The sequence below is a fragment of the Brachycentrus maculatus genome, unplaced genomic scaffold, assembly GCF_059751285.1.
Source record: "Brachycentrus maculatus isolate JH-2025_06_01 unplaced genomic scaffold, ASM5975128v1 h1tg000263l, whole genome shotgun sequence".
NCBI lineage: Eukaryota > Metazoa > Arthropoda > Insecta > Trichoptera > Brachycentridae > Brachycentrus > Brachycentrus maculatus.
Genome location: NW_028281014.1, coordinates 79,710 through 368,067, shown reverse-complemented (window position 1 = coordinate 368,067; position 288,358 = coordinate 79,710). Strand labels below are relative to the sequence as shown.

General features: G+C 29.8%; 1 protein-coding gene across 1 annotated transcript; it reads right to left on the bottom strand.

Moving 5' to 3' along the window:
- Positions 1-128,591: 128,591 nt before the first annotated feature.
- Positions 128,592-286,053, bottom strand: LOC148305704 (kin of IRRE-like protein 1). The gene is made up of 16 exons (XM_088266219.1): positions 285,811-286,053; positions 231,903-232,232; positions 226,103-226,232; positions 214,212-214,420; positions 211,594-211,704; positions 207,788-207,991; positions 206,835-206,980; positions 196,785-196,929; positions 195,386-195,516; positions 173,643-173,802; positions 171,451-171,640; positions 170,227-170,330; positions 170,003-170,144; positions 159,403-159,554; positions 138,884-139,156; positions 128,592-130,777 (listed from the first exon to the last, which is right to left on the bottom strand). The coding sequence occupies exons 2-16, from the start codon at positions 232,000-232,002 to the stop codon at positions 130,557-130,559; spliced, it is 2,418 nt and encodes an 805-aa protein (XP_088122345.1). The 5' UTR covers positions 232,003-232,232; positions 285,811-286,053; the 3' UTR covers positions 128,592-130,556.
- Positions 286,054-288,358: the final 2,305 nt, after the last annotated feature.

Here is a 288,358-nt window from a genome sequence, read left to right as displayed (position 1 = left end):
TATATATATATATATATATATATATATATATATATATATATATATATATATATATATATATATATATAAAAATATATATATATATATATATATATATATATATATATATATATATATATATATATATATATATATATATATATATATATATATATATATATATATATATATATATATATATATATATATATATATATATATATATATATATATATATATATATATATATATATATATATATATATATATATATATAAAGTCGGTCGCTCGTCAATTAAAATTTAGTAGTTATTTTATTCTTTTATACTATTTTATCATATTTATACGTAGTCACTTTTGATCACGTATCATAATTGATATATGAGAATACGCCGTTCAAAATGTGTGAGTACATTTTTAAAAGCAGGGAAGTAATGAACTCGTGCCTTGTATGAATGATTTCACACAAAAGAACATAATGTCTCGTACGTATTAGTTTGTACGTTCAGGGCGCTGAACAATTGTAAAGGAATCGAGTTGTGACAAGAAAATGGCGTAGAATGACGTCATTATTTCCGGAGAACGAAGCGCGGTGACGTGTTTACATCTCATTATAGTAGAGTACCCCCTCCTTCCCTTGTAGCATTCCTTCAAACAAAAGGACCTCCCCGACCTCCACACTAGTTCACTATGCAACAACACAAATTTATATCCTGACGTACCTACAATAATTACTTTCTCACTACATTCCTCATCACGATGCTTATCGCAATAATATGCACTTTTAATGAATTATGCATTGAGATAACTATCCTACTTCACACTAATTTGTTGCATTGAGAAAACTATCCTACTTCACATTAATTTATTGTATTGAGAAAGCTATCCAACTTCACATTAATTTGTTGCATTTAGAAAACTATCCTACTTCACATTAATTTGTTGTATTGAGAAAACTATACTACTTCATATTAATTTATTGCATAGAGAAAACTATCCTACTTCACATTAATTTGTTGCATTGAGAATATTATTCTACTTCACATTAATTTATTGCATTGAGAAAACTATTCTACTTCACATTAATTTGTTATTGGGTTGATGCAAAAGTTTTGACCGTTTTTTACACATATTTTTTTTTATTTTTTTTTTCTTGTGTATTATTTATTTAATAAATTATATAATTTCCATCAGTTCTTTTAACCTTCTTCCATCTTTCTATCAACTTATTAATACCAGTAGTATGAAATTCCGCGGATTTTAATGCGAAAAATGAAGTAAGGGATGTTTTTACCTGCTCTATTGAATAATTTTTTTCATCAATAAATTTTTTTCGCAGTGATCGGAATAAATAAATATCAGAAAGAGCAAGATCTGAAAAATACAGTGGATGCTTGATAACATCCCAATTTAACTTATTTAGCTTGTGTTGGGTCATCATAGCCACATGTGGTCGCGCGTTGTCGTGATGAAACACTGCCCCTTTTCTGTTTACCAATTCTGGTCTATCCTTTTGAAGGACCATGTTCAATTTGGATAATTGCTGACAATATCGTTCTGCTGTACTTGTCTTATCGTGTTCCAAGAGTCCAAAACACACAATACGCTAATTATTCCACCAAACACAAAGTATAACTTTTTTTATGGATTTCGGCCTTCGAAGTTGTTAATGGGGCTTGTCCAGGTATAGTCCAATGTCTTTTTCTTGTCACGTTGTTGTACACAACCCATTTCTCATTTCCCGTCACCAAACGATGCAAAAAAGGTTCATGTTTTTGTCTCGCACTCAAAGCAACGCGCGTTGAAACACGATCCAATAAATTGGCAGCCGACAATTGATGAGGTATCCAAACGTCGTACCGCGAAACCATTTTCATACGCTTTAAATGTCTTAATGCGATTGTTTGGTTGACTTCCATCATTGACACAATCTCCCTGATGGTTAGACGTGGATTGGTGTCAATTATGACTTTTAATTCGTCGTCATCAGACTTCAATGGCCGCCCGGTACGTGGTTTATGAATGAGTGAAAAATCTCCAGATCGGAATTTTGCAAACCATCTTCGTACCTGTCGAACTTTGATGACATCTGCTCCATACACTTCACAAATGTTTTTGGTTGCCACACTCGCGGTATTGTCTTTACGGAATTCATAAAGTAAACAATACGTAAATGCACTTTATCGAACGACATTTTGAAAAAATACAAGGGGTTATTACTGTACTCTAGCCAGGCCAAAACTGAATAGAAAGTAGAGGGAAAGCATCCTTTATACAATGGAATCATAAAAAAAGAAGATACTATTCATAATTTATGAAAAAAAAAAATTACCTGGGATCATAAAAAACGGTCATTACTTTTGCATCAACCCAATACATTGAGAAAACATCACATTAAGTTGTTGCATAGAGAAAACTATCCTACTTCACATTAATTTGTTGCATTAAGAATATTATTCTACTTCACATTAATTTGTTTCATTGAGAAAACTATCCAACTTCACATTAATTTGTTGCAATTAGAAAACTATCCTACTTCACATTAATTTGTTGCATTGAGAAAACTATCCTACTTCACATTAATTTATTGTAATGAGAAAACTATCCAACTTCGCATAGAGAAAACTATCCTACTTCACATTAATTTGTTGCATTGAGAAAACTATCCTACTTCACATTAATTTATTGTATTGAAAAAACTATCCAACTTCACATTAAGTTGTTGCATAGAGAAAACTATCCTACTTCACATTAATTTGTTGCATTGAGAATATTATTCTACTTCACATTAATTTGTTGCGTTGAGAAAACTTTCCCACTTCACATTAATTTATTGTATTGAAAAACTATCCTTTTTCACTTTAATTAGATGCATTTTATTTTATTTTAGAGAAAATTTGAGAAAATTTTATTTTATAATATATGTATGTCATTCAGAGAAGTAAATATTTTTTGCTATAACATTTTCGTATGACATTTCATTTACGCAAACTTTTGTAATGGAATTCAAATTAATTGGTTAATAAAAATATCGATTTGCAACAAAGACGGGGGGGGGGAGGTTGTGCAACCTGAATGATGTCAGCTTCTTAAATATTTTCGAATAAAAATATACAGATAAAGAAAAATCGTGCAAATTTGATTTGAGGATTTATTTGACAACGATGAAATTATCACGAAGAAATTAATTCAAATTTTATTTTATTATATTAAATATGTAATGTAATTATCGGTAAGGACATATTTGTAATAAAAATATTGATTATTATTTTACGAAAATGTTGTTTCTGACACTGGATTATTTACTCCATGGATAAGATGACGATGATATAGTTGATTAAAAATCATTCTTACTATGGTAGCTAAGCCATTACGATTTCTGCAAGGATTTTAAAATTATTTACTAAAAAATGATTCCCTTCATTAATTGATTCGGCATTAACTTTGTTGTAATATCCATCAATTTTTCATATAAATTTTACTTGGTAAATGTCAATTTATCCTAAAATATTTTGTGACAAATGTTTCGATTCAAATAATACAAGGTATTGAGAATAAAATTCAATCAGTTTTGGAAGGACGGCAACAATGTGTTGTGTTTTGTATGGTTGATTTTTTTATATGTAACGAGAGCTTGTATCGTATTAAAGGTGCAATGACACAATAAAATCCTCAGCGAAGGAATAAACGTTTATTTTCCAATTACGTTTATAATAAGAGCTCCATATAGCCCAGTGGACCGGCAGCTGCTAGTTTCCCAATCGTTTCACTGCAACTATACGATGCAATAATACCTTAAACTGGAACTAACACCTGGCTATTTTTGCTGATTTTATTTCTACCAAAATGTGACGAAAAACACCACCATCCCTAAATATTTTGTGAAACTTGCATTTAAATATTCTCAATACTTAAAACTATTTTACGAATATCCATCTAAATTGTATTGATAATAATAAAACTGTTCTAAAATGATAACGTGGCGTAGATAAATTATATGTTATTCAAAATTAGACTTTATTTTCAATGTAAATAAATATACAAGTTCACCATATTAAGAGTGTGTTGAAATAGTTGTTTCCAAATCTGGGTTTATCCGCTTATAAGTTATTTTGAATTTTTGACATTTCAACATAGATGAAGAAGAAGATAGTGTATAGATGAAAAAGAATAAAAATATACAATAAAAAAAATATCTTTGTTCATAAGTAAAATATAATACTGTATAAAGACGATTTAAATACAAAATAAAAAAAAATTGCATTCTGAAAAAAAAAATCTCAGATGTATGGGAATATTTAGATAATAATAAAAATAATCACAACATTTTGAGTGTGTCCAAATACTTGTTCACAAAATCTGGATTATCTCCAATTACAGGAGTTATTTTCATATTATTTTTTGACATCTCATCAAAGATGAAGAAGAATATGGAAGTCTGGGCATTTACGGGGCTGACGACCGTCATAGGCTGGTTTAAGTGATCACTTTACACACGTGTAACATTCTACCCATTATTGACAACCACACTACTCAAATTCTTGGAAGTTCTGTATATATGAACCAATTTAGAAATCTTGTTCTTGAATCACTAGAACTTCACTAGAGACATCTATTGGTGAGATGTAACATTTTCTTTATTTCAAGGTGATGACTATACCTTACAAAAGTTACATGTATGCACATTTTTACAATGATTAGCATACATTGTTTTATACATTGTTTTATTGTTTTAGCATAATTTATTTACAACATTTTGAGTGTGTCCAAATACTTGTTCACAAAACCTGGATTATCTCCATGATGAGATGAGATGTCAAAAAAATAATATAAAAATAATCATTTAAGATTCTTTAAAGAGCACCATTTTCTTAAAATACTACCTCAAGCCCCATTATTAAGACATGGATAATGTTATGATAATGACAATGATAGATTTAAAAAACTTCGTTAAAAGCTCAAGACAAATTTAAATGAATTTTGCATTTATTTAGGAACTATGGCAATCCAACGTTTTGTGTGTTTTTATTTTAAACCTGGTTTTACCACACTATGTAAATCCTGCAAAATTTTTACTCATCTAGAAAAAAATTGTTAAAAAAATAATGAAACTTGCGATTAAATTGATAAATAAATGATGAATAAATTCTTGCGTGATTTTATGTTACCCTGTATGTGCTTCTTTGTAATAATATTAAATGCATTCATGTTGCAATGTACATGCCCCACATTTTCAACTCGTGCTTCATTTAGATTCGTCACGCGTTTCAGATTAACTCGGGTAATGTGTCCCGTATAGTGTGACTGCGAAATTATAGTGAAAGCCGAATTACTGTAAAGCAATGGAAACGTCTCGTTACCCAAAAGAACAACCATTTGGATGGAATCATTTGAAATAATACACATTTTGCAGTTTAAAACAAAACCTTATGTTAAAAGTTCCACCTAGAATTTACCCTTTCTCTCCCCACCTTTCTTATGTACATTATACATATCGCTCACTCCTTTCAACAACGTCATGTTTCAAAAAACTTGATTTTTCAGGAGTTCGTTTTAAAAGTTTGAAAATAAAATAAAATGTATTAAAAATAAACATCAAGCCACTTATTGAACTTTTTACTGTGCAACAGATCTTTTTAGGTAAAACCAGAATATTTTTCTCCATTTGAAAAATATTTAATTAATTAAAAAAAAAATATTAAACAATACCTTTTCTTCAAAATGCAAAAACATCACTTTCTGCCCTGTAGCGGGTAAATATAAAGTTAAAAATATGCCACTTTTGCTGGGATATAGTACATTTTCTGGGAATCCCGAAAGCATGCACAACAGAAAATTTACGAATTTTGATATATGACGTTGTTGAAAGGAGTGAGCGATATATCAATTATGCGTTCAATTATGTAAAAATATTTGAAGATGATTTAAAAATGCTACTTACTAAAAAAATATAATAAAATATTACAAGTTGATTTATGTTAATAACGGATTTCCGCATTTTTTTGGCATTCGCTGGGAGTCGAACCTCTCGTCTGTTTTTAGTTTTTTAGTTCTCCAACAATGTGTCGGAAAAAGATAAAATTTTTCAACCGAATGACATTTTCGAACAATCAGTTACCTGGGCAACGTACTCGCGTATTTTAAATCCTAGTATATTAGAAGTCAGTATTCCACTAGATTTCCCGGTGTTCCTAGGCGCCTAGAAGCGCAAGAAGGGGAGAGATAAACAGGAATGTGCCTGGCCCAAGCGATTCATTAGGGACATCTTTATTGCCCCATTACTCAAGGCTCGGGACCCGGACCCGAGCAGCTACCAGGAGAGTAGAATGGAGTAGGAGATGGAGGACGTTGCGTGCTACCTTGGCTTAACAATTCACCGCGAGCCAGTTGTTGCCAAGTGTTTTTACCCTTATAAAGCCACGCCGAACGCATTCACAGCACCCTACCCGAGTGCACACTAGAATAAAGAATTATATCATAGACTAATGACGCCAATTTTAAATCGTATATATTTTTAAAGGGGCTAAAACAATTGATACGCAAATCGCGTTTTTATGAATCTAAAGGTAAACATTGTGGTGCAAAAATCATAGTCCTTATGCAGGTAAAAATCAAGGTTCCGAATTTAATATAAATAAAATATATTAAACGCCATTTTATCATGGTCTTCACTGTTTAGTTTTCAACCTATTTTTTATTTTAAACAAAAAAAAACATGTTTAAAACGGCTGTTAGTTATCCATAATTTTTGCCGTCAATCAAATCCTCTTTCATAAAAAAAGCATCCTGAAATATCAATGTAGATTTCATTTGTTTCACTCCGAAAATAATTTGACACATTTTTTTCAGATTCCAATAAAACACTAAAGGTATTGCACTTAACTTATGTGAATATAAAAGTCAATAAATTAACATTTGATCTGAAATATAAACTTTTAGGTTGACTTCAAATACGATTTTATTTAATTGCAAATCGATTTTTAATAACTTCATTTATTAATTCAGCAGTCACTTTGTGGTATCACGTGTCATAAAAGATTTTAAGAAATAGTGGTATATACCAAGTTAAACATAAATTTAAAAAAAATATATATATATATAAATATATGTATATATACGTTCTATTCATTATAATCTAGTATTTTCACAAGTAAAGAATGCATTAATCAGTCTATGTTAAACTAAATGTAGCATATCTTTGCAGAACAAAGACCATCATTAGCTATGCAAAATCAGGAGTCCTGAGTCGATAATAAAAATCTCAGAAGTTAGCGAAACTTGATTTGAAATGTAAATACAAAAGTGTTCTCTACATTTGTGTATAATGCGCTTGCGGAGGCAACTCGGTTATTTCTATATTCCGTCGGAGACAAGTTACCCGTTATCCGCTTGCAGGTAGCGGGTACCTGCTAGAAGCAGATGTGATTTAAACTTTGACTCAATTTCGTTCCCAGAATAGTTTTCCTTTTCGATTCTACTATCAACAACCGGGACAGTGAAGCAAACAAGGTGCACGCAAATTACCTGAATTCATTACCGAGTCGCGTGTGTTTGTTGCTTAAATTGACATCCTTTGTTGTAGTGCTGTGCATCATACGGCGGAAAATTATCATAACACTATGGCTGCCTAAAACCAGAGTGCATTTATATTACACATGCATACTCTCTCTACATGGCAAAATTATAATATCATTCATAGAATTATTTCAGTACTTAAAATGATATCTCGAATGTTATATATATATATATATATATATATATATATATATATATATATATATATATATATATATATATATATATATATATATATATATATATATATATATATATATATATGTATATATATATATAAATATAAATATATATATTTATATATATATATATATATATATATATATATGTATATATTTATATATATATATATATATATATATATATATATATATTTATATATTATATATATATATATATATATATATATATATATATATATATATATATATATATATATATATATGTATATATATATATATATATATATATATATATATATATATATATATATTTATATATATAAATATATATATATATATATATATATATATATATATATATATATATATATATATATATATATATATATATATATATATATATATATATATATATATATATATATATTTATATATATATATATATATATATATATATATATATATATATATATATATATATATATATATATATATATATATATATATATATATATATATATATATATATATTCATATATTTATATATATATATATATATATATATATATATATATATATATATATATATATATATATTCATATATTTATATATATATATATATATATATTTATATATATATATATATATATATATTATATATATATATATATATATATATATATATATATATATATATATATTTATATATATATATATATATATATATATTTATATATATATATATATATATATATATATATATATATTATATATATATATATATATGAAAACGAATACTGGGCTATAACTATGAATATGAACATTTTTGAATCGAACATTTTATTTTATTTTTGCAGATAATACTTTGATGCCGTGTGTACTGAATAAAATAACAAGTATTCAAGGAGACTTCTTTGATGGTCATTTTGATATTACATACTAGTATAAACGTGCATATGTTTTGAGTACCGTTAGCGACATTTCGTACAAACGCCTCAAGGAAAATAGAAAAAAAAAACTAAAATACGATCGGACCACAATAAAACTATTTGATGAATATCGCATCTTTCATTTATCGTAGGAATAATTTAAAGAACATTAAGCGTCTGGAAGTTGTGGATTTAGCCCTAAGCGAAAGTATCACGCGTTCGCTTTGTCGTGAAATTATACGGGACCGCAGGCACAGAGGCGCTTTTGTTGTTTCTCTATGCGAGTACATTAAGTGAGCTATTCCCACAGAACGAGAGTTAAAAATAGCAGTTCTTCGTGTAAAAAGAGGAGATCGTGGATACACATAGCAATGCCACGTTCCTGAAATCACGTACGGCCTTTGATACCGTGGCGCCTTATATCCCGCTTCATACGCCTCTTACGTTTTATATAATACTGTTCATGTGCACGTGGGTTAGGTAAAACAATTGCCAGTAGTTTGATATTTAGGTTGCAAGTTTTGTGGGAAGCTAGTCGAGGAATTCTAACAATTGTGAAAGCAGGAAGTGTTTCCGTACCAAACTCTGTGAAAATGGAAAACTTTTCGAGTCGAAAATTGAAATCTTTGAAATATAAACATGTAAGATTACAGCGATAATGACGATACCTCATTTTTCATTAGCATTTAACACAAAAACAGGTGAAAAATATTTAAATGTGTCAGGGCGGATGATATTATGAATATATTTAGTCTGTCAAATGACTTAAATTATTTTATAAAGCAAATGCAGTCAGACTCTGAGGTAATTAGTTTGTACATTTCCATATTCGATAGTGAATAATAATGAATTGATTGAAAAAAAATTACCTTTTACAAAGTAAGGATCTAGATGTGAAACTTGCGGTACACCAGATGTTCATATTTTTTCTTCGGAGAAAGATTCAATTCCTATTAGTACTATAAGATTGCAACCATCGTAAAATGTCTACCTCTATACCAAACATTATAATTGGGTAATATACAAAATCGAGCGCTTTGAAATAATCATTGTCGATTTTGTTTTTTTTTGACCATGTACGAAAGAAATCACCAAACGTAAGAAATCAACAAACCAGACAAAATTCGATTTATTCATAAAAATAATTACACTATTTCATAAATGCAATAATTGAGAAAAAAATATACAGTTGGTGAAAAAGTACATTATTATCAAAAAAGGTTTAATTTAGAACGTACGCAAAAGAGTTTTGGTTCGTATACATATATTTTTTCTAACGATACATCACTATTGATAGGATTTCCTTTACTTTTCCTTACATCCAAACTTTAATTTTTAACTTGTGTGCAATTGCCTTTTACCGGACTTTAAGAATACACTAATTGATTCTGAATTGATATTTCGATGATTCTATCCGTTAAGGATCAGATTAAAAGAAAAACTAATCCGTGCAGCTTTCTTCGGAAAAGCATTAGCCGTTCTATTGGGTTCGTTGCTGAGAGCTGCGTATATATTCTTCAGCTATTCTCAAAATGTTAAACGATGTAGTATTTAGAAAAAAGTAAACATTATTATTGTTATTCAAATCAGAAATAATTTTTTTAAAAAGCTTTTTTATGTTTATACTGAAATTTCTTGGTGGAAATGCATTTTATAGAATAAAATAACAACTTTGTAGTTTTATCCACACGAATTTGATTTGACCAGCTACCGGGTTTCGTCGTAACCGACGTTAATGGTCAAATTCAATGTTTGTAAATATGCTTTGATTGCCTTTTTTGTTTTATTCTTATTTTATTTCATTTGTCTGCCTCCGCAGTATAATGGAGAGCACGCTCGGCTACCGTACTGGGGGTCCCGGGTCCCGGGTACGATTTCCAGGGAAGGGGGTCAAATAAATAAAAGTGATATTTCGCTTAAAAATTTTTTTACTGATAACTGAAGCAGACGGCTGATCTTTCATGTTTTCAGGAACAAGATAACATTGAGTTTATATGATGCAATGCCCTATGCACCATCGGGTAAGGATAAGGTTTTGAAGGATTTTTTAAAAAAATTTAGAACACGTAGATCAATACTTTTTATAGCTGACTTTGATTTTTTTGAAAATGAATTTTTAAAAACAAATTCACGACTTGAAAATTGTGAGTTGAGAAGCTCAGTCGAAAGTAAGTAGGTAATAGTCAGATAGAGTTGGGCGCAGCGCACTAACCGAACAAATAATTGCTAGCCAAGAGATTATGTAACGGAGTCCAATCAGTTGGTGCTGATAATCCGAAATAGTATCGAAAACCACTATTTACTAACGAGAAACTTAGATAATGTTCCTTACGAACGCAATTCGTTACATCCCATTCACGTTAATAGGAAGACCAATTAAAAAAATATTTTAAAACATAATTTCGTGAATGTTTTTCGCAGATACTTTGTGGCACATTTTATAAACTTTATAAAATAAAACGAAATTGTTTTAACCACTTTTTTATTCGTACATTTTTCTCCAACCGGTTTTAACAAAATATTCTTGTTTTATATTACAACGTTTCTAAACCATATAGTTTTTCGATGTTAATGCATGTTTTAAAAGTGATTTTGTAAAAACAATTTAAAATGGAGATTAGTGAAAATATCCATAAAAGTTATAGGTATGAATTTTTTGATAATCATGCATGCGGTTCCGGAATCAATACTCGGGCATGTTAGGCTAGAACATAATGATTAATTATTTAGAGTTTACAGAGATTCGGTATATTTTTTAAGGTCGAGTTATTAATATATAGATGAAAAAAATGGAAACCGAGGACCAAAATCCAATTTTTCAAATTTTTACTATCACAGTGGTAGTTTGTGGGTTTTTAAAACGAATTATTTAAATTTAAGCCCAGGGTCCACTACCACTAGTTACTTTGATTGAAAAGTTGCTTGGCAATAGTTGTTAGTTGGCCACGGGCTTTCCCGTGGCCAACTAACAACTATTGCCTCTCAATATTCATCTCAAAATGTTAAACAATGTAATATTTAGAAAAAAATAAACTTTATTATTATGATTCAAAACAGAAATCAGTATTTTTAAAATCTTTAATTTGAGATGAATCATAAACCATTTGAATTGGAGTAGTTTTGTTTATCAAAATTCCCCCAGATCAAAATACCAATAAATAAATAGCCATATTTTTATTCTTCTTGCCACTTTCCTCATTCAATAGTGAATAGCACTGTATCCATAATATCAGTCCAGGGTGATAATAAATAAATATTACAAAGGAATCGAGCCCAATACTTCCAACAAGGTAGCCAAAGTGCTTACTACTATACTACGAAGGCAGTCATTAATTTTTTATCCATATTTGTGTAGTTATACACAAATATGGATAAATCCTCCTATCGTCATACGCAGGAGCGTGCATTCCATATAGGCAGAAAACCAGTGCCTATTCTAACTTATCCGCGTGACGCAAAAACGCAACCAGTACCTATCCTACTAAGTAGTATCAAGAGGTAGGCAATACGGTAAGCTTGATACTAAGTAGTATCAAGCTTACCGTATTGCCTACCTCTACTGCCTACCCTAGAAAGTAGTACCTAGCTTACCTTACTACCTACCCGAATTAATTATCCGTGCACGCCACTGGTCAAACGTATAAATATGAAATAATTTGACCCTGTTTCTAAAAATAAAGCACGCCAAACATCCCCTGGCAATAACTTTAAAGATTTACGTAAAAAAATGGTGACATTTTATTTAAAAAAAGAGCACACATAATAACCTTAATTTCATTGTTTGGGAGCGAAGGAATTTCAGCGAACAACGGCTAAATGCTAAACCACCCGCTGACCCCTGGGATTTGAGGAAGAAATCAATCTTCACCGAGCCTTTGAACAACAAATGAAAGTAATTACGAAGCAGGCTTTCATATTATGATGTGCCATTTCACCCAGCGTCCGCGCTGAAGGGAAAATAACAATTCGAACATCCGACAATGGAATAAAATAAATAATTCCTCGGCCTAAGATGAATGTAGATTTATTTAAATTCGAAGCAGACGTTATCATTGTTTTCCATTAAATGTAAAGAGAACCGACCGGCGAATAGAATCCGAACTTATTAAGTTCCCAGTCCAGTTCAAGATGAAGACACCGTTTGTCATTTTAATCAGGAAACAAATGTTTGACAAAGGTACGCGAGGAAAGGGTTCTTAGTACGATTTAATTAGAATTATCGCATTGCTTTATGGACGAATAGTCCGAGAGGAAATCTTTCAGCTCAAAATCGTACAGAAAGAAAAATATGTATTAATTGATTTTTATAAAATAAAAAAGTGAAAATAAGATAAACATTATAAGGATGAAGTAATTATTAATTTTATCAATATTATTGATATTTTTTGACAGGTTTTTTTTTAATTATTTTTTTTTCTATGAAAGTGCACAACAAATTGTATTTATTGTTTTTTTTAAGTATTGAATGTGAATTCTTATCTATGTTTGTTTGTCAAAAATATTCAATCGTTTATTCACTGATGGCTTTGAAATATTTACACCCATTGCATTAAAATACGAGGGTGTTTTTATATATTTACCGTTGACATGTAAAAACTTTTTTTAAGAACAGCTTTTTGATCGCAATGATAGCACTAACGCTATAGCAGTGCGCGTAAAATTAAGTATTGTTTATGGCTGACAGCGTGCTTCTTTTCTTGTATACCCACAAGTATGAAATTTAACATGTCATAAATGGAAAGATTCTTTTTATTTAAACCATTTTACAACGCAGAATCACAGCAAGACGTGGCTGGGTACAGCTTGAGAAAAAAGCTTTGTTTAGATAATTTAAAATTATTTTAACAACGAAATGTCATTCAAAAACAAAAATTAAATATTTATGTTACAATATTTGCAAAATAATTAATGACCAATGTCAATCTACCGTTATTGCATTTTAATTTTTGTGTACCACAATCGATTTAGGTAATTGCAAAAAAAAAACGTCAAACAAAATTTATAAGAAAAATTATTGATTACTAATAAGAATTGATTTATTTCGTTAGATGTGTAATTTTAAATGTATTTTGGTTTCAATGATAGCATTTATGAAATAATAGCAAATGGCTTATTTGTGGTAAATATAACAAGTACGTACTGAACACCATGTTCTTCAATTCAGTCAATAATATAATATCTTAACTTTATCGATAAGCGAAATGTATATTTATGTACAAGTATTGTATAAACAAAGTAACTTCTAGAGACGAAAGTTAATATTCCAAATATTTGAATAATCGGCATATATATGCCTGATTAATATTAAAGCTTTCCTTTGAAGAAATGTTTTCGTGAAAACCGGAATAAACTTAACTTCAAATACTTGTTATTCGGTATATTTATTAACACATTAACAATAGGTTTCATGTATGGTTTACAATACAAATATTTTGGTATCGCATGAATTTGGTTTTGCAACTCACATTGGTTGGTTTGTGTGGGTTAAAGATCTGATAAAACTGCCTTTAGAAAATGAAACGAAAGGAATTGCCGAACAAAAAATTCACGATAATATTTTGACTTACTTTTATATGGGTCTGAAAGGAAAAATACTCGATTATGTAAACTTACTTGTATCATGTTTAATAAAGAGCAGAGTTAAAAATTTTACACTGAACATTACAACCGACTGTTGAAGAAAATTTTATTAATTAATTTATAGTTTATTAATTTAAGCGATACAAATATTTATAATAAATATGTAGTTGGACTGTAAAAACGACAACAAAAAATACAATGACGTTAATATGTTATAATTTTGACTTCACTTATTCAGCTGTATAAATATATATATATATATATATATATATATATATATATATATATATATATATATATATATATATATATATATATATATATATATATATATATATATATATATATATATATATATATATATATATATATATATATATATATATATGTATATATATATATATATATATATATATATATATATATAAATATATATATATATATATATATATATATATATATATATATATATATATATATATATATATATATACATATATATATATATATATATATATATATATATATATATATATATATATAAATATATATATATATATATATATATATATATATATATATATATATATATATATATATATATATATATATATATATATATATATATATTTATATATAATATATATATATATATATATATATATATATATATATATATATATATATATATATATATATATATATATATATATATATATATATAAAAGTAAGTCAAAATATTATCGTGAATTTTTTGTTCGGCAATTCCTTTCGTTTCATTTTCTAAAGGCAGTTTTATCAGATCTTTAACCCACACAAACCAACCAACGTGATATATATATATATATATATACATATATATATATATATATATATATATATATATATATATATATATATATATATATATATATATATATATATATGTGTGAGTGTTTTGTAGTATAATCACAAATATATAAAGGATACACATCTCCTAGGACAAAAAGTTATGATTTGAGAAAATGCAGAAAAGTTTATGCGATGGCAAGAATATGTGAATAATGAGGATGCACATTTGTAGTAAAAGTTTACTAAGAGAAATTTTGACTGGTTTTGTCTGGTACTTAGCGCACCATTCTGCTCTTCTACTGCATTATTCAGGCCACAATATGCACAAACTTAATTGGATCAGATATATGCACAAATTAATATTTTCATGAAAACTCAGTATTCTACAGAGATGTAGTTAAATGAGAAATTCATCTATGTTTGTCATTTAAACAACGGCAAAATTATTGAAAAAAAAGATATAATTGACAAAACATTTAACATAATTGTTTTTTTTTTCTTCTTACAACACCGTTTTTGTATTGAAAAAATAAATTATTCTTTGAAATAAATATATGGTTTTGAAAAGAATAGTTATTTGAAAGGTAAAGATTTAATAAAAATTATATTTTTTCTATATATATTTAGAAAAATCCTATAACCATTTACAAAAATGTGCGTGGAGACACGTCTGTCTTCTCGCACAGCCGATTGCTTTCTTAATTGTGTATTGGTCCTTATTATAAATGCTTTATTAGAGAAATCATTGTTTGGACCGATGAACAATGATTTTTTCTAGATATAAGTAAAGTTTATTGAAGTACCCTATTATTGATGAATCAATTAATATTAATGATGTATCAAGTCCAAAAATGTGCTTCGAGTTGAACCTGAAGTAATAGAGTTGTTAGTGACTAAGCTTGATTATTATCTTGTGATAGCTTTCTGTGAATGTCAGTGCTTTTGTTGGAATCAAGTCGGGGAATCGAATTTTCGTTGAGTATGTTATGGATAGAGATAACGGTTACTCTTTACTGTCGATAATATATTTTGTGGCTAACAGACAAGTTTTTTAGAATTCTAGAGGTGTATTTTATAAACAGTTCAGTAGAGGTCAAAAACATCTGAAAAAAAAAACAAAAAATGGGATTACTAAATATCTCATCTACCGCTCTGAACGAAATATTAATAATTCTGCAAATAATGATTAGATTTTAGAAATTGCTTAAAAAAATCGTAACACAATTACAAACTATGAAAAAAAGGGAATTACATTACTATATTTAGTTCCTTTAAATACAATTTAATGAAATTTATAAGTGGCACACCTACATGGTTCATGTAATAACGTGTCTAAGTTAATCAGTCACTGAGTCAGTAGTATGTATAGTTATAACAATAAAATTATAAATATTACAATATGTTTATTTTTCCAAAATAGGGGATGCAGTTTATATGGTTTTACTTCAAAAGTAATATATTTTTTTCATAAATCGATTTGGCAGTCACTTTGTCGTAGTATCTATCCATTTTTAATACTAATTTCAACTGGTAAATGGTACTGTTTCTTAAAATCAATTTACTCAAAATCAAAAATAATTTTCACGGTGTTTGAAAATGATATGGAATTAATCGGAACACGTGTCACAATTGATTGTAAAAGAATGTTTTTATCGAGTGAAATTTACATATTTTCAAAAAAGATTATTTGTCAATTGTACATTATTTTTCATTATTCTTTTAAATATTATAGTAAATATACGTTTAAAATGTAAATACATACAAACATTTGTTCAGTGCAAGTGACGTAATTGGTAAAATTATGAGTATATTAAATTTTCCCGGCAAAATTGTTGATAAAATATTCCATTAATTTACAGCTTTACGAAAAACACGTGTAATTTTTTTTAAGTAGGGCTTGTGAAGAGGAAGTGAGATTGTAAAATCTCATAATTATAGCTTCGAGGTTTTTCAAGTCATTCCGTGGAAAATGAAGGGAATTTTTCGATTAACAATTTTAAAGTGAAAATATCTCGTAAGTGTTGTATCTTTTGACATCCATTAGATTATTGTTCCACAAGCGTCACTTGGTCAATGTTATTTTGTTACGAGCTTTTGATTATGATACGTTTTACTAGTAAAAAAATTCAATTTCCTCATCAAAAAACTTTATTTGAAAAGTCTTCGTAATATATAGGATGAGGAGCAAGTAAAAATGGATAATTTTTTTTAATGATACGTTTGAGGTTGATTAAAGTGTTGATGATTTTTTCACTTATTTCAGAATATTACCATATTCCGCGATCGATTGTTTTAAGGAACGTTTTTTTTCCTTTATGGCAGCACCATCTGGTGAACGTAACAAAAACACACCAATCTTAAACATTGCTTATGGTGGAGAGCGTGCTTCTTTACAGTACCATGACTTACAAAATCATAAATGTGTACTTAATTTTTCAAAATGGTAAAGGTTACATACAGTGGTCACGTAAACCTCGGGATGCTCAGACTTTTATGTTTTTTCGTATAAAAACAACGTATATATATATATATATATATATATATATATATATATATATATATATATATATATATATATATATATATATATATATATATATATATATATATATATATATATATATATATATATATATATATATATAACATACGAATGGCAAGTTTAGAAAGAATAACTAGGTACTTACCTATACATTTTATTAAGTACTTACAAAATAGTACCTACATATACAGTTCTACCACCAGATGTCGCATGCGTCGCTCACAATAAAACAAAAGACTTCCGATAATATTATTAACTGTCAGAATCAGATAGATAGATAGATAGATATAAAAATTATTGTAAAGATTAATTAAGAATAAACTTTTACTGTCGTTTCTTTAATTACAAAGCAACACATTGTTTATTTTATTATTATACACCCACTTTACATATTATTTACACTTAATTTTCAAAAGGAAAATATTACCACGTTATAAAACGACAATTTTGTTAATCAAAAATAAAGAAACAAAATTTAAAAAAAATGGATACTGCTCCTCAAACATTAGAAAACTTACTAGAAAAATTAATACAAAATGCTCAGGTAAGCAAACATCAAAATTTAAAAGATATTTCAGAGATGTTCATCATTCAAAAATTTACAAGCAAAAATCCTAATGCAAACCAGTGGATGGATATTTTTGAAAAAGAATGTACACGTTTTGAGGTGACAACGGACGAGAAAAAAATTGAAATATTAAGATTCTTTATGGATAAAAGTTGTGAAGATTGGTACAGTTCGATGATGATAAAATTTTCCATGAACTCAGAATGGATAGTATGGAAAAACAACTTTTGTAAAACATTTATAAACAAGGGATGGAACCATGTAATGTTTGCATTATCTTTTAAATATAACGACGGTTCCTTGTTAGACTATGCCATAAGGAAGGAAAAACTTTTGTTGGAGATGAGAAGAACGATCGACATGGGTACCTTAGTAGATCTTATTGTGGCTGGTTTACCAGAATTTATAATTAATAAGATTGATAGAGAAAAATTAGAAGATACAGTCGATTTATTCAATGAAGTAAAAAAACACGAAAACATTGTAAATAAAAAAAGGTTTTCGGATCAAAGAAGATATGGAAATCTAAGAACTAGTGGTAAAATTAAAGATAAAAGTCCATGTAAGATTTGTGAAAAATTAAATAAGGGAACTCGATATCACCCTGAAGTAACGTGCTGGTTTAGAACAAAGGAGGATGATAAGTTTAATAATAAAAATACTATCAGACATGTAAACAATTCAGTTATAGAAGCTAAGTTAAACGAAACCGATCAAAAAAACGAATAGTAACACCATTAATAAATGTCAAACTATTACTAAATGATCAAATTGAAATATTTGGAATTTACGATTCAGGTTCAAATGTTTCTCTAATAAATTCTAAGTTATTAAAACTAAAAGGAAAAGGAAACAATATGAATGAAGCAGATTTAGTAACAATTAATGGTGTTAAAAAGACAAACGGTTTGACGACTTTGAAAATAAAAATATTTGAATTGGAAAAAAACGTTGATGTATATATTATTGATGAAGAAAATTTCAAATATGATTTTTTGATAGGATTAGATATGATAAAAAAATTTAAACTAATCCAAAATGAAGACTTAAAAATAACACAGAGACAATGCTTGAAAAATGAAAATAAAAAGAAAGTAGAAAAAATTTCTACAAAATATAAAATAAAAAATAGTGAATTTAAAAATACAGAAAATAACAACAGCAAGGAATGCAAAATAAATTACAATGAACATGTAAAAGAAGAAGATTTTGAAATAAAAATAAATCATTTAAATCAATTTCAAAAATCTAAAATAAATGCACTGATTTGCAAATATAAATCCGTTTTTGCAAAAGACAAATATGATATCGGCACTGTTAGTGGATACGAAGCGAGGATAGACTTACTAGTAGACAGATATTGCAGTAAGAGGCCTTACAGATGTACTGTAGAAGATAAAAAGGAGATAGAAAAACAAATTGCAAAATTACTGGATAATAAGCTAATAGAAGAATCCTACAGTCCATTTGCTGCACCTGTTACATTGGCATTTAAAAAAGAGGAAAACAAAAAATCCAGACTGTGTATAGATTTCAGAGACTTGAATAAAATAGTAGTGCCTCAAGCTCAACCATTTCCTTTAATTGAAGACCTAATGATAAAGACCAGGAATTGCAAATTTTTTTCAACACTAGATATAAACTCAGCGTTTTGGTCTATTCCTTTACGAATCGAAGACAGAAAAAAGACGGGATTTGTTACACAAGAAGGACATTTCCAATGGACTTGCCTACCATTTGGATTGAAGACCTCACCAGCAATTTTTCAAAGGATACTAGGTAACATGTTAAGAAAGTATAAACTTACTGATTTCACCGTTAATTACATAGATGATATTCTTATATTTTCTAAAACTTTTGCTGAGCACATTAAACATTTAACACAGTTGCTGGAAGCGATCGAAACGGAAGGTTTCAGGTTAAAATTTACAAAATGCGCATTTGCGTCAGACTTGGTAAAATATCTAGGTCATATAATTCAAAATAATTCAATAAAACCAGTAAAGGATAATTTGATTTCAATAAAGAATTTTCCTGTTCCAAAAACGATAAAAAATGTAAGACAATTTCTGGGGAAAATAAACTTTTACCATGAATACATACCAAAGAGTGCAATAATACTAGATCCATTGCATAACTTACTAAGGAAAAATCAAAAATTTATTTGGTGTGATAAATGCCAAAAAGCATTTGAAATAACAAAAAGCATGCTTTGCTCACAGCCCGTTCTAGAAATTTTTGATCAGGATTTACCAATCAACATTTATACGTGTTGGGGCCATTTTGAAACAAAAGCAGCCCGATGGTAGAGAAAAACCAGTGGCATACTTTTCAAAAAAACTAAATGAAGCCCAGAAGAAAAAAAAGCAATATATTTAGAATGTTTAGCAATTAAGGAAGCAGTAAGATACTGGCAATACTGGTTAATAGGTAAATCATTTACGGTTTATTCAGATCACAAACCTTTGGAAAATATGAATCTGAAATCTAGGACCGATGAAGAGTTAGGTGATTTAACATATTATTTATCGCAATATGAATTTGAAATAAAATATAATCCAGGAAAGAAGAATTTAGAAGCAGATTGTCTAAGCAGGAATCCAGTATTAGAATCGAGTGAAAATGCAGATGAACAATTAAAAGTTGTAAATTTGGTTAAATTAGAAGATATTTTAAGAGATCAGAATAAAAATGAAAGAATTCAACAGAAAAAAAACAAATGGATTGAAAAAAACAATGTCTATTTTAAAAAGGTCAAGAAAAAAGAAAAAATTATTCTTTCAGAACCGTTTAGCATCGAAATCATAAAAGACATACATGAAAACCTATGCCATATTGGAATTGGACAAATGCAAAAGACTATTAGTCCACATTACACAGCCAAAAATTTGACGAAAAACATAAAAACAATTTGTAGAAATTGTGAAATTTGTATTAAAAATAAATCAAGAGGACAAAAGAAATTTGGATTTATGTCTCATCTAGGCCCGGCCACAAAGCCTTTTGAAATAATATCTTTAGACACAATTGGAGGTTTAGGAGGTTCAAGATCAACAAAAAAATATCTACATCTCTTAGTGGATCACTTTACAAGATACGCATTTATTTTAACCTCGAAAACTCAGAATGCAAATGATTTTATAAAACTAGTCATGAAAATAACAGAAACCGAGGATATTGGTATGCTTCTCACCGACCAATACCCAGGAATAAACTCGAAAGAATTCAAAGAATTCTTAAATGACAAGCAGATCCCAATAATCTTCACTGCAGTAAATGCACCATTCTCAAATGGCCTAAATGAAAGGCTGAATCAAACATTGGTGAACAAAATCAGATGCAAAATAAATGAAAAAGGGAAGAGAAGACCATGGACCACAATAGCTCAAGAATGTGTTAATAAATATAATAATACTAATCACTCAGTCACTGACTTTTCCCCAAGTTATCTTTTATATGGTACAGATGTAAATATTTTACCCAACGAATTAAAACAAGGAAAATCTAATAATGACTGGATTAGAGACAGGCAAATAGCGCTTAAAAATACAATAAAATCACATAATTACAATAAAACATTATTTGACAAAAATAGAATAGGCTGCGAATTCAACGTAGGAGACATGGTGTATGTGGAAAATGGAAACAAGCTAAACAGAAAAAAATTGGATGAACTAAAAATTGGACCTTATAAAATTATTGAAAAAATTTCTAACTCAATATACAGAATTGATACAGGTCACAAAAAAATAAAATCAAACCTTTATCATATCACTAAACTTATACCAGTCCCTTCACTACAAGAAGATGATCCGGAGGACGAGTGAAAATTTTACTATGAATTTTCTTAACCAAGGGGGGAGATGTAATAAAATAACTAGGTACTTACCTATACATTTTATTAAGTACTTACAAAATAGTACCTACATATACAGTTCTACCACCAGATGTCGCATGCGTCGCTCACAATAAAACAAAAGACTTCCGATAATATTATTAACTGTCAGAATCAGAGAGATAGATAGATAGATATAAAAATTATTGTAAAGATTAATTAAGAATAAACTTTTATTGTCGTTTCTTTAATTACAAAGCAACACATTGTTTATTTTATTATTATACACCCACTTTACATATTATTTACACTTAATTTTCAAAAGGAAAATATTACCACGTTATATATATATATATATATATATATATATATATATATATATATATATATATATATATATATATATATATATATATATATATATATATATATATATATATATATACATATAAAGCATTTTTATATAACAGAGTGAAAAATGATAATATTTCCAAGATCTGGTCTCGTGGATTCCATTGACAGATTTAACATACGAATGGCAAGTTTAGAAAGAACCGGCACATTTGTGTCGCGTCAGGCGAAAAGTTTTTCAATATCGTCCAACTTCCGAGGCTCCCAAGTAAAATAATATTTCAATTCTTTTTCCGTCCGAAGGGACACTTTCTGATATTTAAGTGCCGAGCTTAGTTTTAAATGATTAGATAAATTAAATACGTCGAGGGTTTCGGGCTTATTGGAAAAGATAAAATAATTTTCCTTAGCTTTTCTCAGTTTTTTTCCGTAATTGGATTTTTTTAGGATTCTGGGAGGCTGTGTTAAGGAGTAAAATGTAATTCAGAATAAGCTACAACATTGTCTGAAGACTAGGTAATTTTCTATTAAATAATGATTTCGTGTTTTATAAATGGGTAATTCAAATTTGATAGGTGCTGAGCGTCGTCGGTGTCTTGCTATAGGCGAAGTTGGGTTGATATTTTTGTTGTGTCTTCCCTTATTTCTTATAAATACAAAAATTCTTAAAAATATAGTTTAAAGCAGACAAACTTGGATGAAGGATTTTATTTACTCATAAATCATTTAAATGTGATCCATACAATTTATATTTAATTACGTACAAAATTGTGTATAAAGACAAATCATTTCATTTAAGTAGAAACAAGTACCAACTTAACGCAATATTTAATTCCGTACGTAAACATGAATAAATAAAAATAATAGATATATTATTTAACTAGGAAAAACTACTTAATTTAATCAATATTTAATAATGTACACAAATGTGTATAAAATAATAAATAGGCATATTTAAAAAGAACGAGTACCTACTTGACTTCTTAAATTTATTCTCTGAATTGGTCGTTTGATTCCTAGTAGCATTATACACCTATTTTGTATTACCTTAGTATTTTAGTATTTTTTATGTATATTTAAAAAATAACAAACCTTTTTTACAAATATATCGGCATCATTATGATAGATGCCGACATATTTGTAAGAACTCGGATTAATTTGGTACATGAAAATAAAAATAATCTATGTTAATAAGGTGAGTTATTCATTACGTATTTATCCTACCTAATACGAGTTTTTTTAATAAACTGTACATATATACTGATTAAACGATTATCTGTTATTTCAATATAAGATTTTACAATATTTTATTTTGTTGTTATTTACCACTTTAGTTATGCAAATTAACAGAACTTTAAAGATAGACCCCGTAGACAAAATTGAATTCAAATATTAATTTGGATCAATATTATCTGAAAATTTAAAAAAAAATCATTTGATTACATTTCATCAATGCATTTCTCTTTAGTCTATTAATTAAGATATATTCGTGTATCGGGTCTTTAAACGTACACAGATTTTATGTCCTTCGTCTCTGTTGAGACATTTAGTATATCTTGAATAACGTATCTATTCGTACGCGAACCTTCACTTAGTAAAATAACGTAATAAAAAGCATTTTATAGAACTATAAAACATTATCAACAATCCTCCTTAACAGTAAGATTGTAAGTGTTTCTCGATAAAGTTCACTTCTTGAAGGGGTTATTTATACCCCTTTCATTTTATTGCGATTCGAAATACAATAAAACATTGTTTTAGTGAAGGATTTTCCGCCAAACCATCGCACTTGAGACACAATCACTGGAAAACATCCTTTATTCGAGTTGATCAAACAAATTTTTGTACACAAAACATAGAAACGAATTCGACTTTCCTAAAAATAATGAAACAGCCAAGAGGGAGTACTTATCCGAATATCAATAATTTCTGAAGGGGTCTTTACAAAATGTCGCGAGCGAATTTCTTTATTCTTTTGTTGCTTAAATGAGCCCAGAGACTTGTGATTTGTAGCGAAGGAAGGTTTTCAACGATTTGCTTTTGTGAATCGAACGCCAGAGTGCTTTGTAGCTCAAGTTTTCCCTTTTCTCTCTACCGAGCTGTGCTGGGAAATACTCTTATAATATGTCTCTGGAAGTCGCGCGTGTCGGCGCGCGGTGGGGAGACTCTCGCCTCTTCACACTGTACATGTGTGTAGTCAGGACCTTATTACTTCACTGTGCCTATTATCTACCGCCTACACATATGTTACAAACTAATCAAATGAATCTAAAAAAAATCATGTAAAATATGTAAAGGATAACATCTATGAGAATACATAAAAATATCGTATTTACAAGTACATGACATGTTTTAAGAATAACAAATCAATAAGTTTAAAAAACGTTAAAAAACACTAAAGCTATGTTTAAAAACATATTATGATTACAACGTTTTGAGTGTGTCCAAATACTAGTTGACAAATCTGGATCTCCAATTAAGAGTTATTTTTATGTGCTTAGGTCTCATGGTTTGTTAGTTAAGTATTGATTCCATATCTTAAGGGTAGACTTTGGGGTTTTATATCCAAACTCTTAGTGTAAAAATAGACCTAATTTTTATATTTCATGAGCTTAAAAATCGTACGTAAAACGTGTTTATTTAAAATCAGGTTAAAAGGTATTTTTAACAAGATAATGATGATAAAATATTGTGTATCTTGTCAAATATAATAATTTATCTCCATCACTTTGTTTGAATTCTTTGAAAATACCAACATCATACGTTATTCCAATTTTAGAAAATTTTTATGAAGATAGTTTCTTTGACTCTTATTTAAAGATGCATATTTATTTTAATTACATTCAAACATTTTTTATTAAACCGTCAGGGGACATATAAAACCAAAGTTTATTTGCAAATCTAGATTATATCCGCTTAGGAGTTATTTATATATATATTTTTTGACATTTCCACATAGATGAAAAAGAAAGAATATGGAAGTCTGGGCGTTTACAGGGTATACGTCCTAATCCCACCATAGAGGGTTATATTAAACTCGTGCATATTTGTATATGAACAGATCAATTTAGCCACAAGTTTCAAGCATTTGAGTAGTGTGGTTGTCAATCCCGTGTATAATTCGTGAATGTAACACGTGTGTAAAGTAGTCACTTAAATCTGTATATGTCGGTCGTAAGCCCTGTAAATGCCTAGACTTTAATATTCTGTTTTCTCCGTCTATATTGAGATGTCAAATAATTATATAAGCGTATTATTTTTTGACATCTCATCAAAGATGAAGAAGAATATGGAAGTCTGGGCATTTACGGGGCTGACGACCGTCATAAGCTGGTTTAAGTGATCACTTTACACACGTGTAACATTATTCTACACCAATTCTACCCATTATTGACAACCACACTACTCAAATTCTTGGATGTTCTATATATACGAATCAATTTAGAAAACTTGTTCTTGAATCACTAGAACTTCACTAGAGACATCTATTGGTGAGATGTAAAGAAGCTTTTTACCAAGCAGAAACTCTAATATTAGTATGTGAGGTCCGAATCCTGGATTCTAATCACACACATAAGAAACGCCAGATAATAATATTTTCATTTTTTATTATTTAAGCTTATAATTTGACCAGATTGACCAGACTCCTGTAATTGGAGATAATCCAGATTTTGTGAACAAGTATTTAGACACACTCAAAATGTTGTAAATAATATTAGCTTTAGTTTAATTGGTACATAACCCATACCACTATTTTTTAAAAGAAAACCAAACTTATCTTTAAATATATTTCTCCTTGTATGGATTATGTGGGGTCCACCAACTGTCCTGTATGTCTTGTAGTTAAGACAATACTATCTACGGGTTGTCAGTTGCAGACATCCTAGGTAGCGCAAGCCTCGAGCGTTGAAGATGAGCACTGCTCTCTCCTTGTAGGTATTCGAACAACCTTTTCTTGCTAATAGGTGTGACCAAGGGTTGTTACGTTCTACGCCTAAAATTCGTCCTTAAAACTGATTTTCAAAGGTACCGTAGAACGGGGCTACTGGTACTTTGATGTGTTACTTGAGCTCAGTACAAAAAAGATTTCGATCTGTATTTAGTCTACAGTAATGAACGTATCGATATGATTCATTATTTCCCTGACAGGTGACACTTATACAATACGTTCATTATTGTAGACCAAATACAGATTTTAATTTTTTTTTTGTACTGGGCTCAAGTAACACATCAAAGTTCAAGTAGCCCCGTTCTACGGTATATATTTCTATAACATACTAAGAAACAATAAATTTACATTTTCTCTGTCTAAGACTGCAAAAAGGAATACTTGAAATATTACAAGATGACCATAAAAAAGGGGGTTTTAATTCGGAATTGTTTCTACGGAAGTTTTCACAAATCAAATGAATCAATGCTTATCCCATATCACTGTCTTCTTAGTATGATTTGATAAATTGAATTTCATTTTCAATTATTCAGGAAAAAAATATGTGTACGAAAATTTAACAATGATCTTTAATGTTCTTATCCACTGTATTGTTATAGAACATTGTTAAATTTTCTGAAAAGTGGATATTGTATAAACGATATCTTATATAACATAAAGCCAGCGATATATACAAAGATTTAAAGAGAAAAGTAAAAGAATAGTCCCGCGAGCTAGACACACTAAAAGTGCCATCGTTATGATTTATGATAAATTGGATTATTCTAGGTTGTGGCAATATATTGCTAGAGAACTTACCTTTGAAACAGTTTAAGTGTTGAATTCAAATCAACGACTGTTTATCAATAATTCCAAATCAGTGTCTCAACAATATCAAAAAAGGTATTGTTTGATTTTTGATTGAAGCAAGTGTCGGCGAATTCCTGTATTTTAAAAAAAGAAAAAGAGAAAAATAGATAGTGAAATATCGTGTTTTTAAACACAATGATGACAAGCCCATAATACCCAATTGTTTGGGGTAGCGTTTTAAAGTCGAAAATTGTCACTCAAAAGTTAGGTCTTGTAAACATTTGATTGTAAAGCTTTTGTGGGTAGGAACAATTTGATTTTGCTTTTTTTGACATCTCAATACATTTAAAGAAGACTATGGAGACTGGATATTAACAAAGCTTATGACCTGCCATATGCTGGTTTAGTGATCACTTTACATACGTGCAACATTCACCATTCTACACATGATTGACAACCACACCACTAATATTTTTGGAACTCCTAGATATATTGTATGATCAATCTCATAACACTGTACATATGAGTTCACTGTATATATATATATATATATATATATATATATATATATATATATATATATATATATATATATATATATATATATATATATATATGTATGTTATTTGTATTTTACTTATAGAACAGTGATGGTGTATTATTTTCTTCTTATTAATATTCCCAAATCCCAAATACGTTTTCCGAAAATCAAGTCAGACGAAATATGATTTTAATAAAAAAATATTTGATTGGTCTAAATATTAATTTAAAATGTGTACAGCGGAACGGGAAAAGATGCTAAGTTAGCAAAATAAGGAAATCTTCAAGTAACTTAGTCGATTGATTTGAATAAATAATGGAGAGTGTACACAGTAAAGCAATCACTTGTGCAAACAAACCCCGCGTAAAAGTTGTGTTCCGAGTAGGAGTCACCAAAGGCCTTTACGAATTGACGAAGGGAGAACTTTATTTTAAACGCTATGCGAGTAGTCCCTACCTACACGAGTATGTGATACCATATCAACTTTAAAAATTATGTTCTTTCATTCATTTTTTGGAAGTTTAATATATCGCTCACTCCTTTCAACGTCATATATATAAAAAAACTTGATTTTTCAGGAGATCGTTTTTAAAGTTTAAAAATATAATCTAATGTATTAAAAATAAATACCAAGCCACTTATTGAACTTTTTACTGTGCAACAGATCTTTTTAGATAAAACCTAAAGGTTTTTTTCTCCAATTGAAAAATATTTAGTATATTTAAAAAAGTAATGAAACAATACCTTTTCTCCAAAATGCAAAAAAAACACTTTCTGCCCTGTAGCGGGTAAATATTAATTAAAAAATATGCCGCTTTTGCTGGGATATAGTACATTTTATGGCCATTCCGAAAACATGCAGAACTAAAAATTGACGATTTTTGATAAATGACGTTGTTAAAAGGAGTGAGCGATATGTGAGGTTCATAGAGATGAGTAGTAAATAAATATAAAAATTGTTTTTCTCGTATTATTATTTAAATAGAGTGAGCCATTAAGTAGTGAGGGATTTATTTGTTGAATATATTCATAAATCTAACCATTACCTCTTTACCGTAGGGATAGGCTGAGAGAATGGTATGCAACACTACTCTGTCTGTGCTAACATTCTTTGCCTTTTCTACATTCAAACATCGCATCATACAAACTCACCCATTATTCTGATTCCTGACTTGACAGCTTTCAAGTATTTGACTTGATCGTGCCAAGTCTGTTTTGGTCTTCCTCTGCTCCTATTTCCAACTACATTCGCCTCATAAATTTGTTTTACCGTTCATTAAAAATATTTGTATTTATTTCAAATTTCTTCTAAATTATTTATAACTGTTACTTTAGTCAATAAAAAATGATTGATAATTAATTGAAATAATTAATTTTAATGTTAAAGTTATAACAAAATTCATCGAAAGATTTATTGTTCATTGTTGATTTATTGTTCATGGGTATTTGCGATGTATTAAACATCTTTCTACCCCATCCAAACATGTACATATGAGGGCAAACCTCTATCGTATAAAGGCGTTTCACCTTGCTCTCGCATCTGCTCCATTTTATCAGAAGGTAATTATTATTTAAGTGATCATACAATATGTCATAATTAACCTTCCAGCGGCCGCGTTGTCATAAAATTTATGACTAATGCACCTTATCGCTTCCTTCACCCTTACCACTTAATTGCAAGCATCGAGTTCGAAGCAATCGATATTCGAAGGTCAGTGTCTCTCTAAACTACAGACGTACCTAGTGTGTTAAGAAATTTTTGTTTTTCATTGAAATTTGGAAATTTCCTTTGAGCATAAATTAAAAAAAATCGCTCCTTGAAGTATATGGAAATAAATAAATTTTTATATTTGTTTTTCATTGAAATAGTTTTCTTTATACCTAAATGTATTTTTTATTTATTTACGACGTGTTTTAACAGGAAAACATTTCAGAACAACTGAAGAGAGGAGAAAACAAGTGAAGAATTTTTAATTGGAAAAAATAAATTTACACGATGGTGAAAGACATATGTATATTTTTTAGTTCATTTATCATTTTAATTACATAACAGCAATTTTATAATATTTAAATAAAGAAAACCTAATTCACATACAGGAAACTTGATGACTTAAAATTTATGACACGCGCCCGCTGGAAGGTTAAAACGCGTAACTCACGTTAACGTAACACGTGTTTTTATTATAGATACCTCAAGTAAAGACTACGCTATGGATGACATACATATCAATATTGATATGTCACCCGTAGGGAGAATTCAATGTATGATGTAAATAATCAAATTTATTTATTATTATTTAATAATTCTCAATAATAAACTTAAATTATCAAAATAATATCAGGCGAAATAGCATAAAATAACAACCATATAGTTTTTTCTATCTAACTAAACATTAGATTTGACCAGTTCTGAAATTTGTTTTATGTAAAATGTAATTTAAAAAAAATATAGTAAATGCAGTTCCACCAAAAAATGTGAGTACAAAACTAAAATCTAATTATGTAGGAGAAATCACAGCGTGCGATCGATTTGAGAAAACCTCAAATTGACAGGGTGTTCCTACTTTGAATCATGCAAGTTTAAAGAAGTATGGAATAGATTGTCATGGCATTTTTATATAAAACAGTATGTAACATATCAAATGTTCGAGAAAAACATGTGTATGTATAATTTGAAAGTGTTTAAAGGGTATATATACCGTTTATAAACTCTAGACGGAGAAATGTAACCAATGTAGACACAACATACGAGTACTTGCTCGTATCGAGAACTTGGAAAGGAATATAATTTATTGGGGCTACGGGGAATATTTCGTGGAGAGGTTTTCATTGAAAACTTATGTCGCCGTAGAAGGGGACAAAACCGTTTGGAGTGGTAACAAATAGGGCCCCATGTAAATAAAGCTTTGTTGCGGTCACAATGTTTGATTGATGACGAGTTCTTGTGAGAAAAACATCTTTTCTTGCGAACAATCCGCAACTCCGAGAGAGGAAAACCGCTCCGGGTTAGGTGCGCGAGCTTTTATGCTGAAAGGAAAATTCAGGCTTTAACAACGGCACTAATTAATAAAAGAGGATCTCCCGAGAGAATCGGGAGCATCTTTTGTTAATAAATAATTATTTGAATGATATACTTTCTCGAGAAGAAAGCCAGAGAAAGATAAATACGGATTTAAGAATTTTGAAATTCAAATAGAAATTATTATTTACAATATACCGTGAGACAATATCGGATATCTCGAGGAAATTTCGAATGACACTGAATAATTATTCGCGAACCTTCGAAAAGAAATTAACTTTTAGCCCATAATGTACGTTCTTCAAACCTGTCAATGGGGCTCCCTCAAAAATTGATGGTATAATATTGAACAATTTCATTAAAGTTCCCTTAACAAATAATAGTCCTCGTTCCTTTTGTTGGTATCCCTGCAGCCTGCTCGGCTCCGCCAGATAGCTTCCCGCCATCGCGAAGCTTCAACAAAGATTTTTCAATATTAGTTTAGACCTCGGGCGTCGTTTTTTAAGGTTTTCCATTCGAGAGACGGTTCCTTCTTCTCCCGACTTCACTCTAGTGTGGCAAGTATCTCTTCTTATTCGTCTTTTCATTTCGCTAAAAAGATGGTAAGAAAGTCTCAATTTGGGGCGTTCAATATAGTGCCTTGATCTATTTTTGTATGTAGCATTTACGTTAGCATAGATTGCGATTGGCACTAAGGCTGAGTAGTTTATCTAGAGTCGCGAGATACCGGAGGTGTTTGAGTCTCGCGGCTTGCGGGTTGCGGCTTTATTGACTTAAGGGAGATATCACACTGGCGATGTCGCGACGCGCTTAGATATTATCGCTTTAGAAGCAATACAGAAAAAAAACATTATTTGAATCATTTAAAGAACTCCGTGAAATCTAATGGTTCCGCTCACCGCCACCGGTTTGACATTATTTCTTATTCTAAATATTATAATTCAATTTTATTATCCTTTATCTATATTCACACCTAATGGTACACAGGGTAGTATTGGAGCGACTCAGTGTTATTAATGACTAATGAAGAATATTTGACAAATAATATATTTGTATAATTTTTATTTGAAGCACTAACTTTGTGATTTTCAATTTTATAATTAAATTGTAACTTTGTTTTAAAATCATTGTAAATATTTTATTATAACTTAATTGTAATGTCTACCGGTTTCGAAGCTAACCGCTTTTTTATCAAATCTGATTAATACTTTATAAGTCTTTAAGTATTAATCAGTCTTGGTAAAGAGGCGGGTAGCTTCGAAAGCGGTAGACATTATAATTTAGTTATGATTAAATATTTTTAGTGATTTTAAAACAATGTTACATTTTAATTATAATATATTTGTATTTCAGTTATCAATCTAGAGTACCGAGAATATTATTAAATATTTTTTGCACAATTTTAATATAGCATATGTTCACCTAATCGGGTATCGGGCACGAGATTTCACGTTTAGTAGCAAACTGAAAAAAATATGTGAACCAATATGTGAATATATGGATTTTTGAACCCTTATCCGCACCCAATGGTGCATAGGGTACTACATCGTAGCAACGCAGTGTTATCTTGATTATAAATCGCATAAAGGCAAGGCGATCAGCCCTGCGCTTCTCGTACCAGTCCATGGTGATGCTAAGTAAATATGAGAGTGAATATCATCCATATTTATTTTGACCCCCCTGGACATCGACCCGGGACCTCCAGCACGGACTCATATTTATAAAATCATCACTGCGATATTAGGTAGGCCCATGAGGTAGTATTTCAAATGGCGCTACGTAAATTATCCATAATTAATGAATTAATCAATAATGATTAATATACTTATATACTAAATAAAAATATGTGTTCATTTTGTAATAAAAAGACTTTATTTTGAGAGGCACCATGGCATAGTTGGGCAGATGCTGCTCTATAGCGAAACTAGCGTCACTGGTTCGATTCCTATCAATTGCACAATCACAACACAATCAAGAAATATATTTTTTCAATTAGTGTTCGTTATGTAGGTTGTAATTATATCTACCTTTTCTATCCTTACTATCCTACACTCACACAAGTATTTAAAAATAGAGGCCGTGGGGGTTATTCCTTTAAAAAATAATAATATTCCTTTGATTGAAATAAAAGATCAGGTAAAGCTAAAAGCAAACCATGCAAAAAGTATTTAAAAAATGGTACAAGATTCACATTGCTACGTTTTTTCCACTTCGACGGCACAAAATAAGATAATGCAGTCTATGAAAATATCATTATTTAATGCTGAAGAATTTAAAGAGTACCGGAGCGATATAATTCCGCAAAAGGAAGAGAAAACATTAGGGGGTTGTGTTTAAAACAGAAAACTACTAAAGCTACGCTCAGCGAACTCGATGAGGTTAACAAGAAAAATAAATTTTACGCATGATGTCTTTAGAACAAGAAACTCGACTGAACAAGGGTAAATTTGTAATGGCGTTTCTATTATAAAGACTTCGAAGGCAAAAAAAATATTTCTGTGTTCTCTTGTTCTGGAAATATATTTGTCTATTATTTTATTTTCAAAACGTTATAATTGTTCACGTTTATTTTACTGAAAAGCCGAGAAAGTCTAGACTACGTATAATAATTATTTACAGCTATATATAATAAGCTTTACCTGATTAGGGGTTGCTGTGACTCTGTCAATTTACATGGAAAAGAAAAAATAAAAATATTCGTGTATCGAATGCAACGTTGTCTCAAAATTTTAAGGGAACTTGTTAATAACTAAAGAAGATTCAGGATTTTAAACAAAGGAACATATTTTTTCTATTAATACAGATATATAAAAATATTTAATGCTACGTGCAATACAATCGTTGAATAACTGTAGGAGAAACAAGAATTTAACCGAACGGTTATTTAAGTCTTATTTAAATACATAAAAATAAAATATAAAACTCGTATGAGTGATTATTTATTTAAAAACAACTAGTTTTGAGAACTCAAATGGTCTCGTCATCAAGAAAAACAATAACAATATTTTTTGTCGAATGAAAATATTTGTGGTTCTCGAAACTAGTTGTGTTTACATAAATAAAATCAAAAGTGGGCTTATACAAGTGTTTTTATATTTGAATCATCGTGTTATTCCCCAACGTTAATACCAAATTGATATATTATTTCTACTTTGTTTATTGATGATAGATCACATTAAAAAAATAAAGATTTTAAATAAAATGATGTAAGGTCCTTAGTTTTCATAATTTATATTTGAAGCAATAACTTTGTGATTTTCCATTTTAAAATTAAAATAAGAATTTATTTTTAACATCACTTTGAATATTAAATTATAACTTTATTATAATGTCTACCGATTTCAAAGCTAACCGCTTCTTTTTCAAGACTGATTACTACTTAAACATTATCTACTTAGCAAAATTCATTTTTTTTGGCCGCTAAGCAAAAGAGCTTGGATAGATCTACCCAAGCTCTTTTGCCTAGCGGCCAAAATTTTTTTGTAAACTTAAAAAAATCAGTGATTGATTTTAACAGTTAATATATTTAAGATAAATGACTTAATCAAATAGTAATCTTCTTTAAATATGATAGTTCCTTGTATCTAACTCATATACGCTGGATTAGATTGTTGAAGCTAAAATCACCACTATCCGATTGGGAATACTGCCAACCGAAGTACATAATAAGAGTAGCACATAGAAAGATAATATTATAGCTACGTATACTTATGGAATTTGCTTCGGAGATATAATATGAATTCTCTTGACTCAGATAATGCGCTTTTTTACTCAAGTTCTCTCTCAATACTGGCAAGTGAAAATTTCCTTTGTTGGATATAATTAATTATCGTTAAGAAGTGTTTATATTCTTTTAAAATTCTATCGCCATTTTCATTGTTGGCGCGTAATCAATCTTCTAAGCTTTCAGGTTCTCATCTATAAAATTATACTAGTTAAAGTCTTCCAATTCATTCGTATACTGAAAAAGGAAATGGAAAAGTGTGTAATGCAAAATAAATCTTTAGGTTTAAGCGGTTTCCATCGAAAACCAATCTCCATATTAAAAAGTTGCGTTATTTACTAATAGGATCCTTTCAAAATGTCGTTTATTTTTTGTAACGACCCCAATAACTAGATCATGGTAATTCAAAGGGAGTTACATAGGACCTTCATCTGCTGGTATTTAGTCAGTAGTTTTATGGGAATATTCTATTTATTTAACATGTTTTCTAAATGCTTTTGAAATAATTATTTTGTAAAAATATTTGAATTCTGAAAAATAATTAACATAAAATCTCTATATTATATTTTAAATTGGACTCGCATTTATGTAGGATAAGATTTTCACGTTATAAACTTCTATTTTAAACTAGCTATACCCATCCTGCTTTGCTGTGGTTCAGCTTGGTTAAAATGAAAAAAAAAGTGGAAGCACTCATTTATAATATGTTAATTTCACAATGCTCGTGGTGGCTCGTATAGATAATATCAAATAAGCATAAGCATACATGATCTGATCAATAAAACCTTTTAATTTACTTTGAGTAATGAAATTTTAAATTATTATAGAAATTTATTAATTCTCTTTTATTTTAATTAATGCTTGCCCTTAGATCATAAAATACAATTATGTGACTTAAGTAAATTTATTAAATAATAATTAAAACATTAAAACACAGTTACTATTAAAGCACGTTAGAAAAAAAAATCATGCACATATGGTATTTCAAATCTTCATTGTCCAATTTTAATATCACATGACATACTAAAAAATTAAATGGTGGTGTATGTATTTACTGAACATTCAAAAAAGAAAAATACGTTATTGAATTATAAAACGATTTCATTTTAATTTACTTTTTGTTTGTATGTAAAATTAAAAGCAATAGAATTATAATCAGGGTATCCATCAGATTATGTAGAAATAGATTATTAAAGGGCCGAACATTTTAATAAAGGAAAACCCGAAAATGATTATATGCCGCCGCCTGACGCCATGGGGAAGTATCATATTCACATAAATAAATTTGAATACATTATAATCTAAAAGCTTTTTAACATAAAATCTCCCTGTATAAAGTCAACTCACGCTTACCTTCTGAATGTTGGCACGCAAATTTTAATTCACGTACTATCATGGTCACATAAGGCATGTCACTACATATGTATGTACCCTCCATATACACATACCATAAATATAAAAATAAAACAAGTGCATAATACCACTACTTTGAGTTTATTAATGAAAACACGATTAGTTTCGAAAAATGCAGATATTTTCATCAACGGGTGAAATAACTAAGGAACCATCAGACTGATTCCCCGCAATGGTAGGTAGAGAGAATAGAACGCCACATCGATCTGTCTAAAATATAAAAGTTCACCTGTTGATGGGAATATCTGTAGTTCTCAAAACTAGTCGGGTTTACATAAATAAACTCGAGAAAGTGGTTTTAAACAAATGTTTAATTTTAACACAAGGTTTATGTCACTAATAATTACTAATAGTAAAAATAGTTAAAAAGGTTATTGGGATATTGTATTTTCTATGTATGTGTAAAATACATAAAAATGATAATATTTTATCTATATAAATAAAAATTTTAAGCTTTTTTTGCTCAAAATTTATGTCCTAAAGTTATTCACCAATTGCTTTGTTTTTTTATAATATACTTATGACATGTTAAACATTCTTATTTTGAAAATTGTTTTTTTTTACCGTAATACGACCGCCATCTGTTAAAAGTAACATATGACACTGTCAACGTGTAATGCACACAAAACTAATCATCGCTCAAAGCAGAAGTTTTCTTTTTGACAGCTACTGAAATTTTGTATACCTATAAGCAATGTTAAACACATAACAAATGTGTGCTTTTACTTTTCTTTATTTTATTTTCAGTTAACTAGAACAAGCCACAAAACGCGCGGCTGAGTATAGCTGGTATTAAATATTTTCTGTAAGAATATTTGAATAAACCATGGTTTTAAATGAAAATCTTCATTGCGAAATAATATTTTTACGTGATTCGTGAAATACGAGCATAATAAAACAATCATTTCACAGACGAATGCGTTTAAAATAAATAGTCATTATTTTCACTTTGAATGGAAAATTTACATACAAAGTGGTGATAGCAGCGAGGAGATAAGTTCGTCGGTCCTATATATCACAAAAATTATCCTATTCCAAAAATTTATTTGGCGATTCAACCGTTTCATTCACTGCCTTCTGCAGCAAATCGAGCCGGCATCGGCAGCCAAAGTTGCAATATCAATTTCCCTTAAGTATGAAACTTCTATCAAATAACATTTATCATCGGGCACTTGACTCGCGTCTTCGGTAGAGATGCTTCCTTCCACCTCCGACAAAATTCAACATCTCTTTAGCGTATATTTATCTCGGTCTGTATCATAGCGAGGGACACTCGGTTATGTCGAGATTCGTATTTAATGGTCTCGAAAATAAGTCAGAAACGCTCTTAACTTTCTGCTAGAAATCTTTCTAAAATGTATCGCTTCTCAGAGGTCGGAGGGAGGATGAATCGCATCAAGGCTGATAGCTCACGAGACGAAGTTTTATATGGTCATTTGTCATATACGAGAAGTAACGTATTATGCGCATTTGTAAGTCTGTTATAAATTATGTTATTTATGAGGCAACGAAATATTACGTAATATTCTGCTCGTTTTTCTTGTAGCTACTCAAATATATGGAACGACATTTTATATAAACAAAATAATTATGGCAACATACAATATATTAAAATATTGCTATCTATTTAGTCGTATAATTTTAGTTTATTTTGTGTAGGATAATTGATTAGGTTTTTTTCTAACTAAAGGAAATCACATATGTATTCTAGCTACTGTCTTTTACGCCCGCCTAAATTCTCGTTTTTTACTATTTTATCGACAAATGGTAAGTAAGACTTATGTAAAAAGTAAAATTTAGGTTAACTCTCAACAAAATAACTGTTTTTAAATAGTTTAAACTATTGTTTATTATTTTATTTTATAATTTTTTGAACTAATAATTACGAAATGGGGCTGTTTCTATTTATGAAATTCCGTTTTTAGTCAACTTATTTAAAAAAATATATTATTTGATTTTAACCTTTTTTTGTTGTTGTTTAAGCGAATTTAAATGTTAAAAATATATAAACGTATTTATTTATATACATTTTTAAGTACCTACGGGCAATTTTAATAAATTTTCTGTTCATATTATTTATACTTAAAATATAAACATACTTATTATAATATAAAAAATCCTCTAATATACACGCAAGTACTAAGATATTATTTTTAATTTATTTTTAAAATGATTAATATGTGTGTTTTTATTATTAAATAAACACAATATTTCAATTTCATACTAATTTTGAATTTCTAAGCGTCCTCTTATTAAAAAAAAGTATCGAGTTATGGTAAGGTGTCTCGAACCCAGAAAATTAGAGTCTGATAAGCATAAAACATAGAATATAAATATTTGTTAATATAATGTATATTACTTTTGCACATGCAAGGTTAATCTGCGATAAGAAAACATATTTTAGTACTTATTATAATTTGAACTTTTTTTTAAAATATAACAGTATTTAATATTCAAATCAGTTTTACTAATGAGGATAAGTGAAGGAGATAAAAATGGTTTATATTTAAAAATTCATCTGAGAGTAAATTGGCGATTAAAAATGTTAAGTATGAGATTATAAATCTCAATAAATCGGGCGCCTGGCTGGCAATATCAAGGACGCACTTCAATATTGATTTTATTTTTAATTTTCGTGGATAAAACCTTCTTCCTCTTAATTAGATCTTCTTATTCATACAAATTTGACGGTTCAATCATCCAAAGAGAAATTAATGTTATGGTTGAATTTCTGATATTCAGTAATCAAAAACCGTAATTACTTTCGAAACCAACGTTTTGAATTATGTCACTCTTACCTACCTCGTAGTTACGTATGACATATTTGAAGTTTAATAAAAGTTACAAGCTCCACATTTAACTTAAAGTTTTCGCTTACTTGGTACTGAGAGAGAAATGAAATGACATGGAATGTTACACGTTGCAATTTCATACAGCGTTCTGCTTTTGAAATTAACTTTTACGAGAGATTTTTAAGCAGAGTTCTTTCTTTTGTGGGGTTTTTTCTTTATACAAGTTAATGTAACTTGGACAACTTCAAAAGTAGTTTTAAGGTAGAAAATATTTCGTTATCTAAACGTATTGTGAGGAGTCCGATTTATAATATATGAATAGTAATACAATTTTCTAATGGACGGAAAGATGAGATAGACATCCAACAATTTATCTACCTGAATATGAAAGAAAATAATGAACAGGTTGAAATATATGCTCAAATGTCTTGAAATTTTACAAACGTAGTTTTATGACAATGCGATTATTATTTTCCAAATTGAAATGTTCCATCTATGCATTTGTGCAAGAGGACATAGGTGTGATGTTTCTTAAAAACTAAACTTACTGACATACTGAAGGAAAAATAGCAAATATCATAGCAATAAGCAAAAAAGTAGTACTTATAGCGAGGCAACATACAAAAGTCTGTTCCATATCATTAAACAAAATTAAAAGACGAAAAGAGTGGATTGAAGATGGCTTTCACACTGAGCATCCTGTCAGAGTCTCTTCGAAAGGATTATGCCAGGAAACAAAATCCTTGATTTTGGGTGATTGTGAATGAAGATATTTCGAATGGGGAATTGTGCAGAGTTTTTTAAAGTACATTCGAGGCGAGCTCAATCAAGTGAACTTGGATTTACTGTGTGGTATTTTTGTTGTATTAATGTCATATCATGTGCTTTTTTATTTTAATTTGGTAATTTAAACGTCAAACTGTAAGTAACTAAGCCTTTCTTCTTCATAAGGTTTGTAGAGATTAAGATTGGTGTTTAATTTTATCAAAACATAAAAGTTACAGTTGTTGTGAAAATTACAGAATTATATACTCCACCGACTATGAAAAACCATTGAAAGTATTTTTTTATAATAAGTGTAATCATTTTTACTATAACATATCGTAGTCATAAAGGAGAAAGTGACCAAGTGCATATTTTTACAAAACCGTGATCATTAACTATTTGATATCTTACTAGCTTAATATTGCCCTGAATAATGCCCAAAGAATTTTAAACTTGGAAGTATAATATATTGATTCGTTAAAAATGACTAACTGCATTGATGTTTATTTTCTTGCGAAACAAAAGTGACTTAAATGGGGCCTCCTGAACATTTTACGTTTTGGTAGTTGGTCACTTTCTTCTGTACGACTACGATATTTATAAATAAAGCACTCGTAAGCTTCTTTTTACTTTTAGTAAATACTCGTTTACTATACTATACTACTATAAATTATTTAGTAAATACTCGTAAAATTGAGTAAGTAATAGTATTTTTATTCAAAAGAGAAAATGATAAGTTGATTTTAAAAAGCGGTTTGTTTTTTTTTATAATAAAAAATATTCAAGATTATCGTAATAATCATTTAAAAAAACAAGGACAGTAGAAACTCTTGCATATTTTAAAAATTTATTAGAATTTTAATAGTAATTTCTCGGCCCGGTGCATATCTTATTCAATTTGTTTTAGAAGCTTTTGAAGTCAAGATATAGAAAAACTTTTCAGATTACGGACCGGTGTCGAACAGTATCATTTGCAGGTATAACTTCTTACTTATTTTACAGTGAGTTGCAACTTCGACTTGTCTTTTAAATATTAAAATGAGTGTTAAAACTACATCAAACCATAATTAAACAGGTTATAGGAAAATTTGGAGTTATTTTCATTTAATTTAACGAATGAAAAAAATGTGAGTTGAATGACGGTTTTTATTTGCTTTAAAGAAAATGAAAAAATAAATAAAAGTAATGAAGTTATTAAATGTTCGCTATTAGATTTACAGACCTAACAAACAAAACTTTTGTATTTCTGAAAGAAAACGGTGATTTAAAAAAAAAAAATATATGATGAAAAATATATATTTCCGAAATAAACCTTGGTTAGTAAGATTTTGCTTAGCAATGTATTGAGCTATAGTCGATTTTGCTTAAATGGGGTACTACATTGCAGTCAGAAAATTTGACACAATTAAGAAGTTGCCCAAATTAAACACAATGTACGTTAAGCTAAACAAATGTTTTTTTGTATTTCTTGTAAGAAAATATAGATGATTAAAAAAAGATAAACGGAAGAAAAAATGCATACTTAAACATTTTTTTCATAATAGTAATTCATTGAAAAGTTCGATAGTACCTTCGCCGTCTTAATGTAGTAAATTATTTATTTCATTGAATATTTCTCGAAAATTTAATGAATAACAATATAAACGTCTATTAATTCCCAATTTCAAAGTTTTTTATTTGAATTAACTGACGTAAATGAATAACGGCATCTTGGTATAGATACCATTCCTCCAGGTTTATCTCAGATAAGCGATTGCATCAAATAATTGGACCCAACTAAACGAAATTCAGATACGCATGTCTAAAATATGATTGTTTTAGGACTGTCATTTTTCACGAAAATTCTGCATAATAAACATCAATCTATTAAAATATAATATATAAAAGCAACACATTTTTTTTGTATTCGGGTAAACCACTGAAAAGAGTGATACAAAATTATCAATTATTCTCACAAAGCCTAAATTTAAAGAATGACGATAAAACGGTGATCTTAATCAAAAGATGTACAAAAATGAGCAAGGGGAAAAAAGAAAAATATGAAGACGTTCGATTGTAAGAGTGTTGCCATTGTACATAACTTTATATAATATATCATGTCGGCTTCTCCTGAGATCGTTCTCCAATACGTTTCCTAAGCCGAGGACTCCCCAATGCATACAAACTAAATAAAATATTAATCGAGGGATATTCTGAAGGAAACGGTGAATCGAGTTCGTTAGTGACCGGGGTTAGATTTTCAATGTTAGTTCATTGTAATGTTATATTATTTTGTAAAAAAAAAGTTAAATATATCATTCATTTGATATTTTTACTTAATCACACTTTTCAACTGTTTTTATCAATTACTACAATATGTTAAACCAATCAAAAGGCAGAATTTTAAATCTATAGGTTAGCATATTTAAAAATAATATAAATCGTTGAATTGTAAGAGCAACACTACAATTTAAAATTGAATTGACAAAGTGCGGTTTTCACAGCATATTATTGTTCATAACTGTATAGATTTCATTTCACCGAGTTATTAAAATAATTTATACCAATCATCCATAAAAATTCAAAAGTTTTTAATTGTGATAATATTCTTGTAAATAAGCAATAATAACCGTAAAAAATATAATTGAGTGTGAAATATATTAACGTTTAAGAGATTAGACATAACGCTATGTCAAAAATTGAGTCATATAAGTGTGAATCGAATGAATTTAAATCAACAAAGATATTTGCTATTTCTTTTGTTCATTTACGAAAATATACATTTATTAGTAAGTAATATATTATTTTATAATGTTTAACTATGTGCCTAAACATTGGATTGAATAATCTATCTGATAACTCTCCTTACATGTAGCACACTGTATTGAAAAATAAATTATTTCAAATAAAAAAACACGAATATTAGATGACTAAAGGTTTTTATAAAATCTTGTAATTTCATATAAATAGGTACTAGTATTAATAAAAAAAGTACGTAATTTTACTTCGTTTGATAAACGGAGAAAAGCTCTTCAGGAAAATAAAATCGGAACAAGCATCGCCATTGCGGAGTGGTTCGTTTGAAGGAAATATATATTTTCTATAATCTGTTTCTGAGGTGACGCAAACCGTTTCGTAAAAGGGTCATCTTGGCCGGCTTACGATATATATACTCGGGGTTGGTTAGGAGGAAGTACTGATACCAGGAACAGATAAGGGGGTCGATTCAAAGAGAAATAAGATTAACAAAAGAGATAGCATCTAAGTATTTTGTATTTATATTACATCTGGTTTCAAATCGAAGATTTGAAAATTAAAACTAATGTATACGATTTCAATTTGTAAACTCGTTTTTTTTATTATCTGGGTACGTCAGTATATTAAAGAGCAATCTCATCGGTCATCGGTATTATCGGAAACGACAGACTGGAAAGTTTGTGTGGTTATTATCTATTTTACTGACACATCCTACTCGAATTATTTTGTTTAAATTTAGTTTGTTTCCGAAGGAAACAAAATTATAATATTGATAAATAATAGCATAAGATTGGCTATAGTTACAAAGAAGAGATAATATGATACTTTTGTACTCTAATACGCTTCAAGACGACATTTAATTGTTGAGATCAGAAAATCGTAATGTTTATTAAAAATCACAATGACTTGTCGCAGGTATTTCGTGTTTAATTGCATTAGGTACAGAGCGAACCCAAAGCCTTTTTATTACTTCAATTTCTTATCTGACGTTTGTTAGTGCGACTATAATATTTTTATCTCGGGCCATAAACTGCCGGGGATGGTGAATTTTTCAACAGGCGTAAAATTTTTCGCGAAGAGAGATTTACAACTTGAACAAAGCTTTCCGCGACTTCGAAATATGGTTCTGGAGTCCGTCTTACACTTTTTATCCGAAACTTTGAAGTGAAATAAATCACTTCACTTTTTAAAGCCCGGTCTTCATTAAGATTGAATATTTATAGGTCATAAATAACAATTACGTTAAAGCAACTTTGTAGTACCTTAAAAGTTTTTAGGGATTGAATTACAACCGCGAAATACACCAATTTGCTTTGAGAAAAGAAATCAACAAAGATTTTTATGTTGCCAACGATTCAACCTTTCTGCGGAATTTTATGTAAGCAACATTTCTGCTCGGTTAGGTAACGAGTGGGAACATTAATATTGTGCACACGAATGTATTGGGTACAGAGAATTTATTTGTGAATATAAAGTACCAGCAAACGCTTTGAAACGGACCATTAAAGAAATTGTGCGGCAGCGCATATAAGTGTTCTCATATTATGCATGTACTCTTTACCTGCATTTACGATTATTGTGGTAACCCAAAATGATGCACTAAAATATATATTTACCAATTTTAATATACTTGTAAAACGTAATACGAAAATTAAACGAAATGTTCTATAAATCCATACGTTGTATTGAGCGAAGTATACCTTTAAAAATATAGTTTTTAAAGTATAGTTTAAAAAAAAATTGCTTCTATCTCGTAGAGGTCTAGAAATAAACAACATGATGAGTTCTACATACATGTCTGTTTGTTTGAAAACATGCGACATTTGGATATTTACACCAGATTAGTGAAATCGAATTAAAATAGAGTCTTTAATTTTCCACCTTAATACGAGTATTGTAGCTTAGTTTAAGTTCAATTTTAATTTTTACTACTTATATATTTTTATTCCATTACTTTTTATTATTATTTCTCTTTTTAATGACCAAATTTCGGTTTTTTCTTTAAATTATATGTATTTAAACTGTGCTTTTATTTGTTTCTGTTTCTCGTTTGTTGTGTTCTCATCTAGTTGGTGAAAAACATTTAAATGATTTGTATAGCACTGTGTTTCATTTTAAGTTCTGTGTTTTTCAGTGTTTGAGAACTATAAATAAAATAAATAATTAAATAACATACTAAACTGATTAAAGGGCTAGGCTTCGATTCTCTTCCGACAAAATTCTATACCGCAGTGATGATATAAGAATTTTATGACGCGTTGAGAGCTTCCCACTGTGTTACCGTGATTGTAAAATACTATTTTTAATATAGTTTCTGAGTTAATATAACCACCTTCACGGAATAAGGTTCCAGGTTGCGAAGGTCGGGCGGGAGGACGGAGTGCGGCGAAGGGGAGGGGCGGCGGGGGTCACCCAGGGCGGGGGTTAAGCCGGAGGGTCGCCAACTGCCAGCCCTAACGGTGAGAGGTATTTGGACAATGTCGATTTATGTATGTGATTTCATCTGCACGGGGGACCTCGCTGGGAAATTGTGCTAAGGATGGGAATATTCGCTGTCTGAATTCAGCAATTTAGTTCATTACCGGATTGCGCTAGAACTTCGAAAGCTTCCACAATGCTTGTAAATAATACTGTTTTCAACGATTGACACAGTTTAAATTTTTACAAAATGTACCTTCAAATATATTTCATCCTAATTGTACCCAGCCACGCTTTCTTGTGGCTCAACCTGGTTAAATGGAAAAGAAAGAAAAGTGCATATAAAAAACACGCGCGTATTCAAAAACAATATCTTTTCGAAATTTCAAAGCAATCGGTGAATTATTTAGTTGGGTTAAAATTTTTTTTTTTTTTTTAATTTATACAGAAAATTTTAAGAAACCACATAACGTATGTAAAGAAGATTAAAATAATATACATGAAATTATTTAAAAACCATAAAAAAATATTAATAAATTTTTTATCGTCAGATTACTCACGAATACATAATAGTTGGAATCTTACACTTTTATAAAAAAAAGTTAAAGGATATAATCGGAGTTAGATGCTATTTCAGTTGAATGTTTTAATATGCAAATACATTTACAAATTATAATGTAACCTTTGCAACGAGCGATGATTATCAACGATTAAATTTACTGGAATCGAAAAAAGCAGATTCGTGATTGCTTTAGGTGATTAGCAATACAGACGTTCTTTTGTAAGCAAACACACAGTGGGGATGCTTGAACCCCCTTTTATTCACATAGTAAAATAAAATATACATTAACCTCATAAGGTTCTTTTACTTACATTACTTAGAATTTCAAATAAATATAAATAATAAGAATATAAAATATATTTGTATTATTTCTAAGTTATATCCTTGTATAAAAATATCAACAAGTTTCAGTAATAATATAGATATGTATATAACAGCACACACACACACATACACACACACACACACACACACACACACTGACATTAATTAGCGCCGCATTGAAATGACACTTTTCACCGTCGCGTGTGGATAGCTTTAAAAGAAGAAGGAGGAAAAGCGAATTTACCAGTCAATATCCACAAAACTGTTAAATGTGGATATTTTTTCATCCAACACCTGCGTCAGTCCAAATGTATGACACGTTTGACAGATATTTGAATTTGTTTTCTCCAACAATATAAAATGATTATTGATAGTAAGTTCAATAAACAACAGTTGTAGGCATTTCATTTTTTGAAGATACAAAAATATCCTTAAACAATATAATTAACTATTGGTAACATTAATACCAAATAATAACATAACAACTAAAATTAATGCAAAATGATGTCATAAGAATATAAGCTTTTCAATAACACTTAATGATTAAGAGCTTATAAAATAACATGTTATTTAAAAAAACAACCGTGGGCAAACGGCGTTTTTTTATAAATAATGAATTAATAATAAAAATTTATTATTTATTTATTTTATACTAAACACATACATAAAAAATCAAAATGACTTTACTATGTCCTCGGGACAAATATTAAAATACTTAATTGTATGATGTATGAAATTAATTGAATAGCAATTTATTTATCGTGAGTCACCCAATCATGTATGATATGATCGTATGATACAATGTATTGAAAATCTACCAACATTCATTAGCCAATTCTGAATAGCTGTTTTAAACATAGTTTCGTTACTAAATGAGTTTATGGATAGTGGAAGTACATTATACAGCTTCATAATATACAATTTTCAATTTTATATAAAACATTTATGAAAAGCTATGTAACATGTTGTAAAAAAACTCAATAAAAGAAATAAATAGAAACTAATGAACTAATGAAAATAACAAATTATTGAAAAAAGTGCACAACTTATAAAAAAGTAAATTTTTTAAGCGGAATGAAAAACATCTAAATATTTAAACGCATCTCCTGTTTTGAAACTCGAGAAAGTGGTTCCACTGTAGCACATAGTTATGATCCAGAGAGCTTGAGGAAAAAATGGAATCTGCCAGGATATTTGCCAACCTCCACTAATTAGAAAAAGAAGAGGGTGAGTTGGTGCTAAGTAGCACGGTGATTGTTATTTACAATATTATCCCGGGATTTAAGGGGTTAAGGTTTGCTAACAAACTACCCCGTGACGTGATGGGCTCGAAAAGCTCTCGCGCATTTGGTAATTAATTATTCATGCAGAGATAGTATGCTCATTTTTCTTTCGACCATTTGGTTGGCATTGATTACACTGTGTCGTGCTGGAAGCCCATTAAAGGAGAACACTTTAGTTCAAGCACCGAATACCGGTGGGGCTCTAGATTGAGGGTAGTGGACTGTGTCGGACCTACATAGGATCCCTGCTACAGGCGCCTAGGCACTTGCTTACAAGGCAGGGGAGAATATGTACGTACTGATTTCCAAACCTGTAGATTGCCGTCCCTTTTTAATAAGTGCCAGGGCGATAGATCCTGCGCTGGTAGTGAACTTGAATTTATGACAATATTAACTTATTACCTTTAATATCTTGATACCGGTAAAAGAAATATACATTTGTAACACAAAAATAGTTTTGATCGTTTTGCTGCGACTAAATTAGAAAATAGAGTGTTAGTACAATCATGCTTATTTTAAAACAATGCGTGGGTTTGACGTTAAATGAAAGTAACTTTTATTAAAAGAAATGTTTCTAATCATTTAAATAAATACGAGACACAAGTTAATTAATTTTTCAGCGAACTTATTTGCAACAATCAACAAAATGAATCTGTTATGGTGTTGCTAGTTTGATTTGCCTCAATTTTACGATAAATCCAAATAAGTTATATTAATCAATCTTTATAGTATATTTTTCATGTTAAATATTTTTAAAACTTTAAATATAGATAAATAAGATCCTTAAACCTTAAAAAATTAAAAGTCTTATTTTTAAAACATACTCCTGTAATTTGTCTTGTGATAAGATTTTTCTTACGATCCTATTTTCTATTTTTAAAACTAAAGTATAGGGGATAATATGCAATAATTTTTTTAATGATAAAAATTTTAAGCACTAGCTTTGTGATTTCCCATTATAAAACTTTTAAATAATTTTATTTAAAATCACCTAATAATCTTATTTAAAAATCACGTATTAATTACACTTAATTGTAATAACGACTGATTTTTAAATAAAAAAATATTTCCTCTAAATTCAATATTCATTAGACTTGTCAAAGGAGATTTTTTCATTAAAACTAGCAGACATTTTAATTAACTTAAACACGTGTAGTGGTTTTAAACAAAATGATTAATTTTTTGTTCAAATAACAAATGGCTGGATAAGAATATAATCTAGATTATATTCTTATATATGTATTTTAATAATCTTGCACGCTTTAGCTACAAATATGATGATCAAATTATAAAAATAAATCACTTGTTAAAGACCACTTATTGACTTTATTAATGTAAACACGACTAGTTTTGAGAATTATAGAAGTTCAAGTATTTTAATTTTATAATAATAATTTTTGATAGTTACACTTGCGTCGTTTTCGTAAATACTACCTCAAATGCGTTTCACTATGATTTAATCAAGGAAAAGGAGATTGTGAAAATGCTGACTGCTTCCCGCAGAAGTAGGTAGAGAGAATAGAACGCCTTAGCAATATTTCTTTGTTGACATTCCTCTCCTATGTCACGTTTATTAAAATCGAAATACATACACGCCGATTGTTTCGACTCCTGGCCTAACCGCTTTCTAGTATTTGACCTATGCCCAAACCATCCCAACACACCTTTCGATAATGATAATCGATAATGCTTATCTCAGTCTTACACTCTTTCCGTATTTTATCATCTATCATACATGGTTTGGCCGTACACTTGTCTGAGAGGTTACATTTCGACTGCATTTAGTCTACTTCTATACATTAGGGTTGGTTCCAGTACTCCATTTTGTTCTGCCAGTTTAGCTTTAGTTTTGGGAAAAAATGGTTGGGAGATTTTTTTTTCTTTTCTAAAGATCATCCCACTCTCACTGTTTCTAACTACTGGTGGAGAAGCATTCTATGCCATCGGACTTGAAACAGCAAAGTCACGCTCGTCAAATTGATTGCGCAATTTGCGAGCAGGAAAGACCCATAGCAGTTGTAGTAGCCGATCGTGAAACGTCTGTTAAACAATTCATCTGGAATGCACAGCTCTTTTAGATACTTATTTTATTTAAATCATCATGTTATTCCACAAAGTAAATGTTGAATTAACAAAGGATACAAGTATGAAATAGTGGAAGAAGAAGATTGAGAAGATAAAATTATATAAATTATGACTGCTACAAGACCATTGATGTACTCGTAATATCGTTTTCACGAAAGGCGCCTCATTTCCCCGAAATACCCGCAGTTGAATTAGCAATCCCAGGATCGCAGAATTATCTGAAATTTCCTGAAATTATCTGAAAATCCTTCGAAACGCACAACAATAAGTACTTATCTTAGTTTACTACATTAATAAAGATATTTCTCAGGAAAGTTTTACAGGCGCTATTCAAGTCGTTAAGCGAGTCCCGTAATGCAGGATGGAATAAAATAACTTGAGCAAAATTTTAAACAACTTAATTATGCTACCAGTATTGTGTAAAATTTTAAGCGCTGATTAACTATGCGTGCAGCATGCTAAGTGTGGACTTGTGCAAGTACTACTTTGGTGAACTATTCACTAAAAATACATATTTACGAAAATTTAAAGTGTTCATTCATTTTTATTTCTTCACTCATTGTATGCATATCATTCATTCATTCAAACCCTTATCCGCACCCCAATGGTGCGTAGGGCACTGCATCATATAAACGCAGTGTTATCTTGGTCGTAAACACATGAAGGAAAGGTGATCAGCCCTCCGCTTCCGGTACCAGTCCAAGGTAATATTGAATAAATATAAGAGTGAAAAAATCAGTTATATTTATTTGACCCCCCCTGGGAATCGAACCCGGGACCTCCAGCATGATAGCCGAGCGTGCTGACCATTACACTACGGAGGCGGAGGTGGATGCATATGGCCAAACCATTTCAACAAAACAAAACCCTCTGTCAAAATTTTCAGATAGAGTTTACCCTTTCTCTATCTTTATATGTTTAAATATATACATATTATATATATATATATATATATATATATATATAGAAATATATATATATATATATAAATATATATATATATATATATATATATATATATATATATATATATATATATATATATATATATAAATATATATATATAAATATATATATATATATATATATATATATATATATATATATATATATATATATATATATATATATATATGTATATATATGTATATATATATATATATACATATATATACATATATATATATATATATATATATATATATATATATATATATATATATATATATATATTTATATATATATATTTATATATATATATATATATATATATATATATATATATATATATATATATATATATATATATATATATATATATATATATGTATATATATATGTATATGAACCCGGGACCTCCAGCATGATAGCCGAGCGTGCTGACCATTACACTACGGAGGCGGAGGTGGATGCATATGGCCAAACCATTTCAACAAAACAAAACCCTCTGTCAAAATTTTCAGATAGAGTTTACCCTTTCTCTATCTTTATATGTTTAAATATATACATATTTATATATATATATATATATATATATATATATAGAAATATATATATATATATATAAATATATATATATATATATATATATATATATATATATATATATATATATATATATATATATATATATATATATATATATATATAAATATATATATATAAATATATATTTATATATATATATATATATATATATATATATATATATATATATATGTATATATATGTATATATATATATATATATATATATATATATATATATATATATATATATATATATATATATATATATATAAATGTATATAAATATATATTTATATATATATATTTATCTATATATATATATATATATATATATATATATATATATATATATGTATATATATATGTATATATATATGTATATATATATATATATATATATATTTATATATATATAAATATATATATATATATATATATATATATATATATATATATATATATATATATATATACATATATATATATATATATATATATATATATATATATATATATATATATATATATATATATATATATATATATATATATATATATATATATATATATATATATATATATATATATATATATATATATATATATATATATATATATATATATATATATATATATATATATATATATATATATATATATATATATATATATATATATATATATATATATATATATTTATATATATATATATATATATATATATATATATATATATATATATATATATATATATATATATATATATATATATATATATATATATATATATATATATATATATATATATATATATATATATATATATATATATATATATATATATATATATATATATATATATATATATATATATATATATATATATATATATATATATATAGGTAAAGTGATGAATGATATTAAACACGAGACTCTGATTACTCAAGAGCTGATTTCTTCTTTCTTCATTACGTAGAATCAAGGCGGAAAACATAGGTACTAGGTACTTATATAAATCGTTTTACATCAAAGAAATAATTGAATAAGTAGCATGGTATATAAAATGCCTACTGGATGTCGAAAAAAAATCGTTAATCAAAAATGACATTCGGAAAACGAAGCCAATCGAATCCGAAATTTGTTTCCGATTAATCGGGATCACATTAATCGGGTTGAGTACGCAAGTTTTTGTGCTTCTCCAGATTTTCTATCCAGAATTTATTCGGGTTTACTTTTAATATTTTTTCCGCACTCACTCAGGTTATTGACAATCTAAGTAGATATCTGGATAAACTGACTTTTTTTTAAAAAACATATCAATTTATTTAAATTTCTCTAGAAAATAAAATTCAATTTCAGAATTGATCAGTAAATCTTTTTTCTGAAAATAATCGAATCAGCGATTTCTTTAAAAAAAACCGAATAGCTGAAAAACCTCTTTAAAATATTAAAGATTTTTAAAGGATTATTGATAAATTAATTTGCAATTATTTTTAGTATCATTCCAGCAGTGTGCAATTCAAATTTATATTGGCAGCAGTGGGTTTAAAATCGTTGGTTTTATTAGGGAAAGGGATTAAAAATAATTTAAGAGAACGTAATTTTTTAATTTTCGATACCCAAACGCGTGATTAACTCCATCAAAAAATGTATTTACAAACCCAATTCCTTGACTAGAATTAAAACGATGTCATCTAAATAAATAAGGAAAGTGTATGTAAATTAAATTGAACATTAAATGTGAATTCATTTAGTTGTAAGTGTTGATTCTGTTTTTTATCGTTTTTTTATAAGAAGATATATGATTGGGTAAATTTTAGTAATTAGAATATACACTTACTATTCAATTGAACTGCATTCAGCACTATGAAGGCTGTTTGGAGATCGAATTTGTTCTCCACGAAAACTAAATTCCGCCTATATAATTCCTGCATCGCTCATATTCTCTTGTATGGCTGTGAGACCCAGAGCAGCCGTTTATTCAGTGTTGAGAATAGATCCTGCGAAGAATTTTAACTGTGTGGTGGTTTGACTTCATAAGAAATGAGGAAATACAGCATAGGACACAGCAACTCATAGCCAGAACTGTCGTGGCAGTGTGTGGACTCCATATGTTCCACACAGGAAGCGAATATTGATAAATGAAACACAATGCATTCACGCAAAGGAATGAAACCATTTTAGGAAATATTTACTTATTTCATGTAATTATCAATTTCAAAATAATTAATTGCCAAAGGTGTTTTGATGAGTTGCGTCTCGCGTGTGTTCGTATAAAATAAAGATCTTTGGTTTACTGTTTAGAACAATTTAATTATTTATCAAATATTTATTTCAATGAGAGTTTATATTATTCGTAAAGTTGAACGATATTAAAGTAGGATTTGGTCGATCGACTGTCAAAATAAGGAGAGCTGAAATAATATTGATACAACATTAAATAATTTGCAATGGAGGATTAAAAAAAATTATATTTATTTGATAGTAACGATAATGCGAGTTACGGATCTTAGACCATACATTTCAAATTTGTGTTTGACAAATCATAAAACCAGCACAATTTAATAATTTCATGAATGTTTGAAATGCTAATGAAAATGAAATATATAAATTATTTAATCATTGAAATCTCAATTTCTTAAAATAGGTATTTCATATTTTTTTTTCACTTATTTAAACAAGGACAATCTGGCCACTAGTTTCAAACAGTTGCAACCTTTTATGATATATATATATATATATATATATATATATATATATATATATATATATATATATATATATATATATATATATATATATATATATATATATATATATATATATATATATATATATATATATATATATATATATATATATATATATATATATATATATATATATATATATATATATATATATATATATATATATATATATATATATATATATATATATATATATATATATATATATATATATATATATATATATATATATATATATATATATATATATATATATATATATATATATATATATATATATATATATATATATATATATATATATATATATATATATATATATATATATATATATATATATATATATATATATATATATATATATATATATATAGTCTGTTTTGGTCGAATGGTAGAAATTGCTCTTTAAAAAACTTTAAAAAAATAACTGTGCCAATGTATGTTCGTATCGAAGAATTATTAAATGTAATAAACATATTACAAATGTGTGTTTCCATTATCTATAATGTAAACCTATATTTTTTGTTTCAAGAAACCCTCAATTCTTGATTCTTTACATTCCTAGGAAATTATTTGACACGTGATTGATCGATTGATCAATTTTTCATAATAATCCAATCACCAATTTTGATATCCACAAAATTGTAAAATTGGATGACGGGCGAAGAATGATGAAGATCGAAGCCAAGCAACGTATAAGGTGATGAAGGAACCCAACCTACTTGCGGGGGTCTACATTTGTATGTATGTAGGTATGTCTGGTGTTGTGTTGTGCTATAATTATTTAGTTCTAGCCTCTGGGAATCTCGGTACGTGTTTAAGTAACGAGTATGTCCGTGGTCTTATCTAGATTGCTTGAAAACCCAGATTAAGTCAAGTTTTCGGTCTGAAAGGCAAAGTTAAATAGGGACGCGATTAAAAATAATTACTCGAATTGTAATGTATAATGAATAAGACCGACTTTTTATAGCAGATAATCGTTTAACTATTCAAATTGGACTTCGCGGTCGATAAGTGTGCTCAATCGATTTTTCAATATATTGTACAATATATCTAATATGAAAAATATTCTAATTCATTTTTCTATTATGACGTGATTCTATATACCCTTCATAATGCGATAAACGGTTTTTGTTGAATTGACGAAAGAAAAATGGTAAATATGAAAGAATAGTGAGTATTCTTTCACTCTTGTATGCAGTTCTTTAAACGAGAGGATTCGAGGGTTTTTATTTGTATTAATCAGTGTATGCTTCTTGGCCCAGGACTGGAAAAAATGGAGGTGAATCATACACTTAGTGCCTGGCTCTCAGGAGGTAACGACGCTCAATATTGTGTAAGAGGAAGAATAAGACGATAAGGAGAAGGAGAAGAAGAAGACGAAGAAGGAAAAGAAGAAGAAGAAGGAGAAAACGAAGGAGAAGAAGGAGAAGGAGAAGAAGAAGAAGAAAGAGAAGAAGAATAAGAAGGAGAAGAAGAAGGAGAAAAAGAACCGAATATAGATGAAGAAGAATATTTTAGAGAAAAATATTTTCGGAAAAGAAATATGGCTAGTAATTTCCCCAAAATAAATTGATAAAAATTCATGTGTTTAAAGTAGTTGTCTACTTGTATGCTCGATGTACCTAGTAGAAGCATACGTTGTACATTGTGTATATAAGGATGAATGAAGGTGGGTTTAATGATGTCAGTTGAAAATATGAGAATAAAACCTTGTTACAGATACGAGAGACGTGGCGGATTCTACCCCGATTCAGGAGGAACAGCCCGCAACGCGATCCTACATTTCCGTTTACACGAAAGCCAAGTAACTTAGCCTTATTTATCGGTTTAGCCATCATTTAGACGTTAGCACAATCTAATGTTTTTGAAAACGACTCGCGAACGAGTTTTCAACATCCGCTTGAGTAAAAATACACAAAATTCTAATATTTCAGTGGGATTTGAATCTCACTCGATTCAAATCGTATAATAAAAAATATTGGATCTTTTTACATCGAACCTTAGCAGAGTAAGGGTTTATTTTTTGTAATTTTTTCAAACAAGTACTTGGAGATTTGGGAAGGAAATCGCATTATACTTTCATATTATTTTATTACAAAAAAATGTTCCAGGTTCGTGGTAATTTTTTTCTCACGTTTTTAAAAGCTTATTTTTTGACATCTCATCAAAGATGAAGAAGAATATGGAAGTCTGGGCATTTACGGGGCTGACGACCGTCATAGGCTGGTTTAAGTGATCACTTTACACACGTGTAACATTCACCAATTCTACCCATTATTGACAACCACACTACTCAAATTCTTGGAAGTTCTATATATATGAACCAATTTAGAAACCTTGTTCATGAATCACTAGAACTTCACTAGAGACATCTATTGGTGAGATGTAAAGAAGCTTTTTACTAAGCAGAAACTCTTATATCTTATATTAAAAATAATATGAAAATAACTCCTGTTTTGGAGATAATCCAGATTTTGTGAACAAGTATTTGGACACACTCAAAATGTTGTTTTTAAAAGCTTATTTGATTAATTGTTGAAATTTATTTTTATGTTAAATTCTTATATTGGATGATTTATTCATTTGATTCCAACTATTATTATTGTATCCAATGGTACATATGGTATGGGTTAAAATTGGCGCAGTGTTTTTTGATCGATACTTAAAAGGATGACTTGTAATATTAGTAAAAATCGGAGTTAAACATATATTTTAAGATACTGGGAACCTAACCTTACATGTAAGTTTGATGATTAAGAAAGAAAATTGAGGACTCTAATTTTTTCTAATCTTCTTTCTAAGGTAACTACAATCCAAGGTTCTCTAAAAAATATATAAGTGAAAAATCACTGACAATCAATTGAACCACCACCTGAAAATCGAACCTGGAACCTGCAGCACGATAGCCAAACGCGCTAATCACTACACTACGATGGCGAGTAATTATTACGTATTTACTATATAAAGTTCTTTACGGTAGTATGAACATGTGATGCGAATGGATAACGAGAGAATGACTGAGAAAATATATGTGGCGAATGTGAGAGGAAAAACAGAACGAGGACGACCGAAAAATACTTGGCACGATCAGATCAATCAGAACCTTAAATCTGGCGGCGTCAAAAGTCTGCGTAATCGGAGGGCATGTATGACTAGATGTATGGATGTGAAGGAGGCGAAGAGTGTATGTCAGGATAGAAGAGTGTGGCGTTCCATCCTCTCTGCCTACCACTGCGGGGAAATGGCGTGATGGTAGTAGTAGTAGTAGTAGTAGTACTATATAAAGAACAGAAGAGACAGTATTTCGCTACATGTCTCCGTAACTAGTTCCTAGCCGGAGGGCGTGAAGAGAAAACGCAAGTCGAGCGAAAGACATCCAATCGTGAAATTTGACTTCATTTCGAATCAAGCCCTATTTATTGGATAAAATCAAACGCCAGAGAGCCCAGAGTAATTCGGCCCCCGCCAGCGCCCCGAGCAAATTGGATTTTTGATAACTTTAAATGGGAAGATTTAGCCAGCTTAGCGCCGCGAGCGGATCAATGGGCGAAAGACATCTCCTGGATATCCGAGATGCGGACTTTATTATGTAATGCGCCAGCGAGCAGCGAGCGGGCTTGTTGAATGTGAATGTGAATGTACGGCCATACGAGTGTGCTCATGTGGGCGATTGGCTGAAAACTATACGCGATTATGTTAGCGACAGATAAGGGGATGAAGACATCTTTACTTTTATTCATGCCGTGTACATTGTAAAGCCGCTCATTCATGGACATTTTTCATCCCCATACAATGCTGTACGGGATACCCACCGCGTCGGATCTTAACTGGATCTTTAATTGTGTCACCTACTTCCAAAATTTGCTAGATCCATGTTAGTTGATTTAACAAAAAATGCAAAATTCTCCGGGTAATATTTATGTTAAAAAATTGTCTATCATTGGATAACATATTATGAAATAGAGAATTTTCCCATTTTTTTAGAAAATTATTCAGTATTTAAAAAAAAACACGAAACACACACCGATAATGACGTCATCTGAAATTTAGACCTGTCCCCCCGCTCTCTGATTGGCCAATATGGGTCAGAAGGCAAGCTCCATAAATATAGCGGAATTTGAAATGCAACGCTGTTTTTAAGTATTATTTAGCAGGGTTTTCAAGTTTTTAAATATGTTAAACAATAAAACCCACAATTGCCATTCCGATAGAGTATTTATTTTAAAATCTTATAAAATTGGATCTGGCGGATTTTGAAAGTAGACGACACATATGATAATCGATTTATCAACTCTGGTGTACTTTGCTAATATAATGTGTGGACTGTCGATTTTGGATTGGATTTTGAAAATAGGCGACACAATTATGTATCTCGGAAAGGCGATCTGTTCTACACCACACATGATTGTATACAGAAATGGCATATGTTTGTAGAGACACAGATGACGTAAGTGATGAAGCTCAGTACGAAGGATATTACTGCTTTATGAAAAAGGGAATAAAAGAAGAATACTTTAAAGGATAAGAATAATAGAAAAAACAATGGATGGACTCAGGATGCATACACGTACCAGTACAAAATTAATTTATAATTATTCGACATGAGAGTTTCCACAGTATAAATCATCACTGCAAGGTATTAACAATCATTTGAAATTATTTTTTTTCTTACGAAAGATTACGTGACTTATTACTTTTTAATTTTAATCATATGAATCTTGTCAAATCATAGTAAAAAGTAATAAAAAAATTGAAAATTACGACTTCATTTCCTTGCCGCCATAGCGGCGGCACTGCAGTAATAAACTGAGTAATACAGCAAACTATGCATGTCGTCTCTATGGCGGTACTCGAGTAGTACCGATTAATTGATCCTGCGAAAAATTAAAAGCAGATGTTAATGGGATTATCATTAAAAAACAAAACACTTGATGAGAATAAAAGGACGTATAGAATGAAAAAACAATCTCTTCAACTTTTTGGAAGCAAAAGAAAATTATAATATCTTTTTTTCAACCCTCATTCGCACCCAATGGTGCATAGGGTACTGCATCATAAAAATGCAGTGTTATCTTGATCGTTAACACATGAAGGAAAGGTGATCAGCCTTCCGCTTTAGGTACCATTCCAGGGTAATATTCAATAATTATTAGAGCGAAAAAATCACTTATATTTATTTGACACCCCTTGGAAATCGAACCCGGGTCCTCCAGTAGCCGAGCGTGCTGACTATTACACTTCGGAGGCTGAAGTCAATATGATGCACTTAAATCTTGTAATTTGAAAGCTACAATTGGGCTTCGACAATGTAAAATAGGACATCCGGAAACCGTGGTAGGAACACTATTACAATCATGAGACATTTTACGGTCAGTTGTCGCCTGGTATGCAACATCAATGGAAAGCAACAATTATGTCCGTACTGTTAACATGAGAATAATATATCTTCTCCCCGAATCACACCCTGTGGGTTCTCCCATTCTGTGTCCGTGTGACGTCATCGGTCAAACGTGTAGTAATCAGTCGTAAATATCCGAATCAACGCCGCTAAGCCAGGCCTGTTAAACGGATATGTTTAACCTCAAAACCGTAGTTAGGGATACGATTATTCGCTTGGAATATCATTCGGTTAACGTTAAACTGATCAACATATTTAAACCTTATCGTTCGGATGCAACTGATACAGCAGAAAGGACAGTTTAATAAAGGCATTCACATACAGATATGTGTGAATGTGTCGGTGAAAATACAAGAGCAGGTTAATGCAGTGTGTTTTGACAATACGTAATATCAGATATTTATGCAAAACCATCCCTTCCAAGTATTAATTATTATGTTTACAATGTTTATTTAACATATGAATACCATGCATATTATATGTATGATAAAATAACAACTATGGAAGTTTATTTTTACTTCTTATTTATATGTACAAACCCTGTAAGCGAACTCCCTCTCTAAACACGAGCAATCTGCTCTCTTAGTGAGGTAGCACGTAAAAAAAATAAATATATATATATATATATATATATGTAACTATGTTGATTATTTTGCCATACAATGTATCTTTGATTAAAAAATTTATAAATAAAAAAAATAAAAAAATAAAAATGTACATAGTTTTTTCTACAAATCAGACCGGTCTCGTGATGTCGATAACAACGAAACCCAGTTACTGGTCAAATAAAATATTAGTGGAAAAAACTTCTTCTAACCCTTATCTCCACCCAATGGTGCATAGGGCACTGCATCGTATTGACGCAGTGTTATCTTGATCGTTACTTACATGAAGGCAAGGTGATCACTTCTGCGCTTTAGGGAATAGTCCAGGGTATAATTAAATAAATATTACAGTGTAAAATCACCAAAATTTATTTTCACCCCCCAGGGAATCAAACCCGGGATCTCCAGTACGGTAGCTTAACACGCTAACCATTAATTACACCACGGAGTTGGATTAATAAAAATAACTTTATAGGCAGTCGGAAAAACTACATAGGTACTTGTTATTTTATTATATAAAATGCAGTTCCACCAAGAAATGTCTTGATGCACGCAATTTCAAAAACGGTTCAAATCCATAAAAATTTGTTGATGAAAGAAAAATCAAATTAATTGGTGATGAAAGAAAACTAAAATTGACTTAGTTAACATTTAAACGACGATTTAATGAGCATTGCCATTCGCTACTTGCTTGTATTTGATACTAAAGTTCAGAAAAACAAAAATTACGTTAGGACTTATTTTATCAATAAACCCCATTTGGTGGATTTAATTCATGTTGGAATTGCCATATTCAATTATTGGAAACAATGCTGAGAAAATAATCCGAATATTTGATATTAAATTTGAGGGTTTTTGATTAAGGATGATATTTATTATGTTTTTATATTAGAATTTCGACTTAGCGTTATTCACGAGTAACATGTTTTAGTACGGAATGGCTGGTGAAGATAAGGAAAAACATTTTGGTGACTCTTAGTATAAATTAAGGCGTTTTATTGATTTCTTGTATAAATTGCTCAAGTGATTATTTTATTTTATTTTAGCGAACATTAAAAAATATAATATAAAAAATATAAAAAATATAATATAATACGCGTAATGTAAATAAGTATTTATTATAATTTATAATGTACTTTTTTTTTAACAAAATCATAGTTATTAAAAAATTACAAGCATCGCTTGAGTTGAATACTATCCATAAATTGTATCTTAATAAATAAAAATGTGAATGTTTATTCATTGGAATAAAAATGATAAATTTTAATAATTTATATAGTCATTTTCGTGTATTACTACCTCAAGGGAGTTTAACCATAAATCTAAAATCTCGAAAACTTAAATCTCGATTGCTTTGAAATTTCGATACAACACGCGCTTGTTTTAATATTATTATAATAATTTTAAGCAAGACTAAATATGCTCCTGCTTTTTGACACCTGCCAAAATATTGTACCTACAGTACACCCACAACCATTGTGAAATTAAATTTATTAGAAATGGATGCTTTATCTTTTTTTCCTTTTTTCTAGCCTGAGTTACGGTTAGAAGTTGACGGATACAGCTAGTAAAAAAATAATTAAATATTAGAATTTAGTTTTTCCCGATGAAGATTTGTAATTATAACACAAAACCTTAAAGAAGAAAGCTATTTTGTATATTTTGAAAATGTAACATTTTATTTCACCGCAAAAGTTAAAATATCAAGCTGTTAATAAATCATACTTATGTATTATTGATTGGTTAATTTGAATTGGTTAATCCATAAATTAGGTCAAAAGGTACTTAAGTCATCAAATAATTTCTCAGCTAAATTTTCTACAGTTAAGGAAATTATGTTAGATTTTAAACAATACAATGTAAAGCATAGGGGTAAAATATAATGTTTTCTGCCAGAAATAAAATAAGATCATTTTGTACTACAATAAACATAAATGAGTATTATTTATATGAGGTTATTTGTATACAATAGACAGTTGAATTATAGAAGTTGAAATTAAAATATTCCTTCCCTATTCCAACATCTTCATAAATTACCAGGAAAGGAAGAAAAATATCTCTTAAATTTAAGCTATTTCTTAGTCAGTCAGCCGTAAATCTTTCCGAAAAGAAAATCTTTGTCGATAAATTCAGATGAAAAATGATTACTGAAGATTGTTGGCAAGCCAGCCATGTGATGAGTTATTCTAATAATCATTACATTCCCATTCATACTTAATAATAATAATTTATTATTAGATTAAAACCAATATTTTTAGCTTTTCCACTTTTTTATTTGACCAGCGACCGGGTTTCGTCGTTACCGACATCATCAGACTGGTGATGTCGGTAACGACGAAAGACAACGACGAAAGTCGGTGACAGACCAGTCTGATGATGTCGGTAACGACGAAACCCGGTCGCTGGTCAAATAAAAAAGTGGAAAAGCTAAAAATATTGGTTTTAATCTAATAATAAATTAAAAATGCAATTCCATCACGAAGTGTCAGTGGATAATATAAATCTATTAATAATAATAATAAAAAAATTACATTCTCACCATAATATTAACTAACATAAAAATAAAAGTTTACGTACTATATCAAATATTATAACAAGGCTGTGGATTACATAGCATACAGTGGAGAACATTATATATTTGCTGATAAATTATAGACCACAGGTTCCCAAAGTGGGCCTCCTGGTCCCCCGGGGGACCCTGGAGAGAGCTGAGGGGGTAATTCTAACCCTAGTTATAGACCCCTGGGAAGCAAAAAGGGGGCCATGAGGTGCCAAAATGTATAAACTTATTGAATTTAAAAAAAACTGTTATTATACGATATAAATACGTATATAGTTAAAAACATTTTGAGTGTGTCCAAATACTTGTTCACAAATCTGGATTATCTCTAATTAGTAATTAGGAGTTATTTTTTATATTATTTTTCGACATCTCAACATAGATGAGGAAAACAAGTTGTAAGCTCCGTAAATGCCTCGACTTCCATATTATCCCACATCTATGTTGAGATGACAAAAAAAACGTGTATAGTTTGTTACATATCAATAGTTTTTTTATTAAAACCACATTAAAAATGAATACCATTTTGTGATATTGTGAAACTGTGATTTTGTGATATTTTATATCATGAATTGGCACTACGTCAGGTTCGCCTTTCTTATTAGTATTATCATACAAAAATTGATTACTCAACAATTAAAGCGTCCGCATATATTATTTATGACACTATAAGGAATAAAAAAGGTTAATTTTTCTGTTTTATTTTATTTATAAGGGGTTTATTTACAGGAGAGGTCTGAAAAGGGGGGCAAGGGTCAAATAAGTTTGAAAACCTATGCGATAGACTAGGCCTGGCCAACCCAAATTGCACCCCGGAATTGGCCTAAAATCTTCCAAGGGCCGCATACAGACAGTGATAATTAAATTATATATATATATATATATATATATATATATATATATATATATATATATATATATATATATATATATATATATATATTTATATATATATATATATATATTTATATATATATATATATATATATATATATATATATATATATTTATATTTATATATATATATATATATATTTATATATATATATATATATATATATATATATATATATATATATATATATATATATATATATATATATATATATATTTATATTTATATTTATTAGTACGTAATAATTTTTTTAAAGTATTAATTAATACAGAGGTAATCAGGAAGTACAATCAGGATAATTGTGAAAAAGAAACATTATTACGACCAGATGTGAGAACAAAACACACACTGAACCAACAAAAAATGTATCTAAATAGTAATAAACATTGTTATCAATTTTAATCAAAATTATTAATAAGAACACATAAATCAAACAATATTACCGGCTTTATTTTAAATAAAAACAATTTATCAATGGCCTCACAGTGCGAGATTTGAGTTTCTTTTCACCAGAATACATGCATTTAATGTTACTCGATTTGTTTTTATAACTTAAATACGATTTGAAATAAATTTTGAAGGACTTGATATTTAAAAAAATATTCGTCATACATGACTGCGGGCCTCGGGTTGGCCACCCTTGCGATAGACCAAAGATAATGAGCAGTAATTTACATTAAGTACTATAAAAAAAGATTTTGAAATTTTCCGTTGTATTTGACGAATGATCGTGTATCATGAATGTCGGAAACTTACTAGAGAACATGTTTCAGGATAAGATACATGGTGTGAGAATTCGCTTAACCTCAATTTTTTATGAAATGTTTTGTCAGTCATCAAAATTGTTATGCCAAATAACAATGTTTTTTGTTTAAATCCTCGGAAAATTGTAAAATAACTGTTTCGAATATTGAAAGCATTAACTTTGTGGATCATCTTGATAAATTATTTCGAGAAATAAAAATACTTTGTATTCTGATCCACTCACATTTTTATTTTACCAACTAGTTTCGGCAACAACCTGTTGCCCTCTTCAGGGTTACATTTATAACTAAATATATATATATATATAAAAATAAACAGTGAACAAGTTGTTGGGTTTCAAAAGGGTAGGGGTGGGGGTAATGGTGTTTTTAGGAGGGGTGAGAGCAAGGAAGGGGATAACTCTGTTTAGGTTGGGTTTGATTTTATGGGAAAAATGTTAAAAATGGGACTTTGGCTAATGTTTATTTGGTTATTAATTATATTTAATTTTTGTTTAACCGCTTTTTTTTTATTTCTAACACCTCTAAATTATTAATTTGGCTAGTTCTGTTATTACAATGCAAAATTTTTATCCCATCTTCAAAATTGAACGAATGATTATTAGATAACACATCTTATCTAATAATCATTTGTTCAATTTTGAAGATGGGATAAAAATTTTGCATTGTAATAACAGAACTAGCCAAATTAATAATTTAGAGGTGTTAGAAATAAAAAAAAGCGGTTAAACAAAAATTAAATATAATTAATAACCAAATAAACATTAGCCAAAGTCCCATTTTTAACATTTTTCCCATAAAATCAAACCCAACCTAAACAGAGTTATCCCCTTCCTTGCTCTCACCCCTCCTAAAAACACCATTACCCCCACCCCTACCCTTTTGAAACCCAACAACTTATTCACTGTTTATTTTTATATATATATTTAGTTATAAATGTAACCCTGAAGAGGGCAACAGGTTGTTGCCGAAACTAGTTGGTAAAATAAAAATGTGAGTGGATCAGAATACAAAGTATTTTTATTTCTCGAAATAATTTTGTAAAATAACTATTTATTCGTATATCTTATTTATTTTGGAAGGTATTTACCATTTGTCTTATTTATTTTTTCAGCGAAGAGAACATTGAATAAAAGTAATTATTTACATTACATGGAAGTAAAATACCTTTCTTTAAATGTATTTTATGAATAAAATCTCTTCTGAAGATAGAAGTAGAAATGAATACTTTATTTAAGTGTTTTTATTTCTACTCAGAATATTTATGATTACAATATTTCCAATATTTTATATTTCGATTACAACGTAAATATTCAATTAATAATTAGTATCAAATTATAAAAAATTAAAACTGTTTTAAATTTAACCCAAGGGAGAACAATATTATAATTCTGAATAACTTTTAAAGGGTCTTATTACAAATTGAAACAACGTTGGATATCGCTTAACAAAGACCTACTGATAGTCGAAAAAAAAACGTTCATTTATATTTTATTAAATAATATTTTTGCAAAAATTGATTTCTCGGGAAAATTTTTATGTCACTACATTTAATAGTGTGACATCATATATTTATTTATTTATTTACTTAAACTAGTAATTTTTTTCAACAAAAGTACAATGTAATTCAAATATGATAAATTTCAGCCAGTTTATAATATGTCCGCCTCCGTAGTGTAATGGTCAGCACGCTCGGCTGCCGTACTGGAGGTCCCGGCTTCGATTCCTATGGGAGGTCAAATAAATTTTCAGTCTTATATTTATTCAATATTACCTTGGACTGGTACCGGAAGCAAAGGGCTGATCACCTCTCTTTCATGTGTTAAAGATCAAGGTAACACTGCGTTTATATGATGCAGTGCCCTATGCACCATTGGGGTGCGGATAATGTTTGAATGAGTTATAATGATTAAGATAGAATTTTAATTATTTTGTTCTTTGACCTTACTATGTAAGAAACAGTTTTTATTATTTTAAAATGTTTCATAAATTTCCAGTAATATGAGGAATGATTAGTAGAATAGCTATTTGATAATTGAAGTACAAGAGAATATTCACTTCACTCCGTGATATAGGTATGGGTAAAGACCCGAGTTATTGACACTTTAGCTGTTATTCACCAGATTGGATCGGTCAATATTGATTTACAACTAATTCACTATCAATGTAATTATTTGTTCTATAAATTCATTTCCATCTCAATTTAAACAAACTCTACCCTCAGTTTACTTCAATGTTAAACACATAATAGTAAACAGACCTTTCTAATGTTTAATTTCATTTTTTTCTCATCAAAGATGAAGAAGAATATGGAAGTCTGGGCATTTATGGGGCTGAAGACCGGCATTGGCTGGTTTAAGTGATCACTTTACACACATGTAACATTCACCAATTGTACCCATTATTGACAACCACACTACTCATATTTTGGAAGTTCTATAAATATGAACCAATTTCGAAACATTATTCTTGAATCACTAGAACTTCACTAGAGACATCTATTGGTGAGATGAAAAGAGTATTTGGACACACTCAAAATGTTCTTTAATTTCACATTGCTAGTAAAAAATGAAAATATAAAACAAAAATGCAATAGAAAACATCGAAAGTGCTGTGTGAAAGTGTGAAAATGACAAGAGCTATCAAGATGCACGCTATCCGCGATAAGCGATGTTCAACATTGCGAGAGTTGGTATAAAGTTCAACAAATGGCAGCGCCATCTAAGTTGTAAAGCACCTTTAAAAATATGTTTAAAGGTTTAATCTGTCACAGGTAAGACATGCTTTATTTATATAGATAGATGAAAAGAAATCGCGCGTATTCAAATGCAATATTTTTATATAGAAGGACATAAAAAAATCTAAAAATTAAACACAGACGTGTTAAAAAAAGGCCAAAGTCTTCAATAGATGTAATGAATTTTAATTAGTTTAAAAAAGTGTAATAAATCTTCAAATTCAACATAAATTATTTCATTTAAGTAGATTTTTTTATCAAGAGGAATAAAAAACCTAATTAAAAAATTGATCCAATAATGAAATCTTACGTTCACGAACAAAATAAGTATTTTTTTTTACTAAGAACTTTTTTCTAATATGCACTTTGTGCATATTCATATGATATGCATGTCCAAATTGATGTACATTTATGATTTCATGTATATTTAGCTACATCTGTATCCGGGCATGCTTAATATTGCTAAGTTGTCAAACAATTTACCAAGGTACATGTTCTAATCAGAAAGCTGAAAAGTTTGTAGCGTGTTGAAGTTAGCTACCATATAAGATCTGAAAACGTCAGCTTTTGATTAAAACTATTCCAGATCTTTGATAGAGTTGGTCTAAGTAACGATTTAGCCTTAATTCCGTAACGCTCTTTGAAATGAGTTATATTGCTTCTTAATAGCGATGGTTTCAATTAATACTTGGACCAATGTCTATAAATAACTCAAAACATTTCAGCGAGTTAAAGTAGACGATTTAAACAGGGAAATAATTTTATATTTTATAATTACTTTTAATAAAAACCGAGGAAAACTCGGCACAATCAGGTATGTCAAATACTTGAAAGCGGCCGGGTCAGAAGTTGTAATAATCGTCGGGTACGTATGAGGAGATGCATGAACGTAGAAGAGGCGAAGAATGTTAGCAAAGACATAGTGGTGTGGCGTTCGATTCTCTCTGCCTACCCCTGCGGGGAAGCGGCGTGATGGTTAGTTAGTGAGTTTGTTTTAGTTTTAATAATAATTTCATTGGAGTGCCTGGAAGTTTTTGGCATCGTAAGGGAAGATAACCTAACTATGATTATTTCAATGTTTTAGAATTAGTACATAAGCCCTGATGAAGACAAGGTTCTTGTCGAAACCGATTGGAAAAAGTGTACAAATAAAAAGTGGTTAAAATAAAATATTATATTTTATAAAATTTATGAATTTACTCAAAGAACAAAATGCATCTTTAGTAAAAAAAAAGATAAGTTATTATTAACATTTTAATATATATGACATTAACTTTATAGTAAGTGTTTTTTTTTACAAAATGTAAGTAATGATAGCATATAACCGCTCACCGAGATTTAAGTCTACCGGTTTCGAAACGTACTCGTCTCTTATTCAACCAATCACTAAACCTTCATGTAAACAATAGGTACTACACGTCACTACCATAGCACTATTCACACACTTACAACTACACAAAATATGAATCACATGAGGATTGCAGAAGATCATGCACTTAAGTAAGGATAAGTTACATTTTGACGTCTTAACATAGATGAAGAAGAATAATGAACTGTGGGTATTTACGGGGCTTACGACCTATTATTGGCTAGTTTAAGTGATCATTTTATACACCTGTAACGTTCACCATTCTCCCCATGATTGTCAACCACACTACTTCGATTTCGGATGTTCTAAGTCCGCCACCGTAGTGTAATCGTAAGCGCCTTTCACTAACGTGCTGGAGGTCCAGGGTTTGATTCTTAGGAGTCAAAATAAATATAAGTGGTTTTTCAGTCTTATATTTACTCAATTTGTTAAATTCAAACCCTTATCCGCACCCCAATGGTTCATAGGGCACTGCATTATACAAACACAGTGTTATCTTGATCATTAACACGCGAAGGAAAGGTGATCAGCCCTCCGCTTCAGGTACCAGTCCAGGGTAATATTGAATAAATATTAGAGTGAAAAAATCACTTATATTCATTTGACCCCCCCTGGGAATCGAATCCGGGATCTCCAGAACGGTAGCCAAGCGTGCTGACCGTCCACCTTATATTTATAACTTTTAAAAAGATTGATTTAAAATATTTGTGTAAATTGAAAGAGTACGAATAGAATTTCGATTAAATAATTTTGGAACGGTTGGACATTTAATATTTGTTAGGCATCCAATTAATGCGACCCTGGATAATGAATCTCATGAATTATTCAAATTACATATTAACAAAGTTTTTCATTGTAATAAATTACATAAAAATCGGTCGTTCGGTACATTACTTTTATTCCTAAGGGCATTCCAACACTGAAGTTTCAAAACAATTACAAATAAATTATTATGCTCCGCATTCGACTCACGAAAGATTAAAGTGAGATTATTTGGAAAATATAAGGTTGTGATTTATATCTTATTGAGAATCTCGGAATTCAATCTTAAAGTCTTTTTGATAACCGAATTTTGGTAGATTTGAAATAAATGTTTTATTTTGAACATTCATATTAACAAATACATTATTATTTTTTTTATTTTTTATTTTTATTTTTTGACATCTCATCAAAGATGAAGAAGAATATGGAAGTCTGGGCATTTACGGGGCTGACAACCGTCATGGGCTGGTTTAAGTGATCACTTTACACACGTGTAACATTCACCAATTCTACCATTATTGACAACCACACTACTCAAATTCTTGGAAGTACTATATATATGAACCAATTTAGAAACCTTGTTCTTGAATCACTAGAACTTCACTAGAGACATCTATTGGTGAGATGTAAAGAAGCTAATTTATTAAGCAGAAACTCTTATATTAGTATGTGAAATCCGAATCCTGGATTATAATCACACACATGAGAAACGCCAGATAATACCATTTTCATTTTTATCATTAACAAATACAAATACACTATTACAAATTTAGTCATATTGCGTTTGGTTACGAAAGAATAACTTTAATTTATAAATACGCGAGACTTAAGGACCTAACTCGCTATAATATAATTCAATAAGTATCTGGTTGCGCTGAGAGCCGAAGTCATTGCACGCTCGATTTTTTTTAATATTCATTGATTTTTTTTAGTTTATCATAATAAATATATTTAAAAAAAAATTATTAAGGTAGGTATACATAATATAATATTGTCCGCCTCTGTAGTGTAATGGTCAGCACGCTCAGCTACCGTTCTGGAGGTCCCGGTTTCGATTCCCAGGGGGGTCAAATAAATATAAGTGATTTTTTCACTGTAATATTTATTCAATATTACCCTGGACTGGTACCTGAAGCGGAGGGCTGATCACCTTTCCTTCGTGTGTAAACGATCAAGATAACACTGTGTTCATATGAAGCAGTGCCCTATGCACCATTGGGGTGCGGATAAGGGTTTTATTATTATTATAATATAAGGTATTTTTTCCTTACCTTTCAATAATTCTGTCATTCAAAACATTATATTTCATTCAAAGAAAAACTCATATAATTTCAATACAAAAACGGTGATTTAAGTAAAAAAATCAATATCGTCAAATATTATCTGGGTTTAAAGAAAATTAAGTTGAAATTTGTATGTTAAGCCTTAATAACTAACACACCTGATATATAAACAAACACTTTTGCATGACATCTTATAATATAAAAGTCAAGTACGTGACAAGCGACTTTTCATTAAGAGGGGGTCATTACAATTTCAGTAACTAAAGAGTAATAAAAATGTATTTATAAAAAATACATATTTTAAGTATAATTTTGATAGTCGATTGGCTGAGTAGTTAAACCATTGTCAAATTGAAGTTCCAAAGTACTTTTCATTCGAACCCTTATCCGCACCCATATGGTGCATAGCGCACTGCATCATATAAACGCAGTGCTATCTTGATCGTTAACACACGAAAGAAAGGTGATCAGCCCCCCGCTTCAGGTACCAACCCAGGGTAATATTTAATAAATATTAGAGTGAAAAAATGACTTATATTTATTTGACCCCCCCTGCGAATCGAACCCGAGACCTGCAGTACGGCTGCTGAGCGTGCTGACCATTACATTACAGAGGTGGACAAAAATACTATTAACATGTATTTATTAGCATTTTAGTAATACTTATACTAGTTGATATTTTATGATTTTTGGTAGATGGCAGTTTACCTCTGCCGCGAAGGTATTCCATGGAATCCTGGAATAATTTTATTCAAGTATATAATGAAAATAAATACCATAAATGAATAAACATAATTATGAACTTAAAAAATTCAATGAACGATTTGGAAATAAGTTAAAATAATAATACCTATAAAATATAAAATAAACTTTTACTTCGTAGGTATATATGTATGTTACTATAGTGACATGCATATCCATTCGTTCAATATCATAATTTTAAACTGTATGAAACACGTGTCATAATATATTTTAATAAATAATGATTTATAATAAATTTAAGTAAAATTTAGGATAAATTTAATTTAGGACATTTAGATTTTATACTTTACATTTCAAAAAATATTCAAAATAAAAACAATTAATCATACCTACTGGCCATTTAGAATATTTTTATCAAAGAATTTGCATCATATACTATTGAGACTTTATGGAACACAAAGTAAGGTAGGATAGGCACTGCATTCTAGTCTTTATGGAATGCACGCCCCTGATTTGTAGGTACCAATTGATAAGTTAATTATTTTATAAAACCCGATTATTTTTCACGCACTATCTAGAATAACGGATCATGTGCTCCAACAAAAGAAGAGTTTTGATTATGTACATATTTCAGTAGTACGCGTGCAAATAATGTGAAGTGTATGAAAATATACAATACATGAAGGTTTATTAATGGGAGAATATCGGCACGGTAAAGTGCAAAGTGGAATACGAAGTAGGGGTGGCGCGTGGCTCGCACTAATAAGGTCGCCGGTAAAAGCTCTAATGATCCACCAAGTCAGAATATTTCTCCCCGTTATTCGTTAGAAATAAAAGATAAAATAAACTTTTCTCAGATGTTTATTTTTCCTTTCTCTCTCTACAATATCACAATTTTAATAAATAATTTGATTGTGGGACTAAAAAGTCGCTAAACCTACAAATAAAATTTACTCACAGGTTTAATTTTTTTCATTTCTTCTTCTCCGTCTTAATCCTCATTGCTGAGGGTTGTGACCCTTGCAGAAGCAATGACTCTTCTCCAGTTATCCCTTGACTGCGCTGCACGTAGCGCTCCAACCACTGAGGTGCCTGCTGCTGCCTTAATTTGATCGGTCCATCGTGTGGGGGATCTTCCTCTCCCTCTCTTTCCCTCCAGGCTACCAATCACAACTAGTCGTTCCAGGCTATCCTCGTTGCCACGCGCAACGTGTCCAAAGAACTGGAGAATCCGTCGGGTACAGATGTTGGCCAGAGACAAGCCATCCAAGCGTAGTTCCTGGCGAATGGACTCATTGGTGCGTCTAGCTGTCCATGGAATTCGGAGCATGCGCCTCCAACACCACATTTCGAAGGCATCAATTTTTCTCCTTTCTGCTGCTTTTATAGTCCATGTTTCAGCAGCATAGAGAAAAATGGAGTGGACCAAGCTCCTGACAAGCTTCATCTTGGTGTTGTTACTCACACCCCGGTCTTTCCAAATTTTGTCTAGCTTAGACATGGCACTTTTGGCGATGGCGATACGACGTCTAATCTCTCCTTCACAAGTTCCTTCATTGCTGATTTGAGATCCAAGGAACTGGAACTCGTTTATTATCTCTAAACCTTCCAGTGAGTTCCCGAGATCACCAAACTTCTTAGATCGATCTATGATCATGATCTTGGTCTTGCTTTGGTTAATCTCTAGTCCCAGTGCCTTGCTCTCAATCTCTACTCGTTTAAGGAGATCTACCATCTCTTTTGGGTCTTTGGCCAGAAGTGTTGTGTCGTCCGCATATCGTATATTGGACAGCTTTACGCCACCAATGGACACTCCTCCATTCCATTCGTAGAGAGCCCTGCGCATGATGTATTCCCCATAGATGTTAAACAGGTCAGGGGAGAGTATGCATCCCTGTCTTACACCTTTCTCAGTGGGGAAGCTTGCAGTGTTTATGCCATTGATTCTTACGATTGCCTTACTTTGGGCATAAAGTCCATGGATGAGTTTTATCAAATGGGATGGGACTCCCATCTCCATGAGTACTTTCCACAGATGTTTCCACTTCACGCAGTCGAAAGCTTTTTTGTAATCGATAAAGCATAAAACTGTTGGCGTCAGGAACTCTCGGCTTTTTTCGATCACTTGGCGGATGTTGAGGATCTGCTCTCTTGTTCCTCTTCCTTTCACAAAACCAGCTTGTTCCTTTGGTATTTGCCATCCAATGTAACTGTGTAATCGTGCTTTTAGAACATATAGCATTATCTTGCTGGTGTGAGAGATAAGTGCTATTGTCCTATAGTTTTCACACTTTTTGGATGAGCCTTTTTTGTGAAGAGGAATGAAAACAGATTCAGCCCATTCCTGAGGCCATGTTCCCGTTCTCCATATGAGGTTGCAGAGATCCAGCACTGTTTTTATGCCCTTATCCCCTAGTTCTTTTAGAAGCTCGGCCTGTATGCAGTCATTGCCGGGGGACTTGTTGCATTTTAGTTTTTTCAGTGCATTTCGAATCTCTTCTTCCAAAATGTCGGGTTCCATGGTTTGATTCTCAAAGGAAGGACTTCCTGCTGTTGAGGTCTCGGCATATAGTCCGGAGCAGTAACCTCGCCATCTCTCCAAGACGCTGCCAATGTCCGTCAGAACGCTTCCATTTTGGTCCTCTATTGCCCATGTCTGAGGTTTGAAGGCACGGGTTAAGAGTTTAACCTTTTGGAAAAGATCCTTTGTAGTGACGCTATTCGCTTTATCTTCTATCTCAGCACAGATATCCGAAATTTGTTTATTTTTGTCTCGTCGGCAATGTCTTTGTATATCTTTATTGAGCCTAGAGTATTCTTGTCTCGCTTCTGCAGATGAGGTTCCTTTTACTCTCATCGCTTTTCGCTTTGATATCATATCCCATGTGGGGTCTGATATCCAAGATTTCCTCCTTTCATTTCTCGGCTCCTGGTATTTCATATGTTTAAGTTCATTGAAATTATATTAATTTCATTAAATTGATTCGGTAGTCGCTTTGTGGTAAAATTTTTGTATTTTAAATTTAAGTTTTACTTGGTAAATACTACTATTTCTTAAAATCTATTATGATACTTGTTTCATTACGTTGTTTGAAAATGATGCGGAATGCATCGAAACACATATCACAATAGATTTTAAGAATTCGTGGAATTTAACAAGTATTAATTATATTAAAAATTGATATTAAAATATTGTTTTTTGACATCTCATCAAAGATAAAAAAGTTAAAAATAATATGAAAATAACTTATAATTGGAGATAATCCAGATTTTGTAAAAAAGTATTTGGACATACTTAAAATGTTGATGTTAAAATACTTAAAATATTGGTAACTCTACTAAAATAATAATAATGAAATCCGAAATTGAGTTGTTATAAGCAATGAAAATGAAATAAAATTAATACAGTATAAATAAACTTAATTTCAAACATGTAAAGACGAAACATTGGTGTTGTATTAATAATTCCTTATAACATTATTGAACCTTAACCGTTATGATATTCTGCTTCTCATACAGCGATACCGAATATTATCCATATTATGCAAATTGAATAATTGAAGATGACAGAAGTAATCGACAATTCCGATCCTTTGGTTGGTATAAACGTAGCCACGGGTTTCCGGGAGGACCTCAAAGAATTCTTTATTCATCGGAGATGAATTATTAAGGAACGGTTACTGTTCTAGGAATGGCTCCGGAAAGTGGCTCAATTAAGTTAACTGGGAAAGTCTACGAGTAAGCCGCGCGAGATAGGAGGGAAATGTGACAATCATTAGGATCCGGAATGCCCTATTCGGCATCTATTGTTGCGAGGCTATCTGGGAAAGTTTCGTAACGTTGGTCTGCCAGAGACGCGGATTCATGGAGCCAAGAGGCTAGATGGTTTCTTTGAACATCTCCATCATTATCTAACTTTTCGTTCATCGTTGGACTGAATCTGGGAGCATTTGAGACGGTTAAAGTATGTAACGTTAGTAAGCCAAACTTATCCTGATTCGAGCGAAGAAAGAAAAACACATTACGAAAATGAGATGGAATTATTACTTAAGGTAATTTTCGAAGTTTGACGGTTCATTTCTTAAATGCGAGTTAATAATAAATGCCATTTTACATTTTGGGGGTTGTTTGACGTGTATGAATATCCTTAAAGAAGTTGAAAGTCAAGGGATATTAATAAACCATTGAAATGAAAGATATAATAATATGAAGTTCATACTTAAGTGTAGGGTTGTATATTTGTGGTGATTTAAGATTTATATATATATATATATATATATATATATATATATATATATATATATATATATATATATATATATATATATATACATATATATATATATATATATATATATATGTATATATATATATATATATATATATATATATATATATATATATATATATATATATATATATATATATATATATATATATATATATATATATATATATATATATATATATATATATATATAAATATAAATAAATTAGACTTTTTTTTGGAAATGATTTCCACACTACGTAATAATACTTTATTTTTATTTTATGAGTGTAAATATTTTTGAAACGCTTTCGGACGATTGTGAAATTTGAATACCAATATTATTTGATCAGTCAGAAATGTAAATAATATATCGAAAAAGTTTAATTTGAAATTATTACTTCAATTTAAAGTTATGAATGAAGCTCCTGGTATCAATTTGGAATTTAAATAATATCGTTTGGTTTATAACATAACTCACGAAAAAAAACTGTGTAATTTTACTTTTGTAGTTATTTTAAAAACATAAATGTGAAAAATAAATGAAAAAATTATACACTATGATACAAAAATGCAAATTTGGAAAAATAATAGACATTAATGAAACAAACTCCACCAATGTTATACATAAGTGTATTTTGTTGAATAGAAGAATAAAAAATGATCCGACTATTCCAATTAATCTGTGTTAGAAAGTAATATAACTGATATTCGTGGTTTTATATAAAAAAACGAGTTTTCTGAATAACTGAATTCATAACGAATTTCGCCTGAAGTTCATAACTGATTTCAAGCAGACAGCGAGACGAGAATATTTGAATTACAGCTGAACCGAACTCAAAATCCACTTGTCTTCGTCCATTCATAATCCATGGGGTTGACGTTTACCGTCGGAAGATGTCACTACGGTGATGGCTATTCAGGGAGGAATGCGGCAGTAAATTAAGGGTTACTACCTGTACTTACTATACTGGTACCTATATATGTAGTCAACATATTCAACCGGCAGAAGGTCCAAAACCAAAAGTTATACACACATAAAACGAGAGCATAAAATAATTTGATGAATGTGGTTTTTATGAATAATAAAGAGATTTTATGTTTTTTAATGAATTTGAAATATTTTAATATAACACATTGATAAGGCATTTAATTTGTATATATATATATATATATATATATATATATATATATATTTATGTATATATATATATATATATATATATATATATATATATATATATATATATATATATATATTTATATCCGCCTCTGTAGTTTAATGTTCAGCATGCTCGGCTACCGTTCTGGAGGTCCCGGGTTCGATTACCAAGGGAGGGGGCTAATAAATATAATAATTTTTTTCATTCTAATATTTATTCGATATTACCCTTGACTGGTACCTGAAGCGGAGGACTGATCACTTTTATTCATGTGTTAACGATCAAGATAACAATGCGTTTATATGATGCAGTGCCCTATGCACCATTGGATGCGGATAAGGGGTTAGATATTCTGCTTCTATTATCCACATTAACCTTATAATTTTTTTTCTGTTATATTTTTAATAATTTCAATCACATTTTCCATGACTTGCGTAATTATAGACATGATGAATTCAAAATATTTACTTATTTTTTTTACAAAAATGTTAATTATATTATGAATATGGAATGAAAAAAAATAATTAAATAATAATAATATCTACATAATTTGTTTTAAACTTAAGTTATTTGATAGTAAGAAGCTAGTTAAGGTAGGTTTGTTGGTTTAGTAACTAACGTTAGTAGCTTAATCTTGATTTAGAGTTAGATCAACCGAAGAACAAAATCAAAGGTGCCGGGATATCCTATTCAGTTTGCTTTCAGGATGGAAACGGGCTGAAGACAAAGGAAAATTACTAGTTTAGGTGCTCTCTCTCGTGTGTTGTCTGACGTACTATTTCGGGGTTTTGTGCCTTGAGTCAGGTAGTAATCTTGTGGCAGTTTAGTGGTCCCTGTGTGTGATATTCAGAGGTTAACCTCAACTTTATAATATACATACGTCCAACAACAATAGATGGTTCATATCATTGGTAGTTGAAGAGAAAAAAATCACTAAATACCATTTGTATAATATTATAACATAATTATAACGTGACCGGATTAAAATCAAATAACTTATTTTTTACGACTAATAGTAATTGAATGATTTTTTTTACATATCGACATAGATGAAGAAGAATATGAATGTCTGGGCATTTACGGGGCTTACGATCGTCATTGGCTGGTTTCAGTGATCACTTTACTCACGTGTAACATCCCGATTCTACCCATTCTACAAATTCTACCCATGATTGACAATTACACTACTAAATTTTTCGGAACTTCTAGATATCTTGATCAAACTCGAAACACAGTTTTTGACTTCAAAAGAACTTCACTAGAGACATCTATGTGTTGAGGGAAGCTTTTTTATTGAGCAGAAACTCTTTAATTTATATGTGAGGTCAGAATCCTTCCTGGAGTATATTCACATACTTGAGAAACGCTAGAAAATATCCTTTTAATTTTTAATTTTACCTTACAATTTCACTAGTTAATTTATTAACATTATTCTGCTATGTAAACGTTTGGCCCGATCGGTTATTTCTTGAAAAGTTTGTTTTTATCACAATACTAATGTAATGATTGAATAAATTAATTTATATACAGGTATTGGGGTTGAATTAATACTATGTAATTAATTAATTAATAATTGATACTGTTAAAAGTATAACTATGTAAGGGTTTTAAATTAATAGTGCTAGTTTCGGGATAGCAATCCTCCAATCGCGATGCATCGGAGTGACTGAAAACTATTATTTTAAAGGTGATTTAAAACTTAAAACATGTGAGTTCAGAAAAATCTTTCCGAACAAAAATGAATAAATTGTTGCCCAGATGGAAACTAGAAAATTGTATTTTCCCCTGCGAATTTCGACATTTGCCGAAACGTGCTTTATTTTGTCAGAGGTCTCAATGAAATTGAATTGAAGCAATATTTGTGACAGTACTAAAATTGCCACAAGTATCCCATTTATCTTGATGCACTCCGTCCCCCGCCCCGACAATTGTAGCTCAGAGGTGAGATGTGAGGGTGATTTACATATGGCACCCTCGTTCAATATCCGCCTGTAATCAGTTTCATACAATCACACCGCTTAGCGAATAATGCCTCCGGTGGGTACACAACTAGGTCTGATGAATACTCTTAATGCCAGGGCCGCTTTAAACAAAAGCCCGAAAAAAAATCACAAAAAAAAATAACCGCAAATTAGAAATATGTTTCACAAATTTGTATATTTTAGAAATTTTATTTGAGGAAATCAAAGAAAATTGTTTGATTTGTTGCGATTCTTAACAGCGTAAGTGATTCGATCACACAAAGTAATGTAATCGCCAAGGTTCATGCGTGTTTATTGTTCTCGTTACAGACTGTGTGCGTGTATGAGTGATCCAGATTTTGGGGCTAATTGAAGACTTAACAAATAATTTATAAAACTATTATACGCAAATTATAATAAGAAATTAAGCTTTCTAAAAAAATCGATTAAATTTAATAAAATAATATTCAAATATTATACAAAATATTAAGCATTGTATTATTCAATTAATCTTTATCTTCACAACCGTCAGAAATTTGTGTTGTATTTCGACCAATTCCCGGAAAAATATCGCAAATGCCAGCTAGGCAGATTGTTTTGTTATATTAAAGTTGCTCAGCATGAGGTATTGTATAGAAATTTCTGTGTAGAATCATTTTTTATAATAAAACAACATTGATAAAGCATTTTCAACTTAAAATAAAGTGGATAGGCTATATAGTTGTTGTTTTATTATACAAGTAAAATGAAAAAAAAACTTGGTGAAAATAAGTGTATGCGTCGAGGAGAGGAATACTTAGAACGAGTCCTAGATTTGTAAAATCTAAATAAAGTATGTTTTGTTTTATGACGTAAGTCTACGTGTTAATTGAACAGTCCAGGTATTTAGTTTTTTTTTAATAAATGATTTTTGAGGAATGGGTCGATTCGAGTACAATATTCGATTTGCGTTCTTACGTGGAATAACTAACTAGCTAACCACCACGCCGCTTCCTCGCAGGGGTAGGCAGAGAGAATAGAACTTCACACCCCTCTGTCACCTCATACATACCCGCCGATTATTTCGGCTCGTAACCCGACCGCTTTCAAGTATTTGGCATGCCTGATTGTGCCAAGTTTTTCTCGGTCTTCCTCTGCTCATTTTTCTAACTACATTCGTCTCATAATTTTTTTTAACCCTTCTCTCCTCACTCATTCGTTCTATATGTCCAAACCATTTCAACACGCGTTTCGTAATTTTACTAACATGGAATTCAACACACGTTTCTTAATTTTACTTATACAAAAATGAAAAAAAATATTGAAATAAAATTGGTAACGGTTTATGAAGTCCTTGCACCGGCCCCTGGCCCACAACTGGGCCGGTTGAATGCCGTTAATCACTCCTCAATATTCAGCTGCAGCGTCAATCGGCATTATGGTCCGACAAATTGTGTTATTATTGAACAGACACATCTGAATATTTAACCGAACACGCCCCTACAAACAATGCCAGAGCAGGAAATTGCTTATTAAACCACAGATAATTTGTTTACGCGGATCTCTAGCCCAACGTCCGGTGTGGGATGAATCTAATTACTGACTCTCCTCGTCTCCGGGAGATTTATTTGTCGTACCTCATTTTCCTTTAGAATATCTATAACACAATTTCCTGCAAAATTATACGAAGTTCGTATTTACCGAGTCGGTGTATTTTAGATGCAGTACGATATAACAAATGTTTATTTATTCATACAAACGACTGCTGTATTTTGAGAACATTACAAATCCGCACGCGTGTATTTTTTGAAGACTGAGATAACAACTCTCGCTCAAGGAAAATAAACAATTGTTTGATCAGTGATGCACATGATTTTGTACAGGAACAAACTGTTATAAATGAATAAAGTCGTTTCCAATTTCCACAATTACATTTCAATATTTAAGCAAGACTTTCAAATTCATTAACTTAATTGCAATTTCATATTTTTGACATTTCAACATAAGTATTCCATATATTAACATAAATGTATGTAAGTCTGGGTATTTACAGGACTTACAACCGTCATAGGCTTCGTTAAGTGATCATTTTACATACAATTCTACCAATAATTGAAAACCACACCACTATTTTTTTTTCCTTTGAATACAAATATAAAGAGTTTGTTTAATGAAAGCTTTCTCTATTCCAACATACATGGCTGTTGTGAACTCATAAGTTCTATGTCGCGAGTTTAATCAATATATTTTGAAGTTCCAAAAAATAGTAATATCAATTATGTGTTGAATTGGTGAATGTAACACGTGTGCAAAGTGATCACTCAACCAAGCCTATGACGGTAATACTTTGAAATACCCAGACTTCCAAATTATTCGTCATCTATGTCAGAGATGTCAAAAATATTAAAAACAACTCCTAAGCGGAGATAATCCAGATTTTTGGACAATTATTTGGGCACACTCAAAATTTTGTAGAATAATTGCAATTTATAAAATTATGTATGTTTGCAAAGTATAACATTCAATCATTGTGTTTTGCCCATTAAATAAACTTATTTCATTAAAAATTAAAAGTAAGGAAATTTGCAAAAATACGAAAATAATAAAAGGTTTCTGAAAATTGGGAAGCGGAGAAAATATCTCAATTGTTGTTACAAAAAAAGATACTTAATTACAAATTATATTTTATAAGCTTTTATACAAACCAACAAACTTAAATTGATTTCAAAACGGTTCTCCGTTAATATTTACATTTAATTTTCAGCTTAAAATATTGAGTATAACTTTAATTTTAAAACGGAAAACAGGCTTTTTTAGTAAATAAAAAAAAGTAGGTTTTTATTCAGCAAAGTAGCTTTTTTAAAAAAAGTAATACAGTAATAAAATAAAATTCACTCCACACGAGTTTTGAAAAAAATATAAAAATATAATTCAAAACCACAGATAAACTGATTGTTATGTTTTTAATGCCGGACGCATTGACTAAAATTATATGGCTCAATGATAATAAAAATAATTATTTTTCACTACATACATAATATTGATTTTTTGCATTGATATATTTAAGTTCAAGGTTCATCGCCTAACTTTGATGTTACTTAAAAATGAATATTTAAAATCGGTTACCATAGATGAAATTTTAAATACGATTTATGACTAGACTGAATAATTATCTTTGTGTAAGCTGTAAAGAAGCACGCTTTCCTCCACGAACAATGCTTAGTTGCACGTGTGTTGTTGTAACGTTCAACAGATGACACTAACACTGTAGTATTTTTTTTTTTCTCAAAAACGTGTTGTCACAGGTAAAACACGTTTCAATTATAAAAAGTTCAAATGCAAGGTTATGTTTAAATTTCAAAACTGTCGAAGAATGCATTAAGAAGATTTCAGATTTTGAACCAACGTACATATTTTTTTAAAAAAGGTTGGTTTTATTCATACTTCGCACTGATAAATTGTGTCGGGTTGTGGTCCCGTGGTTAGTATCGCGGACTCTTAATTCAAAGTTTCTCGGTTCGAACCCCTCTACCGCAATTTGATACCTATTTCTAATAATGAAACGCTTAGGCTGACAGAAATAGCGTGAAATTGAAATATTTGTGTAAATAATAAAAACATACATGTTTATCTTTTTAAAATTAAAAAATATTGAATTGATTTTAGATACAAGAGGTGATTGGTTATTTCTTGAATGTTTTCCGCAGATACTTTGTAGCACATTTTATAATATCTTTATAAAAGTAATTAACTTTGTTTTTACCACTATTTTTACTGATACAATTTAAATAAAATATTATATACAATATTAAAAACATTAAAATACTCTCACCAAAACTTCCACACACTCCATAAAAAACCTAAATGTTATTAGCTAATAATGATAGGTTATTAGCTGAGATTGGGAAATATTCCAAAGATTAATAGATCGTATTAATACAATATTAAAATGTAAATAAATTTATTTAAATGTATTAATATGTATGTTTCCAGCTTACATAAATCAAGCATTTTCAAAGTAATTCATGTAATCCAATTAGCCACTTGACATCGAAATAAGGTATTATATACAGCGGTTAATTGCGAAAACATTACTAATGCAAAGTTGTGCCTTAGAATTAATACATTATTATTACCTTTGAGTACGGTCAAGCCTGGATCTGGGTAATGGAAGCTCGCCAGAGTAATCTTTGGAAATGTTTCAACTGTGAAATCAAAAGAGCTCTGTTTTGAGGTATCGCTCTTTATATATTGGTAATTAATAATATGAACCGGGTTATGAATTGTAAAGAGAATCTAGGATTCGAAAACAATTTATTTTGATCAGGGACCCGTGAATAAACGGATCTCATATTTTGAGGATTGTAAGGACGATGAATATATTATAAGTAAGTAATCATTATGACGCTTCACGAAGGGGTAGGCAGAGAGTGTATAACGCTTTGCCACTGTGTTATTTCAAATATTTTTTGCCTTTTCGAAATTCGTGCAATTCTTTTTGTATTCTTATTCTACTTCTAATAACATTTTTCATCTAACAAATAGAAGTAACATTAAATACACGAAAAAAATGTGGTCAGCTATGCGCTTCAAGTACTAGTCCTGAGTAACATTTGATAAATATTAGAGTGAAAAATCACTTATGTTTATTTTGTCCATCCTAGGTATCAAATCCGGGACATCCAGCATGTTTGCATAACGCCCTAAGCACTTCACTATGGAGGCAGTTAAACGTCATATATACCCGCTAACCATTTTGACCCTGACTTGTCCATATCCAGGTATTTGAAGTACTCATGTCAAGTTATATTTATATTATTACTAATTGATTCCGGAAAATGATAAGGAATGCATAGAAATACGTTTCACAAAAGAGTTAACCCTAGATTACGGGACATTCGTAAAACTTACGACGGACATCTAATCTGTGGGGAGCACCGAGACAACATATCGTTCACTCCTTTCAAGAACGTAATAAATAAAAAAACTCGATTTTTCATGAGAACGTTTTTAAAGTTTAAAAATATAATACAATGTGTTAAAAATAAATATCAAGCCACTTATTAAACTTTTTACTGTGCAATATATCTTTTAAGGTAAAACCTGAAGGTTTTTTCTCTATTTGAAAAATATTTACCGCATTTAAAAAAATAATTGTACAATACATTTTCTTCAAAATGCAAAAACAACACTTTCTGCCCTGTAGCGGGTAAATATTAAGTTAAAAATATGCCTCTTTTGCTGGGGTATAGTATATTTAGTATATTTTATAGCACAACTGAAAATTGACGATTTTTGATTTATTACGTTCTTGAAAGGAGTGAGCGACATGTAAAGAATGTAGTGACAACTAGCATGTGTCTTTATTTTTTTTATCGATATTTTTGGTTTTAGAGTTTTTCTTATCGTCGAAATTTTACGATAGTCTCGAATTAGGTACATTGATACAAGTAGATCGTAGTCTGAGAAACTAGTTTTTTGAAATTTTCAAGCGCCTGGTGTCACATCTAAATATAATAAAGTATTGCTTTGGTCTGATAAAAATTACGAAGCGAGTAATATTTTAAATACTTTTATCAATAAGTATGTAAATGTGGAGGTCCTCACCAAAACGTTACATTTTCATTATAAATGATTTTAAGTAATCAGGAATTCTAGCTTTTAAAATTGATATATTTTGGCACGATTTATTGATTTCAAATTGGTTTAACACAGGATTGGTCACGTTTTGTAGCAACTTCAATAAGATTTCGATAAAATACAGTGAACAGAACAGATTTGCATTCAGAGGATTTTTTTTGTCCAATATTGGAGTAACTTTTTGGTGAGGACCTACACAAATATGAATCTAGACTGCTAAAATCATAGTAACGCTCTAAACGAACTTTAAAATATTTTAATTGTATGATAATCGTTTCCGCCCACGTAGTGTTATAGTCAGCACGCTCGGCTACCGTTCTGGAGGTCCCGGGTTCGATTCTCAGGGGGGAGGGGGGTCAAATAAATTTATGTGATTTTTTGTATCTAATATTTATTCAATACTACCCTGTACCTGAAGCGGAGGGCTGATCACCTTTCCTTCGTGGGTTAACGATCAAGATAGCACTGCGTTTATATGATGCAGTGCCCAATGCACCATTGATGTGCGGATAAGGGTTTAAATGAAAATTAAATGAATGATAATCGTTTTATCCATTTTTATACCAAGTTTTCAGATATAACAACACTCTTAAATCTTAGTACTCATTTCGAATAACGGTTTTGAGTGAGAATGATTGTTAATGTTGTTACCGTGAAAGCGTCAAAAAATATTCTAAAACCCACAAAACCGTCGTGAAATCTCCCCATTTTGCCTGGATAAAATGTGATATCATCATCCAGGCAGCCCGTCTATGGGACACTTTATACCGTGAACTTTCGGAACAACGTTCGGAAAAGTACTTTTATCGCTTTCCCATGTTCAATATCGCGTTTTCAATATATTTTTTAACTCTTGCACGTGAGAAATTTATGTTTCTTTTACGACCAACACGTTTTCAATACACGCTTATGCATAATGATATTCTATACAAAAAATAATTTTTCGAAAATTACTAGCGTAATAATAAAATAATAAAAAACACTACTTTAATATACATTTTGGTCCACTGCTACAATAAGATAAATAGGAGACGTTACCCTCCTTAGTGGAATCAACAGGCATGTATATGAATCGCAAAGATTACAAAAGTCGAAATATTTATACTCTCTCTGGATAACGCTAAATGCTAATATGATTAATTTTTTAGTAAAAAATTATAAGAGTAAAAATTGATGGTGATTTTTGAGTTTTTTGTCCGTAGTTATATTTATAGCGATATTATCTTGTATCTGCATTGCGTTGGTATGAATAAAAATATTTTGTAAAATATTAACACAGGTATAAGATCAGATAATTTGATCTAAAACATATTTTAAAATATCATAACTAAATTTCATAAGCGTAATAAACGGGAGACTAATAAATTGCCTGTTGAAAAACATTTTTAAACAAATATATTTGCAATAGTAAGGTTGAAGGAAATATACAATTGGAACGCATACATGTTTACACTTACATGTACACACATCCACACACTTATATCCACTTATTTATATATATATATGTATATATATATATATATATATATATAAATATATATATATATATATATATATATATATACATATATATATATATATATATATATATATATATATATATATATATATATATATATATATATATATATATATATATATATATATATATACATAACTCTGACACAATCATGATTGTGATGCTCGTAAAAATGTTTTATTTATATCCTTTTAGAAGATCCGAACATTAAAACTAGAAGTCCCCTTTACAAAACACATTAAATACAATGAATGATTGACTCAATTTAGTGGCAAGTAGTTAAGACAACCTTGGGCAGTAATCTGCTTATACGATGTCCATAAAAAGCTCCGGCAGACTAAAATCCGGATGAGCTTTTTGCAGAGTAAGCGGCCGCTATCTGCAGCGCACACTTACTCCGTTATTCCTACTATCACGGCGATACAACCATCTCTACCACTATGCCGTGGGCCTACTACACAGTGCCTAGGATCTGTCAATCACTTCGATACGTAGCACATTGGGACGCTACTCATACCGCGATACGTGAAATGCAATAATTATCTGCGATTAGTTTATTTGATTATTCAGAATAATAACACGCTATTCGCCTTTAAAGTGTTGTCGAGAATCAAAATTATTTGGCTACCACTACCATATTTGATTCCCTCTACCGGAACACAAATATTTTTATCTGTCCAGTCTTAAACTATGTACGAACATATGGCATAACTATAATACCTTCCTATTTTACTTATTTCTCATGTAATTTCATCTAAATATGTATTCGTAACATTATTTCGTTATATTAGTTTTTTGAGGTAGGTAACAATTATTTTTTTTAAATTTATGAATCATTTTTATTTTCATTTTACAGAAAAATCGTATTTTAATTTTTTTTCTCAATAATAATAGGAACAAGTCAATAAGAGTTGTAATACATGTGTTTAATTTTAAATAATCAACATGGCATTCCACAAAGTAAACGCCAAATAAATAAATAATAAAGTGAAGATTTCATGAGTGTTCGTATGTTCATACGTTAAGGTGTTAATTATAGTGGTATCGTGTGTAAAACATATATGTATGTTCAAAATAATACATATTTACAAAAAGACATACTATCTTACAATATTAAATGGTATAACATACGATGTTTCCTCTACGAAGGCATAAACGTACTGACTGTTCAAGTTACAAACGCTTTATACCTCTTATTTCTTCCTGTATCGGATGTTCTAATTGAACATTTTTGGAATTTATCTCGGCGTCAGAGTGTTTTGAACAGAACATAAACCCACCCCTGTTGTGGTAGTGCGGCAAAATACTTTGCTGTGCAATAAAACCTTCCATCCCCTAATGCCCGGGCACTTACTCTTTATTTTCTCTTAAACGACGCCAATGAAACAACATAATTATACACACCACTCGCTACCCCAACTGAGTAGAGCCTTTATTTCAATGAACTAAACTACTAAACCTTATCAACTTTACTGCCCTGCAGAGACGAGTCAGCGGTTGAGGATTGTCTTTGATTTAGATGAAGTCGACACAAACGGTGTTTTACTTTTACACTCGGAAACTCGTAAAAGTCCTACTGAGCTTAAAGTCCTCTCTCAACTTTAAATGACTTAATGCAATTAAGTTGATATAATTATAGAGTATTTCATATTATTTCTTAAGATTGTGTAATTATAAAAGTGATAATAAAAAAAATATATGGGAAAGTTATGTAAATTTTATTTTGTGACTGATTAATAAAAAATGCTGTTAATTATTAATGTCGGTGTTACACTTATTCTGTGATATTGGTGATTGCGTCATGTTTGATCTGACATTGTTGATTGCGTTATATTTTTAATCTGACATTGTTGATTGCGTTATATTTTTATCTGACATTGTTGATTGGGTTATATTTGAGATATGACATTGTTGATAGCGTTATATTTGAGATCTAACATTGTTGATTGCGTTTTGTTTGTGATCTGATATTGTTGACTGCGTTATGTTTAAGATCTGATCTGACAAAACCCGCATAGGTATTCGTAAATATTGGCGGATTACTATTTGGTTACTTAAAGACGAGCCTGATCCGATGGATCTAACTCTAAGATGTAAGAACGCATTATACTGAGGATCGTCAACATAGTGTGTCCTCAATTTCTGGATTCCATCACGTAGACACAGCTGCGAAGGGTAAACATGGCGTCTCGTAGTATGGTAATGATACCATAAAGGAGATTATTGCCCCCGCCCTCCTTCCGCCCAAACACCAGAGATATTAAGGATTAAGGACACCCAAAGGATTAGGGAGCTAGAGAATGCTTCGTGGAGATATTTCACTGTCGAAAATTACGCTCCTTTTAAAAATATGTTCCTTTCAAGATTACGCAGCGCGCCTTTCCGATAATGTTTATTTTTTAAGCCCGATTTTCCGGGTAGAAAATTTAAATTCCATAATGATCTATTTGAGAATAATTTTGTCGTATTATTTGTGTGCGGTATTGCCAGATATTGTTTTTGGCAAATTGCCCGTATACTTATTTATTAAGTCTTTTGTTCAGAATATGTGTACATTGGCGGGCTTATTGCTAAAAAGCAATATCTTCCAACAAACCAAAAGCAGTCTCAAAATACTTAAACATTATAAAGTATTTTGAAATAAGAAAGCACAAAGTACTTGTATGAAGGTATGTTACATAAGATTAACGAAAAGAAAAATATGAATTGCAAGTAATGAAATCAATGATTTGAAATAGAAACCACATCTGAAAAATCCAATTGTAAGAATGTCTTGAAGGCCAGATATTGTTTTTGGAAAATTACCCGTATACTTAGTTATTAAACTTCTTGTTCACAATAAATGCACATTGGCGGGCTTATTGCTAAGAAACAATATCTTCCAACAAACTAAAAGCAGCCTAGTGATACATGCCAAAGTTTGAACCTTATACATTTTTTTCAATAAAAAGGCACATACTGCTTGTATGTTATATTGGCATAAACGAAAAGAAAAACACGAATTGCAACTTATCAAATCAAACAACTTCTGAATTATCCAATGGTTAGAATATCTAAACATATTGGTAGAGTGGTTTAAATTACATAATTGTATAAAGTAACGTCTTAAGCCCCCTTAATGACGGGTCAAATCTTTAAAGATTTTAATATTTCCTTTCCATAAAAGTATTTTTGTCTACGAGACAAATATAATACTCTCGTTTTTCTACATATTTTTGTTGTTGTTGTGGTTGCAAAAGTTTACTCGTAAATATTTATTGATACAGTATATTGACAACATACTGCTCATGAAACCACTGGCAGCGAGGAGGTTAACAATGTTGTGGGAAATAATATTGAATAACATGTTCACATCATATTGAATGTGCTAAAATATCTTTACTAATACTTAATATAATATAGGATTATGGAAATCTTCAGCGGTAAAGAAATTGAAACATTGTATTTCCCCAATATCTCGTCATATTTTAATGACGCTTCTAAGTCTTCAATAAAGTCTGTACAGTGTTCGTATAACCGTAAAACTTACATGTTCTTGAGGTTCACGAGCAGACAAAGTAATTTTTAACAAACATATTTCACGATCCTGAGACAAACTTTTGTCATACAATGTTTGCAGACGTCATTCCTGACACCTGGTGGCATGATGGTCTCCGAAACGTCACAATATAGCGCGCAGTGCAATAAGTTTATACGAGCTTTTGCAAGGTCAAATTGAACCTAGAAGAAGTACTATTTCGTGTCAAGAGTAACAGGCATTTTTAAAGCTTTGATTTAGCAGCTTTTTCCTAGAGGTATTTTCATTGACATTTTTTGAGAGCTTCCACAGGGGTTCAATTGGGATGTAGCAATTTTTTTGAGAGGTAGAAAAAAAATTCAACACACATAAGGTTTGCCATTGAGTTAAAGTATGCTTCTATTGATATCTGATCCACATATATAAGACATACTTATTATTTATTATTAAACTATATCTGCTCCCTATGTGTAGCATATATTTACATAAAATGAAATGATAATAACAAAAAAATTATAAAAATTTCATCTGCGTATATATCCTGTTGATATTGTTTGAGACATTGACGATATTTTTTTTAAACTTTTTGGTTTAGCGGATTTAAAAAAAAAAAATAAAAAAATTGTAGACATAGTTTGACAATGCTCTATTGCAGCGGATTAAAAATCTCGAATTTTATAATTATGTAGATTAATTTTCGGGAAAAGCGTATTCTCTAAAAATATCGTAGATTATTTTAAAACGCAAACATTTAAAAGGTGATATCCTTTTTAGCAATGCTATTAGTTCTTGTAAGAAAATGTGTGGCTTGCTGTTAGAAAATGATTAATGGAAATACAAATATGAATATTCGTTTGTGAAAAATCTTGAATCTCCTAAACTTATTCACCGATTGCGTTGAAATTTTGACATAACGGTGTATTTAAATACGCGTGTGTTTTACTTTAAAAATAAAATATAATTTTACCTGCTACGGGTATTTTTACCCGTCCTAAGTAAAACACACATGTATTTAAAAAAAGTTCAACCGCAATATCGGCGCCATTTGTTGAACGTAACAGCAACACATGGAATTATGAACATTGCTCATGGCAGACAGCGGACTTCTTGATATTAGCTGCTAGTAATTTTATGGCTTCATTATAATTCTGTCATTTTCAATGTTTTTCATTGCATTGTTCTTTCATACATTTTCAATATTTTAATTGTATAACGAGCACTGTAAATTTCAACGTATTCGAAATATGTGCTAGCTATTTTATTTCTTTTCTATTTAACCATACTAAACCACAGTAAAGGCCAGCTAGGTTTTAATAAACACCTTGAACTTATATTTTTTTGAGAAATAAAAAGACTTTGTTTTTTTATCCACTCTATGACTAAAATTATAAATTATTTATTAATTAAACCCTGAAGAGGGCAACAGGCTGTTGCCAAAACTAGTTGGTTGTTAATAAAAATGTGAGTGGATAAAAAATGTCTTTTTATTTCTCAAAATAATATATCAATATGAACCACAAAATTAATACTTTCAATATTCAAAACCTTGAACTTATGAATTAAAATGTTTGTTTTTTTATGCCTCATAGGTTTCGTTTTGTTAGATATTTTCCGTTCTGATTGAATGACTAAAGTAATTTTATGTTTTACATTAAAGATCGAATTGCCAGGAAGTAATACGGTTCGTAGATTATGAGACGTTATTTTTGAGGGGTCAGTAAAAGTTGGACACGGAAAAATTTTATAGCAAATTTTATGCCATTTATTATTATGAGGAAAAGCAAAGCACCCATATTAGACCCTTGTTGAAATACCAAAGGGTACAAAATTAGGTCCACTGTTACAGCCACCCAATACGAAACCATTGTTTTCCCCCCGAAAAGTGTTCATTTTGTTCAATGATATATTAAACAACAATTTATATAAAAAAACACGTGCTTTTTTACTAGGTACTCGCAAAAATCACAGAAAAATCTACTTATATATGGAGGGAAATAGTTGTTATCCCCTTGACAATCTTTGGATATATTGTTATATATAATTTAATTACTGATATTTTGAATAACACGAAGAAAATGTCTTCAGACTCTACAAGTTTAAATTATAAATAAATTAAAATACGTATAAACGTATATATACCACATACTTTGTTTTAATCGTTCTTTCCCCACTTATTCGTTCCGCACTATGTTCGTTCATTTTCAAACTTCTCAACACGCCTTTATTAATTTTTATTGATAATGCCTATTTTATTGATAATGCCAGAGGAAGACCGAGAAAAACATGGCACGATCAGTAATGCCAAATACTTGAAAGTAGTCAGGTTAGGAGTCGTAACAATCGGTGGGTATGTATGAGGAGATGCATGAACGTGGAAGAGGCGAAGAATGTTTGCAAGGACAGAGTGGTGTGGCGCTCTATTCTCTCTGCCTACCCCTGCGGAGAAGCGGCGTGATGGTTAGTTAGTTAGTTAGTTAGATATTGCCTATCTCGACCTTGTATACTTCCTTATTTCAAATTAATGAGGCGAATAAAAATGGAAATAGTTGTAGAGAAAGACGGAGGAAAACTTGGTACGATCAAGTATTTTGAACGCTTGAAAGTGGTCAACTCTGGAGTCAGAATAATCGGCAGGTATGTATGGTAGGCATCAATGTGGATGTGGGGAAAAACGTTTGCAAAGACATAGTAGTGTGAGGTTATTTTGTTCTCCACTTACCCCTGTGTAGAAGCTTTGTGACGCTTAATTAGGTAGTAATGTGTTACCTTCACAATTGTTATTGAAGTTGATCCAGTAAAATCGAAGGATCAAATGCAAGGTCGTTAAATATCCTGAAAACTTTATTATTAGATTATTTTTTGACATCTCATCAAAGATGAAGAAGAATATGGACGTCTGGGCATTTACGGGGCTGACGACCGTCATAGGCTGGTTTAAGTGATCACTTTACATAGTGTAACATTCACCAATTCTACCCATTATTGACAACCACACTACTCAAATTCTTGGAAGTTCTATAAATATGAACCAATTTTGTAACATTGTTCTTGAATCACTAGAACTTCACTAGAGACATCTATTGGTAAGATGACGGCCTATGACGGTCGTCAGCCCCGTAAATGCCCAGACTTCCATATTCTTCTTAATTTTTGATGAGATGACAAAAATTATTTGAAAATAACTCCTGTAATTGGAGTTAATCCGCATTTTGTGAACCAGTATTTGGACACACTCAAAATGTTGTGAAATTACCAAAAGAAAAAGTTGTTTTGATTAAATTTTCACTAATAACTGTAAGAATAACTTTAAAATTTAAGATTTTACTAAATTTATTTATTTTTTTCCGCTTTCTATCCGTATTATCCTATGTCTAGGTAAAGTTTTCCTTCATTCGACTTCGCAATTCTATGCGGTCTTAAGTTATGAGGTACGTTTTTAACCGCTTTTCACAGAATTTCATTGACTTAATGCAGAGATATATAATAAAATCTTACGTAAATGTTCAATTACTTTTTTTCTACTGTAAGGTTGATAAGAATATAATTTTTTCCATACAAAACGTGCATGTTTTAATATAATAATAAAAAAGAAAACCATAATTTAAAAAAAACATGGATTTTATTTTTAAAATTATCGATAAACATTTTGTGAAGTCCAAAAAATATAAACGGGTTATCTATCGAATCTATCGTGATAAGAAATACATTTTAACCATTATTTAGATAAGTGTCAAACATTAACGAATACCATATCGTAAATGAAGTTCTTACTATTTAAAGTATATTGTAAACATATTTAATGATTAAAGAAAACACTTCGTTTTTTTACCACTTGAGTTCTATTATAGACTACATGTTTCAGAAGTTAAACTTCCATCATTCAGGTCTGTATAGTTATTATACAGACCTGAATGATGGAAGTTTAACTTCTGAAACATGTAGTCTATAATAGAACTCAAGTGGTAAAAAACGAAGTGTTTTCTTTAATCATTGTAACATGTCTTACCACAAAGTTAATGCCGAAACAATAAATAAATAACATATTTAATCATATGTATAAACATGACAACATTTTTTATGGTATATGTATAAACATATGGATATTCAATTTTAATAATGTGTAAAAAAACCAAGTTAGTTCTTCTTTATATCCATGCAATGGCACATATTTAGATAAGAAACAAGTATTATTTATCAAAACAGAAGGTGACAAAGCGATTTTCATTAGCGGAGATATTGTTCGTCCTGTTGCACCCGAAGCAACGTCTTAAAATCGTACTCGTATATCTGAAATGTACAAACGCGAACAGGTGAAGCGTGATGCCCACCGCCTCCCTTCATCTTGTATAGTTTTAGGATGATATGGCGGAAACACAAACATCTGCGCTACAATTTGCTATTCCTTGTTTTATTTCTGGAAGAAGTCATTTGTATTCTTCATATACACTTGCATTAACACGTCAGACTCAGCAGACGGTTCTCTTGGATGAAATGGAAACGTAAATATTTAAGTTCACAGGGAAATAAATGAAATAACAACGGTTTCCGAATGGAATTCTTCTCGATTCTTTTAGGGATTAGCTTTAACCGCGAAACAAAGTTTCTTTGAAGTTTGAACAGGTGTTCGAGTTCTTGAATGTTAAGCAAACTTTACAAGAAAATCGTTAAATTGGAAAGTTAGAGAGCGAATGTGAATAGATGACAGAATAATTGAAAAAAAAACATATTTTTACAAATTTAATTGGATTTGTCATTTCCTTATTCATTCTTGTTTGAAATTTCGTTGATATTTTGAAAGTATGCGTAATATAAATGAAACGTGTGGATTATGAGATGTAAAAATAATGATTATGCACAGGCAATAATAATAGATAGCAATGATAATTATATTCACAACAATCGAAGAGAAGAAATAAAACGTTATTCAATATATGGTAAGGTTTGAGGTTTAAGTCAAATAAATTTAAGTTACTGATTTTTCAATTAAAATATTTCATGTTTATTTTTCTACACATAATAAAACATGTTACATATTTTTACATAATTATTTTCAAATGCTGAAAATGTAAATTATTTCACATATTTATTTCGTCCTGTTGTAATATATAACTCCATAGCACGATAGTTCGTACGTTAGTACGCTGAACTGGTAAGCATACATTGTATGGTTGGATTTCAGGTTATTCCAATATAATAAGTTATTTACTACCCCATGTTACCCTAGACCAGAATCTGAAGGGTAAGTAAGCATACTGGATATTTGTGTATTTTACGATCGATCAATATCATAATGCCGTGCTTTAAGCTCGATTTGTAAACTTGTAAAAGGGTGCGAAATACAACTAAGGATCGGGGGGAATAAATGAATAGGGGCCGTTACAAATTTTTAAACGTTCCAGATTTGTAAAACACGAGATATCATTTATTATTTTGTAAGGTATATACATTTATAATTAATCTTTTCGTTTTGATACAAATTCGTGCACAACCGGCGCAAAAATGGGTTGTCAAGGGAATGGAGAAGAACGTAAAAACACGCTTTAAATTAAAAACGCTCGGTAATTTCCCGAGCCGAAATTTTCGACATGGTTATTTTTATCCTGTTAGCGAAACACGAACAGTTCTTATACCTGTTTAAACGAATATGGTTTACATGAAATAAAAATAATAAAAATGGAATTAAATGAATTTCCACGTAAAAGAGAATCACTTATGGATGAACAAGGAGTATTCATTTTTACTAAAATTATTTCAACATTGTTGAGTTTTCAACATAAAAAAAGTTTAAAAAATAATTGCTTACATCTGAAGTTAAATGGTTTAATTCGGGTAAAATAAATTATTTTACATTTTATGAATAGCATATTCATATGGAGTTATGGTTCCAAACCTAATGTATGTAAGGAAATCACGAGGTTGCAAAAGAAGGGTAAAAGTATACTGAATACAGTCGAAATGCGATCTCTCAAACGAATGTGCGGCAAAACGATGTATGGCAGATGTTTGAATAGTGGTATAAGGAAATAATGAATGGCTGAGAAAAGCATCCATCAAATATTTTTTGTTTGAATTCAAATGATCAAGGAATTCATCGGTATCCATATTTTTTGTGAGTTGTACGTTAATCTATGGACTGGATATATTTTACTCGGTAAGTCATAGAGCGGCATATTGTTAACACTTAGTTTTAGCATCATAATACTATGACTATTAACATATATTTGAAAAAAATCTTAAAAAATTAAAGTATTGAGTAAAAAAGTAAAGTGTATACAGCTGCACCTAAAGCTTTAAAAAGTTTGACACTGAAACCATTATTTAAAAAAATCATGTCGACATTTTTATATCACGAGGTGAAAAGGCCCATTATTTGGGTTTGCTATTTTTCAAGAGACACTTGGACAAATGAAGTAATGAAATTAATAAGTATTTTAAGAAGTACCGAAGGCCATTGAGTTTAATATTACTTTAAAATGTTACCTGTGGTATGTTTTTGGGTATTTTTGGCAATAAATATCCTTGTAAAAATAATGCCTCGCGAGGAATTTGAATTTAAAAAAGTGCCGTCGCGTCGAGTTGATATTCGTACCGAGTTGTAATCGGCTTACCTTTATTACGCCTTGAAATACCCACTTAACACGGCAATATGGATAATTTTATGTGAATTTTATAGCCATTTGTAGCTGACCGTATTTCGCAAAATAAAATTCTCCTCGTATAATGACAAATTATTTAAGGATTCCGGTTAAGCGCTTACCTCGATTACTCCCAACATGTTTGAAACGGGTTGATCGCATAAAAGTTTTAAAAAGTTGAATATTCTTTATATTCTGTTCAGTCGTTTTGCTTTGATTTGTAAAAGAATTATTATATTTATCTCATTGTTTCATGCAGAACATCCTAATAAAGTAGCGTTGTTTAAACATGCATGCGATATGTGATCTAGGAATCTATACTCGATTGTTAAAGACAATTTTATTAAATTAATGATTTTTAACATCAAATTCATTCCAATTACACATTATAATAAAATCCGAAAAAAGGGATGGTCCAACGACATAGTCGTTCTGGGGGGTAGAAAATGGCTGCAAGGAGCAACCGACAGCAACAGGAAAGAAGTGGAAGAGGCCTATATCCAGCAATGGAGGACAGAGGGCTCATGAAGAAGAAGAAGAATAATAATAATAAAATACGAAGTATGTTACAAATATCAAAAACGGAATAATTCACCCTAAGTATGATATATCAATATTACAAGTGTCTATACTGAGGAAAAATCATCTGTAGTTTGCATATGAAAGAAGATGAAGGTGTTGGCATTCCTGGATTAGATTCATGTATTCCGTGTGGAATATGATAACATAACAAAATAAAATGTGATTCACGGATCTCAGTCAATCAAATTACAAAACGTATAATATTATACTGAATTTTCTAAGGATAATAAGAATATATGAAACTCGATCAGAATTCACGGTTAACGTAATTGATTTACCACGATCACACAGGGCGAATCTTATACCACTAAGCTGGGTTTTTACACGAATACTTATACAGGAAATAAATCCTTCAATTGGAGCCATAAATTTATTATCTCAATAATATCATTTATTAAATAAAACTTCACATACAAAGAGTTTCATATAATTAAACATTAAACATTAGTTTTCACAACATTTATAAAACGTTATAAACTTACACATACATTATATAATTTTATTAGGTATGTACTTAAGTACAAAGTATAGTATTATTGAGTCTAACAAACGCTATTTGTTTTTTTATTAATCTTGGAATTATTGTGATGTTTTTTTTTATCGCCTGTGTAATTCTTTTAAATAAATTTGTCCGCATATCCAAAACTTAAAGGTAATTTATTTTTAGGTATCTGGGTTTAATTTTTTCTTATTTTTTTAGGGTTTCGTGAAAAAAAATCAAACATTTCGATTGATTTTCTTTCATTATTTTTTTTGCTCGACAAAGACCCTATACCGGTCGTGACTCGTGATTAAAAAAAGTAAGAATATCCTATTAACTTTGGCGCCTGGTGATATATTTCTATTCAAAATATTTGTTTAGTTAATATGGTTGTCAACCAATGATATATTGTTGATCGAAAAACATCAGTTCAGCTTTCGAAGAATTTTCTTACGGTAAATATGGTAGTACCTCGACTTACAAACATCTCTTCAAAGAACTTTTCGAGTCACGAACTTTTATCATATTTCATGTTGACCTGTACCTACGAAGATTTGAAATAAAATACAAACAATGTTGAACTGCGCCTTTGAAAGCATTGTTTCAGTGGTGTTTGTTGTAACTAGGTCACATTTATCAGTAATACGACGCGATGAGTGGTATATTCGACATACAATGGACGTCCGTATTTACTTTTTTATGTTATCACACAATACGTACGTAGTTTTTTTAGGTTTGTATTAAAGAGGTCTACTATATGATGTATATACAAAGTGTCCTGCGTCAGATTTATGATATTTTTTACTTCTAGCAGTTTTTTAAGACAACACGTTGAAAGTTCTTTTATTAATCGAAACACACAACAAGATGCTGTAACTACCACAAAGTCATTAATGTATGAAATTAGGTGATTATTACCAGTAAAAGTGATATCCAGTTTTGGTGACATTGCATGGCCTGCAAGATCTCTCGATCTCAGTCCATGAGATTTTCCATGGGGCCAACACATATCAAAAGTCTACTTTACAAAAAACCGTTTCCCAATATTGCAGAGTTAAAATACAATATTCGAATTTAAAAAAACAGAATTTCCAGTGCACGGTGTACGTGTGGTTTTGAAAATTTGCGAAATTGGTTAAACAAGTACGTACAAAACAATGGTCGAAATTTAAATTATGTGATCTTTAAAAATTATAATCCGTTTTATTCTTCTATTCATGGTAATCTATTAAAAGTTTTGATATATTTTGACATCTCAACAAAGGTTAAGAAGAAAATGAAAGTCTGGGCCTACGACCTGTCAAAAGTTGGTTTATGTGACCACTTTATACAAGAATAACATTCACCATTCTATCTATCATTGACAACCGCAATACTCAATTTTTTGCAACTTATATATATATATATATTTATATATATATTTATATATATATATATATATATATATATATATATATATATATATATATATATATATATATATATATATATATATATATATATATATATATATATATATATATATATATATATATATATATATATATATATATATATATATATATATATATATATATATATATGTATATATTGTATATATATATATATATATATAAATATGTATATATATATATATATATATATATATATATATATATATATATATATATATATATATATATATATATATATTCTGTACGTCGCTTCATGTGTCAACATGACAGCTCAACACGACTCAAGTGTGATTTGTCAATGAAAAGCTATTGCGAAGAAAGTTCATAATGAATCACCCGTTACATCATAAAATTTATACGTTACTTCATGTATTTTTTTGTATTTTTAAATGTACTGGTATACAAGATTCTAATTGAATTATTTTACACTCTAAGATATATGATTTTGATCAAGGTTTTTTTTTTAAATTTTCGTATTCGAAAACTGCCGCCCTGTATAAAACATCCTATATGTGTATATTTATGTCGTATTAATGAAATTAATGACGAAACGACAAGTGTATCCGTATACGGTACAGGAGTGTATGAGTGGGCGCGTATGGAATGGTAGGTACGTCAGGCGAGTATAGAATAAGGGTTAATATTTTTATGTAATAAGAAAAAGTCTAAATTGGGTTTTGAGATACGAAACAGCGTAAGAATTGTCAAGTTCGTAAGTCGGGGTGTAACGTATTGATAAATTCCAATACAGTCCCGTCGCCTTAGGTCGCGCAGGGCCGTTAGAGTGCGGCCGGCGGGATAGGCGCCCGGCGCCTCTGGTAGTATGTAGTAATTCAGCGGCAGGCGGAAGCCGGTGTCCGGGCCTGGCGAGAACGGAACCATTAGGAAGATGCCGCCGTAAATCCAGAGGCTGGCGGCCAGATCTCCAATTACCGCCCTCGCCGCTGGGTCGGACTTGGAAGCACGAAATACAAATTTGCACATTTTAATATCTTCCTTTACAATTCAGTAGATTTTATATGCTTACTTATGTAGTAGAAATCGAGGCTCGAAGTAACACATCAGCTTGTTTATTTAAAGTCAAAAATAAAACGTGTATATAAGGACACTTTTGAGATTATTCATGTAAACACGATGTTGTTATAGAATTTTAGATATTATCATCAACAGGTGAAAATACAATCAGTTAATATTACAGTAAATACAAATTAATATACATTATACCTACGTTTATAAAAATAATAAAACACTCATAAAGCACCACTTTTGAGATTGTTTAAATACGATTGGGCTTTAGTAGTAACAGATATTTACACCAGGTGAAAATACAAACTGTTAAAAATATAATCAGTTTGTATTTTCACCTGTTGATGGGAAGAAGAAGTTTGAAGTTCTCGAAACCTATTGTGTTTATTTAAATAAATTGAATATGGTGTACAACAATTTTTTTATTTTCAAATATTTTAATCAGCATGCAATTTCATAAAGTTAATGTTTCATCAATAAATGATAAAGCTTATACATAAAAAAAAAATTAACCTTGATGACAGGGCTTTCTGTTGAACGTAACAGCAATGTTCGTAATATTTAATATTCTGTCAAAGTTAATAAAATAAAGAAATCATACTTAAGTATGATTTCAATTTTCATTCTTTTCAATTTAATCCGTCTGAGCCACAGCATGCGAGGCGAGTACAGCAACAAAAAAATAGCGTATGTCTTTTTTTCAAACGTTTATCGTTAATACGGTGACATAAAAATTCGAAAATATAGAATACTTTTCTTTTCAGTCATTTCAAAATCGCTTTGTATAGCCGAGTGATTTATTATTTTATAATAAAGAAAGGTGGTTTTATAAGGATGAAAGGATACCTTTTTGGATGAGATCCTCTGATATTAGTAGGGGAATATAATATTTCCTCCTTGAAGAGTATGAAGCGCCTCCTTTCATCAACTTGAAATTGAGTAACGTGATCCTGTTGAGTAAAGCTTTAAGTTTAAGGTAAAACTTAAATTCAACTATTGGGTTATTGTTTGAGTATGGACATTGATATTATTCACAGAACTTAGAGTTTGTTTAGCGAAAGTTAACTAGTTATATTTGTACGACTCCAAAAACATTTTTCCAGTACCTACTCATTTATTTTTCGCTTCACCTTTTCCCATCCTACACTATTGTTTTTTCCCAGAAAGTTTTAATTTCTCCAATGGTGTTTTTTTTTAAATTCTAAATGGTTTAATCGAGTCTAAATAGAAGCGGAGAGAGATTTTTTTGTTGGAATATAACTTTTTTAGGCGCGGTACGGCAAATTAGCTTAGATCAGACGAAAAAGGAAAACGATTCCCCTTTTTCGAATCTAACCGTTGAAAGAAAAGAGTAAGAGAATCGTTTATACTCGCTTCGTCTCATACGTCATAGATGGCTAAAACACTTGGACAGAAGTTCCGGTTCATCTGCGATTTCCGATGGTAGCGAAATCTTATCTCTGTAAGTATATGAAGTTTAGTATTATCTTATGTTTCTAAGCGATGGTGTGATGGGCAGTGTAAGTGTCGACAAGCACAATGACAAAATTAACGTACAGAGAGATAGAATTTCACCGGAACTGGAAACCATTGATAAACCGGATGGTGAGCCATATGCATTTGCGTAAATATTATGTGTGTGTATAGGAGCTATTTTGATATTGAAGACTTGTTGGGTTAACATCATGTGAAATTATTTTTGTGCAATAATGTGATTTTTTTTTCTCAAATGCATGTACGTACGTGTAATGAGTTAACATAATGTAAATTGAAATTTTTAAATCGTATGTAAGTACATATAATGAGTTAACATACTGTGATTTTCAAATAAAAAAATGTATGCAAGTACATTTAATGAATTATCTCCTACACATATGACGCATTTTATAATTGATTGACAAAGTTGAGTTACACAACTTTTGGAATGGCATCGACACTTCAATTGATCAATTTTGTCATTGTGATATAAACATATCTTCTTCTTCTTCTTTGTCAATCGACTCTCTACTGCTGGATTTAGGCTTCTTGTATTTTCCAAGCTTCTCTCGTTTAAGCTTTTTCTAACTACTTACTACCTGCGACGAAGACAATGTCATCGGCCCATCTTTTCTAGGGCTGTCTCTTCCTCTCTTCATGTCCCATGGTCTCCACTGCAGAACTCTGGATGCCTATCGGTCCATTTCCTATTTCGCAACGTGATCCACCCATTACCATTTCAGATGGCAAGGCGATCTATCACATCGACTACCTTTGTCCGGCGTCTGATTTTTTCATTTCTTATTCTTATTTTATAGTCTTATCATTTTGAAGTCTCAAAAGAAGACTGAGAAAAACATGGCACGATCAGGTATGCCAAATATTTGAAACTGGACAGGTTAGGAGTCGTAATAATCGGCGGGTATGTATGAGGAGATGCATGAACGTGGAAGAGGCGAAGAATGTTTGCAAAGACAGAGTGGTGTGGCGTTCTATTCTCTCTGCCTGCGGGGAAACGGCGTGATGGTTAGTTAGTTAGTCAGTTATAATTTTGTATTGAATCACTTTTTAAACTCAGTTCAATTTATTTACTGTATTTATTACTTTTACCCCCAACTACGTTTATTCATAAAAATAACTTATCGTTACCATAAAAGATATACTGTTTATTTAACTATGTTAAATATTTTGTAAAAATTGGCTACAGCCATTAATAAAAAAATTAAATTTTTTCTTTCACCTTGTGCCTAGATCAATTTCATTAGAAATTAAAAAAAAGGTCAAATTCTCTCCTTTATTGTTACTGCAGACAGTTGGTAGAATTCCACTTTGAATGGTTAAATAATATATCCAAAATTAAACACACTTATTGGATTGAATTCTACTTTTATTTACGTATACTCGAAAATGATAACATGGGACGCGTTTCGTCTTATTAAGACATTATCAAACGCTCCGGGTATTTGATAATATCTTAATTAGACGAACCGCGTCACATGTTATCATAAACATGTAAATAAAAGTAGAATTCAATCCAATAACTGTGTTTAATTTTGAATATATAACCCAATAATTCAAATTCTCTCGTTTATACTTAGTTAAATAATCAATCATTAGTATTACATATTACATATTAATTTTTTAAAACTATTTATACATTCAATCTAATTTTTTCTAATGAACCAAGTCAATACATATATTTATATTATTTGAGAACTAATAAAATATTCAAAGACGTTGTTTTTTATTCATGTTTCTGTTAGCAATATTCCCTTTATATGAAGTGGAGTAAAGTAACTAAAATTCACCATAAGACCTTACATTATACCAACGTTAACGGTATTAAATAAAATAATAATTAGTAGAAGAGAGGAACAAAAAGCACCTGTCAAAATAATTTGAAAGAGCAAATAACAAAGCATTCAATGTGCTTTATAGTTAATTCGCTTCGCTTTTCGTATTACGGTCGTTAATTACTTAAAAGTTCAAAATCAGATGTTAGAAGTTCTCAAGTCCTGCTTTGTCTTTCCTTCAGAAATTAGCTGATTATTTATTTATATACTCCCCAAGTGTTTCACCTCCTCAGTTTTGACGCTCTAATGACGTAGGATCACCAATTTGATAACCGTGACTCAAGCGATCTGGGAGTAATGAATTGGGTAAATAATTAACGTGATCTTATTAACATCATCTAAAAAGAACTGGATTATTTTTGTATACCAATAAATCAATAGAAATTAGAGGCTTTTCATTGAGGGATATTATAAAACTTAAAAAAAATCTTCATCCACACCGAAAATCTTGCGCGATACATTTCATCTAGTTTAAATTATTTAATACAATTAACCTATGGTGTTTGATAATGAGGATGATTGCGTCGAAAAGTGTTGAATATTAATAACTACAATATTTCAGGTTAATGCATAATTTTTTTTCAAAAGTTCATCCTTGTTTAGGTAAGTACTTTTCGAACCAGTAATTTACTTAAAAAGAGAAAACATATAATTTTTTCACAAATTATACGTGTAATATATTGAGTACAAATTGGCTACAGCCGTTAGTAAAGAAAAAAAATGGTAAAAAAGGAGATTTATTATTTTTTACGTTTTTGTCTGATTCGATAATTTTTGATTCTATGTATTCGTTTAAATTTATTTTTAGCGTAAAAAAACAACAGGGTAAATCAATGCTTATAAACGGTGTTTAGAGTGTTATTATAGATATTTACTGATTAAATAACCAACATCAAAAAAGTATTTTTTCTACTCATATTTTTTTCATCAAAATAATGTTTTTTAATGGACGCCACTTCTTTTTAAACATTTTTAAAGTTGTGATGGAAAATTCTCTGTAACTCATAGCAGCATTTCCTGATTTATGGCTCTGATTTCTTGAGTAATGTTGGCTTTTAAAGGTCGTAGCGTTTGAGGCCCTTTAACGAAAACCTAAGCCTTCAAATTACTCCATAAAAAAATAGGGCTGGTGGAATGTGATGACCTTGTCAGTAAATTAAAATACCTTGTCGGGATACAAGTTGTCTGGGAATATATTTTTTTATACCAGTCATGTCAATTTGTGTAGTATAGCGTATTGCTCCATCTTGCTGGAACCAAAAACCATAATTTTCATAAAATATATTTTTGACGTATAAATGTTGTCTTTTACACGTGTTTTAAATATATATATATATATATAAATATATATTTTTTGACCTTTGAGAATAGGTGTCTGCGAAGAATTTTAGGTGTGCTGTGGTTTGACTCTGTGAGTAGTGAAGAGATAAGGCGTAGAACGCAGCAAATATAAGTCACAACTATAGTCAGAAAAAGGCGATTCAGTTGGCTTGGCCATGTACTTAATCAAGCTTGTCTCTTTTACATGGTATCAGGTTCGCGCCGGCCAGGACGACCGCTGATGGCAATTCGTCAGCAGTTCTCGTCAGAACTTCAGGAAGCGGACCTGACTTGGGAGGATGCAAGGGAGCTGGCAGCCGGCAGAAAAGACTGAAGATAGTTTGTGGACTCCATATGCTCCACATAGGGAGTGGTTTAGTAATAAAAAAAATCGTCAATATTGATTGAACCGCCCTATAAATGCAATTTCAATATTTAAAGAGGTTTGAAGAGAATTTTCTTAAACCATATATCGTAGAAAATGCAAGACTGTCAGCTCGCAGTTGAGGTAGGCAGAAAAGTTCTTCGATCAAGTCAGAGCAGAATCATGACCTTATATTTGACTTTCACTCAAGGTACTCTATTATTTTCTCAGGGTTCAAAGCCGCTAGTTCCAACGTTAAGGCAAACGCTAAGACCCTTAATCGGGCCGGGTAGAGCCGTGATCTTGTGCGGTTTGGTATTTGCAGTCTCCCATTTACTTTTGTCCAGGTGCAGGATAGTGCTCATACCTCTGAGGTGGGCCGTAGAACTTCATCGGAGTTAAAGGTTTTAAGATCAAAGTTGCTGGTATATAGTGTTTCCATCAAAACTAAACAAGTATGCGTTTACAAAATTATATCCAAATAATGAAGTAAAGGTGTAAAATACAACCATTTACTCTATCATATCAATACTAAAGGTATGTCAACTAGAAACAAAATATCTCCCGTTTTATTTTTTTTTCTCATTTTCTATTATATGAAAGAATATAAAAGTCTGAGCATCACAGGACTAACGACTACGCATTAGGCTAGCTTAAATAATTAATTTGTACACTTGTGAAAAGTAAACCATTCTTCCCATTATTGAACATCCATATTGCATTTTATAAATATAAAAAAACAATGACATTGATGGCATGGAAAACCTAGTGGAAAACCTAGTGACACACTTTTGTATGTTTGTAATTTGAAATATGTGGATAAGGAAAAATAAATAAATAAATCATAATACATCAATCAAATTATTCAATTGGTGAATGGTGTTTGTGTTTTGATAAATGTATGCAATATGTTATAAAGGTGTATAAACTAAAAAAAAAAATATGCAGAAATCTGTTTTGAATTGATATTCACGTACCTACGGTTCTTTTTCAACGTATAGTGCTACTAAGCTGATGATATCGGAAGATGAATGCTGCAACGTATCCCGAAGCGTCAGCAATAAGTGCCAACAAAATGTGACTTTAAAAATCTATTTTTGTTGCTGTTCGAAAAACTTTAATTTTTATGTTTTTGTTAATATGTATATAAATATGGCATATAAAAATATGTTTTCAGTCAAGACATAAATTTAATGATGAGTGAAGAGTGATGTGAAGAGTGAAATAAATGAAAAGGAAATAATTACTTATGAATGTGAAATGGCGGCTACGTTAATTAAACCAGATATAAGACAAAAGTTGAGATAATAGCAAATAATTCAATAAATTGAGTTGACGCGTATTAAATTAAAATTCCAAAAAGAAAATTCATAGGAAACTTTTTGGAGTTTTGCGGAAAGTTTTAAAAAATGTGAATTTTTACTGTGGCGGCAGCTGTGAATAAAAAAGGATCTTATTTCAAAAGAATTTTATAAAGTTACAAAGTATCCCACCACCAAGGTAGATTATTTCAGCGAATTTTTAAAACAATATTCGTCGTCATACTTTATTGTTGTTTATGAAATTCCAGTCCACAATAATAGAAAAAAGTTTTAATATTCCTGAAAATTATTTTCGAAATGCGAACTGATGTATTTTAGAAGTCCCATCCCGAAATTTTTAACACTTCTTATTGAACGCTTTTTTAAAGAGAAAAATCAAAATGATAAACAATAAAGGTTAATTGAAATAAGAGTATAAATAAAATAAAAAGTAACTATTATAAATAACAGAAAATCCCAGAGAAAAATGAAAACATATGCATAAAAACACGCGCCACATATACGTAACTCGGGCGATTGTTCATCGTAAGATCGTCAACAAGACGAGAGTCTCTTAATGTCATATAGAAGATGACTGACCGACAAGAAACATAAAAAATATTTTATGTCTAAGCGAACTCTATATTTTTACAAAAAAAAAATAGTGTGCAAAAATTATCTTGACCATATAATTTTTTGATATGCCTCATTTTTTATTGGCTGCCGTTTTGTTATTGTCTTATAAAATTTTAGCATTTTTAAAATCACAAAATCTCTTGACATAATTGAATTAAAATTATCGAAAAGAAACAAGCCTAGAAGATTAATCAATACTTAAAATTATATACAATATAATTTTGTTTTGCAATTAGCAGGTTTTGAGTTAGAATGGTAAGAATCTCATGGGACAATTTTGATGGTTTAGGGATCGGTTCAGTACTGGTGATGAGGAAAAAGTCGGATTGAATAATAGTGTTTATTCAGGTACTATACAGGTACTTATACAGGTACTAAATAAAGTGGTGGTAAGAATTTGCAGACGAATAAGTTTGATTAATTAAAAAAATAATAAAATCACGTTATTTTGCAAGTTAAGTGTGTACTTTAAATATTTGTTTTTTAATTTTCAATTCTTCTATTTATGAAAAAAAGCTAATCAACATTATTTTAAATTTTAAATTTTAATTTCATTAATCAGAAAGTGTATTATATCTAAATATCAACTTTAAATTTACATACGTATATAAGTTCTTGTGTTTTTACTTCGTTTTTCTTTTTAGATAAGAACTTACTTACTGACTAATGAATCATTATAAGTTTGTAAATTGCAGAATTATTGTGTTTAAGTAAACAAATATATAAATACAACGGTTGTAGTGTTGAAGTCTTTTTAGTTATGAGCTCGCTTCCGCCTAGAAAGAGGAAATATACTTATCACCCCAAATACCGGGGGTACACATTTTTGTTGAAATGTGAAATTTTATTGCCATAGTTGGCGCTGAGATTAGCTCCGGAGACCTCGGCTACTTCGCCCGGCACATCCTATTGCCACAATGGCCGCGGACAATAACGCTGGCCCAGCCATTGTCCGGTCCGGGCAAAAATGACAAATATTTTAGAATATGCAAAGCGGGAAGTGTAATAAATATACGAATACAACAATGCGCCGGCGACGGAACGAATGAATTCCAAACCCCATACACGGATGATTAAAAGACCCACAGTAAAAGCGAGCGCAGGCGCCGAGAGTCTCTTCATGTTCGAGATTTCGGCGTACCTATGGGCCGGAAATGGTAGCTCGCTCCTTCGCATGGAAAATTAAAAACATGCGAACCATATATCGGAGGCCATTGTTGACTTTCAAATGAAAAGCTTTATGATTGAGACGTCGTCCATGATACTCCAGTCGCTATTGCTGCTGCCGTATCAAAATTTAATTAAATATTAAAACTGGCCGCTTTTTCAAAGGGTTTAGGTTAAACGTGAAAAAAGCGTTATTTATTACCACCCTTTGTTGTGAAAAAGATTATTTTTTCGGCTTTGTAAAGTGATGATAAATTTTAATCAAGTGATAAAGTGTGAGTAATGCTTTCTTTCGGGGAATACGCCTTAAGTTTTTATCAATGGCCCTTGATATCACGAATTTATAAGGACACGAGTGAGATATACATCGAAACAAACTAATAATTTGAGTTTGAGGAATAAAAGTAAAACTTTTTTAAATGAAGCTTTTATTTCTGAAAATTCCACATTAATGTAAAGTTTTTAGTAAGTAAATAATAATTTAAATTATTCAATATATTTAAGGCGTCTCGACAGCATTCAAACGTCTTTAATACGAATATAATATTGGGTATTTACAAAAGTAAAGATCTGAAATTGGATAGCTTGAGTGAAGTGAACCCCTTATTTATTAATTTACCACCCCCAGGGGTTAAATTTAGAGTTTTTTTCCAAGAAATTAGGATAATAAGTTAATTCACTCCCTGTCTACTCCAGCCTATAATTCTCACAAAGACTTCTCTGTCTACTCTCACAAAGACTTTCTGTAGATACCTCCTGTTTTTTTTTTTTTTTTTTAACACATCAGTTCAAAATAATATCAGTCAAAGTTACTAATGTACGAACAGACCGGAGTTTGAATATAAAAATAAAGTACTTTTAAAGACCACTTTTCTGAGTTTATAAATGGAATTAAAATTAGTTCAGAGAACTGTAAACATTCTCATCAACAAGTAAAAATACAAACTCAGTTTTAATTTTCAAATATTGATAAGAACATCTGATGAGTCCTCAAAACTAATCATGTTTATGTACATTAATAAACTCAAAAAGTAGTTTTATACCAGTGTTTGTTACTTAAATGTGTGAAATATAACATAAAATACCTTAGAAAATAGTTAAGAATGTTGTTACTTGGATGTAATTAACGTAATTAACCTTATTATTAATAATTTAATGTGGATTTTACAGTTCTAACAAAAAGGTCATTGTTCCGTATGAAAACCAAGATCTTCTTTGCAAACCGAGCGGTTAATAACCACAATGAACTATGATTATGACTGGATAGTTTGTCTATCTTCATAAGTTAAGAATTTGTATTTTCCTACTTTGTTGAGAGAAAATACTCGTAAACTTTACCTTCGCTGGTGGTATAAATTATGTATAGGATTTATTCGAGTACATTAAGAGATACGAATGTTTGAAACTGTGTATCGTATCCTACAACGACTACCAACCGTGTAATCGACATTTGAGGAAAATTGAAAAAGCTTATTATAATATTATATGTATGTAAGCTGTTACACTGTGGAATGTACGACCTCTTTCCGTGAAACATGCACCTTTATCGACGACATTCAAGAAATTCCTGAAACATAATCATCTACTTATAGAATTCTAGCTGTTCCTTGATATACTCATTTTCTATACTTTCATACAAAAATGTTTTTATTTATTTTACTTTAATATCTTATGAATTACTGTTGAATTTTCTTAATGTTGCGCTATCTGCCCACTTATTGAAACATAATTAAATGCACAAACTTCCACATTGACAAATTACATATTTGGTTGGTTAAAAGACATTGATTTATAGTAATAATCTCGCCAATATACTCGAATTATTGCACAAAATTTAAATAAATAATAACTTTACCGGCATAATATTTCACAATGAAAATAATTCAGGTATTCATGTACTATTATGTGAAAAATAGAATCCACGAGAAAAGTTTATTTCCCATTTAAGATTAATTTTATAATGTACAAATATTTCATAGAATACACAAAAAAACTTACCATACGTTCAGATATTCCGTAATATATTTATGTAGATGTATTTTAGATGCAAGTCAGCAAAAATGCACCAATTTGGATTTATCAAACACCAATTTTTGTTTATGGACCACAATCATCACTACACCAATTTATCATTAATACGCGATAAATATTCTCTTGAACTCTCTAAATCCTTATAAAAAACCAACACTGACTTGACATGCAATAATAAAAGGAGATAGTAACTCTTCTTTTATGTGATAAATTAGAGCATTATAAAAAATGTTACTACTAATAAAAAATAAAACATTATAACAACGATTAAAAAGCACGTTCCGAAAACATAATTTTGCAGGACAATGAGCCACAATTGTAACACTATGATTGAGTTGAACAATAATCGAAATTGCGTTGATTATATAATTGTTGCGTAATTATGGTGTAATTTAAATTATGTTTCAAACATATTAATAAAAAATACGTTTAATAAAACAGAAACCGATTAATGTCACAATAACATTTTTGAATATGACTGAAATAACATAACACGACCGTGGCACATGACTTCACCGCATACAAGTAAACAACTGTCACACGTGGTACATACCCCTTAAATTCATGCATGCAATAATGAATAATTTAACAGCAGGATGAAATATATGTTTTTCGTTTTGTTTTTTGTTTTTTTGTTATATTTTCATATCAAAACTACGTGTAAAAATGAATAAGGTGCAAATTTATATGCATTTAAATAAAAATAGGTCATTTACAAAATTTTCGAGTGTGTTCAAACCCTTGTCCACAAATATCGGTTATTTAACTAGGAGTTATTTTTACATTTGTGAATAAAATATTCTGATCAAATTATTAGCTGCATAACAATTGGAAAGCATGTTTTTAGGTATCTTACAGTATGTTAAATATACCGCTTAATAATACTTCTAAATTAATGGGTCTCTGTTTAAAAAAATCTTTCTAAAATCAACCATAGATGGCTCCAGTGAACGCACAGGAAATGTGTCATGAGATTTATGATACATGTATGAGTTCCAAAAAATTAAGTAGTGTGGTAATCAATCATGGGTAGAATGGTGAACGTTACACATATGTAAAGTGATCACTTAATCAGCCGTTGACAGGCCATACGTACTGTGATTATACCTAGATTTTCTTTCTCCTTGCACTATTAGGGGTGGACAAAGGTCAGAAGAAGAAGAATAAGTATTTTGGTCCAGGTCATTCATACCAGATAGTCAAAGGTAAGATGGCAAATATTAGCAGAGTAAAGACTCTTTGCAAACAGTAATTTCAAGCGCAGATTCCAACATACTCTGTGTTAAAAGGTTCAATGAGGGTTTATGTGTACAAATCTTTTGAACCCACAAGACTATACGTTATTATTTGCTATGCTTTGAAAAAAACTATTTGTTTTTCTTATTTTTATATATTTGTTTTTAATTTGGGAATTTGTGTTTGAATGTTGGTCGTATCGTTTGGCCGTATAATTTGAAAATTTGGCTGTTTGTGTGTGGTTTAAACTTAAATTTGACAAAACAAATGTGTAAAATTAAGGTTTTGTAAGGTTTATTCTTTAAATACTCTTTAATTACACAAAATATGTGTGTTTAAACAAAAATCAGACATTTTAGTTTTTTTCTTAAAATACTCTTTAACAGTATGATGTATTACGCAACTGTTCAGTAAAAATCATTTAATATTTTATTTTTATTTTTATGATATTAAAAAAAGAGCTTAAAATAATGCTTTTATATTCAAAATGAAACCAGAACAGCATGACGTTAACAAGAAAGAAATATTAAGAGATTCTTTTGTTTTTTTGAAAATCTGTTACTTTCGTGTGTAACGTTTTAATTTTATTTCCTTTACAAGGGGTTGCACTGTCATTTTATTACAAGTCCAGTGGAAGTTTGCAGGGGAGAGGTCCGGAAAGCCTTTCATACGACCGCCTGGGAAAATGCACTACTGTTTATGACCACCCAGCTCTGAATATAATATAGTGTTTCCCGGTTACTCTAAAGACTGAGGACTGTGGAGGCTATTTCAAGTAGATTGGTGTACTCTTCTAGACCAAAATAAATATGTACGCTAGAGAGCAGGGGACGCTTTGCAGAAATAATTATTGTGAATATGACGACAAGCCACATACGGCGAAACGTTCTTCATTGTTTTAAGTGGTTTTGTTTCAGATACCAGCCAAATAAATTATACTGTTTGAAATGCAAGTTGGAAGTTCCCACGCACACTGGAAAATATTCATTAACAAAGGGAAACGTTTAGGACTATTTGTTGTTGCGAAATATAAGTAATTGCCTACTTTATATAACTTTACATTCTGCGAGAAGTTCCGGTATAATCATAGGTAGACAATTTACATTTTCGATTTAAGTTTTTCTTGGTAAAAACCACTTTTTCTTAAATTCCATTGTGATACATGTTTTGATGCATTCCGCATCATTTTCAAATATCGCTCACTCCTTTCAAGAAAGTCATAAATAAAAAAAAATAGATTTTTCAGGAGATCGTTTTTAATGTTTAAAAATACAATAAAATGTATTAAAAATAAATATCAAGCCACTTATTGAACTTTTTATTATGCAACAGATCTTTTTAAGAAAAACCTTAATGTTTTTCCTTCATTTGAAAATTATTTTGTGTGTTAAAAAATAATAAACAATACATTTTCTTCAAAATGCAAAAACAACACTTTCTGCCCTGTAGCGGGTAAATATTAAGTTAAAAATATACCTCTTGCTGGGATATAGTACATTTGCTGGGCATTCCATTTCAGTTGTGCAAACATGCACAACTGAAAACTAAGGTTTTTTTATAATGTATAACGTTGTTGAAAAGAGTGAGCGATATGTGTCACTAAAGGTTTTAATTAATAATGGTATTTATAAAGTAAAACTAAAGTAAAAAAATATAACAATTGTGATTTCTTTATCATACGGTATTTGAAAATGATGCGGATTACATCAAAACACATGTCACAGTGTATTTTAAAACTTCAATTTAAAATTGATTGATATTACCACAAAATACCTGATAAATCAATTAATGAGATAATTTATAAATTATGAGCGAATATCATCCAGTCATAGTTTTTTTTTTTTTGGTTGAACCTTGTAATAATATACCCTACAAGGGTTTGACCACCCTTGCAGATACTATTTGCGGTATAAAATTGCATAGTATACGACACAATTAATAAATATATTCCAATATGTGTATTATAATATTTATTATGTTTCCATGAGTACCAACACTTTGAGTGTGTCCAAATACTTGTTCACAAAATCTGGATTATCTCCAATTGCAGGAGTTATTTTCATATTATTTTTTGACATCTCATCAAAGATGAAGAAGATTATGGAAGTCTGGGCATTTACGGTGAATGTTACACGTGTGAGAAGTGATCACTTAAACCAGCGTATGATGGTCGTCAGCCCCGTAAATGCCCAGACTTCCATATTCTTCTTCATCTTTGATGAGATGTCCATGAATACCATTATTTGAACTGGTTTGAGTTTTAATTTCAAAATCTTTGATTTTTCTATCCTTAAAAAGACTTGCATGCACTAAAATTGCTTACGCGAGTACGGGTATGCAACCCTGGGTGAAAATTCGTGGTTAACAATTAACTGCAAAGTTATCATTATACAAATGTCAAATATGAATGAAATACATATTTATCAATCATGAGTAGAATAGTGTATGTCACACGTATAAACAGTGATAACTTAAACCAGCCTTTAACAGGTCGTAAGCCCTGTGAATACCCAGACTTAAATATTTTTCTTCTTCTATGTTGAGATGACAATATAAAAAATAATAATTTAAATTAATTTATTGAAATCCTTTAGTACATAACCATGATACACGATTTACACAAAACGAAGGTTTGATAATCCCAAGAATTAACAATAAATATGGGAGTCGAACATTGCAATATATCATTCCGAACATTTTTAATTTGTTGCTGACAGATGTAAGAGGTCAAAATAAAATATGGAACAAAGGCAAAATAAAAGAACTGGTAAATAATCAAGAGTTAATTTTATGAAAATTGTAAAACGTTTAAATTCTTATTTATTTATTTTCTCTTTTTTGTGTCTATATTAGGTTAAAATCGTTAAAAACAATAAAACATGTATTAAAAAAGAACTCCACCGACAAGACACACAAGGTGGCTTGGCGAGTCTCTGCCAAAATAAAAAAATTTCTACATATGTATAAATTGTGATTTAAATAAATGTATACAAATAAAAAATAAAATAAAAAAACAAACCTTTTTGCTCCGCTCCTAAAGTAACTTGTGATATAGAGAAATACATTTGTCCTTTTCGATATGGTGCGACGGATTGATAGTCGAATTTCCGTCCATTTGTTGTTCCGATCCGGGGTTTCAGCGTGGAATCCTGAAACTGCGAATACGGCGGGTGAAGTGGCGTGCGACATGACCCACGAGACAACAGGACACGACCGCTTCGTATTGCATTATTTATTTATTCATGCGGATTTCAAAATCGCTTTTTGTCGACTTACCATATTATTACAGCAAACTGCAGCCCCATTCCGAACCGCGCTGTAAAGCGGTTTCATTAGGTATCTAAAACTAATATCGCCGCTAGCCCTGCACCCAACGGTTTTATGTAAATACCTTCCTTTAATTTTGAAATTTAAAAAGTGTTCCGTCGATAAAAACTGCGACAGAGAAAAATCAAGATGGCGGGCGATAGAGGACTTGACAAACTTAGAAGTGTCATTTCTTTGTTTTTCAAATCAACACGAGAATTTTGAGTCTTATGTAATATTATAGAACGTATGTTATCATTATTTTTCACTTATAACTTAATTTAAGAGTTCAAAATAAACAAACTAAAAATAATAATCAAAATGTAACTTTGTTTTAAAATCACTATATTTTTAAAAATTATCATTTAATAATAATGTCGACCGGTTAGCTTCGAAACCGGTAGACATTATGATTAAGTTAGAAACAAAATACTTAAGGTGATTTTGAAACAAAGTTACATTTTAATTATAAAATAGAAAATCATTAAGTTAGTTCTTCAAACGTAAATTAAATTATAAGTTTCCTCATATCCGTACAGCAATTTTTCTACCTAACCGACCTAATGTTACATGTGACTGATTACATAATGACTGATTAAATTGCCTTTCAACCAATGTCATTTGCGTCATTGGTTGTGAATAAGGGGATGATTAGATTACGTGCTTCATTTTTTGTAAAAAAAAAATTACAAACTACATCATTCAATTCAATTTTACTATTTTTATTTGAAGAAATAAAAATGCCTTGCAATCTTTCCTTACATTACCATTTGAACATCTATCATACAACGTTTGTAAACAAAAACAGGATATAAAACATTCTCGTTAGTCTATTTTCGACAAATAAAGTTAATTAAAAAAAAACATATTGGCAAAAAAAAACTAAAACAGGCAATTCTGATTTATATAACACGTGTAGAGAATAAGACACGTCCTCGTAAGGGTGTTTTTTTCTGTCACAGTCACTGCAGGCAAATTGTAATAATAAATTCTCTGTTTGGAGTTCGTGGAACGAATATTCAAATATAAAATCTTACTTAACGAAGTGAAATTATTATTTTTCCGGCGATAAATTTGAATAACGAAGAATGTTATATTTATAGTCAACAATATTTACAACATTTTGAGTGTGTCCAAATACATTTTCACAAAATCTGGATAATCTCCAAATACAGGAGTTATTTTCATATTATTAGTTTTTTTTATTTCTTTTATTTATATTTTTTTTATTGTGAATAAAAAAAAATTGAATTGGTGAATGTTACACGTGTGTAAAGTGATCACTTAAACCAGCCTATGACGGTCGTCAGCCCCGTAAATGCCCAGACTTCCATATTCTTCTTCATCTTTGATGAGATGTCAAAAAATAAGAATATTTATAGTTATTTAAATCTGATTTGATAGTTTATCAACTCGAACTAAAAATTAACAGGTAATAAAATTCATGTGACATTAATAATTTTGTTATTTAACACAGATATCGATGTTTAAACAAATTGCATTGTATTTATTAATTTTATATATATACGAGTATAGTGATAAACATACAACGTCACTCCCAATTACTTACTAACTAACCAAATAGCCGCTTCTCGCAGGGGTAAGCAGAGAAAGTAGAGAGAGCAGAACGCCATACTAATCTGTCTTTGCAAACAATCTTCGCCTCTTCCACATTCATGCATCTCCTCATACGCATCGGCCGATTAGTTCTATTCCTGACCTGACCACTTTCTAGTAATTGAAATACCCGATGATGTCAAGTTTTTTTCTGTCTTCCTCCGCTTCTGTTTTTAACCACATTCGCTTTATATATTTTTTTACTGTTTTTCTTCACTCATTTGATTATAATGCCCAAACCATCGATTTTAATTTTATTTTATTGTTTATGCCTGATTACATTGAGGTATGAGAAATTTTAAAGGATTGTCATTTTTTTAATTGACTTTTATAAAAAATAAATGAAAAACCCGCAAAGCCTCTATCTGAGAGGCTTATCTGGAGTTAAAATAGTAAGGATAGGGAATGTATTTATTAAAATACAGCACAAAAATTTATAACAATTTAAAATAAATATTCTTTAAATTCATTTTTCAATTGGCAGGAATCGAATCTCCGACGTAAGTTACGAAGTTGAGTACTGTACTTTATAACAGAATACTACAGAATTACATAATTATACTACAAAATTTAAACAAAGTTATTTAAAACTCTGAATAAAGTACATACGTCATACGTAAAACGTTTTTTTTAATGAAATGAATAAAACCTTTCAGAGATGCTTCACACACATGTAGTTTCCATCCGGTTTCTACGAGTACTTTTTTATAAACCCCTATTAGTTAAGTACCATCGATTGCCGACTTTGTTATTAAATAAAAACCGTGCAGGAATGTCATAAAATCGTTTAAAGGTTTTATCTGTGATAAAAGTTTTTACCATTATTATCAATTAATAAATAAAACATATTCCATTAACCCTTATTCACACTTGTGAAATCAAAATAAAACTCAGTATGCGGTAAAATACAAGTATAATTTTTTTTAAAATGATTAACTTGTAATTGCACAAAGTAAATGCTAAATCAATAACTGGTACATTATTTTTTGATATCTCATTAAAGATGAAGAAGAACATGGAAGTCTGGGCATTTACGGGGCTGACGATCCTCAAAGACTGGTTTAAGCGATCACTTTACATACGTGTAACATTCACCAATTCTACCCATTATTGATAACCACAGTACTCAAATTCTTGGAAGGTCTATATATATTATCCAATTTCGAAACGTTATTCTTGAATCACTAGAACTTCACTAGAGACAACTATTTGTGAGATGAAAAGAAGCTTTTTATTGAGCAGAAACTCTTTTATCCATATTATTTTTCATTTTTAATGAGATGTCAAAAAATAATGTGAAAAATAACTCCTATATTTGGAGATAATTCAGATTTGTGAACAAGTATTTGAACACACTCAAAATGATGTAAATAAATGGTATGTTACCGATCGTTTTAATTTGCCTTCCGTTCAAATGTCCGTCGGTCAAATGTCGTCAGCCGAGTGTCTCTTGTTCAAATTTCTGAATATCTTATGATTATGTAAAAATCTGAAGATTTGTTACAGGGGTGCATTACTTTTTTAAATGGATTATCGAAAATGAGGTTTCGCATATTAATATTTTTATGTATGTATTGTATGACTATAATTATCAGCTTGAATGTTACATAATTATCTCATTAGTTGGTAGCCAAAAGGAACTACTGAATATTGAGCGTAATTAAATTACTTTTAATGATGTGTTTGTTTGTTAAAATTTGCGCAATATGCCAAATGACATTTTGTAGTGGAAGTCCGTTACGAAAATGCAATTTAATATCTCCCTGCGCCAATTTGTAAATTAGTTCATGTTTTATCAAAATATGTAAATCTACGCTGAAATTGTGATATAAATTTGGTTTGTAGGTTAATTTATTACTGATATATTTTTTGGTGTAACTAGTATTAATTAAAGTTTTACGATTAAAAATTAAAATAAAATACTCTGTTTTCGAATAAATGGTATTTTAAAGTGTCATGTTACCGTACAAATAAAAACAGACTTATTTACATTTCTGAATGGCAATTTAAAGAATATTTATAAAGTATTCGTATGTATTATTTATTATAGAAAATGGAAATGCTCTACACAAACAATGTAGTAATCAAATGATATTATTTGTTAATATCTTTTTGTGTAACATTCCAACTAAGGCGGATTAATTTTACTGTTAAATATACTTTCATAAATTGATTCCGCGGACACTTTGCGGTAATATCTATACATTTTTATTTTAGTTTTACTTGGTAAATACCACTTTTTCTCAAAATCTATCGTGACACGTGTTTCGACGCAGTCCACATCAAAATACGTGTCACTAAAGGTTTTAAGAAATACTAAGTGAATCTTAAATAAACAATTTAAAAATACATCTGAGATTCAATTGAAGAGAGAAATAAAATAACTGATTTTGTATAATATTGTATAAAAAATCATCTCACTCTGGTGTAAGAGTATTACAACAGACCTGCAGCGACTAAGGCACGCTCACTAAATTTAGTACACCGATAATGTAGTGATTGCCAGCTAGTAAGATTAGTTTAGACATGGCAGTTCTTTTAGCAGATCGAAGTGAGTGAGAGCTTTTGTGGATAATCTGGAGGTGTATCATACATTGAGTTGTGCATAAGCGAATAGTTTATATTGTATTTTACCTTTTGTTACTAGTACAGTTCGTGAAATTATAAAGTGATGTGACTATATTTGAAAATTAGAAAAAGTAAGTCTCGCCATAATACCGATTACAGTCGAATTATTCAATCGTTTTCTAAACCAATATATTATATACCAACATATAAATTCCGTTTCAATTATCTACTTTAGATAATACAAATGAATGTCACAAGATGCAGCTTCATTGAAAATGGTTTGAATTTGCTTTTTTATTACAAGACTGATAAAAATAATGCGAAATGTGTTATACTGTTTCCTAAGGTTGTTGTTAATTGATGATTAGGGTAAAAAAGACGTCAGTCCATCTTACTAAATTAGGCATTTACGTCATTATCCATTCAGGACATAAACTTAAATTCAATGGCTTGGTTGTTTAACGTATTAACTCCTAAGTTTGGTAGATGAAATAGCTGTTTAAGTGTTATGTAGAATTGATAATATCCCATTAATTACTTGTAATTGTGCTTTCTCCGGCATAAATTCTAGCTTCCTCGGCACTTTTCTCGTTCGCTATGTAATCAAACGTACGTAGATATACATATATTGGCAAACTGATAAACTTGTACTACCTTCCCTTAATACAACCTTCGTCACGTGAGGGCTGTTCTCACGTACACGAGTAATTGGAAGTATGTACGTATCATTTTACTGATTAAAGCCGTGTACCGAGGACCAATTTGTTTGTGTGATATGTGATCGACGAATTGATTATTTGAGTAGCTACCTTATTACTATTGTGATTTCAGATTTCATTACATATTCGCACTCATAACTTTGTAACGATATTGTAAGTAATACATATTAATAACTTGTGTAACAATATTAATATTATTTATTATTTCGGACACTGGATTATTAGGGCGTTTGTACTCTACACGGAATTACACGGAATTTTACCGTCCGGCACGTATATATATATATATATATATATATATATATATATATATATATATATATATATATATATATATATATATATATATATATATATATATATATATATATATATATATATATATATATATATATATATATATATATATATATATATATATATAATATAATATTCTCATAATAATAAATAATATTAATATTATTTATTATTTCGGACACTGGATTATTAGGGCGTTTGTACTCTACACGGAATTACACGGAATTTTACCGTCCGGCACGTATATATATATATATATATATATATATATATATATATATATATATATATATATATATATATATATATATATATATATATATATATATATATATATATATATATATATATATATATATATATATATATATATATATATATATATATATATATATAATATAATATTCTCTCTTATTACAAATACAAAGACTCTGTAATACGGGTATTATTCTTGGAGAGATATCATTGTATCAAAGTGAATAGCAATATACCAGATACTCGATAGTACGTAAGCATCAGCCGGGTATTATGTGATATTGTCTTAGGTAATATTAACCTTTCGATAATAAAAATACACGCGAGATATATATGTTGATTACTGTTATAACTCCATTGGTAATCCTATTCATAACATTGTGTTGGACTGAACTAGAAGTCCATTGATATACGACTGGTAAGTCGTATATCATTGGACTTCCAGTTCGATGGGGTGAACAATTAAGTAAAGTTCTCCTTTCGATGGCTTCTTATATTTCACCATGATATACTTGCAATCTTTAGTAGTCTTTTATATTCTTCATTCACCTCCTTATTCTATGGGACCGCAATTCTCCCGCATTCATCCAGCTATTGTTCTTCTGGCAGTTATATGCTTTTCTTCACACAAAGGGGTTGACACCTCTACCGGTGCTTTATTCTATACAGTATGCACTTGTGATATACATATATTATGTACGTAAATGTATACATAGGAAGCAAAACTATCTATTCTCTTCTGTCTTTTATTTTAAATACAGTTGTAAAATATTTTTTTTCTATAAAAAAATATGTATAAAATTTTCAATCTGAAGAAAGGTGATCTTCTAGATACCAAAATGACTTTCTAATACCATTATGCAAAACCAAAAAATTTCAATACATTTTTTTAATATTTGGGAATCAAATATGTACTTCAAAAACCTTCCTACAAATATAAAAAAATGAAGACGTTAAAATGCTTAAAAATAAATTAAATAACTATGTTTATAAAAATTAATCATTTTAACACTTTAAGTAAAATTGTCTACAAAATGAATTTAATTATAAAAAAAACTTTTGTAAAATATCAAATAAATAAATGTTTTAAATTTTTAAAGAAATGAAAATCGTTTTGTTCTTCATTTTCTTTATATTTATGAATAAAGTATTATAAATATAAATGAAAACAAGATTAATGATTCTACTGAATTTATTATGGAATTGCAGACCGGATTGGTCCAAACGGGACTTTGCTCATTTTACACACTTTCCGCGACCCCTTGATTGAGATGCGCCTCATTTTCATACGAATGTGTGCGTGTGTGCGTGTTTGCGGTGATTATGTAGTATTTAGATATCGATTGATAGTAATTCTGTATGTAAGCATACTCGCAAGGTGAATGGCAATATAAATAAGACTTGATTCTACCTCCAGGAACAAAGTTTGTGGATCCCTGCTTTCGACGAATGACACTGAAATTTGGAAGGCATTATTAATTATAACATATGAAATTACAAATACAGCAACACCAGACCAATTTATTAACAGAGAACTTCATCATCGTAACACACTAGGACAAAATAAAATACATTTGGTGCCGATAAATACAACTAAGTTTGGAGTAAGATCCTTGCAATATATAGCCTATACCCAAATTAACCATCTGTCTGACAAATGTATATAAAATCGAACCCAGTCAGGGATCCAAAAATGAATGAACTGAAAAAAATACAATGGAAAGATATTTGTATTAGTGATTAGTTGTATTTTTCATTTGTTTCCTTTAAACATGCTTCTTCCCTTATTTTTTATGCCTATTTACTGCATCCGTTTATTGTTTTGAGTTTAACGTTTTTCCTTATGTCATTTTTTTTTTTAATTAAAAAAACTTATTCGTGTTTCATTATTGTTAACCTTAATCCTATGTCCCAAAATGAGTGATGGAAATAACTCATCGGGAATAATACTCGTCTATGTGACTTATGTATGTAATACAATATGTTTTACCTAACTAACTAACTAACTAGGCTGTTCGCCTCCATAGTGTAATGGTCAGCACGCTCGGCTACCGTTCTGGAGGTCCCGGGTTTGATTTCCAGTGGGGGTCAAATAAATATAAGCGATTTTTTCACTCTAATGTGTATTCAATATAATCCTGGACTGGTACCTGAAGCGGAGGGCTGATCACCAAGATAACACTGTGTTTATATAATGCAGTGCCCTATGCACCATCGGGGTGCGGATAGGGGTTTGAAAAAACTAACTAACTGAGCAGAGAGAATAGAACGCCACACCACTCTGTCTTTACAAACATTCTTCGCCTCTTCCACGTTCATGCATCTCCTCGTATATATCCGCCGATTATTATTTCTCAAATAAATTATTTTATTTATTGACTTGGCGTTTAATTTGTAGAACTCCATTTTAATTTATGTATTAATTTTAAATCAAACACATATTTTTTGAGTCTACTAAGTTGTATTTTATTAAACAAAAAACACATAAAAAATTATATTGTGACAATTGTTTCGCCTTGTTAGGGCATTATCAAACGAATGTGAAGATCAAATTGACCACGGTTCTTATGTAGCTATACAATTCTAAGTGACAGTTTTAACATGTGCAGCAATAATTTATGGGAGACAACAGTAGCTAATGGGGGATGTAGGTATGTACCCTTATATTTGTTTTCTGGGAAAGGAAGAATTTATTGACATGGCCATATTTTAGAGATTTTAATACAATTGTATTAAATCCTCAGTGATTCATTCTACATGTGAAAACAATTTCAATACACTTTACTTAATTTTATCGATTATGCTTATCTCAGCTTTGCATTCCTTCCTTATTTCACTTTTCGAACATGTATCATACATCGTTTTGTCGCACATTCTTCTGAGAGATTTTCGAACATTTTCACTGCATTCAGTCTATTTAGATAATACTGAATTTAGTCAGTATGACCTACTCACGTATACAGATGTGTTTGAGGCTAAATAACCTCATTGTGGTAATCGAAAATAATAACCATTTTCAACCGTGATCAACAGCGTATTTGTTTGGCACACTGTGGAGTTAATAGTTAGAAAATTAAGTGGGTACATAAAGGTGATTTTGATAATTGTTTATGATAATTTATTCCCCTATTGGTTGAGAGTGTTGCGGAATAATGTAAATGACTAATTAACCATTTAATAATTAAACTCTTCGATAATAGGTAAATTTCGAGTAATTCAATAAAGATTATTTTATATGCGATACATAAGTCCGAAAATATTTTTAATAAATCAACGCATCTTCATTCATATAATATTTACCTAGGTCATTAAAAAATATATTTTCGGTATTTTAGCAGATTTTGTGAAAAAAATGCATGGCCCCGGTTTTAATCCATAAAATAAATGTCACACAAAGTAAATGCTTTAAATATATATAATATTGAGAATATAAATAAATACTGTTTTTTATGCTTTGTAAAAGATGGTAAATAAATATTTGTAAAATATGTAATATTATGCAAAGCGTAACTGTCATAACGAAAATAATATTACTGATGTTTTTATATAGGAAAACTCCTAAGAGATTTTTTTGTAAACTAAAAAAATATATATTACTATGGAAGTAGAACACTTCCACATATGTTTCTTCCAATAGTATTTGTATTTTTTACCGGCTGGAGTAAGAGAGCGAATTATTATATGGAGCAAAGGCTAAATTAAGGAATGAGTAAGAGGTCTAGAATTGAAATACAATAATTGTTAAATATAATTGTTCAACTAGTATGATGATGTCAGCATCGACAAAACCCGATCATCGGGTTTCGTCAATGCTTTTATAAAATAACTTTATAGTTGTTTTATTACAAAAAAAGAACAGTTCTATTATATATGTATTTTTTGATAAAATGAAAAACATATTTTTATTGTTTATAGGTTCGCTAAGAAAGAAGTTGATTATTTTTATTTAAGCATTCGATCTGTGCTTAATAAGGGTAGTATGAAAGTTTCACTGAATTTAATTATTCCGCTAGGGATGCCGGCTGCAGCATTCCACGATTAAAATTTATCCGGTCTCATAACTCCATACCCCATCAGTTCTAATCTCCTAACCTTTCCTCTCCTGCACCACTTCACTTTCTGATTGGCGCATGTCTCGCAATGTACTCCATAAAGAGAAAGACAATAAGCTTTCTGGTTTTAATTAAACGCGAATGCAGGTGCCATAATTTATAAATTATATGCAGTCCTGAGAAGCTTTTCTGGTAAACTTCAAATCCCGAGGCTAGAAATACCACCAAAAGCTGTAATCAAGTAAAATCGTCGGTTGTTGTTAGAAATTTCCTAGAAATTCATGATAAGATCTCAAGATATACACCAAATGTTGAGCTGCATTAAACTTACATAGTAACTGATCAGCTTAAAACATCAATTTCTGAAGTGTTAAAATAGTGTAAAAATATATGTTACCCTTCCAACGTTTCGGATACCCTTATAGATGCCTTTTTTGGGGTACAAAATTGTGCAATAAAAAGCGAAGTTAAGGTGTAACCTATTAAAGTACGCCTTTTTACTGCACGATTTTGTATTCTGAGAATGTAGTTTGCACAGTGGCCAAATTTTAGTAGTAGAATATATATTTTACATGGGTTCATGACTAAAATAAATCTATTCTATTCATAAAACCTATTTATTTAAAAAAAATTAACACCAATAGTAGAGAATAAGAATGATCTTTGTCAAAATATAGATTTTTGAGAAAAATGGTCGTTTTAAATTACTGTTTTTTCATAGTTTAGTATAGAATATACTAGAACTCAATAATTTTTTGATCAATCACGTCTAATGTTGTTAAATACGTAAATTCTTATATATTTAACTAGGTTTCATACTCTTATATTTGCAATCAGTTCGTTTCCGTCTGTTTTTTGTGCATACATAAATAATACTTTGGCGGTTGATTTAAAATAAAGTAAAAAAAAAACCGGCATAGAAAGCAAAATAAAGAATTTATTCATCGGTCAGAACAAGATGAACGGGGAATATTGATTGACTTTTTTTGTATAGATAAGGTATTCATTAATTTACTTGTAATATGTGACCGTGGTATCCGAAGCGCAATACTGAAATCAGTATTGTATTTCGCTTACATATTAATTTGCATACATATACATATGTACAAAATACGAGTTAAAAAATGGTAAAATTCTCTTTCCATTATATTACATTTTCCCCGGGAATACAAAGCATAAAAGGCGAAACAGAGCAATATTGAAAAAGTATTCGAATACCAAAAGTGGAGTGTAATAAAAAATCATATTAAAAGTTTTGAGAAGAGAGTGTAGTAATATAATAGCATCAGTGTGGGGGTATTCCTGTATTTTGAGAATGACCCTTGCCTCGAGCCAGTCTACCTATAAATCTCCCCCAACAGTAAGGGGTGGATTAAACATTTGCCTATTAAAATTCATTGGATGATGTAAAGCCACGAAAAGGTTTTTTTTTCATACTCTCCGGATATAGGGCTCATCTTTTCAGCCAGCCCGTAATAATTAAATTCATTTGGCAAAACGTACAGCCGTTATTTTACCCCTGCAATGGGGTGGTCTTGCGGCTGCTTTTATGGACGTGTTTTGGTAAATGTTGATCGTTTACGTCATCGGTATTTCTCTTCTACTTATCAATACACAGATCATCAAAATTGATAAAGACGTTATCATTTATTGCTTAATATTGGAAATTTATCATATTTATAGCATTAATTAAAATATATTAGACCTATAATGTTTTACAACGTTATTTATAGATTGGGCGTTTAATTTGTAGAACTCCATTTTAATTTATATGTTGAATGTTGAAATCAAACACCTATTTTCTCGAGTCGAGTAATTGTATTTTATTGTTATTAAAACATTTTTTGTGACAATTGTTTCACCTTGTTATGGCATTTTCAAACGTTTTGAAAATGCCATAATAAGGCGAAACAAAAGTCACAAAATTTATTTTTAGGTGTTTTTTAAACAATAAAATACAATTACGTAAACTCAAAATCTGAATTTGATTTCTACATTTAAATTGTTCAACTTTAGTTAGTAAATAAGTGAATTATTTATGAAATTTTTGGTTTCAAATTAGCGTATCGATCTGTCATCAAAAAATGATTGTGATTTTAACCTATTACTTTGGATCGATCTGAAATTTCGGATACATATATATTTTTGTTTGTACGCATATGTATTTAAAAAAATATATATTTTGAAAAATCCTTTACACGTAAATTCAAATAACTTAATATATGCCATTGGAATTGATTTTTTAAATTTTATTTTATTAAATGACTTAATCAATTCCGTTCATACAAAACGAATAATTTTTTTGGATTTCTTACAGAAATGATCCTTTTATTAGTAGGTATATTTCATATTATATATAATTTCGGTTTACAAGCTTTCTGTTTTAAGAACACATATTAACGCTTTATGGTTTGTTGAAAGGTCAAACTAAATATAAATGTAAATATCAGAATAAATGCCATAAAAGTTAACAAAAGTCTCTCGGAAAAATATGCCATGAGAGTTCTATATCATTTTTTATCAAAACAAAAAATTCCATTGATGTAATTTGTATGATTTTTAACATTAATTTGTGAAAAAAAACAAAATATAATTGTTTCAATAATAATTCATTAATGTATTTGACATATATCATGTTTATGGAAAGGTTTGTTTTGTACACCTGTCGTGTTTATTGCCTAATGGAAATATATTCCATGCAATCAACGTTCCCAAAGGAGAAAGCAAACATTTTAATCAAGAATAATAACCTTAAGGTTATTCATTATTTCCGTTTACTGTACTTCCATAAGAACTATGACCTCTTCAGGAGAACGTGCTCATGTTATGCACGAAAGTAAAAAAAATCCAAGTCATTTTCAATTAATTTGTCAAACACATACAAAAGACTTTGTGTGTGTGTATTAAGTAAATATTGTAATCACTAATAATTTTCTGGTAAAATCAATCCATTTTTAATTTATGTTTTACTAAGTAAATACCATATTTAAGTTAGTAAAATTGTGATTTTAAATAAATATTATTATGCCTATTTGTATATTAAATTACTTCTAACGCGGGAAATACAAGTAAATTGTAATACATTGTAGTGCTAATGTAAACAGCGTTAAAAGACGTAAACTCTCCACGTAAAAACTTCAAACTCGTTTATATTATCTTGTATTGTAATGATAATAATCAGGCATCGAGACTACATATGAGTATCAAAGTAGCAAAATACGATACCGTGTCCAATTTCAAGGAATTCCAATACTACCTCTCAATATTTAAACAGCGTTTAGCGGTGTCTTAATGTACAATACTCCAAATTAGTAGGGCTGTTAATTTTTTGTGAAGGTATTGTTTGATTATTTTATTTTGCACACATTTATTATCCGTTGGTAAGATTTGACATAAATAATTGCTTAGTCGAGGAACAAAAATTTGGATACACTCAAAATTTCGAAACAATTATTTTATTTTCAATATTAAAAATACCGAGCTTGAATGAAACGTATTCTTGTACGAAAGTAAATGTCGCCAAGCTCAATTGAATTTCTAATTCAATATATGTGGTAATATTACAATATTCGAGTAAAAGTGTGGAGATTGATGGCGCGGGTCGTGTGAACGGGGGTGGAGTGAAATTTGATTAGAAACTGTTCCCCTTAAAAAGGAAACAATTCCAGTTTGCTCATCCCACGGGCGTAATGTCCATAGAGTCCGATGAATCGCCCATTATAGGGGCAATGAAGTTTGCTGCCACAAAGGCCCGCTACAAAGGCTATTTACGGACAAATTTTTCGCTGAGAGCGGGGAGCGCCGAAAGGTTTCCGTGATGGTCCAATAAATCACTGTCTTACTCCGGCAGGTTTATCGGTTGTTCGGCCACACAATGGACAGCGAGGGTCCAGAATGCATTGTTGAAAAAGTTCATCATATTTTTATGGTATAAATCCCGGCGTGGCGGATGATGGTGAAACATGACCTTTCAGACTTAAGATATGTTCCGAACATGTGAACGGTGAAGTGAGCCCTTAACGGTCTAAGTGTATTCATTCAATGCGTTGTATATTATACTACGTTCGAATAATCTTTGTGCTTTCATCAACAGGTTTGTTTGATCGAATTTATTCACACGAGCTTACATAGAAAGTGTTATTTAGGGTTCAAATGGCTTTAAGTAATATTAAGTATATTAAACATTTACTAAATGTCTACTTATAATAGGTATATAAAGGATCGACTGTTAAGAAGAAAAATATTTAGTATGGATACGTCTAAAAGGAAATTTCACGTATCTTTGTTTACATTTGTTTATGATATCTATTTTAATTACGTTGATTATTTTCTTAGAAGCTTTTTAAATGGAAATGAGAGTACAAAAATATATTTAATTGGAATTTCAAGCAATTAAGATATTAAAGGTTTATAACGAAACGATATCAATAAGTTGGCAAGTTGTGAGATTTTCCTTAAATAAAGCAAATTGCCTTAAATAAAGCAAATTCCAAATATAATTTCACACATCAAAGCTCAAAATTTGGCAGAGAAATAAGCCTTGGAGTAACCTCATTCGAAAGTCGTAAAAATAAGGGTGCTACGTAAAGGTAATAAAAGTGCTCCTTTCTTAATGTAAAACACCGTAATTTCGGTATTATTTATGATTGCTCTCTGCCACATGCTTAGCGTCAATTGTGGAATGGTAAGGCAAGGCGAGGGATATCCTGCTAAGGTTCTGGTGTAGCACTAGACCAGCTTGTATCCAGGCAGTAGTGATGAAATCCTTATAAATAGCGCCACGTTCTCCCGACTCTGCCCACGCTCCGTTCCGCGGTAAATTTCTTCCCACGCTTATCCATTTTTTAATTTACGTACGCCTCAGAATCTGTGGGCATGAAAAGTTCAACTGATAAATTTAGAAATATTCTACCTACCTATGTATTGTCAATTTTCCATCAATATGAAAAAATATTTCCTTAATTTTTTGTTATTGTCAAAGTTATAGATATCTTTTTTGTGTATAAAAAGCATTGATGACGTTGTGGTATGGTAATATAACACCCATAATATATCATTCATCGTTCACTTTGAATAATACCACTTTTATAAACACTTATTCGTCACTACCGGTTTCGGAATAATCATTCCATTATCAGGTCATTAAAATAAAATTGTTACGTGCTGAAATTTATAGCAATAATTTTATTTTAATGACCTGATGATGGAATGATTATTCCGAAACCGGTAGTCAGAAATAAGTGTTTATAAAAGTGGTATTACACAAAGTGAACGATGAATGATAAGGAGTGTGGTGTAAATATCCCATTAAATTTTAGGTATAATTCCATTGGAGAAAAATTTTAATGCTTCGAATGAAAAAATATGCTTTCTTCTTTATCCGCACTCAAATAGTACTTAGGGTACCGCATTAGACTCACACGGAGTTAGTAATTAATTAAATGAAACTAAAAAAATATACTTAACTTTAACAATGACAGGTCGTAAATCTTGTAAATGCTTCCATATTCCCACCTCAATAGTGTTCTATACATTTGTTGAGTTATCGGTTAAAATTTTGATTTAAATAGCTCCAAAGTGCAGCAAATTTCGACGCACTTAAAATATTACTTTAGTAATAGCTTTTAAGCTTCAATTTTTTTTTTATAAAACAGATTTGATCAGTAAAATAAAACAATGATTAAAGAAAACACTTCGTTTTTTACCACTTGAGTTTTATTATAGACTACATGTTTCAGAAGTTAAACTTCCATCATTCAGGTCTCTATAATAACAGACAGAATGAGTTATTATACAGACCTGAATGATGGAAGTTTAACTTCTGAAACATGTAGTGTATAATAAAACTCAAGTGGTAAAAAACGAAGTGTTTTCTTTAATCATTGTAACATGTCTTACCACAAAGTTAATGCCGAAACAATAAATAAAAAAATAAAACAATATTTGGAAAACGTATTTATTTAATCAGTACATGTTTTAATTACAGTAATGTATAATATTCCTACATATTTAATAATATATTATAACTATATATACACAATGTACATTATTTCTTTCCGTATATAATTCCAATATAACAAATTTTTCTAAGTGATAAAAAGGACATAAAATGATTTATCATATGTACACATCAGATATGGTAAAGGTGTAGAGATATTTAGCTAAACTAGAATAATCAGTATATTAAACCTATTATTTCACAAATATTATATTTATTAGAACCATCTGATTTCATAAAGATATGTTTAATATTAACACATTTAAGGAATATTAATATACGCAAAACATATCACAAATTTATTACTTATCAAATTGTTCGTTTATAACAGATTATTCGCTGATTTATCTCACTATAACACTGATAATACATTATATATTTGTATTGAAAAAAACTCGGCTAAGAAATCTCAATAAATACAGAGTGTCCGAAAAGAATATAGTGTTTAAACAATTTGAGTGACTATATATGTACAAAATTAATTGTTTGATTGAGTGACTATATAAGTACATTTTTTTAAATTAGTTGCCGGCGGATGCAAGAAGTCAAAATAAAATATGGAACAAAGGCAAAATAAAGGAATGGGTAAATGATCAAGAGCTGATTTTGTGAAAATTGTAAAATGTATATAAGTATGTGTTCTTAATTTTTCTCTCTTTTTTGTATGTATTTTAGGTTGAAATGTTTAAAAACAGTAACAAAATGTATAAAAAAAGAACTCCACCGACAAGACCCACAAGGTGGCTTGGTGGGTCTCTGCAAAATAATTTTTTAAAATATGTTTTGAATTGTGATTTAAATAAATGTTTACAATTTATGTTATGAAAAATGTATATCCAGAGTTTATAAAATCCTAAATTACGAACACATATGTCATTTGATTTTTTCTTTGGTTACACTAAGGTTACACTTAAATTTCCTTTTCAGTCCTGAGACCTCGAGAAATAAAATCGCAGAAACCACAAATTGTTAGATATTTGGGCTAATTTTATTCCGATGGTCATCACATATTGCTGGTCTATGTGTTGAACTTCTTTTTTGATAATTTACACGAGATGCATATAAAAGTCTTACAAATTCCTATTTCCTCACACATACTCGTCATCACTATTGCCTGCCACAAGTAAATGCTTCAAGTCTAATGGCATACATAATATATTTTGGGACACCCTGTATATATATTTTTTCTGAACACTGTCCCATCACTGTGAATCACAACGGCTATTATAAAAACATTCAAGATTATGAAAAAGCTGATTGATTTTTAGTTCCATATTATTTTGCATTGTCTTTATTTGCAGAAAATTGCACATTATAAATAAATTTTATTTGATAAGGACTGAAAACTATAGGAATTCAGTTGTGAATGGTTAAATACACGTTGATTGTGTTAATAGTTTAAAGTTTACAACTTAAAAAATCTACTTATTACCAAGATTCAAGTAAAAATTAAATGATACTGATACCTTATATAAATTATTCAACGTTTCAAATAGCTTAATATTTATTTAACACAAAAGTATTAATTTAATAAACACAGGCTATTTGTCTTTGGCTACTTATCTACAATATTTGACCATGGTTTTCGTAATTTAAATCGTGAGAGTAAGTTACTAGAAAAGTTTTTATTTTTAATTTAAATTTTACTAAGTAAATACAACTATTTAAAACTTAAATTATTACTCAAAAGTATATGAATTATATAAAACTTAAATTAAAATAGATACATTTTACCACAAAGTGACTGTCGAATCAATTTAATAAAATAATATTCTTTCTTTATTATGACTTTAAAAAGGAGTAAATGATTACGATATTTACTGCCCACTCAATTAATAAAATTAGAAAACTTATGACTTTTAAAAATATCACAACGTCATACAAAAGCCTATGGTTTTCAGCCCTTAGAAAAACTCAAAAGTATGAAAAACTCCCTCATCTAACTTCTAAACGAACAATATATTTAACATGAAATTGAGGAATCACCGTCGGTCAAATAATCGACCTTAGACGCAAGATTCCGGGAGTCTGGTGTCGAGGATTTTCTCCTTGAAGGCTTGCACGTTGAGGGCGGTGTCAGGGGTGTAGTAGGCGGCCAGAGCGGCCGGGGGGCGGGGGCCCTCCCCCGAGCAGGAGCGGCTCAGGGTGCCCCCCCGGGCGCCCTTGTCTCGGCTGATTATATCCTTGGAGGTGTTGCCCCATGTCCGAGAGTAAATTGGTGGTGGTTCTGCGGACAATAGACAAATATTGTGATGAAGTGAACGGCAACATGCATACTGATTATTATTTCTAACAAGGAATATTGTTAATGGTTTTAAGTACAACTACTACCACTAAGAAATTTAAAGTTGATTTAAAAACTTTATAAAAACTTATGCAGTATGGTCAAGATCCTGGAAAGTATTTAAATAAACTTGTCATGATTACTTAATTAAAAAAAAAAAACTTTATATCTCGGTTGTGGTTCGTGTTGCAGTCCGATTATCAAAATTTGATTAATATTTTTTAATATCGGGTTACTTAGGGCTAAAGAAATAGAACGAGAAAGAAATATTTGTGTATGTATAAATTGTCTTTTTAAAAAATAAATAAAAAAAACAACGTCTTAAAACTATTCTTATGAAGATAAAAGGTAAAAATGATGACAGCGTTATTTCGAAATTTTTCAATGGTTTATAAATTGTTGGCACTTATTGTCTTTTTTTTAATACGGACATTTTATTTTCAATATACGGTATTAATTATTTTTTGTATAATTTTTTTTGCTAGTCACTCACTGAAAGGATGATTCTGTCAATTTCAAGTCTTATTTTTATTGACAAACAAAATAAAATAAAAATATTCATAGAAACATTAATAAGTATTTTATTTTAAATGCGTTTAGCTTTATTTATTTAGAGATAATGGCCACAACTCTAGAATAAGAATCAAAAAGAATGATAAGAACTTGTGTGAGGATTTAACTTCCTGCCTGTTTTCAATGTATTGAAAGTAAAGTAAAAGTCGATAACTTCAAAATGTTTGAATTTTTTAATACTTATTTCTCGAGCAAAACCTATCACTGTTTTAAATACAACATTTTTCCCGGAAAAAAATGTAAATAAATGATAAGTTTGAGGATTAAGATATCGATATATGGTATTATTGACAAATTGTTCGTATATTTGTCAAATATTTATGTCAATTTACCTTTTTTTAAAATTATGTCAAAATTATTCTTCTTTTTTATGTTAGTAATATCGCTGATATCAAGTGCTACCTTTCTAGGCACATCAACGTAAGTGGATTATGTAAATTGATCCACGAAAAGGAGATTGTTTTGGAATTCTGTCAGTGAGTGACAGCCCGGGGCGTTATGTTGACCTGGTCCATTTATTTTAATAAAAATGTCACTCAGACAGACCTGGTCGGAGGTGGCAACTGGGTCGGTACTGACCGCCTCCCAGGTGACATATTAAATACGCATCTATTCGATCGACCCTCGTAAGCTGAGGGTTTGTCAAAATTATTTCGGTGATAGAATGTTATTTTACGTTTCAAAGTGATAAATGTATTTGAGCCGTTTTTAAATTTTTCTCGAATGTCTTTTTTATAAAAATGAATTTTATTCTGAATATAATTAAAATATAACTTTGTTTTGAAATTAATATGAATATGTAATCAAGTCACTTTACTTATTGAAAAAAAGTTATATTTTAATTATAAAATAGAAAATAACAAAGTTATTGCTTTAAATATGTATTGATTTTTTTCTTGTTTCGCAGATACTTTGTGGCACATTTTATAAACCTTATAAATCTACTTTGTTTTTAACCTCTTTTTATTCGTACTTTTCTTCAACTTTTAATGTTATTTTATGTTTCGAAGTGATAAATTTGAATTTTTTCTTCAATGTTTTTCGCATATACTTTGTGGCACATTTTATAAATTTGATAAAATAAAACAGTTTTGTTTTTTTACCACTTTTTATTGGTGCTTTTCTCCAACTGGTTTTGACAAGAGCCTTGTAATCATCAGGGTTAATGTATAAATCCCTGATGTGAATTTTATTTTAATTTGGATCAAAATAACGTGATACATTCAGTAAATAATGTTTGAAACGTATTTTCACATAATGTACCTACAGGGTATTAAGTAGGTTGATATGACTTTTTTAGGGGTGATAAGGGATGTCATTATAAAGCAATCGCACCCATCATATTTCTGTTCAAGGTGTTATGGTTTTCGAGATATCAGAGTTTTTCTTTGATAATCACCTCACATTTAGGTAGTTTTTTTTGCACATAATGTGGTAATAATTTACGAAACTTCATGTTCTATCACTTATATTGGCCATTGACTCTTCATGTGTAATATTAAGTAAATATTATCGGAAAAAATCACTTGTATTTATTTTGACCCGCCTGGGAATAGAACCCCCAAATTCCATCATGGTAGCCAAATGTGCTAACTACTAAACTATTAACATGAAGCGTTAATTATCTAGTATCTTAAATAAACAATAATATTTTTGAATAATTTTAAATAAATTATTATAAGTTTATATAATTTTACTATTACGTTAGTGGATAGAGTAAATGTAGCAGACTGTTGAATAAGTTTTATTTCATTTTGTTTGTGATGCTTTTAAAAATATATATATATTTATATAAATATATATATATATATATATATATATATATATATATATATATATATATATATATATATATATATATACATATATATTATCACAATTCGTATGCAGGTACATACCCTATTGGCTTTATATTGGACATGAATTATATATTTATATCTGATATAAAAAAAACATGCATTACAAAGATATATACATACACCGTAAACGAAGATTTATTTCAAAATTTAACAATAGAAATAAAGAAAAAAGTTATTAGAAAGTTTTTTAGTTTAACATAATTTGAGATAAGTGAAGAAGAAATATCGTTATTTAGAAAAAAAATCGTTAAAGAACTTAAGATTCCCCCTTAAGTTGATAAAATATTACCTCTAACAATTGTGATATTTTAAGGGAAATATATTATTCCAATCCAAAAAAAAATAATACAACTGTAGTCAGAGAAATCTTTATTTACCACAAAAAAAGAAATGTTGCGGCAACACAAAGAACTGGCATAACTAAAATCGAGAGAGAGCACGATATTAAGAATTCAGCATATTACTTATGTGAGTATAACACATCCTGTAGATTTTGTGCGTTATAATATATCTCGTGCCTACTCCTACAGCGACACAGCGTAGTGGTTAAGTATGATGTATGTCTGCGTTTTCTCACTTGATATTGGTACTGCGTAACCATACGTGGTACATTTCGCCCGAGATTTTTATAGAGGTAAACCCGAATTTATTTTATAAAAACGCCGCAATACGTAAACACACATGAACACAGCAAGCGTAGAATGACTGCGTCCGGGGAGCGAGGGACAAGCCAGTTGTGTGGAGAATAAATCCTTGACTGTGACGTAAAATACGTATCATACGGAAACTTTGGGGGTTTCGAGCAAGTTCTATGAGCGTGCCTTTTGTTGTTACTCTCTCATTTGCGCATGATTATGAGGCAATGGCGCTTTTCATCAGCTGGATTTCGGTTAATTTAAACTTTTGCATTGTGTGGACGCTGTGATATCCAGTCTCGTGTTCTTCAGAAAATGCAGGAAGGTGAGTCGTTATTTAAATAATCAACCTAGGGAACGATTGTTAAGAGAATATTACTGAAGTAATTCAACCAGCCCGCCTCCGAAGTGAAATGTTCATTACGCTCGACTATCGTAGTTGAGGTCCCGGTTTCGATTTCCATAGAGTCAAATAAATAAAAGTGATTTTTCCACTCTAATATTTATTCAATATTACCCTGGACTAGTACCTAGAAGCGGGTAGCTGATCACTTTTTCCTTCATATGGTAACGATGAAATAATACTGGGTTCAAATGAACTATTGCCTTATACACCATTGGGTGTGGATGAGGGTTTAAAGATAAAGAATTTAAACAGGGTTTTACTTAACAAACTAACAGGCAGAGATAACTGGTAAATTGGTAAAAACTTCCTAAATACCACAATTTCTCAAAATCTATTGTGACATGTATTTTGGTGCATTAAGCATATTTTCAAACACCGTATATGAGGCTTAGTCTAAAGTTTGTGTCGTTGGGAAGTTGAAAGATGAAGAGGGGGCTAGGGCAGTTTTTTAAAAATTTATTCATTATTTTTTATCAGTGGGAACAACGACAATAGGGATGAGGCTTTAGTCATTGGTCATATTGTTAATTTTGGGCTTATTATTATTTTAATGAATTTCAATTGTTTCAAAATGTTGCAGTTTATGAATTTTCGTATGAATATTTTTTAAGATTTCTAAGTTATTGTTGTTAATGCGTAATCGTTATATTTTAAATTGTTAGCGAACTTTGAAATATTATTATTTTTTCATTCATGAAAACATCTCATATAACATGAATTATGTTACAACATTTTGAGTGTGTCCAAACTTGTTCACAAAATCTGGATTATCTCCAATTACAGGAGTAATTCATCTTTGATGAGATGTCAAAAAATAATATGAATTATGTTCATGTTAGATGAGATGTTTTCATAAATAACTATCTCAAGGTTAAAAAAAAGTAGCTTAAAAAAATAAAGACAGCTTCAATAGAGTTTTGGTACTTCTTTTATCTTACAGAAAAATGTTTTACTCAATTTTTTCATTGAAAAAACCTCAAATATTTAGTATGAAAAACATAGTACTATATAATAACATAATCCAGGCTAACTGAAAATAAATCTCAAAATTTGTTTTGAAATTGACGGAAATTGAACTGGTGATGCCAGCATCGTTGTCAAACGTGTACCTCAAGTACATCGCTTCTTCCACTTTTAATGTGCTTAAAACGTTTTCATAATATTTTAAAACCAGTCCTTAAAATGTTAAAAATTTATAGTTCGAGCATGTTTTTATTTGGATGGAGAGAGAATTCCTGGTAGTAACGGAAATAATAAATATGCCATAAAGACAAATTCCATTTATTAGGAAACGATAACCCGACTTATTTGTATGCTATAGACAGGAACGGAATAATTCACGAAGCTCGTATTCTAATAGTTTTAACCACTATTATTTATTTATTTATTATAATTGTTTACTGAGTAAGTAAATATAACATTTATGTTTATGATCTTATATTAAACTACTTCTTCTTTTTCTTCTAACCCTTATCTGCACCCGATGGTGCATATGGCACTGCATTATATAAACGCGATGTTTTCTTGATCGTTTTATGAAGGAAAGGTGATCAGCTTTCCACTTCAGGTACCAGTCCAGGGTAGTATTGAATAAATATTAAAGTAAAAAAATTACTTTGATTTATTCGACCCCCCCTTGGGAGTCGAACGCGGGACCTCCAGTATGGCAGCCGAGCTGACCATTACACTATCTAAGCAGACACTTTAACCATAATAATATTATTTTTAAATCAGACACTAGATTATTCACCCTTTTCATAAGATGTCAATATTATAGTTACCTCAACTTGATATGAAACCTCTCTTGTCTGTGTCTCTATGTCTGAGCATCCCAGGGCTTGCGACCTGGCATTTGGCTGGCTTAAGCGATCACTTTATACACTTGTGTAACGTTGCCTAAACTTGTGTAATACCGGTCGTAAGCCTTAGGATGCTCAGTATTCCATCTTTGTAATATAAAAAGGAACGATAGATGTTGCATTTCAAGTTGAAGCAACCATAATATTAAACTTTGTTATCCTATAATATGCAACATTAATTAATCCCTTTACATTATTAATTACTTCGATTTTAATCCTTATATACATAAAACAATAAAATTGCTCAAACAGCTTCCTTTCATTCTAAATACTCGAGATTAAAAACAACAAAACAAATTCCGTTTAATACCTCTAATTTGCCAACGGTTTAGCGTTAAACTTAACAATGTGATTTCAAAGTTCTAGCAGCAAGCCTGCAACAATAATATTTACTTAACCCTGTTTTTCCGATTCAAAGTTTGTCAGTGTACTAAATTCTGTTTTATTTCTAAATCGACGATTTCATGGATTGGTTCAATTTTATAAAATAAGTTTGGTTTTAAAGCGTCTTCATGACAGTAATTTAAATAAGTTTGTTATTTACAACATTTTGAGTGTGTCCAAATACTTGTTCACAAAATCTTATTATCCATATTCTTCTTATATAATCCAGATTTTTTTAACAAGTATTTGGACATACTCAAAATGTTGTAAATAAATTGTCTGGTCAAATTATAAGCTTAAATAATAAAAATGAAAATGGTATTTTCTGGCGTTTCTCATGTGTGTGATTATAATCCAGGATTCGGATCTCACATACTAATATAAGAGTTTCTGCTTAGTAAAAAGTTTCTTTACATCTCACCTATAGATGTCTCTAGTGAAGTTCTATTGATTCAAGAACAAGGTTTCTAAATTGGTTCATATATACAGAGCTTCCAAAAATTTGAGTAGTGTGGTTGTCAATAATGGATAGAATTGGTGAATGTTACACGTGTGTAAAGCGATCACTTAAACCAGCCTATGACGTTCGTCAGCTCCGTAAATGCCCAGACATCCATATTTTTCTTCATCTTTGATGAGATGTCAAAAAAAAAAATAGTTTGTTATTAATATTATGTGGGTATTATGTAGTTACTGGTCACGCTGCCCGCTCTAAATAAAAAAAATAAACGGACACTCCAGTTTTTAAGAATTTATAGAAAACCAAATATTTTTCTAAATAACTAACGACACATTTTAATTTAAAAAAACAGTATGGTTACATATTTTTTTGTGTTTTTCAATAAGCAACTTTGTTTTCAAGTATTTTCGTTATCATTTTTTAAATTGGATTTAAAGTGCGTTCGATCCTAACGGATTCTGGCCAAATGTGTAAAATACGACAAATCAGACTAAGCAATCTGACTCATGGAAAGTTGACATTCGCCTAACTGTTCATTATTGTTTTATCCAAGAATACACAATGTATCAAATAATATCACAACGTAGTTCCCTAGAACTAGTAATGTTTGTCATTTTATGAAAATGACGTGATAAAAATTATCCATCATTATTTATATTATAGTTATAAGAGAATGTTTCCATTTTGCTTGTCACGTATGTTTGTATAGTAAAATGCAGTTTTGAATCTTTATTTTATAGATTAAAAAATTAAAAAAAAATCTCATTAAGTTATTTGAAATAAAATAAGATGTCATAGTTTTTTACATTTAATTTTTTTTTAAAAGTAAAGTTTGAAAAGTGAAATACACTTTTTTTTATGGATCAGATGTCAAGAATGAAATTCTCATTAAGTAAACTGATATAAAATTAGGTACCACATACGTATTTTTTATATACGGATTTTAATATTTGTTCTATGTTAAATATATGTGTTATATTTTATATACTCACAAACATATAATTTCGGAATTTTTCGGTCTACACGAGTCGTTAGCGTGGTAATTTTTTTTTCTGAATATCACGATTTTTGACGAAAATATGATTATTTGAGTTTTGCTGGTACGGGTTCTATATATATATATATATATATATATATATATATATATATATATATATATTTATATATAAATATATATATATATATATATATATATATATATATATATATATATATATATATATATATATATATATATATATATATATATATATATATATATATATTTGATGTATATATTTTTCCCTTTTCCTCCCTCCCGCCCCTCTTTCAGGTATTTATATTTAATGACTTATCACTCACTCCTTTCAACAACGTCAAAAAAAAATTAAAAATTATCAGATCGCTTTTAAAGTTTTCAAATTTAATGAAATGTATTAAAAATAAATATCAAGCCATTTATTAAACTTTTTACTGTGCAACAAATCTTTTTAGGTAAAACCTGGATGTTTTTTCTGCATTTGAAAAATATTTAGTAGGTATATTAAAAAAAATAATTAAACAATACCTTTTCTTCAAAATACAAAAACAACACTTTCTACCATGTAGCGGGTAAACATAAAGTTAAATATATGCGTCTTTTGCTGGGATATAGTACATTTTACGGGAATTCCAAAAACAAGCACAATTGAAAATTGACGATTTTTGATATTTGACGTTATTGAAAAGAGTGAGCGATATGTGAAATTGTAAATGTTTTTTTGTTTTTCAAAATTGTTTACGTATTTGTGTAAGTGTTCAGTAAAATATCCGAATAAAAAATAAAACAAAACCAAAAAAATAAATAATAAATAAAGAAAAGTATTAAAAAAATAATAAATTCCATTTCTTTTACCATAATTAGCCGGTATTACATCTGGATCCCTGTCATCGGGCAGTATTTCCTTGGGCAGCTGCAAGGGCGGCTGGCGCAGCCTGGCGACGGCCGGCGGCGACGCGTCCGCGGGCGGCGGGAACGCCTTCATCTCGGAGGCGGGCGGCGCACGCGCGCGTCCGGCCCGCGCGCGCCGGGCGCGCAGCACGCCCAGCGCGAGCAGCGCGCCCAGGGAGAGCAGTCCGCCCGCCACGGCTCCCATCCAGGGCGACACCTGCCAACCGCCCACTGGAGCTGGGAGCAAAGAAAATAAAACTTTAATACATCGCAACATAGAGAAGAAAGTATTTGAAAAATAACAATAATTGTTTTTTTTTACGAAAAACATGTTTATATAATACAAAATAGTAAATATACAAAACATTTCAAATATCGCTCACTCCTTTCAAGATCGTCATATATCATAAAGGTCAATTTTCAGTTGTGCAAGTATTCGGAATGCCCAGAAAATGTACTATATCCCAGCAAAAGCGGCATATTTTTAACTTCATATTTACCCGTTACAGGGCAGAAAGTGTTGTTTTTGAATTTTGAAAAAAAGGTACTGTTTAATTTTTTTAGTAAACTAAATATTTTTCAAATGGAGACAAAACCTTCAGGTTTTACTTAAAAAGATCTGTTGCACAGTTAAAAGTTCAATTAGTGGCTTGATATTTATTTTTAATACAATAAATTATATTTTTAAACTTTAAAAACGTTCTACTGAAAAATGAAGTTTTTTGATTAATGACGTTCTTGAAAGGAGTGATAGGAGCGATATAACGTTTCTACCTCTTATAAAGTAAATACTTGTGTTTAGAGAGGGAGTTCGAATATGGAATATTATAAATGAGATATTCTCTAATATAAAAAGAAACACTTATTTCTAGCACACAATAATAAATTCTTTTTGTATTGCTTACAAAGCGTTTCCACTAAATCCTGAATGTGGTTATTCTCGTGATAATATACTGATTTGGTTATTGATTTGTAGAATTCCATAATTTTTATCTTACTATAAAATCAAACTCTGTTTTGAAGGGTCAACTAGGTTGTGTATTTTATTTTTAAATAACATTAAATAACTTGATAATTGTTTCGCCTTGTTAGAGCATTATCAAACTACTGCAGTACAACTACAGTAGTTTGATAACGCCCTTAGAAGGCGAAACAATTTTTTAAATATTTTTATTTTTGTGTTTAAAGAAAAATAAAATGTACATCTTAGAAGACCCTAAAAATCCATATTTGATTTTCCATTTAAAAGATAAATATGGTATATTTTTTTGTAAATTAAAATCATCTTTTATTTTATAGGGTAGGATGAGAATAAGAAAACGAAGAAGAAAATATGTCATAAAGTGTTATTTTTTTATATTCTCTTTATTTTTATTTAAAATATTGGAAAAATCAATAATTTTATTCATTATGATCATTGGCGAAATTCAAACAGAATTTTAGTATATTGGCTATACTTGCAACATTACAAGCGTAAGATATTTGTGTGAATTTGAAATATTAAATGTTAAACGATATATTATAGAAATTATCTTTTTCTTTTACTTCCGAAAAGTACAAAATATCTTCTTTTTTCTTTTATCAATTTATCTGCTAGTAAGAAATGGTCAAAAACGTCAATTAATGAATTGAAAATGTTGATTCTAATTACGCAATATTATTATTTATATGGTAAATATATGGTTCGTAAAATAATAGTAAAAAATAAAGCGTTGAGTTTTTTACGCGTGGTAGAATAAAATATTTCCATAAATCAAGAAATTAAATGAAAAGAAAACGAATAAATAAAAGCGTGGTTAGGTAGTTCAAATTCTCAAATGAATACGTATCTTGAAAACTGAAGAGCTGAATTATTTTGAAGTGAGTGAGTAAGTCATTAATTCAATTTAGATCAAATACATCAAATTTTCATATCCTTAATTCACGTTAAAATATTAATATTAATTTCGATAAGAAGCTTTTATTTCCCGAGTTTACTTAACATATTTCCTTAGGCTTAATATAATGAACCTATTTTGGTTGTTCGATATTTATAACTATATTAAAATCCACCTATTACACATCAAAGAGGTTTGTGGGATTAAAATTTGTTTTGAAATTTTGATTTAACCATATGAAATATTATAAAAGCCGACTTTGAGGTGAGATGTTTTTTTGAATTTAAATATTTCGCAGAGTAAAATGATTTGAAATGAGTTTGCGTTGACACACACAAACTAAAGTACTCGTAAACAAGATACACACATTAAAAATATATATGTTTTACAAAATTTTCCTTTAAAAGACTCATTCATTCATTCAAACCCTTATCCGCACCCCTGGTGCATGGGACACTGCATCATACAAATGCAGTGTTATCTTGATCGTTTACACATGAAGGAAAGGTGATCAATATGGAATAAATATAAGAGTGAAAAAATCACTTATATTTATTTGACTCCCCTGGGAATCGAACCCGGGACCTCCAGAACAGTAGCCGAGCGTATTAACCATTACACTACGGAGGCGGATAAAAGTCTTGTGGTTTATAATTTGGCTAAGGATGTTAGCAGCAGAACAAAACAGAAATAATAAATCTCACAATTCGTTCTTTGTATGATATTAATTATTTAATAAATTTAATATCTACATCCAGGTCCTATTTCCTGGAACGGCGTTCCGGCACTATTTTTCACGATTTTTTTTTTAATTTTCAAAACCAACTATCGAAATAATGTTTATGTTACGTAATAATAATATGTATTTAAATAATTAGTAAAAACAATTAAATATGTTATTGTAATAAATATTTAAATGATACATGAATGTAATTTTTTCAAGAGTTCCGGGGCCTTTTTTGTTTAAGCCCTGTTTATATCTATAATGGGCAAATCATAACTGGGGATTCATTTTTATTAACCAATGCTGACGCTTAAGTCAGTATATATATATATATATATATATATATATATATATATATATATATATATATATATATATATATATATATATATATATATATATATATATATATATATATATATATTTATATATATATATGTATATATATATAAATAATAATATAAATATATATATATATATATATATATATATATATATATATATATATATATATATATATATATATATATATATATAAATGTGTATATATAAATATCCGTAAGGGATACGTTTTGAAATTTCAAGGAATATAAGCGCAGTGTAAATTAATAAAAGTTTTCCCATTCCCGGAGTTTACACAGAATAAGAGGCGCTAATCCCTCCAATCTGCATTTGGCATAAATCTCCACAAATTGCACCGCAAGTCGATAATCCTTATCCTTAGTTTTAGAGAGATTTATTTGTCTGTATATTAATTAAATCTCGAAAACTTAATCTTGGAGGGATTTAGTTATTGAAATGAACGATATTTATACCGCCGGATAAACGATAAATACGTGAGTTATTGTGCTATCCGGGAGAAAGATTAATTTAAAAGCTAATTTAAAATTATGCATTCGCACAGCTGTCTTATTTTAAAGTTAAAGGATTTGAATAACAACGCAATCATTCCGCTTGAAATATTTCAAATCCGATTTTAATTTGCGAAGGAGATAATAATAAGTATGGTATTTATAAATACCATATTCCATTAAATAACGGTTCATTTGAATAAAATGTCCTTCAATAAATATTTCATTTTTTTCTTTGGTTTTAAATTTATGTCATGAATTACAAGAGTGAAAGAAATGTAAATTAATTAATTTACTAAATCCCCAAAAACAAGTATTTATTAAGTTAACTGTTTAGGTGGTATTACACAATGTGATCTATGAATGACATTATCATTACCAAAAACTTATTATTCGTTTATATCTAACAAAATTTTTTTTTCAAGTTTGTTAATAAATATGTTTCTAAAATAATTGTAAAAAAATTAACATGCATTTTCTAAAAAAATACTTTTCTCAATGTTGCTAAAGAGACGCTTTAATCACGTATTTGTTATTTTGGCAGAAACGCTTTTTTTACTCGTCCATAGTGCAGTAGTGAAGGAACTAGTTTCGATTTCAAGGTGGGTCAAATAAACGGGTGTTTTTTTACGTTAATTTTAATTATCACCTCGTTATCAATATTAATATCACCCTGGATAAAAACCTATAGCGTTAAACTGATTACTTTGCCTTCAGTAAATTTACGATCAAAAAACCACTGCGTTAAATCAATGCACTTCCCTATGGACCTTTAAGTGAGGAAAAAGGCTAAATAAAATAAAATGTGAGAACATAAAAACAAATTCGTTGAACATTTAATTTAAAATGATGTTTTTAAAAATTAAAAAAAAATATTTGGAGATTTTGTATGTATTTGATTGCATTTTACATGATTTAAACAAAAACAACAAAAAACTGTATTTAAGTGTCTCAGTTTAATTAATGCCAACATTGACGGTGGTGGATGGCATTAACAGTGGAAAATGTAAGTATGAATCATTAAAAAAAAAGAAATGTTTAAGATAAGCGAATGATAAGTCCTACTATGATAACTTCTTTCTCTTTATAATATACATATGTCTAAAGATATATAAATTAAGTAGTAAAAAATATATATGGAGTGATAGCAGAAATAAAAAGTTATTTAAAAAAAAACTGCTGTTACATCCAGCCCATAACAAGAGTAGTAAAAACAGAACGGATCTATTCTTACTTGACATGAATACGTACGGATATGTGTGGAGAAAAATGTCCGAAGGTACAAATCCATCCTCTGTATTAGAAGAAAACTCAATGTTGAAATACAAATTTAATTTATGTAAATAAACAAGACAACAAAGTTTTAAATAATTTCAAAATTTTAGTTTTGAAATAAATACAACTAAGTGTTTTTAAAATATAAATAGATTTATGCGTAAATCTGAAGATGAAATCTTGAAATAAGTTTCTTAATTTTCTCGAATTGTACAAACGAGAATATTTTGTTGATACCACAAAAGTGACGATACTCATTGGTTTAAAAAATCATAAAATACATGATTAAAAAGTGATGTAAAATAAGTATTTATTTAAAAACTGACTGAAGCTCCCTCGAATTTCATATTTGGCTGGATCTGGTTATATGCAATTAGGTGGTCTCTTGCATGCCAATTAGCATTTGTATGTCTGAATATAACATGAAAGAAGAAGTATGGCATATCCAGTGAAGTTGTTCATATTTTTGAAGAGATTTCTCTTTGTTGAAATGTTCTGTTATCTGAGGTCACGACTGTGTGGAATCTGAGGGTAAAAATGAAGGGTGATTCAAATTTACATACATTCTTTTAAAGCAAAAATAACTTTTTGCAATCTCCACAAAATCCAGTTGTACGGACAAGTTAATTTTTTTACTCATTTATGAAGAACAGACGGCAGATCAGATTATATTTTGAAAACATTTACATTTGCAGCACAAATTTATGAGAAAATATTTTTCCAAAAAATATGCTTTATGATACTTTGTGACATATTAAAAATCATATTTTGATGCAAGTAATTAAAAAGAGACAACATAAACGTATCTTTCATAAAATGAATCATCTGTAATACCAAATACCTAATAAATGTGCCTCAAACATTTCTTTTGATAATTTGGAAACTGTGGGAGCCTATATTTAGCAGCTTATTACATGTTTTCATGCGATCGAAAAAAGGGATTGGGAGTCAAAGCTTAAATTATACATTACAACACTAAGAAAATTAAAAAAAAGTCTAGCGTCTATCCAAAGCGACATTAGTTTTTCCTTTTAGTTTTCTCGACCTTAAACCGTCTGAATTACTTTAGTGGTATCATCAGATTGGTAGTTTTGTCCGAATTGTAAAAAAAATCGGAAAAATTTGAATATTTTTTACAATTACTATTTCTATTTTTACTGAAATTAAAAAAAAAAAAAGTATTATCTAGAATAATTTTGTGCGTTAGAATTTTTATATGCCAGAATATGTTAAAAATTCCCACATGATTATTTCATTTCTTATTCAGATTAAATAAATACTTATTTTTTATCGACACATTTTACTATCAACTCCCATATTTATTATAACGCCGGGAAATGCGTATTAATATCCAACATCTCTGTTGTATTTTCACTTCTCTGAAAAATGTTCAGGTACTTTAATAAAAACAAAAAAATGGTTGTGTTGATTTACGGTGTCCCTGTAGGGTTGAAAAAGGGTATAAGGTGGTAAAGAAGGCAGCGACCTGAAATTGGAGAAGGTTGAGGGAGGATTTTAGGATAACAGGCCACCTCCTGATTATATTTTCAGCCTTTGGAGAAGAAATTTATTTCAGCCGAATTCTTAGAAGACTTTCGCTCTTCGCTGTTATTTTGGTTACATTTTTTATATATTAAAAGTTCCGACAATACACGTACATTTGAGCAACGTGCCATCAATGTTTAAACACAGCTTTAAGGGAAGGAAAGTGGTGTAACGATATAATTTCATTTTTGACAACGTGTTATATATATTCTCCCCTCGGGATGTAACACGCGAAATGAATGAAATACACATCGATGAATCCATTGTGCGGTTTGTATTACAAATTGGTCTTGCTTTAATGCGCGTTACAGGCACACTCGAAAAATTCATCTTATGTTTTCGAGAAACCTTCGCTAAAATTTATTGCGAAAGGGTAAAGGTAGCACTTTTGAGGTACTTTTTTTATACGACTATGGTGCTTTGAAAAATATTTTCAAAGGTAAAGTATTTACAATATCTCGTCAAAATATTATAAAATAAAATAAATTTAATGTATGATAGATGTGCGATTAGTGAAATAAGGAAGGAATGCAAAGCTAAGATAAGCATTATCGATTAAATTAAGAAAGGTGTGTTGAGATGGTTTGGACATGTAGAACGAATGAGTGAGGAAAGAACGGTATGTTGTTGAATTCGTATATGCGCATATTTTATATACGTTTAATTAAGATAGGTAAAAACATGTTTTTTCTTTTCCTTTTTTGATCGGAGTGGCAGCGCCATCTATTGAACTCAATACCAATACACTTAACATTAAACATTGCTGATGGTAGACAGGGTGTTTCTTGATAGCTGCTAACATATTGTATACCTATAATCATTGTGAAATTAAACATAGGTACTGGAAATCTGTGATTGTATTTAATTTCTTTTCCATTTAACTAGACTGAGCCATAAAGCAAGGCGTGTTTGAATGGAGGTAGTTTTCAATGATATTCGTTACGAGAAAGCAATGTACCGATATAATTTTTGAACCTTTGTTTATATTATAGCAATAAAATTATTTCGTTGACATATTATTTAAGATGTACGCTGCATGTGCGGATAGGTCACGTGATGTAAATGAATAGTATCGATATTGTAAATGAGAACAAGAGTATAAGATAATGTAAAGCAATTAATCATTGAAAACGATCTCGTATTTCCTATTAAATATTCATCTCAATCAATTAATATAATCAGTCATGAGTAAAATGTAGATAGGTGCTTCGAAAACAAAGAGAGAATTCGATCGAATATTTATTTGAATTAACAGAGGCTTCACTTCAAATTTTGAATGGTTTTTGATCGGTTATTGTTCTCGATAAAATAAAACCTCTCCAGAAATCCTCGATGAAATTTTAAAACAACTTACATTTATTCCAGCTCAGGAGTTAAGACATCAATGTTAATATCTCATTACGCATTTTAGGCTAAATTTATTGGAGTAGTGTGTCAAAGCAAACATATGAAAAGTTTCAGCAAATATTTGAAAGTAAATGGTTCGACACGGTAACTTACGAAGCTTTCAAAAGTTTCGTTGATATATAAATCAATCTTCCCCTCATGATGCACGAAGGGTAGTTGACAAGTCAAGCGGAGAACTTTAAAATTGATAAAGCCGGTATGAAATTACTCTCTCATACTCCATACATCTTCCTGGCGGTCGCGATATCAATCAAGCGAAAGATGCATTTTCATTGGAAAATATTAGATTTACCAACATAATACAATATTAGCAACAAAGGAAATAAATCAAATGATCTATTTCCAAATACGAAGAGTTGTTAGTATCGAAAACAATTCAATTTATATAAAAATATATTGAAAAGTATCCACTTTTAATTTATATTTTCCACGATACTCGTAATTATCATTTCTTTTTAAAACACATGACACATAATTCAATGCATTTTTCGTTATTTTTAAACACCGTATATGAAGCTAAGTCTAGATTTTAGAATTGTGTCCTATAGAAAAGTGGCAGAGGGGCTAGGAGCTGTTTTTTGGATTTTTTTTATCAGTGGAAACAAAGACATTAGGGAGGATGTTTAAGTCACCGTTATTTAGTCATTTAGTAATAAATTAATAAATTAAAATACATAGGAGCTCTTACCCCCTCTTCATACTTTAATATCCCAAGAACACAACTAAAATTTAGACTTAATTTCACAAAAATGATTTGAAACTGATACGGAATATTTCGAAACACATGTTTTAATAGATTTTGAGAAAATGTTATATTTACCAAGAATTTTTTTAAATTAAAAATTTATAGATATTACCGCAAAGTAACTGCCGAATCTGTAATTGAAAAAATCAAAATGGTTTTTTAAACAAGTTCGATGAATCGTACAATGTTTTTAGATAAAGAGCTATGATAACGTTAAAATATTATACAAAGATTAGCGCTTCACCTAATTTACAGCCGTACATTATCGCAAAATCACATTTAAATTTGCCGTGCATTATTTAGAATACAATATAAATTACGATTATCTACAGCGTACAGTATTATTTCAGGGCGGGAGACATTGTCTCAGCTGAGTTTACCCAAATTTTACCAGATTTAACGAGATATTTATGGTCCGATCGGCGCTCAATACTAGTCTAGAGTATTAGAGGGTCGCGATGTCGGGTTAGGGTGGTGGGCGTGGATTAGGGCGTTGGGACGCCGCAGACCGCTCGTTTAGACGCCGCAAGTGATTGTAAGTTCTAATCCGCACTCGGGCCGCGGGGAAGTCCGAAGTTTTAACTCAACAGCTTTCGGTGCTCGGTCCTTATACGAGTACACGCAGACTTCTACACGGACACGTATCCTATCTGCTGATCATATTATGTCTGACCACTGCCGCTGTTGGCGCACTCCGACGGGCGGTTGTCGGTCGGGGTAATGTGTCGTGACGGCCGTGCGAGAGGCGTTTAGTTACTGCTTAATCTCTATTAATAAAACAAGTGGCAATCAACGACGGCAAAGGGTGTTATGGCATTTGTAAATGTAGTTTGAATGATCTTTGACGCGTTTTGGGAAATGTTGAAATGTATTTAATATTAGATCAGTATTGATCCGCGAGATTTTTTAATTGAACTTTTTCGCTTTCGTGAATGGGTAAAAAATAAAGAAAATACGAAGAAAACTGGTAGATCCTCTCACATATGAAAAAAAAAACCAAAAACTCAATTCTGAACCAGAGAGTTAGGTGGTCTCGTCTAAGTTACAAATATTCTCGAGCCAGCGATAATGTCATGTAATATTCCTACACTTGTAACTATTCAATGCATTTGAATGCGAAAACACTTATTGTACATTAATTTTTTTATGTGAGAGAAAACTATATAAAAAATATCTCTGTTCATTTGTTCAAAATTTTATACCTTTTTAAGTTATTATTCTGCATTTAAATACGCGGCTGTTTACACTTGTGTCAGTTGTTTTTACCTTTAAACATAAAAAACAGTTATATAGCATTTTCAATATATTTTACGCGTTGTTTTTTCACAAATTTTTAATATTTTCTTTGCTTAAAATCAGTGTGAAATTAAACACATTTATTTTTCAAAACAAATTACATACATAAGTTATAAATAAAATATTCCCGATGAGTTATTTCTATTTCTCATTTTGGGACATGGAACCAAGGTTAACAAGACTGTTATACAAACGATAAAGTTACAAAAAAGATTTTTTTTAAATATCCAACACTAATACATGGCAAAATATAAAAAAAACAATAAACAGGTATAACAAATAGGCAAAGAAACCATATTTAAAAGAAATGAATGAGAAAAAATATGGCAAGAAGCATATTGAAAATAAATAAATAATAATATTATATTAAAAATTAGAAAATATAACACACGAGAAAATATAAAAAACATGAGGTAAAAACAAAATATGAAAATATGACTAAACACTACATATATATGTTTCCACAAAGTATTTTTTCAGATCATTTGTTTTTGATCCCCGAATGGATAAATCAAAGCTGAATGTTGATCTATAAGTCATGCTTTATTTTAAATCTATTTACATTAACTTTAGTTAATTCATAATAGAGTTTGAAAGTAAATATAAGCCTACTTGTGCATTTCGCTCTAATTAGATAATTTGTAATCACAGGAGTGGAGTACCCACTACTGAAAGAATTAATTAGAATTCCACGAATCCTTTTGTTGCCCTCAACAAAGAGTAAGTGAAAGATAAAAAGAGCTTTAGTTTCCAGCATTGACGGAAATGCTCTCACAATTTAGCGCGGCTTAACAAGATTTCAGTTAATTAATCCAAAGGACCCGGCCCGTGAGATCAGAGGCGATCAAGTGTAACTCTCTTTCCCTAACTCGATTTGCATACGGCGATACAATTCCAGCTGAAATGTAATGGCAGGAGCGGAAGGTATTGGGAACTGAGTTCCAGGGTAGCAGGAGAAGCAGGAGTAATCAGGAGATCAACCTCCCACGGCGACAGTCGTTAGGTGTGATCTCTTTTCCTATTGGAGAACGGTTACGAAATTAGGTCGGGATCATTTCAGCCACTTCCGAGCATAACGAAGGAGAAGTGTATTATAATATCGGAAACGAATAATTTAAACATATCATCAACTCGACACGGTCTGAAAATTTTAATCTAAAAATGTTAAACAGGCTCCGAATTCAGAAAATTGGATTGTTTTTATTATTTTTTTTCTTCCAGAGACTCAAACTTACAAGAGTACGTATAATTTTTTTTATACAATAAAGAAATGAAATGAAAAAATAAAATGAAATAAGTTGTCTACAAACATACAATTGCACTGTATTATTTGATTGGATATATTCTTCTTCTTCTTTTTTTTAACCTTATCTGCATACAATGAGTTATAAGGCAGTATTTTCTTAATCGTTAAATGCATGGAGAAAAGGAGATTAGTCCTGCACTTCAGGTATCAGACCAGGATACTCAATAATATACAGTAAAAAATCTTTAATATATACTTTTGACCACCTGAAAAACCAGCAAGGTAGCCAAACGCGCTGACCACTACATTACGAAAAATTGATTTTTTTAATATTTATCAAAATGACTACAAATTTAAATTTTCAGAGATTATTATTAACTATTTTGTGACACACCGATAAGATATTATTAAAATATGTAAGTTTAGCATTGTTGAAATATGTAAACTAACTAACTACTCATTACAACGCTTATTTACAGAGGTAGACAGGTAGAACAGAACGCCACACCACTCTATCTTTGCAAACATCATTCGCCTCTTCCTTATTCATGGATCTCCTTATGTATATACTCGCCGATTATTTCGACTTCACTGACCTCTTTCAAGTTTTTTTACATACCTGATCATGTTTTTCTCGGTCTTCATCTGCTCCTTTTTACAACTACGTTAACCTCATAAGTTTGTTTTACCATTCTTTCCTCACTCCTTTGTTCCACATGTCCAAACCATCTTAACATACCTTACTTAATTTTATCGATAATGCTTATCACAGCTTTGCATTCCTTCCTTATTTCACCATTCGAATATCATCAGTTTCAATTTAGTGCATAAATTTATATGGACGTTTTTATCTTTATTTATTTCATGTCTTAAATATAAATGAACATATAATTTATCTGTATTTTGGGTCTTTAGGCATAGCCTGTATTGAGCTGAAATACTAACATGCCGAAAAAAAAAGCTTCTTTACATCTCACCAATAGATGTCTGTAGTGAAGTTCTAGTGATTCAAGAACAAGGTTTCTAAATTGGTTCATATATATAGAACAACCAAGAATTTGAGTAATGTGGTTGTCAATAATGGGTAGAATTGGTGAATGTTACACGTGTGTAAAGGGATCACTTAAACCAGCCTATGACGGTCGTCAGCCCGGTAAATGCCCAGACTTCCATATTCTTCTTCATCTTTGATGAAACGTCACAAATAATATGAAAAATACTTACATGCTTAAGTACAACAAAAGTAATGTAATGTTAACAATTGTCGGGTTGTGGTCCCGTGGTTAGTCTTGTGGTGTCAAAGTTTCTCGGTTCAAACCCACTCTTCCATAATTTGATACCTATTTCTAATAATGAGCTGCTTAGGCTCACAGAAATAGCATGAAATTGAAGTATTTTGTAAATGATAAAAACACAAATAATTATTTTTTTGAATAAAAGGTAAAAAAAAAATTGAATACAACACAATTTTTGTTTTATTATCGATCGGACTTGAGCGAACCGCTAAATCCGGTTTTCCGAGGGCGCCACGGGGCGCGGCGCACCGCGGCTCGGCGCGTCTCGGCGCGCGGTGTACCTCCGTGGAATCCGATTTCCCCGATAGGAATCTCCCCGTCGGTCTGGGTGTAATCGGGGAATTTACATTGTACGACACTGTGCGACGTTACCCGATAAGATTACCTAATCAGCCCGAGCACGGATGGGTATCGCGGCCGTGTGCAGGGCGCATGGCGACACCCCGCGCCGCGCGCGCGTCGCTCCCAAGCGACATTTTACTGCCTTCTATGAGGAAACGGCAAATTACATTGATGGCTCTAAGGGGGTATTTGTATAAATATGCGAATATCATTAGTGGCAGAGCTGGTTTTAGAGGAAACAATTAAATATCGGGAATTAGGATCAAGGAAGCCAAAGCCGTGTCATTTTATGGCGTATGATGAGAATTATATATGATTAATCGTAGAAAACCTTCATTTTATTTACATATATACTATAAGTTGTAACAATTTAAGTATCAGAATATCCGTAAAACTCATCGAAATATAAATATGAATTTAAGAAAATTCTGGGATGCCTTTGATTTTATTTTTATTTTTCATAAATAGTGAATTTACATAAGTGCATTTAGACAACGTAACCCTGTATTGTTAAACAATGTAGAATAATATGTTTGCCTATTAATGTGAGTAAATTATGTATGAAATATATTTAATATTATAAAATAAATTCAAAACAACATATATATTCAGCTTTTCAAGTAGTTTGCCATCATATCCATAATATAATATGTCAATAATTAAATTTAACAATGAAGAATCAGCATAGATTGTTACTGAAAAAAATTTGTATAAATTTAGTAAAAAATAGTAAGATTTAAGTTTAAAAAAAAGTTGTATGAATATTAACATCATAATTGATCTCCCAACATACTTAATATATATATATATATATATATATATATATATATATATATATATATATATATATATATATATATATATATATATATATATATATATATATATATATATATCTCATCTGCCCCGGTCCGGTTCTTATATTTTCTTTTACTGGAAGGGATTCAGTAAGTCAACAAAACTCGAAGGTTTTGATAGATGGAGACTTAAGCATTTTATTTAATTTCTTGTTTGTACGGAGATATTTACTCAAGCAAGCGAAAGGCGGAAATTCAAATTATTTTATATCCTTATTTAAATATTTTAGTTCCCTTCTTGGAATGTAGGAAACTAATGAAAATTCAAAGCAAAGCTCGAGGTTTGTGAAGAGATTATAAATGAGAATATTTTCTGCGGTACTACTTAATTACCTTACAGTGCCTCTTTACGCGTACCTTTAAATACATTTTCGGGATTAAATACACCGCCATTTTTTTGTAAATCGGTTGGGAATCTTTCGTCACGTTCGAGATACGAGTCCCGTTCACGTTTTTTTATATTAAATTGAAAAGCGTAATGGAATAATTGTGAACAGATGATAAGGTTATCACCTTAATTAGATTAGGTCTAAAGGAATTAACTCCAGAATAAAATTCATGGCGGTTAACCGGGTAAATTATACTTCACATCACACTCCTTTTCTTGACAGTGAAACAGGGAGTTATAAAAGATAAGGATAACGGGAATTGATATCAACAAATATCCTAATACATATGTTTATGTTAAGAGATCGGGACATTATTTTGTTTGTAACAAATATCGCAATAACTATGAAGCTAAGTCATCAATGTGTACATTACAAAACTAAGACCTTTACTTATATTTTTCTAGTGATTGTTGTAATTCCCTTGTCAGAAGAATATTATAAAACTAAAAAAGCAAAATTTAAAGACATTTGAATTTGCAAAGGTATTATAGAGACAATTCATAAAACAGTTTTTGTTCAAAAATATCTTTTAGTTTCCCTACCATCTAGAAGATAATTATTTATCCTTACAGAAAAATAAGAAAAATAATACCGAAATATATAAAAAAAGTGTATAAAGGTATATTTTATAACGTAAATCATATCTCTAACTTGTATTATTTAGGTTCCATCTTCGGTTCTTTTAATTTTCGGACAGATACTCTAAACATTGCCAAACGCAACAATCATGGCATATTTAAGGTCATATCTTTTTAAAAAGTTATGGTGTTGATATACTTGTAACAGTTTTTTTTTATAATTTAAACGAAAAAAATAAAGAAACACTATTTTTTATGTAAATCGAATAAACATAATTAAAAATCATAATATTTATTATATCATTGAATAAACTTCACATTGTTTGTTTTCTGAAGAAAATATGGAAAAAAATACTTCGTAACACTTTGATAAAAAACATATGCTAATTTTTTATAACTGATGTAACATGTTATCAATGATACGTGAAGGAAAAATACTTTTTGCGTGTGTTTTATGCGCGAAGCACATGGCACACCAGGGGTTAAATTAATCCCCTCGGTCTCAAATAATTAGTTCCAACTAGATCCGTTCTGTAACCGCGGCACAGTCATGTTTGATAGGGGTAGTCAAGTAAAAACCTTAACTGGAGCATCGGTATTGGGAATTCCTGCTGAACTTAATAACTTTGTGGCTATGTTCAGAGAAATTCTCCACATGCCATAGCCATGGGACATAGGACATAGAAGACATATAAACAGGACAAAGGCGTGGAACACAGATGGACCTAGAATATACATAGGTGTGTACACTTTATCATGTATATCGAAATAGAAGATTGCTAATTGTCTTATATTGTGTATATTAAAAGTATTGGTAACTTTGTGGTGTCAAAATATAACTCTCTCCTTATCATTCATCGTTCACTTTGTGTAATACCACTTAAATAAACACTTATTCGTGACTACCTGATTCGGAATATTATTACGGTTTTAAAAGTGAACGATGAATGATAAGGAGAGTGTAACTTATTATCTTCTTTACAAATATGTCGTAGTTTCTATTAAAATGGGTTAATCCGTTTATTATCCGCTTTCGCAGTGATAAGTGCATTTGACTGGTGTGTATCGGATTCCGTGTTAAATTCCCAAGTAGGTTAATACGAGGAATTAATACGAGTAATATTTTTTACGTTTTAATACAGTAGATGCCAGTTATAACGCGTATTCGGATTTACCACTTTTTTGTTAAATTTTAAATACATCAGTTACAAAAATCTTCCGGTAGAGTACATGAGTAGTTCCAAAACCTGGATGACTGCGAAATTATTTTTAACTTGGTTCCATAAGTTATTTGAGCTAGTGTTGAAAATAATTGACCCGCACACCCACCAGCAAAGAGCCTGGTATCGAAAGATATAAAGATTAAGGCTGAAAAATACGACATATGCCACGGTGATGATATAACGCGGGTCAGATACACCGCCCGCAAATTCTCGTTATAACCGACTTGCACTGTATTGCCCTGGAATGGGACATGAAGCTCAAGGGTGATAACTTTACCTTAACGAGGTTTAAAATCATGTTACCCCTTTTTGACTTAGATGCAGTATGCACCATTGGGCAAGAATGAAGATATAAGTTAACAAAAATGTAAGTAACATTTGTATATAACCACTCACCGAGATTTTTATGTCTACCGGTTTCGTCAGCATAATCACTACCATGGCTTGCAAACAATACTACCCTAGCATTTAAAACCACACAAAATGTTAACCACATGCGATTTTGGTCGACTTGAAGACCTACATGCTCTAGGGGTTGCAAACAAACATGCATTAAAATCTCGCTGAGTGATCATAGACTAATATTACTAACATTTCAGTTTAAAAAAAAAAGTAAAAATGACTAACCACAAAGTAATATTGAAAAATATTGAAAATAGAACATGAGTATATTCAAACTCTTATCCGTACCCAATGGTGTATAGGCCACCGCATATTTTAGACTCAGTGTTTTCTTGATTGTTGAAATATGTGATCAGAAAGTGATCATCCCTGCGCATTCTGTATCAGGCCAAGGAATTAATTCATAAAGATGAGGGTGAAATACCACTTACATTTATTTTCACCCCCTAGAATTTTAATCCAGGATATTTAGCGTAGCAGTCAAACGTGCTTATCACGCATATGCATAATGCATCCAGTAATTTTGAAGTCTTAAAAATTCACTACAATGTCATACCATTTTTTTAACGATTTTTCACAGTTTCTTACATTTATATTTAATTTCTTATGCTTCTTAGAGAATGCGTTTATTCTATGAATTATTCTATGAATAAGTTATTTTTTTGTGATGTATTTTAATTTACTATAATAATTCCAACCATATACACATTAAAATATACCTACATCACCTTTAAAACGAAACTTTTTTGTTCATATGTAAGATTTAGAAATTTCAAATAATTGTGTCATATTCATGCATTTCTCATATTATTATTTGAGATTCCAACATAGATAAAGACGAATATGGAAGTCTAGGCATTTACGTTCACAAATCCAGATTTGTGAAAAAGTATTCGGACACACATTTAAAATGTTGTTCATGCATTTCTCTTAAAATATATTTTTGACATTTATAGTGTGGAATATTTAGCGATAAACTTTAAGTATGGGAGTTTCGCAAACTGCAATTAACAAAGCGAGTCAACGACTGCAAAACTGCAGACGGCCATTTTAAAGTTTATTTAATTTTATGCGGCTAAAATATGATTCAGGAGTATAAAATTAAAAAAAAAAACACATATTTTTTCATCTACGTCAAAAATATACGTGGTGAAGTACGCAGAAAATGCTTTATTTGTGGTTTTTAAATATAAAAAAATACTGTGTATGACTCTAAAATATTTCATTATGTTACACAGGTTGTTTGGTATTTTTTCGTTTGATTTCTATCCGGCATAGAAAGAAAAGGTTGCCAGATGATGCTTTCTTCTTCTTCTCTTCAAACCCTTATTCGCACCCCAGTGGTGCATTGGGCACTGCATAGTATAAAAGCAGTGTTATCTTGATCGTTAAATACACGAAGGAAAGGTGATCAGCCTTCCGCTTCAGGCACCAGTCCAGGGTCAGATTAAATAAATATCAGACTGAAAAATCACTAATATTTATTTTGACCCTCTTGGGAATCGAGCCCGGGACCTCCAGCATGGTAGCCTAGCGCGCTAACCAATACACTATGGAGGCGGACAAATGATTTCAGCACACAAATAATAATGATTTTCATTAAACATCATCTTTTGCCTCGTGACCGATTTAATAATATAAGTTTTTTTTTTAAATAGTTAAGTTATAACAAAAAGGCTAAAAGATAAAAAAAATTGGGTTGTAAAAATAAATTTAAATTGCAGTGGTAACATTTCTTTGTAACAACGAAATTTGGGCAAAAAAGATATTCGTAGTTTTTTCCGAAATATTTTTAAGTAGTATTTTTATACTTACTAATGTTTTTATTCTGATGCACCTACGATATGGATTGGAATACGTTAGAAATTTATTCGCATTATTTTTATTAGGTACGTGTTTTTAAATATTCAGTGAGAAATTTTATTTTTTATTTCCTGTCGTTAAATTTTTAGTTTCGGGGTTTCGATTTAATTGTGTTATTTGGGTTGCCATTATCCAAACGTTAACGTGAGATTATTTGAATGTTTATATATATGGAGTCTAAACGACATTTTCCACATTCATATAATGATAGAAGACCTAATTTTATGATAACCCGAAAAAATACCATTAGCTTCAGAGTGACATTCACTACCAATACACGATAAGTAAATCCCTATTTATTTCAATATCAAAACATTTTCATACTTTTAGTTTATTATTTTAAATGTTTTATCTTAAAAACATTTTAAGTGCCACATACTCAAAATTAAAATTGAAAAACGTTTTTTGTGAACAGATAACATAAAAAAATTAGAGAACGCGTCAAAGGAATTATGAGTCATTAAATTATAAACCCCACTTGACTATTTTTAGGGTGTCATTTGTATTACGTAGGTATAAATTAATTGCTTAAGTAATGTAAAAAAAATTAAAAAAAAAAAAAAAAAAACAAAAGAGTTTTACTCTAAATAAAAAATACTGAATTTGACCCCACAAACATAAATCCTTCGTTAATGACCTATCTACTGTCATCCTTGTTTGTTTTTCTGTTTACTTTTTAATTAGTGATGGTTGTTTTACTGAAAATAATGTCGATCTATCTTAAAGTGTTGTTTAAAATGAAAGAGTAAAATTACAATGAGCAAAGTTTATGTGATGTGTGTCAAAATTATTAATTGCAGGAATTACACCATAATTTAAGGATAAAATAATGTCAAATTAACACAAGCATGGTATATGCATGGTAACAATAGAGAAAATGAAAAAAATGAAGTAAATTTTTAGTTTAAAAAAAGCAAAATATTTTTCTGGAATACTATGATGAAATATTGCATTTTTAAATGGTAACGGATATCCATGGGGAAAAAAGTTAAAGTTATAAAATTGGATTGAATACATAAAGAGGAAACGAATAATTTATGTTACAAAACAAATAAAGAAAATGATGTATTTGTCTTGACTCGTACCCTTACTTAAAAATAGTTTATTTTGTAAAGTAACTTTTTTTTATTTAACTGCATATACTGCATATATGGGAATAGTTATTCTTTTCTATTTGTACGAATACATATCTTGAAACATTTTTTTTTATTTCACGGGTGAAAGTAATTAGTTATTAGTTCTTCCAACACTCTTTTTAATTTTCAGAATATCGATTTCATCAATTTGTTAAAATCGTCAAATCAGTCATTAAAATGACAATATTTTGTTTGAAAGCAAAATGTTAATTATTTATAATAAAGAAATTAAGAAACACGTTTTTATTTAAACTAAACTTATTCAATATAATGCTAAAAAAACACTTCATTATTTTACTTCAAACATTTCATTATTTTACTTCATTCAAGGTAAAAATGTTCGATGATAAAATCTGAAAAAAGCGCCACATATTTTTCTATCGCCAATTGAATTTAAGCTTTGTATTATGAGTGGTATTTTATATGCAAAACATATTCGAGTAATCCAAAATACTAAGAAAGGTGAATTCCACATTCATGTCTAGTTTTCAGCTATTTACAATCATAAAATTTTATTTTCCTTTCTATAAATATTGCCTTGTGAAAGCCACGAGAATTGAAGATTGTTACGAAGATCTTTCTACGAAAATACTTGTGGGATTTTATCATCGAATGGAATTTCGTTAGAAGCATTTTTCATTTATACTGATTGAGTAAATTCGCTATAAAAAAGTTGTAGTCGGCCCGTTGGCAGAAGTTATCAAGATATTTCACGATTATGTCCTAGCGTAACGGTTATTACTTCAAAATGTAATACACTTGCATGGACTTTTTTATTCCCTCCACTTATACAATAAAAATAAAAGACTTTTGTCATAAACCGTTTTACTACTAGTAGCAATTGACAAAACATAGGCCGAAAGCGCACAGAGGGATATAAATGGTTAATATTCATTCAGGAATTTATTATCGAATCCATAGAAGCCTATATGTATATATATATATATATATATATATATATATATATATATAGATATATATATATATATATATATATATATATATATATATATATATTTATATATATATATATATATATATATTTATATATATATATATATATATATAAATATATATATATATATATATATATATATATATATATATATATATATATATATATATATATATATATATATATATATATATATATATATATATATAAATATATATATATTATATATATATATATATATATATATATATATATATATATATATATATATATATATATATATATATATATATATATATATATATATACATTTATATATATATATATATATATATATATATATATATATATATATATATATATATATATATATATATATATATATATATATATATATATATATATATATATATATATTTATATATATATAAATATATATAAGACTAATCACGTAGGAAATAGTATTGAATCACTCACCAGTTCGTTTTTCTGCATCTCCTGCCCTTATTCCGGCTAATGTTAGTGGTATACTCCGTCCCTTGGAGTTGAAGGCGTACACTTCTAGCCTGAAGGTGATATCAGGTTCCAACGTCACAGAAAAGACAGCCTCTGGACTGGTAATGTTGTACCTGGCAAAATAAATGTTACAGAATTGTAAAAAAAACTAGCAATATTCTTTTTTTTACCTTCTCCACATATAAATGTTTAAAAGGGACTGCATAGTAAAGATCGTAAATTACATGAAGAAAAAGCGATCAGCTTTGAGCTGCAGGAACCAATATAGGGTAATATTGAGTAAATATTAAAATGAAAAATCACCAATATTTATTTTGATCTTCCTGGACGTTAAACTCGAGATTTCCAGCTCGGTAGTCCAATGCGCTTATCACTACAGTACGTATGCGGATAAAAAACTACCAATATAATACACTGATTGAATATTATTACGTGAATAATTTGGGCAGAAAAGCATTATGAAAATTATTTACCTATAATTATTTGATTTTCGTGATGGCCTATTATAACAGCAAAATTATTTAAATAGTCGTTTGAGCTAAATATTTTTATTTTTTTTATTTTGAGAGAATTTGGTCACAATTAACTTGATTAAATATAATGAATGCCAAAGAAAAAAATAGATGTATTTTTTTTAATAATTACTTTGCACACTTAGATTTTTCTCATTTCTCGTAAAGATGAATAGTCCTGAATAATTGTTTATATATTTAAGGATTAATATTTAATGATTTCGTAATTCTTAAAAATCGTCCGAAAAAATTAAATTATAATACCTGAAAAAAATATTTATGGACCATTCAAACAGGCCGACCTTATGGTCAAATAAGATTTATAAATTTACTTATTTTTTAAATAATTAAATATTTTTATTGGTACCAGTAGCCTTATAGTCAAAAAAGATTTTTCACATATTTTATTTTTTATAAAATTGTATAAATTTACTCATTTTTTAAATAACGCCATGGTTTTATTGGTAAGAGTAGCAACATATACAACCATACATATGAATGTGTTGAAAAGATGATGAACTACAGGCCTGATGTTCCCCTTTTCGCTTAAGCCCGACTCTTTGAATATAAAACCAGGAGTTTCCATAATTTAAGAACAAGGCTCCCCGCGCAAAAATGTTTACTTTTTCATGAGGATGAGGAAATCCTTAAAAGAAGTATATTGCGTCTTCATGCCATGTTTAAATGATGCATTTCCATCCTGGTGTTTTGATACGCTAACATCATATTGGGTTTTATGATTTTGTTACGTAGATATTTGAGTAATATCTTGAAATAATTATTATATCTAAGTTGTATCGTAAACTTGTACCTACCTACATCCTGAAAAGTAGTCTTATTATTATATTTTAATATCTAAATGGAGACGAAGAAATATTATTTTGAAAATAAAAACTTAAAACATTGCAGTAAACATGTACAAAAAATACAAATTAAAAATATTGTAAGTAAAAATTAGTAAAAAATGTATCTACCGTATGATTTGATTATTGTTAAGCATATGACGATATCAAACATCATAGGTTTTCGCAATACTTCGGATGTTGATGTAATTTTTTAGAGTAACGGCATGTTAACTGATGTACAAAAAATACAAATCAAAAATATTGTAAGTAAAAATTAGTAAAAAATGTATCTACCGTATGATTTGATTATTGTTAAGCATATGACGATATCAAACATCATAGGTTTTCGCAATACTTCGGATGTTGATGTAATTTTTTAGAATAACGGCATATTAACTGAGAATGCCTCCGCCTCGATTGCAAATAAAACGTTCGTAACTAGCGAGTTCTCAAAGGAAATTGTCAATTAATGTCAATATCAGTTGATTTAATAAGCCTAAGGAAATAAAGGAAGGTTGACTTAAGCTAAGTTGAATATTTAGTGTTAGTGTAGGTACAGCATTAACGACGATCGTAGAAAATTCTCTAGTCAAGAAAATTTATTTAAAATCGATGCCTTGGAGGTGAATTGTGAATAAGGAAAATATAGCGATATGTCATTCAAAAATAGACAAAATTATCGCGGGTAAATTCACTTCCCATGACTTGCGATATATTGTATAAATACATACACGTACAGAAAATCTTTTTTTGGTATACATTCGTAAATAAAAAATTTAAAGTTTATAAAAAAAAGGATTAGATCAACATGAAAATTTAGTTTGGATGCAAAAAAAAATATATAATGAATGCGCAGATGACAGACAAAGTTTAATGCTGAACTTAAGCAACATTATATTAGCGCCTGTATTGGCACAGAGCTAACTTTTAATTAATAATTGAACGAATAAATTATAATATTTTACGATTTAGCATGAAGATGTTTAAATAAGTTTTTTTTATCAAATGAGAGTTTACAGTGACATTTGACGTGCTTAGGCGTTTCCTTATTTTAGGCAAAACATATGTACGTACGTATGTTTTGCCTAAAATGAAGATTAGTTTGATCTCGTATTTGTTTCTTTTTGCTTCAGTTTTGCCACTTACGGGACATTGTAACGTAGTATTTGTAAAACATATTTTTTTAAATATCATATTTATACAATTTACGCAAACAAATATTTTATTATAAGTTTTCTCTAATACGATTATCTCAAATCTCCCCAATTTATTCATAAGTTGCTCTAAAAATTTCGTGCAATATTGTTTTAAAATACGCGCATGTTTTAAAAAACATACTATAGGTGTTTTTACTTGAGACTCATTATAAATTTATGTGTTTCATCACAGTTCCTGTCATTTCGACTGCTTTCAGTCAACTTTCACCCTTCTTTTGCCGATTCCATGTTTCACTTCCAAACATGAAGGTTGGAACTAGGACTTCGTTGTGTACAGCCAGTTTAGCTTATAGATTTTTTGAAAACATATTCAAACGGATTATTCTCTGCACGTAAGTTTTCCTACTTCATGTAAATTATTAGAAAAAACGAAGTCCAAAAGGTCCAGTCGTTTTTTCAGCCTCAGTGAGTTTTCACATCGTACACAAAAAACGTTATCTCTCGGGCTAAGTAACCGGCCCGCAAAACCGGTAGCATTTCGTCTGACTAAGGGTATTAGGCACCGCAGTATCGGGATCCGGGGGTGGCCGTAACGTGTACCCTCGACCGGCAATACTTCACGACGTAAGGCTACAAATTAACTCCAGCTAACCGCAGCAGACCTGAGAAGGTACACTCCGAATGTGACCGCAAGGACGCCGCAAACAAGGTCGCCAAGCTGCTTACCTTGTACTTTACGCCAATTAAATAGTCAAATGTTTGCTCGACCGGGCGGGCTATTTGTTAACGCCGATTATGTTATGGAAATGTATAAGTAATAAATATAATTGAGAGCCGTTGCAACGTGGTTGCTTGGGATCGTGGGTTCAATTTCCGTTGCAAAATGAATCCAAAAAATATTGCATTTCAATTAGTCTAGGAGTAACTATATTTGACAGGGACATGGAAAGTTTATAATTTATATTTGAAGCACTAACATTGTGATTTTCCATTTTATAATTAAAATGAAATTTTGTTTTAAAATACAACATTTTGAGTGTGTTCAAATACTTGTTCACATAATCTGGAGTATCTCCAATTACAGGAGTTATTTTCATATTATTTTTTTAAATCTCATCAAAGATGAAGAAGAATATGGAAGTCTGGGCATTTACGAGGCTGACAAAAAAATGCTGATTGTTTTAAAATCACTTTAAATATTTCAATAAAACTTAATTATAATGCCTACCGGTTTCAAAGCTAACCGCTTCTTTGTCAGATAAAGAAGCGGTTAGCTTCGAAACCGGTAAACATTATGATTAAGTTATAATAAATTATTTAAAGTGATTTTAAAACAAATTTACATTTTAATTAAAACATTGAAAATTATTTATTAAATTTAAAGTAAAACCGAGATTTTTTTGTCTCACATTCGTTGTAAGTATTGGAACTTAGTGTATAAAAATTGCTTTACAAGAAAGAGTCTGTCAGGAAGCCTAAATGATTCACACATACCCATCCTACATCAAAGCATATACACCAGGATACTCTTTCTTTAACGCTAGAACTGTCAAAGAGCCATTTTGACAGATCATTTTGTTGTAAAAAAAATACACTTCACATTAAAATATTGAGATTAAAACTTAACAGTTTTTATATAATTCAGTTTACGTAAAAATATAGCAATTTTTATAAAATAAACAGGTATTTAACATAGCAATCATAAAAGTACAAATTCATAAAAGGAGCTTTAAGGCTAAAAGGTAAAACGTTCACATTGTTAATTTTCAACGTAGAAATTACGCACCAAATAAATGTTTTACGAATTCAAATACAGCAAGATAATCTCGAAACAAGCTGCAAGATTACTAATAATATCTTGAGAACAATTATTAACAAGCTAACAACTAAATACATAAAAATATTAAATCTCTTCCTCTCGGTATTTTGTAAAACCTTTCGTTGAAATGAAATCTCTTTGAATTTAGAGCATCAGCAGAATCTGGAAGGAATAAAGGTGGAGTGGAGTGTCAACAAGATGTAGAAGAGGATCATGTAATTAATTATGTTTCAATGTATACTAGATGAGATGAGTCTGGGATTTAACTGAAACGAATCTCGAATAACTCACGGAAGATTCGCTTAAATAATAAAACTCCACAGGAAGTGCCTACGTGTAGGATATTTTTCACAAAGAAATGTTATGGTTTTGTGAGTTTACTAAGGGTATATTTATAAGTGGAAGCTTTTAATGCTATTTAAGACGAAAGTTTTATGAAGTTATCGCATTTTGTGAAAAGGAGTACGAATATGTTTTTAAAGATGTATAAATATATATATATATATATATATATATATATATATATATATATATTATATATATATATATATATATATATATATATATATATATATATATATATATATATATATATATATATATATATATGTATATATATATATATATATATATATTTATATATATATATATATATATATATATATATATATATATATATATATATATATATATATATATACATATTTATATATATACATATATTTATATATATACATATATATATATATATATATATATATATATATATACAGTGGGTGGCCATATTATTAGGGACACTTCGAATTTCCTTTAATTTTCATTATTAAATGAATTTAATGAGCAAATAATTTGGTTTTTTGAATATTTTTTTATTGATTGGGGTGCTTTATTTAGAATGTAGAAACTATTTTATCATGGATTTAATAAAACCAATTTATTTTTATCATAAAAAGTGATTATTCAACAATTTCGAAAAAATCTTAATTTTTAGTAATAACACCCTTTGCTGCGATTACAACCTCCAAACGTCAGGGCATACTTTTTAATGCAGATTTTTGCATTGTGCCAGAGATTAGGGTTATTATGCCATACTCTGATAAGAGTTTCTATCATTTGCCGCTTGGTGGTGATGACTTCTTTAGCAATCTCACGTTTCGTTAGTTCCCAAAGGTTTTCAATGGGGTTCATATCCAGCTAATTCCCCGGGTAAGGCAAAACACAGAAGTTTTTTTCAGCCAGGAATGTGATAACACTCCTGGCTTTATGACACAATACCGAGTCATGCATTAACACATACTCTTCATCGCCAGGGAACCATTCTTGAGCCTCGGCTGGAGTCGACTTTTCAGTACTCGCTGGTACTGGTCTTGCCTCATGGTCCCTTCCATGATAAATAGGCATCCCATACCCTTAAATGAGATTACGGACCACAAAATTATGCTAACAGGGTGTTTTTAACTATCTCCACAAGGCAGTCTGGGTGGAATTTTTCTACTGGGCCACGTCGGAAAAATGAAGTTTTTCCCACCAAAATTTTAAATGTTGACTCGTCCAAGAAGCAGACCTGTAATGTATTACCATAATTGCAAAAATACATAAATTTTTTATCTTCTTAATTTATTATACGAATACAAGCCATAAATATTCGAATCCAGTCCGAAACTGTTACATTCCGGTGTTCTTTGGCCCATAGGAGTCGTTTTTTCTTCATGCCTCAGACAGGCGTAGTTTTTTGGTTGGACGTCGACCCATTAGATTTACTTCAACTAACCGTCTCTGAACTGTCCTTTTGGATACGTTGATTCCTTCATCGTTTATCAACAGAAATTAACAACAATTAGACAATCGATAGACTTTTTACGATTTTGGAAATAGATGTCCCTGATTTTATGAGCACCACGCGGAGTTGTGATGCTTTTTCTGCCTTTTTTTCCGACGCAGGCTGATTCTAGAGGCAGGTTTTTATCAATTTTTCTTTGTATCCGATAGACTCCTGACTTCGAAATATCTGTAAGTGCTGCTATTTCTCTCTGAAAATATGTGGAATGAAGAAATAAGGTTATAACTTCCCCACATTTTCTCGGAGATATGTTTGAAGACTTGCCCATACTTAAATTGAGAATATTATGGTTCAGTTCAAACTAAATTGAATTTTATTTAAAAATTAATTGAAATTAACTTATTGAATCAGTAAAACTAATAAATTATTAAACAACACTTACGTTTTTATGGTCTTGAACTCAAAAAACTTACACAAAAATGGTTTTAAAAAATATTAACTGAGCTCACACCAATATCATTTTTCACTAATCAACATCCAAATGAAAAAAAACTTACTTTTTTGATATTTTACAGTATTGATACATCTTCAAAAATAATAATTATGATACCAGCAACAAAAATACATAAGAAAAAATAATTATAACTAATTAATTTGACCAAAAAATTCATTTAAACTTGAAAATTACAAAAAAGTTCAAGTGTCCCTAATAATTTGGCCACCCACTGTATATATATATATATATATATATATATATATATATATATATATATATTATTTTTTGACATCTCATCAAAGATGAAGAAGAATATGGAAGTCTGGGCATTTACGGGGCTTACGACCGTCATAGGCTGGTTTAAGTGATCACTTTACACACGTGTAACATTCACCAATTCTACCCATTATTGACAACCACACTACTCAAATTCTTGGAAGTTATATATATATATATATATATATATATATATATATATATATGAACCAATTTAGAAACCTTGTTCATGAATCACTAGAACTTCACTAGAGACATCTATTGGTGAGATGTAAAGAAGCTTTTTTATTAAGCAGAAACTCTTATATTAGTATGTGAGATCCGAATCCTGGATTATATATATATATATATATATATATATATATATATATATATATATATATATATATATATATATATATATATATATATATATATATATATATATATATATATATATATATATATATATATATATATATATATATATATATATATATATATATATATATATATATATATTAATAGTATTGTATTCGTATACAAGTTTATATGTATTTAGTATATATTATATGGTTTTTCGTGAGTATACTGAAAAATTAACAAAAAAATAACTTATGCTTCGAAGTATGAACATGGGTATAACTTTATCACCATTTTATTCTTAATTTCAGTGAAGTCTTTTAAGACTTCAAGGTTTATCTATTTTTTTTTTATAAAAAAAACATATATTTAATAATGGATCGCAATTTAAATGCAGCCTACACAATGCGGGTATCTTTCCTATTTTCTTATACGGTTGTGAGATATACAAGGGCCCAAAGCAGCCGTTTACTCAGCTTTGAGAATAGATGTTTGATTTCATGACAAATAAGGAAACACTGCGTCAAGAAAAGGTGATTCAGTTGGCTAGGCCATGTACTTCGCATTCCTCTTGAGAGCCTCAATCAATCTTGTTTCTTTTACAAGGCATCAGGTTCCCGCCTCCAAGGACACCCGCTGCTAATAATCCTTCGGCAGTTCTCGTCTGAACTTCGGGACGCGGCCTGACTTGGGAGGATGCAAGCGAGCTGGTAGCCAGCAGAGGAGCTAGTAGGCATTTTGTGGTCTCTATTTATTATAAGTGAGTAAGTGTGAATCGGGTAAATCTAATAAGAAAACCATATTTTTTTTGTACTTGTTAGGTCCTTTTAAGGTCATTTATTTTCGATAGTTATCTGCGTTCTACAAAAAATTACCTAAATACGTGAATTAAATGAAAGCAAATGAAATATGGTCATCTATACCCTATCATCTGATGAAGTTATGGCATAAAAAATCTGTAACTTTGCTTATATTAGGTTTGAAAAAACATGTCTGTGCATGTGTGAATATTTACCTGCGTTTTAATGGAAAAACAATTTTTATCAAACGCGCGAACATCTTCAAAAATGCAAATATTTCTCTGAAATAATTTACGTTTTCATTTCTGAGTTTTCCACAAAAAAACAGTTTTCTTTCTCCAATTGTAGACCTGTGGTTAAACAATCAGAACTGTAAACATGTTTACTGCATCCAAGAAGGCAATATGAAATAAAGTATCACGCGTATACAATTTTCTCAAGGCGAGCGACGTAAGCTGGTATATAAAATGAACGTAAGTCAATTTGGTTTATTTTATTCATAAGAGGTAAAGCAAAACATAACATTTTATATAGCCGGAGGTTGATATAAACGTCAGTTATATTTTTACAACAACACTTAACGTTTTGTTAGTGTTACGAGAACCACGACGCTGCAGGTAAAAAAAAACCCTTCGAAATTATTCATAAATTTCATTGAATAATAATGCATCTAGCAAACTTAAGTACGAAAGTGGATAATTTTATTTTTAAATACATGTTGAATTGAAACATAGTAGGGTAGTAAGAAAAATGTAAGAAAGCGATTCGGTAAACGTGAATATTCGAAAAAATAGTATATTCCCCGATTTCTTAAAAAAAAAAACATAATAAAATTTTTTAAAATGTAATTGTCCGCCTCCGTAGTGTAATGCTCAGCACGCTCGGTTACCGTACTGGATGTCTCAAGTTCGATTCTCAGGGGGGGTCAAATATACATAAATAATTTATTCACTCTAATATTTATTCAATATTATTACTCCGGACTGGTACCTGAAGCGGAGGGCTGATAACCATTCCTTCATGTGTTAACGATTAAGATAACACTGAGCCCATACGATGAAGTGCCCTATGCACCGGGTGTGGATGAGTGGTAAAAAAGCTCATAATTATGTTTTATCGAATGGACAATATTTTAACTATTTGTTAGTGACTTTATAAATTAGTAATAAATGTAATAGTAATTAAATGAATTGCTCATTTATGTTTGTAGCATTTAAAAATGAAAAAAAACGATTATTTTGTAAAAAAAGAGTAATTATCAAAAAGGTATATTCACAATTGAAATGAAAGAACGAACTAGTAGAGAAAGTATAAAATTCAAGGCGTAAAACTGAAATTGGATTTTCAAATAATTTAATTCCAAACTTTGGCCGTAACTACGCACCACGTTTACGGACCAGGAATTCTTGAACAAAGAACTAGGCGTACACCTACGCTTTTGACTAAAACATATCCCGAAAATGAAGGATTTCCGTAATAAAAGTGTGATTCCGTCAATAGCTGGTCCTAAATTAAACCTACCCGCGGTGAATGGGTAGACCCCGGATAAGTTGAGGGTCTCGAATAAGTAATATAACGAACCAACTTTGGGGTCACTTTTCATAAACAATGGCCACTCTTTCCACGCAAGTGTCAACTTATCGGGTTATCTGACATCTAATATTTGTTCTAAAGTATCAACCCTGCTTTTGTAATGTATCAAACACTGTGCGAGTTTAGAGATACGCTGGACTATAAAAAAATAAATGGCATTGTTTAAAAGGGTATTATTATGTAATATGGAAGTAACTGCTAAAGTGTAATGTACGTATCTGACAATTCGACAAACATCCTACAAGGTAAAAAAGGTTTAAATATAATTATCACATTTTAATGCTAAATAACGGAAAAAAATCACAGCCGAATAGTTATTATCAAATAGAGATAGATATAAAAGCACCATCGTTTCTTTGCAACTATTTTTTAAAAGATTTTAATAAACATTTTTTTTTACATTTCTTTTTTTGTAACATTACAAAAAGTAACATTACAAAAAAACACTATTGTTTCTTTGCAACTATTTTTTTAAGGATTTTAATAAACAATTGATTTTTTTTTACATTTTTATTTCCATAGATGCATTGAATTGTTTATTTAATATGTCAAGCAACATGACAAAAACAAACTTTATGTAATTTTCATAACACATATAGAATAGATATAAAAAAATGAAAAATAAAGCAGCGTTGTTTGTGAAAATGTCGTCTTTCCAAGAAAAACAAGATTGAGATTTGTAGGATTTTTTCTGAAAGTCTTTTCTTAGAAAAATATTTAAAAACATAAAAATGATGTATTTTTTAACAAGAAATACACACAATATATGGTTAGATAAAAAAAAATTTAAAAAAAAACTTTTCAAAGGAAAGGACGTAAAAGTAGCTAAATTTTTAGAGGAATATATATGAAGAAAAATATAAAAAATATTAAAAGAGACTGATTTCGAATTAATTTTTTTTAAGTTTACATTAACGATAAGACTATTCTTTTAAACTAACCTTGGAGTTCCATCGGTATCGCTATAGACTTCGAGAAGGAATTGTTGGGGAAGGCCCCCATCAAAACCAGCTTCGCAAGCTATTTCCGCTATTCCATGTGTCAGGTTACTGAGGGTGCAGTTTCCTACTGGCTGTGGTTTTCCTAGGAAAAAATATTGTATTTTAATGTCAAGAGCGGGTTAGTACTAAAAGTTTTCGAATTAAAGATAACTCTTGATATTTACCTGCAGCCACCATTTGAAACATACAAGGAACAGATTGATGCCCAATATCATTCATCGCTGTACACGAGAGAGTCCCATAGTCTAGGTCAGCTGTAGGAGTATAACTGCAAAGAAAAAAAATCAACGAAAATTAGTTAGGAATAAGTTTATTATTTTTATGTATGTAAATTGTTCGATAGGCTTTCATATGCTTGTATGTAGAAAATATCATTTTCATTTTTAAAATATATAATAAAACCCTTATCCGCACCCCAATGGTGCATAGGGCACTGTGTTTTATAAACGCAGTGTTATCATGATCGTTTTACTTATGAAGGAAAGGTGATCAGCCCTCCGCTTCAGGTACCAGTCCATGGTAATATTGAATAAATATTGCAGTGAAAAAATCACTTATATTTATTTTTACCCCCCTTGGGAATCGAACCCGGGACCTCCAGAACGGTAGCCGAGAGTGCTGACCATTACACTACGGAGGCGGAAATATATACGTAGTGCAAATGTTTTGAATAATATTTTGTTTATCGGCATGTACAATAAAATCAAGTACCTACCATTAAAAATCTAGCATAATACAATAATTAGTTACGTGCATCAAGATACAGCGCTAAAAATGGTTGAATGTATAGAATTAACTCGTAAAAACTTTTGCCGTATCAAAAGCTTTCTCATTAGCTTCTGAATATTTTTCTACATGACTGACTGCTAACAGAGTTGATGAAATGAATTGGAAAAATACAACTTTCATAACAATAAAAAACTATTAAAAGAAAATAACGAATTTAAGACACCTTAAACTTATTTATTTTCTAAAAAAATTAGTTTATTTATATTTAATCTATTTAATTTATAATATTTATTGAATTCGTATTGTATGAAATATAAAAGTGAATCGCTTTTATAATACCACTTTTATATTTTCACCTGTTGATGAGAATATACAGTAGTTCTCGAAACTAGTCGTGTTTACATTAATAAACGAAAAAATAGTCCCATCTAAGTTTTTTATTTTATCTTATTTTATAAGCAAATATTTTTGATAGATATTGTAAAATATAAGTAGATTTTGTTCATGAATTGACAATTACGTGTAGTCACTGAGGATTTAAATGATTAAGGCATTATTAATATTAGACCCCAGATGTTCGACTTTCTTATCAACAGAGTAATGTTAAATAAATTCAAGCTTAAGTATTGAAATTGCTAGACTAGAAAAAAAATTATTACCCCAGTATGCTTGAACTGCCGTTAGACGAGAATTTTTCTGGTCCGACGTTGAGCGTTTCTCCAGAATTGTTGAACTTCCACTTGAAGGCTCTCGCGGGAGGATCAGCATCGACGTCACAGAATACTAGAACCTTTTCCCCTCTCGCTGCTCCAACTGCTACTGAACCAGTTTTCTTGCACACTGGAGCAACTGCATAAAAAATATTGAAATAAAAATAATGAAACAGCCCTAATTCATAATTCACAACATTTTGAACTTTCCCACATTTTCAGGCGTCTTCTGAAAAACTTCGGGCTGTAAAAGAATTCGGGAAAAATCTTACATACATTTTTAAGGGTTTCTGCTTAGTAAAAAGCTTACTCAACTCAACCATATGTGAGAGAACGTCTCAGTTAAAGAATATACGAGTTCCGAAATTTGAGTAGGAGGCAATCATGGGTAGAATGGTGAATGTTACACGTGTATGAAGGGATTGGTTATTAAATCAGCCTATGAAAGATCGTAAGCCCTATAAATAACCAAATATAGGTATGATTTTTCATTAGTATTTAGATAGCAATTAAAATTTTAAATGTAATTTTTTTATGAATGTCTTGTGCAGAAATATACTCGTAAGGTAAAATATTGAATTATTTTCACGGTAGCTGTTTTATTTTACCACAAAGTATCTGCAAAAAATATTGAAGAAAACTTAATAATACACTTGAAATATAAATGTCCAAAAAATATACTAATTTATGGGTTTATTCTGTTCACGTTGAGATATGGATTAATTTATAATAATTTTATATAAAATACCATTACACTTTTTGCTTTATAATTGTATGAAAAAAACTACGATGTACATTTTAAACAATTTGAAGTTGAGAATGTTGGAAAATATTTTTATAAACCGCGCTAAGCTTCGGAGGAAAACAAACCTTTTAAATATCCAATTTGAGCACTTTTCCTGAACTAATGACTTGGCGCGTTGTGCACCGTGGGAAGCAATGGTTAATGGGAAGGTAGTCACTAATGACCCAGCTTGAATGCCTTTACTGGGGGATGAATATTTCCATACAATATTCACACATTAGGCGTACATATATAAAAATACTTTAAATTTAATTATCTCCTTTTTTCAATGAAATATCCCGAAAATATTTTTTATTATAGATTTAAGATTTAAAAAAAATATTGGTACCTTATTATTTAACTGGTTTGTAACCGTTTAACAATTATAAAAAGCTTTCGTGATCAGTTACTTTATTTTATTTTTTAACTCTTTATTCCAGCTTGACTAAGTGGTGGGTGCAATACTTAGCCAGCCATACATGTTTTACAACATTTTATTTATACTTTAAATAAGTTATTTATATTTAAAAAAGAATTTTATAACTTTAAGCCTTTAACAATATTAATATTATTTATTAAATCTGATACTGGATTATTCACCCTACGGATGAGATGTCTATTCAAAGGTATCTCAACATGATATGAGACATGTATTGTTCTTCCCTTTTTTCACGTATCAAAAACCTTTATGTAAGGATCTGTGATCATTGCATAATTACAGGTTCCAAGAATTAATGCAATATAGATGTTCAATAATTGGGAGAACGGTGAACGTTACAACGTGTATAAAGTGATAGCTTAAACCCACCAAATGCCAGGTCGTAAGCCCTGGGATGTTCCGTCGTCTTTCGTATAAAAAGGGAAGAGACAAAGAGTGTGTGCAAAGACAGATTAATGTTGCATTTTATTTTATCTGCCTACCCCTGCGGTAAGTTAGTTATTACATGTATGTTTTTAGGTTTCTTGTTTAATAAGTACTAAGTAATTTTTTTACATATTTAAATACATGTTTCAGGTGTAATTAGTTATTTTATGTATTAATTGTTTAAAAAATACATAAACATTAATACTGTAACAACGAATGTTTAAAAATACCATAACTAGGCGAGACAATTATCACAATATTAATTCTTATATGTTTTTTTAACAATAAAATACAACTTAGTAGACTCAAAAAATCTGTGTTTGATTTGACAATTCATACGTAAATTAAAATGGAGTTCTACAAATTCAACGCCAAAATAAATTATTAGTTATTATAAAAAAAAATCTGGTTGGTTACTTTTTTATTCTTCAAATATTTGAAATTTGGTTGATCAATGGAAGAAGGGTTATTTGTAAAAAAGTTTCTACTCACACTTAACCCTAAGGTGCAGTTCATTGCTGACTGTCTCCCCTTCTGGATTGGTGGCGGAGCAGGAATACCTTCCCGCACTGTGCCTCGCTACGCGCTGCAGTACAAGACTTTGGTTACTGCGGACGACGCGGGCTGATACGTTGTGATTTAAGAGAACACCCTATAACAAATAGAAAAAACAAAATATTTTGAGTGTGTTCAAATCTTTGTTCACAAATCTAGGTTTGTCCACTTAGGAAATATATATTATGATAACTATTGACATATATTGATATCTATTGACATATATTGATATCTCAAAAAATGACGGAAGACATTGGATTTCATAAATTGTATCGGCAGTCATTTTGAGGTTATATTTATCCATTTTCAATATGAATTTTACTTGGTAAATAACAATTATTCCTTATAATCTATAATGAAACGTGTTTTGATGCATTCCGCATCATACAGTGTTGGAAACTGATGAGTAATTTATCGAAACGCGATTGACAATAGATTATGAGATGATATTTACTATTTCATTTAATATTTATATTCAGATCAATCAGAACCTAAAATCTGGAGGTGTCAAAAGTCTGCGTAATCGGAGGGCATGTATGACTAGATGTATGGATATGAAGGAGGCGAGGAGTGTATGTCAGGACAGAAGAGTGTGGCGTTCCATCCTCTATACCTACCCCTGCGGGGAAACGGCGTGATGGTAGTAGTAGTAGTAATATTTACCATGTAAAACTTAAATTTAAAAAATGTATGTATGTATTTACAAGGCTTACGATCTGTCACAGGATGGTTAGGTCATCATTATAAACACGTACAACATTTACCGTTATACCTATGTTTGACAACCACACTACTCAAATTTCGGAAGTTATGTTTATGATTCAATCAAAAATATCTGACGCATGCTACTTCTTTAGCACCATCTATGACTAATAAGTAAGTTTTAAGTACAAAAAAATATAGTTAAGATTCTTTCTGCATAATTTAACATACAAGGAGACACCTAAAAATAAATATATATGTTTTTTTAAATATATATTAAAAAATATATGTGACCGATTACCGAAATCGTTGTTAAAAGTGTTCAAATATTTGATCTCAAACTCCAAAAAGGAGTTTGTTCCAAGGGTTTGTATCAATTTTTTTTATTGATGTCTCAACATATGTGAAAAAGAAAATGGAACTCTGGGCATTTACTGACATGAGTCGTAAGCCCTGTATCTAAAATTAAATAGGTTTTATCATATTTTCAATAAAAAATATTTGAATTTTTCAAATTTATTTTTCACTTCCATTTTGATATGCAAATACAAAAAGCGCAGGAAAGTAGGTAAGAGGAAAATCACGCAGAGAATTAGCGCGTCGAGTCACGTCCGCGTTAGGTAAAGTCCTGGGAAACGGTAATGAGAATCTGTGCTAAACGGTGAAGCGAATGATAAATTATTAAACGGGAAAACAGCTCTTATTGCCTTTCTCAGTGAACATTCAGTGTGCATGCCCTAGCATGTTCCATGCATTAGCTAGTTGAAGTACCGCAGGGATTTAAATATTGCCTCAATTGGCTTTGTGTTCCGCCCGCATTTTAACAGGAATACGAAATGGCTTTAAACCATGTTTTCAATATAGTAATTCAAGTGTTTAATACTTTGAAAACTTGTTGTGGATATGTCAAGTATGAAAAATCACAAAACAAAAGCAAATATGCAGGTACTTTTTGACATTTCAACGTAAATGAAAATTAATATGGAATTGAATGGTAACAGAAGCAGAAGAAAACCGAGAAAACTTGGCATGATCAAGTATTTCAAATACTTCAAAGTCAAGAGTTGGAATAATTGGCGGGTATGTATTTTGACCGCCTCCGTAGTATAACGGTCAGCACGCTAGATTACCATACTGGAGGTCCCGGGTTCGACTCCCAGGGGGGGTCAAATAAATATAAGTGATTTTTTCACTCTTATATTTATTCAATATAACCTTTCACTCGTACCTGAAGCGGAGGGCTGATTTCATTTCCTTCATGTGTTAATGATCAAGATAACACTGCGTTAATATGATGCAGTGCCCTATGCACCATAGGGTGCGGATAAGGGTTTTTGGAGATAAATGAGGAGATGCATGAATGTAGAAGAGGCAAAGATTATTTGCATCGACAGATTGGTGTGGCATTCTATTATCTCTGCCTACTCCTGCGGAGAAGGGGCGTGATAGTTAGTTGAGAAAAATATTGCAAAAATTTCGACAATTACCATTAGTTATTATTCCAAACATGTCAAAAATATAAGGCAATGAATGAATAAATTATTTTAACCAGCATGCTCAGTGAAAATTTTCATTTGAACAATTATTAATAATTCAATTTGAAAATATTAAAGAGTGATATAAATTAGTGAGTGTTCCGAACGTGGTAACAAGAGAATGAACTGTTTAATAATAAATTTTATTTTTTACCACTGAAACTGATTGTAAAGAACTGATATAACGAACATTATTTTCATATTTTATACAGCACATAGTGTAGAGGTTAGCGTGTTTGGCAATTAAGCTGCATCCTCAGGTTTGATGCCCACGGGTTATTAAAATAAATGTAAAATAATTTATCTTTCGCCGTAGTATGTACTTATATAATATTATCCTGGACTGGTACTTGAAGTGCAGGGCTGATCACATTTCTTTCGTGTGGTTAATGATTAAGATAACAATGTGTGTGTACGAAGCAGTGCCCTATGCACCATTGGAATAAGAACGTTCATGTCATTGTTTTAAGAAGGAAATTTATAAAACACATTCATTGAATATTAAATGATGTTAACAAATTGTAAAGAACGAGTAATTTTTTTTAAATTTACTTTTTTCCGTGTTAAGTACAAAATAAACTACTACTACTATTACGAGACTACGCAGACTTTTGACACCGCCAGATTTTAGGTTTTGATTGATCTGATCGTGCCAAGTCTTTTTCGGTCGTCCTCGTACTGTTAATTATTTAAAAAAATAAAATTATTAAATAAAATTGATATTAGTAATGTTAGTAAATAACCACTCACCGACTACTTCTGTCTACCGGTTTCGAGACGTACCCGTCTCTTCGTCAGGACAAACACTACAATTTAACAATCATGCGAACAACACTACACCACACCCACTTAGTACTATTCACATACACTATCACTACACATGCAAAACATGCAGAGCGAGTTGTTAGTCCCACCATGCTTTTGGGAAAGTTTCCCAAAAGCATGGTGGGACTAACAACTCGCTCTGCATGTTTTGCATGTGTAGTGATAGTGTATGTGAATAGTACTAAGTGGGTGTGGTGTAGTGTTGTTCGCATGATTGTTAAATTGTAGTGTTTGTCCTGACGAAGAGACGGGTACGTCTCGAAACCGGTAGACAGAAGTAGTCGGTGAGTGGTTATTTACTAACATTACTAATATCAATTAAAATGTTTGACCACAAAGTAAATGCTTTGAATATAAATAATTATTAAATAAATATAAAAAATTTAAAAAATTACACTTTTTTCAATGGTAATATTTTTTTTACATGTTAAAGGATATAATAAAAGTGTTTAAGTGAACATATTAAATAAAAAAACCTTTTTATTAAGTTCTTATAATAATCTGTTAGTCTGATAATAGTGTTGGAGACCATGAGATGCAATAATACATTTCATGGTTTTAGCTTACAAATTTAGAGTCTTAAGATTTTTAGATAACTAAACTAACCATTCCGAATTCCAGTATTATGGATGTCTATCGTGGGTAAAGTGATGAATATTTTAAAAAAATTAAACGCTTTTAATAAACAACTTACTGAGTTTAATTTTTATACACGACTTAGTTTGAAAACTGAAAGTTGTTTTCATCTACAGGTGAAAATTAAAAGAACTTAACATTTAAAAAAAAATTAAACTCTAGTAATTTATTTGAAAAAAAAATCAACATGTCATTCCACAAAGTTAATGCCGAATTAATAAAAAGTGATGAATGTTACACGTATATACATAAGATTATAAACTTACACCGATAAAAAAGTGATTTTTAGTCTTACATAAGTAAAATTAAAATGTTACTTTGTTTTAAAATCATTTTAAATATTTTATTATAACTTAAATATGATGTCCACCGGTTTCTAAGCTAACCGCTTCTTTATCAAGACTGATTAATCAGTGTTGATAAAAACCGGTAGACATTATATTTAAGTTATAATAAAATATGTATCGTGATTTTAAAACAAAGTTACATGTTAATTTTAAAATAGAAAATCACAAAGTTAGTGCTTAAAACATAAATTATACTAACATAAGTGCTCATAATATATACAAACGTATAGGAATACCAGTCCGAATTCAAATATAAGCATAAATATTATAACAACTTGAATTCTAAAAATTACATTATTTTTATCGGTTTTGTATCAAACCAGGGCTCAATTAAAATTTACTTGTACGAAACATGTTCAGATTATCACACTAAACGGACAGTCATTATTTACCGGAAAATGAGCGGTTAAGCGACGTGCATATTGTAATGTTCGTTATTCGTCCGGCAATATGTATCTGTCGCACGTGTCGTGCCATCGAGGAGCACGCGATTCATGTCGGATTTAAGTCATAAGCGACAGTCACAATATCGGGCAGTTTACATTTTTATCGGCGATTCATGTCAGAGTACTATTACATTAACATTAGCAGAACATTCAATTTGCAGACACGAAGCTCTATAGCGAATAATGGCACTTGAATCGACATGCGCAAAATTCATATTTTTTTTAACTTTACTTATATTTCGCATATTTTCTGTTTTGGTGATATGTACATAGATATTTAGTCATCTGATAAAACGTATTTAAAATAATGTGATTAAAACCTCGATTCCTTTTTCCTATCTATTAAGACTCCATTTTGTACCCATGTAGCGCAATAGTAGTATAGCAGATGGACGCGTTGTATTACTTTATCGGTAATTTCAAACGAAAGGTTAGTGAGGCAATTCTGAGGTTCTAATTTTTTCTATACCTTAAAATGAAATAATATTTTTATTTTGCATGTATTAACCCGTAAAACCTCTATAAAAGAGGCTTCCCAGTAGGTAAGAAACTATGAATAGGGAATGTTGATGTTAAAATACGTCACTTACACTCGGACCATTATTTTTATAAATAATGAAATATTTTTGTTAGTAAAATTACAGAAATATTAAAAAGTTGAATAGTTTTTGTACTCCTTTGCGGCTCCATATGAAAAAAATACATACAGTAGGTAGTGGTATAGTGGGAACGATCATAGAACTTCTGGCTTTGAGTTATCAGTATTAACCAGGATACCAAAGCTCGATTTTTAAATGGAAAATTAATTTTGTCAGGAATCGAACCCTCTATTCTTGCACTAACCTCCTCTTTATGCCAAAGCAGCCTGCTTGTTAGCCATTAGGCTATTGAAAGGCATCTTACCGCAGACTTTAAAAAACTTTTTATTTACATAATATACAAATAATAAAATACAATACAATAAAGAAAAAAGGACCAAGACGGACCATTATATATTTTGAATTTATTGAAGAAATGAACCCACGACGTCAGTTTTGAGTCGAGCGTTTACACTACCCACTAGCCAAGGCGTTTGCCGCGAAGTAAAGTGGTAGAATATGTTTGACGAGATACAGATAGTGAAAAAGGAGTAGTTCGAGGTGAAAGATATTACTGTTTTATGAAGAAAAAAGTATCTGAAAAAAATATAAAAATATGTGTGTATCCGCAGAAAGAATTTTTAAGCCGCGAGATAAAAATACAACGCATAATTAACACGCCAGTAAAATAGCACGTTCGGGTTCCCATGAGCTTATGGCACACATGACGTGATGATGTAAGAGTGACGCCATAATTTGGGATTATAAGGGTGGCTATAGGTGGGGAAGGTGTAGAAAGTGGGTAGTTTAGTAGGCCAAGCTATACACGGCGAATTATGTAGAATCAATATCATAACAATACGCTTAAAATCGCGTGTTTTTGTCACACTTAGTTTACACGTTTCGAATTATTTTTCGATTAGTTTGTTTTAAAATTATGGGGCATTATAATATCACTCTTTTGCGTTCAAATTAATTTTAAAAAAATCAATGAACTCCCCAAAAAGTACATATTTTAGTAGTTTTTACCAGGTTTTAGAAAACATGATAAAATATATATTTTTAAAAGAGTTTACATCATAATAACTTACATCTTCCGTTAGTTGTACGAGTATAAACTTCGTATTCTTTATTTACAATGAGGGAATAAAAACGTCACGTTTATATAAATATTGTAAATATTTTAGACATATATGTTTGTATATATATGTATATATATATATATATATATATATATATATATATATATATATATATATATATATATATATATATATATATATATATATATATATATATATATATATATATACAAATATGTATATATATATATATATATATATATATATATATATATATATATATATATTATATATATATATATATATATACAAATATGTATATATATATATATATATATATATATATATATATATATATATATATATATATATATATATATATATATAAACATTTCAACCGTTTACAAAACTAAGTTGTTTACTCCCAAAGAAAAACCAGTTTGAGCGTCATTCTCGTGAGTCTTCACATTTTCTTCAGGGAATATTACAGAACGTGGTGTAAATATTTTCATGAGAAGCTCAGAAAATTCAAAATCGCCATTCCCACTCGTATTTATTTACAATGAGGGAATAAAAACGTCACGTTTATATAAATATTGTAAATATTTTAGACATATATGTTTGTATATATATGTATATATATATATATATATATATATATATATATATATATATATATATATATATAAATATATATATATATATATATATATATATATATATATATATATATATATATATATATATTATATATATGTATATATATATATATATATATATATATATATATATATATATATATATATATATATATATATATACAAATATGTATATATATATATATATATATATATATATATATATATATATATATATATATATATATATATATATATATATAAACATTTCAACCGTTTACAAAACTAAGTTGTTTACTCCCAAAGAAAAACCAGTTTGAGCGTCATTCTCGTGAGTCTTCACATTTTCTTCAGGGAATATTACAGAACGTGGTGTAAATATTTTCATGAGAAGCTCAGAAAATTCAAAATCGCCATTCCCACTCGTATATTGAATCAGCTGAATTCTTATGATCAAATTCTACAAAGTGGTGGAATTGTTGGCTCGAAGGTCGCATCGGGGACTGGATGCAGCAGTAACGAACCATGATACTCGCGGATCCCACACGTTATTAGGAACTCGAACCGACATGTGGGGGCTAACACAATGTAGACTTGTGTTCGTGCATTAGTGACTGAAGAGTGGAGTCAGCAGAAATATTTTCGACTTGAACGATACATATCTCATTTTGATATGCTACTTTCAGCGAGTTTGTTGGGAAATTGATAAATTTAATACTTTACACATAATGTTTTATTTTACTATGTGAATTGACAAAATATTGTACCCTCAGATTGGTCAGCTAATAATGATAATAAATTGAGTGAAATTAACAAAAATATGTATGGCGTTTCTCATGTATGTGATTATAATCAAGGATTCGGACCTCCTAATAAAAGAGTTTCTGCTCAATAAAAAGATTATTTTCATCTAAGAGATTTCAAGAACAATGTTTCGAAATTGGATTATATATATAAAACTTCCAAGAATTTTAGTAGTGTGTTTGTTAATAATGGGTAGAATTGGTGAATTTTACACGTGAACAAAATATTATAAAAAAAAAAATAATTTTCCAAAATTGCAGTTGAAGATAAATGCACTTATTAGAAACAGTAATAACATAAACTTACAAACTAGTCGTCACTTCTCCACAGAGATAGAGACAGAGAATAGAACGCGATACTAATCCGTCTTTGCAAATCTTCGCCCCTTTCACAATTAATGCATCTCCTCAAACATACCCGCCGATTATTTCGACTCCTGATCTGACCACTTTCAAGTATTTGGAAATCTTAATCATGCATAAAAAAAGCTTAAACCGCAATAACATAACAAAAATAAATACTCATGGGTAGAGATAGTTTTTTTCGAAATTCTGTTTTTAAAACAATCGACAGAATCATATATTATGAATTTAAATAGAGCTATCCCATGTGGGTTGGTTAAAATTTTATAGTTGTTAAAACAGTATGCACGAATACACCAAAACATTAAAATGAATATTAAATTTAACACATTAATCTTTTACAATTTTATTCCGTGTACGATATCAATCAAATAGCTTTTTTTCCTGATTATTATGAATCTCATGAAATTACCCATAAATTAAGAATTCCATATTTCCATCCATTTTGCAAAAGAAACTAAAGTGATGCCACCACGCTGAATCTAACCAAATGTGTTTTGTTCACTTTAGCTGGCCTTATAAAAAATGATAAAAAATAATATATGTATAACAAATTAAAAAATATATAAATAATTTATCAAAATATGGAAAATAAATTTAATGTTTGTAAGAATAATAATAATATAAAGATATTGCCCATTTCTCAATGTTTGATTCATACTACGTATTTTTTTTTAAGGAAAAAAATTATTTAGAACAATTTTATAGCGATAATCTGTCAATGTGCTCAAATTTGTTAAAATAAAAAAGTTCATGTTTATTGAATCAGGATCACAACGTATCATTATTTTGTTTTTTTTTTACTCTATCATAAATCGTAAAACGATACAGCACACGCCAACTACTAGAGAATAACAGGCTAGGCTAGAACAACATGTCCGTTCGGCTTATAGATTTGAAATTTAAATCACAGTACGAAATTTAGAATAGTGATTTGGAATACAAAAGAGCTTGTGATGGATACAAAAATACTAGGAATTCGCAGTACGTTTTTCCTTATAGGGTGGATCATAAATATCTACCACATTTAATACTTAACACAACTAATTAAAAATTACTGTTTAAAGATATTATGAGTTTTATTCAATAATTTCAATAAAATTCTTAATATAATTTATATTTGAAGCATTAACTTTGTGATTTTCCATTTTATAATTAAAATGTTACTTTGTTTTAAAAATCACTATAAATGTTTTCTTATAACTTAATTATAATGTCTACCGGTTTCGAAGCTAACCGCTTCTTTATCAAGACTGATTAATACTATATATTAATTCGTCTTGAATACGATAGTATTAATCAGTCTGGATAAAGAAGCGGTTAGCTTCGAAACCGGTAGACATTATAATTAAGTTATAATAAAATATTTATAGTGATTTTAAAACAAAGTTACATTTGAATTTTAAAATTCTTTGTATACATATTATTTGTAACAATCGGCGGGTATGTATGAGGAGATGCATGAACGTGGAAGAGGCGAAGAATGTTTGTAAAGACAGAGTGGTGTGGCGTTCTATTCTCTCTGCCTACCCCTGCGGAGAAGCGGAGTGATGGTTAGTTAGTTAATAATTTATATACAAACTTAAAAAAAATACAACCTATAACAGCGTCGTAAATTTATATTTTTAACTACGTAATCAATTGACATGTTATTTCTGGAGGTAACAGAGAGATTTATTAGCAAACAGAATTTCTCGAGGTATCAATAATACTTTGTCACTTAATTGCGCACAAGAGATTACAAATATACCCAAAGCATAATATTTTTGGGAGTAAACGCATCTGCCTTCTGAATTGCCGAGCCTAGAGACGGCCTAGAAATCGACTGCTGCAAGAATGGATTTCCTAAATGTGTGGCGATCTTACATCCGATAGCCGTAACTCCATTCTGCTAAAAATATAAATGAAGTACAGTTGATATGTCCGCCTCCGTAGTGTAATGGTCAGCACGCTCGGCTACCGTTCTGGAGGTCCCGGGTTCGATTCCCAGGGGGGTCAAATAAATATAAGTGATTTTTAAACTCTAATATTTATTCCATATTACCCTGGACTGGTACCTGAAGCGGAAGGCCGATTACCTTTCCTTCATGTGTTAACGATCCAGATAACACTGCGTTTATATGATGCAGTGCCCTATGCACCACTGGTGTGCGGTTAAGGGTTTGAATGAATGATACGAAAGCTGAGTATTTCCAGAGATACGAGTAGACTAGATAAGTTTTCCATCTTATACCTGTAATATCTTAATAAAAAATGCTTATATCTTAGAAAGTGGTGCAACAAGATTGAAGAAATAGTTCGTCGGGACATGAAAAATAATTTTATTCATATTATTTCACCAGGAGCACATAAAAAACAGTGGATGTGAAAGCTGAGTGCTTCCAGATATACGAGTAGACTAGATAAGTTTCCTTATACCTGTAATATCTGGTGCCCGTCTAGAATAGCGCTTGTTCCCCGGCACCCTGAGGAGAATTATTGGTCTAGGGATGAATGAATAAATTGATGCCACCGCGGGGCGTGTTCCGTTGCAGTGCTCTCTGCACTTGACAGCTTATAAAAATTTAATGCGAAGCTCTGTGGTGGCCTGCACCGGAATAACAAAGACAACTGGGGACCTATTGTACTTGAAAGATTCATTTAAAAATCTATTAATTTGAAAATGTTACTTTCAGGCGTTTTCTAGTATGTGAAATAATTCTTAAAATGATCTGAAATGCATTAGTTAATGTTTCTGCTAACTGCAAGCATTGATATTGCTTATGAAGTTTATTATAACAAACAATTGAGTGTTAAGTCTTGCAATGTGTGTTAAATTTTAGTCACACGATTGTTAAAATTCGATATAAAGGTGAACGTTAAACGTTTGTGTAAAATATCACTTTAAAAATTTAATTACACGTCGTAGGTCTTTATTTATTATTTCGGCATTAACTTTGTGGTAAAACATGTTACAATGATTAAAGAAAACACTTGTTTTTACCACTTTTTTTACTCAAGTAGTAAAAAACAAGTGTTTTCTTTAATCATTGTCGTAGGTGTTGGTGATTTCAGACTAATATTTTTTTCTTGATTCAGTTTTTCATCCATATTGAATCGAAATCATAATTATGCATACATTTAAAAAATAAATAATGTTGTTATTCAGTCACATTTTTTAAAATCTTAAAAATACATAATTCTGTTGAATGATGTATATAAATATGAAATAAAAATTATATTATAATTAAAATATGTAAGTTCTATTGAAGTTACATAGGTATGCTAATTTTCAAAAGAAGAAAAATTCAATCTTGAAAAAAAATATGCGTAAACTATCAATACTTAAATCTGTACATAAACTCCCACTAAAATTTAAGTTAACTGGAGATCACACGGTGATGAATATTTTATATAATTCTTGAAAAATTGATTTGGACATATAGTGTTTTTTGCATGCTAGTCTAGTGATTGTCTTGAAACAGGTAGACTACAATTTTGTTGAGTGGTTATATACTAATATTACTTGAATATTGTAATATTTAATTTAAAAAAATATTCAATATTAAATATTAATATAATTTATTATACTAAATATTGTAAAAATAACGCTTTAAATATTTAAATAATATGTTAATGGTTTTAATTTAATCCTGATCAAAAAAAGAAACCAGGATAATGTGATGACAATAACTTACGTCTTTTACGAATTGAACAATAGTTATCGAAAACACACTTTGTAGAAATTATTAGAAAACCGTTAAGTTGAAGCTTCGAAACAAATTCAGCGTTGATTGGAAAATCCTCTAAGCTTATTAGAAACAATAATATAAGCGAAGAACGGGGGCATTCACAGCCTTAAAAATAATTTCATCTTACCAAACTTATTCCGCGCGGCAGGAATACAAGTTGTGGGAAGTGCTTTGATTAAGGCCAATTAAAAGTTTTGTTTATACACGGAGGAAGCAATATAATTTTTAAAAACACAAGGTTAATTACCTTCTAGTTGCTGTTTTGCACAAACTTTTGAAAGCCATTTTCAAAGCAAACTTTCAATAAACACACTTACCTACCAGTAAGAACTGGCATTCTTTATAAGTAATTGACTAAACTCAAGTGTTCAACACAAGTTTGGTATTATATCTTTGGCGTAATAATAAACAATTATGTTATACAAACTTGTAAAAGGAAGTTAATTTTGATTTATCCTTTCAAAAAAAGATCAAAAGTTTGTATAAAGTGCTTGATATTCTTTACATTGTTTTAAACAAAAATAATTGAAATCTTTTAGAAATATATTTTTTTTTCTTTAGCCTTCAGTCCCCTACTGCTAAATATAGGTTTCTTCATTATCCTTTCAATTTTTACAGTGTGTTCTGTTTGCATACAGTTTTTACCCATCACAGCGGTTATGTCGTCAAACCATCTTTTTTGAGGTCTTCCGACGTCTCTTTTACTCTCGCAAGGTCTCTTACGGGTCCATCTTGTCGGATTTTGTCTTGCTATATGTCCTGCCTATTGCTATTTGAATCTTGCTACGCAATCCATGATATGCGCCCATCTATTTTTTTTTATTTTTATAAATATATACCTAAGAAAAATTGAGTTTTTTTTTTATTCTGCAGAATTAAAAAACGTGTTTTGGTTTGTATTAGGAATTTTACAAATTAAATGCCGATTCAGAATACACAAGTATTTTTGCTGTTACACAAAACATCCCCGATTACAAAAATAAAATTAAAAATCCCTGGTAAACCTGTAAACGTATTGTTATTCTCCGTCTTTTCTTACTCTTAGAATGGACGGCCCTAATTACCACCTCTTCTCAGGGTAATTTTTTTTAGGTTTAAAAAAGAGCTAGGTTTACAATGCACCTGTTTCAAGACCTCCCTCGTTAGCACTACATAATAGCAAGTTTTCCTATGTACGTTATAATATTAAAATGATGATCTACGTTCACAGTATTTCATATTTAACAAAATGCTTCCTAGCGATAAAAATACAACATTTAAACATTATTTATAGTAATTGATATTAAAAATTTAATAATTTTGAGAATAATTCAAAATTTTATTATTGAATTATTTAAATTATAAACATTTATAAAAAAGGTTTCTTCGAGATAAAATCATTAATTTGTTATGGAAAATGACTTCCATAGACCGCATTTATTTTATTTTACGATTAAAGAATAAGGTAAAATCTATTTTTGGATACAATATTCCAAATTCATTTATTTTATATACAATACTTCTGAATATATGTAATATTTTGAGTAATGTACACTTTTTTCTTTTAAACTTCATCAAATTAAACGGCTCACATTTTTAATCTTACCATCTCAACATAAAAATGACTTCTGTAATTGGAAATAATCCAGATTTGTGAACAAGTTTTTCGACACACTCAAAATGTTGTCGGAAATTTTAATTAAGTTTACTTTTATCAAGTTTATTAAAAAAAAACCTAAAAAAAACCAACATTCATTTTTAAAATATTAAGAGATTTAGCAATTATTTTAAGATACGATAATGTACGAATGTATTTATGAATAACAACATTTTTAAAATTCAAGAATATTAACTTTCTTTCAAAAGTTTGATCCGATGACTTTTAGACAGTAGCTCGAAATATCAAGCGGATAAGGCGTCATAGCTAATAAAATACTTTTAAGTTAGGCATTGTTCGTTCTACGTGCGTGTCTCAGTGCTTTGGGCCAATATATCGAGGCAATAGGTTTTTACACATCTGTAAAGTATTGATAAATCTCAGGCCTAGATGTATCACCAGAAAGGTTTGCCAACGAATTGGAAACACGCGTATCTATAATAAGAAAATATATTTACATTTCTTAGATAAAAAGAAAAGGAAAAGTCGTAGTGTAAATTCGGAAATAATATGAAATCGTGAAAACCGTAGAGGAAATGAAATTATAAAGTATGTGAATTATGATGTAGAAAACAATAACAATATAATTGTTAAAGAACGTTTTAATATTCAGTTGTAACCAATTTTTATCTGGCTGTATGGTGTAGTAGTCAGTACGCTCGGCTACCTTACTGAAGGTCCCGGAATCGATTCCCAGGGGGGTTCAAATAAATGTAAGTGATCATTTACTCTAATATTTATTCAATATTACTCTGGACTGGTACCTGAAGCGGAGGGTTGATCACCTTTTCTTCATGTGTTTACAACAAGATTACACTTCGTTTATATGATTCAGTACCCTATGCATCATTGGGGTGCGGATGAGGGTTTGAGTAAAAAAAAGTTTTTTAAACAATTCCTTGTTTCGATTTTTTTTGTGAAAACTTAATAAATATTTTCATGTTATTTGTTGTTTCGGCATTCACGTTGAGGTAAGACATGATTACTTTTTTTTGGTAAAACACTTGATTTTTTACCACTTAATTATTACATATTTAACGACTAAATTTGGAAGCTACAGATGCTTCCGAATTTTGTTTGAATTCAAATTTAGTTTATATTCAAACCCGTAGGTAGAAGCACCTGTAGCTTCTAAAAATAGTCGTTAAAATATAATACTCAGGTGGTAAAAGTAAGCGTTTTATTTATATTTAATTTATAAATATTTTCCATGTGAACTTGTTACGTAAAGGCGGTTTGACGACCGTGGATGTCGATACATCCCGGGGGCTAGTTAGTAGGGCCATACAAGGGTGTTAGTATTCCTAGTCCTATTGATAGTTTACCCATAATGGTCCCTAATAAGCGCTACACATTGCCATTTCGTAAACAATAGACGCCCGATGCTATCTCGTCAATTTATTTGAAAGCTCATTAATTCAATTTATTGGACAAAACGAGAGTCAAAGGCGTCACGTGTGCGCGGAATAACGGCGATTGGCGAATTATCAGCCGCCGATAATCATTGATACATTGTTATTGGCTAATCTTATCGAACCAATGTCGGAATAAGTGTTGCGCCATCAATTCTCCCTCGTGACACGTCCCTTGTCGGATACAAAATTAAATCGCCCGTCGCTCGTACTCTGTCGCATTGTGTCCTAACATGATTTAGCACTCGCAAATATACTAAATGTGACAAAATCGCCAACGGATGACTAATCCGTTCTACGAATTGTTTGACTGGACCGCTTTTATTTTAATGAGCAAAAGACTCTTGATAAAATAGATTACATACAATTCTTGAATTTTTAGTCAGACACTGGAGATTTAATACCTTACCGATCAATAAAGAAGTGTGTATTTATGTGTCAATGTTCACCATTCTGCCCATTGTTATACTCGTACATCCTTATTTCATAATTTTTAGAAAGATGAATATAAGCTATGGTGTAGATTTTCTTTCATATGTAAGCATTAGATTTCATATGTTACCATAGTTTTTCTTTCAAATCTTATTTTAATATAAGAGGAATTTCGATTGATGGTGCTTATTGCTTTTTTCAATTTAACATGCAGGCGAGATTCATTAAAAATAAGTTCATATACATTTTTGAGGAAAGAAAACATATGTAGAATATAATAACATTTAAATTTTTTGATATTTAAAATTAAACTATTTAATAACACTTATGTACAAAGTGATTACTTAGCTAGCTAATTGTCAAGTTTTAAGCACTTAGATGCTATGACTTCCATCTTCTTTCTTACAAAAAACGATGGATGTTTCGTATCAGTGAAGATACCTTAAAGATGAATCACATAAATACCAAAGTATTTTTTATAGATCTCAAGGAAATTTCATACATGAGCTCATTGTATACGACTGTGCGAGTACTGGTGCACAAATCCGAGTGTCCTAATCATTTCAGCATTTTTTTTTATTCCCTTCTTTACTTATTTACTTATTTCCCCTTCTTTACTTACAGCATATAAAATGTTTATTCTTAAAATTCGATTTTTCGTTCTTAAGAGACCAAGTTTATGGTAAATCATTTGGTTAGTTTAATCATTTGTATTAATATATAACAAAAAAAGTCTTATACAAAAAAGGCCAGTACAACTTAAATACATGAAATCTTTAATTTTTAATAATAAATGGACAAGAAAAGAAAAACGGTTTGTTACTTTATCAACCAGACAGAGAAAAAGGTACCTATTCAATACCTTATAAAATAGAGATAATTTGAGATTTTCAAAAGCATCGGAAAAAAACTCAAACAGATAAAAAGGTATTTATTTCCTCAGGATTCCATTGACAACAAGGGATAAGATAAGATCAAAGAATCGTAATAAGATTTATTTCAAATGTTAAATTTTCAGAACTCTAAGGCGAAAATAAACAGAAATCCACCATCAAGGCAAAATGGGAAAGGAAAGCAAACAAAAAAAAATCCAAAAATATGATCCAAATAAAAATCAAACTGTACAAAGTTAATTTTTTATTTGAGAGAAAAATATTCACAAATGAAAATGGGTTGATAATGTAAAATAGGGAAGAGTTGGAACCTTAAAGTTACTCCACAAAGTGTGTTTCTCGATATAAGTATATTTTTACAGCAACCAGAAAAATGCAGATTTTTATCATATTGCAACGGTTTTACTTAAATAAAGATCAAATTTAAACCGTACAATCGAAAGATATATTTAATTTAAAAAAGTATTGAACAAAATGCGACACAGAGAAATCAGATTTTTATATGAGACTTAATATCTTAGATTGTGTGATTTTTTAACATTTCATCAAAGATGAAGAAGAATATGGAAATCTGGGCATTTACGGGGCTGACGACAGTCAAAGTATACTTATAATTAAAAACCGTCAAAGTATGATTATAATTAAAGTTATAATTGGAGATAATCCAGATTTGTGAACAAGTATTTGGACACACTCAAAATCAACAATTTTCAAAGCAAAGTATGCTGGGTACTATAAAGTATTTTTATTATTTAAAATTTATAACAGTAAGTCGTGAATAAAAGTTTTATAAACCTGTGACTAAGTTTCTAAACACGAGGTTTATTAAGTTTTGTCATGTAAACCTTTTTCAGTGAATACATTTAAAAAAAAGTGATAAATAAAATTACTAAAACATATTTGTTATTTATAAGTTGAAAGACATAAAATTATTATTATAAATACATACAAAAAATTGTTGGAAAACATATCAGTTATGCGTTCTAAGAAAGCTGGCGGATAGTAAAAATATATTTAATATCATAGAAAGTAGGTACTTCTTATTATCTACAAAAAAAACTAGTATGATAAATGGCAATTTCACTTCATTAATCGCGATGAACACACAATTAAAGTTGAATTTATAAGTAATACAAAACGAAATGTTCGCATTTAATTTATGTACAAATACTTAATATACCATATTTAAAACTACATACCTTCCCTTAAAAAAGAAACTCGTATCTCGTCAAACGATTATTGTTAGCGGAATATACAATGCGCGGTGTGTATGTCTTCAAGCGTACAATTATAGATTTCCCAAAGACGAACCGGAAACACGGTGGCGCCTCCATATTATGATTTTACTATCTACTTCCCTTTCCGGTTGAACCGACCGAACCGAATTTGTTATACTCTGCGGAGCTGCATACGTAAATAGGAATCGGTCGTATAAATCTCTACCATACTAACTGCAAACGTGTGTATACTGAGTATGGCAGTGATATAGTATGTCATGTTTCGGTTCATATTTTCACATTGGTACCAGTAGAAATTTTTAATATTCTCATCATAAACCAAGTTTAAATGTGATTCATGTTTTTGGCGTTCGTCATAAATATTCTCAATATTATTAACATTTAAAGCATTTACTTTGTGGTTAGTCATTTTTACTTATTTTTTTTACAAAAATGTTAATAATATTAGTATATAACCACTCACCGAGATTTTAATGTCTACCGGTTAACCAGCCGAGGGTAAACATGCGCTCGTAACGCATGTTTGTGCTGAAACCTTAAGTGCATGTTGTTCTTCGGATCGACCAAAAATCGCACGTGTTGAATATTTTGTGTAGTTTTAAGTAACTTATCTGCAGTAATCTATTCGCCTCCGTATTGTAGTGGTTGTATAATGTGCTGGAGGTCCCGGGTTCGATTCCCAGAGGGATAAAAATAAATCCAAATGAATTTTTTGACTTCAATATTGATAAAATGTTACCCTGGACTGGTACGTGAAGCGCAGAGATAATTATATTTTCTTCGTGTATTTAACAATTAAGATAAAACGTATATTTTATACGATGCAGTGCCCTATGCACTATCGGGTGCAGATAAGGGGGTCAGATTAGATGTCTATACGACCACAGGAATGCAACCTCGAGTGCTCTAGCCATTATTCTTCTTCTGAATTCATGGTACATACACGCTTTTCTCCTTCTTATGAAATCCAAATATCTGGAGCGCTAGACCGATCACTCTACTTTCGTAAACTGACGATCAAGTGCGTAGATTGGATGATTTATCCTATGCACCATTATTGGTGTATTAGATACATTATTTCCACCTCCGTAGTGTAGTGGTCAGAGCGTTTGTAAGCCGTATTGGAGGTCCCGGGTTCGATTCCTACGGGGGTCAAAATACGTTCGGTTGTTTTTCACTCTCAAATTTGTTTCATATCACCCTAGACTGATACAAAAAGCACAGAAATGATCACCTTGCCCCATGCAATTAACAATCAAGATAACACTGCGTCACAACGATTCAGTGCCCTATGCACTATTGGGTGCAGATAAGGGTTAAAAAAGATACGTTAAAATGATAATTTGATTATCTTGCTTAATGTTTTGAAATTGATTCTTGAGAGGAATATAGAAGGATTTTTCTGAATATTTTCTTAAGCCATTAGATTAACCGTATAAATATATCAAGTAGCGAAAAGGGGATATTGAAGAGTTTACGTTTTCAAAATATCGTAAATACAGTTACAAATCGTTAAAGCTATCATCAAAGGATACTCGATAATCGGTACTAAAATACGGAGATTAAAGGAGCATCTCTCAAAATGATTATTGACACAAACGAACATAACTATAAAAGCGGAGTGTATTTTTATCAGCAATTCTATCACTTTACAACTTCGGCTACATTTTTAATGCCTTTACCTTCCGCCCCCGAAATAAAACCTCAAGCTAAACGTAAACCCAAAAAAGATTACGCAACTTTAATAACACGGCAATAGCTTTACGATTTCTTGAAACACAACTTTCAGGGCGAAGTAAACTTATTAAGCGGTTTCAACTTTAAATAAAACTCTAAGTTGATATTATGATAGGCTTTCTAATAAAAGTTTTTTTTTGGAGGAGAACTTGTAAAAAGTTTAGTAGAGGAGATGGAGAGACTTTCTTTCAAATGATTGCCGAAGCGCAAATATGGAACAAAAGTCTTACATAAATCAAATCATCTCATAATAAGTTGAACATTTATCATTTCAACGATAAATGTGTACCGGGAAATAATAAATTTAGTAAAATTGTGTACCGGGAAAATTATTTTGCTTTCAATAAAATTATTAACATAAAAATCGTTTTTTGAATGTTTTTTACAGATACTTTGTTGCATATTTTATAAACTTCATAAAATAAAACAACTTTGTTTTAACCACTTTTTATTGGTATACTTTTTTAACCGGTTTCGACAAGAACTTTGTCATCCTCAGGATTAACTATAACCTAACTATGAGTATTTCAATGTTTTAGAATTAGTACATAAGCCCTAAAGATGTCAAGGTTCTTGTCGAAACCGATTGGAAAAAGTGTACCAATAAAAAGTGGTTAAAACAAAGTTGTTCTATTTTATAAAGTTTATAAAAAATTCATAAATTTTTATTGAACCGATCGTAAACGAAGGGGTTGTTGACAATAGATATGGATGTTTGTAAATTTATAGGTCAGCCTACGACTGGTTGGTGACTGGTTTAAGTGATTATATACTATATGTTATAGGTGTCTCAACTTAAAACGATTTATCTACCGTTTGAAAACGAAAGAAGCTGGAAGTCTGAGGGCTAACTACCAGGAATTTTGCTGGCTTAATTACTTTATAGTAAATATGAAACTAAATTATGGAAATTATGGAACATCTTTATTGCATTAATTTTTTCAAGATGTTTAACTGCAATGTGGATGTTCAATGTCAGAATCGTGAACGTTACGTGTATAAAGTGATATCTTAAGCGAAACAGATGCCAGGTTGTAAGCCCAGGGGTGCTAAAACTTTCATTTTCACAAATTACAATAATATTAACTTGTTGGGTAAAGTTAGATTGTTTTAACTAAACATGTATGTTTATGTACGTACATTTCCTTCAGTTATTTTATTTATTGTTTTCGCATTCACTTTGTGGCAAAATATGATGAAATTGATAAAGAAAAACACTTTTTATTACCACTTGAGTTTATTTTATTATGACGACTAGTTTCGGAAGCTATGCTTCAAACTTCAGGTCTAAATATAAGCTCAAACACAATAAATAATTATGTGTTCTATAAATAAGGAGATAAGTAAGTTAGGGGTAGGGGGGGTTAGTCAAGGGGGTGGAGTTTGAAAATAAAGGAAAAATTAAGACGGAAGCATAGCTTCCGAAACTAATCGTCAATAAAATAAACTCAAATGGTAAAAAAACAAGTGCTTTTACAATTTAATTCAGTTGTTGATGTTGTAAATATAAGCTATTCAGAGAGAAATTTTTAATTACGCAATAAGGGTAAGTGTTTTGTGAAATATTTCTTTGTTTTGTGATACCTATAATATAAACGTTTTTATTTTATTTTAATTTTTGACATACAGCAATAATTTTTTTTTTACGATATTCAAGAGGTTGACTTACTCTCAAAACGTAATAAATATGTGTCATCAAATTTTATGGTAACTACACAAAAGTACTCCTAATGTCACGAAATATTGTCATTATGTTTGGGTTTCAGACATGCAAGATTCACTCAAGGTAATATCAACATATCAATCGTATGCACATCAAAATCATTTACCAATCAGAATTGATGGATAAATTTCAATCATTTTTATACGAGCAAGTGAAAACGAAAAACGTCCTTCAATGTGCCGGTAGTGGTGAAAACGATTAACCCGATATTTTCGATTGACAGGGTAGCTAGAAAATAGCAATTTTCTATTTATTGATGAAAGACAGTATGGCATTGTTTGATGGGGTGGAACTTATAATAACATACTGAAGTCTGTGAAAATAATCCAGAGAACAGTAATTGAAGTAATTTTGAAGAAAAAAAATATTTCCAACAAAATTATTATCGACAAAATTTTAATTCCTAAACCAAATTTCACCGTTTATACAGAAACCGTTTTGAAGAAAAAAATCATTTTTCAATTATTAAAGGGTGACAAATATTTGAATTAAAAAAGTTTATCTTCAAAATTCCAAAATGGTTTTGCAACTCCAAAATGTCGTACTAAACAATTTCATAAAATTTTTAAATATTTAGGAATTTATGTAATACTTCAATAAACCCTAAAGAAATAAAAAAATAAAAAAATAAAATATTCATAAGACAAAAAACTAATGCCCATTACGTGTAAATCTTAAAAAAATAAATAAAAGAAAAAGAGAAAGACTATTATACCATTAGTCAAATAAAACAATAAACCTTTAGTGTAAGTCCCTCTCCAAGCACAAGAGCTTAGTCTCTTTTTTGGAGAGGCACAGGAAACTAAAATTTTAAGTTTGCCATATGTAAAAATGTTAAGAAATTGTATCAAATTGTATTTAAAAATATAACTTTATTAAATAAATTAAAATAATAAAAAAGAGAGAGAGAAAGAGTCGCTTACGTTATGCATCCAGTGCAGCTTTCTCCAGGGTGGGTTGGAGTGCACGTGGCACTCGAAGTACACGTCATCGCCTTCCTTTATGTCTCCAGCTGAGAGGGTGCTGCCCAGTCCGAGGCTCACCACTGGTGGATCTACCAATATTAAAGATGAATTAGTAATATCATAAATTGAGCACGATAACATAAAATTAAACCTGAGTTGGGTGTTTCGCTCTGAGAAACACGAACGTATGCATTTAACATATCGCTCAATCCTTTCAAGAACGTCATAAATCAAAAATCAACAATTTTCAGTTGAGCATGTTTTGGGAATGCCCAGAAAATGTACTATATCCCAGCAAAAGAGGCATATTTTGAACTTAATATTTACCCGCTACAGGGCAGAAAGTGTTGTTTTTGTATTTTGAAGAAAAGGTATTGTTTAATTATTTTTTTAAATATACTAAATATTTTTTAAATGGAGAAAAAACCTTCAGGTTTTACCTTAAAAGATCTGTTGCACAGTAAAAAGTTCAATAAGTGGCTTGATATTTATTTTTAATACAATGTATTATATTTTTAAACTTTAAAAACGTTATCCTGAAAAATCAAGTTTTTCGATTTATGACGTTCTTGAAAGGAGTGAGTGATATGTAACTTATTTAGGATTTTTTAAGGAAAAATAATATACATATATTAATTGAGGAAATATTAAATTACATTAAAAATTTACTTGATTTATTAGTAAAAAAAATATTTTTAAGATGATATGTATTATATATACAATAAATTCATCATTATTTGTTCCTTTTTATCTTATATATCTCGAAAAAAAAATCTTTTTATGAATAATTTTTTCATGCAAATTTTATTTGGTAGGTACGCCCGTTGAACATATTTTTTTGCATTATTTCAAGGAATAAATTATGAGTAAAAAAAAAAACAAAGAAAAGCAGATGATTAAAATAACTAGTTGATGTATGATACTAAAATTTATGAGTTGTATTCAAAAAAATTCCGTACTACTCGTACGAGTACAAAAGGGTTTATCATGAGTATTCTTTAGTCTGTTTTAAGTTTTTGGGTCGTCGTTTAGTTTTTATGAGTCTCCGTTAAATATGAATTAAGTATTTTTTCTTCTAAAAATAAAACAAGAAGTCCATAAAAAAAGAACAGATTGTTAAGTTTTTTTTTATTTATATTCATTTGTTTTATTTTTCAGCTTTATTGCTCCAAATTTACAGTTATAATTTCAAGTCAATATTATATAGGGCAGAGAATATTTTGTTCAATACTGCTTATACAATACCGTAGATATTATTTCAGTTTTATTTTTGAGCAGTTGAATAGATTATGAGACTCTCGAGTATCGGAAAATAATCATGTCAATCAAAAAAAGCTCATAAATATTTTGTACTCACAGACAACGCTGATGCTCCAACTGGTCTCCAGAAATAGTCCTGTCACATTAGGGTTCTCAGCTCGACAGGTTATTGGTTTTCCATCATCTTCTGTTGTTGGAACGAAGCTAAGTTCACTGATAGTAATGTTATCCTGAGTTTCTTCCTGCGAAAAATATTAAAATTTTGAGTGTTTTTTTTAACACTTTCTTGCACATTTTATTAACTGTATAAAAAAGTTAACTCAAGGTATGTGTGTTTTTTTTACACTTTCTGGCACATTTTTTTAACTTTATAAAAAAAAGTTTACTCAAGGTATGTTGTAAATCACTTCTATTATTGTTGCTGTTTGTCCAAACGGTTACGATATGCATCTTGCCTTCTTCAGAAAAGGATATGCACTAAACTCAATACAGAGAAATATTTATAGTCAGTAGTGATTTTTTTTTACTAAAATTAAGGCGGTTAAAAACAAAGTTTTTTAAAATTATATTTTATAACGTTTAATTTAATAAAATAATGAAGGATAGTTTTCACAATGAGTAAATGCGTATTTTACTGTCATACAGTATGTATGATACTTAAATATGCATTGATAATAATTGAACGAACATTGCTCTCATTGTATTTTTTGCAGTACAAAGTATTATATGAAAATAAAAGAGGAAGGAAGTCAAGTAACGAATGAGTTAGGGGTCCAAATATATGTAGATTACACTGTATCAGACCTTTTTTGAACGTCGTGCAATTTTTACATGACATATCGTAAAAACAATTGTGATAAGGGAAGTCAATTATTGATATTGTTCTAGATATTTAGTAAAATCTTTATATTTAATATTAAATTATCGCTCGTTTTAAATTAATAAGAAAATAAAAGAAGATAACATAATTCAGTTCTTATAATCTAATAAAATATATATATATATATATATATATATATATATATATATATATATATATATATATATATATATATATATATATATATATATATATATATATATATATATATATATATATATATATATATATATATATATATATATTTATTTATATATATATATATATATATATATATATATATATATATATATATATATATATATATATATATATATATATATATATATATATATATATATATATATATATATATATATATATATATATATTATATATATATATATATATGTATATATATATATATATATATATATATATATATATATATATATATACTTATATATATATATATATATATATATATATATATATATATATATATATATATATATATATATATATATATAATATAATTATGACTGTTAAACCTATTTTTTTATCTTTTCTTTTTTTAATGATTTCTGGCTCCATGAAAATGATTGCTTACTTATTTGGAATATACAAAATATTTAATATATTCCCTACAAAAAGCACTCTGGGTTATTGGTCACCATTTACAAAGTGGAGTTCAATTTTCAATGCATTATTTATTAATGTAGTGAATTGGTATTACAAATAAAAGTGAATTTCCCAGAAATATAAATAATACAATTATTGATGTATTTACGTTATTATTAGTATTTCAATTACAAAGCTGTCAAACTGATATTTCAACCAAGCACAAACAATGGACGAGATTCTCTAATTGGGTGGGTTGATTGATTGTTACTGGAAAGTATTATATTTCCGTTGTAACTCAAATTTCTGAATGCCAAAATTACATCAGATAACTAATTATTTTTATGATAGAAATAGGATTCATTTTTTAATTAAAATCGGTTTTGGATATGGATTTATATGAATTCTTAAAATGGTAATGATTTTTTAGATCATAAAAATAAATAAAATAATGCCCAAATTCTCAATTTCTGTAGGAATGAATTTTTTATAAAAAAATGTGAAAAATACAACACAAACAACCAAACTGGTTTGTATAATTTCTAGGAATCTCACTTGTGACTAACTCACATGGAATCTCGTAAGTTTCGCAGTTATACATATATACCCGAGAATGCTACGTTGGCTTCCTGAAAAAATGTTTTATTTTACATTATTACGGTGTTTTAAAAAAAATATCACCGATATTTTGTTTATTACATTAAAAAAAAGATAATTTAAAAACACGTTTTTAATCATGAAAAATAGATCCTTCTCCCTCTCTCTCTCTTTCGGTTGAATGTGTTCTATAAAAAAAACTAAATAACCAGTGGAAAAACGGGTACGTATTCCTAATTTTTAATTCTATTTCATAAGAATTTGTCCTCAAAAACAGGTATGAAAATCGTTTTTTTTTTAAACTTCGTAATTGATTACGTTATTGACAAATTGTCACAATAAAGGAACTGACATCTTTATGTACAGGGTATTGCAAAATCAGCGATATCATACGAATGGATATTATAGTGACATATTATGGGGGCTGTCCAGTACAATCGTGACTCTTTTGTTATTTGGAGGATCAGAACACCACCACCCTGTACAGTCCCCGGTGTGGGGAAGATATATCATTTTGGGATACACAATTTTTCAATATTCAATGTAAATGCTGGATGGCGCCAACAAGCGGAAACGTGCGTGTTTTGCGTCGTTTCATGCGAATTAAATGGATCATACTGCGAACGGATCCGTCGTCATTATTCGATTCCAGTTGTGTGGGTAACGGATTCGATTTCCGTAGTCAGAAATAATTCAGCAAAATATCGCGTACATTTCCTTTCGTTATTTATAAAACATCTTATTTGTCATTTTTGTGTGAACTTTCTGCTGTCATCGATACCGTTTTTTTTTACCAAAATAAATTGCTGTAATGGAAGAAACATACTCTAAGGATTGTGTTTTGATCTGTATTTTTATACATAAAAATAAAACACTTGTTTAACACACCTTTAAATTTATTTATTTAACAACTTCCTTTGAGAACTTCCCTCGAGATGTTCTGGAAGCTAATAGTTTTTGCATTCATAAACTCAAAAGTGATCTAGTACAAATATTTTATTTTTATTTAAATCATTATATTATTCAATAAAAATAATTCCAAATTAATAAATAATAAAATAGACCGCTGATGTGAACTCATATACGAAAATGATAAATATATGATATCTAGGAGATCCACACATTTGAGAAGTGTGGATGTCAATCATGTATAGGTGGAATTGGTCAAAACCCTGTAAAATTCCAGACTTCCGTATTCTTCTTTTTCTATGTTGAGATGTCGAAAATGTAAAAATAACTCCTGAGTGGTGGCAATCCAGATTTGTGAAAAAGTATTTTGACAAACTCAAAAATGTTGTAAAAATAATTTTTAAAATAAGTAAAAAAAATTAAACGCATTTTTCTTATTTTTTAAGGAATCGTTCATTTTTCTTTTCCTGAGAAGCCACAAATAAAATCCTTATGTCTTTGAAAATAATGGACGAAAATTAATAATGTTAAAGAAATATGTATGTGTGTATTTTTCGCTAGACGATCACAAAGGCAGGATTATTTTAAAGTGCCCTAGATTACGTTCAATTTGTATTCACTCTGTACTTCAACACGACAACCAATCACCTCAATTCTATTTTTACATTCAACAATCGTTTTGTTACGTCACACGATCAGGGTCGCACAGTTACATAGGGCTGTTCCATTTGTAGTGACTGTGGACTGAGAGATTGGGCAATATTCCATTTGTAGTGACAGGGTGAGGGGTTCCAACGCCAATGACATAAATCCAATAGCTTCGGTCTTGGTGATTGAATATAGTGGTATCGGCGTAAATTGGAATGAGCATTTAACGCGTGTCAAAGGAAAATTTCTGGATACGTACAGAATACTTAGATAGGTATGCACGTATTACAAGTATAAACTATTTAGGAAAACTAAGAGTTTTCCAATGAATAAATACGAATTAAATTATTTATCCTGGAAATATTTTAACCACAAATTCATCAATATAACCGCATATATTGAATTTATTCTTAATAAAATCCACGTATTTGTTTATCCAAATATCTTCTTCTTCTTCTTCTTTTTGTAAATCCTAGGGATCTGTCTGTGCCTCCGCATGCCGCTCTTGGGATGTTGACTCCCACATGTCTTTCCATCTTTTTGGAGGTCTACCTGGGGGTCTTCGTCCTTCAGGGTTGCCTTGGAGGGCGATACGTAGAAACCTGTCTTCTGACATTCTGTTTTTATGTTCCTTCCAGTATCGCCTTCGTTGTCCCTACCTCACGATATCTTCCGTCTTACACATACTCCGGATGTCGGTATTTCTTACTCGGTCTTGCAATGTGTTTCCGGTTATGGATCGGAGAGTCTTCATCTCGGAGGTTCAAAGTCGAGATTTTGTTCTGGAAGTATCTGCTCTTGCCTCAATCCCATAAGTGGCTATTGGTCGAACACATGTTTAGTTTTTTTTGTTTTTACTTTTTATTCACATGTGTTTTTTCCTCCACACCGAGTTTCTGAGGCATCCTGATATAGTCCAAATATGATACAAACATATGTGTGAAAATAAATATATTATATATTTCTTTGAAATCAAAGATGTACACAAACAAGTTTATTTTACCTTCATAAAAGAAATCTACGGTTTATTTATGATAAAAGATTAAATGAGAGTTAGATTTCAGTTTTGTTCTAAGATTTTTTTGTGGAACTGCATTTTATATAATGAAATGACAACATGTATACAGTTTTTTTCCACATATATTTTATTTGACTAGTGACCGGTTTTCGTCGTAATCGATATAAACAGACTAGTGGTGTCAGTAATGGTCCCAGTCTGATGATGTCAGTAACGTCGGAACTTGACACTGATAAATAAAATAAATCTGAAAAAACTAAATACTTAATAAAATATATGAATATTTAATGAGAGTGATATTGTATTAATATAATATTACAGGTAATTTATCATATGCTTCCATTTATTTATGTACAAAATCTAATGGTGAATTTTATTTAAATAAACAAAAGTATGGTATAATTATCACCGCTGATTTTCGTTTGCGAATTACTTGATTTTTACTTGTTCATTTGAATTCTGAGGTCATGATTGTAATTTCCGATTTTCGTACTTGTGTGACAGTTGTAAAGTTGAAAATAACTTTTGTTCTAAACAATTATTTATAATGAAAGTCTCCAAGCAATGCGTAAATAAGTTAAATGAGTAATTTAATATAAAAATGTGTAGTCAGTAAGTATGTTTAAAATGTGAGTAAGTATGTTTAACGATTAGTTAAAAATTATTCAAAATTTTCAAATTTGTAAAACAACTAAAATACCTTGGTATCTGAAATGGATCTTTAATGACATATAAATCACGGCCATTCCGAAAACTAATCTTATTAAAATATTGACAGTTTGCAAACCGCACGATTTCCGAAAATTGACGCCTGAAACCGCATGTTTTATTTAGCAAAAAAATATTTTTAATAATATAAGTTATTCATAGCAGATTTATATTATTCACTGACACTTCGTGATGGAATTGTATTTTTAATATATAATTAGATTAAAACCAATATTTTTAGCTTTTCCACTTTATTTTTAATTGACCAGCGACCGGGTTTCGTCGTTACCGACATCATCATCCAGTCTGATGATGTCGGTAACGACGAAACCCGGTCGCTGGTCAAATAAAAATAAAGTGGAAAAGCTAAAAATATTAGTTTTCAACTAATAATATATTATTCATAGCATTTTGAGTGTATCCAAATTCTTGTCCACAAATTTCGGTTTCTCCACTAAAGATTTATTTTGCACACTGGAGGATTTTGCATATAAGTAAAAAGGACTCTACTTAATAAAAGCTTTCTTAATCAAATCATAGAGGTCTGTTGTGAACTCAATCACGGAATTTCATAAGATGGATCGTAAAAGTACATGTGTATGACTTTTAAAAAAATTGGGTTGTGTAGTTATCAATCATGGGGAAAGAATGATAAATGTTACACGTGTATAAAGTGATCACTTAACCAGCCTATGACTAGTCGCAAGCCCTGTAAATGACCAAAATTCCATATTCTTTTTCATCTATGTTGAAATGTCAAAAATAATATCTGTTTTTGTAAAAATTATAATTTTAGCACGTTTGTCTATAGTAATCTTTCTATCTGTAATGAAATAATTAGTTGCGCATTTCTAATGGACTTATATTACATATAATTTTTGACATATCATCAAAGATGAAGAAGAATATGGAAGTCTGGGGATTTACGGGGCTGACGACCGTCATGCGTTTCACGTGTGTAAAGTGGTCACTTAAACCAGTCTATGACAATCGTCAGCCCCGTAAATGCCCAGACTTCCATAGACTTCTTCATCTTTGATGAGATGCCGGAAATAATATGAAAATAACTCCTGTAATTGTAGATAATCCAGATTTTGTAGGTTATGTATTTGGCCATACTCGAAATGTTGTAAAATTAAATAAATTGATCATTGAAATGTAATAAAACTTATAAAACTGTTTTAATTTAATTTTATTATTTTGTATCGATTTGAATTTGTTGAAAAGAAACGATTGAAGCGTTAATATCATCGTACAAAAATGATGGTATACCCTTGGAAAGGATTTACAAACTTGAAGCTTTTTCTTTCAAATAAGTTATATAAAGCTTTGTGTTTGAATTCGGAATATTATCAACCAATGAACGGATCCTTTTGCTATAAATAATTATTGACCTATAAATATATTTTATATCGTTCACATGCCCAGCGTGTGGTGATATTTTTATAAGGGTCAGATAGTGAGAGCCCTTTTCTTTCGACACATTTATCTCTGAGTAAATCATTGATTAAACGGCAGAAAGGTGCACAGGAACATGTTATTTATAGTGACATATAAATTCGACGCTGTAAAAATACGAGCTACTTGATAAAGGAGGAAATAATATATCTGGGTTGAGAGCTTTAAAATATTTTACGTTCATATCCCTTCATGATATTCACCAAAATCTGATTCCGTTTTATTTGAACTTCAATAAAACTTTACACAGGGATCGGTTAATTTTACATTTTGAAAAATACGTGTTTTAAAATATCACGTTGACGACGAATGTTGACTAACGTTAATTTTGTTATTTTTACGTGACCTACTGCCTGAAAAGAATTAACTAGGATGTAAGTTTATAAAAGTTTGATTTTTAATAATATATTTAATTTAATTGCATTAAATTTTGGTTCGAGAGAAATCTAATCCAAAACCTCATACATATTGATACAATAGTATCAACAGGTTACGTCTAAACACTTTTCACGTGTAAAATAAAGATGGTACACTAAAAAATAATAATTTAAATTGACTAAATTATTTAAAATTACAGAATCATATTTTGCCATTAATCACCATTGAAATATTAGCAGGGTTGACATAGTGCGTGATATTAACTAAGTGGACGAAATTACCACTGTGTGTGTGTGTGTGTGTGTGTGTGTGTGTGTGTGTGTGTGTGTGTGTGTGTATGTGTGTGTGTTAGTGTGTTTTAGTGTGTGTTTGTGTTTGTTAGGAATAAATAAAGAAATAATATTTTTATTCGTTAAATATACGCCAAAATATAAGAATCTGAGATGGTAAAATACAAATATTAAAATATCGTGAAAATGTAGATGATAGTGACAAAAAATATTATTTGTATTCCTCTGTCTTTCCCTATTCGTTTTTCTCAATCTCAAGGAGATTTTCATTCCCAATACATTATTTCATATCATATTAACATTCACAATCCTTAGTGAATTCTCGTTTATTTTTATGAAGATGTAAGGTTTTTCAATCCCATTGTATTGAATAAAAAGAAACGGGATCCCTCGAATACAAAAGAGATAAGAATATCTAAATAATATTATGATCAACGAAAAAGGTTTTTTATTGGTTTCACATGGAAGATCTAAAAACTTAAATGTTTTTAAGCATAGGATAATTCAATAGGATTTTAAAAGTGGTAACTTATGCGTTATCCAATAATTGAAGCCAAGACAGCAGATGGTAGTTTTACTTCATCCATATTCTAAACCAAAAAAAAACAAACAAAAAACTTTTCTTAGCAAACAATCCGCCGGCAGAAACGTAAGGATATCAGGCATGATACTATAATATTGATGGAAAATGTAACAACCTTTTTTATTAAGCCCAATAAAGGAAAATTGTGACGTACATGTCGCGTGAGTTGATCAGAAGTGAATAAAGAAAATATCCATTTGACATGTATATTGAGCAACATTTTACAATAATCAGACGTTATATTTTTATAATGAAATATTGCGGGGAAATTAATTACAGGCAACTCGAAAATTTACAAAGCTAAAATAAAACGAGTCTTTTAATCATTTATGGAACAATCGTTCAATTTCTAATTGCTTTGATATTTTTGACGCGTGCTGTAAAATTTCTACCCATTCATAAATTTTCCTTCATTACATACAATATGGTTGATATAACAATTCTGAAATACAGTTTACTTTACTATTTTATACATGTTATTTATAGATTTGATATTAACTACGTATAACAAAATGGTTAAAAAATTTGAATTTTTTGATGTTGGCACGACTTGTTTTGATAAGTATAGGTTTTCTTACAAGCGGGTGAAGTTAGATATTTAAAGAGTTTTTATTTTCATGTGTTAATAAGATCATCTGTGGTTCCTAAAATAATCGATTCTACATCTAATTAACGTAAATTCATCTTTAAAAAAAGTTTTATTTACATTGCGTTGCATCTTGTTTTATATATTCAATCTAAATAGTAAGATAACATGCATATCGTGAGCCTGATTTAAAATGGCGACCAAATCAGTCCATGTAATTTTCATATAAACTTTTTAACATGTTCAAAGGCTTTTATTTTTTTTAACTAAGTATTTTTTGTTGTTGTTAGATTTACCCAACGTTAATTTAAGAAATTAAAGGAATTACTTATGCCATTTTTTATTGATATCTCAATGATCGGAACAATTTAGTTCATAATTACCGTGTCTTTTCCACACAGTTGTGGTGCGCAGTGGTAAGAGTGAACTAAATGAAATGTATCTGGTAAACATAAAAAAATACAAACAGTAACACGGACTGTCCAACCATTGGATAAAGTACCGATAGATTCAACCCTAGATTGCGGTAATATTAATGAAAAAAATAATGTGTAGTTCGAATTTTTTTAATATTTTGAAACAAAAAACTACCGTAGTTTTATTATAAAAATTTCATAGAATATCATTGCTTGAATGATTATCAAGTAATCGAGTGAAATGTATCATTAATTGATTCGGCAGTCACAATGTGGTAAAATCTATCCATTTTTAAAATTATTTTTTTTAGTAAAACATTGTTGTGTTTACTGAGTAAAACTAAAATTAAGAGTAAAACGTTTTTTTAGGGGGATTTTAAATCCCTCTCGTAAAGGGTAGGAAAACAACTATATGCACTCATTTATGTTTTGATTTGAGTTGCGCTCGATCATCAAATGTTTAAAGATTTTTTTTGATAAAATGAGGATATCAATGAATTTCTTGAATGTTTTCCGCAGATACTTTGTGGCACATTTTATAAACTTTATAAAATTAAATAACTTATTTATAATCATTCTTTTAATTTTAAAAATGGTTTTGAAATACCACATTCTAATAAAAAGGTAAACTCCTTAATTTAGAGATTTTATAATTTAAAAAAAAAAACTTTAATATTATTAAAAATTAATTAAATTTAAGTAACAATCCTATTTTTGATATTTTTCCAATTTCTGTTCCTAAAATTTCTGCGCAGTAGGTTTTTGTGTGTATTCTCTACTTTACGTATGCGTGCGCAGCTTCATACAGTTTATGGGTGATTCCATTAGTTGTTATTTGGGGTTGCTATGCAATGAATAATAAAAATAACATTTAGGGTTTTTACGGAGTGTGTGGAAGTTTTTGGTGAGAGTATTTTAATGTTTTTTAATTAAAATGAACCCTGATGATGACAAGGTTCTTGTCGAAACTGGTAGGTTAAATTGTATTAATAAAAAAGTGGTTAAAACTTAGTTATTTAATTTTATAAAATTTCAATTAAAATGAAATTGTAGATAATTTTATTATTTTTTCTTACCGTAGATCGCTTGAGCTGCCTTTTGCCTTTATACCACGTTATGATGGCAGGTGGTCTGGTGCCCGTAGAGCGACACGTAACCGAGTACCGCTTCTCCGCTACTAACGGTTGTGTCAATTTGTCTATCTCCACGGTAAGGGGTTTCACTGTTCAGAAACAAATCCAATTAAAATATCGAATAAAAACTGCATAAATATTGGTATAGTGCACTTTTATTCAAGGATAAATTGTTTTTAATTATTTCAGTATTTCATTGGATCATATCTATTTTTCAAATCAAATTTAAAACACATGGAAATATTTATAAAAATAAAAGAAATCGTGAACTTGTTATATTAACAAACAAATCTTATTCTCAGCTAATAGTGCATAGTGCACTTAATCGTAAATAAGCAATATTATCTTGATAGTTAAAAACGACGAAGAAAAATAATCAGCCTTGCGCTTTGGGTACAAGTTTAGGGTAGTATTAAATAAATATGAGTTAAAAATCACTTATATTCATTTCGATTTCCCTGGAATTTGAACCTAACCTAACATGATAACCAAACGCGGTAGTTACTATATATCATAATTTATTTGTTATACACACGACTTAAGTGATGCAATTGAAAATAAACTAATCATCTCACTGCTTCCATACGGATAGGCAGATATAATAGAATGCCTCACCACTCCTCATACATATACGCCGATTATTCCGAATCCTGATCTGACCACTTTCAAGTATTTGAAATACTTGGTCGTACCTCGGTTTTTCTCTGCTCTTGTTTCCTACTACGTCCATCTCATAAATTTTATTAAGAGAAATTAAATATAAAAGAGCTTTGAAAAGATTTCTGAAATAAAACATGAATCGGAGAAATTCAATAAATTTTCTAGATTTTTTTTTATACTTCATCCCTCGCATTTCAAGCTTAATTATTGATGAGAAATATTTTGAAAAAGCTTACGATAAATATCCAGGACAAACGACGTCTCTCGGGGTTCCACAAGGATGCTGTTTATGGCCTGGCAGGTAAATATAGATCCGAAGTCTTGCCTCCCAATAGCCGGCCACGAGAGTCTATTTTCTATGACGTCGCCAGTATTATGTTCATATTCTTCATCGACCAGGACTCCGTTGACCAGCCATCGGACTGTGGGCTCGGGGCGACCTGCGCAAAAATAAAGAGGTTTTACGATTTTTATAGATATCTACTTAAAATAATCATTTTCGTAGTAATTTTTTTTTATTTCGTAATTTATCCTCTACCATATCGTAGTCGTACAGGAGAAGGTGACCAACTAACAAAACGTAAAATGTTCAGGAGGGCCATTTAAGTCACTTTTGCTTGGCAAGAAAAGAAAATCAATGCAGTTAGTCATTTTTAATAAGTCAATAAATTGTACTTTGAAGTTTAAAATACTTTGGGATTTTTTTTCAGGGCAACATTGAGCTAATAAGATATCAAATAGTCGATGATCACGTTTTTGTAAAAAATGCACTTGGTCACTTTCTCCTGTATGACTACGATATATGTATATCTATATGTATCTTCTGTATAAACATATATAAAATAATAAATATTCAATTTGTTTCTTCAAGACATTAATTTTTTAATCAAGATCTACAATAATTAAATTATGCAATAATTCAATTTGATAATCATTTTCTAACAAGCTATACCTGGTGTTACTGTGGCTCAATCTGGTTAAGTCGAAAATAAAGCACCCCTATAATTTGTTTTATAATTTATATTTTTTATTATTATTATGAGGTCAAGGGATCTTGCATCCCTTATATTACTGCGACCATATTAGGTCTATCGTGACCTCTCTCTGTATTTTAGCTCAATCTCACCAACGTAAGTCATGTCATATAATATGTTTAGTTTCACAATGTTTGCAGCCATACTCTATTTTATAGCACCGAAAACATGCTGTCCGCCATGAAAAATCTTTATTGCGAGTTTTAGTGTTACATTCAACAGATGGCACTGCCATTGCGGAGTAAAAGGCTATTTCATAAATAAGGTCTGATTTTACCAGTTACAGATACATCACCTATCACAGGTATATAAAAACACATTTATTTAAATGCAACGTGGTGTTAAAATTTCGACCAAAGAGGTGAATGACTTTTAGGAGATTTAAAATAAAAATAAAACAGTTTTAATTTTTATTTGTATAGATATTATACTTTTTCCATGAAGTAATTTAACAAACTAATTAAAATGTCTTCATTTTCTAAACTGCCGAAAAGATTAAATATTTCCTTACAAAGTTAATTTTGAGTGAAAAAATAGGGATGTTTATTTATTGTTAACGGAAGTTATTATTAACCAACCGGCAGTATCCTAGTAGCTTCCCACCCCAAGTGATGGGAAAATTTTCAATATCCGTTTGTCTGATTTACATCATTTTCCGCCACCCTCCAATGCTTGCAAGTGATGTAACGTAGTTAAAAATAATATTGGGGATTACAGGAACTTTAATGAAAGTTATATAAGACGTGCTTTGGCGAGATAAGGGTAATGAAAATTACGTGAGGTTACTTCGTGGCGCAGGCGAATTTAATATTAAATTGTAATATCAGATTATTTAAATAATTAAATCTTAAATATTATTTGATATATTTTGATATTTCAATTTCAATTTCGATTTGAGTTTAAATTCAATTTATTCAATAATAATTCATATATTCAAAACAAATTAATATTAAAAGCGTTTGACGTTAAAAACGGAAACTAAAAAGTAAGCTAGAATATTATTTTTGACATCTCATCAAAAATGAAGACGAATATGGAAGTCTGGGCATTTACAGGGCTGACGACCGTCAAAGGCTATATTAAGTGATTACACATTCACTTCACCCACTATTGACAACCAATTGAATTTAATTCTACCCACTATTGACAACCACACTATTCAAATTCTTGGATGTTCTATATATATATATATATATATGAACCAATTTCGAAACATTGTTCTTGAATCACTAGAGATTCACTGGAGACATTTATTGGTGAGATGAATAGAAGGTTTTTATTGAGCAGAAACTCTTATATTAGTATGTGAGACCGAATTCTAGATTATAATAATCACACATGAGAAACGCCAGAAAATATTTTAATTTTTTTTATTGTTTTAGCTTAAAATTTGACCAGTTGATTTATTTACAACATTTTGAGTGTGTCCAAATACTTGTTCACAAATCTGTATTATCTCCAATTTTCATATTATTATTTTTTATTTTATTTTCATTTTTAAATAAAAAATAAAATGAAAAATAACTCCTGTAATTGGAGACAGTCCAGATTTGTGAACAAGTATTTGGAAATATTTAAAATATTGTACTTACCCTTTGAATGTGACTAGTGTAATAATTTGAGTGTATGTGACTCAAAAGATTTTTCGAAACAAGTCGTTTTAAAATTAAATTAAACTGAATTTGTGGTCCAATATAAGTGTTCCTTTTTTAATAATCAACATGTCGTTCCACAAAGTTGAGAACAGAAATCCATGAAGTAAAAAGTCCGTACCACGACTAACTTTTCATAATGTAGCCTGTTTATTTGAGTAAATGGATTATTTCTTTCCATTGCTTCCATTTTAGATCAAAGCGAAGTGCGGGCATTATGCAAATAATGATCACGACTGTACAACGCTCACTGGTAGGCGTAAAAAGCGAAATAGAGATCCTTTGAAAACATAGATAAAATGTGAAATGTATTCAAAATAAATATTTATTTTACTTGTTTTATTATTTTATATATTAATTTTTATGACTAAAGGCTTTTGATTTTAGAAACAAGTTTTTACTGTTGTGAAATTTAAAAAATGTAGCCGAAAATTTATGATAAACATTGTCAAGGATATTTCATTTATTGTTTCAGCATTCACATCGTGGTGTCCTACCATGATTAAGTTTTAAATAAAACAAATGTTTTTTTACCACATGAGTATTATATTGAGTTTATATTCAAACAAATTGTATCCAACACTGGTCGTAAAAAATATATACTCGGATGTATATTTTTTGACATGTCAACAAAGTTGAAGATGAATATGGAAGTCTGGGCATTTACAGGGCGTACGACCATCAACGGTTTGTTTAACCAAGCCAATGTAAGCCCTGTAAATACCCAGACTTCTATGTTCTTCTTTATATATGCTGAGATGTCAAATTTAAAAAAATAGCTTCAAAGTGAAGACATAAAAAAATTGTAAACAGGTATTTGGACACACTTCAACTATTGTAAAATAAAAATATGACATTCAAGTGGTAAAAATCACGTGTTTTATTTATAATTAAAGATATTTCAAATCTATGTAACTTAATTTTTTAACCTTTTAAAACTAACTAACTAACCATCACGCTGCTTCCCCGCAGGGGTAGGCAGAGAGAATAGAGCGCCACACTACTCTGTCCTTGCAAACATTCTTCGCCTCACCACGTTCATGCATCTCCTCATACATACCCGCCGATTGTTACGACTCCTAACCTGACCACTTTCTAGTATTTGGCACACCTGATCGTGCCATGTTTTTCTCGGTCTTCCTCTGCTTCTTTTCCCACTAACATTCGCCTCATAAATTTGTTTTACCGTTATTTCCTTACTCATTCGTTCTACATGTCCAAACCATCTCAGCACACCTTTCTTAATTTTATCGATAATGCTTATCTCAGCTTTGCATTCCTTAACCTTTTACGTAGACATATTTTGCTTCAACGTTAGTACAATAAAATTAATTCAAGATAACGAGAGGCACTTACCTCCAAGAACTCTACAATTGAGAACTAGATTATCCCCTTCCATCATTGGCCCTATTAGGGTCCCATTCAACGTGCCTCTGGCATCTACAACTGTTGGTTTCTCAGGAGGAACTAAAACAAACAAGGAATTCATGTAAATAGTTACCTACACAAAAATATATTATGAAAGGGGTATTATGGTACCTACACGAGCGTATTACCCATTAACTTTTATGGTAATAGCGTTGGGAGTTTTCAGTACGTTAATATTTGTGTTTTTAAAGCTTAGAAACTTATTTATGATTCGTACGAAATGGTGGAATTCTCTTTTCTCTTTGTAATAATGTTTTGCCAAATTTGTGTATTATGAATTGAGATAAAAAAACTAGTTGATTAAACATGCATTTATTACAATTAAGATAAAAAAATTGTCGAATGAAAGGAACAAATTAAAAGTAATATAATATATTCTCAATCTTGTTGGATTTTCTTTAAGAGAAAAATCTAATGTCTGAGAATTTTTTTTATACTTACCCATATAATTCTCGTTTATAAAATATTTTATAAATACTTTTAGTATTAAAATGTAATACTGCTTTGTATCTACCAAAATTTTTATTTTATTACATAAACATAAAAACAATAATTTTGTGACAACGTGGGGGTATTTTCAAACTTACGTCAAATGCTTTAACAAGGCGAAAAATTGTCACAGAATTATTGTTTTAATGTTTTCAAAATATAATTAACATTTCAACTCAAGTCAGTGCGTGATTTAAATATTAAAAGTAAAAAAATTGAAGTTTTTTAAAGTAAAAACCAAGTCAATAAATTATTGTTTCATTCCAAGTTCCAAAACTTGGAATAAAAAATAAATGTTAATAAAAAATTAACCGCCCAATAAAAATTACTCAACTTCTGTGTTTTTTCAGATAAAGATTTTTTACATTGAACATTTTGAATTTAATATTATACCGTTTATTGTTATACACTAAACATTATTTTGAATGTGTTTAAATCTTTGTAAGAAGATAAATACTGGATTTATCCTCAGAGGTATCGTTACTATGATTTAGCATACACAATTTCAAAGCGCAAAAAATCGAAATAAAAAGTACTGGCATCTTCTAGTAAGATAATAAATCGTAAAGATTGTCGCATATAAAGATGTAAAAGATTGCGATGTACTTCACAAAAAAGTAAGTTTAAAACTCCTACACGAATAGGTGCTTAGGTATTGTTTATATACAGCTTCCAAAAAGTTTAATGCCATGGATATTCAAACATGGAAAAATGATTAACGTAACGCGCGAATGTTAAATGACCAATAAAGCCAGCCGATGAGAAGTTGTTAACCCTATAAATGACTTATAAAATATTACAGGCATCTCAACTTCGGATTAAACATACATGGTTTTAATACGAAAGAAGATGGAGTTTGAGCATCTCAGGGCTTACGGGCTGGCAATTGGCTGTCTTAAGTGATATTTAATATCAACCTGGACTGATACAAGAAGCGCACGGCTGATCACCTTGCCTTCATAAGAGATTGCACTTTGTCGCAATGAAACAGTGCCCTATGCACCATTTGGTGCGGATAAGGGTTAAAAAATAGAAGAAAAAAAAATTCTCATATGATTTATTGATTGGTTATTCAATTTGTTGAATTACCTGTTGATAATTTAAAAATTTAAACACTTGTATAATATTAGTTATTGAGTTTTTTTTATTACACACGACTAGTTTCAAATACTAAAGTTGTTTTCATCTTCTTTGTATTCACGTGTTGTTGAAAACAACTGAATTTTTCGAAACTTGTCATTTGAATGAAATAATACTCAAAAATGGTATCATACAAGTGTTTAATTTTTAAAATGATCAAAAATACATTTTGTATATTAAAAGCATTGTTAACTTTGTGGTATAGTAATATAACAATCTTCTTATCATTCATTGTTTACTTTGAGTAATAATACTTTTAAAAAGTCATAATCAAGTGAACTATGAAAGATAAGGAGAGTGTCATTTTATTTATTTATATTTATTATTTAAAATGGTTACAAAAGTTTTTTTTTTATAATTTTGATTCATTTTCTAAACATTTCCACTTACAATATTAACATTAAAAACGCAGTTCTCTTCAATAAAAAGACTGCGCTATTGTGCTTGGAGAGGGACTTACACTTGTTAGTTACGTTTGTATACAGTAATACACCTTATTTTTATTTTAAAAAAAGTTATACAGTTTATTTTTATATAAAAAAAACCTGTTTTTTCTTGTTGGGTTATTCAAAATAAACAAGGTTTAATGGATTGAATTCATCATTTATTTATGTATATGTTAATACGTGACGTGTTTCGTCTTATTAAGACATCAAACACTGAGTAGAGTGTTTGATGATGTCTTAATAAGACGAAACGCGTCACGTATTTTCATATACATAATTAAATGTAGAATTCAATCCGATAAACTTTGTTTAATTTTGGATATATTACTGAATAATTCAATATTTGGATATATTAATCAATAATTCAATATGGAATTCTACCAACTGTCTGCTGTTACAATAAATAAGTGTTTTTTTCTTTCTTAGATTAACAAATATACTGTGCTTAATAAACAGTTGGTGAAGACTCACCTATCACCGAGAAGTTGTACTTGAAGCTCATCGTCTGCGTGTTCCTGTAGTCCACCCTGCAGCGGTATATGCCCTCGTCGTGGCGCTTCACGTCCTGCAGCACGAGGGCGGCGGGGGCGGTGGTGGGGCGGAAGGTGGCGCGGGGGCCGAACACCCCCGGGGCCGACCAGTGCCGCCCCTCGGTCATGCCCACCCCCCTGACGTCGAAACTGTACAAGAAAATATCGCAATTATTGATGTATATCGATTGCGTTTGGAAATATTTACACTGATGCAAACGCGCAGAGATATATTAGCCTGAATTGATACACACGATTTTATAATGCGAAGCTTGGTATTCACTATTCTACGGAATACGTAGAGCTTTGAATAATATGATTTTTGCATAGATTGCGTTCAAATTTTGCATTGCGAACACCAATGAAAGCTCCTCCCAGAAACCTTGAACTGTTTTAAAAACTAATTGAGTCTTATAGTAAGATGACTTAATTTAAAAACACTTCAAGGTTTATGAGAGGAACTTTTAAAGATAATCGCAATACAAGATTCAAACGGAATGGATTACTTATCTCTAAGATACTAGCGGAAATTGCTTTTGACCACTTATTTTTTTTATTTTTATTTTATTTTATTTGGGATTTTTACAGCCAAAACAATAAATTATACAACATTAATTAACCAAACTATGGCCAATTAAAAAAATCCTCGGATAATATTATTTATGACCATATCGATTTTATTTTTTATTTTAATGATATAAAATGGGTTTTAATGCGTTTACCATATATCTCTGCACACGTAAGATGAGTATATAATAATAATAAAAAGAATAGGTTAGTGAAAATAAACTAAACATTATTAACATAATTTTTAATATATTTTTTTAAAAGCATTTCTTAAGTAAGCAGTTGTGTATATTTGAAAAAAGTATTATGTTAAAAAATAGTATGAAAGGTGGATTTGTTAACACATCGATCTGTTAGTGGTTATAATCAAACTTGCATTAAATTAGGCTTTGTGAGACAGTTTTTTTCTTATTTGACAATTTCGTAACAAGCTATGCTAAAAACAATAATTAAAAACACACAAGTAGGATTCGATGGTAAAAATATATTGATAAAGACAAAGAATATGTTAATGAGAATTAAATTATATTTTTTTATTGAGGACATAAAAGGTTAAAATACATATAACCATTTTCTTTGTGAACATATTTTTATTTAAAAGAAAATGATTAAAATATATTTTAAACTTTTTAATGTACTTATAAACTATATAATTCTCCATTATTCCAAAATGCCCGTTCACAACTTTGTTTCCGTAATATTCACAACTTCCTTACGGATAGAAAACGTTTTCATTTCATCATTTTTCATCAAAGCAAATATGAGAACATTGATAACGATCTTCTTGTGGCGGATCACCGCGACATAGCAGAGTTTCATGTGACAGAGAAACGTGGGAGGCTTTTGATCAAGAAGCTATGAAAATTAATAATTGTCGTAGTCTTCAGTTTCTAGAATATTGTGTAATTCAGACATCGGAAGGTGTAAATGTAACTAATACGGCAAGAAGGGAACTTTAAAATGAGATTTTGGATATTATTTTTTTGCCGATGACGTTTTTATTTCGTTTTTAAAGTTCATTTTAAAGCTATTGGAATTGACTATCTGAAATATCAATCATGGGGAGAATGGTGAATGTTGCACTAAATTGATCACTTTATCATCCTATGACAGGTCATAAGCCCTGTAAATATATACCCTAATTCCATATGTCTCTTCATCCATGTTGAGATGTCAGAATGTTAAAATAATTCCTAAGTGGAGAAAACCGAAATTTTTGAACAAGTCGCTCACTCCTTTCAACTACGTCATATTTCAAATATCGTTAACATTGAGTTGTACATGTTTTCGTAGTGCCCAGAAAATGTACTGTATTCCAGCAAAAGTGGCATATTTTTTTGCTTAAAATTTCCCCGCAATAGGACAGAAAGTGTTGTTTTTGCATCTTGAAGAATAGGTATTGTTTTTTTTTTTTTTAAATATACTAAATATTTATCAAATGGATAAAAATCAGGTTTCAAATCTGTTGCACAGTAAAAAGTTCAAAAAGTGGCTTGAGAATTATTTAAAATACATTTTATTATATTTTTAAACTTTAAAAACGATCTCGTGAAAAATCAAGTTTTTTGATATACATATGTCGTTGTTGAAAGGAGTGAGCAAGTATTTGGACACACTCAAAATATTGTGAATAAAAAAAAACTCGTTAAATTAAAAGCTATATACATTTATATATTATCTTTTTTTAAAAAATAATATCTATCTTTAGCTTATTTTATAAGACACATAGAAGTATAAAAGACAAGATACACACTCTTGTTTATATATATATAGATATATATATATATATATATATATATATATATATATATATATATATATATATATATATATATATATATATATATATAAATATATATATATATATAAATATATATATACATATATATATATATATATATATATATATATATATATATATATATATATATATATATATATATATATATATAAATATATATATACATATATATATATATTTATATATATATATATATATATATATATATATATATATATATATATATATATATATATATATATATATATATATATATAAACAAGGGTGTGTATCTTGTCTTTTATACTTCTATGTGTCTTATAAAATAAGCTAAAGATAGATATTATTTTTTAAAAAAAGAATTGTGATTGTGACTGATCAGTATTATTTATTGTAAGCAATCGAATCGAAAGCTAACAGCATTACGGATGGCTGTGTGTTTAATGGCTATCGTAAATATGGATTCTAAATAAATATTGGCAATCGAGACCGCACCCGATGCTGATAATATGTATAAGAGTAGAGCATGTAAAAAGGGACGTTGGGTAAAACGATCCACTAAATCAAATTGTGGCCAGTGGGAAAATGAAAATAAAGGTCCATCCCGTGATTAAATTTAAAATTCAATTAAGGACCTCTTTTTAATGGTTGTAGCCAAAGTTCGCGTTCGGTTACGCTTGTAAACAACGTTGAATGAAATTTATCGACTTTCATTTGTGAGTTTCCCTTTCTTCTTGAGGGTAAGGTAAAAATATATATCGAAGACTTTTTTGGAAAATATATGCGAGCTTAGCACGATATTTCTTTCAATGAAAAATATGTTATGACATTAAGATATTAATTATTACAGATGCTTCAACTGAGGTGAGTTTCCTTTTTTTCTTTAGAGTGCGGTTGAAATATATATTTATGTAGAAATTATATGTATGCTAAACATGAGATTGAAATTTAATGGAAACTATTTTATGACAGAAAAATATAGGTATAGGTATAGGATATAGGTGTTTTAACTGAGACAATTTTCCTTTTCTTTAGAATAAGGTTTAAATAAATACTAAAGAGTTAGGCACTTATTTGGGAAATAAATATACGCTTAGCGTGTGATATGAATACAATGCAAAATTTCTTGTAATATCAAAATATTTCAATTATTTTCTTGTAGTGTTTCAAATGATACTAAGCATGTTTCGCTTTTTTTAATACCAAGAGCGATATAAGTCTGTAAATTCCAGGAATTAAAAACTGGCATTTGGATTGCTTAAGTGATCACTCGTTTACTTGTTTAATTGAAAGCGTTGCTGTCAATCGTACTTACAAATCTATCAAATAACCATTAGCATGTGAAAGTAATTTAACAACATTGTATTTATACATCTTTAAAAAATTGATGGAATATATTTAAAGTGATCACTTAAGCCAGTCAAATGCTTTGTGGTACCATGGGATAGATGGAATTCCATCTCTTATTAAAACGGTAGACGCTTTATCTCAAGCTGAGATATTATTCGTTAGATAAATAACCCAGCGTCTGATGTATCACGTAGATAAGTTTGGGTTAATATCTAAAACATATTTTTTATTTAATTAAAAAAGCGGATTGAATCAGCATAAAATAGCTAAAAACTTATTTGAAATCAAAATATGAAAAGTTGGCTAAAATGAAAATGTATTGGGTGTTTTTTTAGAGATTTGGTTTTTAAACTGGCAATTTTGTTTCTACAGACTGTCAATTTGACAGTTGACAGTTGATTTGTAGTCAGTACGTTTTGCAATTTCACTATGAATACACAGAATGACCATTATGCGCGTCGCAGGTTCGGCGAATGGGCTAAGACAATATTCTATTAGACTCTTTTTCGGATGAGGCACATTTCTAGTTATGTCAATAAGCAGAATTGCCGAATTTGGAGTGATGAAAACTCAAAAACCTTTGTCAAGACGCCCTTACATCCATTTAAAGTCACTGTTTGGTGGGCAGTTGGAATCATTAGCCAGTATTCTTTTAAAGACAATGCAAGACAGAATGTTACGGCCAATGGAGAGCGCTACAGAACCATGCTTACTGACTTCTTCGTACCTCAGTTGAATGACATTGAAATGACAGATCTGTGGTTTCAACAAAATGGCGCAACATCCCACGCGGTGGGTGACGCCATCAATTTATTGCAGGAAATTTAATTTTTTTACCTCTTTTTGTTAAAACCTGTTTTATGAGTAGTACAATTAAAGTAATTGAGAAATCTTAATCTGTTTGAAAGGAATGACGAAATTTGTTTCTCTCCTAAGAAAACGTAACGCTGGATATATTGTAATATATTATATGTAAGTACGTAATACATTGTGTTATTTGACACAAAGCCCCCGAGTGTAACACCCATGTTTCGTGTGAATATGAACCATTTCCTTTCACTTGGTCACACTTTTATTGTTACTTAGCTAAGTCAAGCATTACCGAGCTACGGTGAATTGAATATTCTGTTAAGTGTGAACACAAGCAAGCGATGATAAGTTTCACGAAGTTGGGACTAAAGTTCCCTCAATATTCTAGGTGGAATTATCGGTTTCGGCTCCGGGAGTTCCCGTCATCCGACGGCGAGTTTGGCTATCAAGCGACAAGTCTCCTCGGACCACGGGAACTTTTCCTGTTACGACATACAGTCCTGATAAAATGTACAGATCTATAAATTGAACACGTCATATTTCTGATAAAATTTAACATAGTGCATTATTGTAAAAAAACACTTGTTTTTTACATTATTCAATTATAACGCTTCCGTCTTTTTTTCCGTCTTTTTTTTCCGTCAAATTTTTCATATTACTGAGTGTTTTGAGAATAATAAGACGGAGACAAAATTCAGTTTATGAAAATGCCCTTCATTGTCCACTTTCATTTAAGTACAGAAATGATAATTTAAAAATATAATAATTTTATTTGAGCTTGTAAAATCAGATATTTTCTTTTGAATCAACGAACTTAACTGGTGTTTAGGGGATAAATCACGCATTCATCTCAAAACCATTAATTCCTCAGTATTATAAATGACTTCTTTAGCCCAGTTGATAGCTATGTTGAAACTTTTCTCAGCTTCAGAAAGTGGAACAGAGCATTCAATAATTGTGGATTTTCGGCTGACTTTAAAGTTTTAATCCAAAGCAACATTTGCACGGTGAAATAAATGATAAAATTTTGTAATGAATTACATATTTCATTACAATGATTAAAGAAAACACTTGTTTTTTACCACTTGAGTTTGATTATAGACTACATGTTTCAGAAGTTAAACGTCCATCATTCAGGTCTGTATAATAACTTATTAATAATTTGTATAATAGCTTTTAAGTTATTATACAGACCTGAATGATGGAATTTTAACTTCTGAAACATGTAGTCTATAATAAAACTCAAGTGGTAAAAAACAAGTGTTTTTTTTAATCATTGTAACATATCTTACCACAAAGTTAATGCCGAAAAAATAAATAAAATACATATTTCATCTTCATAACGTTTCTATTGAACATCCTTACGTTTAGCCACCAGTGTTCGAAGATTAGAACAACTAAACAAGTTTCCACTGTGGTCGTTGTTAACATCATATTACTCAGACCATTAGACCAAGACACTCAGTGGGTCAATGTAGTTTGAATAAAGAGAATGCAATATTGCACTTCAATTGTTTTACAGTTTATACCATAAAATGCACGTACCTATTGATCAGTATGTAAGACATTAACAAAAGTTACCTAATTCATTAAAAAATATATCATTTCTTACAAAATAACTCTAATAAAATCTTATATGGTGATATATATATATATATAATAAAACAAAGCTAATTTTTAACACAAGATATGAAGATCCATAAAATAAGCGATTCAAACAATAATTTCAAACAAATATGCAGTTACACAGTTGTCTTTATGCAAACAATGCGGTATCTAGTTTGGTTGTGGTCCAGTGGTTACTGTCGGAAATTAATGTCTTTTAGACTGTGACTTATTGTTCAAATATACTCATTGAATGAAAATATTGATGTGATTGTAAAAACAACAACAAATAAGAAATAATATATAACAGTTAAGAACCGTGAAATTGTAAGGTTTTTTTACAGTTATAAAAATACTTTATGAACTACAAAAATCGTATTATTTCCTTGATTAAGTACAGTAAATAATCATTCAGTGTAAATCTTTTGCCAAGCGCCAAATATTTTTTTGCAAACAAAACGTAGCCAAAATAAGATATTTTATATGTAAGTAAAAGTGGGTGGTTATTAAATAAAAGATAAATAATTTTTGTATCAATATTAGCACAATAAAAAAATATCAGAATGAGGAAATATTTAAATTAAAACAGAAAAAATACACTTGAAATTTTGTTTTTTCATTTGTTTCCTTTTTTTAAAATATATTTTGTAAAAGTATGTAGTTTTAGACATTTTGCTCTCAACATTTTGAGATTTTTATTGTAAAAAAGCTCTCACAGGGGAAAAATTTAAAGATTAAGATAAGTGAGCGTCTGTTAAGTTTACTTTCATGATATGTAAACAGCAAGTTAATTAAGTCTACGGGTTAACACTTTACAGTTTGTTCGCAGTGACAGATTAAGGAGCGCCATCTCCGCGGAAAACTCATTTGGTTTTGAGAAACATTACCGAAATAAATTGAAGGAATCCACTGACGAATTAATACAAAATTATCTCCAGGTATCTACTCGTTACACCAATTTCAGTCCCGAGAGTGCTTTCATTTTCAATTAATAATAAGAGATAATAAGTTATTGAACGTTTTAATACGATTTAACTACATTTCAATTAACGAAATGTACATATCCAATGATAATTACTTTTTGGTTATAATCTAGAGTAGAAGAGTATTAAAGCATATTATCTGTAATTATTATTTACTTTTTTTGGTTATTTTTAGACACAAATTACAAAACTTTGCGTGGAAATAACTGGAAGACGTAATCTGAAGAATAGATACGTAATTATAGGAACTGACATGAACGATCTAACTGTCTTTTGCCTTTTGTACGCTGACTACGCAATGTTTCTTGCTGACAATAAATAAAATGCCCCTCAACAAAACGTTATTTGCTTTAATCTGGAAAAGAAAATAGAAATCTATTACTTTTATAAAGCTACGAGTCGAAGACTTATGTATATACAGTATAAATATTCATTAACAATATGTAATATTTTATATCGCATCTTTGATAAAAAGGACTGTAAGTATTTTCAAAAGCCCTTTTACGTATAAGTTTTGTTGATATTATTGCTCAGTTTGACGTTAAACCAATTAGTGCTTAATCTTAAAGTATTATAGTTAGGTTCAAGTAGTTTATTTATCATTTATGAACACATGACGTACTAAACAAAGCTTTTAAGGGTATTATTATTTTCAAATCAACAACAAACATAGAGACTAAGTATTTATAAACAAAAAGTTTTTACTTTATTTATAATTACATTATTAATAAAGTAAAAAGGACTAAGAAGTAAATATTTGCAATTTACAATTATGAGAAGAAGAGTTAAATAGTTAAAATAAATATTAAATAATATATATATATATATATATATATATATATATATATATATATATATATATATATATATATATATATATATATATACATATATATATAAATATATATATATATATATATATATATATATATATATATATATATATATATATATATATATATATATATATTCAATATTTGTAAAATATATCGTCTAAGATTGATTATTTTAATAATACCTATATAAAGTAAGTTTTGAGTGATCTTGAACAACTCAATTCGAATTGCAATACTTCTACTCTTATTATAAAATAATTAGTTTCTAGGATATTCATGTTATTATTTACGTGTACTAGTAGTCAAACATTACATCAAAAGTCAATAATGATTTGCTTTTGTTAAACGTTCAAATATGACCTAATTTTGATTAAAATTATTCTTAAATACTCGTAATTACTTTTATTTAATTTTATATAAAACAATGCGTTTTTTCAGTTACCTGGTTTTAAAACACGGTAAATTGAAGCATTAACAAATAAATATGCAAACAATAAATATTTCCGTAAAACATTGAAAACCAACAATAATATAATTAAAGTTTTTACTGGAAAAGTAAATAAAGCGTATTTATAATTATAAGTGAAATTTTAGTTGACTTGACAATTAAATACTAGAAAAAAAGAATCTTGGTGATCAAACACCGAGATCGAAACAAAGTTTTTACTTTATATAGCATGCGTATTAAGTTAAAAAGAGCAAAATTGCAATTTTTTTAAATACAGAGTTCACTTAAGTAGTGGTTTTAAAACTATAATATTGACAGATGCTAAAAGAAGAAAAACAAAAGTCTAAAAAATTAAATAAATAAAGAATGCTTTTGTTATTCTCCATACGTGTAATTAATGTTTTGTTCATTTTTTCGGTTTGTAAATGATTTATTTGAAAGTAATATATTATTTAAAATTTGTAAGCATATTTTACTATCGGATTCAACGTACAATACTGTGTCCAATTAAATAAATTAAAACACGATTATTTAGTTTACATGAAAAGCTAATCTACGGGTGTCATTGGTTTTAATTTCACAACATTCCTCAGTTTGAAGTGATTGCATGTTGATCGCACTGATACATATTAAACACCCGTTGGACTTATATTGCAAGTACCAAGAAATTGTGTAATAGGCGAGTGTCGTTTCCTCTAGGGGTGGTGAACCATTTACTATGGAAATTATGATAAATGTTAAAATCAAAGAACCATGGGAGATTAAAGTTAAATTTTAAAAAAGGTATGCCAGTATCGTAGTAAATACGAATTTATTTCAAAACATAAATTTTTTGGGTTAACTATGTATTTTTCCCCTGAAGCTAATGAGGAAATGATGAATTTACGATATTTTTATTAATTTAAAAGTCATCATTTTTAAACAATCTCAGAAAAAAAAGTTTTTTCTTTAAACTGAGTATGTTCTATATATATATATATATATATATATATATATATATATATATATATATATATATATATATATATACATATACATATTTATATATATATATATATATATATATATATATATATATATATATATATATATATATATATATATATATATATATATATATATATATATATATATATATATATTTATATATATATATATATATATAAATATGTATATGTATATATATATATATATATATATATATATATATATATATATATATATATATATATATATATATATATATATATATATATATATGTATATATATATATTTGAAAAGCCAATAAGGGGGTAATATTTTAAATCTTAAAAAATCATCTCGTAATTATTATTATTTGCAAATATGTTATTTGTTTAAATTACTTATAAATTACTTGACAGTATACAGAATTTTATAGATAATGGAGCATAAATTAACAAGTTATAAAATGTTTTGTAAAAACACATAGTTTTAATAGGGTATATACTCCCATTGGCTGACAAAATATGTAACGAAACCTGTTCTGGCGCGACTGATTTAAGCGTTTACCTTCGAACTTTTAACTGGTTGACCAACTGTCTGGAATTTTCGTCAAAAATAGCCAATCAAAGTCTAATACAAATCTATAATAATCTTTTAATTTAAATTATCAGTTGGGCACGCAACATTAAATTTATCCACAGTTTACTTATTCATCGAAGAATTAAGAAAAAAAATGAAAAGAAAGTTATATTTAAGAATATTTATGAAAATCAAACCCTTCTTCTACCAAAGTTTCTCCTAGAGGTTCCCGAGAGGGTTGTTTATACTTATTAAAATACCAACACTTTAGTAAATATTATACAATAAGTTTTGGCAAGATATACATTTTTTGAAAATATACATTTACAATTCTTTTCTAAAAAAATAAGAATAAATATTAACAGTCAAGAAAAAATTAAACGCTTATGTGTTAAACTGAGTAGTTTCGATTTTAACGATTATTACGAATTCTATGGTTAACAATACCTCCCCTATTATATGGGAAGGCTTGTGTGAACGTAGGCTTAGGGTGATTGATGCTTTAGTTAGATTGACTCGCGCGAAGCGATAAGGCATACCTTCCTTTGCCTGACTATTATTAACGTAAAAATAAAGGTAGTTTAGGCTAAATTCATTCTATACAACGAACTAAATGGGAAATTGGCATATAAAATGGTTGGAATTAGAAATGAGATGATGAAATTACAAGAGAGTGATGCGGAGCAAGTAAAAATCAGAATATTATAATTTTACTGCGTAACAAATAATATTTTAGTTTTACAAATAAAGTAATCATTCTTGTTTGATAAGTTAAAAACGAAAATTTATTAATTGATGAGAATTCAAAAACAACTCCCATTATTTCAATTCAAATAATATTTTTAGGTCCTCCTCTTTCTTATAACCCTCATTCGAACCCAATGGTGGATGGGGCATCGCATCGTTTAACGCAGTGTTCTCTTGATCGTTACTTTCATGAGGGCAAGGTGATCAATCTTATGCTTTAGCTACCAGTTCAGGGTAATATAAAATAAATATCAAATATGGAATGAAAAATCAGTAATTTATTTTTCATAGACTCAAAAACCTAATTTTTTATTAGTTATTTTTAAGGACTCGTAATTATTAAAAGTGTCTAAGTGACACAAGTTAGTATGCAACTCCGAGCGAAAAAACCTTTGTTTTCTCATTTTTCTACGTATTATACATCCTTTATTTCCTTTAACATGAACAATAATGTTCTTATCCCCGAATTCTTACACAAACATCATCTGTATTCATCTAAATTCCCTGTATTCTCTCTTAGATCTAAAGTGCGGGACTGATCATCCTGCAATCATGATATTTACGTTCAAGTTAACACCGCGTCAATCCAATGCCCAATGGGCTTAGAGAGGGGCCTTAGAATAAAAAGAGAAATGTATATTTTTAAATTTGACATTCCAACATTTTCAATATTTTAGAACAAATTACTATACTGTGATTGATATTTAAAAATTGCGATAAACCAGGGACCATTCTCCTTAATCAAACAGTGTCAATTATTTTTCCCTACTCGACCCATGTAATTATTAAAAAAAAAAAACAAATAAAAAAGATTTTAGACAAAAGCATTTGATTCATCCCGAAAATCGATGAAATAAAAAATGTTTAAGCAGCTTTATTTTTTTTGTTTCCCGTAATATTGAGTTTTTAGTTAAAAGTTTAGAGTGAAAGATGATCTCATTTATCGTATCAACTACTACTTCTTCTACTACCATCACGCCGTTTCCCCGCAGGGGTAGGCAGAGAGGATGGAACGCCACACTCTTCTATCCTGAGCCTTATTACCCCGCAGGTGTAGGCAGAACGGATGGAACGCCACACTCTTCTATCCTGAGTCCTTATCAAAAAAGCTATTATTGCATTTATCGGATAGGAAAAACTTATACAAATAAAAATACATTCACCTGTACAAGGGGATCCCCGCATCGTCTCTGAACCAGAACACCATGTGAACTTTATCCTGATGTCCCGAGGATATGTCACATGGAAGTTCAGCTATTTTGCCTTCCACAGCCTGAATGTCGATTGTTCGAACTGTAATAAAAATGTCATCGATAAGCATTGATGCAGTCATCGTATTCCACAGATCTGGGTACTCGTATAATTTACAGTTTAATATTTGTTACAATATTTGAATAATTAAGAAACTGAGAATGAAAGAGATTCAGGTAACATACTCATATAATTTTAAATATAGAGTATGTTACCTGAATATCTTTTAGAGATTAAGGTAACATACTCACCTTAAGAAATTTTAATATTCTATCTATTTTAAATTAACGCCAGTCACAATATTTATATTATTTTATCATATCTCATCAAAGATGAAGAAGAGTATGGAAGTCTGGGCATTTACGGGGTTGACGACCGTCATCGGCTGGTTATATATATATATATATATATATATATATATATATATATATATATATATATATATATATATATATATATGTTTATATATATATATATATATATATATATATATATATATATATATATATATATACATATATATACATATATATATATAAATATATATATATATATATATATATATATATATATATATATATATATATATATATATATATATATATATATATATATATATATATATATATATATATATTTATATATATATGAATCAATTCAGAAACATTGTTACTGAATTACTAGAACTTCACTAGAGACATCAATTGGTGAGATGAAAATAACTTTTTTCTTGAGCAGAAACTCCTATATTTATATTACAATTATGTGAAAAAAAAGGGTTTTATTTGTTTTGGACTAATATTTTTGATACTCACAATGGATATTAAATATTCAGCCCAACGAGCTCGTCTTTTAATATATTTATTGGCCTATCCGGAAAAAGCGCATTTGTTAAAATATTAATCTCAGCGGTGAAATATTGAAATGTAAATGGAAAATAAACTCTTTAGCGGGTAAAATGATGACGAGCATTTAAATTTGCGTATTTGATAAAATATATCGATAAACTTTGATGAAAATTAATTATTTGGTTACGAATTGAGTAACGAAATATTTGGGAATAAACGGTTTGAACCTGAATTCTATTTTGAATAATTCAATCTGGAATCAATTGATAATATTTAACATAAAATATTTGATGGATGTTTTGAAAATATTACATTAATAAATAACAATTATTAATAGCAATAAATACAATAATACAAAATTATATTATTTTTTGACATGTCAACATAGATGAAGAAGAATATGGAAGTGTGGGCATTTACGGGGCTTACGACCGCCATAGGCTAGTTAATAGGTGATCACTTTACACCAATTCTACCCATGATTGTTAACCACACTACTCAAATTCTCGGACGTTCTGTATATATGATCCGAATTCGAAACATTGGAGATAATCCAGATTTGAGTATTTTGGACACACTCAAAATGTTGCTAAAACAAATTAACATTAAATTTTTCTGCCTCTTTTTTAGTATACTTGCATGTCCACTTGTGAAAAATTCTTTTGCAAGCAATCATTGATTAACTATATAAAATAAACCTTTGGCATAAAATGCATAAAGCTCGTCTAAGCAAGCTGTGTTGACTAATAAAAAGTCCATGAGATAAGGTAATGAAACACCCCGACATCTTCTCGCTCAAACATTTAGCTCAACTCTAGGTACTATTTTTGCCGTAATGTTTATAATAATGCATTTGAATAAGAATATTTTAAATGCGGATCGTTTTATATTAAAGAATCTGTTGTTATTACTTTTTTATTACGTATGCAATTAAAAAAAATGCAATGATATTTTATTACTATATATATATATATATATATTTATTTATATATATATATATATATATATATATATATATATATATATATATATATATATATATATATATATATATATATATATATATATATATATATATATATATATATATATATATATATATATATATATATATATATATATATATATATACATATATATATATATATATATATATACATATATATAAATATATATATATTTATATATATATATATATATATATATATATATATATATATATATATATATATATATATATATATATATATATATATATATATATATATATATATATATATATATATATATATATATATATATATATATATATATATATATATATATATGTATGTGTATGTATATGTGTGTGTGTGATGAAATAAACAAATCTAATGTTAAATTGTCAAATATTTAAAAATAAAATGATTATCAATAAAACAAAACATATGTTTCTGCATAAATTGTAAAAGAATTTCATTCTTATTTTATTAAATATAGACTTATCATTACACAAACATTTTTTTCTAGCATACTAACCAAAGTGATCACCAGAACATACACATACATACAAACTAATACTTACAAATATGCTTGTGGTTACACAATATTTTAGCAGCTATGAAGAAGCATACTGTCAGCCATGAGTAAAAATTAAGTATTTTGTGCGTTGCTGTTTCGTTCAACGGATGGCGCTACCATTGCGGTCAATAAAGCCGTTTTCTAAAAATGAAACATGTTTCTACCAGTTACCGGCAAAAATATCTATTTGAGATGTTTGTGTAAACACGTTACATTAAAATATCAAAGTAATCGGTAAAACATTAAAGGAGACTTAATATTTAAAACAAACGAACATTAACATGTTTATAAAAATTTTGTAATATTAGTATAACACCACTCACCGAGTTCTTGGTTTACCGGTTTTGAGACATACCCGTCTCTTCGTCAGGTCGATCACTGCACTACCATGGTAACAACATTATAATCGCTACTATAGTATTATCCACACACTTTTAACTAAAAGCGACTGACTACAAAGTAAATACTTCAAATATTGAAAATAATGAAAACATTTAATTTTCACAGATTGTAGAGGGCATGTATGACTAGATGAATGGATATGAATGAAGCTAGGAGTGTATGTCAGAACTGAAAAGATTGGCGTTCTATCCTCTCTGCCTACCCCTGCGGGATAGCGGCGTGATGGTAGTAATAGTAGTAATAGTAGTTTAAACAGTTTTTTTGTGATAATAAGATTCTATTACTTTAAACGTCAAGTTACATGTAATTTAATAAGGCTTTCATTAAATTCGATTATCTTCTAGTTTCAAAATAATAAAAGAGTGGCTTTTGATACGTGATCGACTTTCGTACTCCGTCCAATTATCGGATACTTAAATACAATGCAAAAACTCGATGTCAAAGCTTTGCAAATAAGAATAATGCTTAAACACGACGGTACCTTTGAGAAACTCTTTTATATGATTTTAAAGTTCTGGATTTAAACGAAATTGCTCCTTAATGCTTTAATTACCATTCCTTTGAAAACGAAGACTGTAGAGACAAAAGGAATGCACCAGTATGCGGCAATCTGCCTTGGGTTTGGTTTAATTACTGCCTTACGTACTACTAGAATTAACTCCGGTTAGTATTAGCTTAAGTGATTCTACTGAAACGGTATCTTGATCTTGAAAATTCTTTTAACACAACCATGACTTTTCGACAAACAAAAAAAATGGTTTGGTTTTATTTTATTTTATTTTTAAAATAATTCTCTTATTTTTTTTAATATGAGGACCCACTCTACCTTTAATATGTTTTAAACAATAAATTAAAATCTGTCTTGATTTTCTTTCTTAGATATGAATGACTTATGATGCATTATGTACATACATCGTAAAGCTTGTCATCGGTTGCACAAACTGTGATATATGTTTAATTTTAATATAAAACTATTGGTTAAAACCACTGTTGAATTAATTAATGTATATTAAACACTACTAGTTTCAAGAACTGCAAATGTTCTCATCAACAAGTGAAAATACAAAGCTTGAATTGTCACCTGTCGATGAGGAAATCAAAATTCGACGTAAGTACTACCAAGTACTAGAAGTAAGCCATATTACTTTTACTAAGTAGATTAAACATTTACTCACTTTTTGTATCCTACCCTAGTTCATTTAAAATCATCGTCGTCTCCAACGAATCTGTGGCTGAGAATTCATATTATATATTAAAAATACTATGCTTACATACATTAAAAAACATATATAAACAAATAAAACATGTATACGTGTACACTATTGAGTTTATTTATGTAAACACGACTACTTTAAGAACTATAAATGTTTACATAAACACGTAAAGTTACAAACTGAAAGTATAAAATTTGAATTTTTCCTTTTCGATAAAAAACACCTGTAGTTCTCGAAACTAATAGTTTTTACATTTTTGATTTTTCAAATACACATATTTGAATTTTTTATGTACATAAATATTTCAATTTCATACTATTTCTAAGCGTTTTCTGAGTCTAAGCGTCTCATTATTAGAAATAGGTATCAAATTGTGGTAGAATGGGTTCGAACCGAGAAACTCTGATTTAAAAGTCCGCGACACAAACCACGAGACCACAACTGGACACATTTAAACAATTGTTTTATTTATATATTTAAATCGCCATGTCATTCCACAAAGTACATGCCAATCCAATAAACGATTTTGATTTGGTAAACGGAAACGTGTTTCAAATTATGATTTTTATAACTACGTACATAAAATAATAAAAAAAACACTTCTGTTTTGCTTCAAAAGATGTTACATTTGCTAGCTTGTTTTGTCGTGGTGTGTTTAAAGTTTGGAAAGAATAAAGCAATATAAAACACAACAAAGAAGGCGACCTTTTGAAGAAACTTGATTTGAAATTCCAAACACAAAAAAAAACTTCCCATATTTATTTCCGGTAAGTCAAGAAATACATATATATTTTACTGAAAAGAACTGTGAGGGATTACGAAATGGATTCAATCAATGTTAGGATATTTTTTGAAAACGTTTTTGTTTTTATATTTGCGGTTGAACGTGTTTTTTTTTGAATGAGATTAATGCTCATTCCATATTTGCCATAAAATAAACACTTGAAGTAAAATCACTACATTATTTTCATAAAAAAACTAACTAACCATCACGCTGTTTCCCCGTAAGGGAAAGCAAAGAGAATATATTGCGCAACAATAAGTTTTTATACGCAATTTTCACCCCTTCCACATTCATACATTCACGCATTCCTTCACCCCTTCCACATTCATACATTCCGACTCCTGACCTGGCCACTTTTAAGTATTTGAAATACTAAATCATGCCATTATTATTTATTTTTTGTGACATATATTGCATTATCAAATAGTTTGTTCTCAATTTTTTAATAATTAAATTTAATAATTTACTTTGTGGTTAGTCATTTTTACTTTTATATTTTTTTTTACAAAAATGTAACTAATTTTAGTATTACTAACTAACTACTAAGCAACTAATTATAAGTGTGTGAATAGTGCTATAGTAGTGACATGTAGTATTGTGTGTTGTAGTGAATGTCCTGACGAAGAGACGGGTATGTTTCGAAACCGGTACACAAAAAATCTCGGTGAGTAGTGATATACTGATATTACTAACATTTTTGTAAAAAAAATATAAAAGCATGAAATAGTTTGATTATTTGAATGCAAGGTAAATAGCTGTCACAAAATTTAAAAAAATCGGTAAATTCGTAACACTTAAAATTTTAACCCTGATTGCATGAAGAATTTAGTTGAATTAAGTGAATTGCAGTGAAGAATTAAATTAAGATACAATGAATTCAGTTGTATTTTTGTTGCATTTTTACCTGGTTTTTCTATGCTGTGTTTCCCAAGAGTGGCTGGATCTGCAGTATTGGCCATCAGCAAGCAGGACATGATGACCAGCAGCAGTCTCCTGCACCACATCCTGAATGTTTGGTATTCCGCCACTTTGAGGTGAAACCCCTCAATTCACTTCACATTGTGTCAAATCATTTCATTCCTTTCGAGAAATTTTCAAACACATTTTATTATTTTTTCACTTTTTGATATCAGTTTAAATTTTCATATTCACCAACACAATTTTGTTTTTATTTTAAAAACTATACTTTTCTTATAATTTTTGGATTGAAGACTATACAAGACGAGTATTGCATCTGAAAAAAGAAAAGAATTCATTTGCAAAATAATAAAAAAAATCGCGGTAAAATAAAAGGGAAGTTTATATTTTATTTCACCTCCGCACGTGGAGATTTTTAGTTTAATACCCAAGAGGGTGAAATGAATGGAGAATATTTTTCAATCAAAAATTGATTTCAATTACTGGTTCCTTAAGGACAGGACTGATCATCGAGTTTTCAAACAATCAACGATCTAGTTAATATTGATCTGACCGATCTACGATCTGACCCACTATCGTATGCACCATGGTGGGGATAATGCACAGAATTTTTTTTTGTATTTCTTTCATGGAAGCTGTTTATTGTAATTTTTTTCATTAATACCAACTTATTGCACTATCTCTTTTCAGGACCGTCGAAATCTTCTCAAAAGTACAGATTTTCAAAACGTATATTTTTACAATGTCATTTTCAACATCGAAAAAACACGTAACCCATTTCTCCCTGGTAAAACCGAGTATTCTATTTCTTCTGATCCTACATTTTTTTATGTAAACAAACTAATTATAATTAGTTAAAATTAAAAAAAAATGTATTGATAATTATCAACTTCCTTATATTCAACATAACATGTTTCAATTCTGACAGTGATTAAACGTAACAATAAGTATTATTTAAATGATAAAATATATCATTTATATAATAAAATAAAAACTTCATAAATAGTTATAAAAAAATTAAGTTACAATTTTACTATGCTTAAATGTAGTTCCAATAAGAAATTTAAATACAAAACTTACAAATTATGTGTAATTTGAATAATATTAAATGCAATTGACAAAAATTTAAAGAGTTTAATTTTCATTAACAAGTAATATATTTATAAAAACAAAAATGCTGAACAGATTTCAGTAAAACTTGCAGTAATTGCAATCAACTGCCAAAGAGGGTGTTAAAATGATTTAACTGAACCCAAAAGTTTAAAATTGGAATAATATACTACCAGTAGAAAAATCTTCACTTGTGAAAATATATTTCAGGGGCCATAAAAACGGCTGGATTTCACACTGAAATACACGGAACATAAATAAAGAGGTTTAACTGGGGGCAGTCGAAATAGATGAAGAGCTCTACGGGTTCATTTAAAAGCCTTCAATTTTAGAAATAAAAGCACTTACGCACATTCTCGTAACAACAACCAATCCACAAGTTCATTACTTATAATTTGAAAATGAAAATTTTCATGAGGAATTTACAGATCCAAAATAGAATTGAATAAGATAAGTAATTTTATTTCCATATCGTGATCACTTAAAACAGCCTATGACGGTCGTCAGCCCCGTAAATGTCCAGACTTCCATATTCTTCTTCATCTTTGATGAGATGTAAAAAAATAATTTGAAAATAACTCCTGTTATTGGAGTCCGCCTCCGTAGTGTAATGGTCAGCACGCTCGGCTACCGTTCTGGAGGTCCCGGGTTCGATTCCCAAGGGGGGTAAAATAAATAAAAGTGATTTTTTCACTGTAATATTTATTCAATATTACCATGGACTGGTACCTGAAGCGGAGGGCTGATCACCTTTCCTTCATGTGTAAACGATCAAGATAACACTGCGTTTATATGACACAGTGCCCTATGCACCATTGGGGTGCGGATAAGGGTTTTATTTTATTTTATATTGGAGATAATCCAGATTTTGTAAACAAGTATTTGGACACACTCAAAATGTTGTAATATTTTTTTCCGTTTTAGAAACTCAGATAATACGTAGTTTTTGTCGTTAATTTTTATAAATGTTCTGTTGATTATTTTAAATCTAAGGTTTAAACTTTAATTTGTTTTCCAAACAATAAGTAACATTTTTATTGTTTTTATTTAACGTTTGTGCTTAAATTCTAAACTAAGACGTTGTTTTTTTAAATTATTAAAAAGAGTACATAAAAAAGAACTCGTCAGTAGTTTAGTAGTCGTTAGGCACCTAAGCTTACAATAAATATACGATGTTTTTTTTGTGTTATCGTTTTACAAGTGAAATATAATTATTAAATAAAGAAGCAAAATAAAATTCAGTTTCTCTACACTACACAAAATAATAAAAACTATAAATAATGGAATCAAGGATAAAACGTATTTTTTCATTTGCTTTTTAAAAAAATTCTTCAGCCAAAAGCGTGGCCCTTTTTTCTGTCATTGTGAGGTAATAAATAATAAAAGTGTAAATTTATTTTTTCATAAACTCTAGGGTGTAGTGAGTATGTAAAAAAGTGAAATTGGAGTAAGGGTGTGTCAGAGATTGAGCTTAAATAAACATAATAGATAAAGCACGTAATGTATAAAATACCTTTGTAATTTTGAACGAATAAACGTAACACAAGAACACATGGACAGTTCTTTCTTTTGTTCAATTTAAATATTGTAACTATGCACATACTTTATTTGTATTTTAAAAAACTTTTGCTTAACATACTATATTTGTACATTTAAGTGCTTTTGAAATATTTTAGACGTCATGTACAAACATGTAAGTTTTTTTTTACGAAAATAATCCAAGTTTATTTACGGGCGATTTTATTTTTTTAAATTGTCTAGTTTTTTCATCAATCTATTCGGCAGTCACTTTGGAGTTTAAAAAAAATAAATTTTACTTGATAAATATAACTTTTTCTTAAATTGTTTACACATGTTACACGTGTTTTATTATTGAAATATTTGTGTATTTGTGTTAATGTGTTTGATAATGATTCGAAATGTATGAAATAATTGTCACAATAGATTTGAAGAAAAATGGTATTAACCAAGCAATGTTTTTCTCAACCCACTGATTTAAAATAATTTATTAATTATTGATTTTATTTTTGTGTACAAGCAACCTTATTTTATTTCGTGATTATCTGTTATTTACTCTTAGATTTGCATATTTTTATTATAATTTTGAATTAATGCATACCCCCTTGAAGGTCTCACGCGGTTAAAAGGTAATTAAAACTTCGTTTACAAGAAAATTTATGCTGTCAATAATTAATTAATATCAGCAATTAATCTAAAAACTTTAGTCGAATGTCAGAACTTTTTGAAGGAATCACAATGACGGTGAATTATGATGAAGCGGTTTGAAGAAAGTTGATAATTTAAAATTAAATTTGATGACACGATGGAGACAAAATGTCGGGTTCAGTATTTATGACAGATCAAATGGCAGAGAACTATGCTTAAGTAGTTCATTATGGAATTATAAATAGGTAAAAAAATAATGAAAATAAATAGAAAAAAGAGACAACTTATGACAACAAACGTTGCGGGATCTTCATTAATAAAATATAAATCATAAATAAAAAATACACAAATTTTATGACACAGGTTACTCCCACTCAGCTACGTACATTTTTGTCAAAACAATTTATTGTTTATTTTAAATGCATCTTCAAATACATTACGAATCATCAAATATGTATGGCGTTTTATTCTTCCACGCGTACCTGTTCGGGAGTACAATAATTATTGACCGACTTTTTCTGGGGAGTGGATTTTTTTTGACGAAAGATTTTTTTACGAAATCTTTGTATTATGAAGATAGAAGTTATGTAAAAATAATAAAAAAAAAACTCACGATCTCAAGGTTTTATTTTATGATAAAATAACAAACAATATGAAATTGACGATGTATATAGTTAAGTACATAATTATAAAACACAATTTTGTATAGGAAAACTTTGATTGTCATATTATTTAAGGAGCTACTTTGGTTCATCCCGGCCCAGAGTTTTCTTGTTTTGAACTATTAATCCGGGTTATCCTGTATCGGGTTATTTATACCTTACCCCAACCGTGAAAAATAATTAAACTCTGAATACTTCAGCGAATGTTTTTTGTTTTGATTAATTTTCAATGATATTTCTCACATTTCAGCTAAAATGTTTTATATATTAAATAATTTATTTCGGATGTAAGTCAATTTGTCCTGTTGGTTAATAGCTGAACAATTTTTTTCCAACATTTTGAGTGTGTTCAAAATATGGGTTTTCTCCACATAGGAGTAACTTCGTTACTTAGATACGTAACTAAGTTAACTCCTTAGTAGAGAAAACCAAGATTAGCACATAGGTACTGAAAATGTTGATAGTAAAAATAATTGGTCAAATTGTAAGCGTTTCCCAGAATGTAAAAATAATACGGGGTTCGGATCTTGAAAACATCTAAAAAAAACAGTCTATGCTAAATAAAAGCTTTTTTAATCCGACATAGATGGCTTTTGTGAACTCATATGTACTGTGATGTGAATTTAAAAAAAATGATATAGCATGTCACCACTGAAACACATAACAATTAACAAAAAAATCTTAGTTAACAGCGTGTACCTACTAATGTTAAAAACGTCATTTTATTTTTACTTTTACAGTTTTGCCACACGGTGCCATATAAAAATTACTAGTGCCAGCGTTTTGGTTGAAGTAAAAAATATTTGTATTGAAACGATGTAATGAGTAGATGGATTGTCACCACTGAAATACGTTATAAATAACATTAGAAATATTAAAAAAAAATAGTTAACAGCGGACGTCATGTACTACAAATGTTAAAAACGTCATTTTGTTTTGATTTTTTTAGTTTCGCCACACGGCGCTTTATTTGTGGACACTGCACAGTGTACAGGATTACCATTTTTCTTTCATTTCGACACTCTGAGTGTACACCAAAGGGAGGTTAAAAAATGACTGCATACCATTTTTAATAATAGCCTTATGAGGGTAAGTGGTCGCACGGTGACCAGAGGTACTTTGCATAATCCATTTTGAGGTTATTCGTAGAGCTGCCACTTTTGGTACATATATTGTTTGTACTGCTACACTCTAGCGCTCTTTATAAAAATCAAAAGCGGAGTTGTGTTATTTTTATGCTGCATACAGAATTTATATTTATTAAACATATGTTATTATATTGTATTTTGTTAGACCGGCAGTGACGGGGATATGGAAAACTATAACATGTAAATTACAGTGAGATTGGGATGAATTTTTCTTTAATTAAAAAAAAATCACCGTTTAATTTTAGCGTACATAAAAAAGTTGAATTTAATGATACAATTTTTTTTAAGATTAACCTGTCAGAAAATACATAAATATGTCTTTTTACATATTTTCTTGAAACTTGAATATCAGATAAATAAATTATTGAATACTAAAAAGTTAAGTGATGCGAACAAAATACAATATTATTATGGTCCTAGGTCAATTGATTCAGAGGGTAGACCTACATAAATCATGTAATAATAGTATAACATGTAGCGTTATAGTAAAAACAAGCAGTGATAAAATAATATGCCTGATATTGTATACATTAGTGATATTGAACAGTTTGATTGACATGTCATATATTTATAATACAATCTGAAATAATGAATTTGGGTTACAACATTAGAATGTTTTTTTTATGCCATTATTTAAGAGTTTAATTTTAATTTCTTTTCAAATCATTATGTTAGAGATAGTAGAAAAGTATTTAGTATAGACTCGCATCTTATATATAGCAATTAAATGAAATTCTGGAAATAAATACACAAAAGTATCTAAAAAAATAGAACCCTTTTCAGATATATTACCTAATACCCAATTATGTTTAATAAGACTTTATGAATGTTTATTTTATATTTTAAAGCATTGTTAATTTTGTGGTATTGTAATATAACACTCTCTTTATCATTCATCGTTCAATTTGTGTATTTAAGTGGTATTTCACAAAGTGAACGATTTTGTTTTTTTTTTTAAATGTAAATTTGAGGGATGAACCCAATCCCAATACACCTCATAAACTGAAAACAATTGGCGAAGTCACTGTTATTGAAAATAAGTTTCATGATAGTTTGATAACAACATTCGTGATAAACTCATTATTTAAAATAATTTGTTCTTACATAAAACAAATTTTAAATTCGTCGTTTGTTGCTTCTATGGTTAGTGCTAAATATCTCTATATAGAGATTTTCAACCAAAACCATCTCATAATTAAGCTCTTGGTAATTGAGAAATGATAGCATCCCGCAGTACAAGAAGAGATGCTCGCATCAGTTTTACCCTTTTAAAGTTAAATTGATACATAAGTCGACTGTAACTGGCGTTTTAGAAACCGCCATGTTTGTCTTCTTCCCACCAAGTACCCGTTTAATAGGATTAGCTCACAAAGCAGAAGGAAACATGGATCTCTGCGAGATGACTTAGCCCACAACTGGCCCTTAGCTGTTTTCATGGTTGTTTGTACATTTAGTTCAATATAGTCTGAGATGTATGTACCATATGTGGGTAACGCCAAAATAAAATTAATGAATTCGCTTTAACAATTCGAGAAAAAATACAACTTAAAAACAAAAAAAATAAATATTAAAAAAAACTTACTTTCTAAATAACCATCACGCCGCTTCCCGGCAGTAGTGGGCAGAGGAATGTAACACCACACCACTCTGTCTTTTGCAAATTTTCTTCGCCTCTTCGACATTCTTGCATCTCCTCATACACACCCGGCGATTATTTTGACTCCTAGCCTGACCCGTTTCAAGTATTCGACATAACTGATTGTGCCAAGTTAAAAAAAAGTAAGAGTATTTAAAGCATTTTCATTGTTTTTAGTCATTTTGACTTTTTTTTTTACAAAAATGTTAGTTATGTTAGTAAATAACCACTCACTGAGATTTTCGTCTACCAAGACGTATTCGTTTTTTTGTCAGCACAATCACTACAGCAGCATGTAAACGGCCAAAATCGCATATGCTGAACATTTTGTATAGTTGTAAGTGTGTGAATAGTACTATGGCAGTGAGGTGTAGTATTGATTGCACTATTGGAGTTATTGTCCTGACAAAGAGACAAGTACGTCTTGAAATCAATAGAAAAAATCTCGGTGAATTGTTATAAACTCACATTTTTCTTAAAATTACCAAAAAGAACTAAAAAATAATTAAATTGGCGCTAAAATACGTTACATTTATTATCTTGCCTTGTTTATTTAAAGAAAAAGATCGAAGTGAAGATCATTATCAATAATGCATATCACATCAAAGAATATCATTAAAAAATTAGATAATAATTAATTTAAGAAAAACATATCAGATTTATACTTTTACAAAAGACGGTATTTTTAAGTATAATATTGTAAAATAAATTTTACAATTTATACTTGGTTTAAATGTAAATTATCACGGTTGCAATGGTTTGATAAAATATAAGAATAAGATATGATAAGTTTTAAGAAGATAGGGTCTTGCTATCCGGGCAGCCAACCGGGAAATTACCATAGGGAAAATCTATTTTTCCCGTATTAAAAGATTTTTCTCGATAAAAATTGTTTTTCACGGCTAGGAGCGCCAAGGGGCGGCGTTATGACTAAGATGGATGCTTTATTTGCGCGAGAGTCACCGGCGTATACATTCATCGCGGCCGCCTGAAATATAGAGCCTATAATCGCCTATAAAAACTTTTTCGTTTATTGTGAAAGAATATTTTTTTCACTGCCATAGTATCGAGGATTTTAGCGTCGAGCTCTGTCGGGGTGCGTGTTTTGGGTGACGTCGGAAGTCAACCGGCATTCGAGTGAATGCGAATCAAACTGAAAATACACCAGACTTAGAGAACCGACTAACTTCAAACCCAGCTAAAATGTCTTTTTTACATAACCAAGAAATTTAGAATTTTATTATTTTAATGGATTTTGGTTATTCATGGGTTTGGAAATACCTTTTGGTTTTCCACAGAATGTATTTTTAAATAATATCACAAATAAATCAGATTTATTATTTTTTTAATTCGTTTTAAAACAACCTATGATATAAATTATCATATTTTCAAAATGACATAAAAATAATATTTATCATACACATAGTCTACTAACAAAATTCTAATATGATTTTTTTAACTGAAAATATCATGTTATTTCACATATTATTTTTGAATATATCCTCTTTTTAAGTGTCAATAACATACAAAATTTATGCAATTACAAGTTGATTTTTTAATGATTTGTTACTTTCTTAGTCTTAATCTTACTACTCTTTTTTTTAATGCCTAAGTTATCAAAATGAGTCTTTCTTAATTATCAAAGTTTCCCCAATATAATATAATCCAAAGAAATAAAAATACTTATTTTAAATTCATTTTTTGTTTTCAATTTGTGACCAATGTTCAATGATAAAAATTGATACATGTTTTTGGTATGTCAACATAAATGAAGAAGAATATGGAAGTCTGAGTGTTAACAAGACTGATGATCTATCAAAGGCTGGTTAAGTGTTATCAATTTACATGCGTGTAACATTCACCATTTTACCCATGATTGACCACCAAACTTCTAAAATTTTTGGAACTCCTAGATATGAATGGTGAATTTTGCATTTGTGTAAAGTGATTATTTAACCAACGTACGACTTGTTAAAAGCCCTGTTAATACCCAGAATTACGTTTCCTTTTTAATCTATGTTGATGTGTCTAAAAATAAGAAAAAAAATAACTGCATTCGTAAAAAATAAGTGAATGAAGTCTAGATTAAGAGAACAAGTATTTGGAGACACTCAAAATGTTGTGAATAAATATTGTTGTATATTGAAATATATTTACTGTACAAAGGGTCATTTCCCAAAAAAAAAATGTTTTTTTTTGTAAAATTTGAGGTGTGAATTTATTAAATTGTTTACGAAATTGACAATTCTTTTGAATTTGAATTTAAATAGAAAACGAAAACTTGTGGAAGAAACCTTTACTGCTGCATGACAGGAATGGTCATCAGTAATTCAGGTATCCCCATTGGATTAGAGAGGATGATATGTTTAGGGCAAAGGTGGAAACAAGATACTTTTATCCGAAGGTTAAGGGTATAGGATGCCTTTGGTGCGCATTTATATAAGAATTTATAACAGTTAAAAGTTTCCTCAGCCCTCACGTGTTCGATTACTCTAGGGGAGGTGAAAATAAAGAAAACGCTTTTCGGGTAAACTCTTTCCAGGCGAGGATCATAACAGTTAGAATTCATCGCTTTGTTTCATTAAAGGGGAAATTATTCTCATAATGTTTATTTTCCTGTTTCTCTAAACTAAAAGCAAATAAATGAGGCCTTGTTCATTATTAAATTCTTATTAAAGGAAAGGTTGGAGGAATGTAAAATGTAACATTTATTTCATTTGCGGTTTTTAAATACGTAAATTTAGCAAAAAAACATCTGAAACTCAAGGAATTAAGTTGTGCAAAAAAAACAACGTCTACTTAAATGATAAAGGTATACAATGAAATAATTTTTCATGTGTATTGGATGATTGTATTTTATACGTTCATCAAAAAATAAAATATACCAAAGCTAGACAAAATACGTATAGAAGTTATTAATGGCGTCAAATGAATGATGGCGAAAAATATGTCATTTGCCATCTTGTGAAATGGATTTTGATGTTGGTGGTATGAAATTTGGTAGTATTGCAACGAAAGTAGAGATTAGTGAAATAGAATTGGATAAAAGCCAATAAATTTAGACATTTAAAGTAATAGAAGAAAGACGACGGCTGATTTCTCTATGATTGTTTTTACTTTATTAAAATTGAATCGAATATTACAGTGAATACACTTGTATTAGAGACCGTAGCTCCGATTAATTGCAGATAACTCAAATGCACACAGCGATCCGTTGAAAGATCTATGCCCAAGAGGTAAAATAAGAAATAAAAAAATGAGCAGAACCAGAAAAGCAGATGTCATGGATCGCGTAGCAAGACTAAAATGGCAATGGGCAAGATATGTTGCAAAATAAAATACCACAAGATGGCCCCGAAAATTTTAAGATTGTGACCTTGAGAGAATAAAAGAGGCGTCGGAAGATCTCAAAAAGATGGTCCGACAACATGGTCCGCCGCTGTAAGGGGTTAAAACTGGCTGTACGCAGCAACCAACCGAAAAAATGGAAGCATACGGAGGAGGCCTATATCCAGCAGTGGAGGACAGAGGGCTAAAGGAGAAGAAAGAAAGAACCATTTACTATCGATTATCTACGACTTTGAACCGCTATTTAAAATAATTATAAATTCTGAAATATAATATGATAAGAACGCAACGAAAATGTTTGAGTCAAATTAATATGCGATTTGCGGATAAATCATTTGTGTTTAACGATTTACTAGTAAGCCGCTTAGTGAAGAAATAATATCCCCTGTTGCGAAGTTTGCGCTTTCTTTCACAGTTACGTCCCATGGACATAGTTGATTCAAGTTTAATACTAATGGAAATATAGAAAACTTTGAAAAGGTTAAAGTGGATACTGAGAGGCAAACTGAGTTAGGCTTTATTTCACAATGCCTTAACTTCGAGCATTTTGTCCTTAGAGGATTACTCACTCCCTAAAGTTCGGAACATTCTTTAAGGATTTGCGTATTTTTGGAAAAAAACGTGTTTTCCAAATCCATGTTTCACAAGACCAATATTATTGACTTTTTCAACACCAAAAAAACTTTATTTTCAAATACTCGTAGATGAAAATTGTACAAAAGAAACAATGAAAATAGTTTATCGCGTAGAAATTCAATGAAATAAGGGGTGATGGAATAATATTGAATTTTTCTAACGTTTGTATACATATTTTTTTATAATGTACTCGTATGTAAATATAAATCTTCTATTTCTATTTACGTAATGTTTTATGTGAGATAGAATGTTTTATTATATATGTAGGTAGAACATATTATATTAAAAAATTCTAGGAAAAAAAAGTCGACCTTAAAAGCATATTTACACTCTCAATTTATTTTTCTTACGGAAATTTCATGGTTTATTTTTATTTTAACGATTACTATTTTAAATCTTTTTCACATCGCAGCATACATGAAGAAAAATATGTCTCGGTATTTACAGGACTTGCGACCTGAATCATGGTATAATCATAGGTGGAATGGCACTTAAACCAGCCTAGGATGGGTCATAAGCCCCGTAAGTACCCAGACATCAATATTTTTCTTCATCTTTGTTGAGATTTAAAAAAGTAAATATTTATTTACTCAAATGTAAGTTGGACAAAACGCTCTTGTTGCTAAATCATATCGACTATCTCATTTTCCCCAATTCAATCACCGTGGAGCGCCCTTGAGGCCTAGTATTTTACGAAAATGGCGCTATGTAAATAACACAATTTAATTCTTTTTAATTTTGTCCGCCTCCGTAGTGTAATGGTCAGCACACTCGGCTACCGTTCTGGAGGTCCCGGGTTCGATTCCCAAGGGGGGTAAAATATATGTAAGTGATTTTTTCACTGTCATATTTATTCAATATTACCCTGGACCTGAAGCGGAGGGCTGATCACCTTTCCTTCATGTGTAAACGATCAAGAAAACACGGCGTTTATATGATGCAGTGCCCTATGCACCATTGGGGTGTGGATAAGGGTTTTATTTTTATTATTATTATTTTTATTATTATTATTATTATTATTATAATTATTATTATTATAAATATTTATGGACACTACACATTCTCCAAGCGGTTATACTATTTTAAACTTTAACAATTACCACCAACGACAAAAAATATAGAGCAGCATTATTTATACATTCCATAAAAATGCATTGAGTGTGACAAGGTATCATAAATATGTATGTTCTTTCGCTTACATAACGTGTACATGAATATCACTGAACTTTACTTTTCCCAAGTGTTACGGAGGGTGGCGTTATATGTAAAAAGTTCGACATTTGTGATCCCCGTTTACTCGATGCTTACACCGTCCTTAGCCTTGCTTTCAAGAATACATCGGAACATGATACCTCAACATTATGTGCATATCATTAATGTGATCAAAATGAAGTACCAATACGCAATTTAGTAGTTATTTACCAAACGTCTCCAAAATCATTAATCTGGCATTTTTTGGTAAATAAGAATCTTCTACTTCATCAAACCCTTATCCTCACCCGATGGTGCAAAGGACACTGCATGATATAAACGCAGTGTTATCTTGATCGTTAACCCTCCGTTTCAAGTACCAGTTCAGGGTAATATTGAATAAATATTAGAGTGGAAAAATCACTTATATTTATTTTACCCACCCCCCTGGAACTTGAACTCGATGCCTCCAGTACGGTAGCCAAGCGTGCTATTGTTTTTAGATACATATTAAGTGCCTTTATAAAAAACATTTAATATAAACAATATTGATTTAGTTTATTCATTACACGAAAAGGAAAGGTATAAATATAAAAGTATCATAATATATTTCATATTATTTTGCACATATGTATTTCATAAGTGTGAGGAATGTGGGTATGTTGTGGACACATAGGTGACACAACAAAATAGAAGCAATCGTGTGCATATCAGTATAGTCTGGTAAGCAGATTTTAGATTTGTCTCCTAGAAACCAGTCATTAGTACAGTCACCTAGTAATACTTATTTATTATAAACTCAAGTCAAAGTATTAACGAGTTATTACTGATTATCTTCCACCACCTTAGTACCTATCAATAAATAACGCACAAAAACAAAAGTTTTATTATGTTCTGTTGATAAACATATATGACTTTACCTCAAAGGCCAGTAGTTATATGCATTTTGTATTGCATTATTTTAATACACGTATTTAAAAATGATTACAATTATTAAACTACTGTTTTCAAGCAATTCAATTTCAGCAATTTGATGTAAAAAACCAACTGGGCTCTTTACAATGTAATCCAAATGTGATGAATTTTGAATTCTACCAACTGTCTGCAGTTGGTAGAATTTTGAATTGTTGGGTAATATATCTTTAATTTACCACGGTTATTGGATTGAATTTTACTTTTATTTACGTATATATGATAATATGTGACGGGTTTTGTCTTAATAAGACATTTTTATGTACTTTTATTTACACATATATGTATATGTATATGATAATTTGTGACACGTTTCGTCTTATTTGAGTATTTGATAATGTCTTAATAAGACGAAACGCGTCACATTTTATCATATATATGTCAATGAAAGTAGAGTTTAATCCAATAACCGTGTTTAATTGTGAATGATATATCCTATCATTCAGAAGATCCATGTTCTGATGATCAGTGTCACCTAAATGATTCGTTTATTCAAACCAGATCAACGGAACAATGGATCTATTCGGATATTCTGAAAATCATTTCTTCAGGAAGAGAAAATTATTTGAGAATAGTGAATTAATGAATCTGTGAATATCGAGACCCGGTTGCTTATTCACTGTAAATGAATGGATCATTAAGATTCGGTTGTTCACGAGCCGAACGACTCAAACTGTCTGTAATTTTAGGTATTAATTTTTATTATTGCGTGGCACATCGATGCACAATATAAAAATATACAATTTATTTATATATATATATGTATATATATATATATATATATATATATATATATATATATATATATATATATATATATATATATATATATATACATATAAATATACATATATATATATATATATATATATATATATATAATATATATATATATATATATATATATATACATATATATATATATATATATATATATATATATATATATATATATATATATATATATATATATATATATATATATATATATATATATATATATATATATATATATATATATATATATATATATATGTATATATATATATATATAAACTTAACTTTGTAAATCAGACCGACATGATTAACAAGATTTTCGTGTTTTCCTACTATGACGACCATAGCACGCAATAAAAAATATGAATTCTAATAAAAATTTGAAAATTCTTTGATTTTAAAGCTCTATATTAGGCAAAAATAATAAAATAATAATATGAGAGTATGTATAAAAAATCGTATCGAAAATTTACTATCAAATTTCATTTAGTTATTTGGTACAAATCGAGTGCCAAAATACAGCGTTTCGTCAAAACATTAAATTCTTTAGGTAATTTTTTTCAAATTTTACAACAAAAAAATCTGATGTTATTAAAACATTTTTACATTTTATTTAATTTTCATTTTGTTTTAAATTAACAAAAATTTCACAAAAAAAAACTTCACAAAATTCAATTAAATTTTGTATTTTTATTACTTGTGGAATTTTACGAATGATGTTTTTTTAATGTGGAATTTTACGAATAATGTTTTTTTTATCAATTAAAAATAATAATACAAAAGTAATATTATTAAATAACCAATGTAATTTTCCTTTTTTTTAAATTTGTATTTTAAAATTTATATCGTTTAATCAATAATGGTGAATAGATTCAGTATTATGTCACTACTAATGTCAAATATTATGAAATACTTACTAAACTAGAAAATATAGTACGTTCACATAATATGATAATATCTTTTATACTACATTTATTTTGAGTTGTGGTTCTGTGGTTAGTGTCGTGAACTTCATCATAGAGTCAGAGTTTTGTGGTTAGTCTGCCATTCTGTCACAATTCCTATTTTCAACAAAAACCACTAAAACTAGTACAAACTTAACTTAAACTAATAGTGAAATAGTATATTTCTGTGTATCATTAAATAAGAAAAGTAAAAAAAAAAACACTCGTAAGAAGAATCGTATTTAAATAGTTATTGTTTATTAATAATTCTCGTACTATTTTGTATTAGTTATTATTTATAACTAACAAAAGATAGTACAAGTACGATGGTATAAGTAAGTATACAACCTCATGTCTCTAGCCATAGCTGCCTGTTTTTCCTGTTTACCTGTTTTTCCCATAAGACTTTCCGTATCATTAATCGTTCACTTTGTGTAAAACCACTTCAAAAAACAACACTTTGTAAAACCACTTTTGTTTTTCCTGTTTACCTGTTTTTTCCCATAAGACTTTCCGTATCATAAATCGTTCACTTTGTCTAAAACCACTTTAAAAAACACAACCGTGACTACTAGTTTCGGAATAATCATTCCATCATCTGGTCAAATGTAGTCTACATGGTTATGTCAAATGAAGTCTGTATACCAGTTTTTTAAAGTGGTATTACACAATGTGAACAATGATTGATAAGGATAGTGTTTGACAGTTTTTGTTCTTTTATATTACTTTCTGTTTGCTATAGTGAAAAAAGGAAACTTATATAATTAAGTGATAAACTCAATTAAAATAGAAAACAAAACTGGACACTATCTATCTTCTTTATGTATAGTTCATACGTGTTGTGATATAGGCAGCATTAACTTATTTAAATAATAAAATAAAATAGAATATTTTTGACATCTCATAAAAGATGAAGAAAATATGGAGGTCTGGGCATTTACGGGGCTGACGACCGTCATAGGCTGGTTTAAGTGATCACTTTACCCACGTGTAGATTCACCAATTCACCATTATCAGTAACCAAACTACTCAAATTATTGGAAGTTGAGTTGGAATAATTGGAGATTTTCCAAATTTGTGAACAAGTATTTGGACACACTCAAAATGTTTATATAATTATATTATTGTACAATTACATACTTAATTACGATTATATATTTTTCAAATATGTTTTACTGTACGGATTATTATAAATATAATAAAAAAAGCTTCGCTTTAATTAAAAGTAATGGGGAAATTTTCTGTAACGCGAAGCAATTTACATTTTTTTTCCCAAAAGAATTTGTTATTCCATAAAGCATTACTTTGAACGTTTACAAATGGCGTCGGAACCTGTGAACGTGTATTAAAATATGTTTTCATTGTACCCTTTGCGTTATTATAATTTTCACTCATGTTATACATGGATAAATCACGAATGTCAAACTCTCGCACTGAGAAAAAATTGCTGTTCATGTATTGAAACAATTAAAAATTGATTCAAAATAGCGGCCATAATTTATTATACTGGACGTCTGATTTTATTACTCTGTAATCGGGTTGATGCCGACGAGTCATCGGTATCATTTATCAAAAAAAACATTGTTGAAATACGTAAAACAATGGAAATATTAACTGGAGTCATATTTATATGTTAAATTTCAAAATCAAATATTGATTTTTCGATTATACAAAATTGTATTTTACCATAACAAAAGCTCATTAAAATAAAATTTGTGACAATTGTTACTCCTTTTTATGACATTTTCAAACTAATGTGTACAGTATTTATAATGTAAGTATTTAAAAAAAAAAATGTGATAAATTTAAAAAGGAGGAACAATTTTTTTCAAATCTTATTTTAATGGTTTTTAAATAAAAAAATATAATTTAGTAGACCTTAAAAATCAGTGTTTGATTTTAACATTGAATTTATAAATTAAAATAGAGACAAACAAATTTAACTTTAAAATCTATTAGTATAGTATCCTATTATTATGATATTGAATATCAGCGTGTATTATAATTCCATACAATGAATTACATTATGCAATGAAGTACTTAAGCACCTGAGAACTTAATTATTATCTAATTACAATTAGATAATAATTAAAGGGCTTTTTGTTGTATCAAACCCCCGAAGTAAATAAGTTTGTTCATTCGGTTCCATATTTAGTAACAGAAATTAATATTCGTATAATTACAAACGCTTTTATAAATAGTGATATAATATTGGATAATTTACAGAGTGCTATTTTCGTATAATAGTTCGATTAACGTTCGATTAATGATGTTATTAGTGATTGAATTGCCAGTGATTGAATTATTTTGCTAGTATAATATGTATGTACAGTGTTAAGCCAATCGCACCATTTTGTAATACCTTGTATATAAAGAGGAAAAATCTGTTTTTATAATATAGACGTTTGTATTTTGTGTATAAATATTACCCTTTTTGTCGGTATACACAAAACATTAAAAATGCTGTTAAAATAAAATCTAATATTTATTGGTAACAAACACAATGTAAATAACGACATAGTGCATAAAACTAGAACAAAAATTTATATTGTTACACAAAGTACATATATCCATCAAAATAATATTTTTTACTCTTTATATACATCTACTCATCATATGGTGCAAATGGCTTTACTTTATAAGCATACGCTTTTAATTTGATTGTTTATTACAAAAAAATATTAGTTCACAGGAGAAATATTAGATCGTTCGTTGGTACCTCATATTTAGTATGTAATATATTTACCATATTTTAAGCAGTCAAGGATAACGTAACAAAATTTAAAAGTAAAAAATCACTTTGTCGAAAATACCTTTTGATTACTATAAGATTTTTATTAAAAATCTAGAGCGCTTTTATTGCGCGCTTGTTGTATTCATTTTTAAGTGTTCCTACTTTTCTACCAATTTAATGTGAAAATGAAATAACTTTCATCGAACATTTCTCTTTTTTCAATTTCATTCATTTGTACTTTAATCAATCCTATAATGAACACTTTCTATTTGCTAAATTATTTTTGTTTTAAGTATAATTTATTTTTTATCAGCGCTCAAAGCGTTTGTGATGAATATTAAGATATTAGAAAGTACCCATAATAAAAACAAGTACAGAACAACATTCAAAAACGTTTATGTAGAACAATGCTCTTAACAACAAAATTGATTTCTGTAATATTTTTATTTTTTATATTTTAAAATCTGTTAATGTAAAGCCTTTCTGGGCCTTATAGGTTCAAAGTGAGCGGTTCAAGTGTTGTTGTGCAAGGGTTAATTTATCATTACAGTTTTTAATTAATACGTAACCCCCGGATGCGTGTACTTTATACTGGTTTGTAACATATGAGGCGAGTCCAGCTAAAGTATGATGCCTTGAAGGAAATGCAAATCAGACATTATAGTGGCAGCTGAGTTGCATGAACTGTAGTTGGCTTATATTACACATATTATCAAACTAAAAGTTATAGTCCTTAAGCTCCGCTAGCACGAGAACGCCACTACGTACGCCATTACGTACAGTACATGATACTGACCAGTTTCTAGAACATGCTGTATATTAGCCGAGCGGAAGGCGAAATAATAATTCCACGTAGCATGTTATCGAATTTAGGTAAACGCTACCATGAGCCATAATTTGTGGGATAAAATAAGCATATAAAATTGAAAAAGGATTTTTATTAAATAACTGAAATTTTCCCAACGTTTGCATGTAAATAAACACAAACGATAAAACCTTTTCGCACTGAATTAGAACGGCTGTATTTCAAGCAGCATATAATACATGGTATTTCGATCAAATAAACTTTACAAATTAAACTGACGGTATAACGTGCGTTATTAAAAAAAAAGTTCTTGAGGTTGTAACTCTTTTCGTAAATACAGTAAATTTACAATAAAACGGATCTCTATTTAACGAACTTCGGATATAACGGACAAAAATCCGAGTAGGTGAAGTGACCCTGGGTATAAAATAATGATTGTTAAATAGCAAACAAAGTTATAAACCTCAAAAGCAAAGAAGAAGAAACAGCACTGCCAAAAATAAAGTTATCAGTGGTAAGATCACATCTAGTGACATCTAATACCATTTATAAATTCAATTACATTATACGCACTTTCGTAGTTTCAGAGAGTTGATTTTTTAAAATAAAAAGTTGTCTTCAAAAGTGCAAACAAATCTTGATTCCCTTTGCAAAACAGGATAACTGAAAACAAGCGGGTTGATATCAAACAGCAACGTCACTTCACGACGAGTGGCCCAAGAGAATAAATACAATTTTGTTTGTGTTTTTTTATTGTTTATACGAGTATTTTTCTAAATACAGTGTTTCTATTTTCAAAAAGAAATTTTTTATTTTTTTTTACATAACGGACTTTAAGCTTTCATGGACACAATTACTCCGTTATATCGAGGTTTTTCTCTATCCCATATCCGCATCCAATTGTGCATAAGGCGTTGCATCGTATTGACGCAGTGTTATCTTGATCGTTACTAATATGAAGGTAAGGTGATCATTCCTGCGCTCCAGGGACCAGCCAAGGGTCATGAAATAAATATTATTTTGTAAAATCACTAATATTTAATTCCACTCCCCCACTAGGAATCGAATCCGGGACGTCCATCACGTTAGTTAAACACGCTATCCGTTACATCATGGAGGCGGAGAAAACTAGTAGAATGTTTTTACTGCATTAGTATGTATATTACAAACAAAGTGGATAACAATGGCTGAACCATAATGCAAGAAAGCACATTCGCGAAGTCTAGTTGAGTTTAAGATAGAAAAGATATCAAAATCCAGCGCAGAGGGGGAACTGATTATCTGCAGACCTATTTGCAAACTGTTACAATGCAACACACTGTGCAGAAGCCTTAGCACTCAGTAAGGCCCATACAGTTGCCGTTCTGTGGGATTCCCCCGGGGCGAGGCGTGCGAGGATCGCCGCCAAATGAACCGCCGACTTATGGAATTACAGGGCGGGTTTTTGCCCTGGAAGATAAAATGAAAATTATGAGCCGCAGCCGCCCCTCGCGGGAGGCAAATATTTACCTTCATACTGCAACTTGAGATATGGATCTGTTTGAAAATAAATTGAATGTTTGCTCCGGCCCTGCGATCTTATCGGCAGCTTGCAATCAGCGAGCAGGGATGCCCCACACATAAAAAATGAGTATTAAATAAAAAAAAATAAAAAAAAAAACAAAATAAAATTAACTTTAAATTTAAATCGTTACAGGCCCTGTGCATGTCTGTATTTATAAATTCCGATCTTTAAAAAATAAAAATTCGCCACCATAGTGTAATGGTTAGCACGCTCGGCTACCATTCTGGAGGTCCCGGGTTTGATTCCTAGGGGGAGTCAATAAATACAGGTGATTTTTTCACTCTAATATTTATTCAATATCACCCTGGACTTGTACCTGAAGCGAAGGGCTGATCACCTTTCCTTCATGTGTTAACGATCAAGATAACACTGAGTTTATATGCAGTGCCCTATGCACCATTGGAGTGTGGATAAGGGTTTGAAGAAAAAATGAAAATAAAACTAGCTAACATTGTAATATAACACTTGTATGTTAACCATTTTGAATCACAATAACACACGATAACTAACTAACTAACCATAACTCCGCTTCCCCGCAACGGTAGGCAGAGAGAATAGAGCGCCCAATAATTTGTCTTTACTCATATTTTTTGCCTCTTCCACATTTATTTTACTCTTTATGCATACCCGCCGATTATTGCGACTAGTATAACCTAACCTAACCTGACCACTCTCAAGTATTTGAAATAATTATTCATGCAAAGTTTTTGCTAGATATTTTTTGCTGCTGTTTTTTATTTTTATTTTATTCTACAGGAAAAACCCACAAAGCATCTATTTTAGATGCATATCTGCAGGTAGGATACTAAGGATAGGGAAAGTAAACGTGAAAAATACATCACAATCACCCAGACCAATTGAAAACATTTTTTTCTTGAATTCATTTTGCATGGAATCAAACCCGCGACGCCTTTCGCTACATTTGCATAATAAATTTATTGTCTGTTTCTATTGGTGCATAGGGCACAGCATAATGTTGACGCAGTTTTAACTTAATCGTTAATTGCATAAAGGCGAGGTGATTAGTACCATGCGTCTTGTATTAATCCAGGATTATATAATATAAATATGAGAGTAAAAATTACCTATTTTTTTTATTTTAACCTCCCTGGAATCAAACTCAGGACCTCCAGCATCGTAGGCAAACGTTCTTTCCACTACACTTTGGAGGCGGACAATATTTACCTTGACGAAATATAAATGTATTTCGTTTTGTAATATTTTTTTTTTATTTAAAATGAAACATACTTAATTTTTTTCAAAAGAAAATAAATATGAGACTACATACAACGATTCTCTGATATTTATTGCGACAGTAATATGATATACTAAATGTACTGAAGAGAATAAAATTATGATTCCACGGATATTCTATCAGTAAGAAAAACTCATTTTTTATTGAAACCTTTTTAGGAATCAGCATAACTTACTCAAAATCCCATGAATGATTTATTTTCTAGAAGAAAAATACATCCTTCTTACAATATACATTCTTAAACCATTATTCGTATGTTGTAAAAAAGTTGTATTCACTGAAAAAAATTAATGCTATGTTTATAGATCGTACATCTTTTTTAAAATTAAATTTGGTTTATAAAATATAATATATCACCGGAAACATTAATGAAAAACTCAATATTTGTCTAAATTATTTTCAGAAACTTTTTTTACGTGGAGCAAAAGTGAGATTAAAGGAAAAAAAATGTCTTTATAATTTTCAAATTAGAAATAGACCAATCTGATTTACGCATTAAAACGTTTTAGTGAAACACATTTTTTTTATAAAACTACAGTATCGAACAGATTAATTGAAACAAAACTTACATTTCGTATTTTCAACACCCTGTAAAAAATGTTTTATTGAGCAGAAACTCTTTTATTAGTATGTGAGGTCCGAATCCTCACATGCTAATAAAATAATTTCTGCTCAGTAAAAAACTTCTTTCCATCTTACCAATAGATGTCTCTAACGAAGTTCTAGCGATTCAAGAACAATGTTTCAAAATTGGTTCATATATATAGAACTTACAATAATTTAAGTGTGTGGTTGTCAATAATGGGTAGAATTGGTGAATGTTACACGTGTGTAAAGTGATCACTTAAACCAGCCTATGGCGGTCGTCAGCCCCGTAAATGCCCGGAATTCCATATTCTTCTTCATCTTTGATGAGATGTCAAGAAATAATATATGAAAATAACTGTAATTGGAGATAATCCAGATTTTGCGAAAAAGTATTTGGACACACTCAAAATGTTGTTAATATGTTCGTTTTAAAAATACTTTAGGATGTAGAATTTGTGAGTATTTTTTTGACGAAGGGTAAAATTAAAAGTCAAATTTTACATGAGAAGAAGGGTTCAATTGAGTAGTTAAAAAGCCCTTAACACTCAGAGGTCCGGGTCTGGAATATTTAGTCGGATAAAAATTTTAGGTATTTTTTTCACGTCTACTCGTAGTAAATTTGATTTTAGGTTTGTGTGCCATCTATTAAATTGATATTGTTACACAGGTTTAATATGATTGATAATCTTAAGGGATTGTAGGTAATTTTTTTCATATATTTTCTACCATAGCAAAATATTTGAAAGGTAAAATCACATTTCATCTTAACCTGACACAGGAATAAGCTGATTTATTTAAGAACCAGAATGAAAAGTTTTATCACTTTATTCAAAATTAAATACTTGTTTTAGACGATATTTGGAATTTTATTTGATTTCACACGAGTAGATTCGAAAACTACAGACGTTTTCGGAACTAGTCATGTGAAATGAAATAAAACTCAATACGTGGTCATACATACATATAAGTGTTTCATTTGGAATAATCTACATAACTTTCTTTATAGTAAATGCCAAATCAAAAAATAATAAAAGTATTATAAAACTTATTTTAATCACATTTTATTTATTTCTGCAATGTAAAAATGCCTTAAATGAAGGATTTCATTAGCTTCTCCGCATGGGTAGGCAGAGAGAATCAAACGCCATACCACTCTGTCTTTGCAAACATTCTGCGTCTCTTCTCCATTCATGCATCTTCCTCGGTCTTCCTCTGCCATTGTGTGCCATTTAAATAATAACGTTTATGGTACACTTTAAATTACTTGAACAATTTTACTGATTCTTCAAAGTAATTTTAATATCAAAGTCCGTTAATAAGTTCAAGCGCGTGTGAAACAGGGTCTTGAAAGGCATATTTTATTTAATAGGAATGCAGATCCTGACAACCCTGAACGGTTTCAAGTATAGAATGTACGGAGAAATGCTGCTCAGTTGGAGGTGAAAGGAGCCTTTCACGGATGACCCTTTGCATCTGAAATTCTCAGAAGAGTAGCGGACAAACATGGTCGGTGGGGTGGAAAGCAATTTCAAATTGTTTAAAATTTTAAACAGCGAAGAGATAGGCGGCTATTCACTTGGCAAAGCGGACTTGCTTTCAACGATGTTTTAATATTATTATGAGCTAATATTAAATTCCACGTTCAAGTTGTTTGATGTTGAAAAACTGATTTTGATTATTTTATAACTATAACTACAATATTATAAATAAAGATATAAAAAAATAAAAAAACAAATATTTTCGTAAAAATTTACAGCTATTCGTCGAAAACAAAAAATCCTTGTAATGATAATACCAACGTATTTAATTTTTATATTGAGAGACATCATACAAATGGATAACGAGAGAATGACTAAGAAAGTATTTGTGGCGTATGTGAGCAGAAAAAATATAATGAAGATGGCCGAAAAAGACTTGGTATGAAAAGATTAATCAGAACCTAAAATCTGGTGGTGTCAAAAGTTTGCGTAATCGGAGAGCGTGTTTGACTTTATGATGTAATAATAATAATAAACCCACTATCCGCACCCCAATGATGCATAGGGCACTGTGTCGTATAAACGCAGTGTTATCTTGTGGTGCATACGGCACTGCATCAAATTGCCACAATATTAATTCTATCATGAATTATATGAAGGCCAGGTAATATTAATACATCTAAGAGTGAAAAAAACATTAATATTTATTTAAACTCTCCTGGGAATCGAAACTGGGATCTCGATCATGGTAGCCAAATGTAAATGTGCAGACAATTAACTACACTATGGAGGAAGACAAGGAAGACAGGTATTTCCTTGTCGTGAAATTATCTCACATGCAGACCTAAATAAAATTTTCAGCTGTTTTTTTTACACAACAATTCATCAGATAGATGACAGTTCTAAAGTTGAATGTAGTAAAATGTATATACAATAAGCTTATTTTATATTGTTTACTGATATTATATGAAATGTGTGAAGTGGTTATAACCAATGACAGGTTAAAAGCCGTTTAAATACACAGACTTTGATATTCCCATTTCAATCACTTCTTTGCCTCTGTTAATTATACTACAAAAAAACATTCACGGAATCCCCAATAATGAAATGTTCCGAAAAAAAACTATTGCTTAAAGTTTTTAATCGTAAAAAGTTTTTCCATAACTTAATCATAAAATATGATATCCGATAAGGAACCCCCGCGATGTCAATAAAAAGCACCTGGTCTGTGCTTGTTTCTTTTGTTTTATGATCGTCATTTAAGTATTGATCAGCCTTACCTTGAGTAAAGATATTGATTAAATTATTTTAATAATGGTTTATAAAAGTACAGATTTGAAGAAACTTCCAATTATTACGTCACTGATACAGTTGGAATTGGCAATTTCTGTTTGTGACTTATCATTTATGTTGAGAATTTTGAGTAACTTGAATATTCACTTATTTTTACTGCCTTCGGGACGCTTTCTCTACTCCACGCTAAATTGGCGGTACATCGAGAAATAAAGTTCATTTTAGTGTTCTAGATATCGCTCACTCCTTTCAACAACGTCACATATCAAAAATCGAAAATTTTCAGTTGTGCATGTTTTAGAAATGCCCAGAAAATGTACTATATCCCAGCAAAGGCGGCATATTTTTAACATAATATATACCCGCTACAGGGCAGAAGTGTTGTTTTTGCATTTTGAAGAAAAGGTATTGCTTAATTTTTTTTTAAATTTGCTAAATATTTTTCAAATGGAGAAAAAACCTTCAGGTTTTACCTTCAAATATATTTTCCACGGTAAAAAATTCAATAAGCGGCGTGATATTTATTTCAAATACCTTTTATTATATACCTAAACTTTAAAAACGATCTCCTGAAAAATCAAGTTCTTTGATATATGACGTTGAAAGGAGTGAGCGATATGTATTTTTAAGAAATCGTAGTTGTTAAAATAATGATAACAATTTAATATAATAAAGTGAAATACTTTCTAAAGGATGCTTTGTTGTGATACTTTACAATACATTGTTAATTCTTAGACAAAACCATGGTAAAAGTTAAGTCGAAGGTTAACTTTCTTTTAGGTATAGCGTCAGATTCCTGGTCAAATTCTCTGGGTCCATCAGAATCAGAAAGCTTAAAATATATATTAATGAAGATAGTTAACATTTTAATTTTTAATCGTTAGAAATATGAAAGCGTTGAAAGCCATTTTGTCATTGTATATTAATTGGCATTCAGTGATATATTGGGAACGGGGAGTGCCTAACGGGAAAATCAATGTTTCAGGTTAAATATTAATAAACAATAAATGTACTCTATTATAAAACTCTATAGCTAAAGTAAAAAAAAGTTGACTCAATTATTTAAATAAATTTGATCAATGGGCTAATTGACTCACTCAAAAGACATAAAGTAAGGGGTTTTCATAGAGTAAAAAAAATGCTTGGTCAAGGTTTTAAATACACTTTATCACTGAGCTAGTGGACTCACGCAGTAGATGAAATAAAGTAAGGGCTTTTAATAGAGTAAATGATTTTTCAGTCAAGTTTTTTTAAATACACTATTTCATTGACTCGTACATTGGAAGACATAAAGTAATGGATTGTTAATGGATACTAGTTGACTCAAAGATTTTAAGATTTATTATTATTATTGCTCTTTTTTTTATTCAGCTGAAATACCAGAATATTTGATATGTTTTCCGCCGGACACCAAATGCTTGGGCACACTGTGGCTTGATTTACTATTCCAAGATGGAAAGCTCGCGTCTCCTCCATTGTGTTTTTTCTTTCGTAATTGTCATTCGGAGAGCAGAGGGCACCGGCTTACAAATGGCGTCCGGACACGTCGGCCACATCTGCTAGCAAATAAAAGCACGTCCTCGGGGCATCAACACCAGCTCGATGTTTTGTTTGCCACCTAGACGATGTTACGAATTCTGACCGCAAGCTAAATATTGAGTCGTTTTCTTGGATGGATCACGCCGCATAAATTTGCAACGAGAGAAAACGGCGCGCCAAAGCTACTAGAGATACGCCGCCATCACTCCGTGCACAATACTGTATATACTGTAAACTGAACAAGACAAGACAAGGAACGGAAGGAAATTGATCTAGACATCCAAATTATTGGAACTACAGAATCACAAACCATTAGTATTTCACAATATTTTGAATGTTTGTATTTTTTTAGGCTGAGAAGCATTATCAAAAAGGTGTGTTTTTATAAAAAAGGTGATAGTTTGGGGATGTGCATCGAATGAGTTAAGAGAAAATAGTAAAACAAATAAATGCGGCGAATGTTGTTGGCAATAGAACAGAGGAAGACCGAGGAAAACTTGGCATGACCGAATACTTTTAATACAATACAATCCAATACAAGGTCGCAAGTTCTATAAATATCCAGACTTTCATATTCCCACCCAATTTAACTTTTTCATGGTTGTTGATATGTATATCAATACTTGATTTGATTTTGTGATATTTCAAAAGTTGTATTACAAGTCTAAGAGCGTAGAACAATCACTTTAATTTAATTTCTCAATCCTTAAAATTATTTGATTATTTTATTAATTTTTGTCCGCCTCCGTTGTGTAATGGTCAGCACGCTTGGCTACCGTTCTGGAGGTCCCGGGTTCGATTCCCAGGGGGGGTCAGATAAATATAAGTGATTTTTTCACTGTAATATTTATTCAATATTACCCTGGACTGGTACCTGAAGCGGAGGGCTGATCACCTTTCCTTCCAAGATGACACTGCGTTTCTATGAAGCAGTGCCCTATGCACCATTGGGGTGCGGATTATATTTGTTAATTACTTTAAATTCAATATTCAAGTATTCAAAATTGCTATATACAAATATAAATATTCATTTTCTGTAATCGTCGGGGTGGGTCGTTGGTAGACTAAATATAGAATTTAAAAGGTCTTATTGGTTTAGTAACCCTTTTTATAACATTTATTTGATCATTCTGCTGAAAATTAAGAATGACGAGATTGTATATTATTGTAAACTTTTGTTATATTTTTATTACAAAGTTACAAAAAAAGATCAGTAAAAGATCGTAACTTTAAAAAAAATTGATTTTATAATTTACCCTCACATTTTTTGTTAAACACATAGTTTATGTTATTAATAACGCTTTGTCTCCACCACAGCGCGCTCGTATTTGACCCCTTCGATACACTTTTGTTCATGGTAGCTGTCCGCGGTTTTTCTCACCCCTTACACCCATCCATCTTCATAATACTTCAACCCCTACAAAAAGTTCTTAACATATCCCTTTCTTTATTTGAGTCATTTTTTCATATAGATTGAGGAGTTTAGACATGTAGTCTATTGTTCACGTTTTTGTGAGTAGACGAAACTTTCGTTCCATTGTTATAGCATCGACAACTCAGCTAAATATGATATTCACACAATACTTTATCTTTCTCGTGTCTTAAACAAATGTCAAAATACAGTTATACGAATGAGTCGGAAGGCTTTATTTATAAAAATATTGTTTTCATAAAATTTTAACAAGTTCCCTTATCTGTTATATTGAAAACATTTTTTTTATTGTAAAAACTAGGTGTATCTTGCCATGCGTTGCTGTGGCTTAGCTTGATTAAAGTAAATAGAAATCACGCATTTCTAATATTTTTCATTATAAAATAATTTTTGTAAATTTAGAATGTATGAAACGACAATGCCACCGTTAACAAATAAAAATGCTTAGTGACAGTAGTGTCAAGAAGCACCCTATCCGCCATGACCAATATTAAGAGAGTGCATCTGAAATAGATCACTTGACCATGTCGTATTTTGTTTCACGTCCCCAAAAATGTTTTTTTTACAAAGTGCCTTTTATAAATATTAACCAAAAATAATAATAAAAATAGCGCATACCCACAAAATATATAAAACAAAAACATTTATATCATTCATAATTCGTTATTTCTTTGTCCTCCGTGGTGTAATAGTTCACGTGTTTAGCTACCATGCTGAAGGTCCAGGGATCAATCCATTTTCATCAAGTCATTTTTACACTCTAATATCATATTTATTTAATATTACACTGGACTGGTCCCTTAAGCGCAAGATTGATAAACTTCCCTTGTGTTAATAACGATTAAGATAAACTTGCGTTTATAGGATGCAGTGCCCTAAGCACCATCGGGTGCGGATAAAGATTTGAATAAATTAATGAAAAAATATATTTTAAAAGTATTTTTTTGTAGAGGAACAACGTAACTAGTATCAATATATATTTAAGGTTGAAATGCCTAGCAAATAAATTAAATGATAATATTTTTTGGTTGTTTATTAATTAAATAAAAAAATTGTTTTATAAATAGGTACAAATAATGAAGCCTCGGTACGGAAAAATCTCGTAAGGGCACATTATTGTAATTTGTAAATATGTATAACGCTCACTCCTTTCAAGAACGTCATAAATCAAAAATCGTCAATTTTCAGTTATGCATGTTTTCGGAATGCTCAGAAAATGTACTATATCCCAGCAAAAGCGGCATATTTTCAACTTAATATTTACCAGCTACAGTGCAGAAAGTGAGCGATATGTTGAAAAATAAATAAATAAATAAATAAATAAGGTATTTCTTAAACATATCAGTTTCAAAATTCGTGATATTCACGAATAGTATTCAAGGTAAACCGTATTCTGGATATACAAGATTCAAACTGAATATAAGATGGGTATAAAAATAATAAATAACAAGATACGAAAAACGGTTTAACATCGTTTGAAAATCCGTAGGGAATTTGCATAAAAGGCCTCTTCATTTGCATATTTCAAATTTATAAAAATATTTCCATACTCTTCTGAGCTCATCAGTTGGTATTATATTATAATATTAAACCCAAGGTATTTATTTGTTCGGAATAAAATATACAGAATGGATCATTATCAGATGGGAGGAATATCTAATTTTACATACTCAACCTATAAAGGATTGTATTATACTCGTTTTGTGTTTGTAACAGCCGATATAATCAATATTTTCATTTAAATTCTTGTTGAAAATTTGCCTTCGTAAATACGTTGTTTTCGTAAAATGAATGACGTCACAGAAACAATGGACATATTTTAATATTGGTAACATTGCTAAAAATTATTGGCGGCTCTATTTGTTGATGTCTATGGTCCACTTTATATGTCATACATGTATAACACAAATGGTAGTGTAGTGATAAACAAACAATCCACAATACTACTATTGCAGCTCTATAAACCATAGACAATAAACCATATGACGTCATAAAACGTTCTATAACGTATGCGAATGCACGTTTTTCGTTTTATTCAAATGTCTAAAGTTTAAACCTTTATATGTATCTGCCTTAGTTCTCTACAGATTTAAATAAGAATGTTATCGATAGTCTTATGATTTTTCATATTAATTTATTAGCTAATAAACCAATTTCGTGACAAAAATCTATTGATGAAATAATGTATTTTCATATTTCATCTGAATACCGACATTACCAAACTATGAAAGATTGTATTTTAATTCAATAGTAGTGACGATTAGGAGGTATGCTTTCATTATTTATATCCCAACATAGATGAAAAAGAATATGGAAGTCTTGAATTTAATCTTAGGCTGGATTAAGTGATCAATTTAAATTGTCTATAACATGTTGTAACATGGTCGTAGTTTATCACACCTGTAACATTCACCGTTTTACCCATAATTGACAACAATACTACATTACAACAATACTCAAATTTTGAAAGTACATACATAGTACATACGGTATGCTTCAATTGACATATTTTTTTACTTGCTTGCTCTCGGCACCATCTATGATTGAGTTAAGCAAGTTTTAAAGTAGGCAAAAAAAGTTACCAATTTTTTAATTTGTATAACTTTGTTGGCTTAAAAACTTACTAAACTTACTTTACACACGTATTACTCGCACATTCACCATTCTACATATGATTAACAACCACACTACTAAAACTTTGGAAATTATATTTATGTTTCGATAAAAAATATTTTGAAGGATTTGATTAATAAATTATAAAATAAATGAATAACTTACAATAATTATTATGAAGCAATTTGAATGATTTATTTTTTAGAAGAAAAAAATTTAGGTTAGAACGGTTATATTAATAGTTAACTACTTTTTTTTACCTTATTCCTGATATGACAAAAATACACACGCACAGATAATATATGTATGTAGTTTCCTCGACACACGTCCTTCGTTTTTATGATCACTGATATGCCCGCAAGACCCAGAATCACGTGGGATGTTATCTCACGATGATAATATGAAAATAAGTACGAGTATCGCGCGCGGAACACGCGAATTCAACCCGTACGGACGGATCCAGGATAAAACAGGACGCGCCGGGAACGAAGGTTGTATCGCACTACCAAGCGGTGTTTCCCCTTCCACTACCAACCCTACAGTTGCTCGGCCAGAGGGTGGCTGGAAATGCGCATGATCGTTACAAGAAAAATTAAGAAATTCAGTACCGAGAAAATGAACGTTATTTTTGAAAAGTGCATCCTACGAATATTTAATATATTCCTCTATATGCCACTGCTATAACAATATTTTTATTTATTAATTCTTTTTCTTAACAAAGATGAAGAAATATATGGATGTCTGGGCATTCACAGAACAAGGATTCTTAATTGGTTCATATATATATATATATATATATATATATATATATATATATATATATATATATATATATATATATATATATATATATGAACCAATTAAGAAACCTTGTTCTGTGAATGCCCAGACATCCATATATTTCTTCATCTTTGTTAAGATATATATATATATATATATATATATATATATATATATATATATATATATATATATATATATATATATATATATATATATATATATATATATATATATATATATATATATATATATATATATATATATATATATATATATAACACCCAAGAATTTGATTAGAATGTTTGTCAATGTTTCAGCATTTACGAGGCTTACAACCGTCATAGGCTAGTTTAAGAGATCACTTTTCACATTCACCAATTCTATCTATAATTGACAACCACACTACTTAAAATCTTGGTTTCATTATACGATTTCAAAACATCCTACTTGAATTACTAGAACTTCACTAGAGATGTCTTTTGTGAGATAAAATTTGTTTTTTACTAAGCAGAAACTCATATATTTGTTTGCATAAATTTGAGATGATTCAGATTTGTGAAAAAGTATTTAGACATCTCAAATGTTCTACGAATATTTAATACATATTCTTAGATATGGCACTGCTATAACATTCGATAAACGAGCAGAAATAAAATCTTATGATAATCTTTGCTCAAATATTATTTAATTTATAGGTGTCTCAACTTGATATGAAACATCTTTCGTGCCTCATTATGTGAAAGAAAATGGAAATTTGAGGATTCTACGCCTTACGACCTGGCATTTGGCTGGCTTAAGAGATCACTTTGTACACCTGTGTAATGTTCACCATTCTGCCCATTATTAAACAGCTTTATTACATTTTGTCCTACTCCGTAAAGGAATGGTTAACGTGTTAAGTTACCGCACTGGAGGCTTCAGGTTTGATTCTCAGTAGGGGTTCAAATAGATGTAAGTGATTTCTTTCATTCCAATATTTATTAAATATTATCCTGGTACCTGAAGCGGAGGCCTGGTATTCTTTCCTTGATATGTAAACGATCAAGATAACACTGCATTTATGCGATGCAGTATCCTATGCACCATCGGATGCAGATGAGGGTTTGAATGAAATGATTACGAGTAGCAATTTTATAATTTCATAAGCGCTAAGAGTGTCAGAAATGAAGGAGTAAATCTGGCAAGAGCCTACGAGATAGAATAAGGAACGCCAGGATAAGAGAAATATGCGACATCCAATACGTCGTTAGGTATGGAAGATAACGAAAAAGACAATTGTTTGCGCATATGAGGACAATGAACTCCCCCAGATCGCATTACATTTCCAAAACAAAAGGTAGACGACCCCGGATAGAATACCAAAGAAATCTTTAAAAAAAACAACAACAAAAATTATTGTCACAATAAAAAAAAATAATAATTCGTATAAAAATTGTTAAATCGTAATAAAATTTATATTGAGTGAATTAATGTTAACTCAACATACCAATATTTTGAGTGTTTCCAAATTTTTGTTCCCAAATGATGGACTTGACCACAGAGTCTCACACTCGATGTATAAGGTATGTAAATGTTTAATCTAAAATTACTTTATAGCTTTCTACTATAGAGGGCAACTCTGAAATTTTGAAGTTACTAAGATACATACATATTTGAATTACTAAATAATATCAATGTTTTCCCGGAAACCTTTGAATATATTAATATTTCCTCTATGTAAAATTTAAATTTGCTCGAAGTAAATTGAAATCACAAATTTGTGAAATAACTACGTGAGAACTACCTCTAATCGGAATTTTCATTTAGTTCTACCCTAGGGATCTCGTAAAATATACGAGCATAATAATATATTTAGATTGTAGAAATTTAAATATAAATTGAACAATAACTGCTGAAAATTTATAAATTTGGATTGCTCAGCAATTATTTCAAAAGAATGTTAACGTGAATTAAATGGGAAAGATAACCTTAAACAAATAAATTTCGAGACGTGAGTCAATGATCCAAGTATCAATGTTCGCTGTACTATAAAACTTTGAATGCCGTTCTTATATGTTATAATCAAGAGTTTTATGTTTTAATAAAAAATTCGAATTCTGCGAGTGGGTACTTATGGTATTTCTAATAATACTTTTTAATACAACCTAGATAGTGCGAAAATAGGCAGATGTTGAATGTACTAGAAAGAGGCAAAAGTACCTGGTTGGTTTGCCTCCATACTATCAGATAAATTTCTAATTTCTTGGATTTATCAATTTTGGCATATATTAAAAGTGTATTTTATATTTTATCATTATATAACTTAGCCGAATCTTAAATTCTTAAATACGAGTATATTAATTTGAAAACTTTTGTTACGATATTTAGGTTGAATTATGTATTTAAACAAATTATAATCATATTATTTTATGACATCTCATCAAAGATGAAGAAGAATATGGAAGTCTGGGCATTTACAGGGATGACAACCGTCATAGGCTGGTTTAAGTGATCACTATACACTCGTGTAACATTCACTAATTCTACCCATTATATATGAACCAATTTAGAAACCTTGTTCTTGAATCGCTAGAATTTCTCCAGAGATATCTGTTGGTGAGATGACAAGAAGCTTTTTACTAAGCAGAAACTCTATATTAGTATGTGAGGTCCGAATCCTGGATTATAATCACGTACCTGAGAAACACCAGAAAATATCATATTCATTTTAAATATTATTTTAGCTTAAAATTTGTCCAGTTAATTTATTTACAACATTTTGAGTGTCTAAATACTTGTTAACAAATCTGGATTATTTCCAATTATAGGAAATAATTTGAATGAAAAAAAACTTTCATATTATTTTTTGTCATATCGTGATAAAAAAATAATGTGAATAATAACTCCTAAAAATAATTCAAAAAGTATTTGGACTCACTCAAAATGTTGTAAATTATAATCAAAGTTGATTAGGGGATTTACATTATAAGAACATTGCTTCAGTTAGATATTTTTTTATAATTACGTTATAAAAGCTGGATGTGTATTTCGGGATAAGAAAAATATTCGAAACTCAGTTTAAAAGTTCGCAAGCTAAAATGGGCTTTTATTTAATTGAAACATTTCAAAGATGTTGTTAAGAAATTAATCGGGTCTTTTGTTCACAACAAAGGAATTTTTCCGTTTGTCAGGTTTGGAATCATTTTAAAGTGTGTTTTAGTAAGTACTGGATCCCTTATCGATTATTTTTTTCAAACGTAGCAAACATCCAGGTTGTGAGTTAATTGTTATTAACATAATTCTTTTGTGATACGCCTTCTTTAAAACCTTGAATACATATTGAAAAAATACCTTTTCAGCTTTGAATCGGAATCGATTATACTCAATACGATACAGATGGCAAATATATTGAGATAAGTAGAAATAAATTACGAAAAAGGTTCACTAAGTTTAATTCCTTTGTGAAATAAACTCAGTCCAATGGTCTTAGAGAAAGAACATTAAAAAAATTAAACACTTGTATAATACCACTCAATGAGTTTTATTTCATTACACACGACTAGTTTTACTAGTTTTAGAGTTTTACTTTTTACCTGTAGATGAAAACATCTGCTGGTTTCCGAAACTAGTTGTGTAATGAAATAATTCTCGTTTAGTGGTATTGTACAAGTCTTAATTTAATAAAAAAACTGAAAACATTCCACAAAGTTAATGCCGAACAAATAAAAAATATAACATTTTTAGTTATATTTTTCATGTAAATTCATCAAAAGTAAAATATCTCATTCACTCATCAAGATGCAGCTTGATTCCTAAAAATGCACATCAATTATAAATAAATTGATGTGAAATGTTTAGAGTTTAAAAAATTTGATTTAAAGTGGTAATTGATTGATATTTAGACGAATATATTCATAAAAATATACACATATGTTATTTTATTTATTGTTTCGGCATTTACTTTGTGATAAGACATGTTACAATGATTAAGGAAACCTTTGTTTTTATACCGTCATTATTATTCTGACCTGACAATGGAAGTTTAGCTTCCGAAACTAGTAGTCATTAATGAACTCAAGTAGTATAAAAACAAGTGTTTCTTTAATCATTATAACACATTTGTTAATATGCGCATAATTAAGTACGAGTTTATCATTTATTAAAATCATTGTTACTTTCAGTCTATTTTTCTTCTTTCATTTTATCCACATGTGTACTTACGATATATGTATCTTACATATATATTAAATATAACATTTTAATATGAATTTTGGACAATCGGTGAAAATATCAGAGATTAAGATAAAAAGTGAGTATAATTGTTATCTGTTATCAAAAATATTTGTTGCAAAAAACGTGTGCATTTTTAAAAATACATTTTTATTCAAAACTGCAAAATGTCATCTTAAGGAAGAACATGTCAGCCTTTATATATAATTATATCCAGGTAGAATATAACGTTTAGACTGAGTACGTATTCTAAATTAAGGTATTTAACACATATTTCAATCGATAGAGCATTTAATCCATTTAAGAGCGTTGCTAATGACAGTAAAATAATAATTAATCTCCAAAAGACGGAGAAGCGAACACAATAGCGTTAAGTATGTTTGAATTAGTTTCTCATTGGGGGATGATACGTTCGTACATGTGTGCTTTCGTCTACCGCTAGCATATGCGACCGTTAAAATAAATAACACAATATGTGGTAAGCCGGCTTTTTATATTAAGCCTCGGCATAAGACCATTGAGGAAAACATACTTCATTATTCGCATTTTGGTGAGCCATTTTTCTCGGTTATCTGTTCGCTTGAACTTTAGAAGGAAAATGCAGCCTCTTAAAATTTTTACGATCAATCATCGTCATCATGAAAAAGATTCAAGCTTCATGACTTAAATAATATATTAAATAAAAACATTGAAAGTGAGATTTATATATGTACTAACTAACTAACTAGGCAGAGAGAATAGAATGCCACACCACTCTGTCCCGCCAATTGTTTCGACTCCTAGCATGACCATTTTCAAGTAATTGGCATACTTGATCGTGTCAAGTTTTTCTCGGTCTTCCACTGCTCCTTTTTTAAATTACATTCGCCTCATAATTTTTTTTTACTGTTCATTCCTCGCTCATTCGTTCTACATGTCCAAACCATCTCAACACTCCTTTCTTAATTATATCGATAAACACATATAAAAGTTAAAAATATATACACACATATAGTAGTTAAAATATTAATGTAATATTCAGTATAACTATAAAACAAACAAAATTAAATTTCCACAGCTTTCAACTCGATAAAACTTCTAGCAGTATTAAAAAGGCAATGCATTTTTAAATTGTATTGTTAATCAAATGAGGACACGACGATTAGTCCTACGCTTCAAATACCAGTCATATACACATGAAATAAATAAAAAAAGTAGCAAATCTGGTTACAAAATTATTTTGACCTAATGAGAATCGATTGTGTGAAACCATGTATGATAATATTCAAGCTTAAATAAAGAAAAAAAAATATATTCAATAATTTTCAAATGAGTTAGGATAATGATTCATGTTGTCAACTTAGTAGGTTCAAAAGCCATTTTTAAATTACCTTTTAAGTTAATAGTAGTTTCCTCGTATTACCTTTTAAGGGCTTAAAAAAACAGTTCAATATAAAAAGAGGTCTTAATAATCTAAGAAATTGCTTTCAATAGAAATAGGAAAGAATGTAAGAGTACAGATAACTAAAGATCTCTTAGATGTTAAGTTAAGAAAAGAAGTTGGTAGCGTTTCATTAAAATTACTCACTTCGGTGAATATTCTGAGGGAATAATATATTTCAAAGTAAGTTTATTTTTTACGGTATTAAACTTTCATTAAAATGTATGATTGAATTGTATTCTGCGCGTCTTAGGAGTGTGTGAGTGTGTTTCAGGTTCACTTTTTGTATTTGGAGAGGTAAGATATTTTTTCTACATAAAACTGCTTGTGGAGCACATATGGGGGTTGGAATTGTGGCAGCACTAGAGTTTAGTGTTGCGATTAGCGGCGAGTTGATCTTGTTACATATTTTTAAGGGTGAAAAAAAATGTTCAGAACGTACGTTTATAATAATAATAATAAAACGCTTATCCGCACCCCAATGGTGCATAGGGCACTGCGTCATATAAACGCAGTGTTATCTTGATCGTTTACACATGAAGGAAAGGTGATCAGTCCTCCGCTTCAGGTACCAGTCCAGGGTAATATTGAATAAATATGACAGTGAAAAAATCACTAATATTTATTTTACCTCCCTTGGGAATCGAACCCGGGACCTCCAGAACGGTAGCCGAGCGTGCTGACCATTACACTACAGAGGCGGACGTTTATAAAGTGCGCTGTAATCTTCAAATAAGAGTTACTTTATCTCTCCAGTATTATAATTCATTTATATATTTTATCAAGTATTTCAGCTGTTTTGATCATTTTGTTATTAAAAAAATAAAACACATATGTACCTTGTGTCACATTTGTTGTCACAATGTTCTTAAACTCCTATAGGATGTTTTCAGAGCACTTTACAAACATTCGTTCTTAAGTTTTTTGAGAAGTTTAAAATGTATATTCTTATTAAATATTTTATAAAAAAACAGCGCGTGAATTGACGTACGGCTCTTAGCGTTGCCGAACGCTGAATGAGATCTGTGATTGCGAGTATGGCCTTAAGTTTGCCGTTAAAGGGTTAACAATTAATAAATTTGGGATATTTCTCTATTGTAATGTCATCTTGACTGACTTGTCTTAGTGGATACGCTTTTAAATTACAAACACTTTCTAGACTTTCAATTTTAGTCATTTATTAAGTTTAACGTGAAGCATGTTAAACTTCTATTCTAATTAACTCTTTATGACTGTTTAATTTTATTTATTACATAACAGGCTCGTGAAAATGTAAACGGTGCTAGAGTTAACTTATTTTTTATATGTGTTGGTACAATGAGTTCATATTTAGTGTATGTAAAAAAATAAACACACTCTTGAAGGAGTAATATCACCGTCTTTTCATTAAAATAGATGCTTAAATAAAATACATTTGCTGATATTTTTTCTTTAAAAAAAATAGTATAAAGGATTTTTAATTTTATCTACAGGGTTGAACAAAAATAAGCACCCTGTCGGAAGTTTCTAGAATTTTTGCCAATGGCGTTGTACGTCAATCATATCTGATATTTGTATACTAGACAACTGCATAATACAAACCTATTGATAAAACGGGCAAAAATGTGTATCAACACTGGCGTCAGCTACTTGTTGGATATCATCTTTTTAAATTAACAAAAAAATACAAAGGTCCAAATAAATATAATTTTTTGATATCTCATCAAAGATGAAGAAGAATATGGAAGTCTGGGCATTTACGGGGCTGACGACCGTCATAGGCTGGTTTAAGTGATCACTTTTCACACGTGTAAAATTCACCAATTCTACCCATTATTGACAACCACAAATGTGGTTGTCAATAATGGGTAGAATTGGTGAATTGAAAAAAATAATATGAAAATAACTCCTGTAATTGGAGATAATCCAGATTTTGTGAACAAGTATTTGGACACGCTCAAAATGTTGTGTCCAAATAAATATTTGTATAACTTAAATATTTTTTTCTATTAGTTTGTTTTTATTATTTAAAAACAAAATTGGATGTATAATTTTGCACCACTTCAAATTTGTATACGGCAGCTGTTCTTGTTCACAAATATCAAATTTGATAGCCGTACAACGCCATGTGCAAAAATTATAGCATCTTCCAATAGGGTGATTAATTTTGGGCCACCCTGTACAACATCATTATTTCAGATCATGTCTTTTTTGATACTCGTATATTTAAAGAACAAAAATTGCTTTATTTAGTAACGTATTGTCAAAGGTTTTTATCAAAGGCCGAAAGTATTTATTCCTTCGAAAGAAATAACATTGAAAGAGCTTATTTTCACATTCATTAGTGTATGATAGAAAATGGACAAAATACAACAATCAATTACAGAACACGATCAAAATAGAAACTTTGTGTCCGTTAAAAAGAAATTCTATATTGCCAATCATTAAAACAAGATTATTTTAATATTTCCCATAGAAAATATAAAACGTACACGATGGGTAATTTTTGGGAAAATTTTACTTTTTTACATCTCAACTTAGATGAAGAACAAAATGAGAATCCTGGATTTACAGGGCTTATGACCAGTCATAGACTGGTCAAATGATAAATTTACACTATTCACCATTCCACCTATGATTGACAACCATACAACTTAATATTTTAGAACTCATAAATATGTCATCAATCTCACGAATGAGTTACAACAGTCTGTACATTTTGAATTAACGATCACTAAACCAGATGACAGGTCAAAAGCCCTGTAAATACTCAAAATTCCCTATTCTTCTTCATCTTTGTTGAAATGTTAAATTAAATATAGAATGTAATAGCGTATTAACTTTTTGTTTTTATTAAAGAACTGTTATTATTTCAAAAGTAATAAAAATTTACAAATGCTATGTGTTCATATAATTTTCTATTATTTTTTTTATTGTTTTTTGTGTACGAATCTATAAAAATAAAATTAGGGGCGGGAAGGTTTAACTGAGAAAAAATTAATTTATTATTAGATTAAAACCAATATTTTTAGCTTTTCCACTTTTTTATTTGACCAGCGACCGGGTTTCGTCGTTACCGACATCATCACCAGTCTGATGATGTCGGTAACGACGAAACCCGGTCGCTGGTCAAATAAAAAAGTGGAAAAGCTAAAAATATTGGTTTTAATCTAATAATAAATTAAAAATGCAATTCCATCACGAAGTGTCAGTGGATAATATAAATCTATGAGAAAAAATGATAATTGTATCTGAGTTATTTGATACAAATTAAAACAAACGAAAAAATACGATTAACAAACAATGAAATTGTTCGATACAAGTACTCTTGTAATACTTTATACAAGAGAATATTTAAATGTTTTCATTGATATTGAACAAAATAATAAAGCACAGTATCAACTTAATACCGGAATGATATAAAATAACGCTTTGTAAGGTTTTTCATCACGTACATATACGAAATAAAATCAATGGTAAATGAAGCCGTAAAAATGATGTAAATTTCCTTTTGACATTTTTGGGCTTTGCCTTTAGTAGTGATATCCCAAATAATAATATTAATCTATTTTTTGAACGACTAATACCCAGTAGTATATTTGTCTCACTAAATAAGTGGACATCAAATTTAACCACTATAAGATCACGGGTTCTATTCTCAGAATGTTGAAAAAGAAAACAAGCTCACTTGCGCTTCGGGTTTTAGTAGAGGGTGATATTAAAATAAATATTTACTCATATTGAGAAAGATTTCTTATATGCATTTTGACACAAAACAATTGTTACAATAGAATTTTTTGTGTTTTTTTAACAATAAAATACAACTTAGTAGACTCAAAAAATCTGTGTTTGATTTAACAAGCAATACTTAAATTAAAATTAAATTCTATAAATTAAACGCCAAATCAATAATAAATATATTGTAAAATTATTTAGTTTTTTTTTGTCTTTCTTTCATTTAAATTTAACCAGACTATACTACATCAACGTATGGCCGAGTACAGCTAGTTTAAATTTAAAATCCTGATATTATCTTTCACAATCTCATAGTGAAACGGAATACTTTTAGAATGTGATTCGGGTAGCATTATTTCGGCGCATGGACGTTCGCAAAACATCACCAAAAATCGTGAATTTCGTTTTTACTAGCTGTGAGTTTTGTATCCGCTTATATTGTGTGGCAATATGTATAACTCACGATATCACAGAGATATTTGTTTTATTTTAATCCATACATGGGAGTGGGTAGTTAAACACGTATCATTTTGTTTAAAATGAAAACAATCTCTCTAATGGAGAACCTCCTCCACTGTTTTAAATAAAAATCATTTTGAAATACTCCATGGAAATTTCAAATGTAAAAACAATTGTGTTTTATTCAATTATACGCAATTAACGAAGAATCATGAATTTTTTTAGTCCTTTGTAACAAAAAATTGAAAAAGTCTGTTCTTTATTATTTTAAAATCGTTGTTTACTGACATGCTATAAAGTGCAAATTATATTATTTATTGATTTGGTTTTGACTTTGTGGAATGACATGTTGATTATTTTGAAAAAAAACATGTGTAATACCATTTATTATTTTTTTTCATTACACATGACTAGTTTGTAAAACTACAGTTGTTTTCGTTAACAGGTAATTACAAAAACTAGCGAGTAAAAAAATATGTATATAAAGAGATGGACGTATGATTGAATTGAACTCAAATAATAATTTTGAAAGAATTACTTCCTTAATTTGACCTTTTTTTGATTTGATCCTTGTACTCTAAAAGTATCTTTTACTCTCATTCTACATCAACTTTCAAATCACTATTTGTCTAATGTTCTGTAAAACAAATGTTTTAAAAACAAATAGCGGTAGAGATTTGGTAAAAAAATGTGAAAAAAGCATGTCATTCTTCTGTTGAAACAATAAATAGAGTTAAAACGTTTGTTTACAATACACGTGTTATATTTGACAAACTGCTCAAACCTCAAGGTTTGGTCGTAAGTAAAGTATAATATTGAACCAATCAATAGAAAACCGACATTTACATTAAGAAAGTAACCATTTCTCTCAAGATGAAAATTCATATAAATTGTCTTTGAATAATTTTTTAAAAACAACTTTGGCTACAATGTTTTTAATGCTTGGCATGCAAAGGAACAACAATTTACAAAAAAAAATATTTTAAATTGATATCGGGAGGGTAACAATGAATATCTCCATGGTTTTATTATGTATGGAAGTGAAACATGGAGTTGGCAAAAGAAGGATTAAAGTAGACTGAATGCAGTCGAAATGCGATCCCTCAGACGAATGTGTGGCTAAACGATGTTTGATAGATGTTCGAATGATGAAATAAGGAAAAAATGTAAGGCTGAGATAAGCATTATCGATAAAATTAAGAAAGGTGTGTTGAGATGGTTTGGACATGTGGAGCGTATGAGTGAAGAAAGAACGGTTAAACAAATTTATGGAGCGAATGTAGTTGGAAAAAGAAGCAGAGGACGACCGAGGAAAACTTGGCACAATCAGGTATGTCAAATACTTGAAAGCGGCCGGGTCAGGAGTCGTAATAATCGTCGGGTATGTATGAGGAGATGCATGAATGTAGAAGAGGCAAAGAATGTTTGCCAAGACAGAGTGGTGTGGCGTTCGATTCTCTCTGCCTACCCCTGCGGGGAAGCGGCGTGATGGTTAGTTAGTTAGTTAGGTACTAAAAATATAAATGAAGTTACAATTTAATTGGGGATGAAATATTAAAAAAATGTTTTCTTTAATTACAATTTTATAATTCATTGTTGTAAAATATCCCCTTAGCACGAGAAACCTCAGTGAGGGTACATTATTGGAATTAATGATTATGTTTATGAACAACCTCCTATTTTATAAATTTATTTTCATGCAATTTATTTATATACAATTCTGTTATTTAAATTCACAATGCCTGTAGTATAAATTTGACATTCAAACATTGTTTTATATTATGTATTAAAATTTATTGTGCATATTACATTTCACACATTGAATATATATTAATTAGATGAGGGTTTATATTAATTGGTGAATTGTATATTTATTAAATACTTATTAAATTTTACCCTGGACTGGTACCTAAATGTACCATTGATCACCTTGCCTTCATTTAAAAAGAGATTAAGACAAGACTATGTCAAAAAGATTCAGTGCCTTTGCACCATTGGCTTTTAAGGATAAAAAATTAAAGAATATTTAAATGTTGCATATATGTATATATATATAAATATATATATGTTTATTTATATATATATATATATATACATATATATATATATATATATATATATATATATATATATATATATATATATATATATATATATATATATATATATATATATATATATATATATATATATATATATATATATATATATATATATATATATATATATATATATTTATATATATATATATATATAATATATATATATATATATATATATATATATATATATATATATATATATATATATATATATATATATATATATATATATATATATATATATATATATATTATATATATATATATATATATATATATATATATATATATATATATATATATATATATAACATTTTTTTTATTTTTCAGAATTAAAATATGAAATACATTTATTTATCAGAATCTTTATTTAGAATGACATCCTGAAATCTTGTGAATCAGAATCTTTTCATTGAAATATTTGAAATTTTGCAGATTATTCTAAAAAAGCTTTTGATGGAAAAGCCTTTCTTCTACATAAGTTGAAACACAGTTATGAAAAAATATAATTTTTTCGTTAACAAACGTTAGCCTGACTCATAAATTATTCACATTTTATCGATTTAAAGCATCAGTGATTAAGTTTTGATAAATATGCCAATGAAGCATTATTTCGTTATTCTTTGATCATGCAAACGAAACTTCACACTAAAAATTATAATTTTGCGCTATCAATTTTTTTTTAAATTTAACGATTACTGCGTTGTGCATAGGTAGTATGTTTATAATAATCGGCAGATTGGTCCTGTGCATAGGAATGTGAAACAATCTATGCCGACGCTGTCTTAGGTAACTATCGGGAACATACAGACAAATTTTCCGGATAATTTTAGGATTATCGACCATACCGCGCAACAATCGATAAAAATGCGTAATCAAATACATATTCCTTCAAGTCTCTAAACTATTGTAGCCAACCATACCCTGGAGAAACTCGGCATTTTCGACTCTTAAGTGGAGTTTGGACACATCAAAATGTTGTCAATGATCTTTTGACCAAAAAAGCATATATTAGCTTTTGTTTGATGTGTTTCTGTATTTTGGATCTTGCAGTTAGCATTGTTTTACCATATCGGTCACTCCTTTAAACAACGTCATATATCAAAAAACTTGATTTTTCAGGAGATCGTTTTTAAAGTTTTAAAAAAAAAGTTTTAAAAATAAATATCAAGCCACTTATTGAACTTTTTACTGGGCAACAGATCTTTTTAGGTAAAATCTAAATGTTTTTTCTCCATTTGATAAATATTTAGTATATTTAAAAAATATTTTAACAATACCTTTTCTTCAAAATGCAAAAAAAAAACACTTTCTGCCCTGTTGCGGGTAAATATTAAGTTAAAAATATGCCTCTTTTGCTGGGATATCGTACATTTTTTAGGCATTCCGAAAACATGCATAACTGAAAATTGACGACTTTTGATACATGACGTTTTTGAAAGGAGTGAGCGATATACAACAGAACATTTAAGTGTTGCGTAAGATATATTCGTTCACAATACACGCAACACCGTGTCTAGTAATTATCAGAACTCCCCCTCCCACTGCTAATTATACACCTTCAGTACAATCAAATCAATTTCTGAAGTCTTAATACAAGTAAAAGGTAACAGTAAAATTGTACACACTAGTATTCACTTTTTATCGATTGACAGTTGAATTATAAAGAGTAATTAAAAACGCGGTGAATGTGGTGATTTTAACAGTAGTACACAACGGAGTCCTGGTTACAACACTAATGTATGGAGTTGAAGCATGGAGTTGGCAAAATAAGGATGAAAGTAGACTGAATGCAGTCGAAATGCGACCTCTCAGACAAATGTGCGGAACAAGGTATTCGAATGGCGAAATAAGGTAGGAATGCAAAGCTGAGATAAGCATTATCGATAAAATTAAGAAAGGTGTGTTGAGATGGTTTAGACGTTTTAGTTTGTGGAACGAATTAGTGAGGTAAGAATGGTAAAACAAATTTATGAGGTGAATGTAGTTGGAAAAAGAAGCAGAAGAAGATCGAGAAAAACTTGGCACAATCAGGTGTGTCAAATACTTGAAAGCGGTCAGGTCAAGAGTCGAAATAATCGGCGGGCATGTATGAGGAGATGCACGAACGTCTCACAAACGAGGAGTGTTTTCCAAGATAGAGTGGTGTGGCGTTCTATTATACCAGCCTATGACAGGTCATAGGCTGTATAAATACCCAGACTTTCACATAATTCTTTCTGCATGTTGAGATGTCAAAATGTTATTTTTAACATTTATTATTAATATTCACAAATCTCGTTAAAATTTGACTTCATTACGAAAACTCTATGCTGTAATAACAGGTTATTTCAGTTCTCACCACCTGTATTCTACCCTTATCAAATTAAAATCTGCTTTTGATATTAGTTTTTGGCACATGGATCTAGTGCGTCGGTAATTTACTAGAAATTATGGTTTTAACCGGACGAGGGTAGGATACGGACGAGGGAGGAGGATCGGCCTACCGTTTTTTTACGTGGTTTTTGTGAAAGCCAATTATGATAACGCCCCATGATTTCATTGATATTTTGACAGATTGGAGTTCAAATAGTGCCTCCTAACATGTAGCGCAAATTAAAAACATTTATTATTCCAAAGTGAATTATGGTGTGTGAAAAATACTTAAGTAATGTCAATTGTATAGTATTTTGTATGTTAAACGCATTGTTAACTTTATGGTATGGTAATATTTATTTATTTTTTAAACTGCTAATGCCGTTAACACAATACATATAAACAGTATCTTATATAAAAATACACTCATGAATACACTAATAGAGAATCAAAAAGTCTTAAATATAAAATAATAATAAAATAACAAATAGTAAGCACTGGTAAATACACGTCTCCTTCACACGCTATCAGCGAGCAGCGAGAGAGAGTGAAACACAACGTTTAAATTTATCCATTATAACATGGAGAAAAAATTCTGAGAAAGTACAGACTTCAAGGTGGATAACAATATATTAAATAAATCTAAACATTCAAAATCATTGGCTAACATGTGAAGCCGCGGAATCGGAGAGAACATGGCATAGTTTGCATTATGTAAAACCATACAAATTAAGGATAAAAATAAATGCTTAAAGAATCCTTCAAAATAATAATGATTTATAGTGGAAAAATCATTTATGCATACTTTGGTCCCTGGGATTCGAATTTAAAACCACACATAGAGTAGCCAATCACTCTTACCACTAGACTACTGAGACAAATGAAAGATAATATACTCGTATGTATGTTACACTATGAGAGAGTTATATTATTCACAATATGTTGAGTGTATCCATTTTTTTTCTCCAATTTACGAAGAGTTATTTATGTCAATTATTTTATTGATATTTTAAATAAGTCTGGACATGAACAGTGCTAACGACATGTCATAGACTGGTTTGCATATTTTTTAGACTTCTAAGTTCTTCTTTATCTATGCTGAAAAATCAATAAAAACTAATGAGTTGGTATCTTTCAATTTGTTGACATATTTTTTTATGTAAACTACAGAATTATCAAAAGGTTTAAACTAAGTAATGGAGTAGACAAAAATTGTAGATCGGTTAAACAGTAAATTTTTCATAGAATTTTGAAGAAAAAATATGAAACTGAAGCTAATAGTACCTTTAATTGATTTTTAATTAAATTTATGCTTGGTAAATACCACTTTTCCTTCAAATGTATTGTGATAAGTGTTTTGATGTGTTCTGCATCATTTTCAAACATGGTGCTTGAAAATGATGCAAAATGCATCCTAACATAATAAATAATTTACAATAATTTATAAAAAATAGTGGTTTTTTAAAAGTATATCTTTAATTCATTGAAAATAAATAATACCATAAATAATAACAATTTCAATGAATATTTTTTTTATTTATTTGAACAAAAACTTAAGAATCGCTCTAACAACATTTTTTTAATTAACAAAATATTTAAATTATGGTTAAAAAATCGTTGGCTAAATTACCCTAGCAAGAAGATATTCCGTGATACTAGGTACTGAAACGTCATACCTACCTGTTTTAATACCATAATACCACACAATCCCTGACGCCGGGTTATTAATAAACCAGCCCCAAAGGAATGGATGGAAAATTTGCATTTTCTTTTAAAACATTCCGACCAACTTTCTTCGCCGGATTATGTCTCGGCTTCAATTTTCCACTCCGAAATGCCATATTCTTCGAGATTGAAATGAAGGCCTGATTAGAATATAAAAAAAGGTTTTCATAACCAAGTAAGGAAAATTAATCCCATTTCCCATACATATTATCAATACAATATTGATTTTTTGTCTTCCAATAGCACAGTTGCTATAGTATATTAAATAGATTATGACGTACCTAAGCATACGGAGATGAAATCGATATTTTTCTCACTAATGTTGTTGGTATTAACTGAAAACATACTTGATGATTATCGATTAATTATTATCTCCTTTTTTGACATTCTCACATAGATAAAGAATAATATGGAAGTCTGAGCATTTACAGGGCTTACGACTCTCTCAACACTTTCAAAATTTGAGTAAAATTTTTCAAAATTTTTCATGATTGACAACCACAAGGTTGTCAATCATGGGTGAAATTGATGGATGTTACACGTGTGTAAAGAGATCACTTAAACTAGCCCATGACGATTGTAAGCTCCGTTGATGCCTAGACTTCTATATTCGTCTTCATCTATGTTGAGATGTTATCTTAATCATTATTCCGCAAAGTGTGTGCCGCGGTACACTGGTGTACCGTGGTGATTAGTTAGTGTGCCGCGGAAAAAGTCTAATTTTGTGAAAATAACACAATTGTTTCAAATTTTGATTGCCTGTGCTCAGTTAAGTAGGCTCACATTTCGCATTAAAAAAATGTGTTAAATATGTATCTATAATACGGTAAATATGCACGTCTTATATTTCTTAATTTGGAAGGTGTACCTTGAATATAAAAAGTTTGCGGAACACTGAGCTACATCACTGTTATCTCATATTATCTCCATTTTCATCACGATTAAAATAATTACTTTTCTAAGGAATAATTAAAGTAGGGAAAGAAATAAAATAAACTGATAAATCAACAGCGTTTTTTACAGTAGTTATACTTGTACATTGATATATCCGCAACAATTAAACACCCTTAGTTAACATCGTAACATCGTTTGAGATTAACATTACTTAACATCTTTTAAGATTATTCTATTGTTCCAAGATCACAAGGAAAACTTAAGGGAATTGAACGAATCGTCTACTAAATAATAATAAATAAGGCAATATGAAACGACCTGGAATAATGAACTCTTACCCCACTTTGCTATTAAAATGGAATCGCGATATAACGAATCTTAATGTTATGGCAAAAACGGTACCTGGAGTGATTTGTTATGTTGAGGTAGAGATGGCCAAGGAACCGTTATATTAATGTTTTATTTGTAGAAAATTATGTGGATTTTATTTTTTATAAATATATATACATATATATATATATATATATATATATATATATATATATATATATATATATATATATATATATATATATATATATATATATATATATATATATATATATATATATATATATATATATATATATATATATATATATATATATATATATATATATATATATATATATATATATATATATATATATATATATATATATATATATATATATATATATATATATATGTATATATATGTATATATGTGTATTTTTAAAAGGAATAACCCGCAAAGCCCTACTTTTAAAGGGTTGTCAGCAGGTAGGATAGTAAGGATAGGAAGGTAAGTGTGAAAAATACATCACAAACGCACAGACCAATTGAAAATAAGTACTTATTGAATTATTTTTTGCGTGAATTGAACCCGCGATGCCAGTTTCGCATTCGAGCATTTACCCAACTACGCCACGGCGCCTGATATAATAAATAATATAGAAAAGACACATATTAATTCATATATGTAAATACTACTTGTACGTGCTCCTTTTTATTTTACAAAGTACTACTGTTTACATAAGTAACATACTAAAAATACAAAAAGGGCATATAAATATTTACATTAACTTAAGCTTACTTACTTCCGTTGTATAGAGGCTTGTTTACATGCTTTATTTGTTGTAAAAAGGTTTATTTTTCATTTAATCCGAAGAACATCTCAACTATACAATGATTTGAAATATTGCTAGAGTTTCATAACATTTTCTTGATTAAAATATATTTTTTTGATGAGTAAAAACGTAACGATTGTAAGAAATATACTTTGATGTTTTGAAAATCATTTTAAGATTTAAATATTATTTTATAACTCCATAATATTATATATTTACTTGAATGTAATATACGAGTATTATTTGATGGATAAACACGTTACAAAAGCAAGAAGTATTTTTGTAAATCTGAATGCTGCTAAAAATTTTCAACTCACTTATATAGAGCGGTTAGTTTAAGTAACTCAGTATTAATGTTTTAATCAGAAGGTTTTATACTAGATGGCACAAGAAACATGTATTATTGGAAAATAAATAAATATTAAATATCCAATATTGGTGACTGTGTTTTAAGTGCAAATAATGGTAACGAATTTGGCACCAAAACTGATAAACACACTTACATATTACATAATATAATTTTGTAACTATGAGGATACACTGAGGGGTAGGTATTCGTGTTAGATTTGTAGTCCAATATTAAGAGTTGGGAACTCTGAGCCAGAATTTCTAGGTTCGAACCCACTCAACAACAATTTGATACCTATTTTTAAAAATGATCCACTTGGGATTCCAAAAAAAGTGTAAAATAAAAATGTTTATGTACATACCGAAAACTCTTTCTCTGTAAAATAAAGACAACACTTTCATTTTTACCACTTTTATTTTCGATAGTATTATTTAACCCAGTTTCAAAAAACACCTTACCTTCTTCAGTGATGAATACCTTTCAAGGTAATTATCGAAACAGGTTAGAATAATAGCACTTATAATAAATAATAATAAAAAAGGTTGAATTTTATCAATTTTAGTTAAAAAATATTATACAAAGTACTGGTATAAAGCAAATTTTAAAAAAAATCTTAAAAAAATGAAGTTCTGATATTCTTGTTTCTATTTGCTAACATATCTCTTTCCTTACACATCTAACACGTCACATTCACGTACCTAATCTTAAAAGCCATTAATCCTCGGGGAATTCTAAAACAGAAGAGAAAAGGTGTAAAAAAGGAGGAATAAATGCATAAAACATTTATTATTATGCAATCGAATTTCACCGGGATGTGGCACGAACAGGATTCTGAGAGTCCGCCACACTTGCAAGGATCACGCTATCGAAAATTGAATTTGAGTTCTTCGTTTCGGGAATTTCATTCCGCTATTATTTGTATGGTAACCCCGCCACTGGCACGCAGATGGCGTAATGAAATAATCCCCGTAGAGTTTATAAGGGGCTCGACTTAGGGGGACTTAAATTCGATGAAAGCCTCTTAATCACTGAATATATACAAACTTACTGCGGAATTAAGCGAAATTGAATATGTTACAAAATAGAATAAATTAACGTCACCGCAACTTATTTACTCGCAAGATAGTTCGAATAACACTCGCTTTAGACAATTTATTTCAAGGCTACTTAAATATAATGATATTAAATGATTTATTTTCTTTGATAATTTTAATAATTTCATTTGTTAATTCTACAGTCAGTGTACTAATAAATCTATCCATTTTTAATTGGAAAGCACCACTATTTATTTTGATCTACAGTGACACGTATTTCGATGCATTATGCATAATTTTCGTACGGCGTATTTTGGAAATGACACGGAATGCATCAAAACACGTGTCACAAAAGATTTTAAGTAATAGTGGTATTTACCAAGTACAACTTAATTTTTTATAAACATTTTATGTAACTAGGGTCTATGACTATTTAAACAAATGAAAGACCCCAAAGCCTCTATTTTAGAGACTTGTCTGCAAGTAAGATAGTATAGAAAGTGAAAGTAGATGAAAAAATACATTACATATACTTAGGTCATTTAAAAATAAATATTTAAAAAAAATATTTTGCAATTGGAAGGAAACGAACTCGCAACGCAAGTTTCGTAGTTGAGCGTCAACCTGATTATGCTGGAGTGACTGTAACACCATCTTAACGAAAATAAAAAAAAATGTTTTGAATAATTTATATGGTTCCATTTTTGTCAAACACTGTAATTAATTTTCTAAATTGTAGCTTACAAATGTGCTATCAAATTGTGGTTATATTTCTTCAATATTTTTCATTATTGCTTCAGTTACCAAAAAAAATGAGTTAACTTATTTTTCACATATAATTACTGATCTTCGCGATAATTGAACCCATGACCTCATTGTGTAGGGGAGGTAAATGCTCTTAACAATTTAGTGACAATATCAAATAATTCAGAGTAAATATTATGTAGTTTTTTCGTAGCCCTGCAAGGTCAATAAATATAAAAATCATATAAATTTCCTTTTATTTAAATATATCTAATGAAAAATAAAGAAATAAAAAAAATGAAAATCAAGAATCATTAATAAATCAAAAATAGTCCGAAATAAACGATTTATGTAACGCATCATGTAAATCTTTTTTGAGGGGAGAGGTTGTATACCTTTGTCTCTTTCTTGTATACATATCTGTACAAGAAAGATATGCTTCTTTACAAGGCTGTACAAAATACGTACATAATAAAATACGTACTAATATATATATATATATATATATATATATATATATATATATATGTATATATATATATATATAAATATATATATATATATACATATATATATATATATATATATATATATATATATATATATATATATATATATATATTAATATAAAAATATATATATTTATATATATATATATATAAATATATATAATATAAAACCCTTATCCGCACCCAAATGGTGCATAGAGCACTGCTTCATATAAACGCAATGTCATCTTGATCGTTTACACATGAAGGAAAGGTAATCAGCCCTCCGCTTTAGGTACCAGTCCAGGGTAGTATTGAATAAATATTACAGTGAAAAAATCACTTATATTTATTTGACCCCACCTGGGAATCGAACCCCGGACCTCCAGAGCGGTAGCCGAGCGTGCTGACCATTACACTACGGAGGCGGACATATATATATTTATAAATATATATATTTGTGTTTAAGAGGTGAATCTCAAAGCTTGCCGATGAGTTGTTACAAATAAATTTAAATCGGTAAGGTCACTTCTGCGTTGGGTTGACAAGGCCAACAAACAACTAATTATGTTTTTGCAGATGCTGTTTAGTGTCGCTATAAATCATGAAATCTTGGCTTCGAAATGAAAACGAGTGGACTGGGAATCGACTTAAAGGGTAGCAGTTCCTCCCAGCCTGAGGACACTTGAGATGTTCCAGGATGTTGGTAATCTGCGATAAGAAAAATATAAGGCAGAGCAGAAGATAAGGAAATACGATATTATAAACGAAAATGATATTTCTATGCGTTTCCCTGTATGTCTAATAGTGCGGAAGAAAAATTCACAAGTCATTTTTTTTACTGATTTTATCATACATCTTTATTCCAAAAATTATATGAGTATAACAAATATAAATTTGAGTATATGGTGTCAATCATGGGTTAAATAATGGATATTACAAAGCTATTAAAAGACCTTTATATATTATAAGTATTGTTAACTCTGTAGTTTGGTAAAAGAACACCCTCCTCATCATTCATCGTTCACTTTGTGTACAACACTACTTCATGACTACAAGTTTCGGAATTACCTTTCCATTATCATGTCAAATTAAGTCTACATTTCACCTGATGATGGAATGGTTTTTCCGATAAATACGATTTAGTGTTTTCAAATGGTATAACATGAAGTGAACGAATGATAAGGAAGACGCCATAGAAGGATCACTTAAACCAGCCAAAAACACACCATTTTCCTTGTAAAAACACAGATTTTCATGTTCTGATCTCATATCTTTTTACATCAATGTTGAGATAAGAAAACTTTAAAGTTTTTACAACATTTTGAGTGTGTCCAAATACTGGTTTACAAAATCTGGATTAAATTAATATAATCCAGGATTCGGACCTTACATACTAATAAAAGAGTTTATGCTCAATAAAAAACTTCTTTTCATCTCACCAATAGATGTCTCTAGTGAAGTTCTAGTGATTCAAGTACAATGTTTCAAAAATTGGTTCATTTAAATAGAACTTCCAAGAATTTAAGTAGTGTGGTTGTCAAAAATGGGTACAATTGGTGAATGTTACACATGTATAAAGTGACCACTTAAACCAGCCTATGACAGACGTCATATTCTTCTTCCCAGACTTCCATATTCTTCTTCATCTTTGATTAGTTGCCAAAAAATAATTCAAAGTTTTTAATTTATATTCTAGAATATTCAGTTTAACAGATATTCGTTTGATTTAAAATTCTGTTTAAAAACGGTTTTTACCGCAATTATTATTAAAACCGAAGATATCGGCAAAAAAATCGATAGAAAAAAAACTTATTAAATATATATCTGGCTTGCTAACAATACTGGAAACATGAACCTGTCTAAAAAGCACGTTGAGTGACAAGCAAAATGTAAAATAAACATTGCGTGGGTGGGTGCCTCGGAATAAACAATTAGCTGAATTAAAATTATTTGCAAAGTAAAATTACTAAAGGCAAACAATCAAATCCGTCTTGAATCATTTTGTCTGAAAGTAGAAAAGTGAATTGAGTAAATTATTAAGTAATTTTGGCTGAAGGACTTATTTATTTAAATAAAATCAAGTTGAAACCAAACAAATTACAATACATGTAAAACATATGCATTGTAATTACACAATATATAAATAAGTATATTTTTTTATATTGTTATTTATTTAGCTGACGTTAATGAACCGTTTATAAAAATTACATAAATTGTACTTATTTATTTAAAAGAACAATTTTAAACATAGTTAAAATATTTTTGCATAGACCCCACCAAGCCACGTTTTGTGTCTTATCGGTGGAGTTCTTTTATCATATATTTTTATTGTTTTTATCCATTTTTACCTCATATACACACAAAAAAAGAGAAAAAAATTAATACTTTAACCTTAAACATATTATAATCATACTACCGAATTCTCACAGAAATAAGACATTACAAAAAATATCAACGTATTTGAGATTTCCTTTCGTCTTAATACTCTCAAAATAATAATAATGATTTACAATAATGTTTAACTTATAGATTTTATGAAATATTGATCATAAATTAAATATATATATTTTTCTTACAGAATGTGAAATTTTCCAGAAGGTTTCTTGTCACAATTTAGTCACTAGTCACTCAAAACAATAACACTTTCGCAGTTATAATATTCACGAACTTCAAACTTTCAAAGTATCGCAACACAACTCCACATTCAAGTTTCAAAGCGGAAAAAATGTTTTATTGACTTTACCTGCCGATACGTCACTCCGGAAAAGCGGGAAAAGTTTGTTTTCGAATATTGTATTAATGAGAGCGTTCGAGCTGGATTCCTGGGTTACACGGGGCAAAGTCGCCGCGACGCCTCTTTTGAGGCTTCACCGACGGAGTATCGCGTAGAACTGAAAGCCAGACTTACAGCTATAGCAAAAAGACTAGGGCGCATGCTCGCCAAAGAAGCAACGGACAACATCCGTAGGTGGACACAAATTTAAGTCCTAAGTGTCATAATGGAGGGATGCTTGTTAACCGTTCAACATCGGTTTACCTTTATTACCGAATATAATACGAGTGACGAAATGTAAGGGTGAGGACAGAAATCGGTTATTATTTTATTTTTAATTTATATTTTGACCGTGGCAATACTAATTATAATGTTCATACTTGTATACTTAAAAGTTACAACAACAGATGAAATGAAGTATATTTTATTAAGATCTTTGGATTGATATATCATTTAATTATTAAAGTGAAACACTGATTTTAAGGGCCTGTAAGTTGTATATTTTATTCTTTAAAACGTAAAATAAAATAAAAAAAAGCAAACTAAAATTCGTCGTGTCAATTATTTCGCCTACTTAGTGCTTGTTCAAACTACTGTAAAGATTCAATGGACTTAAGGACCTTATTTGGAGCTAAGCAATTTTAATAATTAGTAATATCAGGTATAATATGTACAATAACGAATATATCTTTGGATTTAGTCAATATTATGTACATATGTACAAGTATGTGCAAATAAATAAAATCATGTGTCAATTAATTTAAAATTTCTGTTTTTAAGTCAATATCTGTGAAAATCAAAGGTAAATGTTCGTTTATTGAAGATCATAAATCTCCTAGAGCTATAAGGCGATTGATTTGAAATTTTGTCACGGGTTTGCATTCAAATACAAGTGTGTTTTAATATATTTACATACATAAAAATATCACAGATAACAGGTAGAATTTGTATTTTAATTTTTAATTTTAACCGCAACGGCTGTGCTATCTGCTAAACGTAACAGGATAATATGAAAAACTGAACATTGCTCATGGCGGACAGCATATTTTTTTACATTGCTGTCACTTTATCAAAAGTGCAAAGAAGAGAAATGTGTGTTAAGAAGAAAGTTGAGAAGTGTGATTATCAATCATTTTTAGACTAGTGAACGTTGCATATTTGTTAATCGTTGCATACCACTTAACTAGCCTATGCGAGGATATAAGCCCTGCAAATATCCAGACTTTTTCATTTTTATTCATCTATGACGAAATCTCAAATAATCTGAAAATTTGTTTAAATAAATTTTATATGTAAAGTATTAACAAAATTTATTGTCTATACAGTTTTCTTTCGAGTCAAGTCAGGTTTCCTTATTGACGTCGATTAGGTGTCATTACCCATTACTGAAGAAAAATAAAAGTGTGGTTTTTATTTTCATTTCTGCACAGCAGTAGCATATAATATTTAATGGTTACCTCAGTCAAGCTTGTCATAGTTCGGAAACAAGCAGGTCCAGAATATTTTTAAATACACCTGATCCTAGTACTAGCAAGCACTGTAGCCCTGTGACAGGTTCTCCAAGTTCATTTGTATTTCAATTTTTTACTTTTCCAAAAGCTTTGAATATTTTTTTATCTTTCGTTTGACATTTATAGCAGTATTGGTGTCATGCGTTGCATGAGTAATGATATTATAGGGTTCAGCAGATCATGAAAGATTAAGGTCCAATTTACAATAAATCGCAACTCAATTTTCTCTTAACCTAGGTAATATTTGACGTAATTGATTTTTTCTTAAAACACAGTTTTTGTATTGAAAAAAAAGTATTTCTTCGAAATAATGTATGGTTTTGAAAACAAAAGAATTATTTAAATGTAAGTATTTATTTTTTTTCAAAACATGTTCTAAAAAATGTCCACTTCCAATTTATTTTTTAAAGAAATTGAGCGCAGAGAGACGTTTACCCCTCAGTGCACTTGAATGCGTTCAAATTTGAACGTTTAATATCTCGGCCTTTATCGTGGTTCTCGTACAAGATATGTATATTTATTTATTCAAATGAAAAAAGAGTAACGAATCAATTATACGAGTATGTGCATTTTTAAGGTAACACTGCATTATATGCGCAACAATTATAAAAGTGATTTCAAATTAAAATATTCAACACATGGTATACTTTTATTATTTTTATAATACAGTGAAAAATCACTTTTATTTATTCATCCCCGCCCCCGAAAATTAAGCATAGGACCTCCAGTACGGTAGCAGAGTGTACTAACTATTACACTGCGGAGGCAGATTTTACTACCCCCAAAAACATACTTCAACACTACTTCAATCTTGATGTCTTTCTACGAACAAATAAAGAT

Coding starts and splice junctions, on each gene's coding strand:
- LOC148305704 (XM_088266219.1), bottom strand. CDS start 232,002: ATGTGGTGCAGGAGACTGCTGCTGGTCATCATGTCCTGCTTGCTGATG. Junction 206,981..207,787: donor GTTTGTCCTGGATATTTATC/GTAAGCTTTTTC, acceptor GTTTCTGAACAG/TGAAACCCCTTACCGTGGAG. Junction 159,555..170,002: donor GATACCGATGGAACTCCAAG/GTTAGTTTAAAA, acceptor TTATTTTGCCAG/GTACAACATTACCAGTCCAG.